At 49.3% G+C, this 243,793-nt stretch overlaps 2 protein-coding genes and 1 long non-coding RNA gene across 4 annotated transcripts; 1 reads left to right on the forward strand and 2 right to left on the reverse strand.

Moving 5' to 3' along the window:
• Window positions 1-86,613: 86,613 nt before the first annotated feature.
• On the reverse strand, window positions 86,614-93,899 carry LOC102899263. Of its 2 annotated transcripts, none has more exons than XR_006599066.1 (4): window positions 93,281-93,899; window positions 89,687-89,799; window positions 89,106-89,320; window positions 86,614-88,607 (listed from the first exon to the last, which is right to left on the reverse strand). It is a non-coding gene; the product is annotated as an uncharacterized LOC102899263 (long non-coding RNA). The 2 variants fall into 2 exon arrangements; XR_006599067.1 differs by lacking the exon at window positions 93,281-93,899 and adding an exon at window positions 92,802-93,252.
• ITGA11 (integrin subunit alpha 11) lies at window positions 92,106-219,183 on the forward strand. The gene is made up of 30 exons (XM_023255135.2): window positions 92,106-92,256; window positions 126,724-126,835; window positions 156,123-156,223; window positions 160,416-160,507; window positions 163,395-163,509; window positions 166,459-166,586; window positions 167,606-167,754; window positions 172,204-172,348; window positions 172,821-172,986; window positions 174,375-174,445; window positions 183,021-183,165; window positions 185,857-186,005; window positions 189,960-190,100; window positions 190,337-190,540; window positions 191,288-191,418; window positions 195,307-195,473; window positions 196,704-196,846; window positions 198,230-198,340; window positions 201,792-201,877; window positions 203,620-203,827; window positions 205,956-206,054; window positions 207,433-207,509; window positions 208,403-208,492; window positions 209,395-209,485; window positions 210,906-211,019; window positions 211,229-211,315; window positions 212,693-212,803; window positions 213,137-213,232; window positions 217,042-217,155; window positions 217,886-219,183. Exons 1-30 carry the CDS (start codon window positions 92,205-92,207, stop codon window positions 217,955-217,957), a joined length of 3,567 nt encoding a protein of 1,188 aa, XP_023110903.2. The 5' UTR covers window positions 92,106-92,204; the 3' UTR covers window positions 217,958-219,183.
• Window positions 219,184-226,320: 7,137 nt separating this feature from the next.
• Window positions 226,321-243,215, reverse strand: FEM1B (fem-1 homolog B). Its single transcript, XM_011282943.4, has 2 exons — window positions 242,330-243,215; window positions 226,321-232,610 (listed from the first exon to the last, which is right to left on the reverse strand). Exons 1-2 carry the CDS (start codon window positions 242,575-242,577, stop codon window positions 230,975-230,977), a joined length of 1,884 nt encoding a protein of 627 aa, XP_011281245.1. The 5' UTR covers window positions 242,578-243,215; the 3' UTR covers window positions 226,321-230,974.
• Window positions 243,216-243,793: the final 578 nt, after the last annotated feature.

Below are 243,793 nucleotides of genomic sequence, written 5' to 3' on the forward strand. Positions count from 1 at the left end.
CAGCCTCCCTCTGATGGGACTGTCACCGAGGCAACAGATGAAGCTGGTTGCCCAGCAACGAGGCCCACCCCCTCCATCCCTCTCATGGCCGTTTCTGCCCCTTGGGAGCTTTGTGCCCTTTCTAGATTGCTCTCGTGTTTAGATGGAACCGGATTCCCTCTGTGTCCAAATACCAAGGATAGCAGATGAAAGGGACGGCTTTTGTGACCGCTGTGGCCGGGGTCATGGATTTGGCATCAGGAGAGAGGCAGGCTGAGTTGGCCTAAGTGAAGACAGAGGAACAAGGGGGTGTTTCAGCCTCAATCTTTCCTGGGTATTTTTCCTTTCCCATTTTTACTGCAGCAAAGCCTGGGAGTCAGGAGACCTGGTATCCTGGCCTGGGTCTGACTCTCACTTGCTGGGTGTTTTGAGCAAGGGACTTCGCCTCCTTGGTTCTTAGTTTCTCCACCTGTAATGGGAGGATCTAAGCCAGCGGATCACCAAGGCCCTTTCTGGGCCTGACATTCTGTGATTCCAGGACCTCGGGGGGCAGAGACGGAGCAGACTCCAGGCTCCGCGCTTCGGGCCAAGTCTCTGTACCGCTATCCCCTCCCCTAACCCACCCAAGCCCGCAGTAGCTAATCTTGGTCTATAGGACGGAGAGGGAAGGAGAATGTAAGGAGGGCCTTACATTCACGAAGGGCCCCAAATCTCAACTTTAGAAGTCATACTCAGGGAGTTATTGTCACTGTCGTGTTTTAGATGTGGCAGCTTTTAATCTGGAACCAGAAGTATTTAAAAGAAGCTGCAGTCTTTGTAACTCTAGTCGTCCCTTTTCATCTTTCAAAGAGGCCGTGGGCTGAAGAAATGGAAGCAGCCCAGGCCCCCACCTACCTGTCAGGGCCCTGTGGCTCCCTGGCCCCAGGGTCTCAGCCGCCCAGTGTCCCTCCTAAGGGCTCTGGGGGATCTGAGCTGCCTGGAGACGATGCAGGACCTTCAGAGGGAGTGAGGTGTCTGGTCAAGGCCCAGGTCTGTTGGGGATGCAGGAGGGGGCTGATGTTGAGAAGAAGAAGAGGGTGCAGAGGCAGAGCTGGGGGACGGTCCTTCTCTGTTCTCTCTGCTCCTGGAGATGGAAACAAGAGAGAGGGACAGCACAGCCTTGTGCATAGCCTGTGTAGGGACCTGGGGCTAAGGATCTCCAGGGGGAGATGAGCCACCTCTAATGCCAGGCTGTGTCTTGGGCCCACAGGGAGACCCCCTGGGGGTCACTTGCTGGGTGTCCCAATTCCCAGACCCAGAGAGTGAGGTACCTGGGTGCTTGGGCTGGGGGCCAGTCACTCACACAGAATGAGTCCCTGGAGAGCACAGAGCATCCCGGCTCTGTGCCCTCTAATCTGCGTCTTTTGGGTCATGCCTTAGTTTCTCCTAACCGCACCCCTTTCCAGCCAGCTGGGCCAGTGACCCTTAGGAAAGGCTGAGTAGGGGAGCCCTGTCCAGGGTCATCCAACGGGTGGGCAGTCTGGGTTCTCTTCCTCTGGAGGGCCAGGCACCATTTCCCCACCCAGACACACATCCAGCAAAGCTTCAGGGAGCCTATCATCTCAACCTCTCGATCAGGCTCTGCCCACCAAACAGCCCACGCCCACGGGGGAAGGGGTGGCCTGTGGGCGGTGGGGAGGCTGGAGGTGTGGGATGAGTATGAGAAAGGGGGGCTCAGCAGCTCCCTCTGGGATGCAAGTGGCCTGGGGTTGAGCTCGGGTTGTCATGACTACAGCAGCATGCCCCGTTTAGTCTCAGAGCCCGCCTCTGGAAAGTGAGGGAGGTGGACTCCAGAGCCCTTCCGATCCCAGTGTTCTAGGGCCCCAAAGGGACTTCCCCGCCTGCTGGAGAAAACCTTCCCAGGAGCGGCTGGGAGATTTGCTCTGAGACAGCACCACCTGCTGGCCCTTCTGGGTATGACGCCCGTCCCTTCTCAGGGGACCCCAGAATCCCCCGAACTCATCCATTATATTAAAGTGTGCCTGTTGAGCCTCATTTTGCCCGGATCAATAAATTATTCAAGATAGGTGCTATCATGTTCCAATTTTATAGCTTATGAAACCGAGCTTCAGAGAGGTTAAATAAGTTGCCTAAGTTGATCAGGGGCGGGGGTGAAATTCAATGCTGCCGGAACCTCAATCAGCTAGAAGAAACAATCCATCCCAGGGGGCTCCTCCAAGCTTGTTTGGGGCTTGTCTGGGGAGCGCTGTATCTTCCTGTTGGCAGGAAAGAAGGAGCTTCAAATCTGCTTCAGGCAAGCAGCATCCCTCATGGCGAACACCCAGCTTCAAGCACACCTGGGGTCTGGCATCCTTCTCTTGGCCTCCTGGCTGACGTCACTTGCTCCCGGGCGTGGAAACCCCCCCCCCCCCGCCACGTCTAGTTTGCACCCTCCAGGAAGCAGGAAGCAAGGAGCTTACCAAGACTGGGAGACCAAGTGACTTGCCCGCGACTGTCACCAGAAGTTCGATGGTAGTGATTCAATTTGCCAGCTCAGAGCTTTTCCCATTCTGTCTTCCCCGTGGCCCCTTCACCCTGACCCCCATAAGCCAGTTCAGCTGGAGGCTAGCTAAGGGCCAGAATGGGAACAGGAGGGAAGGAGCCGGAAGTCCTTACCCAAGACGGCAGGAGATTTTGGTGCCACAAGAGCAGACACATGAAACTATCAACAAGCCAATTAAATAGACCAAAAACCAAGCTTGGGAGGTCCAGATAAAAAATGCTACAAAGGAAGATTGACAGGTTAAAAAGTGCAACCAAACTCTAGGGAACTACAGCTGTACAGCTAGGTGCCCTCAGCAGGGTGACATCACAAGCCCACTTCAAGGCACAGGTACGCGCACACACACACACACACACACACACACATCAGACCAACATACCAAAAGTGGTTATGGGTAGGAGGATTGTAAGTGATTTTTCTTCTCCTTGATTATATATGTTTTCCAATTTTTCCGCAAAGTCTTGGTATTGCTCATGTAATGAGACAAAAAAGTGATTTGTAAAAAGAAAGCATGGAGGAGAATATCTTTATGAGTTGAGGAAGGAGAGGAAGAATTTCTTAAACTACAAAAAGCATAAACCAACAAAGGAAAGATTAGGAAGTCAGACTAAAAATATCTGCCGTTTGTATACCAAGCAAGGGATCAGGCTATGATGGAGGAAGAACTTTTAGCGATCACTGAGAAAAAGGTAAGTAATCCAAGAGAAAAGTGGGCTAAGGATGTGAAGGGCAGTTGGGTCATCAATAAACACATGAGAAGGGGTTCAGCCTCACCAGCTGGCCCGTTTCTCATCATCCATCACAGTGACAGAAATGGAAGTCTGAAGGTACTGAGTACTGGTAAAGACGGGGAGACGGGAATACTCTCATTGGCTACTGGAAGGAGTATGAATGAGTAAGGCCACTTTGGAGGGCAATTTGGCAGTAAGCGGTAAATCTGAGAATGCCCAAGCAGCTTCATTTGGAGATCTATTGCTAGAGAAACGGTCACGTACACGCACAGGGAGATGTGGATCTGGTGGCTCCAGCCCGCAGGACCTTATCATGTCCGATTCTCCCCAACTCTGCATTTGGTGGCATCAGTTGTGATGGGAATATTTACAATGTGGAAATTAACAAACACTACAAAGCAAGGCTCTTTTCTTTCTTCTTTCTTTCTTCTTTTTCTTCTTCTTCTATTCTTTTTTTTTTTTTTTGGAGAGCTGATGGTTGAACATTTACCAGCACACCATCACAAAGATGTTCTTTGCAGCTTTGAGTTCGATAGGAAGAACGCTGGCTAATTTATATGCCCATTAACAGAAGACTAGGGAAATAAAATGTGGTACACTTATCCGATGGAATAGGGTGCAGAAGTTAAAAGAATCAGATTCATATATCAACACGGACTGATCTAAAAAGCATGCAGTTAAGCTAAAAAAACAAGTGGCTGAATGAAATGTTCAGTAGGATACGACTGTGCAGATTAAAAACAATAATCAACATTATGCATGCATATGTTTATTTTATTTTATTTTTATTTTTCTTAATGTTTATTTACTTTTGAGAAAGAGAGAAACAGAGTGTCAGCTGGGGAGGGGCAGAGAGAGAGGGAGACACAGAACCCAAAGCGGGCTCCAGGCACAAACCCTGGCACGGGACTGGAACCCATGAACCGTGAGATCGTGACCTGAGTCAAAGTCAAACGCTTAACCGACGGAGCCACCCAGGTGCCCGGAACGTGTCTACCTTAAATAGGCCGGGAGAAGTCCTTCAGGGACTCCTGTTAGATGTACAGAAGGCTACTGGGAGCCTCCCCACAGCTCACGGAGGGTCTGTTCATTTTTTTTCCCTTTTATTCTCCATGTTTCATTCAGTTTCTATGATCATGCCTTTAAATTCACAGATCCTTTTCTTCTGCAGTTTCTAGTCTGCTGTTTGTCCCATCAAGTGTATTTTTCATCTTAGATATTCTGTTGTTCATCTCTAGAAGTTTGGTTTGTCCCTTCCATGTCTCTACTCAACATACTCGATTTTTTCTTTACCGCCTTGAACATACAGTTATGATAACTGTTTTCTTGTCCTTGTCTGCTACATGTATCACCCATATCATTTCTGGATCTGTTTTTATTAACTGATTTTTCTTATCATTAGTGGGTCATATTTTCCTGCTTCTCTGGATGCCTGTTAGTTTCTTATTGGATGCCAAGGTGTTGTGCATTTTACCTAGTTGGGTGATGGATATTTTTGTAGTACTGTAAATGTGTGTTTTTAAACTTTGTTATAGGGAATTAAATTACCTGGAAACAATTTGATATTTTTTAAAATTCAATTTACTTAACCTAAAAAAAAGAGAGAGAAACAAAAAATCCAGTTCAACCATGTCTCATTTTTTATTTTACATTTTTTTTTTACCATCATTTCACTTGGCTGTACTTCTGGCATTTGTTTTATAATTTACTTCATTTTGTATTGTATTTAAACTTATAAACCAAGGGTGCCTGGATGGCTCAGTTGGTTGAGCATCTGGCTCTTGGTTTTGGCTCACGTCATGATCTCACAGTTTGGTGAGGTTGAGCCCTGCGTCGGGTTCTGCACTGGCAGCGTGGAGCCTGCTTGGGATTTTCTGTCTCCCCCTCTCTCTGCCCCTCTCCCACTTGTGCTGTCTCTGTCTCTCTCAAAATAAATAAACTTAAAAAAAAAACCTTATAGACTAAAACGGGATCTTTTTTGGAATGAGACAGGTTATAAGTTAATTTATTTTTCCGATCCATCAAATAGACAAAAATGTGATCTAACAAGAGAAGAAGAAAATATCCTGAGTGGTTGCCAAAAATATTAGTTCGTATTTGTAGGTTTTGGGTTTTTTTTTTGTCCTGGCTCCAAGGACCAGGTGATAGAGTGGACAGAAGGCAAACACCAGCTAAGGTCAAGGGCAAGGTCAGTGGAGGAAAAGGTGAGTGTAACATCAGAGAGGGACAGGAATAAGTGTCGATCAAGGACATAACAAGGCAACATTCATTTGTTCTTTTGTCCGATAACTGTCCGATAACTATTAAGCACCAGACAGTGTATCAGAAGCAGGCAGTCTGCAGGGGAGGAAGAAAAAGTGCTCCACAGGGCAGTGAAGACAGGTCAACTCCTGGTGCCCCATCTAGATATCTCAGGCTCTAGAATTACCAAAAAACCCAGCTTGGGAAACGAGCATGGAGAAGCCAGAGGATCCGGGCTGGGGATGGCCCATTGTTCCCATCTTGACAAGACTCCCCCAGGTCCCTGGAAACCTGGGAAGTCCATGGGGGAGCTGAGCCGGGATTCAATCTACAGAAACTCGTTCCACATACAACCCGAATCGGTGCATAGTATTGGAAAAGTGAGGAAAGGGGGAAAGCCCGCAACCGGACGGCAGAATCTCTAAGCCAAGTCCTGGGAGGTCTTGGGAGCAAATCACTCCATGTCTCTGAGATGGGTTTCTTCATCTGCAAGATGAACACTACCGTCCCTTGTCTGGCAAGCCTCCTGGCAGGAAATGCGAAGGGGGAGAGGACTGGAAAATAATGGACAATTAACGAGAGAATGGCTCTGTGTTCAGAAAAAAACCTCAAGTCCTTTTTCTGCCCAGGAAATGGAGAGCAGAGAGGACAGTTCACTGTTGGTATTTCGCACTGGAAAATAAGTGACAAGAGTTGGCAAAAAAGGGAGAGTGAGTCGGGTGAAGTCGGGGGTTTAGGAGACCTTCTTTTGGGGAAATGTCAAGTCTCTGGGTGGCCACCGACCCTGGCAGCCTTTCTGGGCCCTGGCACAACCTTGTGCCATTTTCCAAAACACAACCTTGGGGCTGGAGGCTGGGGATGTCTGGGCCTGAGCTCAGGAGGTGACCTTGGCTCCTGCCGCCCCCATGGGGTGCATGCCGGCCTCAGTTACCCTGGATTTTTACTCTACTGAACCAGAGAAAGGGAGTTTTCTCTTCTGAGAAAGGAACATTTCAGTGGCCAGGACGTAAGGAAGGGGAAGCCTCTCTGGCTCCTTCAGATGCAGTCCTGGCTGTCTCTCTGTTCCCCTCTCCTCCCCCCATCACCACCTCTTTGCCCCCAGTTCCAGCGGGAGGAGGGCATAAAGCCTTCACCTCTGGGAGCTTCAGGGATGGTGGGAAATGACAGTGTGGAACCCCCGTTCTTTATGTCAAGAACTTTAAAATGCGCGGAGCACCCATTCCTACACAGCATGCAATTCTCTTCTATTCTAATTATATTCACAATTCAATTCAAAGGGTTGAACTTACCACCTGATGCATGCCAGGGGCACACGTAGGTCTGGTAGGAAGGCCACACACTTGGGAGTCACTTAAACCTGAGACCTAACATTTATAGCAGCAATCGCTTTTCCATATCAAAACAACGAGAAAGTGGAAATAAATGAATTGACCCCCCCCTCCCCAGATTGAAAAGTTAGGGGGAAACCCAGGAAAGGTCAGAGGCAAGGTTTTCTTTTATTTGTGCCTTTCTCATTGATGGAACACCCCATACGTGCCAGGCATCATAACTCTGATTTATCATTACCCCTTCAAGCCACACAACCCCACGAAGGCAGGACCGTTTTGTTGCCAACATTTCACAGAGGCAGGAAACGAGGCACAGAAAAGTTACAGAATCAACAGATGATTCAACCTGTCTGTGCTTCATCACCTTAATGAATATTGCTGGATTTCTGCAGGGCTGGGGCCCCGTGCCAGGCACCAGAGGGAGCACGGGGAGGTCTGTGCTGTCGCCCCCATCCTTTAAGTGTTCGGCGTTAAGTTAGGGTGTGGTGCCGTCAGCCTTGTCCACCTGGGGAGCCCGGAGCAGGTGCTCTCCCCCAGGGGGAAGGACCACGCCTGTTCTCTGTCCCCACTGCCCGGACACAGATCTGCACACGCATGTCACACAGTGTCCAGTTATTTGTTGACCTGGTTCTCTTGTCTGATTGTAAGGGGGCTCCTCGAGGGGCATGGCCTGAGTCCTGGGCATCTCTGTGTCCCCAGCAGCTAGTTCAGAGCCTGGCAAAAATGAGGGGTACGGTGTATTTGTGCCAGTGGGTGGGTCAATCAATGGATTAAATGATGACTAATGCCACAGCTCACCAGTGACACACACATACACACACACACACACACTGAACATTATTACATGTTATCTCTCAATTGCTCTTTGCAAAAATCCTCTGAGGAAGACACCATCATTATCTACCTTCCACAGATGGGGAAACTGAGCCACCAAGAGATACGGCCACTTGCTCAGGAGGGGTAGAGCCAGGGTGTGGACCCTGTTTTTGCTCTTAACCACTACCCTGCACAGTTGGTTGTCTACAGTGGGGGCCGTTAAGTGCTTGGACTTGGCTGGTGTGGTCACCAGGGTGGGGTCTGAATAGTCTGCAGATAGTCAGAGAGAAGGATGGTGGGGGGATATTCCGGAGGCAAGCATGTGACTTGTCCAGCAGACTGACTGTTCAGATAGAGGGTTGGGGAGAGGTAAGGGAAAGCGTCCAGAGCTGAAGTGGAGCTTTGTCCCCTTACCTGGACAGCGATTGAAGGCTGTTGGGGCAAAGGCGAAGCTGGGAAGCCTGGGTTGGGAATCACCGGCAGGTTGGATGAGGAGGGTTGGGGAGAGACCAGGGCAGGATTGAGGGGAGATTTCTACAGTTGTCCCAGGGAGGAGGAGTGGAAGTCCTGAGCTCAGACACAGGCACAGGGGCTGGAAAGAAGGCATAAGTTCAAGAGTCATCACAAAGGAAGGTTCCTTGGAAGCAGAGGGGAAAGTCTCCATGGGAACCAATGACTCCACCCCTGGGAAATTGGCCTCACTGGACTCAGAGTTGCATTTTTAGTCACTCCCACAAGGCCCTGGGGTGATGGGTGTTGGTGGGGGGGAAGAGGGTAGAAAGGTGGGGGTGGTGATCCCCCCTGGCCCTCAGATGATTTCAGTCTCTGTGTCTCTGCAATGTCAGGAATGGACTCAGACACCAAGATAAACAGCTTAGTGACCTGGCCCAGGCCTAAGAATGATGCTGATAGTGACTGTGAATCAGCCCTGGGCTCCGGTCCAGGAGAGAGACATTTCCCAGCCAGCGGGAAGGGAACAAGCCAGCCACTGCTCTGGAAATTTCCGCTCACATTATTCCCCTTTTAGAGGAGAGAAAGCGGAGGGCTGCAGAAGGGACACGACTTGTCCAAGGTCACCCAGCCAATAAGCAGCAGAGCCAGTGTTGGAGAAGCCTCCACAGGACCTGAGCCTGGGACACTGTCCTTGTGGCCACTTCCGGCTCGCAACGCTTCCCCCTGCTGGACGGACACCTTCATGAGTTATCTCCACTAGTCCAACCAGATGCTTCCTGGATGCTTCCACTGCCTTGGAAGTCCTTTGTTCTACGATAAATTCTGACAACCCAGAAGTCTGCAGCAAGGTATTTCTTGTTAAACATGCCAGGTGGTGAAGCGTTACTTAATAAATCCCATATGGATCCACTGATTATCAAAGGAGCATATGCAACGTATAAGTAGGCATTAGGATTGGTCAAAAGTGTTCCTAGTTCCCCCCTTGTTGGCATATGGCAGGTAGGACTGCACGTCTCCGCTTTCGTTGGAAGTTGAGTGAAACCATGTAAGTTACCCCGTCCTCTGAGATGTGAACAGAGTGATATGTGACCCTTATGCGGGGCTTTGGGAGCCAGTACACAATTTCGGCCACGTCTTCTCCCGGCTCAGCAGGCATGAAGGCAGGTGTGGAGACAGAGCCTCAGATGGCCTGGTTGCGGGGTGACTTACCGCGAGTAAGGCCGCCCCCTTTCGGCCCACACTGGACGTGCAGGGTGAGCCAGAAATAAACTGGTTCATTTGGGGGTTGTTGCTCGCATAGTTCAGCTTCGCCCATTCCTACTGCCACAGACATTTGTATTTGGAAGTGAAGGGTTGCTGAAACAAACAAAAAACCAGAAGATGTGGCATTCTTTTAGAGGTTCAGTGGCAGGCAGTGAGAAAACTGATGTTGGACCCTGGAAAGTTGATGATCCGTGTAGGGGAGGAGCTTTTGGTAAAATTATTAATGTGGCTACTTGGAATGCACTCCAGGAAAAGTAGTTAGGAGTTAACGAAGCAGGTGACAAAGAAGTTTGAAGGTAGAAGTTAACAGTGTGGTTTTCTTAGTGTTGGCTGCCTTTGGCAAAGAACTGCAAAAAAGTGATGAGCTCGGAAATTGTGCGGTTAAGGATGGGTCGGCCTAGTACATGGGTGCCCATGGTAGGATGAGATCTGGAACATTTTGGGTCTTCCAATTCCAGGCGAGAAGTAGTAAGGGGCTGGACTTACTGGCCTACCTGAAACAACTAAAAAAAAAAAAAAAAATAGGAAACAATGGCTTCAAGATGCTGGACCTCAAGCAATAAAGAACAATGATCCCTAAGAGCCAAGAAACAAAGGAGGTGAGTCCTGGGATTGCCCCATCCCGCTGTCCTGAGAGAATTTCCAGGCCACAGAAGGGGCAGAAGGAAACACGGACAGATCCCAGTGGACCCTCTCAGTAAAGAAGATAGGACTAAATTTAGGGAGACCAAGGCAGGTAGAATTCATAGGGCACAGAGGAGAGATAAAGCCACAGAGAGAAGGAACTTGAGAGATCCCCAGAGGGCTCCCCTCAAGTCCTCACAGAGCACCGAGAAGCCCGTGCATGGAGGAAATGACATGGCGACCAGGGGAGGAACCACCTGGAAGAGTGAGAGGGATCAGTAGCACAGCCCACCCTGGGGCCGGGAAGAACGCTTGTCCTCCAGCCAGATGGAACAGCCTCATAATTCATAGGGCATTGGGCAAAGCACTCAGAAGGCTCTCGCTTCAGTACTCAGGGATAGTTAGCTCTCAAAGGTGTTGTTTTGATGAAATGAAGTCACCACTGGCACCTTTACTATGGTACCGACTGCAGAGATATGGATTCCTTTGGGTTTGGCCTGTTATGATCTTGTGTCATGACCCAACTCTTCCATGAGCCCTTGAAGATAAAATGGTAGAGGCGCCTGGGTGGTTCAGTTGGTTGAGCGTCCGACTTTGGCTCAGGTCATGATTTCGCAGTTTGTGGGTTCGAGCCCCGCATCCGGCTCTGTGCTGACAGCTCAGAGGCTGGAGCCTGCTTCGGATTCTGCGTCTCCTCCTTTCTCTGCCCCTCCCATGCTCATGCTCTGTCTCTCAATAATAAATAAACATTAAAAATTTTTAAAAATAAAAATAAAATAAAATAGTATTCCTTGGTGCCAACAGGACCCTCAACTCAAATGACCATTTGGGACCTAAAATCACATGATAATATATTTAGTTATCAAATGTTTATTTATTTTTATTTTTAAATGTTTATTTATATTTGAAAGAGAGAGACAGAGAGAGAGACAGAGAGAGAGAGGGGCAGAGAGAGAAGGAGACAGAATCTGAAGCAGGATCCAGGCTCGGAGCTGTCAGCACAGAGCCCGACGTGGGGCTCGAACCCACAAACTACAAGATCATGACCTGAGCCGAAGTCAGACGCTTAACCGACTGAGCTACCCAGATGCCCCTCATTGATTTTGTTTTTCACCACTACATACTTGCAGTGGGGGGGAAAAGAAGTCATGTTCGGTTTAAGCATATACTTGATGAAGTAGTAAAAATTATTCATTTTACTAAATATTGAACCTTGAGTACATGCCTTTTTAATATTCTGATTCTGTGTGACAAAATGGGAAAAACGCACAAAGCCCTTCAGCTGCCTACAAAAGTATGAGGGTTATTTAGAGGACAAGGACTTGTGTGATTGATTGAATCGTGAGCTAAACTTAGACACTTTTTCATGGAACACCATTTTTACTTGAAAGACAGATAAAGTATAGTTACCCAGACTCGGGTAGTTGGCAGACACAATCTTGAGAATGAATGAACTAAGTCTGCCACTTAAAGGAAAAGAATTGACAATAATTGTCGCCAAATATAAAATTCAAGCTTTCAAGTGCAAATGAGAATTTTGGAAAATTTGTATTTGCCACTGTGAGATCGACAGCTTTCCAATACATTGCGGTTGGTCATAACATTAAGGAATGTTGTTTTTTATATTGTATATTGAGATGTATCAACATTTGGAAGATCTAAATAACTTAGTGAACCAATACTTTCCACATGCTCAGTGCATGATGTTTGAAGACTGTGCATAGGCAGAAGATGCACTTGAAGTGCAAAGTTGACTATGGATTTTATTTATTTATTTATTTATTTATTTATTTATTTATTTTTCTTAAGAGAGAGAAAGAGTGAGTGCATGAGTAAGGGAGGCAGAGGAAAGAGAAAGAGAGAGAGAGAGAGAGAGAGAGAGAGAGAGAGAATCTTAAACAGGCTACATGCCCAGCAAGGAGCCCAACTCGGGGTTCGATCTCACAACCGTGAGATCATGACCTGAGCCAAAATCAAGTCTGACACTCAATAGACTGAGCCACCCAGGCGCACTGACAAATGGATTTTAATGTAACACAGTATGAAAAGTTCGCTAATAGGATTTCAGGTTCCTCATTACAACTAAGCTGGGTTTTTTTTGTTTGTTTTTTAAGTAAGCTCTGGGTCCGATGTGGGACTTGAACTCACGACCCTGAGATTGAGAGTTCTACCAACTGAGCCAACTAGGCACCCCTCACTGTAACTACCCTTTAAGAAACGACCACCTTCTGAACTTTGGTGCACCATTAAAGCAGAATATTCACCATCATCTTATAATCTTAAAATACTCCTCCTTTTTCTAACTACATATTTGTGTGGAGCCAGATTTTCTTTTTTTTTTTTTTTTAAAAAAGCTTTTAAAAACAGCTTTATTGAGATATCATTGACATATAAAAATTGAAATACTTGGGGTGCCTGGGTGGCTCAGTCAGTTAAGTGTTGGACTCTTGATTTCGCCTCAAGTCATAATCTCACGGTCCTGGGATTGAACCCTGGCTGACAGGGTGAACCAGCTTGGGATTCTCTCTCCCTCTCCCACGGTCCCTCTCCCACTCGTGCTCTCTCTTTCTCTCTCAAATGAAAAAAATTGTATATATTTAGGGTACACAATTTGATGTTTTGATATACATATTCATCATGAAAAGATCACCACAATCTAACATATCCATCACTTCACATAGTTACCATAGTGTGTATGTGTGTGTGTGCGTGTGTGTGTGTGTTGAGAAGCAGAATTTCTTCAGATACTTTAACCAAAACAACATATCAAAGCAGATTGACTGCAAAGGCAGATACAAGAATCCAGCTGTTTTTCATTAAGTCAAACATCAGTGGGATTTCTAAAAATGTAAAATAATGCCACTCTTTTCCCTGATTTTATTTATTTTTGAAAATATAGTTATTTTCATAACATGCATCATATTGATTATTATTTTATTTTACTTTACTTTATTTTATTTTATTTATTTTGAGAGAGAGAGAGAGAGCAAGCACCAGCAAGCAGGGTAGAGGCAGGGAGAGAGGGAGAGGGAGAATCCCAAACAGGCTCCACGCTGTCAGCACAGAGCCCGTGCCCAACGCGGAGCTCAAACTCATGAACCCTGAGCCAAAATCAAGAGTCGGACGCCGAACTGAGCCACCCAGGTGTCCCATTATTGTTGTTATTTTAAAATAAATTAATATTGGGGCTCCTGGGTGGCTCAGTCGGTTGAGCGTCCAACTTCGGCTCAGGTCATGATCTCACGGTCTGTGAGTTCGAGCCCCGCGTTGGGCTCTGTGATGACAGCTCGGAGCCTGGAGCCTGCTTCGGATTCTGTGTCTCCCTCTCTCTCTCTCTCTCTCTCTCTGCCTTCCCCCACTCACGCTCTGTCTCTCTCTCTCTCTCAAAAATAAATAAACATTAAAAAAATTAAAAAAATAAATTAATATTGCAAAAATGTCTCCCTTTTTCTAGAAGGGAATTATGGATAGGCACTGCCCATCTGTGCCAGTTATCAATTTATTGACTCTCAGTTCTTGAAATTCTACTGTAATGCAAATGCTTGAATTTAGGCACAAAAACTGAAACAGAAGTGAGTGATTGCCATTCTGTGATATAATAATTTAAAAAACGAATAGTTTTCCAAACCATCAACCCCTCAGAACTGTAATAAGCTCGTGTAACAGAAATGAGGACCCCCAGCTATCTGTCCTTCTCTGATGAGCCAAAGTGAGACCCAGGTCTGTGAGAACCTGAAGGCTGTTATAATGACACCTGGTCCCCTCCTTAGGGGTCCCAGTGCCCTGCCTAGAGTGCAAGAAGGGCTAATGGGTCCAGAAATTCTCTTTTTTCTCCTACTGGGTCTAAGGAGGTTAGAAAATGACAATAAAGTTGACTTTTGGTGTTTTCGCAAACTTGTGAGTTTCCAGGGAAATACCTATTGACTTAGAGTGAACTTGAAGACCAGGCTTTAATAAAAATAACAGTCAGAGCCAAAGTGGGGCCAAATCAGTTGGGGCGATGGAGGCTCTGACCGTGCAGAGGAGAAGGGAGTGCAATCCATGAGTTAGAGCAACCACAGACTCCAGGGTCAGGGTCACACCCAGGACCCCCTCACAGTTACCAGCCCAAAGAGCACTGAAAACTAACCCTCTGCATCTGGAGTCGGCAATTTAGGGGGACACTGCAAAAATCCAAAGACCCATCTCTCCCCCAGCTGCCACACCCTGTACGTTTTTACCTAATGAAACCAAGCATCGCTTAAAAAAACACACAACAAATTATTTTATGCAGTTTAGAATTATTGGGGTAGATTAAAATATAGTGTTTCTTGCCTGTGTTACCCAACGGATAGTGACTTGATGGAGCTCAGATCAATTACTGGGAAGGACAAGTAAAAGCGTATATTTCTTTGAACGTCTGAAGGAGACACAAGTAAGTGGGAGACCTGCTACCTGGATATACTTTATCTTGCCCCTCTAAATGGTACCCATGTTATGAACAAGACTCTCCCCTTCCCCCATGCCAGCCATCTGATACTCGATACATACTTATTAAATTGAAGTTACAGCACCCTGACCATTTACTCTGCAGGAGGAACTGGCAAACTTCTCCTGTGCTGGGCCAGATAGTAAGTATTTAAGGCTTTTCTAGGCCACCCACGGTCCCTGCAGCAAAGACTCAGCTATGCTGTTGTAGCATGAAAGCAACCGTGGACAAAAGTAAACGCAGCTGTTCCAGTAAAACTTTATTTACAAAAAACATACAATGTGCTAGCTTCGCCGGTAGGCTACCGTTTGTTAACTTCTGTTCTAAGGTGTAGCCGCTAGAATCTGCCCGTGAAGTTGCCTATCAGTGTCTTGTGGGTTTGAGCTCTGCATCTGGGCTCTGTGCTGACAGCTCAGAGTCTGGAGTCTGCTTCCGATTCTGTCTCCGTCTCTCTCTGCCACTCTCCTGCTCGCGCTGTGTGTCTCTGTCTCAAATATAAAAAATAAACATTAAAAAAATTTAAAAACTGGGGCGCCTGGGTGGCGCCGTCGGTTAAGCGGCCGACTTCGGCTCAGGTCACGATCTCGCGGTCCGTGAGTTCGAGCCCCGCGTCGGGCTCTGGGCTGACGGCTCGGAGCCCGGAGCCTGTTTCCGATTCTGTGTCTCCCTCTCTCTCTGCCCCTCCCCCGTTCATGCTCTGTCTCTCTCTGTCCCAAAAGTAAATAAACGTTGAAAAAAAAATTTTTTTAATGGACAAACTTATTCTAGATTGTACATGGAAGTATAAAAGACTTAGGCTAGACGGAACAATTTGGGAACAAAAAAGATGTTGGAGGACTCCTATGACCTGATTTCGGTGCTTCCTATGAAGCCCAGGAAAGTTTGGTGCTGGTATTGAAATAGTCACAACTCAGTGGAACAGAATAAAGACTAAAATAATAATAATAATAATAATTCAGATACACACTCCATTGGCGTTTGGGTTTTGACATATTTCAATAAAGGAAAAGGACAGTGTCAACACATGGTGTGGGAATAAGTAGATGTCTGGATTTGGGGTGTGGGGGGAATGAACCGAAATGCCTTCTGAACGCCACACATAAAAATGAACTCAAAATAAGTAAGAGACCTAAAGGTAAAACTAGAAAACTTGCAGGAAAAAGAAATAGGAGATAATTTTTGCAATTTTGGGGTAGGCAAGGGTTTCTTAGCTAGGACATAAAGAGCATAAGGCGTGAAAAGAAAAAAAAAACGGATCACTTGGTCTGTGTATTAGTCAGCTAGAGCGTCCGCCACAGGCTGGGGGTGCTGAAGGAACAGAAATGTTTATTCTCAAGATTCTGGAGGCTGGAATTTCAAGATCGAGGTGATGGCAGGTTGGTTTCTAGTGATGCCTCTCCTTGGCTTGCAGATGGCTGCCTGTGTCCTCACATGGCCTTTTCTTTGCACACCTGCATCCCTGGGGTCTCTTCCTTTTCCTCCGGGACACCAGTTCGATCAGATTAGGGCCTCATCTTCATGACCTCATTTAACCTCAGTTACCCTCTTAAAGGGCCTTACCTCCAAATTCAGGAGCATGGGCTTCACTTGCGGGTCAGGGCTTCAGCCTATGAATTTTAGCGGAAACACAACTCAATTCATAACAGTCTTTATCGAAACTAAAAATTGTTTCTCTTTGGAAAACACCTTTAAGAAATGACAAGACAAGCCACAGGCCAGGGGAAAATATTCATTTTACGTGTCATATATCTGACAAAGGACTTATATCCTGAATACAATAACAGCCCTGAAAATGTCCAATGGATTGGAAGAGACAGTTCACAAAAGAAAATGTGGGAGTGGCCAGAAGCAGGTGAAAAGGTGCCTGACGTTACTGTCATCAGGGAAAGGAAAATTAAACACCGCCATGACCTGTAACTACACAGCCATGAGAGTGGTTGGTACTAAAACCCGGAACATTTCAGGAATTGGAAGGATGTGGAGACGGGGAAGAGTGGTGATATTGTAAAACGGTATTGCCTTTTCAGAAGGTTTGGGTGGTTTTTATAAAGTGAAGCATGCATTCAGCCTACGATCCAGTAATCGTACCTCTGGGCATTTCCCAGGAGGTATGAAAACATGCGTCCATGAAAGGCTCACACATAAATGTTTATTAGCAGCTTCATAAAAGCCCCAAACTAAAAATAACCAAAGTGTCCAAAAACTAGTGAGTGGATAAATAAATTGTGGTTCATGCATATAATGGACTATTAATCAGCAATAAAAAGGAATGACTATTGATACATACGGCCATGTGGATGGATCTCAAAATAATTGTGCTGTGTGAAAGAAGCCAGTTGTAAAAGAACACATACTTAGAATTCCGTGCATTTGAAATGCTGGAAGCCCTAGAGACAACAAATCTTTGCTAGAGTGACAAAAAGCTGATTAGTGGTTGCCTCGGGCTGGCTGAGGACCACTCTGATGGACTGGGACAGGGCACAAGCACATTTGTGGGGGGTGAGGAGACTTCTTTACCTTGCTTTTGATGTTATTTATACGAATGCATCCATGTGTTAGAACTCTTCATACTGTACCCTTTAAATAGATTCATTTTAGGGGTGCCTGGGTGGCTCAGTCGGTTGAGTGTCCGACTTCGGCTCAGGTCATGATCTCACAGTTCGTGAGTTCGAGCCCCACATTGGGCTCTGTGCTGACGGCTCGGAGCCTGGAGCCTGCTTCGGATTCTGTGTCTCCCTCTCTCTTTGCCCCTCCCCTGCTCATGCTCCCTCTCTCTCTCTTTCTCTCTCTCAAAAATTAATAAACATTCAAAAAGAAATTAAATAGATTCATTTTACTGTGTATAAGCATATACGCATATGTGTGCATGTATCACATACGTATAAATAATAACTCAATAAAGCTGATTAAAACAATTAAAAACACTCAGCAAGCCAAGCTTCACTCTCTGCCCAGCAGCCTGTTCCATAAACAATGCTGACAATTTTGACCTCCTCCGTGGATTGTGGTTTCTGTGCTGGGGACAGATGTGAATTAGGTTGAAGTTGAGACACGAGTCTAGGGATTTTCACTGAGTAAGCAAATAGCAGAAATTGCATTTCTACTTTTTAATGAATGAAGGATATTTTCCCCAAACCCTGTAAAACCCTCTGTCAAGAGTTGGGTTAGCCTCAACTCAGTAACTCATAAAGCCTGGTTGAATCTCATGACCCAGACTGAGGGACACTCTCTTCTTCTAAATTATGACAAGCTAACCAGTAATTCACTTCAAGGCATCTGTAGTCTTTCCTGACCTTTTTGACAATGTACTTGGAAAATAAAGGTTGTATTCTCTCCACCCCTGGAATTCTGAATGACTTATTTCAGAAAAGGCTTCAATTTATATGTCTGTCATTTTAGACCATAATAGGCCCCCATTAATGGTTAAATGATGTTAGTTTGCTTTATTTTGGGGTTTTAGTGGGGGGTTTTTGCTGGGTTAAGCTGCCTGACTGAGAGGGGCAGATTTATCTGATTTGGTTATACCCAGATGTGCCTAAATATAAGACAGAGAAGAGCAAATACTGAGTAGGAATTTTGTTGTATTTCTCATAAATTCCTGTGGGTTTCTTTTGGCACCAGAATTTAATTTATTATTCTCCATTCCTTTCAAATAAAAATCTGATGCAATAGTTAGGGCCAGTGTCAGGCTGGGAACCTCCCCTTCTAATCAGCTGCTGCAACACAATATAAATCAATTCAGCAAGCATCCCGAGAGCATTTGTTTTGTACTCAGACCCTTGGTGAGCCCTTGGTGAACCTTCAGAAGAAGGTTCTGGCTTCAAGGAGCCCACAGTAAAAAAAAAAAAAAAAAAAGTGGCTGGACTTGGAGCTAAAACAACTAAATTTTAGTTAGAATTCCTCCACGTAATTAGCAGCATTCATTCAAGAATGCTACTTAACTTGGGGGTGCCTGGGTGGCTCAGTTGGTTAAGCAACCAACTTCGGCTCAGGTCATGATCTCACGGTTCGTGAGTTGGAGCCCCACATCAGGCTCTGTGCTGACAGCTCAGAGCCTGGAGCCTGCTTCGGATTCTGTGTCTCCCTCTCTCTCTGCTTCTCCCCCACTCAAGCTCTGTCTATGTTTCACTCTCAAAAATAAATAAACATTTAAAAAAAAAGAGAATACTTCTTAACTTCTTTGCTAAATGAATTTTATGAACTGCAGTGCCATGATTTTCAAATTAGAAAATTTTATCCCTATGTACTCTACCGGATTAAGGCGAAGGTCAAAGAGGATAATGCTTAGGATGTCAGTTTATAAAATATACATGCAATACAGTTGTAAAGTTCATTTATTAGAATATGATTGAGGGAGATAAGCCTAAGACAACGGGTTGAAAAGTGTATGAAAATATATATGCTTTATTTGTGTGTGCCTTCATAGAACAGCAAAAATGGATGGGGGGGGGGGAGAATACTTCTGATTGACTTGAAAATCATTACATCAAGATTTTATTTGATTTTATTTTTTACATTATTATTTTATTTTTAAAAATGCTTATTTATTTTGAGGGAGAGAGAGTGTGTACGCATGTGAGTGGGGGATGGGGTGAAGAGAGAAAGAGAGAGAATCTCAAGCAGGCTCCACGCTGTCAGCACACAGCCCATTGTAGGGCTCAAACCCACAAACTGTGAGATCATGACCTGGGCCTAAATCAAGAGTCTCAGGCTCAACTGACTGAGGCACCCCATCAAAGCAATATTTTAAAGGATAACAAGGTATAATTCCACTTTGGACTATGATGGAGAAGCTTGTGTCAAAGGCAAGTTTTCATTGAGGCTGACTAAAAAAGCTGGATAAAATATTTATTTAAATTTCTTGGTAGAGTTGTAGGACTCCCAAGTTAGTCACTGTTCAAGGGGCCAGGGTTTGGGAGAAATAAAGACATCTCTTCGAAAGATTTTAATGTTTGGTCATCTTTCTTCCCATTGGGACACTTGGTGTAGGGGGAGAGGTGGAGGGCCTGGCCAAGGTTACCCACAAGGAGGCAGAGAAGCCAGCAGAACTTTAGGTCGTCTCACAGAGCAAGGAAGCAAAAGCACAGTTCCTGACTGCCAAACCAGCCAGGACTCGAGGAGTCAAGATTCAAGAGACAATCTGCCAATTCTTAGTTATGCAGGGTAAGACATCAAGCGAAATTTAAATTCATGATATGCCAAGGATAAAGGACCCAGGAATGGCACTAGGTTCAAAGCTGGGACCGCTGGAGGGCTATGGGTGGGGTGAAAGATCAACCAGAGGAAGACCGAGTCTTACAAAGCCCGAAATTAGGCCTCAGTCAGTTAAGTCCTTGACTGAACTGAGGCAGGCAGACGGCCCCTACTCTAGCTGCTTGCCGGAGGATAGGGTGAATCCCCTACAGAAGAGGATGAGAACATCCAAAGCCTCCACACATTTTTGTATAAGCCCTCCAGTATCCAATCAAAAAAACTAGATGTACCAAGTTCAGGCCAAGAGGAAAAATCAGACAAGAAGAACAGACAGGGAAAACAAACCCACGAGTACCTAGATGTTAGGGTTGTCAGTCACTAACTTTGAAATAACTGAACAATGTTCATGAAAACACATACAGCAAAACCTTGGTTTATGAGCTTAATTTGTTCCAGAGACATGCTTGTAATGCAAAGCACTTGTATATCAAAGCGAATTTCAAGACCCACTGGCTCAGTTGTGATCACGTGACATTCGGTGACACATACTACTCGTATTGCAAGATATCACTCATTTATCAGGTTCAAATTTATTAAAAATGTCTTCTCATCCTGCAGAACACTCGTAGAACAAGTTACTCGCAATCCAAGGTTTTACTGTATAAACCTTGTTTATAGGTTTAAACCTGTATAAAGGAAAAATAAACAGGGCTAACAGGAGAAAGAGACAAAATTACAAATACAAGGGGGAGACTCTAATATATCTTTTTTAGAAACTGATGAAACAAGCAACAAAAATCTATAAGGTTAGAAATCAGGGTGACAGGGTTGACAAAATTCACGTAACTGGCACACACAAAAGCTGCACCTAACATCAGTGGAAAACAGATTCATTTTAAGTGCACATGAAACATTTATCAGCATTGACCACATGCTAACCCATAAAGCAAATCTTAACACATTTCAAATAATAGGAATGATTCAAAGTATGTTCTTTGACTATAGTGTACTAAGTCTAAAAATCAGTAGGACAAAGATAATGAAAAAACTCCCAGAGGTTGGAAAATTAATCATGCTTCACCTGGATCGAAAAAAACACAATAGAATTAGAACTGAATGATATGACGAATATGACATAGCAAAACTTATGCAGCTAAAGCTGTGCTTAGAGGAAAATTTATAACCTTAAATGATTCCATTAGAAAAGAAGAAAGGCTCAAATCAATATATCTAATATTCACCTAACTATACAGTAGGGGATACCTAGGTGGCTTAGTCAATTAAAAGTCAGACCCTTGGGGCACCGGGGTGGCTCAGTCAGTTAAGCATCTGACTCTTGATTTTGGCGCAGGTCATGATCTGACGGTTTGTGAGTTTGAGCCCCAGATCTGGCTTTGTGCTGACAATGTGGAACCTGCTTGGGATTCTCTCTCTCTCCCTCTGTCTCTGTCTCTCCTCTTGTCTCTCTCTCTCTCTCTCTCTCTCTCTTTCTCTTTCTCTCTCCCTCCTTCTCTCTCTCTCAAAAAATAAATAAATAAACTTTAAAAATTTTAAAAAAAGGTCCAACTCCTGATTTCAGCTCAGTTCATGGTCTCACAGATCATGAGATTACTCCACGCTGATAGTGTGGAACCTGCTTACAATTCTCTCTCTCCCTCTCTCTCTGCCCCTCTCCCCTTTCAAAATAAATAAATAAACATTTAAAAAAGATACAGCAGAAGCTATGCTGAGAGAGAGAGAGGTATAGCCTTAAATTCCTGTGTGAAAAGAAGGCTGAAAATCAGTTGTGTAAATCTCCATCTCAAGAAATTAGAAAAAGAATAGCCAATTACATCCAAAGAAGATAGTAGGGAGGAAATAGTAGATATAAGAGCAGATATTAATGAAATAGAACATAAATAGGGGGCGCCTGGGTGGCGCAGTCGGTTAAGCGTCCGACTTCAGCCAGGTCACAATCTCGCGGTCCGTGAGTTCGAGCCCCGCGTCGGGCTCTGGGCTGATGGCTCAGAGCCTGGAGCCTGTTTCCTATTCTGTGTCTCCCTCTCTCTCTGCCCCTCCCCCGTTCATGCTCTGTCTCTCTCTGTCCCAAAAATAAATAAACGTTGAAAAAAAAAATTAAAAAAAAAAAAAGAAATAGAACATAAATAATAAAAGAAAATCAACAAAACCAAAAGTTGGTTGTTTGAAAGATCAATGAAATTGATAGGCCTCTAGAAAGACTAATTAAGAACAAAGGGAGAGGGTACAGATTCCCAATATCAGTGATGAAAAAAGAAATATTCACTATGAATTTATACAGGCCATAGCAGCGTAGTTAAGAGCAGAGTTTCTAAAGCCAGCATGCCTAGGTCTTTAGGGTTTAAAATAGAATTAATATTATTCATGACAGCCGAGATAAGGAAACAACCTAAGTGTCCATCAATGGATGGATGGATAAAGACATGGTATACACTCACACACACACACAACACACACACACACACACACACACACACACACACACACACATTGGAATAGTCTCCAGCCATGAGAAAGGACATCTTAGTGTTTGCAACAACATGGATGAAACTTGAGGGCATTACGCTAGTTTCCATAAGTAGGACAGAGAAAGACAAATACTGTATGATATCACTTATTTGTGGAAAGTAAAAAAGCCAAACTCATAGGAACAGAGTAGAATGGCGGTTGCCAGGGGTTGGGGTGGGGACAAAGGGGAGAAGTTGGTACAGACTTCCAGTTATAAGATGAATACGTTCTGGGGATCTAACATAGAGCATGGTGATTATAGGTAATAATGCTGTATTATATACTTGGAAGTTGCTGAGAGAGTAGATCTTAAATGTTCTCATCACAGAAAAGAAATGATAATTATGTGACATAATGTTGGTGTTAGCTAAGGCCACTGTGGTAGCCATTTTTCAATGCGTTAAGTGTATCAAACCAACAGGTACACCTTAAACTTGAGCCATGTTATATGTCAATTATATCTCAATGAATCTGGACAAAAGTGAAATAGAACAGAAATATCAATGTAGAGTTAACGGTGTAGAATTAACCTGCCCGACAGTTTTGGAAACTTCTCGGCCATGGTCTTTTCAAGTACGGCTTTTCCCCCATTTCTTCATTGTTCTCCTTCTAAGACTCCAGTCACACAAGCTTATGGATGTTGCTCCTGTGTTTGCACAACTTTCTGAAGTCAGATCTCCTCGGCCCTTGTCTGCCCTGGCCACATGCTCCGCAGGCTACTCGGACCCGGTTTCTCCCGAGGAGTCATCTGCAGAGTACTTCTGTCCTGGGGTGGGGGCCGTGGGGGCACGACCAACCACACATGCGTGATGCCCAGCTGGATCAGGGGCTCCCCAAGTGTGAGGGGCTCCCCAAGACCCTGCATGCTCTGCCTTTGCCCCTGTATAGGCAGGTTTGGGCCTGGAGCTGGACAGCTAGGGCGTGCCGTCTAGAATAAGTGACCAGAAAGCACAGCCTGAGCTTCTCTTCCTGGACTGGAGGTCATTCCAGGGCACTGAACTAAGGGTCTGGAGGCCCAGGGTCTGAGGGACCAAGCCCATCTGGCTTGCTCCATGTCTTTTAAGGCCCCTTGACCTCTCCGTGTTTACAATTATAAAGAGAAGACCTGTTTTTTCCTGCCGCCAGCCTTCAACTCCCGCCTCCCCTGGCTCCATCTGAAAGGAGCAAGAGACGTCATCATGGGGTTACCAGGGAGCCCCTGGGAAGCCCTAGGGTGGAGACCAGCCCCAGCGTGTTTCTTCAGCTGCAGCTCAAGTGCAACTGTAGCAGCAAAGACTGCCTGGAAGAATCTAGATGCCAGGGGAGGAGAGCCCTGGGGCAGGAGAGAAGAGAGGAGGAAATGGGGAGGGAGCAGAAGAGGGTGGGGGGACATGGGGGAGGGGAGAAGCAGAGGGGTAACAGAAGGGGACCGAAAGCAGAGGGACAGCGGAGGAGAGGATCTTGTCCCTAGGTCATGGCCACCTGCACTTTTCACATGGTGGCTGAAAGAGGATTCGCATTTTGCCAGAGATGGTGCCTCAACTCTTAGAGCGAGAAGCGCTCGCGTGGGATTTCAGGCACAGCGCTCTCAAGTGCCTGAGATGCCCCTCGGGCTGCGAGGCTCTTGACTTCCCTGCCTGGATTTAGGATTCACCCCGGGAATCTGGAACCGAACCCTGGCAACCCAGAGCTGGAAAAGAGAGAAGGCCTTTCTTGAGTGTTTTCAAAAGCCTCTGCTCTTTCAAAACAACTTTTCAGCGAGAGGCTTGAAACCCAGAATCACTCCCAAGGCAGAACAGGGCCTCCCTCCAAGCCCATGTTCTAGACCACAGAAGCTTCTCTGTCACCCTGGGATGGCGCGCTCACGCTTTCTGTGGCCTCACGAGCACACGGCCGGTGTGAGGAATGTCATTTCAAAGCTGGGGTGGCCAGATCGATCATAAATCACCGTCCCACATGTATGGTTTGGCTCAGTGGCCCTTCTGGGAGAGGGGATTCAGGGCAAAGGAATCTCCCTGATGGTTTTTCCAAAGGCGCAGTCCTGTGCTTCCATGATTCTGGCCCTCGGAGGCCCCCCTTTACCTCTGCCCCGCCCTTAGACAGGACCATTTGCTCCCTGGGCCCCCAGACTCTGGAACCGAAGGCGGCCTGTGGCCTGAGCGGTGGATGGAGAAGGCGGTCCCTCTGGTCGGTGGGGAGGAGGGACAAGAAATAGCGGCTGCAAAACAGAGGGCATGAGCCAGTCACTGCTGGCAGGGGGAGGCTGCTTTCCAAGTGGAAAGTGGTGAGAAGTATGTTGGAATCCGCCTCCAAAATCATGGAAATTTTTTTTTTTCCTAATGTCCTTTTCAAACACATACTTTGAAAAAATATTTAAAGGCAGGGGAAATTAATTAGGGCCCTTTGTGCTGGAATCGCCTTCCCAGAGCTCCTCTGGCTGGAGAAGTAAAAATAGAACCTGTCAGGGGTTGAAAATGCACTGCAAACAAAGATCATATTTAAGAGCCCAACCAAGCATGGCCATCCAAATAGCAAGAAAGGGGCTGATTATTTCCATCGCGGTGGAGGGAAATGGTGGCAGTCTTCTTGGGGTCCCTGGGAACAGCCCCCAAACTGGAAAACCCCCAGGAGGCTGGGAGGAGAGGCATTTCCAAGGGACAGACCCCGATTATGCCCCTCAAATAATCATGACTTTTGTCCTAACTCTGTTACTGCGGAGGAGAAAGGAAAGTCAGGAAGGAAGAGCGGAGGCAGAGTTTGGAGGGTATTAAAAAGTTCTTTCCACTCCTGCAACATGTTGACCTTTTGAATCTATCCTCAGCTACCCCCTGGGACCTAGGCCTGGTGGGAGTTTTCATTTTCTCCAAATCAGAATGCGGGACAAGTTCGAAGTAACATGAAGGTGTGCCTGGCGGGCCACAGAAGGCCCAGAGGTCAGAGGTCAGAGTCTCAGCCTGGTTTCAGACAACACAGAGGGGATGAGAGCAGGCTTTGGAGCCAGAGAGGCCCAGGAGAAGTCTCAGCTCAGCCACTTGCTGGCACGTGGGACAATGGAAGTCCACTCTGAGCCTCGGTTTACCCATCTACAACATTTCCTCCCGGGGTCTTCAGGCCTAAGTAGACCTCACTTATTTTTGAGAGCCAGAGAGAGAGTGAGCATGAGTGGGGGAGGGGCAGAGAAAGGGGGAGACACAATCTGAAAGCAGGCTCCAGCCTCTGAGCTGTCAGTACAGAGCCTGACACGGGTCTCAAACTCACAGACCAGGGGATCATGACCTGAGCCGAAGTAGGACGCTTAACTGACAGCCACTTAGGCACCATTGTCAAATTGGTTTCCATAGACTTCACTTTTATTATTATTATTATTGTTATTTTTTTTACATTTATTTCTGAGACAGAGAGAGAGCGTGAATGGGGGAGGGTCAGAGAGAGAGGGAGACACAGAATCTGAAACAGGCTTCAGGCTCTGAGTGGTCAGCACAGAGCCCGACGCGGGGCTCGAACTCATGGACCGTGAGATCATGACCTGAGCCGAAGTCGGACGCCCAACTGACTGAGCCACCCAGGCACCCCTTATTATTTTTAATTTTATTTTTTACTTTTTAAAATGTACATCCAAATTAGTTAGCATATAGTGAAACAATGATTTCAGGAGTAGATTCCTTAGTGCCCTTACCCATTTAGCCCATCCCCCTTCCCACAACCCCTCCAGCAACCCTCAGTTTGTTCTCCATATTTATGAGTCTCTTCTGTTTTGTCCCCCTCCCTGTTTTTATACTATTTTTGTTCCCCTTCCCTTATGTTCATCTGTTTCTTAAAGTCCTCATAGGAGTGAAGTCATATGATATTTGTCTTTCTCTAATTTCACTTAGCATAATACCCTCCAGTTCCATCCAAGTAGTTGCAAATGGCAAGATTTCATTCTTTTTGATTGTCGAGTAATACTCCATCGTATATATATACTACATCTTCTTTATCCATTCATCCATCGATGGACATTTGGGCTCTTTCCATACTTTGGCTATTATTGATAGTGCTGCTAACATGGGGGTGCATGTGTCCCTTTGAAACAGCACACCTGTATCCCATGGATAAATGCCTAGTAGTGCAGTTGCTGGGTCTTAGGGTAGTTCTATTTTTAGTTTTTTGAGGAACCTCCATCCTGTCTTCCAGAGTGGCCGCACCAGCTTGCATTCCCACCAACAGTGCAAAAGAGATCCTCTTTCTCCGCATCCTCGCCAACATCTGTTGTTGCCTGAGTTGTTAATGTTAGCCATTCTGACAGTTGTAAGGTGGTATCTCATTGTGGTTTTGATTTGTATTTCCTGGACGATGAGTGACGTTGAGCGTTTTTTCATGTGTCGGTTGGCCATCTGGACGGTAGACCTCACTTTTAAATGTCCTCATGAGAATGAAAAGAAAGGAGGTGTCTAAAATCCTAGCACAGTGCCTGGAAAATAGGGGCCACTCAGTGAACCCCTGCTCTCATCTTTATCACTGTGCTGTGACAGGGACACCGGGACCATGTTGCTGGAGAGGCAAGAACAAAGAAGCCATCAGGAACATTCCACACTTGAGGCTGCCTCTGTCACGGCTCGAGTCCTAGAATAGGAGTCAAAGGTCCTCTGCGGCATGTGACCTTGGGATAACCACATGATCTTCAAGTCTCAATATCCGCATCTGTAAAACAGGGGATAATAACACGCTGGGTGGCTGAGACAGTGCTATGTGTTCAGCATACTGTTTCTTCTTCCTGGGTTCCAGCATCCCGGCAGCCAGATCAGAGAACACCGGGAGGGCCCCCCTCCTCTTCATCTCCTGGGCCAGGCGCGGTCCCTGCGGCACCTGCCTCGTGCTCCTTCAGTATCCACAGGGTAACTCGGGGATGGAGGGAACATCAGCGGAGTGTGGCAGTCATGAGCGAGGACCTGGGCCAGCTGACCGCGGTGCAACTCCTGACTGCCCTTACTGTGTGACTTTGGGCAGTTTACTTAACCTCTCTGTGCCTCGGTAGCCTCACCTGCACAATGTCATGAGGATTTAAATGAGATACTTCACAAAAAGCGCTTACGTGTAATAAGTACCTCCAAAATGTTGGCTCTCCTGAGTGTTCCCCTTTACAGATGAGGCGGTTCAGAGAGGTAACATGCTTTGTCCGTGGACATACATCTAGGAAGAGGCTGAGCCTGGAAGTGAAGGCCTGGAAGTGACTCCACAGCTGGCCCTCACTTCCCTGTACCTGCGGCAGAAACTCTTTGCCCCACCAGGAGGCTCCAGGAGAAGAAACCGTTACCAGCCTCTGGTATCATGGTCACCATCACTGCCACCACCCCCTACTTTGGAATAGCACTTTACAGTTTTAACTATCAATTTCTACATTCCGTCTGGTGACATCAGAAATTCTGATTCCCCCTTTGCAAAACCAAAACCCCCTGAAGTTTGGAGAGAGTGATAACTTACCCACAATGGCTCACTTTAGAGTGGGCAAGGTAGGATTTGAACCCAGGAGCCCTTCCTCCACACAGCAGTGTCACTGGGTAGTACACGAGGGCACCTTCAGGCCTGCCTTAACCAGCCACATTTTTCTCCATGGCCTGTTTCTCTCTTTCTAGGTTAGCTTCTAGCTTCTGTGGGGAAGGGTGGCCCGGGGGTTGCTGACCCTGGGGGACCAGGACGATGCCGTTTCACAGCTGTCCCACCTGGCTGTGTTGGAAGCAGAGTGACAGGCCATCTCTAGGGCTGAGTGGAGCCCCTGTGAGAGGGCAAGGCCAAGGTTTGCCATGGCCCAGGTTGCTAAGGAGGATCTGGCCAGACCACACGCTATCCGGATGCCCCAGAGCAGAGGCTGTTCGGCCAAAGTGATAAAGCCAGGGGCTCCCTGCAGTGCCTAGGGTAGTGAGAGCTGCCCATGGAGCCAAGGCCAGCCTCAGGCCCCGTGGTGGCCACTCTCTGGTCCATGACTCCAGCTATACACTGACTCCTAGCCCTAGCCAGGACTGACCTCAACCCTGGCCACACAAATACCCTTAAAACCAGGCACAAACTGGCTCTAAACTCAGGCACAGGCTGACCATGAGCCCCGTCACAGTCACCCCACCTAGAGACCGACTGTGAACACGAACCATCCTTGCGTATTGGCCCCAATCGTCGAGGGCTGCCCCTAATTGCAGAGAGCGAATACTCATTGACCACAGACTGACCTCAAACCACAATTCCAGACTGACCTCTCGTGCCCTGGCAAGCCTGACCTTAGCACAGCCTGATGCAGAGCACATGTCATTGGCCACACAAGTAAGAGGGACAGGTCGGTCCACCCAGCACATCTTCACCGTAGAATGCTTAGACCCCCAGTAGGCTGGGGGAAAGGAGGTCAGGGTCACTCTCTATAAACACATAAGTAACCTGTATTCTCTGAAGAAAACCTTGATTTGAGGAAAACACGTGGCAAGATTGACTCAGCCACCTCTCCGGGCCCCTGCAGCACGAGAGCCTAGCCCCAAAGGAGTCCTAACAGGAAGAAAGAGGTCCCTATTCACATTGCTTTCAAAGCTATAAGGACAGGAAGAAAAGAAAATTGTAGGCAATTTCACTTCCTGCCATAGTTGTAATGCTTCATAAAACATTGGCAAATTATTTTAAAAACAGCACATCATGACTAAGAATGTTTTATCTCAGGAATGTAAGGAAGCTCCGGGACCAGGAAATCTATGCATGTATTTGACCACATTAATAAACTAAGGGAGAAAAATCACATGATGTCTCAACAGATGCATACAAAGTATTTGAAAAGTTCGTCTCTTTATGATAAAAATTCTTAGAGGCCAAAAGTAAAAGGGAACTTTTTAAAAATATTTATTTTTGAGAGAGAGCGAGCGAGCACTAGTGAGGGAGGGGCAGAAGGAGAGGGAGACAGAGGGTCTGAAGCAGGCTCTGAGCTGTCAACACAGAGCCCGACACAGGGCTCGAACCCGCAAACCGTAAGATCATGACCTGAGCCAAAGTTGGACGCTTAACCGACTGAGCTACCCAGGCACCCCGAAAGGAACTTATCTAACTTTAGAAAGTTTCTTAAGTCCTATAGCAAATATACTCAATAAGATTTTTTTTTTTTTTTGAGTTCAAGTACATTTGAGCTCGGATACATTAAGGTACGAGACAGAGATACCCACCACGATCCTATGATTCAGTGTAAGGCTGGAGGGCCTGGCCAATGCAATCAAAGAGAAAAAGAAATAAAAACTTGTATGGGGTGCTTAGGTGGCCTCAGTCGGTTGAGTGGCTCAGGTTGTGATCCCAGGGTTGTGGGATTGAGCCCTGAGTGGGGCTCCCACTGACCACAGAGCCTGCTTGGAGCCTGCTTAGAGCCTGCTTCTCTCTCTCTCTGCCCCCCTGCCCCACTTGCTCTCACTCTCTCTCTCTCTCAAAATAAAAATTGTAATATAACTATTGTAATGGAAGTAACTATGATTCTTCAAATAAAAACTATATTAGCTATAACTATATTAACTATAAAAACTATTAGCTTGTCAGCAGGCAAGCTAATAGAACTAAAATAGTTCTTCAAGATGGCTGGATACAAGATCAACGCACAAAATTCATTAGCCTTGCTTTAAAATACCAATAATCAATCAGAAATAAGTAGAAAATAAATACCTCCTTACAAGAGCAACACATTTGTAAATCCTCTAGGGATGAACCGAGTGAAAACTCAGCAAGATCAAATTGTAAAGCTTTATAAAAAAGGTAAATACCATCTGGATGCAAAAGGTAAAGCTAAAAACTTCTAGGGGTTCCTGGCTCACTCAGTCAGTAGAGTGAGCCACTCTTGATCTTGGAATCGTGAGTTTGAGCCCCAAGTTGGGTGTGGAGATTACTTAAAAATTAACATCTTAAATAAATAAAATAAAATAAAATAAAATAAAATAAAATAAAATAAAATAAAATAAAAACTTATTTTTTTAGACATGCTAGAGGGCTTTCACTGGGGGTGGGGAATGATTTCTTACGGAAAGCACCAAATATACAAAACCTTACAAAGAGAAGTGATGATTTGTCTACATCAAAATTAACAATTTTTGTTCAATAAAGAACCTAATGTACAAGTTGAACAATGATAACCTGGGAGGAAATATTTTCACCGACTAAAATGGTATATGGATATGGAAAGGCACAAAAGAAACTCCCACAAACCAACAAATTAGCAGTCCACAGAAGGAAAATGCCAAGTGGCTACAAACTATATGAAGGCATACGTGAGCTCATGGCCCTCAGACAACTATGACACCAATAATCCTGGCAAAAATTAGAAAGGAAGAGAATATCGGGGCGCCTGGGTGGTTCAGTCTGTTAAGCGTCTGACTCTTGATTCCGGCTCAGGTCGTGATCTCAAGGTTCGTGAGTTTAAGCCCTGCGTCAGGCTCTGTGCTGACAGTATGAAGCCCTGCTTGGGATTCTCTCTCTGTCTCTGTCTCTGTCTCTCTCTCTCTTTCTCTCTCCCCCTCCTCCTCCTCCCCCTCCTCCTCCTCCTCCCCCTCCTCCTCCTCCTCCCCCTCCTCCTCCTCCCCCTCCTCCTCCTCCCCCTCCTCCTCCTCCCCTTCCTCCCCCTCCTCCCCTTCCTTCCTCTCCTCCCCCTCCTCCTCCTCCATGTCTTCCTTCTCCTCCTCCAAGGCTTCCAAGTTGGTACCTCCAGACAGGTGACGTGCCTGTATTAGTCTCCTAGAGCTGTTGTAACCAAATACCACAAACCAAGTAACTTTAAAGAACAGCAACATATCCTCTCACTGATTTGGAGGCTTGAAGTCCCAAATCAAGGTGTCAACAGAGTCATGCTGTCTCTGAAGGCTCTGGAGAGACTGTGTCCCATGCCTTTCTCTAAGCTTCTGGTGTTGCCAGGAATTCTTAGTGTGTAGAAACATCGCTCCGGTGTCTGCCTCCCTTATGGCGTCTTCTCTGAGTATCTCTGTGTCTGTCTCTTCTGCTCTTCTGAGAAGGGCACTGGTCATAGCAGACTAGGGCTCACCCTAATGACTTCCACTTGATCACAACTGCAAAGACCCTGTTCCCAAATAAAGGCCCATGCATAGGTCCCAGGTGTTAAGACTTCGACATATCTTTTTTGGATGGCATGGGGGGGCACAAGTGGACCCATAGCAGTGCCCCTGTCGTGGGCCCCTGTGGCACAGCGGTGATTGTCACACTGCAATACCACTGTCTACTCCCTGACCAGAGTGGGAGAGGGGCCCCCAACTGTCAGCCTCACCATTCCATCCCCAAGGCCTGGCACATAGCGCATCAAATATTTTTTGAATGAATGAATGCTGATCCAATGAGTGAATGGATTCCTGCGCCCACTGAATCTGCTGGCTCCTTCCTGCCCTAGTGACCTGTCTGGATTTGATTGTAGCTGCCAGACCACACACAGTTAGCACCACGGAGGAGTCTTCGTCCGAAAGGAGTGGCCAGTTGCGTTCACAGAGCCATTCCTGTGACTTCAGTCCTGCCCCGGCCACAAGCCCGGAGCAGAGGATACAAAGATGAGGGTCGCACGCTCGTCCCCAAGTCGGCTGCAGCCGGTGCTGCGGGCCAGCTCCAATGTCCCCACTGCACAGACTCACGGTTCAGAGGGGAGGGGAAAGGCCACATCACCTTTCCCGAAACAGTCCTCCGATTCCTTACCTGAGAGCTTCCTCACCAACGTCAGAGGTGGGATGGGCACGAGCTGGTGGGACAAAAGCAAATCCCTTTGACCTGGTTCTCCTTTCAAAATGTGAGTCACTCCTGTCGATAGCACCTATGGGGCATGAACGGGGCGTTCGGAACAGGGAGAAGCCGGCGTGCGCCCCACGTTAACTGTTCACTTGCTACGTGGGTTCACATGAGGGGATCTGGGTCTCTTCCCTGGCACCACAAATGTCCGTGCAGATAATCATGATTATTCCTCCAGCTCTAGGAGCATCACTCCCTTTAAATTACTTGGTGGGAGGTGCTGAGGGGGTGGCCTGAGCGGAATTCTGTACAAAGGAAGACAAAAAACAAAAAAAACCCTCAAACCAAAGAGGCACAAATTCCTGCAAAGAACTGGGGAAACAGCGTCTGACACTTCACAGTTACATAATCGCATCATTTTGTTTGCTCAGCAGCCTGTGAGACGGGAGGGCAGGAACTGTACCCCGGGGGGTCCCCAAGGGCAGAAGGAAGAGGGAGATGCTGGCTGTGCTGGAGACTCAGGCTTGAGGCTGGGCTGTGCTTTCTGGGGCCTGTGCCTATGGCCCTCTGGTCCCTCCTGTCTGGATGTCTAGTTTCTAATAGTTGGGTTCTGTTCCATCCAGTAAGATCCCAGCCTCTGGAGTGTTCCAGGAGGGTGGAAGAGGCTTCAGGTAGTCCAGGACCCAAAGTGATGGCTGTTGGGAGGCAGACAGCAGCCATTCCCAGGAGCTGGAAGTCAGGCCTCGGGGCCTGCAAATATCATTACCCCAAAGAGACGTGTTTGGCTGTCCAGAATTTTCAAGCCTTTAATGAAAACCAACCTGTTAAGGCTTCAGGAATTTGCTAGCTGAGTCTGGAGCAGCCCAGAGCAGTCCCCCTTCTCCCATGGGGACAGAATTTCTAGCAGAACTGGGCCAGATGTGGACAGCTGGAGATGAGCCTGTGGGCAGTGAGAGGGTAGTTCAAGGTCAGTGGGCTAGATGGTGCTGGGGCGAACCCTCTGAGCTGTGGATGGGCTCCAGGGTTCTCAGAGCAGACACTAACATGTAGGGAAAAGATCAGTAAGAGCCCCGCTGGCAAGCTACGGGAACCTAAAATTCGGTGGGGCGAAACGGGGAGGAAGGGGGAACGGAGGCGGTGAGCCAGGGATGGTCCTGTGTGGAGGTGAGGCCTCTTCATGTGGCCACCAGCAGCCAAGGCCCACACTCCCCCAACTGTTCTAACCAAAGTCCTTGAAATGAGTCTCATACGTTCACTTCTGAGCCACCCTCCATGGCCCAAGCCATCTGAGGCTCTAAAAAGCCAGAATTGGGTCACAAGTCCAACCTGGGAGCCAGGTGTGGAATCAGAACCCCAGGACCCCGTGACCTGAGAGTTGGGGGGAGAGGACATTTGCCCAGAAGACAGGGGGAACAGGTACAGCACAACAAATGTGTCTGAAACAACATTGTTTGCTTGCAATGTTTTTTAATAGGGTGAGGGTCTATAACAACACCCTTAAAGAATGTTCTGGAAACACATCCCCCTCCATGACACACTTAACATCACAACTCCTTTTACTCTTGCTCATTACCTCCAGGGATTATTGTCCACACACATACATCTTTTGAGATAGTACGATTCCCCTGTCTGCAAGGAAGACAATAGTTAGTTTGTTTCTAACGTTTATTTATTATTGACAGACAGAGAGAGACAGAGCATGAGTAGGGGAGGGGCAGAGAGAGGGGGAGGCACAGAATCCGAAACAGGCTCCAGGCTCGGAGCTGTCAGCACAGAGCCCGACAGGGGGCTGGAACTCACAAACTCACAAACCGCGAGGTCAAGACCTGAGCCTGGAGACAATGTGACTGATTCCTCTCACAAAAGACACAAAGGAATCTTATCACTCTGGGCCTCTGACCTCAATCCTATTATTTCCAGAGTGTCTTTGGTTGGTTTCTTGGTTGGCTGGCTAGTTTTCTGATGTTGGAATTTTGCCCTTATGGCTCTGTGAAAATGGTGCCTTGTTTCTGGGGGGGGGGGGGGGTAAGACGGGGAAGTGCCAGGTGGCAGCACTGGCCTGGACCACCCCCCTCCCCGTGCCACATGGGCAGGCCTCGCCAGGGTCCTGGGCAGGGGTGGTCCTTACACTTGGGCTCATCCCGTGTGAGTCCTTTGCCAAGTGCCTCCCTGAGAAGGCCCTCCATGCTTGGGCTTACAAGCCAGGATTGTTCTTTTTTAAATTTTTTTTTTAATGTTTATTTATTTTTGAAAGAGAGAGAGTGCACGCATAAGCAAGGGAGGGAGGGGAAGGGAGAGGAAGAGGGTTCCACACTGACAGCAGCAAGGCCGATGCGGGGCTCGAACTCACCAACCACGAGATCACAAGCTGAGCCGAAGTCAGGCGCTCAACCTACTGAGCCACCCCGGGCGCCCTGGGCAGGATCGTTCTTTAAGCTGAGGGGTCACGGTAGGGACAGTAAGCACAGTGAACTTTTCTGAGCATGCTCTCTATATGCCGAGTTCTGTGCAAAGCCTTTTTGCACAAGTTATTTCACTGAACTCTCGTAACAATACTGCAGCGTAGGAACTATTGTTGTCCCTATTTCCCACATGAGGTTACACGAGTGACCTCACCAAGGTCACCCTGTTAGGGAAGGTGCAGCCCTGATTCAAAGCCCCCAGTCAGGGGCGCCTGGGTGTCTCAGTCGGTTAAGTGTCCAACTTTGGCTCAGGTCACGACCTCGCAGTTTGTGAGTTCCAGCCCCACCTCAGGCTCTGTGCTGACAGCTCAGAGCCTGGAGCCTGCTTCAGATTCTGTGTCTCCCTCTCTCTCTCTTCCCCTCCCTTGCTTATGCTCTGTCTCTCTGTGTCTCTCAATAATAAATACACATTAAAAAAATTAAAAAAAAAAAAAAAAGGCACAAGTCAGCCCCGTGTTCACAAACCACTTTGAGAGAGGAGGCAGGAGGTCAAAGAGCCCAGGTTCTGGACCCAGACTGTCCAGAACTAAATCCAGGCTGTGCCACTTACTGGCTGTGTGGCTCTGAGCAGGCTGCTCAATGTCTCTGTGCCTCAGCTTCCTCATTTGTAAAAGGAAATCATTTCAGTACCTACTTCATAGGACTGTTATAAGGGTACGTGAGTTAGTGATCATAGAAGACTTAGACTTTGGACAAGTGCATAGTAAGTGCTCAGTAAATACTAGCTATTAGTATTACAAGGATGCAGTCTTGAAAAAGAGTTGGTCATCGACAAACTTAGAGGGGAAATTGTTCAACTCTGGCTGGAAATCTGGAAGGGCTTCAAGGAAGTGGCAGCTTTTGACTTAGACCTTGACAGAAGCCCAGGACCGGATAAGCAGATGAGGAAGAGACATGTTAAACAGAGGCAAGGAGATAAAGAGGGCGAGGGGCCCTGGCACCCCGCTAGAGGGTCAGTGCCGGCGCAAAAGGAGGGCAGGAGGGATGGATGGAGGGAGGATTAGGAGTGAGGCCGGACCCAGGGACTTGTTTGCTTAGAGAGGCAGGAGGGATGGATGGAGGGAGGATTAGGAGTGAGGGAGGACCCAGGGACTTGTTTGCTTAGAGAGGCGGTCTGCCTGGTAGCAGAACAGGCGTGTTTATGAGAAAGCCCTCCAGCCGGGCCATATCGCCCAACCCCCATCTCTGTGTTCAGGGTCCAGGCCGGTCCCAGCTCTGTCCATCACCACCTGGGTGGGCCGTGTTGCTCGGCACGGGGACGCGGACATCTCCCACCCACACAGACCCCAGGAGGGAAAGCAATCACCGCGCTCAGACTTGATCCCTCTCCCAGGCCCCTTCCCCGAACAAAGCCAGCGTTTATGGCGTGGACGCTCTGAGGTAGGGTTACCCAGGCTGTTTATGACTTGGGGTGGGGGATTTTCCTGGAGAGCAGAAGCCCCTTTCTGTCCCATTTGAAAGCCATTTGGGCTCTTTGAAAGGGTCTGGGTGATGGCGTTTTGCCCTTAAACATACGGCAAAGACCAGAAACCTGGAAAGCATCCTGATGAAGTCATCCCTCCTTCCAGAGAGCTGCATAGGCCCAGACAGGACTCCCAGGTTTTAGAAATTTGGGGAGCCCTCAGAGAGTGGCACTTTCAGTCAGGTACAGCAGATTCCCGGGACAAGGGGGACCCGTGGCACAGCCTGCTGGGAACAGGGAGAGGGTCTCCGGGTCCCGGCCCACATAGGCAGGACCTCCCGTCTCTCTTGTCTGGCCCGGGTCCTCCAGCTGCGGAAGGAGAGGGGACCGATGGGCCAGCTCAGCTCCAAGGCCCTGCGCTGGTATTGTGCCCGCATCTGCTGAAACCACTTCAGTCAGCGAGGGGTGGGGGGCCCGGAGGAGAGTTTCAGGCTGCTTCCACCCTCCTTATGAAGAGTGTGGCTGGCCCTTTGACTCCCTTGCCTAGATTTAAGACCCTGCCCCATCTCACACCCCCACGGTCTGCCCAAGAATCCCAGGCCATGCATAGAGAGAGATGATCTTTAAGCACCTGAGTCCTCGCCACAGCTGCCCAAGCTGTCCCCACCTCCTACTGCGCTATGTGAGTTGAGGGGCTCCGAGAAGCCCCTTTTCTTTCCCAAACCGTTCTTCCAGCTCCTGCCATGGTCCTGCTCTGGGGGCCAGGCGTTTCCAAGGTCAGACTCATCACTTGGGGTCCAGGGACTGTGTCTCCAGAAGGCTCCTCTTCCAAGCGAGGGTCACATGCTAGAAAAGACAGTGATGAATTAGAGGCAGGGAGCTGGGCAAAGGAGACAGGGGGAAGCAGGATTTGGCAAACCCAGGAAAGAGAAGGGGTTTGGAGAAAGTTTTTGACAGCAGTTTAAAATCTGATGGGAGGATGAGACACAAAAGGAGGGGGAGGTAAGAGAGGGAACAGGAAGGGAGGGGGAGGAAAGAAGAGACAGAGAGGGGAGAAAGGGAGGAGAGTAGGGAGAAGGATGGAGGGAACAGGCGGGCAAGGGAGGGGAGACAAAAAGCTCATGAGGAGGGCAGGTCTCAGGGTCTCTGCCCTCGCTCTGTCCAGGAGGTCCTGGTGTCTGCTTCGGCCAGGGCTGCTCAGTGGGGGCCACTCCTCCAAGGTTCTGGGGTCCTCACCTCCTATTTAACCTGGGACCACTGGGGGCTTTTCATTTTCCATCTGTACCCACCAGTTTATGACCTGCAATTAGCCTCTCCTTCCATTTTGGGGGAAAGAGAATGTAAGTATCCCCAGGAAAGCTCATTAACTGTGCAGCAGACCCTTGGCTACCTATCTGATAGACAGACACACACACACGCGTGCACGCATGCACACTCACATAGCCCCTCTAGACCCGCCAAGCCTGAAATGGTAGGTATACTATTCCATATTGCACAACACAGACACAGAGCGTTTCCATCACGGCAGAAAGTTCTACTGCACAGCACTGCTCTAGGTTCTTGCCAGAACCCTGATTTTCTTAGGCACTCACCTTCCCATGTGTTCCGGGAGGTGACACCCAGGGGTGGGTGTTGATTAGCCTGAGCTGATCTTGGCAATTCTCTATTCCTCGCCAGTGATGGGTTCAGTCCGGGCCTGTGATGCAGCCTTGGCCAGTGAGATATAAGGGAAATTCTGCTTGGGAAGGAGGGGTAGCTTCTGGAAAATCTTCCTCACTAACAAGCAAAGATATTAGGCAGGAAACAGCCTCCCTTCTTCCATGAGCTCCATCCTGCCTATGTGAATTCCTAGAAATGCTGCATCGACACTGCCACTCTCTGGCAATGTCACTGAGCCCAAACTCACCAGCTCTGGGGTCGCTAGATTGCTGGTTGTATGATGTCATATTTTCCTCGTGTTTTAGGTATGGATTATTACTTGCAGCCCAAGGAATCTTAACACACATACGAGTTCCTAGTGAAAGAATTGATGAGCTAGCTACTCTCTGAAAGCTGAACCACGTGGACTGACCCAGGCACAAGGTGGGTATTTACATGGGGAGGCAAATGTTTGACTTCCGGAAAGTGAAAGAACCTAGAACTCGGAGGGAGCAGAGCTAAGGTCTAGACCTGAAGAGTCTACCAAGTCACTGTGTGACCCAGGACAAGTCGAATTTTAGCTGTGAGTGCGAGTAGTCCCATCTGTGAAATGGGGAGAATGATGGATCCTTCATAGAAAAGGGGTGGGGCCCGTGGCAGCTATAATTATAGCTGATGTTAGTAATCCTTTTCCTTTGTATGGTGGATAAGTTATTTTGATTGTCTGATCTGTAAAACCTTATTGTGATAGGCGTTACTGCCTCCGTTTTAGAGGAGAGGACACTGAGGCCCAGAATGCCTTAAGGTTTGCTCAGTGCCACAGCTGTCCAGTGACAGAGCTACCTTTCCAACTATCATCAAATCCTGGCTCTGGCTACTCTGACCTCGGAGGGGTCGAGTGGCATTCATTCACCCTTTAGAGTGAGTTAGCCTTATCTGTCCAACTGGCATTCATAGTTGAAACCTAGCAAGGAGACCGTGGTCGGGGAGGGGACAGGAACTTGAGAGGCCTGGAGACCCGGTTCCTCGTAAAGCAGGCGGGCCGGCAGGCAAGCTAGCCCAGGTGCCATGCCGTGGTGAGGGTGCCCAGGCAACTGCTTGGAGTTGGCACACCTTCAGAGTGCCTGATGTTGGGCAGAGCTCGGGAGGAGGCCTCAGGAGACCTGGGTTCAATTCCCAACTCTGCCCTTTCTAGCTGTGTGGTCAGGGCAAGTCCCTTTACCTCTCTGAGCCTCAGTTTCCCCGCCTATAAAATGGAAACGATAATCCTTGCCCATCCCATGTTGATATAACATAGATCAACGAGGTGTTTTTTATGAACCATAAAGCATGTAGAGAAATCGAAGCCATTGCTTTACGAGTGAAAAGAACATCATAAAAGAAGACCCGGGTATGTTGGCAAACAAAGCACAAGACCCCTTGGATGGCGGGGTCTGGGTCCTGCTTTGGGGTCACGGGGGACTTGTCCCAGCACCAGGAGAAACAGCAGTTTGCCTGGAAAATGCTGACAAAAAGCCAGAGCACGCAGGAGGGCAGCTTGTTAAAAACCAACCTGGTGAGGCTGGGGGGCCAGTAACGAGGTGCGATCCCCAAAGTGCAAGACCTGAGCGGGTTCTGCAGAAAGCCTGCTGGCTTTGATCCCCCCCTTCTCTCATAAAATGTTATTTCTGCTCTTGGCTCCTCAAATTCCTAGACGGACGAATCCGTCTGGGCGGCCCGTGGAATTCGCAAAGAGTGAGTTTTCAAAAAACCACGCTGGGGAACAATGGTTACCAGAAGTGTCTGGGCCTCCGAGGGAAAACAAACACCCATCCCTGGCCTGCCCGTCGTGCCCAAACACCCTTCTCCCTAACGTCTTCCGCCTCGCCTCCACCTACCAGGGGACGTGCCAGTTAAGGAGGAGTAGTTTGCCCCACGATTCCGAGGCATGACACTAAAACGCAACCAGATGCATCAGCTGTGTCCCAGCCAACTCCCCACACCCCTCCCGAGGGAGCTGCCCTGAGAGCTGAAGGGCCGGGGCTCCCTTTCTGCATCCCGGCTCCACCACGGAGGGAGGCACGGATGTCAGGGTCTGCTGCAGGGGAGTAGTCGCAGTCAACTTGTCTTCGAAGCAATGTCTGTGCTCAGGTTTTTTTTTTTTTTTAATATCTATTTGTTTTGAGAGAGAGAGAGAGAGAGAGAGAGCACGTGAGCAAACGAGAGGCAGAGAAGAGAGGGAGAGAGAGAAAATCCCAAGCAGGCTCCTTGCAGTCAGCCCAGAGCCCGACGCGGGGCTCGATCCCGCGAACCTGAGCCGAAACCAAGAGTTGCGTGCTCCACCTACGGGGCCATCCAGGTGCCCCGTGTACGTGCCCGGTTTTAAGAAGTCGATGAATGCCATCAAATGACAAAACAGAAAACATGCAGCATCCCGATTTCGGAAGTGAGGCAACCATCTTAGCACTTCCGAGAGTGTATCACAGTTTTCACGTAAATCTCTGCTCAGTACTGACATGATTATGATTACATAAAAATAAGAACACATGTTGTGGGGCAGCTGGGTGGCTCTCAGCGCAGAGCCTTCTTGGGACTCTCTCCCTCCCTCTCTCTCTGCCCCATCCCCGCTTGCTCTCTCTCTCTCTCTGGCTCTCTCTCAATAAAGAAATAAATAAACTTAAAAAGTATAATACACATGGTGTGCCACGATTACATTTTCTTTTGAACAGCTTTGGTCGTTTTCAGGAGTTCATCATCGTTTTTCCTCTATTTATTGGTTTGCTTCTCAATAAACCCCGGGTTAATTCAGCCCCCAACCTTCAAAAGGAGAACATTCCTCCAGCAGGTTCAACCCACCTCATAAGCCGAGGCTCTTCCTGGGCTGTCCCTTTCGGGAGCCTGTGTGTACCTGTTCCTGTCCGAGCTGGGCGCTCGCTGAGCCTGTGTGCATCTGTCATCCGGGCAATAACAGGAACAAGTGGGGGAGGAGACTCTAGCCTGGTGGGAAGGGAGCGTGTGGGCCACCTGGAGGGTAGCCAGCAGCAGCGTGCTATGCAGAGGAACCGGAAGGTGACGGCTGGAAAGCGAGGAGGGTATAGTGAGTCCTGTGAGCCAGGCTGGCTGGAGGCAGGGAGTGGTAAGCATGCATTCTGACCATGGAAATCAGAGAAGGCTTCCCGGTGGAGGTGACGGGAGCTGGGCCTCGGGCAGTTCGTAAGATTTCGGTGTGATGAGGAACGGAAAATCCAAACATCATCTGGGGCAGAGGAAACAGCGTAAGGATGGGAGTGGAGAGCTGAGAGCGTATTGTACGGAGCGGCTGTGCCTTGCCAGAGCACGAAACATGTGGAAAGGATGTGCTGGGGATGAGGCCGGAAGGGGAAGAGCTAGCCTGGAGGTGGAGGGTGAGGGGCAAGTGTGCACACGTGGGTGTCAAGGAGTGTGTGCAAGCGGTGATCATGCGCAGGCCTAGTTGATTCCGTTCTAGTGGCAGGATGAGCAAGCAGAGGCTGGAGGGATGATCACAGCCTGGGGCTGGAGGGAAGACTCCTACTCTATGAAATGAGTGTGTTGTTGTTTTCCTAAAGTCCAACTTGTTTTAAGTCTGAGAACCTAGATGGATGCATCCACAGATGGATTTTTGGTGAACATTTGATGAATGAATGAATGAATGAATGAATGAATCTCTCTAGGCCCACAGTTCACCCACGGCCCCAGGAAATGGACCTCAGCCTCCCCTACCCACAAACCCAGCGGCTTCCAGCTCCTCCCCTGAGAACTTGGGATCTCTCACTGTTGGTTGCCACCTCGCTTGCCCCAGAGGCACTGCCTGTCTGTCCCCTTTTCTGACACAATCTCCTCCTGAGCGTAGGCTTTCCCGGAAGCCTGAACAGGAGACTGTTCCAAATCCATTCTCTTGTGTCTCTGCAAATATCCCTGAGGCGAGGGAACCCGAAAGCCTGGCCTCAGTCTCAGAGCGGGAAAGAACTCGATGCAGAAAAGAAAAAAACCCAAGATTTCATCCTCTAGATCCTTCCACAGAGCAAGAGCAAACACAGAATGTCTCCGCACTTCGCCCCGTGCCTGGCAGGTGATGGGTGCTCCGATGTTCTGTTGTCGCTTGTAGCCGCTGCTAAATACCCCCTGGGGTCACTAAAGGGACTGTCCTTGGGCAGGACGCCATGGGACACTTCCTCCTCCCCTTCTCAGCCCACGTTGGTAGCAGAGCCCTAGGAATGATGCCCAGCTCAGGGTCGGTGCTCCCGGCCACTCTGGCAAGGTCCCCACCGGCTCTGAGCTCTCCGCATGCTCCAGCCACTGTGCCCTGGGGACATGGGCTGTGAGGTCACCTCTGGCAAAGGCTCTCCCCTCTACGGCCTCCTTTTCTTGACTCAAAGCCACTGCATGATTCGGCCTCCAGAGAAAAGGAGTGAAGAGCACTGAAAACAACCTGAAGAACCCCAGGAAAAGAGGTCAAGTGACAGGGCTGCCTGACGGGGTCGTATGACTCGAGTGGGGACAGAGTAAATCTCTGCTCGCTGCAACTTTCTAGTTTTGTGTGACCTTGGATCGGTTAGAAACCTGTCCGGGTCCCAGTTTTCTCATCTGTACAACGAGAACCATAGTTCTTAACTCTTGGGTGGTTGTGAGGGTGAAAGTGGACAGTAGGGTCCATAAACTGTGTTTTTACTAGTCTGCAGCGAGGTCAAAATAACGGTGGAAGGGAAGCATTAAGAAATGTGTATGGAGCCTTGAAATTGCCTGACCTCCAAGCACATGATCAGTGGACTTGCCTCACTGAAGGGTGTAGATCAAAATATTGATCTTCGCTGGGCTGGACACATGGTTTTAGAACAAAAAACAAAAACCTGGTCCTTTACCACCCGTAGTTTGGGAAGCACTGGTGTGAAGAATCTGGCGGCCCAGGGCACACCATTATGATCAGAGCAGGGTGATACTCAGAGTCTACTGGCCTTGGGGGGACTTCCTCTGCCCCCCAGCTGCCCGGGTTGGTCAAGTGCAACCTACCCTCTTTTCTCAGGCCCGGCACTGGGCTCTGGCTGGCTCATCACCTCTGATCTGTGCCTCCAATTCAAGCTCTCACCTCCTCCAGCCAGCTGTTAAGCCCTGTACCACCCCCCCTCCCCTGCTGCCTGAGTCTCTTCCCTCCCACCCTCTGCTGCCTGCAGAACTCAGGCCTTCACTACCATGAGGATACCGTGGCCCTACCCACTCAACTCCGTCCATCCTTCGTGCTGCCTGCAGAGGGCGTTGTTTTCAATTTATTTAAATAAGCCTTTTTATCTGAGATCTCACTGTGCAAAAACCTTCAATGGCTCCCCATTGCCAAATTCCATGGCCTCTCAAGGCCTGGCCCATCTTATTCGCCCTCTTCTTCCATCCATTGGTTGTATTCTCTAACCATCCCAATGCCAACCAGCAGACAGATCTGGATGTGGCTTAGCAGTCAGAATCCCAAGGCCTGAGGACCAGGAGAGCCCACGGTGTAAATCCCAGCCCGAGGGCAGGAGACTACGGACAATCCTAGCACAACAGTATGGCAGAGTGGCTTGACCACTCTTCAGGACTTCCGTCTATGAAAACACTTCTTCTCCTTCAGGAACAGGCTGGAATAAAATCTCCTCACCTTTCTGACCACGCATGGCTCCTCCCCATGACTCACTGTGTATGCCTCTATTTAGCATTGATTCTGTTCAACTTTGGTATCTTTCTCCGGTTATATATAATCCCCCACAACCAGGGGGTTTGTAGTGTAGCGGTTAAACAGGAAAGGACTGACCCAGCTATGTTACATCAGACAAGTATCTTAGCTTGTCTGTGACACAATTCCCTTATCTTTAAAATGAAGCCCAGAATTTGTACTCACAGGATAGTGGTAAGGGCTTCCATAAGCAATATACACAGAACACATCACATAGTAAATGCTCAGTAAATGGTAATTATGTTAACGTCTTTATTATTACCTTCGCATCTACCTCCACTGCCCCCCTCCCCCACTACAGAAGCTGGTACATAAAAGGAAATGGAGAATGGAATTTTATGTCAAAGCCCTATCGCTCTGCCAAAGTTTTTAGCATTTATAAACAGCACTCGCCAAAACAAAACAAGAGAAAACAAAACCGATGCTGAACCCAGTGGAATAAATCACAAACGGTGAAATTTCAGGCACCGGCAGAAGAAGTATTTGGGGAAAGACATTTCCTGTCTGTACTTCTGGAGTCACACCCGTCTGACTGTGAATCCTGGCCACGGAGCCCTTGAGTCCAGCCACCCTAACCTTCCTCACCGACTCCACAATAATGCGGCAGGGGCTGATTCCCCTGCTAGTTGTGCGAGCAATTGTCTCTGGGGCAAAATCCCCCAGTGGCCTGCTCTGACACACAGGTCCCATTTGGGCCAATGGGGTTTCCCACCACCTAGCCACACTGCTGCCACATCAGTCATCAGATGCCAGCAGTCATGGGACCCTGAGAAAACATCTCAGTGGACAGATGAGGAAACTGAGGCCCAGAGAATGGAAAGGGCTTGCCCCCTGTTGGCCACCATTCATTCATTCATTCATGCATTCAATAAGCATTTGGGGAACATTTTCCCTAAACCAGACCCCACGCTGTTGGAGACAAAATGATGAATGCGATTCCACTGTTGAAAAAAAAACAAAGTCATCCGAGGCTCAGTGGTACAGGGACAGTCCCTAGAATTCCTTCTAGGCGGCTGTGTTGCCCATCCTGGAGACACGGTGACTTGGTTTACCATGGAAAGCTCGTGATTAACCCTGACTAATCTGTACGGAGCCCGAATCTCCCACCAGGTACTGTTCCTTCCAGATCAAGTTTAATCTCCAAACCAGCCTCAGACCCAGTTATTCTCTCTTTACTACTCCCAGCCCATCCCCTCCCCTTGCCTGCGCCCTGGGTCCATTTTATTCACCACTTGAACCGTTGCATCTAGAACAGTCCCCAGCACGTGGGAGGTGCTGACAAATATTCCCAAATAAATGAAAATGCTATGGAAACTTGTGGGCCCAATACAGACCCCGGGACCAGCCGCACTGTGGTTGGGAGGTTTGCATGCGGTTGAGTCGCTATAGTTACTGGGGTCGGCTCAGCTCGGCTTTAAACGCCAGCCCAGCTTCTGGCTACACAACTACCTGGGTGACGTTGGACAAGCCACCTCCCCTCTGTGAGCCCTCAGTTTCCTCCTTTGCCCCACATGATCAAACAAGACAGCACTTCATAAAACACCTGGTTCCTTGTGAGCCTGCTACACGAAGGGTAACTTAATGAAACAGTTTGTCCTTACGTCGGTGGGCAGCTGGATGTCAGGGAAGGAGAATAGGGACAGGAGACAGACCCTAACAAGGATCTCGGAAAATTCACTGTTGCCATCAGTTACTTCAGCATTACCTAGTCTATCCCGACCGACACAGGGTCCCTTTGGGAATCTGATGAAAGCTGGGACCACAAAAAAATAACACTGCGCATTCATGCAAAGTCAAGAAACTTCCGATTTTAATGTCATAAGATTTCACTGTATCTCGAAGATCCTCGCTGCCCCACGGCTTCCTCTTCTCAGCCTTGGAAGTGGGGCCACCTGGGTGTGGGTGATGCTGGGTTGGGGACTGCAGTGTGGCAGAAGAGGAAGGACTGTCACCAAGGAGCAAGGCCTGGGGCCGTGCGCATGAGTCAGGAGCTGGGGAGAGGGCCTGAGCCCAAGCGTGCTGTTTGGATGCTTTCTTGAGTCGGAGCTTGTTTTCCAAGGCTCTCCGGAGCCCCAACTTGCTGTTTGGATGCTTCCTGCTGCCAGCTACTTTACAGCCCCTCCTAGTGTGACGGCATGTTATGATCAAAGGTCTGTGGAAGGAAAAAGGGGCGCTTGTTGCTATTGTGAGCAAACATTGCATAAACAATCAGCTCACACTGTCCCAGAGCATGTGACCAATGGCCGGGAGGTGGGGGGAGGGGGGCACTCTGAGGTCCATGGAAGCCTCATTTGGGGGGCACCTCCACAGGTAGGAGTGGGGAGTCGTTTCCGTGGCCACATGCCCTGGACAGAGGGTCCCACTCACCGATGGCACTGGGGCCAGGAGAGGCTTCGGCACCCTGAAGCGTCCGCACTGTCAGCCTGAGTCACATTTGGAGCCTCTCCTGGGTCACACATTCCCCTCTGGCTGGAAGGCCAAGCTCCAGGGCCAACTAATGAGTTCAGACGGCTGCCCAGGGATGTCTCTGACCGCTCAAGGGTGTGCACTTGAGAGTGGGCAGTGGTGGGGGGCGGGCGGGGTGAAGGAAGGACCTCGGCCTGAGGATCAAGACTCTTGGTTCAAATCCCGGCCTCACCATCAGCCTCAACTTCCACCCCTCTGTAGGCGCCTCGCTGTCTTGGCGCTGGCTGTGCTGTCCCCAGCCTTGAAGGCAAGGGAGGGCCCCTCCAGCTCAGGGTCAAGGCTGGCTTCTCGGGAGCTGGCAAGCGTCCAACTGGTGGAGCTCGACCACCTCCTCCTGTCAGATGCTCACAGCTCAGTCCCTGGGCAGGGGCCGCAGGAAGCTTGCATTCACCCCAAAACCTCCCGGCTGGAGAGGAGGCCGCTCACCTGGAATCACATCAGCTGAGTTACAGCCTTAGATTCAGGAGGATGCTGTGCTTCCCAGCAAATGCAACTGCCCCCAGGCAGACGTAACTCCTAAAGCCTATTAGTTCTGTACAACTTAGTATGAACTGGTGAGTAGGCCCTTCTCAAGAGCTAGCTGGCAGGGGAGAGATCTGGATAAGAGGGAAGAAGGAAATTTGGGGGTCTAGAGGATGGGAACACATTTGTGTGGGAGCTTGCCTCGAAGTCGGGAATGGGGCAGAGAGCTCTGTAGACGTCATCTGGTCCATCCCCCTGCAACCGGCACCCTCTCCTGAACCGGCCAAAGAGGGCGGTCATCCATCTGACTCTCCAAGCTTGAAAACACCTCAAGAAGCCTCCCCGGCCAGACAAGGTGAGCCCACAGATAGACCCCCTTCCTCCTCCAGACGCAGAAGGTGGAGAGATTTCCCCCCAAAGTTCCACCCAGTCTTCTGAATGGGAGCCCCTGACAAGTCAACATACCCCTGAAACGTACCAAAATGGTCTAAGCGCCCTGGGGGCCGGAGGGGCGCCCCGACATCTGCTGCTCCTGCCACACCCGAAGCACAGCAGACCACATGGCGGCCAGACGGGCCTTCACACCCTTCAGTCCAGCCTCCTCACTTGCAGGGGGAAACTGAGGCCTTGAAAGGGACATGACTTGCACCAGTTCTCCTGGCTCCCAGTCCACTGGCCTCTCTCTGGCATCCAGCTGCCGGAGGAGGCATGCAGCTCTGGGCAGGCAGGCTGACGATTTCCACTGGAAAGAGCCAAACGTGAGGTTGGCGGGAGGGGTCGGAGCCTGGCGGCCTCACCACCACCGACATTCCAAGGCTCCTCTGTCGGAAGCTTTCTTTGGAACCTAAAAGCTGGTAATTGGGAGAAGTTGGGGTGACTCACGTACCAAATGCTGTTTTTGTTTTCCCTTTTTCTTAAAAATCTCAACTATCGGCTATATTTATTTCAGGGCCGGATTCGATTTCATCATTTTCTCTCTCTTTTCCTGGGATTCTTTGCCACCCCCCCCCCCCCCCAGCCAGAGGAAGCCCGGGCCCCCTCCCAAGCTGTCATGAAGATGCCTGCTGGACGGTCAGGGAGACGATGGAGGGGCTCGCAGGCCGCCAGGGCTGCCGCAGTCAGGGCAACACGGGGCTTCCACACCCCACGCCTCACTCCCAGGCTAGCCTGGGACGCCCGCCTCGCCTGCCCCATGGTGTTCCTGTCCTCAACTGACCCCTCAGTCCCCAACACTGAGTCTTCTCGGGACCCAGACCTGCAGCTCCTCACCGGGCCCTGCCTCGGCACCCCTCCCCCAGAAAACTTCCTCCACAGGCCTTGTCCTGCTGCCCCTCGTCCCGGCCTCCCCTGGCCTCCCTGCCTCTAGTCTCATCATCTGTGTCCACCCTCCACAGGACTACCAAAGCCCTCTTTAATTTTTTAATATTTGTGTATTTCAGGTACCACACACATTTTTTTAGAAGATACTGCTGAAACACACAAAAAAAAACCCCAACCCCCCCCAAAAAAAACCCACTACAAAACAAAAACCTGTAGCCCTCTGCCCCCCACCCTTGGTTACTCTTCCTAATGGCCCCGGCTTTTCATCCTGCCACAGCTCTTTCTGCTGGTTTTGAGTCTCAGATTTTTAAAAAGGAAAGGATGCGCGTTTATCCTGAAATTTCTTGAATTGTTTGTTTTCAGCAGAATCTCTTTGCTTCCTGGGGCGGTAGTTAGGGGATTTAGCACTTTTACCTGGGACCCGTGCAGAATTTCCTGGTTAAATGGCCCCAAGCCCCCTTATAGCCCCCTTGTGGGGGGTCTTCTCCAGAAATCTCTCTCCCAAAGAGGGTCCATATTGCTGGGCGCACACCCCTAGGTCCTGGGGGTGGCCAAGAGGTGGATGCTTTTCTGGAAGGTTGCAGATGGAACATGGACACGAAGCATGAATGTCCACCCACACATGCACAGAGCCCTCATGTGGCAGGATGTGGGCCCAGACTTCAGCCTGGGGCAGGATTAGATTTAATAATGGCCTTCTTCCTGTCCCTCCCCCACCTCTGTTTACTTGGTTTTTCTATATTCCCATCGTCATTTCGTCCTAGTGTTCCAAAATTACCTTCAAATGTTCATCAATCATTTTACCAAATACCCCAATACTTCCAATCATCTAATCCATCCACTCTATTTTCCCCCTCTTGAGTGAAGAAACTAAAGAAGAAGAAGCACTCATCACCTACTGGGTGCAGGATACGTCCTGGGTCCCGGGGGAACACACGACAAGCAAGTTTCAGTGTTCTCCAAGAGCTTGTGATCTACGAGGAGGAAATATGGGCTTTGAGGCAGATTTCTGAATGCTGTGCGTGTCCAGGCACCCGTGCTGACTGGAAGGACCCAGATAACCAGAGAAAGACAGGCAGGTGGGACCCAGGATGTGATGTTTCCATCTCCCAGGTCCATGAGCTTCTGTTTGTTGTTGTTGTTGTTTTGGTGTTTTGGTGTGTTTTGTTTTTGTTTTTTTAGCTTTTTAAAAATTTTTTTTTATTTTGAGAGAGATCATGCATGAACAAGGAAGAGGGGGAGAGGGAGAAAAAGGGAGAAAGAATCCGAAGTAGGCTCCACACTTAGCACGGAGCCCAACATGGGGCTGGATCCGATGGCCCTGGGATCATGACCTGAGCCGAAACCGAAGTCAGACACTCAACCAACTGAGCAGCGGCCCAGGCACCCCACAAACTTCCTCGTGTAAGATTCATTCAAATAAATTGAATGAGAGAAACATAAAAACAATGAGAGATAGAAGCAAGTTGTTTATGGAACCCTGAGAGTGGCTCAGAGCAGTTTGAAAACCACCTCTCTCTAGGTTATTATACCAACGGTGTTTAGAGCCATATGCCTTTTTGCAACTATACGTGCCAAATGGGGACATACATCACTTGTTGCTGCTTTCTCCATACGGGAGTTGAAATTAAGCCGAGGGCTTCGTTTAGCCAAGGGGACAGAGGACCTCTTACCCCTACCTTAATTCATGGCAGTGTGTGGTGAACAGTAGATGTGAGGGGCAGCACCATGCTGAGGAATGTTCAATTCAAGGGAGCTGAATCTTGTGCTCCTTGAATCATAGCATGGAGATAGCCACCGACTCCAAAAACCGCCAGGCACTCCTGTCTGTCCAGTACCCTTGTCCCCAACTATTCCTCCATTTCATCCTTATACACTTAGGGAACACCAGCGGGCGCAGTTTCTTTATCAAGTGTTTGGAGCTCCAAGGGTGCGGCTGATACCTGTCTTGGGGGTCAGCAAAGGAGATGAGTCACATGCTACCAGAGAGGTGCTGCGCAAGTGTTACAGGAACTCGGGGATGGGAGAAATCCCCTCCAGCTGAAGGGATCAGAAAAGGCATCCTCTTGGAGATGGTATCTAAACTGATCCCTGAAAGCTGGTGGGTCATGGGGAATCCGAAGGAGCCTATTTCAGACCAAGGCTCTGGCTGGGAAAACGTGAGGACTAGTTCCTTTCGGCCGGAGCGTAGGTGGGGCAGAAGTGGGTAGAGCAGTGGTGACATACACGCACCCCCAAAGCTGCCCTGAACCCAGACCCATGTGGACAACCCTAGCTCGTATGTGTCTACATCACCTAGGACCCTTTTCTGGCATTTTCCATGTGTACATCTTATCCTATCAACTCTAGCATGAGCACCCCAAGGGACAGTGCTATTTCCTTTAGGGGAACAGGTAGCTGCATGAAGCGTGTGTACAATAAATGCTTGCTTGCCTCACCTAACTCATCCAATGGATGTTTCCGGAGCACGTATGGGCCCTGTTCTAGGCAGTGGGATGTAGAAGGAAACAAAAGGGACAGTGCCCTGCCCTGTGGCACTGACACTTGAGTGAGAAGCTGTAGGCACAGACTCTTTCGTGGCTGGCTGGAAAATCATTCCCCAAATTACCCTGAAGATTAAGACAAACAAACAAGGGCTCTCTGTCTGGACATCCAGGGCGCCTGGGTTTGAATCTCAGCTCCTGCTTGGCTGTGAGACTTGGGGAAAGCTGTGTCACCTCCCTGAGCTTGTATCCCTGTTTATAAGAATGGTGTTCATAATCTTACCCCACAACGCCATTGTGGAGCTAAAATGGAACAGTCTGGAAAAGTGTCCAACACCGGGCCCGGGCCTAGTAGTGGTTCTGTTTTACAGGTATTAGCCCCCTTCCCTTCCCTTCCCCACTTTGGGGCCTCAGTTTTCTCGTCTTTATGATGACCAGTTCAGGCCAGATGATCTGCTTGCAAAGGCTCCCAGTTGTAACGTTTTCTGATTCCCAAAGTCCAAAAGGCAGGGGCAGGGGGAGGGCTTGTGCATTATCCTTTGCAGTAAATCAGCGTCTGTGTGAAGTCATCGCGCCTCCCTGGCATTTGTCAGGTTTCCCTTTATGTGCCGAGAGGCTTGGGACCTGCCAACCCCCTAAGCCACACTGGCTGCTTCTCCACATGTCAATGGCTTTCCCATCCGTGCACAGCTTCCCACAGGGAGGAAAACAGCTCCTTCTTATGCAACCCTGTCTGGAGAGACAGACAGCAAGTGAGCCCAGCTAAAAATATTTCATTTTGAAGTGTGTGGTGGGGGGCTAAGAAGGAGGGGTCGGGGGTGGGTGGATCACATTCTCAGATGCTCTGGATTCTTATCTGCGCTTTGCTGGGAATACAAGAAATAAGAGCAAAGTGGCAACTCTGGCCACGTTGAATCCATCCTGTGGTGCTTTCAGTCCAGGATTCTGAAACACCCTCCTTCTCCTCCTTCCTGGATCCAGCCTCAAGGTGCTGTCCCAGGCCCGGGGAATGGATGATGCCAATGCCCCACCCACATTCTCCCAGCTCCCATTCTCCAGCTTCTCGCTGCTATTGGCTGGCACCCTTGACCCTCAGAGCCTTGTGCTTGGATGCTGGGACAGTGTCCCCACAGGGACAGCTGGACGAGGTAGGAGTCGATCCCCACCCACCTGCCCCACGGCTGATGACTGGCCATGTGGGGGTACGGAGGTATAATTCACATTTCAGAGCCCCCCTTCCCGGGACCTGGAACAGCACTCAGTTTGGTTTCTTCCCCTGGTGCAGCCTGCTTCGCCAGCTCCCTTACCGGTTTTCCGTGGGCGCACCTGCTTGGCCGGTCCAGGGCACCTGACTCCGTGGCTCTGAGTCCACTTCTGGGAGAAGCGCCCCTTGAAGCCCTTTTCCAGGAGCCCGTCCGGACTCCACACTAGCTGTGTTTTCTGCACTTTGCTGCCGACTCCTTCTCTGGTTATCAGCAGCAAGCATTCAAGTGTTGCTTTCCTCGTGCTCTGGTCTTTTCCTCTAGTCTCTAGTGCAGCGAGCTCAGACCATGACACCGACGTGACCCCGGGTTTGTAAGAAGGAAGAGATGTGCATTTTGATCGGCCCGCCCCCCTCCTCAGGTTATTTCTGTGCACACTGCACCTTCAGAACCTCTGCCAAGAAGATTCTGGGAGGATTCCCCATCTCTGTAGCCGGACCACAAGCTCCTTGTAAGATAATAACTATTTTCTTCCATTTTATGCAAAATGTGTTGATGTGCATCAAGCCATTTTATACCCCCAACGACATATGCTTTAAAAAAAAAAAGTGGTGGGGCGCCTGGGTGGCTCAGTTGGTTAAGCATCCGACTTCAGCTCAGGTCATGATCTCGCGGTCCGTGAGTTCGAGCCCCGTGTCAGGCTCTGGGCTAATGGCCCAGAGCCATTAGCCCAGAGCCTGGAGCCTGCTTCTGATTCTGTGTCTCCCTCTCTCTCTCTGCCCCTTCCCCGTTCATGCTCTGTCTCTCTCTGTCTCAAAAATAATAAACATTAAAAAAAAATTAAAAAAAAGTGGTTATGTCATCCCCATTGTAAAATAAATAAATAAATAAATAAAAAGACTCAGGAAATTAAATGGGAAGGAGAGAAAAGATTTAAGTATTGAATGGTTGCTCTGGATGCCTGTAAGTCCCCTCTAACTACAGTCTCATCTGTTTTAAATTTGTCTGTGAGTCCAACCAAGAAGTTAATCAACAGGTCAAGGATGGAGGAGGGGAAAAAGATTTATGCACATGATCTCTTTAAGTATATCCGTGAGATTATTACTATTATTATTACATCGACTTGTACAATGGATAAATGTATTTATCTATAAATAGATAATAAAACAGGCTCAAAGTAGTTAAATGAAATGATATTCATTGTACTTCTTTTTTTTTAAGTTTATTTATTTATTTTGAGAGAGAGAGAGAGCACGTGCACTCGAGCAGGAGAGGGGCAGAGAGTGAGGGAGAGAGAGAATCCCAAGCAGGCTCCACACCGTCAGCGCAGAGCCTGACACGGGACCCGATCTCACGAATGGTGAGATCTTGCCCTGAGCCAAAGTCAAGTCAGACGCTCCAACCGACTGAGCCACTCAGGTGCCCCAATCATGGTACATTTTTTAGGTGCCAGTGATAGAGACCTCACTGAAAGGAGCATAAGTTAAAAAAGATATTTATTGCAGTAATAGCTTCAGGTCTGGCTCCATCTAGGAACTCTAACAATATCAAATTATTGCTTCTCCCATGTGTCTAGGGAAGAAGATCCCAACCAGTTACCATGTCATTCTTAGAGTTATGGTCCCAGAGGAAGAGAAAGTGACTTTAATGATAGCTTTGGTGGAAAAAAAAAAAAAAAAGAAAGAAGAAGGCTTAAGGAAGACTCTAATTGGTCCTGCCTTGGTCACAGCCTAACACCAGAACCAATAATTTTGGCTCAGTTGATGAGTCCTTGAATGACTGGACCTCAGCCCTGTGCCCACCCCTGGCCAGTAAGGACAGGCTGGCCCTGTCTGAACCACAGGGAGTGAGGGGAAGATCAGGGCAGACTGAGCCCCAAATGACCTGCCAAAGGTCAAGGGCTTAGGAAGGGGTAAAGCTGAGATTTGAACCCAGGTCTTTTGTCTTGGGTTCAAGACAAGGTTTGGTTCCTTTACACCACAGCATTTGTGATCCATAGTACTTGGCCAGTACCAGAGGCACTGTCATGGCCAACATCAGCAGCCATGGCCGCTGTTCAATCCATAGGGCACCTTTAATTTTTCAAATTACTTTGACCGATACTCTTTTCCCCCCATCCCCAGAAAACTGCAAGACATGTAGATTAATTGCAGATTCATATGCAGCTGTGAGAACCATTACACCCAGTTTTCCCCATGTAGTGTCTTGTAAAACCATAGCACAGTATCACAACCAAGATATTGGCATTGACACGTTTGAAAAGACAGATCATTTCCACAAGGACCTTTACAGCCACATACACTTCTTTCCTGCGTCCATCCTTAACCCTGGCAACCGCTGAGCTGCACGTTCTTCCTATAAGCTTGTCATTTAAAGAATATCATATCAATGTAGTCACACAGTGTGTAACTTTCACTCAGCATGATTTCTGGAGATTCGGCACAGTTGATTCAGTATCAGTACTTATTTTCTTTCATCGCCGAGTAGCATTCCATGGTGTGGACATACCACATCCATTTAGCAACCCATGTCAAAGGATGTCCAAGTTCGTCCCAGGTTTTGGCTATCACAAATAAAACTCTTCTTAACATTCGGGGGCAGGTTTTTAGGTGAACATAAAAGTCTTCATTTTTCTGGGGTAAATGCCCAGGAGTGCAATTGCTGGGTCATATGGTAGTTGTATGTGTAGTTTTTTTAAGAAACTGTCCAACTGTTTTCCAGGGTAGCTGTGCCCTTTTACATTCCCACCAGGGATGACTGAGTGACCCAGACTCTCCGCACTGTCACTATCTTTTTTAATTTAGCCATCCTGAGCATAGCGACATCCCATGGTAAACGTCAAATTTGCATTACCTTAATGGCTAATGGTGAACATCTCTTTGTGTGTTTACGTATCATCTGCGTATCCTCCCGGGTGAAATGTCTAGGCGTGTCTTTTGCTCTTTTCCTAATTGGATTGTTTGGGTTTTCTACTGTTGAGTTTTGGGACCTTTTCAGATATTCTAAATACTAGTCCTTTGTCAGTTATGTGGTTTGCTCAAATATTTTCCCTCAGTCTGTAGCTTGTTTTTTATCCACAGGGTGTAACGAGGTGTTTTTCAGAATCAAATTTTTTAATTTTGATGAGGTCGAACTTACAAGTTTTTCCTTTTATGGATCATGTTTTTGCTGTCAAGTCTAAGAATTCTGTCTAGCCCTAGAGCGCAAAGATTTTCCTGTTTCTTTTCTTCTGAAAGTTTTAGAGTTTCGTGCTTTACGTTTAAGTCCATAATTCATTTTGGATTAATTTTTGTACAAGGGTTGAGGTTTGGATCAAGGTTCATTTTTCTGCCAGTGGTTTTACACCAACACCGTTTGTTGGAAAAGCTACCATTTCTCTGTTGAATTTCTTTTGCATTTTTGTCAAAACTAAGTTAGATATATTTGTGTGGGTCTAATTCTGACTTTTCTGTTCTGTTCTATTGACCCATGTGTCTGTCCCTCCACCAACACCACACAATCTTGATTGCTGTTGCTGTTTACTAAGTCTTGAAATTGTGTAGACTGATTTCTCCCAATTTCTTTTGCTTTTTTTTTTTTTTAATGATTTTCGCTTTTCTGGTTCTTTTGTTTTTCTATACAAATTTTAGAATAATCTTGTCTATAACTGCAAAGTACCTGCCTAAGATTTCGGTAGGAATTGCATTGAACCTATATGTTAATTTGGGGAGAATTGACATCTTTACTATATTGAGTCTTCCAGCCACGAACACAAACACAAACACATCAACAGCGCCTTTGTAAAGATTAAAAACGAAGCCACACTAAAGCTAAACACACGTATTTGGTAAATACAGTAAAGCCTTGGTCTGTGACCATAACTTGTTCCAGAAACGTGCTTGCAATCCAAAGCACTTGTATAGCAAAGCGAATTCCAAGAACCATTGGCTCAGCTATGATCATGTGACGTCCTGCCTCACGTTCTACTCGTATTACAAGACACCGCTCTTTTACCAAGTTAAACTTTATTCGGAACGTTTGCTTGTCTTGCAGAACACTCGCAGAAAAAGTTACTTGCAATCCAAGGTTTTACTGTATAGTTTTAAAGTCAGGGAACCTTGGTGTGCTTGGGTGGGTGGTTCAGTCGGTTAAGTGCCCGATTCTTGATTTTGGCTCAGGTCATGATCCCACAGTTCCTGGGTTCCAGCCCTGCATCTGGCTCTGTGCTGACTGTGTGGAGCCTCCTTGTGATTCTCTCTCTCCCTCTGTCTCTCTGCCCCTCCCCTGCTCATGCAGTCTCTCTCTCTCTCAAAATAAACATTAAAAAAATATAATAAAGCAAGGGAACCATGAATACGAGTTTCAGAATTCTGATTATCTCAGCAGAAGGAGGCAGGAAAATCGGTTGGGAGAAATAAGTCACCAGTCGTCTATGTTTTGGTATTGGGTAGTAGGTTCAAGGGTGTTTATTAAATACTTACATTAAAAAAATAGGCAATGACCACAGCAAGGATGAGCATATGTCATGAACTATACGGATGTATCCACCTTATATGGATCCTAAAGCTTCCACAGTTGGGGGGAGGGGAGACCTTCCAAGGGGAAAAACAATACACAGAATACATGCATAGAATCAGGTACAAAAGTGAATTTTTTAAGAATTAGAAATCGTAAATGAAAAGTTTAAAAATATGGCAAATAACACAAACATCACAAAATCCAGAAGAATACCATAATATATTTTTTAAAATATTTATTTAGTTTTGGGAGAGCACAGAGAGAGGGGAACAGAGGATCTGAAGCGGGCTTTGTGCTGACAGGCTGACAGCAGCCAGTCCGATGCGGGGCTCGAACTCACGAACCCCAAGATCATGACCTGAGCCAAATTTGGACGCTCAACCGACTGAGCCACCCAGACGCCCCTCCCCCTCCTATATTTTAACATTTCTGACTGCATCCTCTTTGATTACCTCCTTATGCAATAAGGATTTTATAAAATCCTTTTCTAAAGAGAAGAAAGAAAGATAATTCAGTCTTCCCTCCGGCATGGGTTATCAAAATGTGTTTTGTGCTATTGATAGTTTGGAAAAGTCAGCTTCAGAGCTTGTTACTGGTAATGTCATATAAAACTTCCTGTCAAGTTTCTTGCTTATCTGGTGCTTTATGCCTAGGGAGTCGTGCCTGGGCACCTGGCCCAGCTCTGCCCAGTCATCACTGTACCCCCACCTGCCGGACAGGTACCCATGGAGCAGGGTGACGGTAAGGCCTGCATCTTAGTGCTGTCTCCTTCAGATTCTTCTCCGTGGGCTTTCAAAACAGGACCTGCACGCTCAGTGACAGTCCTCAGGGAAGCTCTACGGATGGGGGGTGGTGCTGACATCACCAGGGCGCAGGCTCACAGATACCCTGCACTGAGTAAAGAATGCTTAGCCTTGGATGGGCCCAGGCAAGAGGGGGCCCTGAAGCTTCTCTCTCATTAGCTCCATGGTCCGCCCTGTCTGGAACCAAGGCTTGTGAGTGATCCACTCTGCTCCTCGGGGCTCACTAATAATGTGATCCTCCAGCCCCGAGGCACTGGTGGTTGCTGTTCCTCTCCAGAGCTCCTCTGGAAGAGAAACCACGGCTTGGCCACACAACCCAGGACACGTGAGAGGCAAGACCAGTGGCCTCACCCATGTTCACTACCTGGCTGTAGTCATTTACTCAACAAAAATTTAGTGAGCATCTACTACGTGCCAGGCTCTGTGCTAGGCTCTGGGGTGCCATGGCGGACCTGTGCTGGGGAGCTCCCCTACAGAGAAGACAGCATCTGTTTAAGTCTGGGCACATCTCCCTCAGGGTTAAGTGTCCCCAACTTTGACCTTCTCGGGCCCCTGCTCTTACTTCATCAAACTACCATGTGTCTGTTCCAGGCACACCGGGCACGCTGGTTCCTCTGTTTGTGCGTCCCCAGGGCCCAACGCCCTGTTCAGCACAGAGCGCTGAACGGAGCTGGGTGGCCAGGGCTCCCACGGTGGGCAGACTGGAGGGCACGTTCCGAAGGAGCAGAACCGGAACATTAGCATTGCCTTAGACTCACGCCCAGACCTGTGGGGTTTCGTCGCTGTCTCCCCAGGAAGTTGGCCACACCCAAAGTGAATCTCCCTCCCCTCCACCCCCAGGACTATGGGGAGTCCCGTGCGGGAAGCAGGGAGAAGTCTCCCGAGGAGAGGGAGTGGGAGAGGGAAGCAGCATGGTCTGGTCTTTGGGAGCAGACCGCGTTGGACTCCGATCTCTGCTACATGGCTCCTCTCTCAGCAGCCCCGGGGCCTCCCTGAGCCCTGCACACTCGTGACTTCATTCTGTGAATGATGGTGGTGCCGGTGCCAGTGCGTCTTCTGGGTGAGTGGAGGGAAGGCTGCACATCCCAGCAGGTCCACAGTGGGCTCAGTGAGGACTCCCAGCCCTTTTGGTCACCACAAAACCTCTTGGCTCCCCAGGCCTGATCTTGCATTAGGGTGTAAGCTCCCAGAGAGCCAGGGCTGGTCCTCTCATTCCCACTGAGCATCTCGGACAGTTCCCCGGCACACAGTGGTACGAGAGAAAATATCCATCGAAGGATGGGGGGAAAGAGTACACTAAAAATATAACGAGCATAAAATCGTATTGTCAAAATGACACAGCACGAGGCTAGTTGCTTTGGTCAAAATGACTTCCCAACCATAAAAAAATCTGACCTCAAAAATGTGTTTTCCAGTCTCCGGGAGGATGAACGCCAGCTGGGTGCTATTTGAAGAGCTCTCGCCTTCGTCGTTACTATTATTACTAAGTCGCTATGAAAAGTTCAGTTGCAGACTGGGAGAAGAGGGGAGCTGAACCGGAATGAGATTGTCACGGGTCTTCTGCTCAGATGTCAGCAAGGAGCCACATACTCTTCTCTCTTTTAACCTCTATACTTGGGTGTCCTGACCAACGCCCCCAGCAGCCGTGGTAGCACCGACCTCATCCCCACCCCATTCGCGACAGTCTTGGTATAACAAAGGAAGGAGGGTGACTGTGTGTACGCGTGTGTGAGTGTGGAAGTGAATATGTGTGTGTGCATGTATGTATGTGAGTCTGGATGTGACATCCCTCTCTCCTGTCAGGTGCTCAGAACACATGTTTCGCTTGTGTCTCTGGGGAGCCCTGGAGCCACGCCCTCCACTGTCATGCCCCATTTATCAGGAGAAGGACCAGTGCCCTACATTCAGCGGAAGTGGAATTACATAAGGATGAGCCACACTGGCAAATTTTCGGCTTGGTGCCTTCTCAGCCCTGTCCAGGTTGCCTGGACCCACGTTGAAACCTCATCTCTCTGTATAACCAGCTTTATAGCTCTTTCCAAAATGTCAGGCTCACACTTCCTCACCTTGACATTTTTCTTCCCTCTCCTTCCCACATACCCGATGTACAGCTACTATCTGTCAATAAGCTGTCAGTCTACTGCATAAGTCCTGGCCCCCTCTAGTTTGACATAAGATCTAATCTCATCTTGACATGGTCCCTAATCATCTTCCAAATCCTTCCTACCCCCCACCCTGCCTCTACCCTTGGACATTCCTTATGACCTCTTCATGGGTCACCTTTATCTGTTATGTCTCAACCCCACATCTCACTGCATGTTATCCCTCCAAAGGAGAGCTAACATCACTCACCTGCTGCTGTAATCTCCTTTCTTCTTCTGTATCCATGTGGGCTTATTCCTTTTCCACTAGAAAGTAAGCTCTATGAGGACAGGATGTTTGTCTGTTTTCTTCAGCAAAGTATCCCCAGTGTCAGGCACAAGGCAGACACTCAATAAATAGTATTGAACACAAATAAATGCACAGTATGTGTGAGCAACGGGCCAGTGAATTTGGAGCCCGCCCAGTTCATCAGCTTCTGAGGCATTTTCAGAAACCTTAGTAGCTCTAGAAATGATATTACTGAAGCCCCAGGGAAGGAACATTCTATTACCTAGTAAACAGCTTCTTCTCATCAAAGAAAAGAAACACACCACATCTGTCCTCCCCACCGCCAACCCTGTCTAGAATTCCATTCTTTTTTAGACAAGTGCACCTGGGGGGGGGTGGTAAAAGCAATAAAATGTGCAAGGGGTCCCCACTCTTACTAGGTTTATCTCCAGTTTCCTCAGAGCTGTGGTTTGCAATTCCAACTGTGCATGATAATTCCTGAGAAGTTGGCTTAAAATGTTATTCCTGGACCTTTTTCTCAGAGGCTTGGTTTTAGTAGGTCTGGGATGAAGCCCAGAATCTGCATTTTTAATAATCTCCTGGGACAACTCAGAGGCAAGTGGCTCTCACAAGTCCTTGTGAGAGACTATAGCATAGAGTTTATTGTAGCAAATGACAGCTCAGCTGAGTGCAGTCAGATAGGGCCTGACACACAGGACGCTAAGCGGAGTTGGTTGATAAACCCAACACAGCAGCATCAGGCAGCCTGCGAGCCACATCTGGGAAAGGACGTATATACAATCCGAAAGGACAGACAGGCACACAGCCAGGAACACATGCGAAGGAGTGATACGGGATTCTTGTCAAGGCCGAAGACCAGAATAAACTAAGGAATGATTTTTAAAGGAAATTGATGTCAGTATTTGAAGACTTGTCCTGGGAAGGAGAGTATGGGCTTCAGAGGTAAAGGGACTTCTGCACTGGCAACGGTTTGGGCCACGGGATTATAGCTGCGCATAACTACACTGGGTTTGAACACACACACACACACACACACACACACACACACACACACACTTTCTGAAGATGCACCTACGTGTCTTTCCCATGTTTACAAATGGACTGAACCATCCACAGCCCTCAGATTGGGTTGTCTTTTTCTCTGAATCTTGTGAGACCTCCAACCAGAGCTCCTGGGTCATAGGAGTTTGGCACCAGGTGGATTCAGCATTTGCTTTTCCCCACTCTACAAATATTGATGGGGGGGGGCACTTGCCTGTGCCAAGAAAACTATTAGGCACTGGAGGATACAGGAGTGAGTGAATCAGACACGCTGCCTGATCTCATGGAGGAGACAGACACGATCAACCAAATAACCACAAAAACAAATGTACGATGCACCATGAGTCTGTTGTGATGGGGAGGTCCATAGTGCCATGAGGGAGTACCCTGAATGATTGGGATTAAGTTGGGCTTAGAGACACAGGGACTGAAGTCTGAGGATAAGCAAGCATTGTTAGGTAACAAAGAATAACACTCCAGGAAGAAGGAACAGCATATACAAATGTCCTGTGGTGGTGGGTGGGGGGGTATGTGTGGCCGCGGGGAACTATAGGCAGGCTGGTGTGGCCTGGGCAGTGATAGAGGTGGAAGGAGGCCCGTGAGAAACTGGAGGGTAAGTGGGAAGACCAGGCAGGGCTTTGGGGGTGTGAAAGTGACAATTCCCTTAAAAGCAATAAGGGGCTGTTGAATGGTTTTAAAGAGGGGGACACAGAGGAGTTGTAACCCATTCATATTTCAGAAAGGGGACCCTGGCTTCCTGTGGGAAAGAGACCTAAGGAGACTAGCAGGGATACAGATAGTCCTGCTGGGAGGTGACTGCATGGTCCAGAGCCTTCGCCATCAGAGATAATGGTGACAAACGCTAAGGTTTTTTTTGAATGAATGAATGAATACCTTCACCCAGAGTCCTCGGGCTGTGCTGCAGGGCATGGGGGTTCAGGAAAGGACACTGAGCTGTTGGCCCAGCTGAGAACAAAACAGGCACTGGACGTTGCAAGAAGTCCCTGCTCTGTCCTCCTAAAAGCCATCTCCTCTTTGGCTTCGCTCAGGCATTTTGCAGAATGGGGAGGGGGTGGAGGAGAGTGAGGAAGGGAGGCAAGTTCTTTAATTTCTGGGCCATTTTCCCATTTTTTTTTTTTTGTGGGAAAAGTCCCCTGCACTTATCTGCACAGATTGTCAGATTGTCTGGCAGAAACCCCAGCTGGGGCCCTTTGGGGAGAAGAAATGCATGATTCAGCCCGTGGGGTGGAGCCAGAAAGGTTTGCAATTGATGAGGGAGTCTGGGGGTTGGGGGGGGGAGGACTGAGGGGCATGGATTCCTTCAGGCAAGAGAGCTGTGGGGAAGATGACAAAGACAGTGAGGACTTCAGATCGAAGCCAGCCAATGTCCCAGGTAGAAGGCAGGCACCCGTGCACCACTTCCGGGAGGCCAAGCTGCTTTGGCCAGAAAGCCAAGAAATAGGATAGGACTGATTGAGTGACTGATTCAGCAGTGGGGTTGCTCTTGGTCCAGGCCCAACCTGGAAATTACAGCCGTGGCTTGCAGCTTCCGGGACAGCTACTGGAATCAGGGGCCTGCTGGTGACTGTGGTCGACAGCCGCAGGGCCTTGCCTCGCCTTCCTGGGCCATGGTCATTGACTGAGGGAGGGGTTCTTGCTCCTGGCCCAGGCTGGAGAGCTGCCACCAGCAGGGTCCTGCCAGGGTCACCCGAAGCACAGATGTCAGAGAAGAGCCCACTGTGAAGGCCACTGAAGGCCACTGGGCCTTCCAGATGAGGACGGCGAATTCCGTCTCCATTTACGCTGGCTGTGAGGAGGCAGGTTTGTGCAGGCGCCAACCTAGTACAAAGACCGCCAGTGGCTTTCGTATCCTAGCTTTGCTGTTGCGGTGTGGCTTGGGAAAATTCACGCCCCCTTTCTGAGCCTCGGTTTCCCAACCTGGACATAGAGACAATGGCACCTGCCCTGGCTGATGAAACTGTGGCGATGGCCGAAGTTCAACACTTGGAAGAAAAATGAGATCAGAATGAATTTCATGATGGTGATGACATCCCGTCCGCCTTCCCCTCGTAAGAAAAGGAACTGCAACCCATTTCAGAGATGAGGAAGTGGAGGCGTAGGGAGGCTAAGCATCCAACTGAGATCAGGTTGGATGGTGAGTGGCTGAGTTAGCATTCCAGCTGTGTGTCCACCTACCCACTGCTTCACAGCTGCCTGTGGGTTCCTCATAGCATTTACATTTAAAGAGTTTTTTTTTTTTTTTTTAAACAAAAAACAAGAAAACTAGCCATAAGGGGCGCCTGGGTGGCTCAGTCAGTTGAGCGACTCACGTCATGATCTCAACGCTTGTGTGTTCGAGCCCTGCATTGGGCTCTGTGCTGACGTCTCAGAGCCTGGAGCCTGCTTCAGATTCCGTGTCTCCGTCTCTCTCTGCCCCTCCCCACTCGCACTCTGGCTCTCTCTCTCTCTTTCTCTCAAAAATAAATAAACATTAAAAAAATGTTTTTTAAATATTAGCCTTGAAATTCAGAACCAGAGACAACAGTTGCTTTGGTAATTTTCAAATTTAGAAATAAGCAAGATTGCAAGGATCAGCTCACAGAAACCTCTCCGCAAACTCAAAGTATCTGGAGGTTTGTCCCCCCAAATCCTTGAAACGGCAGCAGCAAAGTTAGAGCTGGGTGGGTTTTGTTTTTTTTTTTGTTTTTTTTTTTTGTTTTTTTTGTTTTTTTGCAGAGCTCACCAAGTAGCAGGAACTTTAAAGATGAGATATTTCCCCTTCCCTCATCTTACAGATAAGGATTGTGGGTCTCGAGAAGGGAGGGACCACCATGGTGTCTCACTCGTCTGGTTAGAAGCAGAGCTAGGACGAGAACTTGAGTCTCCCTTACTTACTCTCCACACGATGATCTTTCCAAAACAGCAGCTGCCTGTGGGTTCATCGCAAGTGACCGGGAGATCTCAGGAAGTGACAGGTGACAGTTTCAAAGAGCCCTTCACCAAGTCGCAGGGGACCTTGCCCCTGCTGAGGCACTAAGGGCTGCATAGGTGGAGGTTCAAGGCCCAGGCTTACCTCTAGGGGGTCCATCAACTAGCCATCCTTATCCATCAAGCTCCTCTTTGATGATACTTTACCTCTAGGGCTCCACCTTTGTGCTCTAGCCTGGAGGTCTCCTCACCACCAGTGGCCACATCCATCCACCCCTCTCGATATCCTGCCTCAGTCTCCCCCACTGCTGCCACCCTTTCCATGTATCCAATTTTCACTCTTAAGAGACTCACTCTGCCTGCTCCATGAAATGTACCTCAGGTTCTCCAACCCTCCCTCCCTTCTCTGAACCAGGATAATAATCAGTACTATAATACGCAACGATTGCGAGGTTTAGTGCATGCTGAGTGCTAGGTTAAGAGATCGCCTCAGATAAGCCCTCGGTGCCTTATGGCTCATTTTTATCCCCATTTTGAAGCGGAAGAGGATATAGGCATCTGGAGAGCTGAAGAACTTGTTCAAGGTTGCACGGCTTGTCAGTGACAGAGCTGGGCCACAAGCCCAGGGCCCCGCTCTCGCCATTGGGCTACTCTCAAGGGAAGAACAGGGAAATGCCTGCTCATTTCACTCTCCCTGGTTCTGAGAGAAACAGGCAGAGCTGGCTCTCAGAAAAGACCATCCTTACCTGCCTCACCTTCCAGAGAAGGACTCTGTGCTGCTGTGAAACAGGCAGACTTAAGTCAGCCAGTCCTCCCCACTCCCCGCTAGATGGTTTCCTGCATTCCTGGAACACAGGATCTCTTTTGTAGTAGCGAACTGAGTGGGCTCTTTCCATCCATCGTGGTAAAAGTGTCTGTGGTCAGTTGCCTGCAGAATCTCCTCCCTGTCTTTCTTCCCTTCTTACCTTCCCGCTCGCTGGTCACCTCCGAGCATTTCCAAGAACCTCGGCAGCTCATGCCTGTGGCCCAGGTTCCCCACTTCTGTCTGTAATCTGGAACAGGCTCATGTCTGCTACATCAAGGAAGGGGCCTCTCCCAGATCCCTGAGCATTTCCTCGGATGGGATGAGATCAGCGCCTCACCATCATACTTCCCTACTGATCACCCCGGGCTGCTCTGAGCCAGCCACATAAGTGTTGAGGGTGCTGGAGGCCTCAAAGACGTGCTCCCGGAGAGCTTAGATCAGGGAGGTAATAAGCACAGTTACCCTCAGAGACAGAATGGCTCCCATGTCAGCAAGACTGAGCCACATCCTGATGGCAAAGTCTAAACGAAGACTGTGTAGGTCAGATGGAGGAGGGGCTGGCCAATGACAGAAGAGTGGAGAAAGGTGATGTGTCCAAACCAATCCTGGCAGTGCCTGGAGATACAGGGACTGCCTGGAAATACCCTGGTCTTTGGACCGGTGGCACTTTCGCGTGCAGGACAAGTTCATTCATTCAGTCTCCAGTCATTCATACTTTCATCAGACACACCTGTGCCAGATATTCCACTAGGGTCTGGGATTCATTGGCCAATGGAACATGAGTTCCATTTATCACAATGTATAACTTTATTTTTAGCTGTGTTTGGCTCTTTATGTCCCACCTCCACAGTTAGACTGTAAGCTCTGTTCTGTTCGATGCTGTCACCCCAGTGCTCCCCATGGCACTTGATAAATGTGTGTTGGTTGAATGCGAGACACGTTATCCCCGAGGAGACGAGACATGCAGGAAATGGTGTCAACACCCAGTGAGGACTCCAGCCTCACTGGCAAGGCCATCTAGGTGTGAGAGGGATGGTCCCCCTGTCCTCACTCGGGAGTGCCCTTGAGCCACTTCCTGCTGGAGATGAGAGTCCCCCTTCGGGAAGAGAATGTGGGCACACTGACATGAGAACTAATTCCGCTTGAAAGTTAACAATGCGGTATTTAGGTGTATCCATGAAATGTGTATGTTTTATTCACGGGAACCTGTCCCTCCCCACTAAGGTGAGGTCTCTGGGTGGGAGGCCAGATGGAGCCAATAACGGCTGGTGCCAATGTGCCTGGCCAAGAGTGAATGAGATGAGCGCCCCCTTGAGGCCTTGAGGAGATGGTCAGCCTGGGATCCCCAGAGGCCACCCTCAGGGTCAGCCTGGGAGACCTCCTTTCCACTTGAAAGTCCCTGTCAAGGTGCCCCAGTTCTGGAGCATCATTGAATCTGTGCCTAAGGGCTGCTTCCCATCCTCTGTCCACTTCCACAGAGCTGGAGACCACGTGGGCAAGGAGGTCTCTGGGGGATTCCCTAATCCAACTCCCTCAGTTTATTTTTATTTATTATGGCATATGCCATACATATAGGAGTGCACAAGAGATATGTGTTTAGTTTATACAATCAGAAAAATGAACACCGTGTGCACATCATCCAAATTAAGAAAGGAAACATTACCGATGCTTCAGAACTGCCCACCCCCATTTCCTGCAATAACTGCCCCCCCTCGGCATACACACTAGAGGCAATCACATCTCGATTTGGGGTTAACCAGTCTTTACTTTGGAAAATGGTTTTACCACCTAATACATATTTTCATGATTGAGTTACAATTCACATACCATAAAGCTTCCCCATTTAGAGTTACCAATACAGCCAATTTAGTATATTTACATGGTTGTGCAAAGGTCACCACTGTCTAATGGCAGAACTTTTTTATCACCCCCCAAAGAAACCCTGTGCCAGTGACATGAGTACTTAGTTCTACTTGAAAGTTAACAATGTGCCAGTTAGCAGTCACCTCCCCCCCCCCATTCCTCCCTCCCCATATCCCCTAGAAACCACTAATCTACTTTCTGTCTCTATAGATTTTTCTATTCTGGGTATCTTACATAAATGGAATCGTACAATTAAGTGACGTCTTATGCCTGGCTTTTCTCACTCCGCATAATGTTTTCAAGGCTTATCCATGTTGTGGCATGTATCAGTTCACTTCTTTTGTGGGCAAATACTATTCCATTGTACGGATATTTCACATTTTGTTTATCCGTCCATCAGGTGGTGATGAATATGTGTGTCGTTTCTTCTTTATGGCTCTTGTGAGTAACGCTCTTGCGAACACGTGTGCACACGTTTTCATGTGAACGTATGTTTTCAATTCTCTTTGATAGGAGTGGGATTTCTGGGTCACATGGTAACCCTATGTTTAAGCATTTGAGGAACTGCCAATCTGCCTTCCAAAGGGTCTGCGGCATTGTACCACCAACAATGGCTGTGCGTCGTTCTCTCTACATCTCCTCGCACTTGGCTATTGTCTGTCTTTTTCATTACAGCCATCCTGGTGGGTGTGAAACAGTATCTCATTATGACTTTGATGTGCATGCCCTTAGTAACTAATGACATTGAGCACCTTCTCATGGACTTATTGGCCATGTGTGTATCTTCTTTGGAGAGATGTCTACTTGAATCGCGTGCTCATTTTTTAATCGGGTGATATGTGTTTTTAAAGAATGAATTTCCACCTACAAAAGAATGAACTTGTGCTCCTGTCCAAGACCATCTATAGCAATGAACTCAAAATGGATCAAACACCTAAAATAAGAGCTAAAACAACAAAACTCTTGGAGGGAAACCTGTGTAGATCTTTCTGACTTCGGCAATGACCTTAGAAAATGATTTCCTAGACATGACACTAAAAGTAAAGGCAACAAAAGGAAGAATCGAGAAACTGAACATCATCAGGATTAAAACTTTTTGTGTTTCCAAAGCCACTGTCAAGAGAGAGAGCACAAGAGGGTGACGGGGCAGAGGGAGAGACAGAATCTTAAGCAGGCTTCACACCCACACTTGGTCCCATTCTGGGATTGTTACGTGAGCTAAAATGAAGAGTCCGACATTCAACTGACTGAGCCACCCAGGCGCCCCCACTGCCTAGAACATTCTTCAAAGTGTTTCCTGGTGAACAGGTACAGAAATGTCTTTATTTCACAGTGGAATTAGAATTACAGGATTTCCACATGTTCAACCCTAGGTAAGGGTAAACATTTTCCAAATAGTTTCATCAACCTAAAAGCCCACCAGCAGTGGGAGAGGGTTTCATGGCTTTATAACCTTACCAACACTTGGTGTTGTCAGACATTTTAGGTTTTGCCTATCTCATGAATGTATAATTGTATCTCATTTTAACTTGCAGTTTCCTGATGACTGTTGGGGTTGAGCCTCTTTTCCTATAGTTATACAGTTGTATACTATCTATGTTTCTCTGTCTATGATATCCCTGTTTTTTTTTTTTTTTTTTGCCCATTTTTCAATCATTTGTCATTTTCTTCTTGATTCATATTTATAAATTCTGGAAGCGATTCAACACCTTGTTAGTTTTATTTGTTGCCATTACCTTCTGCTAGTTTGTGGTTTGTCTTTTTACTCCCTTTACAGTATCTTTCCATGAACAAAAATTCTTAATTTTAATGTAGTTAAATTTATCAGACTTTGTCTTTATGGCTTGTACTCATTGTGTCTTAAGAAATCTTGCCCTACTTGGAGGTCGTAAAGATAGTCTCTTATATTATCTTCCAATACTTTTATGGCTTTTCATTTTACGTTTAAGCCTTTATTCCATCTGGAGTTGATTTTTGTGTATTGTGTAAGTTGGGGGATCTAATTTCACTTTTTTCCATATGGATAACCAATCGTCCTCGTACCACAGATCTGCAATGTCTGGTCTGTCGTAAATCAAGTTCTTGCATATGTGAGGGCTTGTTTTTGGGCACCCTATTCTGTTTCGTCCCTATGCTAATATCACATTGTCTTAATCATCGTATCGTTATGATAAATCCTGATATCTGGCAAGGTGAGTCCACCATCTGGTTTGTTGGGGATTTTAAAATCAGAGTGTCTTGGCTAGTCTTGACTCTTTTGCTCTTTCCATAAATTTGAGAATCGGCTTGTTAAATTCTAAAAAAAAAAGAAATACTTTTGGGATTTGAATTGGAATTATATTGAATTTACATACCAACTTTAAAGACCTGACACCATGAAATCATGATTTATTACTGTTTCTTTTGTAGCAAATGCTGTTTGTGTCCTGTTTAAGAAACCGTTGCCTGTTTCTGGGAATGCAAGCTGGTGCAGCCACTCTGGAAAACAGTATGGAGGTTCCTCAAAAAACTAAAAATAGAACTACCCTACGACCCAGCAATTGCACTACTAGGCATTTATCCACGGGATACAGGTGTGCTGTTTCAAAGGGACACATGCATCCCAATGTTTATAGCAAAACTGTCAGCAATAGCCAAAGTATGGAAAGAGCCCAAATGTCCATAGATGGATGAACGGATAAAGAAGATGTGGTATATATATATATATATATATATATATATATATATATATACACACACACACACACACATACATATAATGGAGTATTACTTGGCAATCAAAAAGAATGAAATCTTGCCAATTGCAACTACGTAGATGGAACTGGAGGGTATTATGCTAAGTAAAATTAGTCAGAGAAAGACAAATATCATATGTCTTCACTCATATGAGGACTTTAAGAGACAAAACAGATGAACATAAGGGAAGGGAAACAAAAATAACAAGGAGGGGAACAAAACAGAAGAGACTCATAAATATGGAGAACAAACTGAGGGTTACTGGGGGGAGTGTGTGGGGGGGGATGGGCTAAATGGGTGAGGGGCATTAAGGAATCTACTCCTGAAATCATTGTTGCATTATTTGCTAACTAATTTGGATATAAATTTTTAAAAAGAAAAAAGAAAATTTAAAAAAAAGAAACTATTGCCTGTTTCGAGGTCATGAAAATATTCTCTAGTGTTTTCTTCTATTATTTTGTCATTATTTTTAAACTTTTTTGCTCTTCACATTTAGGTCTGCCATCTAATTCTGGATTTGTTTTGGGGTTTTTTTGGTTTTTTTTGTTTTTTGCATTTCAGCTAGTAGGCCAAATAGATTTTTTTTGTACATGTGAATAGCCAATCAACCTACTACCATTTATGAGAAAACAATCCATTCTTATACTACATTAGATGGTCTCCTTTATCATAAATCAGGTGACAGAATATGTGTGGATCACTTAATAGATTCCTATCTGTTTCATTATTCTGTTTGTATATGAAACATGTTGTTTTAACCACGACAGCTTTATGACAGGTTTTGTTACCTGGTGGTGAAAATCTTCCAGCTTGGTTTTCCTGAAGATTTTTAAAAATATTTTACATCTTTTAGCCTTTTTATATGGATTTTAGAATTAACTTGTCTATGCTCACTGAATACACACACACAGAGGTTTTGATTGGAATTAGATTGTATTTATAGACTAATTTGAGAAAACCGACATTTTCACAATATTAAATCTTTCAATCCGTAAACATGGTATATTCCTCCCCCTTTTAAAAAGATATTTTAAGTAATCTCTACACCCATCGTGGGGCTCGAACTTACAACCCTAATATCAAGAGACACGCACTCTGCGACTGAGCCAGCCAGATGCCCCAGGAATGTGTCCTCTTTAAACATCTTTCCTCAGTAATATTTTGTAGTTTTCACCATAGGAAACTTGCACATATTTTGTGAGGTTTATTCCTAGGTACTCGATGTTTCTTGGTACTATTATAAGTTGTCTTTTAAATCCAACTTATTTCTGGTATACAAAAATAACATAAATTTTTAGTATTAACTTTGTATGCAATGACCTAGTGAAATTCACTTATTAATTCTAGTAGTTTGACTGTAGATTGTTTTTGGATTTTCTAGGCACTAATTAATGTTATTTGTGAATAAAAAATATTTTGTTTCTTCCTTTCCAATCTGTATGTCTTTTATTTCTTTTCCTGCCTCATTGCACTTGGCAGGACCTCTAGTACAACGTGGAAGGCATCTAATAGGAGCCATCCGTGTCTTGTTCCTAATCTCAGACAGAAAGTTTTCATTATTTTATGTTGATATTATAATAGCAATAATAGAAATTGTGTTGGGGCACCTGGGTGGCTCAGTCGGTTGAGCATCCAACCTCAGCTCCGGTCATGATCTCACGGTTCATGGGTTCGAGCCCCACGTCGGGCTCTGTGCTGACAGCTCAGAGCCTGGAGCCTGCTTCGGATTCTGTGTCTCCCTCTCTCTCTGCCCCTCCCCTGCTCATGCTCTGTCTCTTCTTGTCTCAAAAATAAATAAAAACATTAAAAAAAATTTTTTTTAAATTGTATTAAGCAATTATACAATAGCAATATTAGGCATGATGTTTCTTGTAGTTTTTTTCTAGATACCTCTTAAAGTTTAATAATGTTCCCTTATATTTATAGTTTGATATGAGTTTTTATCATAAATATGTTAACTTTGGTCAAATATGTTTTCTGAATCTATCAAGATGATCATATTATTTTTTTCTTTCTTTTGTTAATATTGTGAATTATATTAATTGATTTCCTAATGTTAACCCAAACTTGCATTCCTAGAATAAATCCCAAATATCATAACATGTTATCCTTTTTAATATGTTGCCAGATTTTATTGGCTAGCACTTTGACAAGGATTTTTGCAGCTTTATTCATGGGAGATGATGATTTTGACTTTTCATTTTTTGTGATTTTTGCTAGGGTGTAATATCAAAGTGATGCTGGCCTTACAAAAAGTGTTCCTTATTTTGATGTTTTCTGGAAGATTTGTGAAATTAGTATTCTTTTTCCCTTAAGTGTTTAGAAGAATTCATTTGTAAATCCATTTATTCCTAAAGTTTTCGTTCTAGGGAGATGTTTAAAAAATCAAATTCCTTTAATAGATATTAGACTATTCAAAGTTTCCATTTCTTCTGCCAATGTTGATAAATTGTCTTTTTTGTCTTCTAAATTTTCTAATTTATTCAAATAAAATTGTTCATAATATATTATTTTTTGACATCTATAAGATTCATAAAGGTGTCTATATTTTCATTTCTGATATTGGAAATTATATATTGTCTCTTTTTTTCTTGATCAGACTTGCTAAGGAGTTATCAATGTATTAATCTTTAAAAAAAACAAAATTTGGGGTTTGTTGGTTTTTCCCATTGCCCAGTTACTTTCTATTTTATTAACCTCTGCCTCTACCTTTATTCTTTCCATCTGCTTTACTTAAGATTATCCTTCTGAACTTCTTTGTGTCTGTTAGACACAGTGTATTTGAGCCTTTTTTTCCTTTTCTAAGGAAACAGAGCTAGAAATTATAAATCAACAGTGTAGGTAAAACGTCCTACAAGCTTTTGTACATATAATAGTTTCATTATTGTTCAGTTTGAAGTATTTTCATTTCTGCTGTGAGTGCTTCATTGACCTATGAATTATTGAATAGAATGGTATCCTTAAATTAAAATTCTAAAAAAAAAAAAAACTTAAAAAAAAAAAAGGAGGCACCTGGGTGGTTCAGTCGGTTGAGCGTCCGACTTCAGCTCAGGTCATGATCTTACGGTTGATGGGTTTGAGCCCCACATTGGGCTCTGTGCTGATGGCTCAGAGCCTAGCGCTTGCTTTGGATTCTGTGTGCCCCTCTCCTTCTGCCTCTCCCCCATTCACACTCTGTCTCTTAAAAATGAATAAACATTAAAAAAATTTTTTTTAAACTCAATGTGTGAGGTTTTTTTCTAATGATCTTTTGGTTATTTGTTTTCAACTCCATTGCATTATATTTAGAGAATATGATCTGTATGATACCAATTCTTTGGAACTTTTTGAGATGAATTTTGCAACTTGCTATAAAGTCATCACAGGGGCGCCTGGGTGATTCAGTCGGTTAAGTGTCTACTCTTGATTTCGGCTCAGGTCATGATCTCACAATTTGTTGAGTTTGAGCTCCTTATGGGGCTCTCTGCTGTGTGCAGAGCCTGCTTGGGATTCTCTCTCTCCCTCTCTCTCTGTCCTTCCCCCCCAAAAAATAAATATTAAAAATAAGTTATCATGAATGTTTCCTGTGTGTGTCTGACAGTTCCTATATTCTTTAATTGTTGGGTATAATATTCTATACATGCCCATTGGATCAAAATTTGCATATTGTGCTATTACAGATTTTTTAAACATTTTATTACTCCACAGATACTAGAAAAAGTGTGTTAAAAATCTTTCACTATAAGGTCTATTTGTCTATTTTTTCACTGTAGATATGAATTTTTGCTTTCATCTTGTGAGGATATGTTATTACATGCATACAAATTTAGAAGTTCATATTGGTAAATTTTTCTATTTACCGTTATATACTGTCCCTCTTTAATTGTAAAATACTTTGGGTCATTAAGTTCTTTTTTGTTTTTTATTGATATAAAAGTCCAGATTTATTTTGTTAGTATTTGCCCAGCACATCTTTTTCCATGCTGAGACTTTTGATCTTCTGTTGTTCTTTGTTTAAAAATTTTTTTAACGTTTATTTTACTTTTGAGAAAGAGAGAGACAGAGCATAAGCAGGGGAGGGGCAGAGAGAGAGGGAGACACAGAATCTGAAGCAGCCTCCAGGCTCTGAGCGGTCAGCACAGAGCCCGACACGGGGCTCGAACTCATGAACCGCAAGGTCATGACCTGAGGCAAGGTCGGTTGCTTAAACACTGAGCCACCCAGATGCCCTTGTTGTTCTTTGTTTTAAACACAGCTGTAGCAAACAGCTTATCATTGGCATTTTACTTTTTAACCCAATCTGACAACTTTTCTCTTTTGAGTTTTTTCTATTTACCCTTATTGTGTGATGTATTTGAGTTTACTCCTAATATCTCATTATGCACTATTTCCTTTTCTGGCTTTTTTTGTCTCCTTTTCCACCAATTTCTTTTGGCCTTCTTTCTCATGTATTGGGTTTTTCCTCTTTCCCTTTACTTTATTAGAAGTTGTATGTTTAAAAAATTTTTTTAACGTTTATTTATTTTTGAGAGAGAGAGAGAGAGAGACAGAACATGAGTGGGGGAGGGGCAGAGAGAGAGGGAGACACAGAATCTGAAGCAGGCTCCAGGCTCCGAGCTGTCAGCACAGAGCCCAATGTGGGGCTCGAACTCATGAACTGTGAGATCATGACCTGAGCCTAAGTCGGACGCTTAACCAACTGAGCCACCCAGGCAACCTGGAAGTTATATGTTCTTTGTCTGTTTGTGTAGTGACTGTCCTATTTATCTTGAAATGCGGATTGAGATTTTAACACATGCTGAAGATATTATCTACCTTTCTACCGGGTAATATGAAGATCTTAGATTCCTATAATTCCAACAATCTCTTGTGATTCATTTGCTATCATTGTCCAGTATTCTAGTTTTACCTTGTTTCTTCCACTACGTAAGTTAGTCAATAGTATTGGTATTTTATGCAATTATTTTCTATTTGTCTGCATCTTTACAAATACCTTTGCCATCGTGACCTCTTGCATCTTAGATCTTCTGTCTGGGACTATTTTCCTTCCTGCGTGAAGCACATACTTTATAATTTCCTTGAGTGAAGATTTTGGGGATAAACTCAGTGTTTGTTTATCAGAAAATGTTTTATTGTGTCCTAATTCTTGAAGGATAATTTCACTAGGTATAGAATTCTATACTGGTGGTTATTTTCCCTCAACTCGTTACTTTTCTGTTAAAAGATCAGTTACCAGTCGAATTGTCTTTTCTCTCTAGCTGCTTTGAAAATATTTACTAATGTCTAAGTGTGTGTGTGTGTGTGTGTGTGTGTGTGTGTGTGTGTGTGTGTTTACTCTTGGAATTTATTAGGTTTTCTGGATATATGGATTAGAAGCTTTCAATAATTTGGGGAAATTATGATTTTTCTAATTTTTATTTTAGAGTAGGAGAGTGAGCACAAAGCGGGGGAGAGGGGTAAACAGAGAGAGAGAATATCAAACAGGCTCCATGTTCAGCCCAGAGCCCAATGTTGGGCTCAATCCCATGACCCTGGGATCATGACCTGAGTTGAAATTGAGAATTGGACCCTCAACCAACTGAGCCACCCGTGAGCCCCCTGGAAATTATTAGCATTTATTTCTCAAAACATCTCTTCTCCATTTTCTCTTTACCTATTTCTGGAAATTAATTCAAAATATATTTAAAATTCACGATATCTTCCATGTCTCCTAACACCTCCCTCTCTTTCATATTTTCTAGCTCTTTGTGTCCACATTTGGCTGTCTTTTGAAAATATTTTCCAATTTACAAATTTTCCACCCAGTGTCCAAACTGTTCATTAACCACTTCAGTTGGGTTTTAAGTTTTAGCTCTTGTATTTTTTTCAATTCTCAGTCTACTTGGTTCTATTTCAAACCTGCTCATTCCTTGTTCATATTTATAATAACATTTTTTATTTCTTTCCATGTGTGAAATCTAGCTTTTCCATCTCCTAACTCCAGAATATGAAGTCCTTGTGGATCTTTTGTTTGTGGTTTCCAGTGATCCTTCCTTTTGATATCTTATTTCCTTGTGTATTTTATTTCATTTTGCTTTTACTGCGAGTTTCTCCTTTTCCTTGGAGGTTTATTTGTGGAATTCTTTGAGGGTTGGATTTAAGTTTAGTCCCTTCAGAAATTATTTGTATTTGTTTCTTTTAACATAGGACCACTTAAAATTAAAATCTCTGTTCGAGGTTTTTGGTCCACACTGAGTATGAACCTGAACTGGAAACTCACACAAAGGTCACCTTATAGTTTTGAATTTTCAGAGTTATTTTTAGATTTTATAAAGACTAGTTTCAATGCTTTACCCTCTTTGAAGAGTCCATTTCTTATTCATTTCCACTGAAGACCAAGCTTTTTAGGGATGTCTTAGCTTTATGCAAAGAGCTCTTCTATTAGATTTTCTACCTTGGGGGACCCCTAAGCCTCCTGTTCTGTTCCCTGCTTCTGTAAAACCATAAAATAGAAGCTCAAGATACCCCAATTTTTTAAAAACGTTCATTTATTTTTGAGAGAGGGAGAGCGAGAGCAAGAGAGAGAGAGAGGAGGGAGGGGCAGAGAGGGTGGATGCGGGGCAGAGAGAGAAGGGTACAGAGGATCTGAAGTGGGCTCTGTGCTGACAGCAGAAAACATGATGCGGGGCTTGAACTCACAAACCTCGAGAGAATGACCTGAGCCGAAGTTGGATGCTTAACTGACTGAGCCATCCAGGTGCCCCCAAGAGCCCCCAATTTTGACAGATATCCACAATTCCAAAGAGAGCTTTGGCTCTCCCAATTTACACTCAACGATTTTGGGTTTCGCCTCATTTGTGATTCCTTACCTTTATGCCAGCTTGGCAGCGTGCAGTTGAAAATATTTTCTCCTTTCACAGCACTGTGCATCCTTTCATTTGGTAGAGTTGTTCATGGTCCGCCATCATGGAGGAAAAAGAAGTCTCTGTCACTTCACAAAAAGGAGCCTAATGCCTCGAGAGAAGTCAGCTCTCTGCCACACAGATGTTGGCATTGTCAGGGCAGGTAAATGAGTCCGCTGAGAGTAGTGCTCATAGAAGGATCCCTGGGGCCAGGGCTGGCCTGGCGGATTGCTCTGCCAGGGCCACTGTGGGAGGTGTGGCTGAGAGAAGTCTCTGATTTATGGTTAAGGCGATCAAGTGTCCCCAGCGCCCTCCTAGCCTTCTCTTCTATCCTCCACCTTCCCCTACCGTACTTGTGTCCCACCGTGCACACCATCACCATCCACTTCATAAGAGGATGATGTGGAACATGACAGGAGGCTAAGGCCAGTCTAGCTGGAGATAGAATAATACGCTTTTTCCCAATCATGGTCCCCTCTAGAAAATGCTCTTTGTGCCTTCTATCTACCACCAACCACTGGCACTTGCCGGGGTTCAGCTGGTCTCCCTTGCCTCCCTGCCTCACATTCAGCAGCAACCACCTAATGTCTAGCCTGTGGTCCTCTGATAGCCAGCCAGATACTGGCCTGGGTGCCCAGGAAGGAAATACCAGCCTTGGGGAGTGAAGTGCCACCTTTGGCTGCTGAACACTCCACTGCATTTGCGTTCTGGTCTCTGCTCCAGAAAGAGCAAGCAGAAGAAAGGCGGGCATGTGGGCTCATTACCTTCATCTACTTGAGAGCTCATAACTTATTTACTGAATGCTCCCTTTACATTAGGCCCATACACTCTTGCCTGCACTAACTCATCTAATTTTCAAGCAACCCTGGAGTTAAAGGAGGTCAACCCTCTTGCCCAAGGTCCCCTCTTGGTAAATCGTGCTGGGATGCAAACCGGGTCAAACTGTCTGATTCCAGACATCATGATCCCGACCCCCCACAATTTATAACCTGAAGCAACCTTTTGGATAATCTGATGCAACCCTTCCATTTTGCAGAAGAGGAAACTGAGACTCCCGGAAGTAAAGCAATTGGCCTAAGCGCATGCAGATTTTCCTCTTGATGAGGCATTCCTCCAATAAGTGAAAGCAGAACATGGGTGCTTTTCACTGATAAAAAGAATTTCATGTTCCTCTAGGGCAAAGGGAGCACACGGGCCAGGGGAGAGTCCCACAGCATTGCCCCCTGTGAAACTCTGACCCCAGCCAGACTCCAGACGTAGAATCAAGAGAGCCTGGCACTGGGATCCCTCCTTCACATCTCCTACACACCAAGTTGGAGGAGGAGGCAAATTCCCTGCCTCCTTCTCTGGGTAGTCCCCCGGCTGCCTGCCTGCCGCCTACCCACAGGGCTGTGGTCAGGGCAGCCTGGGACGTATTGGATGCTGCTAGATTTCCATCTTCCCGTCCAGCCTTGGAAACCCCCCTCCCAGATCTTTGCAGATTTGGGGAAAACTGAAAAGTTGGCTCTCCTTTCTGACATCCTGTGGAACACCAAGCCTGGAATAAAAAACAGAGCCGCCAAGCTATGGCACAGTCTCATTGAAAATGAGAGCCCCGGTGGAGGAAAAGTCAAGCTGCCCAAATGCACAAAGTATGCCAACCTCCAAAGACAGACAAAGGGGCTAGGGCTTTGTTGCTAGTATTGCTGTTGTTTCGTATCACTTCCTTTGTGGAAGAAAATATCTGAAGAAGCCAGTCCCCACCTAGAGGGGTGTGTGGTGTAGACCAGAATGATGGGTGTAGTGTGTATAGGGGGTGGGGGAGGGCAAGGGGGGGCCAGCGGGTACAGTGGTGATTCCGTGGGGTAGGGGGTCTCATGAGACACAGTGTTTAAAACAATATTTTTGGGTAGAGCTGGAGGTACCCTCCCCAGACCACTTAGCCCAACACCCTTGTTCTACAAATGAAGAAACCGGGGCTCACTGTGGGAAAGGGACGAGCTTGGGAATCTACCACCGGTGAGTGGCAGCCACAGTTTAGGAGCCAGAAAGGGAAAATCGTGGTTTCTTTGAAGTCCGTCACTTGTCAGCCAGGAACCCCAGTGGAGAACTCCTCTCCAGTGTGGAACTCAGGGGTCATCAGCCCCAACTGTCATCGGGGAGGGAGCAGGAGATACTTAGATGGGCTGCAGAGCCTTTACAACCCACAGCCCACCTCCAGCGGTCCTTCCCTTCGTTTGTCCTTGGCACTGACCACTTGTGGCACAGCATCTATCACATTGTAAAGCCCCTATCTCATGTCTGCCTCCTGCGAGCTTATAAAAGCCATCTTCATAGCGCCGGGACCACACACACGGCAGGCGCTCCATAAACGTTTGTTGAATGAATGAACAAATAAGTGGATGGATGCATGCGTATTTAGATAGATAAGGGAATACACCAACTGGTATTTTCCCAATGAACAAGATTTCAGTTCAGCGTTGTAGAAAGTTCCCAGCATCTACAAACAAGAGGTGGGTGGTTAAGTCTGTGTTCGCTGCTTACCAGCCATATGACCTCCTGTGAGTCGCTCAGCCCATGCTTGGCGCTTGGCAACAACTGGACTCACCAAGTGCCAGTCCCTGTTTTAAATGCTCACCTCACGTTGCCTCCTACAAAACGCACAAATAACCAGTGAATTAAGCATTGTTATTCCTATCTTACAGACGAAGAAACAAAGGTGCAATCAGGTTAAGAAACAGGGACCTTTATAAAGCTTGAAATTAAGGTCCAATGTTATGTGCTGCTTGATGTGTGGTGAAATCAAGGGGGGGGTCCCAGTGGCCTAATGGTCAGCTCCCCTCTTCCCTCTGCTCTTATAGATAAACTTCTCTAGCCAACTCCTCTTACTCGATGGGCCAGGTGCAATTCTTGCTTATCCCTGAATAGCATGTTTTAGCTCCTCGCCAGACCACAGAATTATATAAACAAGCCAGTCACAACCTCCTGCAGGAACCAGGAGGTGCCATTCCCTCTTGATGTGACAAAGCCTGACTCCCTCAACCCCCAGTTGTTCACTCTGTTACCAAGTGAGACTCTGTGTGGTCCTGCATGGTGGTGGTGTCCTCTTCCCTAGGCTGTGAGGATAGATAACAAATAAGCTACTGTTGGTCTCATCTGTCTAGCGTGTGTTCAGCCGTCCCCATAACCCTAGGGTGGTAATCTCCCCATCACCAATGGGGCGAAGAGGTCATCAAAACAGAGACTTGCCCAATGTCACACAGCTAGTGTGCTATGAAATTGGGACTTGAACCTTAGCATCTGATTCCAGAGCCGACAACCTTTACCTTTGTGCTAAATTGCTCACAGTAAGCATTCAATAATTGCTATCTCATTAGTCTGTAAGCATCATAAGGTCAAGGGCAGTGTCTGTTCAGAACTGCATCCCCAGCGTCTAGCATGGCACCAGGAGTATTAAGGGATAGTTCAATAAAGTTTTATAAATGAATAAGTGGATGAACAAACCTCACCCTTCTGAATGTCAGTTTCCTCATCTAAAATATTAGAATAATCATCTCCATTTACCTCGCTAGAGAGAGTTTGTCATAGAGGGTAAAATCTATAGGTCTGTAATCAGATAACTTGGGTTTAAATCCAGGTTCCCCCAATCATGTAACCTTGGACGAGCTTCTAAACACTCTGCGATTCAGTTTTGCTGTTATCAGATGAGGATAATAACAGAACCTACCTCACTGAGTTCTCATAAGGTCTAAATGAGTTTGCGTATGTGAGCACCCAATAATGTTAGCTATTCCTATTAATTTATGGGGATATTGTGAAGGACATGTTAGGATGTGCATGTAAAGACTCAAGGAGAACTGTGGAATGGGTGGTTTGTCTTTGGTGATGTCCCAATCCCCTGTGGTGAACACTACTCAGCAACCATCCTGCTTCTTCCTTCCTAATAGAACCCCAATTGAGGAATTGGCCTTTCCCACTCATGACTTGAGGGAAGATGGCCCCATTCCCAGCTAGAAACAGATCAGGGCTAGTCTATTCTATTGTGATAATTTTATTTCCTTTGCCTGTGATTGGTATAGGAGAGGGCAATGAAAGATGAGGAGAGATGAGGGGAGATGTGCTAGGGTTTTCCTGTTTTTCCCCTGGATGTTTCCATGGCTGGATGGGACCAATGGAACCTGAGCTGCCATCTTGTGCCAGCCTGAGGACAATGATAAGGAAGAGGCAGAGGAGCAGCTAGAGTTCTGATGACCTCTGTCTGAGGTTCCTCTACCACTAGGCTTATTATTTTGTGAGGGATAATACCTTCAGTCATTATTGAAGCCCATTTGGGTCCAATTTTCTGATGCTTGCAGACACAGCATCACAACTGATGTAATTCTTCTTGAACTTGGCACCCTCATCCTCCTCCTATTGCAATCGATTGTTTTCAATCAATTTTTCTCTCAATCTCTCATCACATTGCAGGGTAACTAATTGTTTTATATGTTCCTCCTGCACACACACTCTCTCCCTAGACTTTAAACTTAGGGACAGGAGGGAAGGTGTCTGCTCTGCTTGCCATTATATCTCTAGAGCCTAGATCAGGGCCTGGAACGTAGCAGACGCTTAATAAATATTTGTTGAATAAGTGAATGCATTTCTTAGTCCTTGAATTGTTATTAGATAAGACTAGATAAAATCACTGTCCCAGGACTTGATTCTGAATAGAAAATTCTAGAAGACTTACTAGAAAATTCTTGCTGGGTTTTATGAGATATTAAAGGTCATCTTGAGGAAATGACATTGGCATATTTTGGATTACACTTGCAATTTTGGCAGATTGAGTAGTGTAGACAAGTTTCCCTCTGAGGAAAACTCCCAAACTGGACAAAATATTTTCCAAAAATCAGCTTGAAAGTATGGGAAAGCTATTGAGGTAGTAAAAAATTACTGGACTGAGATCTGTAAGAGGAAGGAAGCCCAGAGAGGAGCTTGGCATTTGGGCTGCCTTGTCCTGGAGGCATTTGCAAATCCAGAAGATGCAGCTGAGACACTAGGAAATATTTTTGACAACATTTGTGGGTAGGGAAAATAATTGTAGTTCAGGATCTGTGAAAGTGGGGATCATGGTAAACCTCTAAAATTTTTTAATCCTGAAGGGCATACCCTAAAAGTAAAGGTGAACTGTTAGTAATCCAGTGCTCACATAGACTGAAATCCAGCTTGTAGACATTTGAGTACCCAAGAAAGTCTCAATCCCAAAATATTATTAAATGATTAACAGTATTTGCGTGATCTGAGCTAGCTTGGGAGCCTAGCAGAAGCAAAAAATCCTTTCTGGAAGATAAAATTCAAGCTCTAAATTTATTTTTATAATTTTCAAGTACAATGACCTATGTACAATCAAAGATAGTCCCATGAGAAGATAATGCATCATATTTGAGGGTCAGGAGAAATAACATACAATAGAAACAGACCATAATGAATCCAGTTGATCAGACCCAGACTTTAAAATAATGATGTTTTCTGTGTTTGGGGAGATAAAAAATAAGATTTAAAATTTAAATCTTCTAAAGAACCAAATAGAAATTCTTAAAATAAAAAATTAAATAATCAAAATTAATAATTTCAAGAATAGGTTTGAGTCAGCTGGGGAAAGACCTAATAAACTGGAAGGCAAAACAGAAAAAAATATCTAGGATGAACATTAGGAAGAAAAAATAATTGAAAAATGCAAAGATAAGAGGCATCAAGGATATTGTCTTAGTCCATTCAGACCACTACAACAATACCATAGACTGGGTGGCTTAAACAACAAACATTTATTTCTCACAGCTGGGAAGTCCAAGATCAAGGTGTCACCAGATTGGAGTCTGGTGAGGGCCCGTTTCCTGGCCATCTCTCGCCATGGCGTCACGTAGCAGAAACAGGGAGAGAGGTTTCTGAAGTCTCTTTTACAAGGAAACAAATCCTATTCATGAGGTCACCATGGTCACGATCTACCCAATCACCTCCCAAAGTCCCCACCTCCTACTACCAACATATTGGGGGTTAGGATCTCAGCATATGAATTTTGAGGGGATTCAAACATTCAGCCTATAACAGATACAGTGGTAAATTCTGATAAATGTTTAGTGGAGTCCCAATGGTGGAGGAGAGATAAAATGGGACAGATCCAATATTTGAAGAGGTAAGAGCTAATGTTTCCCCCAAACTGATGAAAGGTTTAAATTCAGAGGTAAATGACGTCAAATTAATCTCAGTAGGATATAGAAAAAGAAATCTACATCATAGCAAAATTTCTTAAAACCAAAAGAAAAAAGAAAGATCTTTGAGGCAGCTACAGGAAAATTAGACATTTTGCCTTCAAAGGAACAAGGATTAAACTGACAGTTGACCCTGGGCGCCTGGGTGGCGCAGTCGGTTAAGCGTCCGACTTCAGCCAGGTCACGATCTCGCGGTCCGTGAGTTCGAGCCCTGCGTTGGGCTCTGGGCTGATGGCTCGGAGCCTGGAGCCTGTTTCCGATTCTGTGTCTCCCTCTCTCTCTGACCCTCTCCTGTTCATGCTCTGTCTCTCTCTGTCCCAAAAATAAATAAACGTTGAAAAAAAAATTTTTTAATAAAAAAAAAAAAAAAAAGAAACTGACAGTTGACCCTTCTCATCAGTAGTAACAAGAATCAAGAGCGTCCGGGTGGCTCAGCTGGTTAAGCATTCGACTCTTGATTTCAGCTCAGGTCATGATTTCAAGCCCCGCATCGGACTAGCACTGACAGTGTGTAGCCTGCTTGGGATTCTCTCTCTCTCTTTCTCTCTCTTACACACGAAACAAATAAATAAACATCAAAAAATAAAAAGAAATTTAAGAAAAGAAATAATAAGAATCAGAGGACAATGGGATGCTCATTTCAATGGGATGAAAGAAAAAAAATATAATACCCAGAGAAAACATCCTTCAGGAATAAAAAGGAAATAATGTCATCTTCATACAAGCAAGAACAGAGAGAATTTGACACCAAAAAGTCCACTCCTAAAGGAAATGCTAAATGGTATTCTTCTGGCAGAAGGAAAACGATCACGTGTGGAAAGTCAAAGATGGAGGGAAAGCCACAAACATGGTAAATACGTGGACAAATCCAAATACTGACTGGCTGGACGAAAACAATAAGAGCCTCACAGTTTTTGAAATACAGGGGAGAATTAAAATAAACAAAAGCAACAGTCTATAAACCAGGAGAGCAGCAACTACAGTGCAAATGTTCTGAGGTTCTTGCATTGTCTGGGAGAAGATAAATCCACTTATTCATATTAGACTTTCATAAATTAAAGATGCACACTGGAATCCCTAGGGAATCATGAACGCACAGCAAATGTCTTTATTACTTCCCACCTAACAGAGTGGGGAAAAGAATAATGACAAATAATCTACCCAAAAGAAAGCAAAAAAAAAAGAGAGAGAGAGAGAGAGAGAGAGAGAGAGAGAGAGAGAGAAAGATGCACATCCCAGGTAGGACAAATAGAAAGTACAAAGGTTGTAGATTTAAACTCAAATATAGAGACAATTATATGTAAATGGGACTATGTGCTCCAATTAAAGTTGAAAATTTGATTAAAGATTAAATTTGTAAAGAACTGAATGCTCCTTACACGAGACAGGTCTAAAGTACAAAGACGAAAGTTGAAAGCAAAGACATGGAAAATGATCTTCCATGCAAACACTCATCAAAAGAAAGCCAGTGTGACTGTTTTAATACCAGAAAGTAGATGGTGCCGAAACGTATGGCTAAAGACAGACGTTTTGTAAAAACGGAAGGTTCAAGTCACTGAGAAGTTACGACAATTCTGCCTTTGCATGCACCTGATGACTTAGCCTCAAAATCTGTAAGGTAAAAATTGACAGACCTATAAAGGAGAGACACATGTTTCTACAGTCTTTGTGGGACGTTAAGTTTTGGTTTTAATTTGTGTAAGCAAACAGCACTTCCTATGTGACAGGTCAGAGTCACATGAGGCAGGTGTTCTTACTTCCTAGGTTAGAATTCTGAAAAATCAAGATATTAAGGAACTCGCCCAATGTCACAGAATTAAGAAGTGTTGGGGCTGAGATTTAAAACCAAGCGTTCTAGCTCCAGAGTCTTACTGAAAGATAGTGGGGGATGTTGACACTAACTACCTTCTTGGTAACTGACCAAACATGCAGGCAAAACTCCACAGAGTAGAAGGTTTGACCTCAGTCATGGAACTCTCTGTTACAGTAGCTCCATTCAGTCCAAGTTCTATGGCACAATCATGTCCAACAGTGGATTGTCAGGAGGCTGACATGAGATCACACATGTTTATAAAATGGAAAACGCTATACAAATATCGGTTCCATTGTTTGACTCTTGGTCTTCTGTTGTTCGGGGGGGTTTGGGGGGGAGATTTTGTGGATTTGCAGTATCTGCTTTAATTGCAATCCCTTCAGATCCTAATTGTAGAGTATAATCAACTGATAAATTGTTACTGTTGTAACACACAACATACAGTTGGGTATGAAAATGTGTACATAGAATCTGAGTGAAACATACCACATGCTGATGATTCTTTGGTGAGTTTTCGTTTTTTTGTTTGTCTGTTTTTTCAGTCCACTGGTGTGTAAGTCAGGCTCTGGGATACCAACCCAGGCTTGCTGGAGGACGGTATGACTGGAGAGCTGGCCTGGGACCTTATGCAAGTCGCTGACCCTGGGCCTCCGTGTCCTCGTTCATCCAATGATCACACCCACTCTAAACTGCCTCGCTGCCCTCATAGGACTTCAAGGAGGGATCTCAGAGATCTAATTGGGAAAGTCCTCTGAATTGCGTATGGGGCTAAACAAATGTCAGGCATTGTTAAGAATCTCAAACGGTGCGGATCGCTTGAAGAGTCTGCTTTATGCTGTTTCGTGTGTTGTTAGTAATAAAAGCTAACATTTATTGAGAGCTTGCCGTGTGGTGGGTGCTACGCCAAGCCCTTTACAGGCCGCATTTCATCAATGCATCCCAGCAACCTGAGAGGCAGAGTGGTCCAGGGCGCTGCAGCCGGATTGCCTAAGGCCATTTGCAGGCTCGCACCACTTACCAGCTGAGGTTATGGCCCCTTTCGTGCCTCAGTTTTCTCATCTGTAAAATGGGAATAAGGATAGCACTAACTTCACAGAGCTGTTGTGATTATTTCACGAGTTAATGTACGTCACGTGCTGGGATCTGTGGGTCTGGCACTTGGTAAGTGGCCCATCGAAACTCGTTTTATCGTTTCCACTTTATAAGCAGTGAAATGGTTGTCAAGTGGTAGGTCACCCAGCTGATGCAGGGCCAGGCTGGGATTCTCACTCAGCTCTCTTCTGGACCCAGAGCCCACGTGTATAACCACTACGCTCCCTACTTCCGACAGTCGCACGAGCAAGGTTAGAGTCCCCAGCCATTCGCGGAGTCTGTTTGAAGCCCTGCAAACACAAAAGGAAGCTGCCAGCCCCTTTCCCTTGCAATAATCCTCCACACCATGCTTCACTTTTGGCCTGCACTGCGGAGTTTTTGAGAGGCCTTAAGCCCAGCTTTTGCACCCACATTTTTCTCACGAATGCTCAGCAGAGAAAAAAAAAGCCTCACAGAAGCATTTGCTACCCAAATATCAACTAAAACATCTACACTCATCATACCTCTCCCCCCATCCGCAACCACCACCACTTGGCCTCTGCCCCCAGCTGCAAATTGCTTGGGAGATGTTTATTTCTGGAGCATACTTTAGGTTGAGCAGCAGCAGCTGGGGCAGTGTGGGGACAAGCTCCCCCATCAGAAGAGGAGGTTGGTCCTCTTTCCAGAAATGCACGTAGACAAGCAGTCTCGAAGCAGGCACCCACGGGTGGCTCCCCCAGCCTGGCTGGTGTGTGATCGCAGGGACGAGGCCAGGCCCTCGAGCCCGCGGCAGAAGGGGAGGTAGAGGAAAGTGGCATCCTTTTAAAATTCTAGTCCCTGGGTTCATCGAGGCTGGCTGGAGGCAGAGATTAGATAGTGGCTTTCATCACTGGTCATGTTGTCATGAATATTTTTCTTAGGGTTTGTCTTGGGCCATGCTCTCCTCTCTCTTCTCTTGGGCTTTCAAGATCAGTTATGCAACTTATGTTCAGAAATCTCTGCATGCCCTTTCAGGCTGAGGATATCAGCCAAGGGCTAGGACTGGCTCTCAGCTACGTGGGAAAACAGGGTGGAAAACCACCCTCTCAGCTGCCTTTCTGAGGGTCTGCTTTCTCCTTCCGGCGCCTCCAGCTGCCTGAGGGCTTGGTGCCCCTGACCCACGTTCCCTGCAAAATCATATCCCTTTCTCATCCCTGTTAACGCTCCTACTCTGTTCAGGGATCTTGCGAAGAACATGACGTGGTAAATACGTTCGTGCCGTGAGTGGATGGCCGATAATCGTTTAATGGGTTGATCTACTTCCCATACGGAATTTTCTTTTTTCAAAGCGTGTACCTGGAGCCAGAAACTCAAACAGCAGAGGTGCTTGGACAGATGTGAGAAAGTCTGGAGGCAGGAGAATGTGGAGCCTCTTTCAGTGTCCCACCTGTATCCCCTGGGTTCAAGGGCTGACTATGTCACTTTCTAGCTACAAAACTTGGGTCCAGGTGCTTGACTCCTCTAAACCATCTGCTTTGTGTTGGGCTCCCCTGGATGTAGACCCTGATACAAGAATTTAAGTGCAAGTATTCAGGATTGAGGGCAGTGGGGAGGTGATCCCAGGAAGCACTGTCAAGGGAATAAGACAGAGAAGGGAAGGAAGCCAATATAGGACACAGTAGCGAGCAGGTGGCCATTGTGGGCAAATAGGGCTCCCTGGGACACTGTAGAATAAGGCTCAGAGTGGTCCCTCAGGAGGGATATCTTAGTCTGTTTGGCCTGCTGTAACAAAAATAGTATAGACTGGGTGGCCAATAAACAAGAAAAATGTATTTCTGAGAGTTCTGGAGGCTGAGAACTCCAAGATCAAGATGCCAACAGACTCGGTGTCTCACGAGCCTTGCTTTCTGGTCCATAGACAGCACCTCCTAGCTGTAGCACAGTAACTCCATTCATGAGGGCTCCACGCTCATGACCTAATCATCTTCCAAAGCCCCCCCCCCCACCCCCATCCTAACACTATCACCTCAGGGATTAGGATTCAACGTGTGAGTTTGGGGAGGGGGACCAAAGATTCAGTCCATGGTAAGGACTATGGGAACTGAGCTGTACTCGTCCACCAGCTCCCATCAGTCATTGGTTGGGGACTGCGCCCACTAATTCCCCAACACTCCCAGCCTGCTGACAGAGCTCCAGGGTCCAGAGAACACCTTCCAGGTCATAGTTGGAAGCCTCAGAATATGGCATTCACAGCAATGGCCAGGGCCAAGGGAATCTATTAGAGTATTGACGGTGACTGCAATGCTAGCCATTCCGTGGGAACAGAAGACCCACCAAAGGCCAAGGGATCAGATGAGATGGTGTAGGGCACTCAGCAAAGTACCTCGCCCATGGTCAGTGACGTTCAGTGATGGTTGTTGGTCCTGTTAGTTGTGTTCTAGTCTTGGCCACATGGATTGTTTTGGAGAGAGGTAGGAAACACAATTAGGAAGGCAGGAGTAAGTCCCATTGCACAGGCTTTGAAGGACAGGCACAGCACAGGTTTGACCCAGTAGGCGGGGCTGGGGGGAGCAGAAGGTTCCGCAGTGAGCACAGTGAACAGAATCCACCAAGGCTAAGGCTGGAAAAAGGAAACATCTTTACGGAAACTCAAGCAATGCACATGAAAGCACACAATATCTTGGGGGGAGCAGGTGGAGGTGTCTGAAAGATGATCTGGGAGGTGTTGACCCCTCCTCCATAGAGCCTTTGAATTGGTCAAAGGCCACAGGTTTCTGTCCTCCTGACTTATATGGATACAACCCTCCCTGCCCTTCCCCCATCTCACTCACAAACAGCTCATTACCTATCAAATGAAGGCTGATTAAAAATATCTCACAATGGGGCCAAAATTATTTCCACCCTTATCTTTTTTTAACCAACCTCACCCCCCTGCAAAATCCCTAGGATTTACCTGCTGGAATTTGATCTGCCCCCAAAGTAAAGAAAAGGATACAAATAACAAAGCTTTTTATGGCTTTTTTTCGAACCAAAGGGTGTCCTTTGGGAGCTCTGTCCCTGGCATTTGAGACATGGATGCTTAGGTTTCATCTGAAAGTGGGAGAAAGAACGATGAGGAACCAACAATATTCTAAAAAATCATGGGAAATGCTATCCCCAAAAGGCATAGGGTAATCGGTACATTTGAAGCGTGCTTGGAGAAATGTTTCTCTTCCTCAACATGGGTTTGGATTGTGCTGGAGGGGAAGAGTGTGTTTATTGTTGGCACGGACACACATGCACGCATGTGACTGTTTGCATGGGTGTGTGTACCTGTGTTCGGCCCAAACACACTCACAGGAATATGCTTATCAAATGGCTCAGTTCCTGTCCCTTGGCCCAAAGGCACCCTCGCATCTGGTCCCTGTGCACTGTTGGGAATCCCTTTCTCTGCTCCTTGTCTTTGTTTGAGACTCTCCAGAGAGCCCTCTGTAAGCCCATCTTTACCCTGGTGCATTCCATGCAGACCCTAACCTTCATGACTTCTCTCTGACGTCCCAGCCCAGCCAGGGCCGGGGAGAAGTTCCTGGACGATGCCCTGGGCCACGCAGGAGGCTAAAGGAAATGATGCAGGAGTTATAGTTCGTCCATACTGAGTACTCAGTTGAAGGCAAGTTGTTCTTCATACTGTTGTCACTGTGACGTTTGTTCCTGATGTCACTCTTCCTGTCTGGTCCATGGTCAAGGTTTTCACTCATCAGAAGTGGCCTTTCAGCTAGGATGTTGACTGCTACCTCCAGACTTTTAAGGCAACTTGTAGTCTCCAAATGAGATGTTTTTCTTCAAGAGGATGTTTCCTCATCCATCCTGCGTGTCTGTTTGTATTATGGCCATACTCCTTCCCTTTGATCTCTTTACTGCGAAATACTGTACATACTTGTGGCTTGAGAAATGGAAATCAGAAGACAACTTCCTGGATTCGGTACAGGCTGTGTACAGGGCTTGATCCCGGTAGGAATCCCAGTCAATGACCCTCGGCATTGGGACCAAGATCAAGGCTCAGCAGATCCCACCCACAGGACGTCTCTGGGCTAACCATGTTCATGCAGTCCTGGCCTAAAACACCTGCTTCCCCCATCCAGCTGTGATGCGGTGATGAGTTGTGAGTCCATTGGGATTCGAATCCCAGTTCTGCCACGCAGGTGCTGTGGGATCTCGGGTGCATCCTTTGCTACTTTGAGTTTAGATTTCTCAAGTGGACTTTGGCAACTGTGGATTTTTCTGCCTGGCATACTTTGTCATCCCCCTGTATCTGTTTCCTTTAGGGAACTCTTCTATGATATGCCATCTTGCTGCAGCTGTCAGTCATAACACCCTTCTCTTCCCAACTCCTCAGGGCTGGGCGTGTGCCACAGACTGGGCCAATTAGAGTACCATATTCTCCAGGTGCTGATTGGTTCTGGAGTGGGCATGAACCAAAGCCCTGGGCTTTTCTGCTAGATCGAGTAGGGAAGGCTGTCTCTTTCTGTTTAGCATCCATAAAGTGTAAGTTTGGGTCTGCTGGCTACATCTTCCTAGCAGGCAGAGAAATCTTGTCTGCTTCAGGAAAGGACTGCAGAGTGAAGTAAAACTAAGAGAAGACAGAAAACAGACAAGAGTTTCACTTGAGACTCTTGATCCAGCCATACCTGCAGCAACCATCTGTGCACTTCCTGTCTACATAAGCTCATACACTGCCTTTTCTGCGTGAGTCACTTTGTGTAGTTTCTGTTACTTGTGAAAGAATCCTCACCAGGACAGTCTTTTTATCTATAAAAAAATGACTATAATTCCTTGCAGGAGTCTTGTGAACATTAAATTAGATCGAAGTTGTGAAAGGGATTTGAAAATTGGTAAAACACCATGGACACCCCTCAGACATTGCTCGTGGGAATGTAAACGCCATAGTGGAAACAGTTTATTAGTTTCTCAAATGATTAACCACAGAGTTATCATACAACTCAGAATTCCACTCCTAGGTATATACCCAGGAGAATTGAAAACATACGTTCACACAAAAACTTGTATACAAATGTTCATAGCATCATTCATAATAGTCAAAAAGTAGAAACAAGCAAATATATCTCACCTGATGAGTAGATAAACAAAACGCGGTATATCCATGCAGCGAAATGTTATTTAGCAATAAAAAGGAATGAAATACTGATCCTTGCTACAATATGGATGAACCTTGGATACAAGGTGATAGAAGCCAGACGCAAAAGGCCATCTCTTGTCTGATTCCAATGTTCAGAATAGACAAATCCGTACAGACACAAAGTAGATCCGTGGTTTCCAGGGGACCTGGGTGAGGGAATGGGTAGTAGCTGCTAATGATTACAGAGTTTCTTTGGGAGGTCATGACAACCTTGTGGAGAAACTAAAAGTTGCTGGTGAACTTTATGGCATGTGAATTATCTCAAGAAAAATAAATATGCTACATACACGTAAAGGGTTAGTAGTATCATTACCATTGCTCAACTCAAATCCCAGCTTCCATAAAGCCCTTTATCCGAGTCTCTGAGTTTTTCCAGATTGAATCTGCATTGCGCATTTGTCACCCATACGCTGCTGCCTTGTAAGGTTTAGATAAAATGTTTAATACTCATCAAATAATAAATTATTTAAATAAATGATTAAATAATAAACAATGATTACATCAATAAATACCAGGTCGTGTCTTGTCAGCTCCACGCCTGGGGCCTCCAGCGTGGGCTTCTCTTCTGTGTTCTGCATGTTGAAGAGGGAGGGCACATCTCTTCCCCTCCCCATGCTGCCAGATTCTGAAAAGGCACACATATCGAATTCAGGACTCCAATGCCCCTGATGAGGACAACGGGCGCTAATGAAGGGGAAAAATAGAAGAATTGTTACACGAAGACCCTCAGCAGCACGCCCACCAAAGGGATCTCCTTCAGCAAAGAGTGTCTGATCTTCACAAGTGCTTCAAGCAACCCCCAAATACCTGGAGTTTGAGAACCACCAGAGAAAGCCTGAAATTGGGTGAGGCAAGAAGAGGTGGTTTGCAGCTCATTGGATAACTGTTACCGGTTAGGGTGCTCTAGGTTCAAAGCAGCCTCACTCAAACCCACTTAAACAATAAAGCGGACTCATTGGTCGTATAACTGGAAAGTCCTCAGGGGAACAGGCTGAGGAGGTGGTTTGATCTAGAAGCTCAATAAGACCCTCGTGGACTTGCGTTCTCCATTCTGCCATCCCAAGACAGATCTCCCTTCTCCACCCCAACCCCTTCCACTTCTGGGCCTACATGATTCTTTATTTTAAAAATTTTTTTTTCAACGTTTATTTATTTTTGCGACAGAGAGAGACAGAGCATGAACGGGGGAGGGGCAGAGAGAGAGGGAGACACAGAATCGGAAACAGGCTCCAGGCTCTGAGCCATCATCAGCCCAGAGCCTGACGCGGGGCTCGAACTCCCGGACCACGAGATCGTGACCTGGCTGAAGTCGGACGCCCAACCGACTGCGCCACCCAGGCGCCCCTGGGCCTACATGATTCTTTGTTTCAGCCTGGGAGGGGATGTAGGAGTAGGAGAAGGGAGAAAAGAGTTCCTTCCTTCCTTCCTCCCTTCTACGGGCCATTTTAGAAGAGTAAGAAAGCTTGTTTCCCAGAAAGCCTTCCTTGGTCATGTTTCCCTTCCTTAAACTATGGTCAGGGGGTGGCAATACACTGATTCATTTCAGCCTAAACCACATACCTCCCCCTACACACACACACACATACACCCTGTGGGGATAGAATGAGCTTTCCCCGATGTCTGTGGCTAAGTGAGGGAGGTGAGGTTACTGAAATAAAGCCAGGGTATCTAGCAAGAAGAGAGCAGTGTTGGGGAGGCAGGCACAACACCTATTACTAAACTCACGTGAACCTGGGCCTTCTCAAAACCCACTTCAATCCTCCAGGATGCAGCCTGAATGCCAACTCCACTGGGAAGCCCTTCCAATCCTTCCCAGAGAGAAAATTCCTCTGGGCACCCACACATCACCTGTGCTCATTCAACTATTCATCCGTCCACCCACCCACTTACTGTGTTATTGGTACTGGGTGCTGAGGGCTGAGTGCTCAGTTGTGAACCAGAGATTTCTACCTGAATGGGGTTTTCAGTCTGGACAAGGGCAGAAAAGTCAATCAAATGATTACACTAATTTACCTAAGTATAATGAAGAAAAGAGAGGGAGAGAGATCATGCACCTGGGGAGCCTACCTGGTGAGGACGGGGGTTGGGGTGGGGGTGAAGGAAGGCTTTCCTGAGAAAGTGATGTGGGGTCCCTGCTCTCACTTTCACCACCTGTGCCATCCCACCCTCTGCCTCAATTCTCCCCTGCTGGGCAGGCCAGCCTCTACACTCCCTGGTTCTGGTCCAGGGCCTGATTTAAAGTTTGTGCAACAAATGTGCGTTGAATTTAATTGTCAGGGGTTTTGAACTGCTGGGAAGGAAGGTGGCTGAGTTCCAAAGAACAGCTTCACCGCCGTGAAAGTAGGCACAGGATCCTCCCGGCTGCGTTGGGGTGCCTCAGGTAGGAGGGGCGGACAGAGTGGAGGTGGAGCAGGGATCAGCATTCATTCCGGGGTCAGAAGCAGCACCGGGGCCTTTGCATTCCAAGCTCCCGATAAGGGCAGGCGAGAGGGACGGCTCCGAATTGACGTTTGAGGGACATCCGCTCCCCTGGGCTAAGGGAGACCTCAGTCGTGGCCAATGTCTTCGGGCCACCTGAGATACCCCTCCGAGCTTTGTGAACCCTCTGAGAAACGGGAATATAAACCACTTTTGCCGCAGAGATTTGGCATTTGGTGGCGGGGTGTGGAGGGAGGCGCCGCACCGGTTCTCGGAGGCGGGGGGCGGGGGGGGGGTTCTCCCCGGCATAGGAGGAGTAGGGGCGCGGGCGGTGCGGAGAGGGCGTGGGGGGGGGGCGGCACGCCGCGTGCCCAGGTGGCAGAGGGGCCGAGATTGGCCCCGCGCCCGGCGCGAGCGTGTCCGCGCGCCCCTCCCCGCCGCCCGAGCCCTCCCACTTCCTCTGCAGGAGCGGCGGCTGTCAGGGAGCCGGGCGCGCGGCTCGCAGTGCAGGCTCCGGGCGCCCGCGAGGAGGCTGCCGCTCGGGCTCGCCGCCCCGCCGCCCCGCCGCCCCTCACCCGGCCCCAGCCGCCGCCGCCGCCGCCGCCGCGCGCCATGGACCTGCCCAGGGGCCTCCTGGTGGCCTGGGCGCTCAGCCTGTGGCCAGGTACGTCCCCCTTGCCTCCGCGCGCCGGTGGGAGCCCCTCGGAGGGTCGGAGCTTGGCTGCTGGGGAGACGCGGTCCCCCGAGAAGCGGCGGCAGTCTACGGCCAAACTCCGCAAAAGAGGGCGCCGGGGCGACTCGGGGCCGGGAGTTTGTTTGGGTGTGCGGGGAGGAGTTGGGGAAGACTGAAGAGGCTCGAGTCGAGGAGCGCGGCGGGCTGGCGGCCCCGCCGGACACGCTGGCTACCTCCGGGCGCCCCGCCGGGGAGACTCGGGCGTCCCGGGAGCGCGGAGGGCGCGTGGCCCGGGCTGGGAGGGGTCCGGACGCGCGGAGCAAGCGCCGCCTCGGGAGCCTTCTGCCTGCGGAGGGAGGCGCCTGAAGTTTGGGGAGCCGGGCGCGGCGGCCCGAGAGAGCTGGGGGGACCTGGGCGCCGAGCGCTGCCCAGAGTCCCTCCGGCCGCGGTCGGACGAAGCCCCAGGGGCGAGCGGTCGCCGGCCGGGCCGAAGGCGACGGGCGCAGCTTCGCAGTCCAGGGCCCCAGAAACCTTACCTGACACGCGGGGTAGGGACGGGGCAAACGGCGCTCGAAATTATGCAGTTATTCAATAATCGGGGGAAGCCGCCGTCGCCGAGGCGCGCGCCGCCCGCCTAATGCAATCCAGGTGTCGGGGCGCGGCGAGGACCTCGGGCCGGCCGGGCGCACTGCCGGCAGCCAGAAGCGGGCCCTGGGCTCTCCGCACTGGGGCCACCCGGCCCGGGCTTCTCCACCCCCGGCGACCCGGCCCGACCCGGGGTGGCGGCCAGCGGCGCCGTTCTACCGGCGGCGACCGCTTTCGGGGCCTCTCCTTTGCGCAGTGGAGTGTCCCGGCGGGGACCAGAGCCCGCCGCGGGGACTGGCCGCCCGGCCTCGCCTCCCCTTCCGCATGGGTCAGGCTGGGGCTGGAGCGGTACTGGGGTCAGACGCGGGGGCAGCAGGGAGGGAGCAGACAGGGAGCACCGGTGGCGACCCCCCAGCCCGGGCTCACTCACCGCGGTCCCAGGGTACCGTGGAAACAAGTGCACCCCCCATCGGTCTCTAGCGGAGACTCTGGAAGGGCCTGTAGTCGAAAGAGTTTCTGGCCATGGATTTCAGTCCAGATCCTAGAGCCACGAAGCAAACATTGCCCCTTTAAGTTGTTGGGGGAAAGGAGTGTTGGGGAGGGCATCAGGCCACCAGGCCAGCATACGTCTAGCAACCGGCTGCAGGGGGAGGTGAAGTCCACTCTAGGTCTTTTAGACAGGAGGGAAGGTAACTCCAGGAACTGTCTTCAAATCACGGGGAGATCCAGTCTTAGGAAAAGGGAGCCCTGTGTGGCTCCAGATAGGAGGAATCTTCCCACCGGGCCTGAGATGGAGAAAGTCTGGACCTCGGAAAGCTAAGAATGAAGTCTTTGGAATCAGAGCGCTTCCATCCTGGCTCTGCTGCCCACTAGCTGTACAGTCTTGGGCACAATATGCAATCTCTCCAACAGGTTTCCTTTTTTGTGGAACGGAGATAGAAACTCAGACCGAGTTCATAAAGTACTCCAGATAATTAAGTGAGGCACTGTCAGAAAAGTCCTCAACACAGGGCTTGGTGCACAGCAGGGCAGAAGCCATGGTTGTTAATGTCGTTTACTGGAGCAGGAATGGTGGGGGCGGGGGGGGGGCGCTAGGGGAGTGGGGTGAAGGACAGGGACAGGATTTGTGACTCAGAATTCCCTTTAAATGGAGAAAAACCACCCTTAAGTTATGTATGGTCAGTTTGGGTTCTTAAAATATGGGATTCATTAAACATATCAATCAATGTTGGAACGACGACATCTGCTTGCAAGAAACTGGGCGTGGGGACCAAGTATGTGCGCAGTCTGGGTCCTGCCTGGAGCTGGGAGTAAGGCAAGGCCAGAGGAAGCTGAATAGAGGGATTAGGAGTGAACAGCACAGAAAAGCTAAGGACTATGGTTCACACAAGAGAAGTTCAGTTCCACTTGATTAGCAAAGGAGGCTTCCTGAGGGGAGGAGAGCCTTGAAAGGGTGTGGAGAGTGTGGAGAGGCCTCAAAGTAGGATTGTTTATAAGTTAGAGTGTTATTTCCTGGGACTAATTAAAGAGAGAGAGAGAAAAAAAAAAGATATTTTAAACCACAAAGGTGACTCTATTTTGGACCCAAAATTGGAAAGGTTGGGGCGGGGGTTGGGGGGGGGGGTCAGTGGGTCCATCCCCCTGGCTCCAGAGCAAGATTGATGTCAGTCTCCCAATGGTGCATCACATGGATTCAATGTGAGGATTACCAGGAAGCTTGCCTGATGGTGACGGCACAGCTTGGCTGAGCAGGGAACCTGTCACAGGCCAAGTTGGGAGTGAATGCACGTGGAAGCCATTATGAGTTTGGAGCTTGTATCTTGCCAGAGCTTCTGCTGTAAGTTGGGCAAGGTGATGGGTGGGCGAAACTAGAAAGGAAGAAAAAAGGAATAGAGAGAGAGAAGGAGGGAAAGGGGAAGGAAGGAAGGGAGGAAGGAAATAAAAGAAGGAGGGAAGAAGGGAAGAGGAAGGGAGGATGGAAGGAAGGATGGAAGGAAGGAATAGGAAATAGACAAACCCAAAGACTTTTGTAGCTGACATCCAGGTAAAACAGATCCATTGATCAGAAGTTTCTATCATAACATATCTGTAATAAGGGTTCATGAGTAATGATTCTTTAAAACTCAATCTTTACTGAGCACCTATTGTCTGCAGTGCTCCATAAAGGCACACAGGGAGATCAGACACAGCGTGGGGGTGAAAGCCTGGGGGTCTCACTCCCTGGACTGGGTCTGGCCTCTGCCAGTTAGGACTCTGTGCTCTTTGCAAATTACCAAGTGGTTCTGTGCCTCAGCTTTCTCATCTGCAAAATGGGGATGATAATAAGAGACTTTACAGAATTATCCAAAGATTAAATAAGTGTAAATACAGTGCTTGGAAAGTTTCAGCACATATTAAGCATTCAGGGAGGTTGTCTTTCTTCTCCAGCAGCAGCAGCAGCTTAGGACTGAAGGTACTGACCGTACAGTAAGGGATGGAAGGATGCACGGAATTGTAGCTGTCAAACTCAAGTCCACAGGAGAGGTCTAAAGGAAGTGCTACGTGCGAGGGTGCTGGAGAAGACATACATGTCAAGGCCCCAAATAGACCCAAACTTTCCCAGCCCCTCTCCTAAAGACCTGGCCCGAAGTCTTGATCATGATGGGAATTGAGGGATTCTATTTGTTTGTTTGTTTGTTTGTTTGTTTGTTTGTTTCGGTTGAGGCTGTCATGAAGTCAATGCAATCTTAGTGTGAGTGTCTTGTGGTATTTTGTGGCGTGGAGAAGAACCATACCATGCGGCATGGCCCTTGTGTGTCCCTGTGGAAGCCGGGGGTGGGGGGCGGTTCTTACTCAGCAGAAAATCCTGGTCTGGTAAAAAAAAAAAAAAAACACAGTACTAGGCACCGTGGATGTGCAAAGACTAAAAGGATCCAAGCCTGGCTCTCCAGCTGTGGGGCTTGTCAGCCAAGCCTCTCAGCTGAGGAGCTTCTGGACCCTTCCACATGCGGGTCTCGGGGCCCCTGAAAAGAGCAGTGGAGTATCACCTTCTTTGTAGTTATTCACTGTGGCCAGCGTCTATCCCACCGTGGCCCCCCAGAGATGGGATGTCTATCTCCTTGCTGTTCTCCTTGTCCCCGCCCACCCACACAGGGCCGTGGGCCCCTACGGAACTCAGACAGCGACTCACCTTCATTTTGACCTCCCCGGAAGCTCTTTCTCCCCCCTCCTGGAGGGGAAGCTTCCTTCAGCAGCAGGCAACTTCCCTTCCATCCTCTCTCCTCCTTGCTTAGGACAAAACTGTGGTCTGAGCTGGCTTGCCTCTTTAGTTCTTTGTGTTTTTTTTATAGTAGTTTTTTTTTTTTTTTTAATAGAAGTACAACTGATATCCAGTATTGTATTCGTTTCAGGTTACAACACAGTGATTCAACATTTATACGTCTTATGAAATGCACACCGTGATGAGTGGTTGCAACCTGCCACCACAGAAAGTGATTACAATATTACTGACTAGATTCCCCAGGCTGTGCTTTTCATCTCCAGGACTTTTTTGATTAATAACTGGAAGTTTGTGCCTCTTAATCCCTTTCACCTCTGGCAGCCCAGTTTATTCCCTGTATTGATGAGTCTATTGGTCTTGTTCTGTTTGTTCATTTGCTTTGTTTTTTAGATTCCGCGTGTAAATGAAATCACATGGTATATGTCTCTTTCTGACTTATTTCACTTAGTGCCGTACCCTCTGGGTGTTACCCATGTTGTTGTGATTGGCAAGATTTCATTATCTTTTGTGGTTGAGTAATGTCCCATTGTGTACACAAAGTACATCTTCTTTATCCATTCGTCTATCAATAGACACTTAGGTTGCTTCCATATCTTAGCTATTGTAAATAGTGCTGCAATGAACAACGGAGGGCATATATCTTTTTGAATTAGTGTTTTCATTTTGGGGGAGTAAATACCCAATAGTGGAATTGCTGGGTCGTTCAGAACTATTAAAATAGTTCTATTTTTAATTTTTTGAGGAATTGCCACACTGTTTTCCACAGTGGCTGCACCAATTTACATTCCCACCAATAGCACATGGGTTCTCTTTTCTCCACATCCTCACCAACATTTGTTTTTTCTTGTCTTTGTGATGATAGCCATTCTGACAGGTGCGAGATGATACTTCGTTGTGGTATTGATTTGCATTTCACTAATGATGAGTGATATTGAGCATATTTTCATGTGCCCATCGGCCATCTGTATGTCTTCTTTGGAAAAGGTGTCTATTCAGTTTCTCTACCCGTTTTAAAATCAGATTGCTTTTTTTTAAATGACTTCTTATATTTTGGGGGGTATTAACTACTTATCAGATACATCATTTGCAAATATTTTCTCCCATTTAGTAGATGTGGATTTTTTCATTTTGGTGATGGTTTACTTTGCTGTGCAAAAGCTTTTAGTCTGATGTAGTCCCAATTGTTTATTTTTGCTTTTGTTGTCCTTGCCTCGGGAGACAGACCCTCCCAAATATTGCTAAGACCCATGTCTAGGAGTTTACTGCCTATGTTTTCTTTTAGGGGTTTTACGGCTTCAGGTATCACATTTAGGGCTTTAATCCATTTTGAGTTTATTTTTTTATAAGGGGTGCCCTTCCTTCCTTCCTTCCTTCCTTCCTTCCTTCCTTCCTTCCTCCCTTCTTTCTTCCTTCCTCCCCTGCCCTCTCCTGTTCCTTCCTTCCTTCTTTCCTTCTCTTTTCCTCCCTTCCTTCCTCCCTCCCTTTCTTTCCTTCCTTCCTTCCTTCCTTCCTTCCTTCCTTCCTTCCTTCCTCCCTCCCTCCCTCCCTCCCTCCCTCCCTCCCTCCCTCCCTCCCTTCTATTCTTCCTTCCTCCCTCCCTTCTATTCTTCCTTCCTTCCTCCCCTCCCCTTCCCATTCCTTCCTTCCTTTTTTCCTCCCTTCCTCCCTCCCATCCTCCCTCCCTTCCTCCCTCCCTTCTATTCCTTCCTCCCCTCTTCTTCCCATTCCTCCCTTCCTCCCTCCCATCCTCCCTCCCTTCTATTCTTCCTTCCTCCCCTCCCCTTCCCTTCCCATTCCTTCCTTCCTTCCTTCCTTCTTTCCTTCCTTTTTCCTCCCTTCCTCCCTCCCTCCCTTCCTCCCTCCCTCCCTTCCTCCCTCCCTTTCCTTCCTTCCTTCCTCCCTCCCTCCCTCCCTCCCTCCCTCCCTCCCTCCCTTCTTTCTTCCTTCCTCCCCTCCCCTCTCCTGTTCCTTCTTTCCTTCTTTCCTTCTCTTTTCCTCCCTTCCTCCCTCCCTTTCCTTCCTTCCTTCCTTCCTTCCTTCCTTCCTTCCTTCCTTCCTTCCTTCCCTCCTTCCTTTCTTCCTCCCTCCCTCCCTTCCTCCCTTCCTTCCTTCCTTCCTTCCTTCCTTCCTTCCTTCCCTGCCATGTAGCTGTCTAGTTTTCCCAACACCACTTATTGAAGAAACTGTCTTTTCCCATTGTATGTTCTTCTGTCCTTTGTTATAGATTAATTGACCATATACACGTGGGTTTATTTCTGGGCTCTCTGCTTGGTCCCGCTGATCTATGTGTCTATTTTTTGTGCCAGTGCCATACTGTTTTGATTACTACAGCTTGTAGTATAGTTTGAAATCCAGGATTGTGATACCTCCAGCTTCGTTCTTCTCTCTCAAGATTGCTTTGGCTATTCGGATCTCTTGTGGCTCCATACAAATTTGGGGATTATTCTAGTTTTGTGAAAAATGCTATTGGTATTTTGATGGAGATTACATTGAATCTGTGCATTGCTTTGGGTAGTGTGGACATTTTAACACTTAATTCTTCCAGTCCATGAATATGCTGTATCTTTCCACTTATTGGTTCATCGTCAGTCTCTTTCATCAATACCTTACAGTTTTCAGAGTATAGGTCTTTTACCTCCTTGGTTAAATTTATTCCCAGTTATTTTCTTCTTTTTGATACAATTGCAAATAGGATTTTCTTGATTTCTCTTTCTGCTAGCTCATTATTAGTGTATAAAAATGCAACAGATTTCTGTCTAATAATTTTATATCGTGCAATTTTAATGAATTCATTTATTAATTCTAATAGCTTTTTGGTGGAGCCTTTAGGATTTTCTATATATATCATGTTATTTGCAAATAGTGGCAGTGTTCCTTCTTTATCAGTTGAGATGCCTTTTATTTCTTTTTCTTGTCTGGTGACTGTAGCTAGGATTTTGGATACTATGCGGCAAGGTTGGGCAGCCTTGTGTTGTTCCTAATTTCAGAAGAAAAGTTTTTCACTATTGAGTGTGATGTTGGCTGTGGATTTGTCATATGTGGCCTTTATTATGTTGAGGTATACGATGGCCTCCAACTGACTCCGAACCCACATGCCCTCAGTGTGGAGTGCTTGCTAGAGGGAGCTGTGGTCCAGGTGGGGGTCCAACCCCCATCATGTAAATCCCAGCTGGACAAATTCTTAGCTGAAAGCCCAGAAGTTTGTTACCAGTGTGGGGAGAAGGGGAGGCAAGAGGCTGGAGTTGGTCCTCTTGTAAACCCCAATTAAATAAGCTTTCCAGAATGTTCCATTCCATGGAACGGCTTTCATACCCTTCATGTTTTTATGACCTGAGTCCCAGCGTCAATAAAATCCCACCTGGAGGGAAAAGCCAGGGTGGTCACATTGCCTCCCTGCCTCTGTCCCTCATTTCGTTGTTCACCCACGTGCTTCCTGAACAGCAGCAGCGATCACCATGTGCGTGGCCTGGGAGCCCAACTGCCCGGGTTCAAATCTTTTTCTCCTCGGCAAACCCTGGAGAAGCCCCTCTGGGCCTCATTTTTCCTCATCTGTGTAATGGGGAGAAAAACAACATCACAGGCTGGTACGTGCTAAACGTCCGATGATCTGTACGTGGCTCACTCATATCAAGTGCTTCGAGCAGCATCTGGCACCCAGTCAGCCGTCGGTTAACAGCAGCAGGTATCCCCTTCCCACCGTGCGTCATTTGATTGATGCCGTCCGCTGTGTTGACCACGTTCTCACATCTCACTTAGGCCCTGCTGCTGCCTCATGAAGTCACGACTGCAATCACCAGAATACACGCGAGGAGCGTGTGGGTTCATCCAAGGTCATGCTGATAGAGTAAGAGGTCGCATCAGGATTGTTTGACGCCCAAGCCGTGGCTCTTCCTTAATCCATTCATGATATTTCTTTGGGAACTGGGCCCGGAGAGCATAGATAGATGAGTAAGGTGCTCCTGCTGAAGGAGCTGTCTTCAGGGAAAATGAGATCAGCGCTCAAATGGCCATCCGCTCAAAGGCACCAGCCCAGGAGTGGCCACTCCCTTCTTCAGACTCAGCTAGACACTGGCTTCTCAGTCAAGGTGTCGGCCTGATGAGAAGCGACGCTCACATGGTGCCTCAGAATGTAAGCAAGGCTCTCCCTCCCTCGCCTCACAGCTCAGGGCCGAGAGAGGCTCTCTACCCGCTGCCCCCAAGTTCCCAGTGCTCTGGACCACGCCACCCGCCCCCAGACTCCCTCTCCAGTCCCTTCTCGGGGTCCGGGCTGAGCAGTTCTCTTCTCCTATTCCCCTAATCAAAACCTGCTCTGAGCCCCAGACCTAAGGATTTAATTCAGGCTGAAGGGCACTAATGAGTGATGACAATTTCATGTGTCCTACCTGAAGGGGTTTGCATTTTAACTGGACTGTACCTTGAGCTCAAGGGACAAGGGGCTGATGGTAAAATGTCAGGTGCAGAGGCCAACCAGCAGACTAAATATTTGAGTCTGGGGACCTGCCTTCACGTGGTCCAGCCACTTGGCCCACTCTTCCAGCCCTTGTGGATGACGGAGGCCCCATCCTGTAAGTTAGAAGGATCCCGTCTGTGGCTTGGGTGATGCACTAGAGCAGACAGAGGCTTTTCCACGTGGCATGTGGGGTGAGTTAGGCAAGTTGCTATAGCAACATACTCCAGGATTCCAAACAGGATGACACAGAGAAGGGGTTCCTGCCTCTGCAGCTGGGGTTGATAGTTTTCTTCCTCCAGAGCATCACCCAGCTGGGCCAGGCTATCAGAAATCCTGACCCTGCAGATTTCCTAGGCCCATGTCTTTGCAGATTGGGAGGGCTGTGCCTCAGGAAGTCCATGGGGAAAAAAACCCAAACTGAGCAAGTGGGTGCAGCTCCTGATGAGCATTTCCATATGTTCATTCTATCAATGAGGAGGGGCCAAATGAGGCTTAGAGGCCCTGCCATGGCTAGTATGTCCATTAGGTAGATGGAGAAACCGAGGCTCTTAACAGTTTTCCCAAGATCACATGGGAACTCAGAGGCAGGTTCTCTGGCCAAAGATGAGGTTAGGAATCTAATTTGCTACACCTAATTTAAGGAGCAAGCAATGCTTCAGGCAAAGGAATGAAGTTCTAATGGTAGAAATTCTACATCTGTAGCAGGCAGGTGGGATAAGATCATTGAAATCATTCTCTATAGACCTCTGGTATTCCCTGGCCCCCACAGTTCTCTCTCTCAGCCTGGCCATCCCCAGGCCACTGCCCCAGACCACTGCCCCCTCCTACCAGAAAAGTCACAAAGCAGCGCCCATGTTTTCTTCCTCTCCCAGAACTGGTCTTTCCCTGGAGTTAATAGCCTCTCAGATCCAGTAGCTGGTGGCGATCATAAAGTCCCACAAATAATTTGTAGGCAGGGCTCTTCTCTGGGTTTATTCACACCGTCTTCCACACGTGCAAGGCCAGCCACATCATCAGCAAAACCCAGTACAAAATGAAAACGCAGGGCTCCTCGTTTAAAAAGATTAAGAATTCCAGGATGGCCACCACAGAGCATTAAATCAAGTGTGGGCCCTTCTGAGTGTAGGGCCCTGAGCAGCTGCTCAGGTCGCACACCCATGAAGCCAGCCTGCTCATGTGGTTCTCCCCACAGGCCTGTACTTTGGCAGGGAGGCACCATGATCCCACTTTACAAATGAAGAAACTGAGTGGCTTGTCCATTTGACTCACGTGTACTGAGCACCCACTACACCTCCAGATTCTGGGGATTTCAAATTAGATAAGGCACAGCCTCTTCCTCGGGGGACACGGTGGGAGCAGGAAGGCGCAGATCACATACAGACTGTAGGGCTCGTGCAGAGTGCTGGTGCCCACGATGCTGGGGTGTCCCATGAAACAGTTCTAAAGGCGGAGTGAGGCCTGCGGGATGCATTTGAAGCCGTGGACATCAAAAGATGCTTCCCTCTCCAGCTACTACTGGCCCAAGACCACTTTGAGAACCTTTGGGGGGGGGACCTTCCAAGCACTTGGCGCTAGGCTCTGGAGTAGCCACCTTGCTGAATGCATGAGGCCAAAACTTGAATTTTCTGGCCTTTCTGCAGCGTCAGGTACTTGTACTGCTGTGGTCCTGTGGGCCGATACTTTATGAGGGGACACTCCTCGGGCTTTTTGCCCACTCTGCCCCACCCATCTTGGTCTGTCATGGGATATTGCAGACGATCAGCAAATCCAGCGTCCTTCATCCTGGATGAACAAGGGGATGGCGGCCTGCATAAAACAGAACCTTTGCCCAGGCCCCACCCCAGAACACATCATCACTCTCTGTTAGAGCCCAGCATCACGTTTTTTAAAACTCCCCCGTCATTCCAACAGACAGCCATGGCTGAGAATCACTGATGAACTCTAAGCCCAGTCCCCAGTGAAGCAGAAGAGAAAGCACCGTCCGGGAAGGGAATGACTTACCCAGGGTCACACAACAGCCAGTGGTGAAGCCAAGATTTCACCAGTTCTCCTGAGCCCCAGTTCCTCCAGTCCACACCCACCCCCACCCCCACCCCCACCCCCAACCCAGCCTGAGCTGGCGCAGGATTCATAGCCAGGCTGGGCTGGAAACCCAGCTTGGAGTCAAAGTTTGAGAGGCTGAGCACAAGGTGGAATTTGGGGGTGGGAGTTGGCACGTGGGGGGTTGATCGTTGGAGACCCTCTCTGTGTCTCCTACAAAGCCATGAGCTACTGGGCACTGGGCCCCAAGCAGGAAACCCAGAAAAGCCAAAGAGGGGCTTTGGAGGACACTGATCTGCTGAGGATCCTGGTCAGAACTGCCAACAGACAGATGGAGAGGCACAGGGGTTGGGGGCGGGATGGGAGGTGTCCAGCAGGGGTTAGACGAAGCCCCCTAGCTAGCATCATTGCAACCCTCTGATTCTGGGGCCTGCTGAAACTGTTGTCAGTGTTCGAGTGAAGGAAGCCCCCAACTCAGGATGGGGCACAGGCAAAGCAAAGCCTTGTGGGGTGGGAAAGGGATGCTCCGTCAGGAAGAAAGATCTGGGGACAGAGCAGGAGGGCTCTGGGACCTCCCTGAGGCCCCAGCCCAACTCAGGTGTCATTGTCTCCCTGACCCCCATTCCATCAGACCGTTTTCAACAGCAGCCAAGGTAAAGCTAAAATACAAAGTAGTGTCGTCACTCCCCTGCTTAAAACCTTCAGTGGCTCCCTATTGCCATCAGGTTGGCAGAGCTAACCAGACCCTGAATAGCTGTTCCTGGCTTGTGCTCAGGACCCACCCGGAGCAGCACCACATGCACCAGCACCCACACCCTCCCAGAGGGCCCCCACCAGACCGAGCTTAGTTTTCCAGGCACACCAGCTCACTCTGGCCTTCATTCATGTTGTTCCTTAGATCCCATTCTGCCTCCTCCTTTTTCCTGGCTGCCTCCTACTTATTCTTCAGGTCTCCACTTGGGCTCCAGTTCCTCCTGGAAGCCTCACCTTAGCCCCTCAATGAGACCTTGGAGACCTGTATGATCTCAAGACACCCTGCACTTTACTGACCATACAGTATTGTAATTGGTTGCACATCTTCCTCCACCGAACTAAGAGCAGAGACCACATCTCCTACCACTCCCGGTGTCCCTAGCTCTCACCAAGCGCCACAGTAGATGCTTGATTAATATGTATTAAATATGTAAGAACTGTCTATCCGAGTAAACAGAAAAAATTTTTTTTAACGTTTATTTATTACTGAGAGACAGAGAGAGAGCTTGAGCAGGGGAGGGGCGGAGAGAGGGGGAGACACAGAATCCGAAGCAGGCTCCAGGCTCTGAGCTGTCAGCACAGAGCCCGATGCAGGGCTCGAACTCACAGACCGCGAGATCCTGACCAGAGCCGAAGTCGGATGCTTAACCGACTGAGCCACCCAGGCGCCCCTAAACAGAAAGGTATTTAAGGGCAAGATAATGTCTTACATTTCTCTGCACGTGTACCCCCAGGGGGTCCTAACACAGGGACCTGTGTGAGCCGGGCCCTGTGCTCAGTGCTCTAGTGGGTAAAAGATAAGAGATACATCCTGTCCTCCGATGAGTTTATGGTTTAGTGGGAGAGACAGGGCCTTTGTATAAATAACTGTAATATAAGGGGGGAAGTCACACAGAGAAAAGACTCTGGGATTTGAGAGTTGGGAAAGAGATCGCAAATGCAGGAGGGGTAGAGAGTGTATCTGGGCAAAGGGCGTGATGTTGGTCGGCGTGATGTTGGTCAGCGGGATATTGGAGGGTGTGCCACGGGGAACTGAGAGAAGGGAACACCTTCAGGGCCGAGGCACTGAGAGGGGACCTGAATGCCAGCTAAGACATTGGATTTAGCAGATGGGGAGCCATTGGAGGCTTCTGAGGGAGGGTGGTGGCGTGTTTGAATCTGTGTTTTGAGAAGTTCTGGGGGACGGAGGAGGGTGAATGTGACAGGACAACTGAGACCAGGTGGAATGAGGTAAGACAGACGTGGAGTGACCCAGGGGCCACCAGAGCCTGGTGGAGAGGTGGCAAGATGAAAGGAGAAGAACGAGGCTGGAGGGACAGAATGGAGCGGGGCCTGGTCATCTGGGGAAGAAAGGTGTCAGGGAGGCCAAGCGGCAGCACCACTGGCTTGTGCGGAGGAGGAGGTCGGAGGAGGGGAAGTCGAGTCCGTTCTAGACATGCTGACTTTGCGGGGCTCTCAGGGCTGGTGGAGGGGGCCCTCAGGCAATTGGAAATGTTGGCCGGGAGCTTGGAGGCGAGTCCGACTCCGAGTGCTTTGACTGGGAGCCTGTCACACAAACGTGCTTAGTGACACAATGCACGCAGGCCTAAGTGAGAGGAAGCACCCGCGGATGGGGCCTCCCGGCCTCCAGCCCCTGTCCAGGCCCAGAAGCAGTGATTCATGCCCCAAACTTAAAGAGAACCCAGATTTTGATTTTAAAAGCCTTTCAGAGCAGAAGAAGCCAAAGAGAGGGCCAGGCCAGACCACAAGCCAAACATCAGCTGTGGAATGTGCTTGCTGCTGACGGTGAGGCCAGCCAGGGGCAGAGACACTGGCAGCCTCAGTGAGAGGCCCTGCCGATTGTCCCGAATGTGTCCGAAGTGTCGCCAAGATGGTCCCTGCCCTTTTCTCTCTCTTCCGTGTGGCTCTGCCTGCGTTCTGCTCATCTTAAAACTAGCTCTCCCCACCACACCCCAGCCTGCCCACTGGGCCCACATCATCGGTGCTCTGAAAGCCCCCATGCCTTCGGCCTTCCCATCTCCACTCACTCAGCCTGGAGGACCAGGGCCAGGAGGCAGGCAGTTGTCTGGGGGCCACTTTGGGGGGACCCAGAAAGGCTCCTGTGGCTGGCAGTAAGAGCCACCTAACTGGTCCCCCTGCCTCTGCCCTGGACCCTTGAGGCTCAACCCCCCTAGTAGCCAGAGGGATGCTGCTGGAATGTAGGTCAGATCATGTCATGTCCCTCCTCTGAGTAAGAGGCCCCGTTTGATCTAGCTTCCCCTGCCTTTCTGACCTCATCCTGACTCCTCCCCCACTTGCTCCTTCTGCTCCACCCTCACAGTCTCTGGAAGGTTCTTCCCCACAACAAGCATCTGGGGCTTCGAACTTGTGGTTCCTTCTGCCTGGGGGGCTCCTCACCAAAGAGTTTCTCTCACTTACTTCAGGCCTTTCCTCCAACATCAGCCTCTCACGGAGGCATTTAATGGCTCCCCCGACGAAAATGTCAACCTCCCCCTGCGTTACACGCACAGACATAAACACCCTCCCCTGCTTCAGTCTCTCTGAGGTATCTCTCCTTATTTAGCATCGTGGCTTGTTTATTTTTTCACCTTGTCTGTTGTCTCCTCCAACAGAATGTGATCAGGAGAGCAAGGATTCGTGTATGTTGTGTTTACTTCTGTCTCCCAGGGTCCAGAGCAGTGCCTGGCCGCGGGAGACAAGCAGTAAATGGTTGTGGAATGAATGAATCGATCAATGAAAACTCACTCAAGCCTGCAACCTCCTGAAATCCCATTAACTAATCCCCACTGAGGTTAGTATCGCCCTGGTTCCAGTCACCTTTCTCAACAGGCCAGGCCCCTGGGTGGGCATGTGCTCGGCCCTGACACTCCCAAGGCCATTTGGTTTTAGATTAAAGGCTTTCTTTCCAGACAAGGAGAGGCAACAGGCAGTTGCAGGTGGGCAGGACAAGGAGGGCTGCTGAGGTGGAAGAGGGGCTCTTGAGGGAGGAGGGCCTTGGAAGGGGCACATCAGTTCACAGCAGACAGCCCAGGCCGGCCCAGCTGGCCCCGTGCTATTCGGTATTATGACTATGACTCAGGACGTGAGGAGACGTGAGAAAGGCCTTGTTTTTACACAGCGCCAACCGATGTATATAATGAGACTTCCCAGGAAACAAGGCGGGGAGAGCACAAGTTTAAAATGCTCGGTTTCCCACAAAAGGGTGGTGATTCAGACATCACCCATGTACCGCAGGATGTGACCATGTCATTTAGTTCGGAGGAGGGAGCTGGCGGTGCCCGGAGAAGATGGCAGGGACCAAACGGTAGATCCCAGGTTACGGTCCAATCCCTGGGTGCCACTGGACCAGAACCGGCCCTGGGGACTTGGGAGATGACGTGAAACCCGTCACACAGGTGGAGAGGCTGAGTCTGAGCCCAGCGAGGTTCATATGAGCGGCACGTTGCTGTGACTTGGGCTTTGAATACCGGCGCTGACACTTACTAAGTGTGTGATTTTGGACAAGTCACTTCCTCTCTCTCTAGGATATATAATGGAAATGATGATGCCCACCATGTGGGATTAGTAGGAAAAATTAGAGATGATGCTGATCACTGCAAAATGTCCGGTAGGGACAGGGAGCCGAATAAATGTTAATTTATTACATTTAACAATAGTAATGCTTGATAACATTCATAGAGGGCTTCCAGGAATCGGGCTTTGTTCTAATTGCTTGTCTTCTCAATAATCCTGTAAGAGGGGTGCTAGTCCCCCATTTTAGGGACGAGAAACTGAGGCATGTAGATGTGAAGGAACTTACCCAAGATCACCCAGATGATAAAGTCAACCTGGGATTTGAACCCAGGCAGTCTGACTCCACTGACTGCAGTCCCTAGAGACTATGGGACTTGCCCAAGGTCACACAACTGCCACCGAACAAGAGAGCCAGAGTCCAAATCCAGGTTTGATCACCTGAAAACCCACTTCTTCCCTGCTTTTTTTAAAAAAAAAATTGAATCGTTTATGTATTTTTGAGAGAGAGACAGAGACAGAGTGCAAGCAGAGGGAGGGGCAGAGAGAGAGGGAGACCCAGAATCTGAAGCAGGCTCCAGGCTCTGAGCGGTCAGCACAGAGCCCGATGTGGGGCTTGAACCCACAAACCGTGGGTTTGACCTGAGCTAAAGTCGGACGCTCAACCGACTGAGCCACCCAGGCGCCCCATCCTTGCTTTTTATGTCCTGCTCACGGGACTTTGGCCATAGCTGTGTAATACACTATTTTCACTTAATAATTTTCCTTAAATTGACTTTAAATCAATTTAATTTTTAAATTTACCCTAATCCTAAGCCATAATTGCTATGAAACTTAAGTTTTTATTTGCTTGTAATTTTTTAATACCCATTAAATAAACACATGAGTAGTCAAGTTTTAATGTTCCCTCCTGACCCACCTAAACTTTTTTCACCCACAATGCCATGGGGGACCCTGGATTATACTATGCAGCTCTCAGGAAGGACAGATACCCCCGTCCCTACTCATCCAGAACTGAAGTGGGTCAGGTATGAGACTGACCCAGACTCCATTCATCTGGGATGTGATTTGCCCTGGCTCTCTCTCCTTGGAGGTTTGGTCAAGGCCTCTTCAAGGGCCAGCACCCCGTGGCAGTCTCGAGGAGGAGTCTAGAAAAGCTGGCAGGTGTCCAGGCACAGGAGTGGCTGTTTTCTCTTGTGCTCAGCCCAGCCCAGGGTTCCTCCAGGGCTGCTTGACTTGGCAGTGGCCCTGCTGGACTGGCCCCCACTGCTGATGGGGGTGGGCCAAGGAAGAGGGGTCTGCCCTGGGCGCCCTGCTCAGGCAGGTGAAGAGAGTTTTATGGGGAACCGGAGCCCGGATCAAAGCTTTGCTGAGCATGGGGCTGGTCTGGAGTTGGTGGGGGCAGGGGAGGGACGTGGTGGGGGAGCAAGGAACCACAGGGAGGACAGCCCAAATAAACCTTTGGCTTCCCATGAAAGGAGAAGAAACCCCCAATCCTTTCCATAATAAGTAGGTGGATGTAGGTGAAAATGGAGAGGAACTTGCTGCTTCCCCAGGCTCTAGCAGCCCCAGAAAGACCTCCTCTTCCAGGAAGCCCTCCTGGACCTCCTACACCTTAATGGATGTAGGTGAAAATGGAGAGGAACTTGCTGCTTCCCCAGGCTCTAGCAGCCCCAGAAAGACCTCCTCTTCCAGGAAGCCCTCCTGGACCACTGCTGAAGTGATGGTGATATTTCTGTGGGCTTCTCTGTCTTAGCAGCAGCACTTCTACTCTCCACAAGGCTGCCTGGCCCTTTGGACAGTGGGCACTAGGCACTGTCCGTTTGCTTCTTTCTTACTCTTCCCTCCTCCACGGAGCACCACACCATCCTGCCCAGTGCCAACATACACCTTGCTTAAGGTTTCAACACTGCCCCAGGCAGTTCACACCAGCCAGCACCCCCTCTTCTTCCAACCCTGGCTCTGCTCAGCCTGCTGGGCAGTAAACCAACTGCAACCTAATTCACACAGAGGAGTTCACGGCTGACAGACTATTAGACCTACGCCACTCCTTATTGATTTTTTAGGAGCGGCTGCTTGAAACCAGCCATGACTTGGCCCAAATGGACCAACCTGAACCGACCCTGAGTGTTCTAGATGTGGAAACCAAAGCCTGGGGTTGGATTACATCTCTCACTACTCCTCTGAGTCTACAGTAATGAAAAAGCCTGGGCTGCAGATGATGACCTCTGGGTCAAGTTTGGGCTTCAATACTGAACTTGAGTGACCCATGTATCCTCTTAAGACTTCCATTCAGTCACTTCTAAAGTAAGTGTTTGGCTTCCATGATCCTAAAAGCTCTTTGAGGGCTATGCTCCCATGCATCTGTGAATAGGTCCGGAATTAGAAGCCAACTTTGACTATAAAGGCCACACGTACCATGAGAAACTTGACAACAGAGACTCTACTTTAGAACAACTTCATCTAGGGGCACCTGGGTGGCGCAGTCGGTTAAGCGTCCGACTTCAGCCAGGTCACGATCTCGCGGTCCGTGAGTTCGAGCCCCGCGTCAGGCTCTGGGCTGATGGCTCAGGGCCTGGAGCCTGTTTCCGATTCTGTGTCTCCCTCTCTCTCTGTTCCTCCCCCGTTCATGCTCTGTCTCTCTCTGTCCCAAAAATAAATAAACGTTGAAAAAAAAAAATTTAGAACAACTTCATCTAGAGGATGGTTGGCCCTTCCTCATCCACAGGTCCGTGAGCAGTTCTAAGCCTCAGGGGCCTCTTAAAAGGCCTTAGTGCCAAACATCTGCCTGATAGGAAATGTGAAGCCCGAATATCCCAGATGAGTGGCTATCCTCAGCTTGCATCCCTTCAGTGACAGAGAGCTCACCACCTCACAAGGCAGGCCTTTGTGTTCCAGCAAAGGCAGGCGGAGCCATGAGCCCTTGACTCTTCTAAAGACCTAAACGTGACAGTAGATATTTGTGATAGTTTTGAAACCATGAGGAAGTGACATATACGAAAACCCAAAGGGCTTCTGCATAACCTTCAGGGAACCAACACACTTCCACTCCCTAATGTCCTCCACCCCCATCAAGCCCAGCCAATAGCATCCAGCTTCGCTTGGGTTCTATTGGGTCTATGTTAAGCTCTAAGCAGCCAGAGAACTTTTCAGATGGGTTGCGGGTGTATCCACTGTAGGGCGGGCCCTGCAGGCTTGGAAGGGAAGGGCCCCCCACAATTCCTTTTTTTAGTTTGTATTCAAAGACCAGGGGCAGACAGGCACAGCAATTCTCCGGGTCCTCACTGCGCTGCTTCCTGTCCTCCGAGGGAAAGCTGTGCCACAAATTGCATATCCTAAGCCTTGTCTTGCTCTTACTTTACCCAAACACTCCCTGGGCTGGGGCTTAGCCTGGATGCACAGGGCTCTTGCTCCACACGCCCATGACAAGCGGGAAATAATCTTAGGAACTCGAAAACCAAAACCAAACTGTCTGAGCTCTTTGAGCTGGTTAGTATGTCAGGAAAGGGAGGAACTCACTGTCCAATTCAGCTTCCTTTGAAAGGGACCGTGGCCGGGATCAGGGTGGGCAGGGCTGCCACGTACAGCTGTAAAGACTGTGCACTGCATAAGTCAAACGACTACGGTGTAAACAGCACTCTTTGCAGTTGTGCAGTGTAGTGCAGTGACTGGGGGGCTCGAGGGGATAAGATGGGAACAGTGCACGTCGATGGGCTTCATGAAATCCTACACAGGGACTCAGAGCATCCAGTCCAGCGTGTGCCTTTCACCGATAAGAAAACCGAGTCAGGCAGAGCAAGAAACCCATCCAAGTTGTAAAACATGTTAAAAAGCGATGCTGGGGTTAGAACCAGGGCTTCTGAAGCCAAATTCAGGACTCTGAAGTTCTCTCCCCCTCTGAGGCTCCGAGTGTAACTTTCCCCTTCTACTCTTTGTCGGCAGGTTGGTGTATGAGACTCTTGGGGGCCTGGTGCTTGTTATTCTTTTTTTTTTTTTCTCCAATCTCTTTTAACAAATGCGTATTGAGTACTTATTGTGTGTGAGGCATTGTTCCAGATGCTGAGGATAAGGTAGGGAGACAGACAGATGCAGTCCCTTCCAGTGGAGGGCTGGTAAATGTTTAACAACCCGTTCTGGCTCTTGGGATGAGATGGGTAGAGTCCCTATTTGTAGCATTTGCCAGATACCGTGGTGTAAATCCTCCCACTGTGGTCAATTAAAAGCAAGCCACCACCATGACATCACTGAAAGGAAGATTGTACACATTCTGGCCTGGTCCCCTTCCTTGTGGAACTTAAACTCCAGGGGGGAGAGGAGACAGTGTCCAAGTGAGCAAATAGCTCTTATAACCAACTGTAATTATCTTTATTTGTCAAAGACATAAGGAAGATGCTTTGAGGGAGGATAATGGTTCTCCGGAGCATGCTCAGGGAAGAGTCCTCTGAGGCCAGGACATTAAAACTGGAGGTTAAGAAGGAGCCGGCTGAGCAAAGATCTTGGAGAATAATGTTCTAGACAAAAGGAACAGCTAGTCCAAAGGCCCTGAGGTGGGAAGAACTCTGTGGGTTTGAAGATCAGGGAGGGAGTCAGAATGGCTGAAAGTAGAAAGTGGCAAAGATTGTGACACAGGAACAGAGAGATCCTGCAAGGTCTGGTGAGCCCTGGGGAAGGGTCTAGAATCTACCCTAAATGCGATGGGAGGACCCCAGAAGTTTTCAGCAGGAAGGTACCAGGATCACAGGATCTGGCTGCTATGAAGAGCATAGTTTGGAGTTGAGCAAAAGTAGGATTAAGGGACCAATGAGAAGCCTCTTGCAAAGGGGTACCTACGTGGCTAGTTCGGTTAAGCATCCGACTTCAGCTCAGGTCATGATTTCATGGCTTGTGATTGCAAGCCCCACGTTGGGCTCTGTGCTGACAGCTCAGAGCCTGGATACTGTTTCAGATTCTGTGTCTCCCTCGCTCTCTGCTCCTCCACCATTCATGCTCTGTCTCTCTCTCCTTCAAAAATAAATAAAAATTAAAAATTGTTTTAATTAAAAAAAAAAAAAAAAAAAACAAAGAAGCATCTTGCAGAGGTCCAGGTATAAAAGGATGAAAATGACTTGGCCTGGGTGGTGTCAGAGGAAATAGAGAAGAGGGGACACATTTGAGAGGAATCGAGGGGGTGGAGCTGGCAGGATTTGCCAATGGGAAGTGAAGGAAAATCCTGAGGACTGATGTCCAAGCTTGTGACTCAAGCCATCGGATGGTAGGTGACTCCAGGTCTTGAAATGGGGAGTTCTGGGAGAAAGCCTATTGGGAAGGGAAAACCTAAGGCATCTTTTTGGTCGCGTGAAGTGAGATGCCATGAGACATTCAAGTGAAAATGTCTGTGGGCATCTGGGCATTGACCATGGGGCTCAGAGGGCAGGGCTGGGCTGGGCTGGGTGTGATCTGGGGCTCGCAGGAGCCTGGGCCCGTTTGGGGTGAGTGGAGAAAAGCCTCAGCCCAAGTCCCACGTGCTCAGCCAGGTCCTACAGGTGCATATTTGGGGTCACATCTCTGCCTCCAGTCTTCTAGGCAGCTTGAGGTCAGGGAGAGGGTTAGTTGCTCCAATCTTTGCTGTACTTTAAATGAACTTGCGACACAGAGATTCACAATATTGACACTGGTGTGTTTTTATATCCTTCACGGCAGCCTTTGAAAACTTAAGGAAAGAGGTCCATTTTGATCACTTTCCCTAGCTAGAAAAAGGAAAAAATGATGTCAGGCAGGAAAATACACTGGCTCTCATAAAAACGTGAATCTTATTCCTGAAGGAGGTGATCCCTGTGTTCCCTGAAGGCATGAGATGGCTGTCCAAGGCTGGGAGCAAAAAAACAATGTTAATTACAGCAAATTTCAGTTTGCTGTTTGCTCTTTTCAGTTTTTAGGCCTGTTTTCCATGAGCCTGACATCTGCCTAACCAGCACATTGGCAAACTCCCGATTTCTCAAAAAAACAAATAAAAAGGATAGCCCTTGCTCTCGCCAGCACTGGCTCCTTCTTTCCATCTCTCCTCTCTGGATGCTTATGCAAGTGTCTCTATTTCAGCCCGCAGCTCACCCGCCCCAGCAAATGTTTGATCTCCCCTGTAGCCTCCCCCACAGCGGGGCCCTCACTACCTGATACGGCTGCCCAGTCCGTGTCTGATTGCTTCTGATGTAGAGATTTCTTTGTGATAAGTCATAGGTCAGCAAGCTTTAGGACACTGTGGGAACAGGACAGAGAACAACTGAGCTTTTGGATGAGACAAGGAGGCTGAAGCAGGGGAGAGAGGTAGGCAGGCCGGCACAGGAGGGCTCCCTGGCCGTTCGCACCCCGCGTATAGCATGGGGGCAGGGGGGAGCCTGGCTGGGGAGAGCGGAGGGTGAACTGACAGAGGGCAGTGGGCAGAGGTGAGACTGCCCTGAGCCCTGTCAGCATAGGTCCTTGTTAGATGATTATCGAGTTAACTTGATAAGCTCATCCATGCTCGTTCATTCATGAGTTTGTTCAGTCAACTTTGTTGAGAGGCTGTTGTGTTCTGGATACTGAGCAGGGCCCAGGGCCGAAGAGGGACAGAAGCCCCCTCGCCTTGGTTATGGTGGCCTCTCTTTTTGGCACCAAATATTGGGTTGGCCTAGGGTCTGCAATGCTCCAACGCAAGTGAAAGCTTCAAAGACAGAGATATCTCTGGTCCGGGAAGGGGGAGGACACCCTCTTTGGACACGAGTAGAGGGTCTTATCCAACCCCACCGTGGAGAGCTCTCAGCTGCCCTGCCTGCTCTCTCGCAGACACAGCTGACCCCGAGGGGCACTCTAGAGGGGTAAAGGGCGTGTCACCTGGGAAGCAGGCAGGATGAGGCCTCAGCATGAGCACCTAGGCCATGGGCAAGTCAGTCTCGGAGCCTCCATTTCTTCGCCTGTCTAGTGGGGATCAAATCCCTAATCACGTGTTAGGATTCAATGAAATGCTAAGGCACCTGGCCTGTTCCTGGCACTTGATAGGTGTTCCGAGAATGACAGTTGAATCCCATTGGGAGATTCAGGGAAGGACTGGACCAAGAGCACTGCCTTTGGATCCCTGCTCTAACTAAACATGCCCCACCAGCTAGAAGACCTTGGTCACAGCACTTCCTGAGCCTCCGTTTCCCCATTGGTGAGACAGGCCCAAGCCCAGCCTTTTGTGTGCATGTGTCTACTTCATGTTTGTTGAGTGCCTGCTGTCTGAAACAGTGGGCACCAAGGACATGCAGGTGCAGGACATGGCCCGTTCCCTGTCCCCTGGCCTCTCCACCCCAGGTGTGGAAGGGAGGGTCAGGAGGCGGGACAGCTGGGAAGGGACATTGGACGAGGTGGGGACCACAGGAGCAAAATGACAGGGCGAGTGGGGCACACACTGGGCCCTGCTCATGGGTGGGTGCAGAAGAGAGGGCAGATGGGAAGAGAAGACACACAGGTGGAGGAGACAGAGAGCAAAGGCAGTAGGCAAGCGCAGCAGTGTTCCTTCTGTGTAGACAGCCGGTGTGTTAGAAGCTGCCTGGGCCTGATGGGATCGTGAATATGAAAGCCTCTGTCCAGTTAAGACCTCTGTACACATACGAAGGCTTTCCAAGATGCGGGGCTCAAGTGGAACCCAGCACTCAGCCAGTGACAATGTCTAGGCCCCCTCACTGTACACACGAGGAAGCTGCCTGATTCTGATGTGCGCTTTTTCACACATGGAACATCCAGGAGGACATAAAAGAACTTATGGATCTGGGGCTCCTCCTCCCGGGGAAGGTGGACTTGTGGCCACAGCCACCCAGGAGACAGCCACTGGCTCGCCCAGAGTGGCTCACTGCCAGAAGCAGCAGTGAATGTGGGCTGGGGACGCGCCGGTTCCCTGATGAGATCATTTCCCTGAGAGGTTCCTCCAAGAAACGAGGGGTGTGCTCGTTCCGTGGGCAGGGATGAAGCCTTTCCATGGAAGCCTCCCCACTATGGCCTTTCCCTCCCCTTCTCTACCAGTCTGAGGATAGGGATGGTCCTTCGGAGGGATGGGATCCTCTCCTCTTCCTGGACTCCATCAGGAGAAGTCACTCCTGCCTGCCATTACCACTCCCTAGCCCGTCGTCTCTTGCTAATCCCTTAGCTACTCGTGCACATGTGTGCACCAGGCTCCCTCAGCAGGCCTGTCCTGACCTGCACCAGACCAGGGGAGCCAAGGATTGGAGACTCCATCCAGAGCCAGGGTTCCCTCTAGCTTCTTCAACAGAAGGTAGAACAGGGAAGGACGGCTGTTGGTTGGTGATAATAATGTTGGACGAATATGAAGCCCGATGGACTCCATAACACTTCTTTCCAAGAAAAAGGCAGGGGGATAAGGACCAGTTAGCAGAGAGACATGAAGTCCATCCAGAAGGGCAGTCATTTGGCAAAGAAGCAAGACACCGTGGAGATAATGAGGTGGAGAACAGGGTGGTCTTTCGCAAGAGTAAAGACCTGAGTTTGGGGTACCTGGTGGCCCAGTCGGTTAAGCATCCATCTCTTGATTTTGGCTCAGGTCACGATCTCACGATTCATGGGATCGAGCCCTGCCTCGGACTCGGTGCCGACAGTGCAGAATCTGCTTCTCTCTCTCTCTCTGTCTCTCTCTGCCCCTCCCCAACTCGCTCTTTTTCTCTCTCAAAGTAAATAAATAAACATATAAAGAAAAGAGAGAGAGAGAGACCAAGTTTGGGCAGGTTTGCTCTAAAGCACCAGAGACCTGGTGGTAAGAAGTGGCTTGGAATCCCCAGACCCATGCCCACCTGATCACGGCCCCCAGTGCTAGGAGCGGGCCGGTACAGCTGAGCACTAAGTCACGGAGGGCAGGCAGGAGGGTGTTCAGTTCACTTTCAGAAGTGGCTTGATGCTGAGTGGCATTTGTGTTGGATCCAAGTGCTGGAGGGGAAGGGGGGATGGCCTCAGTCCTGGAAGCCAGTCTGGCAGGGACTTACAGGGGCAGTGGCCAGCTGCATGCCCTCTTGGGGTGTCCAGTGCTCATCTGCCTGCTCTCCCCTCCTAAGGGAGGTAGATTTGGAAATGAATCCAGAGGTGAAGGGTCACACAGACTCAGAATGTCCCAACTGTAAAGGTTTTTAGACCACCTGGTCCAGCTTCCTCATTATCTATAAGGGGAAACTGAGGCCCAGAGAAAAGTACCTTGTTCAAGGTTCAGCCAGTCGGTGGCAGAAGCCAGGGGAAGATGCAGGTCTCCTGACACCCACGCAATCCCAGCTCTCAGGAGGTGGGCATTACAGTCCCACGTTCCCTTTTCTGAGTTCTGGTTCTTGGGAGTCCATCCTCTAGCCTTTGACCTTGGCAATGGTCCTCCAGCCATTTCTCCCCACTGAAGGGGTCATTGCTCCCATTGCGAGAAGATCCTAGGGACAGAGAAGCCTCCGTCCTTCCAAGGCCACGTGTACTCAAGGGGTTAGGGTACTCAAGGCCACGTGTACTCAAGCCGTGTACTCAAGGGGTTAGGGCACAAAGCCTGGCAGCCACGATTTTGAAGAGAGCTGTGAAGGCAGCCGTGGGGTCCCCTGCCTGCTTGCTCCAGATCTCCTCGCTGAGGTTTTAGCAGCACAGTCCAGCAACAGGACAGGACTGGGATTTCTTGGAGAGGTGACCACATTGCTTGGACCCCCACCAAGGCCACCCGTCTGACAGCTGGGCGTGCCCGGTAGCCACAGCCAGGGAAGCAAGGCCCCGGGGCCTGGTCTCCGGGGTTCAGGCAAGGGGAGGGAACAAGGCCTGCCTACTGCCGAGCACTAAATGACAGTTTCCTTAGTCCTTCCCTTTGGCTCGGGAATGCAAACGATGATCATTTTTGCCTGGAGAGTTCCCTTCCTAAATGTGTTTGGCCCTGGCCAACATTAAGATGAGTTTGCATTCCTCCACACTGCCTGGCCTCCAAGTCCAAATTGTTTGCAAAGACTCAAGACAGATGCTCGCGTGCTGACAGCTGGAAGCCGGCTGTGTGTTTGCCCCGGCGAACCTCACTGATGTGTGAGGGAACTGGGCCTTAGATAGCAGAGCGCAGAACACTGTCACTTTACAGATGGGGAAACTGAGGCCCAGAGAGGCGTGGTGACTCTCCACGGACACACAGCCAAGTTAGTGACGGTTAGAACCCACATCACACCGCCCTGGTCCAACTTCCTCTCAGCTTTGCTTCGGGCTCTGCTGACTTGCTTACGTGTCTGTTGGCCCGCCCCCGTGGTTGCAGACTCTGACCACCACAAGTCTTAGCTTATTGCCTTGGTGTCCCCGCTACCCAGCATGGGACCCGAAGCGTCACAGACCCAAGTAGATTTTTACTGAATCAGAGGACTCAAGAGAAAGGTCATGCAGAAGGACCAGCGGCGCAGCGCCTGGTGGGCTCAGTCAGTAGAGCATGGGACTCTTGATGTCAGGGTGGTGAGTTCGAGCACCATCTCAGGTGTAGAGGTGACTTAAAAACAAAATCTTTAAAAATAGAAGGAAAGGAAGGAAGGAAGGAAGAAAAAGAGAGAAAAGGAAGGAAGGAAGGAAGGAAGGAAGGAAGGAAGGAAGGAAGGAAGGAAGGAAGGAAGGAAGGAAAAAGAACTGGTGGTGAATAAAGATGGGTGTGAAGAAAAGTTGGTGACCTTGCATGAATCCCCACCCCTCTCCTAGCCTTAGTTCGCTCTCTTGTGACAATAAGCGTCTTAAACCTGAGCCAGTGCTTCTCAAACTATGTTCCACGACACCCTAGGGTTCAAAAGATTTGTCTTAGGACTCTCACTGGGGGTGAGGAGGTACTCCTTATCCCCTGCCCCTAACCTAGCCTCAACGTCTTGTGTCTGCATTTCCTGTGTAGATTGTGTTAAAAAAAAAAAAAAGTTGGGATTCTCTCCAGAAAAATAAAGTTTGGAGACTGATAGACTACTTGATCTCTAAGGTCCTTCATAAAAATAAAACCCAAAGAAGTTACCTTTCCCCGATAACAAAGTTGCTACTCCTTTGACCCAAGTGTTCAATTGTCTGGGAGGGAGAGGGTAGTAGTCGTAAGCCCGGGCAATTAGGAAATGCAGTAGAAAATGAGGTACGGGAGGGCCCTTGTGCTGTGGAGGCTTTGTGGCCGCTCAGATCCTATGTGGAACCCAGAATTGATGCTCAGGGTCTGTCTGTAGGTCTGCTGCCCGTGTCTGCCATTCTGTGTCCTGACGAGGCACGACAGCACAGCTGTAAGGCTTGATGCGTGGCTCAGGTCATGACCTGCTGGCTGGGCCACCCAGTTCCCTGACAGGCGAGGCACAGGTCTCGCCCTGCGTCACCCTGGGGCTTCCTCATGAGCCCTTGAGAAGGCAGCGATCAGGTTCCTACCCCAGAAACCACGAGTCCCCACCGATCCCCAGCCTCCCTCTCCTTGTGTCTTTGTCTAATCACCCTGTGAAACTGTTCCTAATCCTCCCTGACTGTCCGTCCTTTAAGAGCTAGACCAAGTTGGTGATCAATTGCTGTAATAATGCCGTGTAACAAATAGCCCCTCCCCAAATCTGAGTGACACCCAATAATTATGTAGCTCCCGTGTCTGGCATCAGCTGACCTAAACTAAGCCCGACCGAGTGGCTCTGCTGGTCTCCCTGGGCTTGCTCCTGCATCCTGGGGATCGCTGATCTCAGCTGGGTTTGGCTAGGCCAGCTTCGCGCCAAATGCCCTGCACCCTTTTCCTGGAATCGCTGGGCTAGCCTGAGTGAGGTACTTCTCACAGGGATGGCAGAGGTGCAAATGAACAAGCAGGAATGAACCGAGTAGCCTAAGACCTCGGCTGGGAACTGACTCACTTTAATTTCTGCCTCCCATGGCCCAGCCCAAAGTCAAGTGGGAATGCTTGACAGTGTTTGTTATTTGTTGTTGTTAGGCAGAGCTAAGCTAGCTTTTTTTCTTTGTTTCTTTCTTTGTTTCTGTGATATTTGTTTGTTTGTTTGTTTGTTTGTTTGTTTATTTATTTATTTATATCCAAGTTAGTTAACATACAGTGTCATATTGGTTTCAGGAACAGAACCCAGTGATTCACCACTTACACATGACACTTACATATAACACTCATCCCAGCAAGTCCCCTGCTTTTTTTATTATTATTATTATTATTTTAATATAATTTATTGTCAAGGTGGCTAACACACCGTGTATACAGTGTGCTCTTGGTTTCGGGGGCAGGTTCCCATGATTCATCGCTTACATACGACACCCAGTGCTCATCCCAACAAGGGCCCTCCTCAATGCCCGTCACCCATTTAGCCCATCCCCCCCACCTCCCCTCCAGCAACCCTCAGTTTGTTCCCTGTATTTAAGAGTCCCCTGTGGTTTGTCTCAGAGCTAAATTTTCTGCTGTAGTTCAGCATATTTTACTGAGCACCTACTGTGTGCCAAAGGGACAGCAACGCAGACGGTGCAAAACAGCCAGGCACTGACATCTCATTTCTGTCTCACTTTGGAATGTGTCATTCTGTCCTCCACAGTGGCAAGAGGTCTACTTTACCATTTCTTTTTGCTTAAGCTAGTTTCAGGGTCTTTCCCTCCCACCTCTCTACCTGCGATTTGCTTTTAGATGGGAAGATTCTTGGGGCCCAAGGAGAACTGGGAAGAGGGAGATGATAGGAGAGAGTCTGGGTAGCATTTCTGCCTCCCTCGCCCCCATCCCAGCATACATCGTCCAAGGAAAATGAAGGCGTTTGCTTACACAAGTGCATCTGTAACGCAGCGTGGGGCCCAGGGAGTGACCTGAGGCCTGGGTCCCTGCAGACAGAGGGCTGCTGAGCAGAGCTATGTGCAGACCTTCAAGGACTCTGGCTGCTTCCTTCTGGCCCACCTGGTCCCTGTGGTCAGGGACTCACCAGTCGGTTCTCTAGCGAGCAGGATCTAAGGGTGTGGGACCTGGGACTCGTGAGTTTTTAAGGAGCAGGGAGTGGGAGGAGGTCAAACCTGGGTGAGGAATTCAGGTGATGGAAGGGGGTGGGGCTGACAGAGAAGGCTGGATGGAGGCAGGAGGCATGGGGCAGGACTGATGAGGCCTTGGGGTGCATCCCTGCTGTTCCTGGCTGTGTCTCAGTTTCTTCACCTGTAAAATGAGAATGATAATATTCTCACTTCAGAAGGTTATTGTGTGGGGTGCCTGGGTGGCTCAGTTGGTTAAGCATTGGACATTGGCTGAGGTCACAATCTCGCGGTTCATGAGTTCAAGCCCTGCATTGGGCTCTGTGCTGACAACTCAGAGCCTGGAGCCTGCTTCAGATTCTGTGTCTCCCTCTCTTTATGCCTCTCCCCTGCTTATTCTGTCTGTCTCTCTCAAAATAAATAAACTTAGAAAAATTAAAAATTAAAAAAAGGGTTATTGTGATGATTAAATAAATCTGGAACAGTGGTACGTAGTGAATGCTATGCTTGTTATTATTATAATCTAAGTGGCAGGGGACCATTAGTACCTAAGTCAGAAAGCTAGGAGGTAAACTAAGGCAGGAAGAAGCCCACAGATACAGGTTCTGAGAGCAGATTCTCAGAAGGTGAGAAATCCAGCAGGCAAGTCTCCCTGCATCCTCCGGGCACAGGGTAAAGATAAAAAGCCGCTCCTGGACATTGCCCTGAATAGTGTATACACGGGGAAGAGGGCAAGGTAGATGTGGAAACTACTATAATCCAAGAGGAAGGGCCACAATGTAGCAGAGGAGTCATCAGAGCTGGGCCTTGATGTTTGAGAAAGAAAGAAAAGAAAGAATGAAAGAAAGAAAGAAAGAAAGAAAGAAAGAAAGAAAGAAAGAAAGAAAGAAAGAAAGAAAGAAAGAAAGGAGGGAGGGAAGGAAGGAAGAAAAGAAGAGAGAGAGAGAGGAAGGAAGGAAGGAAGAAAGAAAGAGAAAGAAAGAAAGAAAAAGAGAAAGAAAGAAAAAAGAAAGAAAAGAAAGAAAGGGAGGGAAGGAAGGAAGGAAGAAAGAGAGAGAAAGAGAAGAAAGAGAAGAAAGAAAGAAGAAAGAAAGAAAGAAAAGAAAGAAAGAGAGGAAGGAAGAAGGAAGAAGGAAAGGCCTCCTAGGGCAGATGAACAGCGTGGGCAGAGGCACCGAGGCAGCCCAGAGAACAGGGAATCTTGACTCAATTTAATTCAACCAAGATGTATTGAGTGCTTTCCACCTACCAGGCACTGCCACAGTTGGGGTACTGCATTCAGTCTCGTCACCCACCCTTCGAGGTGGGCATTATTAGTCCCATTTTATAGATGAGTAAACTAACAGCCAGAAAGAAGAAGGAACTGACCCCGGGTCGCCCATTAGCGAATGAATGCTGGAGCCAGGCTTCTAACCAGCCCTCCCTCATCTCAAAAGCCATGCTGTCTCCTTGCCTGGACTCACCCTCAAGGAGTCTGGCAGGAGGGCAGGAGGAGCTAGACAGTTCTGACACCTGTGCCAGGCAGGCTCTTCTCTTCTCCTTCCCTTCACACCAGAAATTCCTGCCTACCGCCTTTGGGCCGCCTCACCAATTTGTACGCATCAACCTTCCAGGCTGAGATCACAGCCCCAGAAGCTTCCTGGCTGCCCTAGCCCACCATGGTCCCTACCTTCTCTAAGCATCATGGCAGACTGGTCACAGCCTTGCACTTACTCTCCACGCAGCTCTCCCTATCTGGTAGGCTCCCCACTCTCTTCCTGTCTTGCTCACCCCTCAGTGCTGTTCGGGGCTAGCCCCAGGCTGGGTGCTGAAACCAGCAGTGAGTAAACAGACCCTATCTGGCGTTCATGGAGCAGCCATCCACCAAGTGATCACACCAGTTCCAACTACTAACTGTGATAATAAAGACGTCACTTGTACTGGTGAGTACAAGAGGTGATGAGATCATCAGGCGAGACCTGGTATAATCGGGGGTCAGGGAGGCTTCTGGGGATGTGAGGGGATGTGACATTTGTGCTGAGATTTGATGAGGATGAGAAGTTCATCAGAGAGGCAGCAAGTGCAAAGGCCCCAGGGCGGGAGGAAGGGGCATCTTAGGGAGCAGAAAGGGGCCCTTGGTAACTGCACGCAGGAAGCCAGAGGAAAACTAGCACAAGTGAGTCTGCAGACGTGTGGAGGATTTGGGACCGGGCTGGGCAGTGGGGGGTGAGCCATGAAAATGGACCAGTGCAGCATGGAAGCCCAGCGGCCGACCTTGAGCTAGAGTGAGGGCTCCCGGTGGAGCTGTTGGCCGACAGGAGCTCTGGATGCGTGCCCCACGCATGCAGACTGGGACTGCCCCACCTGGTAACGGGGCCATGGTGTTCACCTTAGCCTGCAGTGGTACTCGAGCTCAGGGCTGTGATTTCCATCCCTTCTTGGGACCGACTGGTGCTTTTTAAAAATACAGATAAGCTTCTGAAAAAGCTGATGTAACTTTGGCCACAGTCCACAGGAGAGCAGCCCAAGAATTGTGGGTTTCCACCCTCTGTCATCAATAGCAAGGTCAGAAAAGCAGCCAGTCTCCCAGCGTCTCTGCGACTGGCCTGTCGATTCCCGTCAAAAACAACTTTGTTTTGTTTTATTGGTATTTGGAGATCGTAAATCTCTGAGAAGAGTACATTCCCCACGCGTGAAAGCCATCTGCCATCAGAGGAGCGGGCCAGAGATCTCGTTGGGAGCTGAGGTCAGAGCATCCGACTTGACATCACTTTTAGGAAACCCATTCTCTGGCTTGGTTTGATCAGAAACAAATGCCCACGCCAGTGAGGACACCACCACTTTGTAACTTAATACCCTGGCCCTGAGGGCTTTTGTCCTCTAGCCTGTGGCTGGCTTCACTAATCCTATCCCCAGGAGGTTGGGGGTGGGGGTGCAGGGGAGACTAGACTGGTCCTAGACAGACCCCCAGGTGAGGGAAGGAGAACAGGGATCCGCCTTCTCTCCATTTCCTTCTCCTAGCAGAATTCCAAAGCAGAGGAGGTGGCCCCTGAGGGCAGAGGGCAGGGAAGACCCCCTTCTCTGAAAAAAATATTCCCTCCTCCCTATCGGGTCCTTGTTATAAAAGGCTGGTCTCCCAGGGGTAACACATCACCCCAGTGCCCTGAGCTATTTGATCATGGACTTGCTCTGATCTCCTCCCAGCCGAGTGATTTAGGGCAAATTATTTAACCTCCTACAGGTAGGATAATACCTATCTCACAGGGCTGGTGTAAGATCTAACTAATTAATGTAAAATCGATGGTTAGATGCCTAGAATCATGCCCGGAACATCTCAGTGCTCAGGAAATAGCCTTTTCTTTCCCCTTTTCCTCATGGAGGGGAGAGGGCATCCCAGCCCAACGTGGCGCCTGGTTCCCAGCCATCCAGTCAGTCGATACCTATGACCAGGCACCAAGGGCTAAGGAGAAGCTGAGGGTACAGCAGTGTTTCGTGCCACTTAGAGAACATAGGAATATTATGGTCTATCAGCCGCATGATGAAAAACAGATAAATATGTAATATGTTTGTGATAAGTGCTGTCAGGAAAAATGGAGAAGGAGAAGGGGGACAGAAAGTGACAGGATGGTCCGGTGGTGGGTAAGATGGCACTGAGACAGACACCTGGATGACTTGAGGGGTGAGCTGTGCAGCTGACCGGGGAGGAGTGTTCCAGGCAGAGGGAACAGCCAGGGCAAAGGCGCTGAGCAGAGGGCGGTCTGAGGCATCATTAGGACCGACCAGTGGGGAAAGCGTGGCTGGAGCAGATGGATGGAGGAGGGAGGACAGGAAATGAGCAGAAAGAACAGCATGAGGGGCGGCTGGGTGGTTCAGTCGGCTGGGCATCTGACTTCCGCTCAGGTCATGTTCTCGCCATTCGTGAGTTCAAGCCCCCAGTCAGGCTCTGTGCTGACAGCTCAGAGCCTGGAGCTGCTTCAGATTCTGTGTCTCCCTCTCTCTCTGCCCCTCCCCTGTTCATGCTCTGTCTCTGTCTCAAAAATAAGTAAACATTGGGGCGCCTGGGTGGCGCAGTCGGTTAAGTGTCCGACTTCAGCCAGGTCACGATCTCGCGGTCCGTGAGTTCGAGCCCCGCGTCGGGCTCTGGGCTGATGGCTCAGAGCCTGGAGCCTGTTTCTGATTCTGTGTCTCCCTCTCTCTCTGCCCCTCCCCCGTTCATGCTCTGTCTCTCTCTGTCCCAAAAATAAGTAAACGTTGAAAAAAAAATAAAAAAAAAATAAGTAAACATTAAAAAAAAATTTATAAAAAGAAAGAACAGCACAGGGGCGGGGAGGGCATGGTCACACAGGGTCTTGCAGGTAAGGAGTCTGGCTGTGACTGAGTGGGGTGGGAACCCAGTGGAGGGTATGGGGCTGAGGAGTAACAGGATCTGACAGATCTTGGAGGGACCCCCTGGCCATGTTCACACAAAAAGCACTGGCAGTGGGAGGACCTCAAAGACACAATTTATGGCCTCACCTTCCCTGGCCCTCACCCTCCTGTAGGCCTGGAAATGGTGGGAGGGTCCTGACGGCCAGAATGTGCCTTCCCCTTCTTCAGGGTCACCTCCTCCTGCTGAGGTCAGATACAGCAAGAGGACCAGGGACACCATGGGGTGTCTCCAGGGGGCGCCAGGGAGCCAGACAAAGTGTTGCACACCATCAGGGATGTGGCCTGTGCCTGTAAATGTGCGTGTGTGTGCACACAGGCCTGTGTGTGTGCACACAAGCATGTGTGCGTGCGTGTATTGCGTGTGCACATGTATATGTGTGTGCATGTGTGTGTGCGTGTGTGTATGTGTGTTCACTCCTGGAACGGATTTGGAGAGAGAGTGAGTTCCTTGTCTGCAAACCCCGCTTCTTCGACCCCTTGCTGCCCACCTCCTAGCCCTGCATAGGTGACACTATCGTCCCTTTCTCTTCCAGGACATGCCCTTACTGGCCAAGAACCAGGGTCCTTGGTTCCTCCCCCTGGGCTCACCTGACCAGGGTCCCCTTTCCTGAGGCTGCCTGCTGCTAACCAGGCTGATAAGTCTGTTCAGAGTCTGGGCCTGGTAAATAAGGCGCTAATGAGTTAAGTACGTCTCCCAGCCCCACTCTGGGCCATGACACTAAATTCCTGTGGCAGATTAGGAATATGAGGACAGCTACATAGCACCTTGCTGCCACTGTCCTCTCCTGTTTCCATGGCAGGATCCATCCCGCTCATTGATCACACTAGTCTTGCCCACCGAGCACAGACTTGACCTCAGAATCTCTCTTAACACAGTGCTCCAGGCAGCACTAATAACCAATTGACACAGACAAGGGAGATAACATATATCTAATATCCCGACTCCAAGGAGTTCCAGTTTTCCCTCCGGGACTCTAATTCAATGACTCTAATGATGAAACTTTTGGCCACTGCATCCATTTGCAGAGCAAAAAAGAAAGTGTGGAAGAAACCACCTGTTCTTTTACAAAAGGTCTTGTTCAAGTAGGTGCCCCTGGGCGTCCCCCTCAAATACTCAGCCCAGGGATTCAGTGTCCATGGGCAGGACAGTGGGACACTCAAGGTACCAGCCTCACATTCAGAGGCCCTGTCCCGCAGGCTACCCTTTGCTACCCACGTCACAGGGCTGTCATAGAGGTCAAATGGGTAACATATATGTAAAAGTTCTTTGAAATACATAAACGTGTATTTCACGCCCTACACATACGTGAAGGGGGGGGGACAGTGATATTCTGTCTATTCTATTCTATTCTATTCTATTCTATTCTATTCTATTCTATTCTATTCTACTGATTGTATTTCACTAATCTGAAAATTTGGGCTGATGGTAGGATCCCACCCCTCAAGTCCCATGGGTCCCAAGTTTGGTGTTCCTACTACTAATGATGGGTAAGGAGGCCAGACATGCCCTGAAAATGCCTCTTGGAGGGAAGGAGTCAAAGAGCAGGCATCTCAGGTCCTCGTTCTTGTTGCTACACTGACCCCTGTGCACCCTTGGACAAGCCTCGTAACCACTTTGGCACTGGATCCCCCTTTGCCAAATGTGGATGATGCTTGTTCATTCTCCCAAGGTCCTGTGAGGGAAAATGGTGGCAGATGTGAAGAGACTCAGGAACCAAGCTGCCATGCAGATGTGAGTTGTTGTTTCTTGTGATTTGGCACAAGAATGCCGAAGGCTCAACACCAAGGCTGTCTGGCAGGTGGAATCGGTTCATTGACACGTGACCTAACGAAACAAGGGAAACCTTAGAGGCCAGGGTGAAAGGGTTACGAGACTGGTTCTCTGCTTTGCGTCAGCTGCCCCAGCCCAGCAGTGACCCCCAACTGAAGTCAGGCAGAGCTTTGCAAATCAGTTCAGAAGGTGGTGGTGAGCCAGTAGAGCTGGAGTCATGGCCACTAGGAACCAAGGCTTGGCGGGGGACAGGTGGGAAGGCAGTTCCTTGACTCTTTAGCAGGCAGAGATGAGAGGGAGGAAGAGAGGGAGGAGCAGGAGGGACAGGAGGAGGAGAAAGGAGAGAAAAGAGAGAACGAAATGGAAGAGGAAACCAGCAGAAGCTAGAAGGAGTGGAGTTGGAGGTAGGGATAGTGGAGGAGGAAAGGAGCTATCTTCTCCCCACCCCTACCATGAGACTGGCATTCTCAGAAGGAGGGACCAGGTCTTCCCAGTCAGACCTGGTGTACTTGAGAGTAGGTTTTATGCCTCCCCTATCAGATTATGGCTCTTGCAGGGCAGGGGGTGCGCCTCTCCTACCTCTCCTATCAGACTGTGGGCTCCCCAAAGCGGGGACTACATTAACCACCTCATATGGCGGCTCCCCAAGGACAGGGGACCGTACTCCTCCCACACCCAAGACCTGCCAGAGGGGACCATCAACCAACTGGGGCTCAGACCTCTTCCTGCCTGACTATCCTCTTCTCCCCACCCCAGGGTTCACGGACACCTTCAACATGGACACCAGGAAGCCTCGAATCATCGCTGGCTCCAGGGCCGCCTTCTTCGGTTACACAGTGCAGCAGCATGACATCAGTGGCAATAAGTGGTGAGTGAGGGGCGCCTGGGTGGCTCATTGGTTAAGCGTCCAACTCTTGATTTTTGCTCAGGTCATGATCTCACACTTGGTGAGACTGAGCCCCGCATCAGGCTTTGCACTCAGCGGAGATTCTCTCCCTCCCTCTGTCTCTGCCCCTCCTCCATTTGTGCATGCTCTCTCTTTCTTTCTGTCAAAAAGAAAAGAAAAGAAAAGAAGTGGTGAGTGAGAGCTGTCACCCCACCCAGCCCTGGACCCCCCCACACCCAGCCCCTCCATTGGCTGCCCACAGTGGCCCTCATGTGTAGACACCTTCATGTCCAGTGACTTGACTTCTTGTCCTGGCGTCATATCATCTGCCCTTGACTATGAAACCTCGAGCATTCCACGTCAGGCCCTCCATCTTCTCATCTGAGAAATGGGAATGAAAATAGCACAGGTGGCACGTTATGTGACAGCATAGGTAGCAGGCATCCAGAACCGATAGTTACCCCTTCCCGTCTGCTCTCAGGGCCTCAGTGTCTCATCAGTGGGGTTGTGCCTCTGATCCTGGCTGCTTGGAGAGGTGTTGGGGGGTGTCTCTGAGGATGAGTGTGTGTGCTCACAAGCTAAACCACAGGCGAAGGTGGGGCAGAGGAAAGCGAGAGTGAGACAGGGTGGGGGGAGAGGGCCAGGAACGCCTCTGGGGGCAGGGACAATCAAGAGGGGGGAAGGTCTGCCTCTGACTTTTAAAAATAACTTTATTGGCTTATATTTTACGTATCATAAAGCACTCTTTTCAAGTGTATAGGTCAATGTTTTTTTTTTTTTCCCAAGTCAGTGATTTTTTTTTTTAAAACAAATTTACTAAGTTATGCAGCCATTGCTATAAATCAGTCTTGGAACGTTTTCAGCACCCCAGTAAGATCTGCCCCACACACGTACTATTAATCGCCATTCTTCTCCCTCTGCTTGGGTTTTAGCTGCCAGAAGGCAAGGCCCTCCTTCCCGAAATGGAAGAGGCTGGGCCTCTCTTGGCCCTCTTAGATACCCTTGACGAGTCAAGGGACCACACAAACAGTGGCGATAAACGTTCTACCCTGCTCTCTTCCCAGTGTTGCCTCTGCCTACCCTCCCCAACCTCTTCTCCTTCCACTTTCTCCACTCCTTTCTTGTAGTCAACACTCTAGCCAAACTGAATTTTTTCTGTTTTTCCAGTTCCCCCTCTAGACCTTCTTTGCACATGCTATTCCCTCCCTCAGTGATGTCGTCTCCTACCTTCCCCCCTCACCTTACCCCACCATGCTGATCTGACTAATCCTCTCATATTTTTTTAAAGGAGTATCTTATTGTCTTTCTTTTGAGGTGTAACTAGACACAATAAAATGTAGACATCTCCACTGTACAGCTCAGTGAAATTTTACCTATGTATAGGCCCATGTCATCACCTTCCAGAACATGATCCAGAACATTTCCAGCCCCTCAGAAAGCTCCCGTGGGACTCTTGTCACACGGGAGGGGCAGTCAGTACCCCTCCAAGTAATCCCTATTTTGACCACTGTCACCAGATTTGTTTTGCCTGGTTTTGCACTTCATATAGATGGTATCATACTTTAAGTACTCATTTATACTTGACCTGTTTTACTCAACATTATGTCTTTGGGGTTTAATATATCGCGGAATGTATTATACTTCATGCTCCTTCACTGGTGTAATATTCCACTGCAGCAGTGTATTTATTCACTTAATTATTGATGGATATTTGGGTTGTTTCCATTTTTTGGCTAATTTGAGTGGAGATGCTATTAACATTCTCATTATGTCTTTTGGTGGATGTCTGCTCTCATTTTTATTGGGTGTATACTCAGGAGGAGAATCGCTGAGTTAAAGGGTAGGTAATGTAGCTTTAGTATGATCTGCCAAGCACTTTTTTCCAAAATGATTTGCCAATTTAACTTTTCTTTAGTAATGTAATGGAGTTTCCATCGCTCCATATTTTCACTAACACTTGGTATTATCAGTCTTTTTGATTTTAGCTATTCCGGTGGTATCTCCTTGTGAGTTAAACTTGGGTTACTATAGCGACTAATGCTGTTGAGTAATTTTGTGTAAATGTACTGGCCTTTTGGTATCCCGTTTTGTGAAGTGTCTGATGGGCACTTTTGCCCATTTGAAAAATTGTGTTGTGTTTCTTTTCCTTATCGTCTTATAGAATTTTAAAAAACATATTCCGCGTACAAATCCTTTGTCAGAGAAAAGCATTGCAAAGAAGTCCTAGTCTGTGATATGCTTTTTCATTCTCTTAATGGTATCTTTCAAGGAACAGAAGTTCTTAACTTTAATAAAGTTTAACTTGTAAAACTGTCTTATGGTTAGTGTTTCTTGTACATCCTGTTTAAGAAAACTAACAGTGCTTCTCTCAATAGCGCTTTCAAGTTTTCAGTGTAAAATTCTTGGGTCTTTTACAACATTAACTCCTAGGTATTTGCTATTTTATGCTAATTAAAGTGGAATGTTATTTAATTTTGTAATCTTTTTTTTTTTTTGGTAGTATAGGAAAAGATAGTCAGGGTGCCTGGATGGCTCAGTTGGTTGGGTGTCTGACTCTTGATTTTGGCTCAGGTTGTGGTCCTGGGATTGTGGGATTGAGCCCCACATCAGCCTCTGCATTGAGTGTGGAGCCTGCTTGGGATTATCTCTCTCTCTCTCTCTCTCTCTCTCTCTCTCTCTCTCTCTTCCTCTGCCCCTTTTCCCCGGCTTGCACACACTCTCTCTCTAAAACAAAATGTAAAAAAATAAAAATATGGTTGGTTTTGTATCCTTACATTATATCCAGCAATATTATGAAATTAACTTATTATTTCTAATAGTTTGATACTATTCTTCTGAATTTCCTGGGTATACAATCAGATCATTTGAAATAATTACAGTTTTATTTCTTGTTTTCCAGTCTTTGTAGCTTTTATTTATTTAAATTGCCTAATTGCAATGGTTAGGACCTTCAGTACAAAGTTGAATAGAAATTGTGACATTGAACACACTTTTCTTATTTCCTTTATAAGAGGGAAAACTTACAGTATTTCACAATTAAATAAGATTTTGACTATAGCTTATTCATTTGTTATAGATACCTTCAGATTAAGGAAGTTTTTTTTCCTATTCCTACTTTTCTGAGGTTGTGTGTGTATATGTGTGTGTGTGAGTAAGTGTTGAATTTTATCAGGTGCTTTTTCTGCAAAGACTGCAGTGTTATATGGTTCTTCTCCTTTATTTTGTTAATATGGTTAACTATACTCATTGATTTTTCTAAAAGAATTTTTCCATTGATATATTCTCGGGAATTCTGTTTCTATGTACGTGAGGTATACTGTGTAGCTAAATGCATCTGATATATTCTTAATTACAGATATTTTATTTTGCAGCTCCTGAATTTCAATTTGATTCTTTTTTATAGATCCTAATTCTATTAAAATAATCTTTCTCCCATTTGTTGATTTTTTAGTCTTTTTTTTTTTTTTTTTTTTTTTACATACTAATCATAGTTATTTTGAAGTCCTTGGCTAACTCCAATATCTGGATCATCTCTGGGTCTGCTTCTAATGACTGTTTATCTTATGATTATCAGTTGATTATCCTGATTCTTTGCCTGTTTAGTAATTTTTTATTTTAGTCTATGCTGGACATTGTGAATGTTATACAGTAGAGGCTATAGATTATGTTACCTTCTTTAAAAGAGTTATACATTTTCAGGGCACCTAGGTGGCTCAGTTTGTTAAGCATCCAACTCTTGGTTTTGGCTCAGGTCATGATCTCACAGTTCATGGGTTCAAGCTCTGTATCGGGCTCTGCATTGGCAGCATGGAGCCTGCTTGGGATTCTCTCTCCGTCTCTCTCTGCCCCTTCCATGCTTGCGCTCTCTCTCTCTCTCTCTCTCTCTCTCTCTTTCTTTCTCTCTCTCTCTCAAAATAAATAAATAAGCATTGTAAAATAAAATAAAATAGGATAAAATAAAATAAAATAAAATAAAAAAGAACTATATATTTTGTTCTGAGAGGCAATTAAAATACTGATGAAATCACCTAGATCTTACCATGGCTTTGTTTGGGCCTTGGTTAGGGCAGCTATCATCTAGTTTTGTCCTTCCTCTTAGGGTGTGGCCTTAATTCCTAAGGCATGGATTTTCTGGGATCTCCCCCACAATAGTCATCAAAGTTTCTCCATTCAGATCAGGCATGAACCCCAACATCTCCCAGGCATCGGACAGCCTCTAAAAACTCTTCCCCACCAGCAGATTTTCTAGAGTCTCACAGGATGCATGTGCAGCTTAGGAGTCAGCCAAGGATCCTGAGGGAAAATGTTAGCAGAGTTTGGGGGGCTCTTTTTCTGTGGTTGTCTCCCTTCTGCCTGCCCCTACCAAATCCTAGTTTCAGCCCCAGCCTCAATCACTGTTTCCTCCACTCAGCACGGCTGCTGCTCTCTGGATTTTATTCCCCTGTGCCCAAATAAGGAAAGTTCCCTCATGCAGAGAGCCGGGGTGAGTGTGGATTTAGCTCCTCTGCTTGCCTTTTCGGAGTACCGAGCTCTGCATTCATTGCTGCCCAGTGCCTGAAAATCGTTGTTCCGTGTGTTTTCTCTGGCTTTCATAATTTGTTTATGGCTAGAATTGAAAGTCCACATTCTTTTATCAAATGAGATTTCACTTCCTCTGAGAAACCTTCTCTGACCATCCCTTCCCATCACCAGAGTAGTTGCCCCATAGAATTCTGTATTTTGTTTTTCATAACTTTCATCAAACTGGATAGTGATTGCCTATTTCATTGTCTTTCTTTCTGAAATGAGGGGTATAATCCCTGGCAATTAGTAGATGCTCAAAAGAACATATTTTGAAAGACTAAAATAATGATTTAAAACATTTTTTAATGTTTATTCATTTTTGAGAGACAGAGAGAGACAGAGCATGAGCAGAGGAGGGGTAGAGAGAAAGGGAGACACAGAATCTGAAGCAGGCTCCAGGCTCTGAGCTGTCAGCACAGAACCCGACGTGGGGCTCGAACCCACAGACCGCGAGATCATGACCTGAGCCGAAGTCAGACACTTAACCAACTGAGCCACCCAGGTGCCCCAAAAGACTAAATTAATGATTTAAATCTCTCTCAACCAGCTCCAAAATATGGTACATATTTTGTATGTGCTGTGAAGGGTTAAAGATTGAATGGAACTGGGGGTACCTGGGTGACTCAATTGGTTAAGCACCTGAGTCTTGATTTCAGCTCAGGTCATGATCTCATGGTTTGTGAGTTTGAGCCCCGTGTCGGGCTCTGCGCTGACAGTGTAGATCCTGCTTGGGATTCTCTCTCTCCTCTCTCTCCGCCCCTACCCCTGCTGGTGTTCTCTCTCCCTCCCTCTCTCAAAACAAATAAACATTAAAAAAAAAAAAAAAGATTAAATGGAACTGGCTTTGGCAAGATTGAATTTGTTTTGACTACTATTTGTTTATTAAGCTTCTGTTAATAAACGTTACTAGTTTCTGTAAAATATTAGTGTGAGTAAGGCATGGTTTCACTCACAAATAACTCACAGACCATTTGAGGAGGCGGCACTAATATCCTTGAAATAATTAAAAAACAATACAAGACAAAATATGAGCTGCTGTTAATTATGTTCATCTTTGTAAGGCCACTTTCTCCATGCGGCTTTCTGGATCCTTCTCCTGGCCTAAAATGGCCTTACCTTTCCTAAACCCTCTCTCCGATGGCATATATCACTTCCTACCTTGTGTTGGAGTCACTTAGGCCCACGGTGCATCCCCCCTACTGGACACCGTCTTCGTTTCCCTGTGTCTGAGAGCAGCCCACACAGTATCTTCCTCATAGAAGAAACTCAGCCCGAGTTTGAAAGGAGAAATCCCTGTGCCTGGGGTCTCTGGGAGGCCTTCATAGAAGAGGGGCGTCTGAGTGGAGTCTTGGAGGTTGAGCCTAGAGGAGCAGAAAGGTCTGATAGGATCAACTCCTGGTCACTTTTGCTGATCTGAACACATCGTGGGAGAGGGCTGGTACTACACTGTAGCCATGTGTCCTGGGTTTGTTTTCTGTCACAGCTGGGTTGGGAGAGACAGAGAGGCCCTGGAACCCCAGGGAGCTGCACCTCATACAGAACGGACAGGAGTACACAGGGCCTTTCAGGAACCTGTCCGCACTGCAGGGATACCCGTTTATCCAACTTGGATGCTTGCCTTTAGCTTCCCCCCCGGCCCCCATTTTTCCTGGCCCTGTAGGGCAGCATCCCAAGAGCTGTGCTCAGACACAAGACCCTGTGGATGTTGATCATAGGAAAAGAGGTTGATGCCAGTGTCATTTGGGGGACACTGGCTGGAAATTATGCACGGGGACGGCTCCAGTGGTGCGTGTTGATTCAACTCCATGCCAGCAGGCGGCTCAGAGGGAGGGCCGATGCAATGGCTTGCTGTCCAAAGACCGTCTCTCGGGGGAAGACCTTGGGAGAAGCTCTCTCGGCCTCCCTGTGCCTCTGTTTGCTTGTGTCTAGAATGGATATGAACTTACCGATCTCAGGGTGTTAGGCAAGATCAGAAAATACCCCAAACGTGAATGTGTACAGCAGGCAGTGGGGACTGAGCGGCTTGCAGCGAGCAAGCAGCCAACCTTGAAATGGGGCCTCTGGACGCTTGGTCGAGAGTCTTCCTCTGACAGTCTGCCTCCTGGGTATGGACCTGGCTCCCAGCCCTTAAGGCAGGGCTGGCACACCTGGGTCGGCATCTCCTGGGCCTGCAATGAGGCCAGGGAGTGTGTGTTTTAAAGAGCTCCCCAGGAGACTCTCGCAGGGGGACCCGTGAGGATCACCATCTCCCCTGAGGGTGGGGAGATGCGAGTAGGGGACCACTTCACTCCCCAGTGCCTGCCCAGAAATCCAGGCCCCAGCACCGCTGCAGAGAAGGACCCACCAGCTATCTTCCACCACAGGCGCCAAGGAGGCCTGGCCCCCATTTACCAGGCTGTGGGCCTCCTCGAACGTCAAGGGCACCAGGGCCTGGTGTAATCAGCTGCAGGATGAAGGGGGACAGACCTGGTGGGGATGTCACTTGATTTCCTTAACCCTTCCCCTTCTGTCCATCGCGCCCCAACTCCAGACTCAAGCTAGGCAAAGCCTTGAACAGTTTGCCATGTCTTGGTTTCAGCAGCAAAAACGACACTCACAGACACACAAAAAGGAAAAGAGCAAACAAATTCCTCTTGTGCTAAGTATTCTCTGCCCCTGCTTTTAAAGCCCTTGTGTATTTTCAGAGAAATTTAATCCATGTGACTCTAATGCATGTACATTGAAGTCATTAAGTCAGTTGATTTTTTTCAGACCATTTGATGTCCCAGAAGCTCCGGTGTAGGGTTTGCAGAGGGCCTCTCCGTGCCTTTGGTCCCCCCGGAGCAGGAAGCCTCCTGGTGCTAGGAAAAAAAGCAGAGCTGGGCCCCACAAGTTTCCAATTTGTCATTGAAGCTGTCACCCCTGGAGAGAGAAGCGCCAGCTCTCAGCAAGGCAGAGCATGTTGCTCTGTCCCCTTGAGGGCACTGGGGAGCAGGAGCCAGACAGCCCTGGTGGGCTCCACAAAGGGAGCCCTTTGGAACTCAGTGGGATTCTAGAATAAGAGGGCCTGGTGAGGTCCCTGGGGTGCAGGCTCAGGGATGTGAGCCACATGTAAGAGAGGTAGGCTTTGTCCTCATCTTCCAGGGGAGGCAACTGAGACTGAAGAGAGAGGACACGGTAAATGCCCGAGCCAGGTCTGGGGCCCAGGTCTCATTAGCCCCAGAGGAGCCCAGAACAGAAGCAGCCCCACCAGCTGGAAACCCACAGTCTCCGTCGGCGGTGTCTCTCCCCACTGGCCATGCCGCTGGCCCCATGGGAACTGAGGCAGTGGTGTCCCCCAGGACCCAACTCTAGCAGCGTCACATAAATGTGCTGTGCCCAGCCAGGAAGAGAGGGCGTATGCTCATAGGACCCCAACCAATACCGAATGATCAATAAATACCAAGAGAGGGCACACAGAAAAGATCAGGGGAATTCATGTGGGAGAAATTTCTAATTCAGGAGGCGGAAGGAATCGGGGGAGGCTATGGAGGAGGGGGCTTCCAGATGGGTAGGATTTCCATGGGCAGAATGGATGTGGGTGAGAAAAATATAACAGATGGAGGGAACAGCATGGGTGATTGTGCAGAGGAGAAAAAAAAAAAGAGGCCATGTTTAGAGAAAGGATGCCATCCCATGTGTCTGGAGGAGAAGGTGCAGAAAGCAGAGCCCTGAGGCCAAAGACTGGGAGGGCGAGGACAATGCCCTAGAGACTCCTAGACACCAGAGCAAGGCGACTGTATCTGGGAGGCAGTGGGGAGCCATTGGAGGTTTCAGAGCAGGAGAGCGGTTCACCCAAGGTATAATTTTCAGGGTGCTCAGTTTGGCTACTATGTGAGGATGGAACCGAGGGAGGAGAGCCTAGAGGTGAGGAGGCTGGTGGGAAGGCTATGGAAGTCTAGGTTAAGGGGAAGGTCTGAGGGCCGGGGCTTGAGGAAGGGGCGGACCTTATGAGTGTCAGTAGTTCATTCATTCATCCTTGAGAACCTGGTGCTAGATCCTGGGAATTCAATGGTGAACAAAACTACAGAGTCCCAACCCTGATGGAGCCCTTCTTCTAGCGGGGGGAAGACACATTGTCAGTTTCCCCATCATCTGTCGGATGGTGATCCGTGCAATGGAGAAGCATGAGGCAGGGTAAGGGGAGCTTACGAGTTGGGGGAAGTGCTGCCGCCTTATGCTGGCCACCAAGAAAGGCCTCAATGCTAGGGTGACAGCAGTCAGAGACCGGAAGGAAAGGGAGAATCTGAGACAATCATGGATACTTGGGAAAAAAAAAAACAAAGAGTGTTCCAGGCAGAGAGGATGGCAAGTGTAAAGGCCCTGAGGTAGGAAGATGCTCAGCGTGTTCAAGGAACCATGAGTGTGGCTGGAGTAGAGCGAGCTAAAGCAAGAAGAGAAGGCGGCAGATGAAACAGGTTGAAGGATGGCTGGGGGCATATCTGGCTGACTGGCAAGACAATGAAAAACAGAAAAGCAAAACCCAGCAATAGGAGACAGACTTTGGGGGAACGTGTGAGCTAAGCTTTGGCCCCATTGGTCTGAGGTATCCAAGGGTCATCGGGGACAGGTGGCCGGCTGGCAGCAGGGGACAGAGACCTTCACCTTGGCGGGGGGATCAGGGCCCAGACTCAGATGTGCGTGCGTTGGGAGAACTAGGTTCACAGAGGAGCGTTCAGAGAGAAGGAGGGGGCTGAGGAAAGAACCCTAGGATGCCCGTGGGTGGGAGTGGGGAGGAGGAAGAGAGAACCATCAGAGGCAAGGGGGAGATGGGGGCTCAGTGTCGCAGAGGGCAGAGGAGGGGAGAATTGCAAGACAGAGGGGGTGGTGCTCACACTCTGAAGCTTGTCCCCGAGAGCCTCTCTGAGAAGCCGCCGGGGGCCCAGCCGGGGAGTTTGCAGCGCTGGGCAAACCTCTACGGGGCCGGAGCCCTTGCGATGGACGGACAGAAACACTCAGGACGCGCACTTACGCACACAGAGTACATCTAGAGGCTCTCAAGAGGACTCACTGCAACTTGTGTGAACCTCTAGAGCAAGTGGTCCTCACACATCAGCGGGGGCACCAGAGTCCCCCGAGGGTCCCACATCCAGAGTTTCTGAGTCCGCAGGTCTGGGGTGGGACCTGAGAACTCACTTGTCTAGCAAGCTCCCAGGGGCTGCTGGGGCTGCTGGTCTGGGGACCACACTCTGAGAACCACAGACCTAGAGATCTCTGTCCCCGGAATCTTAAGTTCATGGCAACAGGCAGAAGCAAAATGACCTGAACCGTGTGCGGGGAACCTGTGGGGAAATGGGGACTTCGAGAGCCCAGAGCCAGCTGGGGATGGGGCTGCAGTGGGAGGGGAGGCGGTTTGCGAAAACCTGCTCGCACTTCACTATTGTCATCCCCCTAAGACTCCTCCTGTCTCCCTTAGCCCTTCTTCTGCCTTCTCCTACCTTTCCATTTTCTTTTTGCTTCTCTTTTCCCATTTCCTCTGCCTGGTTTCTGGATTTCCCATCCTGCTCCTTACTTTTCAGTGTTTCTTCCCCTCCGCCCCTTCAGCCCCTCCTCCACCGCATCCCTTGTCTCCCCACACCCCACTTCCTCCTTGGCCCCTGCACTGGAGTCTCAGGTGGGGCCAAAGCCAGGGGAGACTGTCCTGTACCCCCCCCTTCCCAGCCCTCGCTCCTGTGCATAGCCACCAGTGTATTAGTCTCATCAGCCTGACTGTACCCTTAAGGGGAGGGACCCTGGCCCAACTCCCCGGCATCTGCCCACCTGGCCTGCTCCGATGCCTTCCAGCGCTACCTGGCCAGTGGTGCGCACCCATGGCTGGGGACGGAGGGAGCTTCTGTGCAGACAGGGGAGCGAGGGGGAAGGGCCCTGGAGGCAGAGAGGAAACAGAGAGGGAATCCAGTGGATTAGGAGGACCCCCACAGAACCATGCTGGCGCCTCAGTCTCCAGGCAATTCTGGGGTGTCCTGGTGGGAAACAGCAACTTCTGTTTGGGGAAAAGAAGCATCTTGAGTATAACTGTCATCACCCTCAGCAACAGAAGGACAGATTTGGTGGCTTGGTTCATCCAAAGTCCTAGACAGCCTCCCATCTCTTTGAAGGGGTCCCTGTGAATTCTTCTGCGATGACTGAACTCAGGGACTGTGTGGTCAGATGCTGAAAGGGCTGTGCCATTGTCCTGCATGTGGACACTGAGGTATTGGGGAGCGAGATGGAGGGCTGCGTGCACACCCTGCCAGCACCTCCCCCATCCCAGGGCTACGTGCACACCCTGCGAGGACCACCACTTCCCCCCAAAAGCTTGGCAGCACGTGGGGAGTCAGGCACCCTCAGCCCCTAAGACAAAGTTGGAATGGACCTGCCCCATATAGGATAGTAGATACCCCATCTCTCCCCAGAGACTTCTCCACTGGCGGAGACCCCAGGCAGGGGGGCTCTCTCCTTCTCCTGAAGACAGGATCACCACTGGTGTGGTCTCCAGCAGACCCCAATTCTCGGAGGCTGAGGCGGATTGGGGAGGGAAGGGGTGACTGCGAGCAGGCCCGGGAGGCACAGAGGGACCTATAGCAAACATCAGTGTGGTTGGTCTTCAGGACTACTCCACCCCTGTGGCATCTCTCCCCCCACCCCCCCTGCCTGGGAAGGGTCTTAGAAATTCTTCACCCCAATCCCCTCATTTTATAGACAAGGAAACTGAGTGCCAGAGACAGAGACTACACCCAGGTCACACAGCAAGTGAGTGGGAGAGGCAGGACTGAAACCAGGTCTCCCAGCTCCTCCTCCCGCGATATCTCCACCTGGCGCCTAGGTGAAAACTGCCCAAGGCTTAGTCTACCCACCATCCTGGGTCTCTTGTCTCAAGATGACTAGGTGGTAGCTACTTGCACTAAGTTGTAATTTGGGTAAGGTGCTCATTCTTTCCAATGCCTTTCTGTATAGACCTTCTCAGATAACAGGAGGCCCGCTGGTGACAGAATTTGGGGTTGACCGGAAAGCTAATCCATGAGGAATAAGTCCACAAAAACTGGGTGTCAAGCCCGAGCCCCGGGGTGCCCTCAGGCCCTGCCCTTCTCTCCCCTCCCAACCCCGGCGGTTTCCAGCCTCTCATTCGTGGCCCCCTCCCTCAGGGTTATGGCAGGTCTCAAGGTTGGTGCAGATCTTCTGCCTGGGCAGATACACGAAGGCACGAGGGGGTGGCTTTTTACTGCAGGAAACCCCTAGGCGTCCAGATCCACACAAACCTGCGTTCCCTTCCCTGCTCAGCCACTTTCCAAGCCGCCGGAACTGAAGCATGTCACAGCCACTTGCTGGACCAGGGTTTCTTCATCTGCGAAATGGGCATAGTGATGCGAGCCCCAATGTGTTTTCGTGAGGGAGCAATAGGAGATGGTGAGCGGGCAGATTTTGCTGGATAAGTTAGTGCCCTATGCTGGCCTGTCCCCCACAAAAGGATATGGTGTCTGGGGAGAGGTGTCAAGAAAAAGGGCCCTAAGGATTGTTGTTTGGGGCAGAATGACGGGTCTTATCCAAGCCCATCCCTCCTCCTTGGTGCCCATGCCAGTTGTCAGGCCTGGGGCGGCCTCAGCCTTTGTTGCTGGAGAAATCTCACCCAGGAACGTCCTAAGCCCTTTTCCTGGCTCAGGCCCCGGAGCAGGCTCCCAATACCGCAGCGCATAAATACCCTCTGCTATTTTCTCTTGGAACAAATAAAATCCGGTGCCATGACTCATTCTGGTTAAAGGATAAATCACTACAGCGCAGGATAGGATGAAACCACCCAACGCACCAGAGAGAGGAAGAGAGAGAGAAAAACTGCTCGCGGAAGGGAGGTGGGGGGATGTTGGCTCAGGGCCCCAGGCCAAGATACCCAGCAGACCCTGGCAGGCAGCACATGCACAAGAAGAGAGTGCTCCCTGCCCCTCCCCCAGAGGGCCGGAGCAGTGGATATCCAGACAGTGGTCCTCCCGGGGAAGGAGCTGGGGGCCCTTCAGGGTCCTTCAGGGCCTGGAAGACGTACCAGAAGCCCACAGCTTAAGATGCAGCCAGCAAACGTTTTCAAGGCTCCTCCAAGCTCCAGATACTTTGATCTCTTCTTGCTTTCTTGTCTCTTCCTCTCCTCCTTTCTTTCTTGTCCTCTCCCTCTCTTCCTCCTCCTCTTCCTCCTCCTCCTCCCCCTTCCCCTCTCTTCTTTCCCCTTCTCCTCCTCCCCCTCTTCCTCCCCCTCCTCCTCTTCCTCCCCCTCCTCTTCCTTCCCTTCCCCTGCCCCCCCTCCTCCTCCACCTCCTCCTCCTCCTTTCTTTCTTGTCCTCTCCCTCTCCCTCTTCTTCTTCTTCTTCTTCTTCTTCTTTCTTCTTTCTTCTTTCTTCTTCTTCTTCTTCCTCTCCTCCTCCTCCTCCCCCTCCCCCTCTCTTCTTCCCCCTTCTCCTCCTCCCCCTCTTCCTCCCCCTCCTCTTCCTTCCCTTCCCCTGCCCCCCCTCCTCCTCCTTCTCCTCCTCCTCCTCCTCCTTTCTTTAATGCCAGAACCACACAGGGAAACCCAGGACTTGAAGAGTATGTAGGCGACGGCCCAGGGAACCTGAGCCACAGAGACGACTGATCAACCTGACAGGGAGCTTGAGCGGGTCCTCTGGGTGGCGAACGACTTTAGTGCTGAGCTCGGAGAGGCAAGGGGCCAACCATTGCATGCTTTGGGGGTAAGATGCACAATCTTGGTAGTGGAAACGCTGAAAGGAAAGTCTCCTGGTTACTAACCTCCATGAAAGAAAATAAATTTAATTTGGGCAGTTCAGGGAAGCCAGAGGGATTTGCCAACTCAGCATCGTCTCCACCCACCACCACCTCGCTCCCCTCGCCCCGGGGCCTATGGACTCTAACGCCTGGCTCCCCCGTCTCCGCCAGCAGGGCTCTTTTTGGGACCCCCAACGTCCTTTCTAGGTCCAGTGCTGGACAGGGAAGGAGGGTTCCTTACGTGGAGAACAAAGTAATACTGAAACTCACTCCATGTTGAGAATGTCTTAACTATAATTGCATAGGTTTGAATTTTCAAGACTGGTTATTAATTGCTCATTGGCACTCTATCTGCAATTCTCATAACTGACACCAGGGGGAGCGAGGCAGCCTGGTAACGGCTCCTCACGCCAATCCTCTAGGCGCCCTGTAGATGTTACCGTTCAGGGTAGCCCGTGCTTCCGCTGGGTCAGGCTATAAAATGTGAAACACAGAACTCTTTGTTGAAAACCACAATCGGGGCGCCTGGGTGGTTCAGTTGGTTGAGTGTCCGACTCTTGATTTTGGCTCAGGTCGTGATCCCAGGATCATGGCATCGAGCCCCGCCTCTAGCTCCCCGCCGAGCTTCGAGCGTGGAGCCTGTTAAGATTCTCTCTCTCCCTCTTCCCCTCTCTCCTGCTCTCTGTAAAAGAAAAAAATAAAAATAAAAAAGAAAGAAAACCACAATAATCATGTTTAAAGGTTGTATTCAATTATGAAAACAAATCCATGTGCTTGCTATATACATGCTTTTTCTCACTAACCTTACCAGTGATGGGCCACTGCTTAACCTGAAACTCGTTTCCTCCAGGCTTGGATAGAATAGCTCCTTCTAGCTTTCCCTGACTTCTTCCTGAAGAAGGCTTCCTCAGGATCCCAGACTCGTTCAAATGGCTCCTCTTCTCTTCCACACAGCTCCAACCTTCAGGCACACATGGCCGATGACAAAGGCTTGTCATTGACCAGAGACCATCTTGACAGGGTTGCTGTTGCTTTCTGTGGAATCCCTAAATCCTTCCACTGTCCCTCTTGAATCATTTCTTCCTGGTTTAGCTGTGATGAGTCACCCTGAGCCGATAAGACAGACATGGAAAGTTGTAGAAAGAGCCAATGAAAAGAAATAGCAAAGGAGGGGTGCCTGGGGGGCTCAGTCGGTTAAGCGTCCGACTTCGGCTTAGGTCATGATCTCGTGGTCCATGGGTTCGAGCCCCATGTTGGGCTCTGTGCTGACAGCTCAGAGCCTGGAGCCTGCTTCCTATTCTGTGTCTCCCCCTCTCTCTCCTCCCCTGCTCATGTGCTGTCTCTCTCTCACTCAAACATGAATAAATGTTTAAAAAAAATTTTTTTAAGAGAAATAGTAAAGGAGAGGGGGACATGAAATAAATAGAGAGGGAAGACGAGTAATGAGGGAAAGGGAGCCGTGGGCCCCCAAGGATAGGGCTCGCCTTTGATTCATCATTGCTTGGCACAGACCCATAGAAGGAGAAAGGGAAGAATGGTTCTAGAAGTCAGGCTGTGATCCAGGCTAAATCTCAGGGCAGCCCTAAGCTGGACATTCTGGTGGTAAAGGGCCTGGGGACAGTGGCCCCACCATGGGAGAGGCTGATGAGAGGCTGAGGTATGGGAGAGGTGCCCCCTGCAGGGGAGGCAGCAGGTGGACGGTGGATGGCGGTCTGGCCCAACACCAAACGCCTCACTTGGCAACGCCTCTTCTCTGCACTGTCCTCTCTGCTTCTCCCCAACCACTGAGCCAAGGATGTTGTAACCCAGGGGGGAGGATGGTTCCAAAAATGTAATGTCAGACTCTACCCTCCAGTGGTTCAAGTGAGTCTACAGACTCTTTGCTCCTTTCCGGCCTCTCAGATAACAGTGTTGTAAGAAGAGTCATTACTCACGATCCAGAGGGGAGAGGAGGGAAGTAAATCTGAGCTTCGAACCAGAAAGAAAGTACTTCGAAGGATTCTGCCTAGCCAATAATTCGCTGATGCAGCTCAGGGATCCCTGCCCTCTTCTGCCCAGAGACGGGGAGAATGAGGCCAAGGAGTTGCCCCTCAGCCAGCTGAGTGACTTGGGTTAGTCACCTGGCTTCTGTGTATCAGTTTCCTCAGCTTTAAAACGGGACTGCTGTCTCTCTCTCAGGGCTGCTGTGAGGACTGATGTCAGAGGATTAATGTTAACGTCGGAGGAAGTGCCTGGCACGTAATAAAGTGCCCCCCCAAACATTCATTTATGCATTCGTTAGTTACTTGCTTGTTCATACGAAGTGCTCTGAAAGTCGATGTTTGTTAAGTAGCGCTTGTTAACTGTTTCTTTCTTTTTTTTTTTAAACGTTTATTCAGTTTTGAGAGACAGATAGTGTGAGCAGGGGAGGGGCAGAGAGAGAGAGAGGAGACACTGAATCCGAAGCAGGCTCCAGGCTCTGAGCTGTCAGTGCAGAGCCCAACATGGGGCTCAAACTCACGAACCGTGAGATCGTGACCTGAGCCGAAGTTGGCAGCTTCATGGACTGAGCCACCCAGGTGCCCTGTTTGTTAACTGTTTCTTGACTGGGCATCCTGCCCCCAATTCCTATGTGGCCTGCTTTCCGTTATTTCAAAATCTGGTGATCACCTGATAATACAATCTAGAGGTTCCTAAAGCTGGCAGGACAGAATTGCCTGTGAAAGATGTAAAAAGTATACAGATTCCTTAGCCCAGTCCAAGACCTGCAAAATCAGAGTCTCTGGAGGTACTTCTAAACATCCCCAGATAAGCCTGATTCCCAGCCAGGTTCTGGAGCCACTGATTTAAGGGCTTTGTGAGTTCTCATGGATTCGTAGGTTAGTTCCTTTCCAGGCTTACTTTTAGAGTGACCTTCAGTGCCTAAACCCAAGGGGGTGGCCAGTGGCAGGAATTTAGAGACCCTGGAAAGTGGGGCAGGGGTGCAGGGGAGTTAATCTGATCAGGGGGGGTTATGCGATGGATGTCAAGCACGTAGACATCTAACCATCTGTCTACACTTCGGGCTACTTTAGGTAGAGTTCTCTGCACAAGCCGAGGGGACAAGGTGGGGATTTGGAGTGTCAGGGAGACGTAAGTGGGGAGGATGAAGGGGGATGAATGGAGTGAGCCCAGGTGAGGATGACCCCACCCCCAGCTCTGTGAAGGCAGAGACTTGTCTGTCTCTCTGGGTCCATCCCTGGCCCATGGAAGCCTTTGCCACGGCAGGTGCATTAGAATCACGCACATAAGCCTGGCACCTTCAGGACCATCGTTCCTCCCCGTGGGCCCCAGTCCCTCTTCACCTGGGTGACACCTATCCACCATGCAGGTCTCCGTCTAGGAGTTGCCTGCTTCAGGAAGGCTTCCCAGCTGGCTGAGCAGGTGCCCCCTGTGCCCCAACCCCCACCTGGGGCCCCGCTCGTAGCTCTGTCCTCCACACTGAAACCAAATGAAGGGTGTGGACTCCACACAGGGTGCGGACTGTGCTTCCTTCATTCAGTTTTCAGTCCTCGGTGTCCCACTCATAGGAAGTCTGACTCTCTGAACTGAATTTGCCCAAGCTCCCATTTCACAGGTGAGGACACAGGCGCAGAGAGGGCAGGGGGCACGCCGCAGGTCGCTCAGCCCATCTGGGAGTAGATGGGAATGAACCATAAACGTGTCAACAGTCCCCAAACTGATAAGCAGCCTCTGTTGTTCTGCCTCTGCCCCCGTCTTCTCCCTTACCTGGGTGCACAGGGCTGGTGGAGCGAGGGGCGCACACAGTAGGAATAACGAACATTCCAGCTGCGCCTCAATCTCCGCCCGGAGAGTCTGACGTTCTCTGGGCCTTGCTGTCTCCTTCAGCCAAATGGGGATAACTGCTCTTGTCCGCTTGCCTCCCGGGGCCCTGGGAACAGCACAGTGAGCTGCTGGGTGCGTGTGCTAGTCACATTTTGAACATCACCATCCTGACCGTGAACCTGAGGGACCGGGCCAGCCCCGGGGAGAGAACAGGCATTTCCTTCCAAGGCCGCTTTCCTTGCTACCAAGTAATCCCCGAGGATCTGTCAGACTAGCACCTGCCAGGACATTGAAACTATACATTCTCCTGAGGGACATCTGCCCAGACCATTGGTGTGTTTGTGTTTCATTTTCAGAGGAAAGAGCTGTTAGAAAACTGGGGACAGGGAGGAACTCCGAGCATGACTTGGAAAAACAAGCAAGTTCCTGGGACATTTTGAAAAGAGAAGGGCGGGGGGCGGTTCTTCACACTGTGTGCTGAGACCAGACCACACCTTCCCGGGGAGCGCCAAGCCAAGGGTATTCCAAAGTTGGTGGCCCCTCTGCAGACGGGGCCCCGAAGAACTCAGCTCCTAGCTACACCCTGAGAAGCAGAGCGAAGATGTCTTTGCAAAATGAGCAGGGTCCTCCAGCTGCCCATTGCATATTCACTCAACAAACAGTCATTAAGCCTAGACCATATTCAAGGTACTTTGACCAGCACTGAAGGGGGAGATTTAAAGATGATCAGGAGTCTCTCTCTCTCTCTCTCTCTCTCTCTCTCTCTCTCTCTCTGCTATCTAGAGACAAATTATCTAAAGGAGAGAAAAAAAAGACCAACAAGATGGGTACAAACAAAACTTCATGGGAATTCAGAGAGTGCTTTCAGCTGAGAGATCAAGGAGGGCATCCTGGAAGAAGAGGCACCGAAGAGTGGATGGAATGGGGAAGGCTCAAGAGTTTGGACTTAGGGGACTGCACACAGAGAGGCAGGAAGGAAACTTCCAGGTCTGGTGAAAAATGGGGCAAGTGACCCCATGAGACCGGGATCCGGGTGTATGAAGGGGAGGGGCACTGAGCTGACTGGCACACGCCAGCCACCCTGCCCTTCACAGTCAGTGGGTCAGGTTCTCATTTTCCCTTCCGGTGGGTTGAGATTGTCCTTTGCGGTGACCTTCCCTCAGTCTTCCCTCTTCTGCAACGTAGGAAAAAAGTGCTGATTGGATGTAAGCTGAGGTGGACCCAGAAGTTTCCAGGAACAAAGCAGAAAGCCAAGCTTGTGGAGTCAACGTCTGTGACGATGCTTGTCAGCAGGCTCTGTGCCCAAGGCGACGAGGGCCGGCTCCAGGGCCTGCCTGCCTCGTAACAGGCACGGGCTTTGCACCTACCGCTTGTATAGCTACGCGTGACTACTTGTGCACAGAGGCCTATTCATTAGTATTGATGAAAAGCTGTTCAGGGGGAACATTTTGTTAAAGCACCTGAACATCTTTTTTTTTTTTTTTTAATGTTTATTTATTTTTGAGAGAGAGAGCGTGAGTGGGGGAGAGGCAGAGAGAGCCGGGGACAGAGGATCCGAAGTAGATTCTGCACTGGCAGCAGAGAGCCCGATGCGGGGCTCGAACTCATGAACTGTGAGATCGTGACCTGAGCCGAGGTCGGATGCTCAACCAACGGAGCCACCTCGGCGCCCCTAAAGCACCTGGACGTCTATCACTAGGAAAAGGGATCTGTCAGTACAAGAAATGACTGAAAAGAAGAGTGGAACACTGTATAAAGATGTAGACCGTGGCACCAGTATAAAGATGAGGCAGAACTTTATTGTCCAGACCCACCCCTAACATCTGAGGAACCTGGGTCCAGAAAGCACATGGAGGCTGTGGTCCGTGGCCCACCATCTTTTCTTCCCGCCTCCAGCTCTCTCTTGGTAACTGAGAGACCTGGCACATGTGAACACCCCCGGCTACACATCCAAGCTCTCTGCGCACCCCCAGTGAGCGGCCACTCCTTGGCTAGCCCCACTGGTGGTGGGGTCCACCATCAGAAAGATCCAGGCGCGACTGGATGGCTCCGTCCGTTAGGTGTCAGACTCTCGATCTCCGCTCGGGTCATGATCTCACGGCTCATGAATTCGAGCCCCGCGTGGGATTCTGTCTCTCGCCCTCTCTGCCCCTCCCCGTCCTGCGCTCTCTCTCACCCTCTCTATCAAAAAATATTAAATAAATAAACTTTAAAAAGGAAAGAAAGGAAGATCCATGGAAGAGGTCTGTCCTGAGCTGTTTGGGCAAGAAATTTCAGAGTCCCGGTACCCAGACTGGGTAGGACGTGGTCTGTCCCTTTGACCCCTGGGACTCCTCACCCCATAGGAGGGGGTGTAGTCAGAGAAGGGTCAGAGCGAGAGCCAGGGCAGGGGCCGAGGGACCAGGTCTAAGTGTGGCAGTGAACATACTGACATGGAAATGTATTCGAGTCTAAAACAATTAAGTGAAAAAACCCCCACTACAGAATCATGTATGTAGAATGTTCCATTTTTCAAATTCACTACATAAATGCCTGGAAGGTTTTCTGCACCGCTGTTGCTACTGATAGTTATCTGCAGAGGGCTGGGTGAGGAAGAAGGGGGAGGGCTTGCCTGTTCTACTTTGCACAGTTCTGTGCTGTGAGCATCAGACAACAAGCATGAATTACTTGTGTGTTAAAGTAGGTATCTCTTACGCGTTTTCTTGCGACCAAAAGAAAGAAAGCAAAAACAAACAAACAAACAAACAAACAAACAAAAAACCATTCTTGGACCATTCCCGGACAGCCAGGAAGATTGCTGTGGTCATGATCCCAAGACATAATAAAAATTCCTGGGACATATGTGCTTTTTCACATATCCATGGGGCCTCCTCTCTGGCTTCCTCGACAGATCTTTTACACAAGTGCTCCCAATCCTTCCTGCACATCTGGGAGCTTCTAAAAATAGATTCCCGGGCCCTGTCCCCAACTGGTTGAATTAGAACCTTCTGGAGGTGAGGCCCGGGAACCTGCACCAGTAACCCACCAATTACTCTGATGACCAGCAAGGTCTGGGACCCACCACCCTTGAAACACTAGTAGCCCAGGTATGGTCCATCCCATTTGGTAGATGAGAACACTGAGGCCCAGCACAGTTAATAGCCTTGTCTCGGGTGTTGGCTCCCCTAATAGAGCTTGTTTTACTCTCCCGGCTGGATTAACAGGTATCCAAAGAGGGCCTGTAGTCAGAGGCCCCAAATGGCAGGCTACGGGATTACAGTCATCCCACTGAGCCATCTGACTGGCTGATTCATCTGACAACTGTGTTTGGGGGCGCTACTCCATGCCAGGCACTCTTGTGGGTGCTGGTGTATGAGATGCAAGCCTGACCAATGAGGTCCTCAACCCCTTTCAGCTCATGTGCTCCTGGGAGGTAAGGATGATGACCAGGAAAAAAAAGAAGGCACCTTCAGGGAGGAGGAAGTGCTATGAGAAGCTAAGGCAGGGTGGTGACACAGGAGTGGCAGGTGGCCAGGAAAGGCCCGTTGAGGGTGATGACATTGGAGAGGAGCCCTAAGTGACGGACCCGGCCGTGCAGCTTTCAGAGCCACCCTGGTAAAAGTGGGGACAGGCAGGTGAGGGGCAGTGAACTAATACAGAGCATCGGCAGGAACAGTGAAGTGGGTGGATTTTACTGGAATGCATTTGGGGTGTGAGCCCAGTTAGGGCTGCAGATCACCCTATGCATTATGATGCTTCTCAAACTTAAGCATGCATCAGTAGCCCCTGGAAGGCTTGTTAATTTTTTTTTAAACGTTTATTTATTTTTGAGACAGAGAGAGACAGAGCATGAATGGGGGAGGGTCAGAGAGAGAGGGAGACACAGAATCTGAAACAGACTCCAGGCTCTGAGTTGTCAGCACAGAGCCCGACGCGGGGCTCGAACTCACAGACCGCGAGATCATGACCTGAGCCGAAGTCGGCCACTTAACCGACTGAGCCACCCAGGCGCCCCCCCTGGAAGGCTTGTTAATACACGGATGCTGGGCCCCCTTTAGTGTCTGATTCTGTAGGTCTGGAGTGAGGCCCAAGATGTTGCGTTTCTAACCCGCTCCAGCAGAGGCTGATGCTGTGGTCTGGGAACCACTTTGAAACTACTACTGTGTTGTAATGGCCTGTTAGCCTGCCTGTCTCATCTGGTAGGCTCCTCTGGAGACCTCCTGAAGGCAGGATGACATCACGTTCATCATGGTGGCCCTAGTGCTTGGCCATTAGCAGGAACTCAAGAAATGCTTATGACTCAGTGAATGAATGAGGGCATGGATCATTATTTTACACAAATAATATGTGTAAAACCCTTAGAACATACCAAGCACTATGTAAATGTATTAGGAGAAATGCATTTCTCCGGAGAAACAGAACCAATAGGATGTGTATGCATATGTGTGTGTGTGTGTGTGTGTATATATATGTGTATATATACATATACATATATATATACACATAATGTATGTGTGTGTGTGTGTGTATATATATGTGTATATATACATATACATATATATATACACATAATGTATATATATATATATACACATATATATATACACACACACACACATGTACACACAGACACACATATACACACATACACGCACACGCACACACATATACACGTATGTATACATGCATATATCATACATATACACATGCGTGTACACATATACACCTATGCATGCACATATACACATATACATGTATGCACACATGCATATATGCATACACATACATATACATGCATACATGTACACATATACACACATATCCATGTATACATACGTGCATATACATATATACACACCTACACATATACATATATGCACGCATATGCATACATATACATATACATGTATGCATGCATACATATATACACATATACATGCATATGTGCATATATACATGTATGCACATACACACATATGCATACACATATACATGCATACATGTACATATATACACACATGCATATGCATACACACACATGCATATGCATACACATACATATACATATATATGTATATATAAAGAGATTTATTATAAGGAGTTGGTTCACAGGGTTCTGGAGCCTGGCAAGTCCTGTGATCTGCAGGGTACATCAGCAAACTGGAGACTCAGAGGTGCTGATATTGTAGCTCCAGTACGAAGGCCCACTGACTAAAGACCTAGGAGAGCTGCTGTTTTAATTAGAGTCCAAAAGTAAGAAAAAGCCAATGTCCCAGTTCTAAGGCAGTCAGGAAGGAGTCTCTGTTATTCGGGCTAGGGTCTGCCCTTTTGTTGTATTCAGGCCTTCAACTGCTTTAAGGAGGCCCACCTACGTTAGGGAGGACAGTCTACTCAGTCTTCAGATTTAAGTGTTCATCTCCTCTCCAAACACCCTCACAGATATACCTGGAATAACATCCGACCGAATATCGGGACACCCCATAGCTCAGTCAAGTTGACACATAAAATTGATCGTCACAGTACAAGTGTTTGTTTTTAATACACGCCTCTGACGAGGCTTGTACAGAGGCAGGGAAAGTAAGGGATGTGCTGGCCAACAGAGGGGGCTTCATTTTCCTGGCCCCCGGGAGTCCAGGCCTTGCCAGGCATCTGAGCCACAGGGAACCACGAGCCCCTCCAACCAAACCAGGAAGCCCTGCGGTGCCAACACCTCCCCTTCAGCGCCTCCAGCAGGTCCCAGGTGGGGTCCTCCTCCACACCCTGCCCCCCGCCAGTGCAGCCCCAGGGCCCCCACCTCCAGCACTCGGCCCTTCCCCAGCCCCATCTTGAACACATTAGCCACCATATTCACGCTGGCTGGAGAAGATTACATTTTCCATGCAGAGAGAGGGAGAGGAAAAACCTCACCAAAGGAATAGTCTCTCCTTTGTTCCCTCCAGCTCTCTGCTGCTCAAGTGGACCCCCCTCTCTGATGCCCCTATCTGATTTCAGGAAAGGAAAATGAAGCCAGGAAAGAAACGGAACAAAGGCCTGGGTGGGTTTGAGCGGAGGAGGGGGGCCAGGAGACAGGAACAGGTGAGGGAGGGACTAGGATGGGTGGGAGAGGAGGAGAGGAGGCCCCTGGGGGACAGGCCCAGCTGGCTCCAGGAGGGCAGCCCCTCCCATGCTGGGCCATCTGAACTGGCCCCTCTCTCACAATGGTGGAAAGAGCACTGGACTTGGAGTCCCAACGTCTCTCCGCAGGCTTCTCACATCACCTTCTGAGCCTCAGATATTAACTGCCCTTCCAGACTCAAAGCTGTCCCGGTGATCAAAATCAAGTGCAACTTAATTGCATCAAAAGCCACCCATTAGGGGCTCCTGGGTGGCTCAGTCGGTTGAGCGTCCGACTTCGGCTCAGGTCACGATCTCACGTATGTGAGTTCGAGCCCCACATAGGACTCTGTGCTGACAGCTCAGAGCCTGGAGCCTGCTTCAGATTCTGTGTCTCCTTCTCTCTCTGCCCCTCCCCCACTCATGCTCGCTCGCGCTCCCTCTCTCTCTCTCTCTCTCTCTCTCTCAAAAATATGAATAAACATTTAAACAAATTTTTTTAAAAAGGGACTCATTTAAATGAAAAAAACAATCAGTCATGATAGGATTTCTTAGGACTCGAGGCCAGGTCTTGCAGAGAGGGGCAGAAGGCTTCCCAGAAAGGGGTTAAAACCCACTTCTTGTCTTTCCTCAGCAGTCTGTGCTGGCCTCTGGGCTCAGGATCGCCTCCAAGGGCAGGCCCATCCATTGGAAGTTTCCTCTTTTCTTCCCCAAGCATCTGGCCCATTTGTGCCCATGGCTTTGCTTACCCTATCTGCTGCTGGAGGGCTAAGCTATTCACATCTGTCTTCCCAGACCCCCTAGAGCCCTACCCCCCACCCCATGCTTTGGGGGACCATTGCCCTGAGAATCATGATGCCGGTGCTGCCACTGTCTGCTCTGAGGCCTCAGACATAGCATTGCCCTGCTCTGGCTTCCGGTGACTCACTAGTCCATCATGAGGCTGACCCAAGCCCGGTTTCCTCCCAGCTCTGATGGCCTGCGAGGCCTGTTACCAGGCAACCAGAAACACCTGGAGTGCAGAGCTCCCTGTCCAAGTAGCTGTTGTAAGTGCGATGCACATAGAACAAAAGGATTTCTGTTCCCACAAGGCTGGGTCAGGGGACGGTTTTATGCATTTGGTTAAACAACGAGAGAGAAATATTATACATGGTGTCTGAGGATCCACCTTCCATGCACGACAAAGTAAATATATGCCCCAGATGGAGCATGAGCTCAGGGATATGAATCTGCTCCTGTCTTCTTGGTCTTGGATGTCAGGTTCCTCTTATAGCATGGTAATATATGGAATTTCTAAGGGTAATTTTAACTATGTGGGGGGTTTTTTGGCCTTCCTCTAGTTAGATGTCTGTGGTTACAAATACCTGAAACCTCACCCCAAAGAGGCTTATACAGTAAAAAGTAGGTACTGCTTATATATCTGAAAAGCCCAGCAGCAGTTCTGGCTTCAGGTAGAGTTTGATCCAGGGTTTCACGGTATCATCAGGACTTGGGCTCTTTCTCTTGTTCCTTCTGTCAGGCCTCCCCCTCTCCATGCATCAGCTCACACCTCTCATTGCCACCAGGTGACTGCCAGGAATTCCAGGGCTTGTCCTTACATACTATGGCATCCAGAGAAAAGGAACCCTTTGGTCCAAAAGGAAGTCCTGAAACTCACTCTGACTGGGGTGACCCTGACTCAATCACTGCAGACAGAGGCTAAAACTGGCCCAGCCTGAGGTATGTGCTCAGTCCCTAGAACCTCACAAGAGTGAGGACTGTGGGAAGAGAGACATGGGAACCAGGGAAGCAAACAACGTTGAGTCTACCTGGAAGCTGGGTCACTCCTTTGAACTTCTGTGCACAGACACTACTCGATTTCTCAGTAACCCTTTTTCCAGGCACTGAATTTGGGATTCCTCTTAGGTATGAGGCAAAGCCGAAAGCCCCCAGAGCTGCTCCTGCTGCCATGGACTGTCAACCAGAAGGTCAGGTCAGGTAATAGGTACCTCTTTACCGAGGGCCTTCCAGATCACCCAATGCTAGTGTAGCAAGGCAGATGAGGACGTCTCAGCCCTCAAGGAGTTATGACACTAAAACACCGACCACGGCAGGCAGCAGGGATTACATGCTAGGTCATGTGGGAAAGCCTGGGGGTGGGGCGTAATCAGGGAGGGCTTCTTGGAGTAGGTGGGAATTTTGCTGTATCTTAAAGGGATGGTCTCCAGGGTGGGATGTGTAGGACAGTATACTTGGGCACAGAAACAAAATGATTCAAGTTCTGTTTAAGTTTATATTTTATCTGAAAAAAAAAAAGGTTACTGGTATTTCATATGCAGACTGACAGTTTCACTCTGGTATAATTTACATATACATTTACACACATTGGAGGTATGTGTTACCTTTCTTCTGATAGGAGCATGCGTTTTACTTGTTTATTTTTTAGTGTATTTATTTATTTTGAAAGAGAGAGAGCAGGGGAGGAGCAGAGAGAGAGAGGGAGAGAAAGAATCACAATCCCCACGCTGTTGGCACAGAGCCCCATGCAGGGCTCAATCTCACGAACTGTGAAGCTGAAATCAAGAGTTGGACTCTTAACCGACTGAGCCACCCAGGCGCCCCAGAAGCGTATGTTTTAAAAGGTTCAGAGACTTGGGGCACCTGGGTGGCTCAGTCGGTTGAGCGTCCGACTTCAGCTCAGGTCATGAACTCGCGGATCGTGAGTTCTAGCCCTGCGTCGGGCTCTGTGCTGACAGCTCGGAGCCTGGAGCCTGTTTCAGATTCTGTGTTTCCCTCTCTTTCTGCTCCTCCCCCACTCGTGCTCGCTCGCTCTCTCTCTCTCTCTCTCTCTCTCTCTCTCTCTCTCTCTCTCAAAAATAAAGATTAAAAGAAATAAAAGGTTCAGAGACTAAAATTGCCCTGAAGGATGAAACCAAGGATAACAGAGGTCAGGATGAGTTCCCATGGGACCCTGTTGGTGAGCCAAGGTCCCTTCTCTTAGCCTGTGACCTGCTGGGAGCCAAGGAGCCCCGCACTCAATGGGGCCACACCTTTCTTCCTTAGGTGGCCATCTCCGGGGTGGGCCTCCTCCCCTGGCAAGGCCCTGCTTCTATAGAGGGCAGCCTCCAGGGAGGGGTCCCACAGGGCTATGGCTGAAGCCTGCCGCCAGTTCCCCCATCCACAGCAGCCCTGCTCCCGGAAGAATGCCGGGTGCCCACAGCCAGTGAGTCACAGCACACGGCCCATGGAAGGGGCCCGATGCTCGCCATGACCTTTGGGGTTTGCTTTGCCGTCTGGTGCCCACACCGGAGAGATTGGTGTCCTGCCCCCGGAGGCACGACAGGCCCTGAGGCCGCATATGGCTATATAAGGCTGAGGCCACAGGGGATGGTCAGGGCTGCCAGACCCCAGGAGCAATTTGTCTGGTCTCGGCGGTGACGCAAACATTTTCCCCGGGCTTGGGCAGTTACCCCCTCGCAGTGAGATTGAATCATATCCTCAAAACCTCAAGCCCGACAGGCCTACGTAATGCCAAGACTCAAGAGTGGTGAAGAGGGCTGACCGAGGCCCTCACTTCACGGCGAGGAAATATTTGGGGCAACACAGAGAAAGCTGTCCCAGGAGGACTGGTCCCAGCTCTGCCACATTCAAACTGTGGGGGCTGGGTCAGGTCCCTCTTGGGGCTTCAGCTCATGCATCTGTACTATGGGGACAGTACAGGGGTGGTTAGCCCCACGTCACGGCCAAGGAAACCAAGATCTGGAAAGTTCAATGACTTCTCAAGGCCACCCAGCAAGCTGGGGGCCAAACCAGGAGGAAGACCTGGCTCCTAAAATCTCAGTCCGAAGGGTTTTCCTGTGTTTGGGGGCCCCACCAAGCAGGCCAACGAGGCCTCAGAGTTCTACTGCATAAAATGGGCAGAGTGGCGAGAAGTCTGCTTGTCAGGCTGCTGGGATGTTTTCTGGAAGACACTTGGAGATGGCTTTTCTAGCAGATGGCCATGGTTTGTCTGATCTAGAACCTGCTGCGCATGGTTCTCCCAGAGGCACCCTACAAGGTGTTCCTCAAAGGCACTCTTTCCAGAAAGCATTCACCACCAAGCAGTGGTCAGGGCTTTCCTCTGGGAAGACTTGGTCACAACATTCCTCTGGATGACTTGGTCACATATTTGTCCTTGAAAACTCGAGCAGCCAGAAAAGCAAGCCTGGAGCCCAAGCTCCACGTACTGATAGCTCCCTCCCTCCCTCCATCCCTCTCTGTCTGCCCCTCCCTCCCCCACTCTCTCTTTGTCTCTCTCTGTCTCTCCTCTCTCTCTCTCTCTCTCTCTCTCTTCCTCTCTCTCCCCACTCCCCTGCCTCGCTGGAAAGAATGGAGCAGCCTTGACCACACAATCGCTCACAGAATTAAGTAGCCAAAAATCACGTCGTCTAGACAAACAGATTTTATGGGTCCAATTAATTCCTGCTGGTCAAAAATAGGCATGCTTAATAAGCAGATATATTTAGAATCTGTCATTATCTGGTTCCCAGGGGAGAAACTTCAGCTCTTATTTCATAAACTCTAATTTCAAACAGAGCTCAGTTAACCCCCACTTCAGACCTCGCTCTCTTCCCCGATCGTGGCGAGAAGTGGGCAGGAGCCGGGCAGGGGGGAGGTAATCTGATCCCTGGAAGCCTCTGGAGTCCTGGGGAGCCTGAACCTCTAGGTCTGTCCCCTCTCAGCCAGCGTAAGTCAGAAGACACGATTGCTTCTTTGGGCAGCATTGCCAGGAGTGGGGAGCTGCTGGGACAGCAGGGGTCCAGAACCATCTCCTTGTGCCAGTGTCTCATCTACCCCTGGGCCCCGAGCTCCACAGATGTCTATTGCCTGTGCCTCGGGGTCTGGGAGACCTCTAGGGCTGTGTGAGCTGTGGCACGTCAGCTGTCCCTGTGAGGGCTTCGTTCTTGAGTCACTATTAGCGCTCAGGCCCAAGCAGAGGCAGCGGCTGCTGGCTGAGAACAGGACTGGGGGCCTAGAGGGTTCCAGATGCACCAGAGGTGGGCAGGCGGCACTGACAGGGTGAGCAGGTGAAGGGAAACCACGCCTGCTTTCAGGGCTGTGTCTTATGTCGGCAGTGGGGGTCCGGCTGCCTCCCAGGGCCACTCTGGGCTGCCCCCCATGCTGCTGCTCTCTGGTGAGTTAGAGATGAGGCACAAAGAATAGGGCCTCAGGGCTGTCCAGGGGGACTGTCCCTGGCCTTCAGGGGAGGTGGTGGCAGCTGTGCTGACAGCTCGGAGCCTGGAGCCTGCTTTGGATTCTGTGTCTCCCTCTCTCTCTGCCCCTCCCTTGCTCGCTCTCTCTCTCTCTCTCTCTCTCTCTCAAAAATAAATAAACATTAAAAAAAAAAAAGAAGATAAAACTTAAAACAAACCTGCCAAGACCCTCTTTCCAAATAAGGTCACAAAGGCATAGGCTCAAGGCAGAGGCCCCAGCTGGGTGGCTGCCCCTGGCCACCCTTTGGCCCCACTGGCTGCCTCGCCCACCCTGAGCAAAACATTAGTGGCTCAAGGGGCAGCCATGAATGACCAATATACACCATGCCTCAGCCCCTGGCTCACCAGCTGAAAAACTGTCAGATAAAGTGAGGAATGGGTCGCATTACCTGGGGAGGGTAGCGTTGACAAATGGTCAAGACTCCTTGGCTCCAAAATCATCATTCCTCTGCCTAATGCCCACCGTTACCACCCTCCCACTATTTGGCAAACTCATAGTCATCTGTTAAGACCCAGCCCCAGCACATCTCCTCCGCGATGTCCGCCCTGATCTCTTCTCCCGAGGATCACCTCCATCTCACTTGTAACGGGGCCCGTGTGGTCTTCGTCTCTGTATCTCTAGATCCTGGCAAGGACCCGGATTAGGTCACGGATCCCATGACGTCATGATGAATACACAGTGTCCCTCTCTGTGGGAGGCAAAGGTCTACGTTGGGGTGTCTGCACTTGGCTGTTCCCCCAGGATTTCCTCTCACCTTCCCCAGCCCATCTCAGCACTGCCCTCCGGGTTCCATCCTTTGCCAGGAAGGAGCACCTTCTCCACAGTCGGTCTTTACTTGTCTTCTCTTCCTTCCCAGGCTGGTCGTGGGCGCTCCATTGGAAACCAATGGCCACCAGAAGACGGGAGACGTGTACAAGTGTCCGGTGACCCACGGGAACTGCACCAAGCTCAACCTGGGTAACGTGAGCCGCTGGTCTCCCCACAGTGAGGCCAACCATCGTCTAGGGCGGGACAATCTTTAAAGCACATCCATGCCCATAGTCACACAGTCACGGCCACCCTGGTACCGCTGCCCCCCATTTTACAGATGAGCAAGCTGAGGCCAGAGAGAGGAAGAAACATTCCCAGAGCCAAACAGCTTGTCAGGGACCGGCTAGGATTCAAAGCAGGGTCCCTGGTGTTGCAGGCCATTCCTCTTTCTGACTCATCCACGGCCCCTCAACACAAGGTTTGCACTCTTAGCAGGGGGAAAACATTTCCTGTCTTCTTTCCGATTTTGCAATAAGAATAGCCAGCGTCCATATATCTTATATAATCTTCACCATGTGGCAGCCACTGCTTTAAGCACTTTTAGGAATTTTGACTCATTTAATCCCCTCGACAACCATACGAGATGGGGGGACCTGCCCAGGGTCACCTAGCTAATAAGCGGCAAGGCCAAGTTTCCACCCCAGGCAGTCCTCAGTAAGCAGCGCTGCCTTTCTGAAATGAAGGCTTTGTCCTCGCCGAAGAGCCTTTGTACGATTCGTGTGTGTATCCATACATGTGCATCCGTTAAAACACACACACTGATCCTGTAAAGCACGCCCACCTTGTCCTAAACGTTGGACAGTGGCTGGGCCATCACGTTGCTTTCAGAAGGGAGCAAAAATTCCATTTGGGCTGAGAAGCTGTATTTCCAACCCTCCCATAAAGGACTGGTCTTTCCCCGGGGCCAGGCCCCTTGGTCTGACTTCTAGGGAGGCGGCCTCTGCCCTACACGGCAGGGTGGGGCTCGCTGGGGAGGTGAAGGGAGGCAGTGTGGGCCTGGTGGGGGAGACGGCAGAGCTTCAAGAGATAAGCAGATGGATGAGAAGGTCTGCATCAAAGAGAAAGCCCCAGAACCCAGATCCCCAGGGTGGCCAGCTGGCCCCGTCACACGGTGCTGGAAGCTCCCGCTGGCCACATCTGCCTCAGCGCCATGGGTGGGAAGTTCAAACCCCAGCACAGCTGGGGCCCAGATTTCAGTGAGGAAATAAGCTGGGGGAAGCAGGAGCCTGGCTGGTGGCTCGCAGAACCCAGTCATCACCACCCTGAAGGCACAGGCTTCCCAAACAAGCCAAGCTGGGTCCCTTCTTCCACTTGGACAGTTTCGTCACATCGTGTCCACAGGGAGCACACGTGCTCTCTCTGAGCCTCTGTTTGCTCATGTGTAAGGTGAGGTCCCCCTTTTCTGAGCACATTTTATGTCCCAAGCACCTTGCTAGTTTCTGGGGATACAGCAGGGAACAAGAAGCCAAGAGCTCTGCTGGGAGGAACAATAAGCAAGCGGACAAACGGGAAAGCAGTAGCAATAGGTAGGGATATGCTATAGGTAGGGAATTCATCCCTACCTATATGTGTGATATAACCTATACCTATAAATGCTGTGTGATAACCCAGGGTGCTGTGATAAGAGAGGCTGGGTGGGGAGGGGGTTCTACTTTATAGCAAGGCAGTCAGGGGAGACCTCTTTAAGCAGTAACATTTGAGCAAAGGTCTGATGGCGAGGAGTCAGGTGGAGCCAGAGCATCCCAGGCAGCAAGAGAACCAGTGCAAAGGCCCTGGGGTGGGAATGAGCTTACTCCGTTGGAAGACAGAAAGAGGGGCCAAGTATCTGGGGCAGAGGGAGGGAGGATGGGAGTGGGAGGGATGAGCACTGGGCTCAGGGCTGGGGCCACCGAGAGGGGCTCCTGGTCCAGGTGGGGACACAGACATGTGAACCCATCAACCCATTGCTTAGTTTTCTCCACTGCTCTGGCTTCCAGTGTGGATCCTGTTTCCCTCCAAGGGAGGAGGAACCCCTCTGGCAGTGGGAGACATGAAGCCATCAGACCCTGGAAAACATTCCTGAACTGGGGCCTAAGCTGGGAGGTGGTGGGCAGCAAAGTGAGTCAGGGCAGAGGAAAAGTACTGATCAGGAAGCCCTGCGTTTGAGGAGTGTTCCTTTTCCTTTCACTGAAGAGAAAGTGCACAGCGGGAAGACCATCTGTCAGCTTATCCCCACAGTGGAAAACGCTAGGCTGGGAAACCTGAGTCCTGGGTTTTCCTATGGCCTTTCCAGGCTATGAGCCTCACCAAGCCAGGAATGTTCTTTCTTCTCTCTCCAGGGAAGGCTAAACGGGTGGCAGACATTCACAACTCAGTATGAAAAAGCAGATCACTGGCACTTTCTTCCCGACGGCTGGATGAAGTCAGGGTTTTAATGAAGGGCAGAGGCTCAGGCAGAGGAGGTGATTCTGGAAGGCAGATTCTGTGTGAGGTGGGGCTTGTGCCCCAGGGTCCTCAGACAGCCCCACTGAGAAAGACGTTAACCTCTCCTGTTCACAGAGGGGCAGACCAAACCCCAAGAGAGGGTAGTGGCTGCCCCAAGTCCTTGAGGCCCATACGCAGCAAAAGCAGGACTTAAGCCCAAGTCTTCCTTAACTCCAACACAAGGATCTTCCTTACTAATCTCACCTGCTTCCGGGCGGGCAGTCTCACCTCCATCTCTGGGACCAGGAGGAAGGAGACGGCATGGGGAGGTGAGCTGAGGGCGTGCCTCAGCTCAAGTGCAGTGCAGAACTCCCCAAGCCACTGAGGGGTGGAGGTCGCCCAGCCAGGGCTTGGAGCTTCCTCTCCAGATTTCTCATGACCCCCCCCCCCCACTGCCGCCACAGCCCTGCCATGAGACGGAGAGCTCAGGATATAACAGTGCACAGCCTGGGTTTGAGTCCTCACTCTTCTCATTGACCAGCAAGTGACCTTCTAGAAGTCACTGACCCCTCTCCGCATCTCAATCTCCTCTTCTGTTGAATGGAAATGTTGACTTCAGGACGTCCCAGGACCAAGAGGCGGTCCTAGGAGGGCGCGTGTGGATGGTACTTTGTAAATGAGAGGCATTATAAAAACACAGTGTTATGACTACTCTTTTTCTCTCTGGCCTCTACGGACAGACAAAACAAAACAATCTCAGTCACTCGTAACACAGCCAAGAGGGGCTGGATTTCAAAAGGAGCCTCACTACAAACTGAGGGAACCCAAAGAGAAAACAACAACAAACACAACGGCCCCCAGCCCCCAGCCCCAAGCGCAGTCAGGCCTGGCCTCTCCTAACACCCGGCCCCAGGCCCTGCTGGCTTGTGCCCCCTTCACACTTCCAGTCACCAATGAAGCTAATTTAGCAAACCATTCTGGGCGGAGGCCATCCACATCCTTGGAAGTCAGCAGGGACGATATCTCGCCGCTCCTCACAGTACATGAAGATTGACCTGCTCTGGGTTTAATGCAATGCCCGACTCGCTTTCCCCTGACCTCTACCCCCCCCACACCCCATGCCCCTACACATGCGTAAACACACACACACACACACACACACACACACACACACACACACACACACACACACTCACACACTTACGTCCCAGCACACGTGTGGGGAATTCAAGCTTGCTTCCTTCCCTTCAGTGGCCTGCAAAATTATTTAGTACAACCTTAACAGAATTTTGTTGAGCAGTTCTATTCTGCCACAACACTCAGTTGGCCGATGACCCTGCCTACTGAGCTCTCTTGGTGGCCAACCACGGAATGACATTCCCGCTACCCGCGAGAGAATCGGCTATCCTGTGTCGGTTTATCCGGTGAGCAGAGAAGCAGAGTCACAAGTAGGACACGGACTGCCAAGTTTTGATGGCAGACTGGCTTGCGGGCAGATGTGGAGGGGACACTGCAGAGAGGAAGCCAGCCTCAGTCGGGTGCTCTGGGAAGTGCAGGACGGAGGACGTGGGGAATGCTAGCGACCAGTCAGATGTCTGGAGGAGGAAAAAGGCTGGATGGGGCAACGGAAAGTTCTGCCGTGTGCGGACTGTGTGACCTTGGGCAGGTTGCTTGGCCTCTCTGAGACTCAGTTTGCTCATCTCTCAGGGACTTGTGAAGAAGTAATCAGACCATGTCTAGGCAAGGCCTTCGTAAACCGTGAAGGGCTGCATGGACGTGCAGGCGAGCGAGGGCTCTAGAGGGGCAGGGGGGATTGGGGAGGACTCTGCCTGGCCCTGACCCTGCCACAAACACGTCGGGTGGCTGATGGCAGTGGCAGGCTCTGGGGCCGGGGTGGGGGTGGGGCTGCAGGCTAAGCTCCTCCCTCCCACCCCAGGAAGGGTCACTCTCTCCAACGTGTCTGAGCGGAAGGACAACATGCGTCTCGGCCTGAGCCTGGCCACCAACCCCAAGGACAACAGCTTCCTGGTAAGAGCCACCCACTCCACCCTCTCTCCAAGCCCCAGCCCCTCCTGCCCCCCCCACCAGACCCCTTGGTTGGGGCCAGGAGAGGCAGGGGGTGAGGGGGCTCCTCTGAGGCGGAGCCCAAATCTGTGCTCCAGGTTCAATCAGAGAAACACCACACACCCTAAGAAGACTCTGGAGGGAAGCCATAAGTAGAAAACACAGATTTAGTACAACTGAGGGAAGAAACACAGAGTGATGGCCACCCAGAGTTAAATGGGAAGGCTTTCTGGAGGAGGTTTTCAATTTGCTTTTAAAGACCAGGCAATGGGGGCACCACGGTGGCTCAGTCGGTTGAATGTCTGACTTTGGCTCAGGTCGTGATCTCACAGTTCGTGAGTTCAAGCCCTGTGTCGGGCTCTGTGCTGACAGCTCGGAGCCTGGAGCCTGCTTCAGATTCTGTGTCTCCCTCTCTCTCTGCCCCTCCCCTGCTTGCACTCTGTCTCTCTGTCTCTTGCTCTCTCTCCCTCTCAAAATAAATAAACATTTAAAAAATAGATAAGGAAAAGACAATGGGTCTTAGCAAGGAAGAAAGCAGAGGGGGTGCATGCACTGAAGTGCTGGGGACATTTCTTCATTTAAATTATAATTTTTTGAGCACTTATGATGTGCTGAGCATATGCCGGGCCCTGGGGAGTCAGCAGTCAACAGAGCTTGTGCCCTGCTGGGGCCTAATGCTGGTCAGGGGAGAGCTGATAAGCCAGTGAGTAGTGTAAACATGATGCTGGGGCAGAAACAGCTGCTCTCAGGTCTCTGCACCCTGCCCACGCGAGTGTATGCGCACTTTGCACGCAGTCAGCAAGTGTGGGTGTAGGTATCATGGTGGGCACTGCCTACTTCCTGCCACCACGAGCTGGATAATGCTGGGGATTCAAAACAGGATCCTGCTGGGACTGATAGTTCTAGAAATGGCTGCAAGAGAGGATTTCAGAGAAAAATTACCCAGAAAGACCAATAAAATGAGCCACTCATTTTAAGATAGGAGGGCTTGTGTCACTCTTCGTTCTTGTCCAAGGCTGTCCTTGGACAGACAGACAGATGGAACGTCCAGGGTGTGGATCACCAAACACCAGGACAACGAGATGGCTGGGATGCTCAGGGGTTTAAGGAGAGCACAGTAGCCCTGCCAGGGAAAGCCACGAGATGTCTCGGTGTATGGCTGGCCCACAGCCTTTCACCATCCCAGCCAAGGGCAAATAAGACCCTGGGTCCTGTCCACACACAGACCTGTCAGGGGCTTTGTTGCTACTCTCTTTTCCTTCTGAGGCTCCTTGTCATGCTCCTACCAAGTTGATTTCACCTGCTTCACAAGGTGGGATGCAAGCAAGCCCAAGAAGGATGGTGTGATACACCCTCTGGGGCTTCTGTGCATTGGTTAAGTCCCTGTGCATTGGTTAAGAAACCCTTTATAAAATGTTTATTTATTTATTTTGAGAGAAAAAGAGAGTGTGGGCAGGGGGAGGGGCAGAGAGAAAGGGAGAGAGAGAATCTCAAGCAGATTCCGCACTGTCTGTGCAGAGCCCGATGCGGGGCTCAGTCTCACGAACCATAAGATCATGACCTGAGCCAAAATCAAGAGTTGGATACTCAACCAACTGAGCCACTCAGGCACCCATAAATAGCAACTTTTGTTCACTCATTCGCTCATTTATTCATCCATTCACCCTTCACTCATCAGTCCATCCCCCAACCAATTGTTTGTCTCTCTATTCATCTATTTATCCACCCATTCATTCATCCTTCCATCCATCCCTTCCTACACCCATCCATCATCTATCCACCCACTCATCCATCCATCATTTATCTACCTATCCATCCATCCATCATCCATCTATCTGATATCCATCATCCATCCACCCAGCCATCCTTCCACCCATCCATCTATCCATCCATCCATCCTTCATCCACTCACCCGTCCATCCATTACCTACCCATCTATCTATCCATTTGTCCGTCATGCATCAACCTACCATCCATAATCTATCCACTATTCCTCCATCCATCATCCATTCATCCATCCATCCATCATCTATCCACCCATCCATCTATCCCTCTAGGCATCATCCATCACCCACCCTCCTATTCTTTATTCTCCCCCTACTTCCAGAAATAATTACTGCAGCTTCAACAAAGGACACAGATAAAACTAAACCTTTAAAATCTGAGTACAAAAAGAAAGTTAATCAAAGAAAGAGGTTAGAAGTGGAATAATTATTTTTCCAAACCAAAGGAAATTACAGCACAAACTTTAGTCCTGCGTTTCCTGGCACGGTACAAAAATGGAGACATGGAGTTGGGCTTTCATTTGTAATGACCCTGACTCTGAGGACTTATCATTCTTTAAATCAGGAGCTGACATCAATATTTTGGGTAGCAAATTTCAGGGAAAAAAAGCAGAAACATTCTTTTTTCTTTCCCCACAAAGAGGCATGGGCATGTTATTGGGACCTGGAAGTCTTTTCAGTAAGGACGTTCAGGTGACATCTTCAGAGAGGCTCTTCTAGTGACCTTGAAGGGTCCACTCCCATGGATGATCCTGTGTGGTGGGTGGGGTGGGAAGGTAGGGAAGAGTCATAACTCTAGATGATGGAGTCGAGAATGGGACCCTTGAAAATACAACAAAGGAGGATTCCAAAATTAGTTTTTCTCTATTCCACCCGAAACCAAGGGAACTAGAACACATGATGGCAAGAAAGAATTCAGTAAGGCTCCAAGAAGACTCTCTAAATCCTGGGAGTACCAATAGTCAGAGGATGCTTTGGGTCATGGAGGTTGGGCTGGGCCAAAGGCTATTGGGCCTGGACCCTCCCAGAGACCCCTACTGACTGGGGGTCTGGACTGTGTTTCACAGGCCTGCAGCCCCCTCTGGTCTCACGAGTGTGGGAGTTCCTACTACACCACCGGGATGTGTTCGCGAGTCAACTCCAACTTCAGGTTCGCCAAGACGGTGGCCCCCGCTCTCCAAAGTAAGTAGCTTCAAATCTGTAGATCCATGCAGGGTGGCTGACAGTCACGGGAGGCTCTGAGTTCTGATCACCACCACAAAGCCGCACCGGGACTCTAGCCCCGCCCTGATCCAGAACCTGCTTAGCTCCACCCTTCTCCGGAAACCGTGGCTAGCCCTGCCCTGATGCAGAACCTGCGGGTTACCCAGAGTGATGGCGGGCGGCAAGTGAGCCGAGGTTATGAAGACAATCCTGGCAACCAGAGAGGCTCACTGCAAACCCACTGTGAGTGGGGGAGGGGGTGCTAGGCCAGCTACGTATAGCAGGCAAGCTGTGCACAGCACAACTCTGGGGACGTTGTTCACTTAGACTACAATGTGAATGGTGCCCTCTGATGTTGTGCAGTGCAGTTGCCTGTAGGTGGAAGGCCAAGGAAAACAGAATTATCTCTGGTAACAGTCCCCTCTAACTGGTGTTCCAGGATATCAGGAGGCTCCACCCCGCTTGCCCAGAGCCTCATGGAACACAAAACCTCCCACTCACTCCCCACCCGCCAAGAAACTCCGGGGAAAAATATTCAGACCTTGTCTCCGGCAAGCCCAAACTACTTGGCTCCGAGCCTCACTGTTTCCTCTGAGCTGAATACCATCACCCAAGCAGCTGCTAACCGTTTTATTGAGGGTGAGGGGATTAGCACCTCTGGCTAACAGCAGCCTCCCTGCAAACAACACGGCCCAATCAGAGATGGAAGGATGATGCATGGCGGGGGGGGGGGGGGGGGGGGGGGGGGGGGGGGGGGGGGGGGAGCATCAGCCAGCAGGGGCTGGAAAGTGGTTCTTTTAAGGGTAAGGAGGAGGTGTTGATTCTATGCTCCCAGAGTGGCCAAGGGAAAGGAGGTGCTATGGCTGGGGAGGAGGCCCAAGGTCAGTCACATGAGCTGTGAACAGGGAACCTCACCACAGGCCAACATATGACCATCCAGGCCTCCGGAAGCTCCTCTGATGGAAGCCTGCTCATCTGGCTGGGAGTTTATCAAGCACAGGTCCCAGGGCACCCCTTTTGGAGGCTGTAACTCAGTATATCTGGGACAAGCCCCAGGGTGTGTGTATGTGTGAGTGTGTGTGTGTGTGTGTATGTGTGTGTGTGTCTGCGTGTGTGTGTGTGTGTGTGTGTGTGTGTGTGTGTGTTCACCGGAGTGTTCAGCCCTGTTTAGGAGCCACAGATGTAAAGCAAAGTTCTTCTCAAGATGATTCAAAAGAAAAATGTGAAATTGCAAGAAAGAAATCAGCAGTAATAAATGCATTCTAATAATAAAGATGGCTTAAAAAACAAGAGAAACCTGGCTCCTACCGCTAGATTAGGAACTCCCCCTAATTAAGGAATTGCTGCCGTGGTCACCACTGTGGCCACTGGCACCGCACAGCTGCTTGGTCCACAGGCGTGGAGCTAAACCAGCCTGGAAAAGGACAAAGCTATCTGGTGCTGTCAGCCCAGAAGTATTGGGCCATCACATGTTGCACACGGCGTGCAGGTGGGGACAAGAACGTCTATACGACTCTAAAGCAGAGGTGATTGTGAGCTTCCCAGTCACCCAAACACTTCTAAAATTTTTTTTTCCAACGTTTTTATTTATTTTGGGGACAGAGAGAGACAGAGCATGAACGGGGGAGGGGCAGAGAGAGAGGGAGACACAGAATCGGAAACAGGCTCCGGGCTCCGAGCCATCAGCCCAGAGCCTGACGCGGGGCTCGAACTCACGGGCCGCGAGATCGTGACCTGGCTGAAGTCGGACGCTTAACCGACTGTGCCACCCAGGCGCCCCACCCAAACGCTTCTAAAATGCCCTCCCAGACACGAAGCCTGCACCGTCTTGTCTCTGGTGGGCACTGACTTCATCAGAGTGCACCTTCACGCTACAGGAGTTACTGGAATCGTTAACACACAAAAGGCTTCTGCCATATTGCTATAAAGTAGATTTTACAACAGTGTGAGAATTCTCCAGTAAAAGTCAACAGATACCCAGTATTTCCACATGATATAATGTCGTGTAGCGTATATCACATCACATCGGGACAACTAATTGCAAAGTAACCCCAACTGTTGACAAAGAGGACCAAGTTATTCGGATTTTAAAAGAAGGTTTTTGCATTTGTTACGGTACCAACGTTTCTTTGTCGGTTTTTATTGTTTGTTGTAACGCGATGTTAATATTACGAGAATATAGAGAAACCTTTATGCTCAGAGCAGAGATAAATGCACAAACGCTTGACCCGATGATGTCATTGTCACATTCACAGAGTAGTTTGCTTTAAAACGCAGGGGAAAAAAAATGAAAAGAGGGTCAGTTAAGATTCCTTGAGCGCTGACTTTGCGCTCAGTTCTGTACAAGCCTCGTTTCCTTGATTCCTCAGGACGACCCTCTCCTATCGTCACACCTGTTTTACAGCAGAGAACTGACCCTGAGAGGTTAGGTTACTTGCCCAAGGTCACACAGCTAGTGCTCAGCCAAGCCAGGAGTCAGATAGTCTGGTGCGGGATCCCACGGTCTTAGCCGGCACACCATAAAAAGTGAAACTCATTCATTTGGACTAAATGTGGTAAGTGCAACCTGCCTTTGCAGTAAAACAAATGACAGGGAGCTACTGATCCGGGCAGGATGGCTGCCTCAGAAGCATTAACCCAGCCGGTGGCAGGTTAGTCCCTGATGAAGAGCGGAGGCAATCAGCCTGAATTTAAGCTTGGTTTGAACAGCCAGCACAGAGTGGTTGAGCTGAGCCAGGAGTTCCTGGGCTCATCATTCATGTCGCCCAAATCAGCCACTAGCCCAAGGACAGCTCCCCAGGTAAGGGAATTATATATACATGACAAGGGGCCTTCTTCTGTTGTCCTTTGGGCACTCGCCTGGAGGATCAGAGACTGAAAGCAGACGCTGACTCACTGGGCAGCCATGACCGTGTCCCCACTTCCCAGGGTGCCAGACCTACATGGACATCGTCATTGTCCTGGATGGCTCCAACAGCATCTACCCCTGGGTGGAGGTCCAGCACTTCCTCATCAACATCCTGAAGAAGTTTTACATCGGCCCTGGGCAGATCCAGGTGAGCATCTCTGGGACTCTCTCCTCCTCTGAATAGGGCTCCCCAAACCTATGGAAGATGCCACCCTGGGTCAGGGAGGAGCACATCCTTGCATGTGCTGGCAAGGTGTAGGTGCAAGGGTCAGTGCCAGGCCCTGAGCCCAGGACACCCAACCCTGCTGGGCACATCCGGGGACAGTTTGGGGGAGGCCCCACTTCACTGGTCAAACCTATCTTCCTGGATAGATGCCACCTATTAAGAAAGACTTTAGCCAGGTAACCAGGTAGAGTGAAGGTAGGAAAGGTCACGTAGAACCCTGCCGAGTGAGGCACAGGGGAGGATTAGACACACTGATCTTGAGAGAAGACTCAGGGGGAGATCATAGCCAAGTGAGGGTTGACATATAGGAGGGACAAGGTGGCAGATTTCAAGTCAATCTAAGAAATTATTCCGTAGCAACTACAGCTGTTAAAAAGGGAGTGAGTTTCCTCATGACTGGAAGATCATCTTTAGGATATGGTGGGTGCATGTCCAGCATTAGAAAGGCACCAGATAAACTCGGGCCCCATCCAACAGGAAGGCTTTCTCATTCTAATCCCTCTGTAAGTCTTTTAAGGTTTTTTGTTTACTTCGAGGCTATGAATACTGTCTATATCTTATCAGCCTTGGGGATAAAAGAATCTCTTCTCTTCTAAGTTTTGAGGAAACTTAGTTCCAGCGTTCGGTGAAGAATGCCACAACGCTCCAGCCACGTGGCTGCTAATATTTTAGGCTTCAATTCTGTGCTCCAGCAAGAAACAGAATCTGTTGGGCCTTTCTTTAAATCACAGCCTCCCCTCTCGAGAGGCACCTTCCACCTGTGTCACCAAGCCATCCATTCATTCCCAGAGCTTTCCCGAACTGCTGCTCTACCCAGGTACTCTCCAGCCTTCCTCATTTTCGAACAGTCACAGACAGAGAGATGACTCTGGGGAGCCTCACCTCCAAAGGTCCAGCTCTCAGGGACCAAGATGTTCTGTTGTCCTCTCCCTGCCTTGCAGGTTGGGGTTGTCCAGTACGGAGAAGACGTGGTGCATGAATTTCACCTCAATGACTACAGGTCTGTAAGAGATGTGGTAGAAGCAGCCAGCCACATTGAGCAGAGAGGAGGAACAGAGACCCGGACAGCATTTGGCATCGAATTTGCTCGGTAAAAAAAAGATCCTAGTCAAATAGAAATAATAATAATCTACTTAAATCTCAGATAACTGTGCTAGTTACATAGTGCTGTATAACAATCCTCTACAAAATTCCCTACCTTGAGACAATAATTTATTAACCCCTCAAATCTCTGGGGGTTGGCTGGGCTCAGCTGGTCAGTTCTCTCTTGGCATCTCTCCTGTGGTGGTAGTCTGGTATGTCAGCTGGGACTGTTGTCATCTGAGGAGCTGACTGGACTGGACTTCCAAAATGGCACACCCATGTGGCTGGCAGTTGCTCTGGGCTGTTGGCTGGGAGCTCAGTGTGGGCTGGTGACCTGAGCACCCACACGTGGCCATGTGGCTCCGAGAGGGAGTGTCCCAAGAGAGCTTTCCAGCGGGCCCACACAGGAACTCTGAGATTGCCTATGACCTAGCCCCCAAAGTCCCAGCTATAACTTCTGTCGTATTCTACTGATAGAGTGAGCCATTAAGGCCAGCCCAGATTCTAGGGGAAGAGCATTTGACTCTGCCCCTTGATGGAGGAATGGAGAGGTTACATCACAGAAGAATGTTTGGGATGGGAGGTATTGTTACAAACGACTATGGAAAATGGGCCGTGCCGCAGAGACCCTATAAAAAGTTTGTAGGTTCCATGAGGGCAGAATCTTCCTGTGGAATATCTGTCATCAATGGAGTGTGAGGAACACGGGTAAGTCTAACTTCTGAGGTTGTGGAGTAACAAGGCTGCCTCCTTAAAAATCACACCCGAACTCACTCACAATGATAATGAAGGTTACCTCTAGAAGTTGCCCTCACAGATGGCTTTGTGCTGGCTCCAGTGAGACTGCCATTACGCAAAACATTGTGCTCACCCCCACTGAAATCGGTGAGTGATTTTAGAAGCAATTCCCCAAGATCTGTCAAGCTGAGGCCTAAACTCCTAAGGCATATAGATTTTAAATGTATACATTTTACACCTATAGACATGAATTCCACTATGGCCATTGAGACCACAGGCTCATTCTCTGGTAGTCCCACCTCACATAGGATTAGCTGATGTGTTTAACAGAATTCCACAGTGTGAGAGCTACTTAGGAGTTAGGAGCTACTAGGAGATTTCATGTGGTCAAACAATTACATTTTTTTCCAACCTTACAATTCTTTATAATTAAGTTACGGCTCCACTAATCAACTTCTGTTTGCTGATAAAACTTGCTCAAACTTTTTTCCTAAAGGAACCTTCTTCTGTGTAACGATGGCTTTTACCTATCCTCACAAGGAATGGGCCATTTTGCTGTTTTGCTGTCACTGGGATGAGTCCCTGGGGCCCCCATCAGGCCCTTGTGAAATTGCTGGGGCAACAGAGGAAGCCCATGCCCACTGAGCTATTGCTTCCTCAGCGTGAACTAAGTGACTTATACAGGGGTATAGGCGACCACCCCCAGAACGATTACGAGTATGCAATCCGGCAAGTAGTTTGAATCTAGTCGTGACTCATGAGTACCACTGGGCTATGCAGTCTGCACCTCAAATGAGGTTTGAAATCTGATCTTCTCAGCCTGCCAAGTCCCAAGTTACAGGGGGTGTGTTTTAAGGGAAAATGCTCTCCTTGCTTATTCACGATGCATTTTTTCTGGGCACCTGAAAAAGCAAAAAGATCCAGGCCATGGACTTGAGGGGTTATCAAAGCTGGTAATCTGTGGCTCCTGGACCAATAGGGAAACTCTGAAAAGCATCAGTCTAACTCAGTAAGGATGAGAGGGTAGAATCCAAGGAAGGATTGCCAAGAGGGGCTGGCATTTGGCTTGTCCCAGGAAGACCCCAGGATTCAATCAGGAGAGGTGAAAAGGAGACATTCCTCCTGACTAAGGGTAGAAGAGGGGGAAACTCAAGGAATCCTTATGTTTAGAGCCTTTTGAGCATGGTGTGAGGTTCGTGTTGGGGCAGGGGGTATTGAAGCCAGATTGTGAGGAGGATAATGTCATAGCTAGAACAACCATGACTGGCCACGGAAGGGTCTTAGGCTTGAGAGTGTTTTCATCAGATATGCACATAAAGGTGAATCTAATAGTCATGTATGGCTTGGGGGCCATGGGGATAATGATGTCATTCCAACTGAGCTCACTCAACACTTTTTATTGAGGGGAGCAAGCAGGAAGAAGGGCTTGGAAGGACAGAAGGACAAAAGGGCCAGATTACGATGGGCTGGTGGGCCATTCTCAGGACCCCAGAGACATGGGAGCCAGTGAAGATTTTGAGCAGAAAGGAGACATGATATGGCCTACTTTTCCATAGATCATTCTGGCTTCCAGGTTCACGGAAACTGTTGTAAGTATAAGTCTCTCACTGTTCCTAAGGAACTTATAATCTGATTTACAAAGGAATAAATCCGAGGATTTTTACTCGGTAGAAAATCACAATTTTAAATCTGATGAATCATGTCAATATTTACCCCATTACAAATGCATACAGATATTCACACAATTCTACTATATGAAAATATGAACCTAAAATTTTTCTTGACTCCATATATAATAAAACCTGTTTTTCCCCTGCCATACTTTTTTATATGGAGTTTCATGCCTCAGCCTGATCCTTCAATGAGTTTATGGAAACATCTAGAATCTCCTTTGATGAACTAGCAGAGTTCTTGCTCCACTGGGTGAGGCTTTAAGCTCAAAAGTCGCTGTAGTCATGTCAATTGTGCCTCTGGCCTCCTTCAGTTCATGGCTCATATTAAAATACGAGGTGTTTTTTTTTTTTTCTTTAAATGTTTACTTATTTTTGAGAGAGGGGGGTGGGATGGGCAGAGAGAGAGGAGGACAGAGGATCTGAAGTGGGCTCTGAGCTGACAGCAGGGAGCCCGAGGTGGGGCTCGAACTCACGAACCGTGAGATCATGACCTGAGCCAAAGTCGGATGCTTAACCTACTGAGCCACCCAGGTGCCCCCAAGGGTTTTTTGTTTTTGTTTTTTTTTTTTTAAAGTCAGTATATCCACAACATCATAGAGCTGAGAGAATGGCAGATAGTCTGTTTCTCTTCACTGGGAGCTTTGAAGATGCTCTGAACTAACTTATTCCAGGTTTTGTGAATTCGTCAACATCTAAATCATGCATGTCAAGCTCATCAGCTTCCGTGTAACCAGAGATTCATGTGGTACAGAGCTTGAACCTAGCATTGCAGAGCTTAACTCCCCGGGTCAGACCCCAAGGGAGTCAACATAGAATCTAAGGGAAGCATCTGGTTTTAGATCCTTATTGGAAGATTCTACCTGCTGGGCCAGATTTTTGGTTCAGACCATGTCTGTCCTACTCAGAACCTCACGATCTAAAGGAGGGTTGTCCACAGAGGCACCAAGAGCCAGAATGGTTCCACAGCCAGTTTTCATGCTTCTGAAATGGGTTGCCAGCTGTAAGAGCCTCTCTGCAGCATCATGGGTCAGCGTGCCAGGCCCCTGGCCCTTGGCTGGATTGCCCGAGAGGCAGGCCAAGCACCTGGTCCAGGCACAAAACAAAGTAAAAAGCAAGAGAGAGGAATATTTGTCATGGAATTTGATATTTAATCGTTCCCAAAATGGAATCAAAGTAGTCCTTGTGGGGAAAAGCAGAACTTTGTCGGATGTCATTATGTGTATTTTATGGATTAGTGTTGTTTGGGTGTTGAATTACTCTGGCCTGTCACCTTTTCAGTATGTAGGGAAGTGGTTCTCAACCCCGGTATTCATTCTTTTGAAAAATACTGATGGGGCACCGGGGCGTCTCAGTTGGTTAAGCATCTGACTTCAGCTCAGGTCATGATCTTGTGCTTTGAGGGTTCAAGTCCTGCATCAGGCTCTTTGCTGACAGCTCAGAGCCTGGAGCCTGCTTCAGATTCTGTGTCTCCCTCACTTTCTGTCCCTCCCCTGTTCTCTCTCTCTCTCTCTCTCTCTCTCTCTCTGTCTCAAAAAATGAATAAAAACATTTTTAAAAATTTTTAATGAAAAAATGGCCTGATTTCCAGGCAATGCCCCAGAGATGCTGATTACATGCCCAGGTGGGGCCTAGCCATTGGCATTTTTTTTTTAACTCCCCCCGGTGATTCTAATATACAGCTGGGTTTTTGAGCCACTAACTTAGGGTGTCTAAAGGTCTCCATCTGACCTTGAACTTTTCTCCCAAACCCACCTGCTCCCTCTGCTTGCCCAAAACAGCATGGTCAGGACCCTAAAGAGGCTCTTTAAAGTTACTTTTTAAAGACAAGCAGATACATGACCTATCTGAGTAGCTGGCAAATGAGTAGTGTGGGCACCTCAACCCAGCTTCTTCTTTGGTTTGAGATCCAAACCCTATTGGGTTGCTCCCCTGGGGAGGTGAGGGGGGCTCGGCCCCACATCTGCGGCAGCCCCTCCGGAGGATCGCTGGGAGCTGCCACATCCCTACATCTCTCTTGTGACCCTCCCCCTGTGCTCTGTTTTCAGCTCAGAGGCTTTCCAGAAAGGCGGAAGAAAAGGGGCCAAGAAGGTGATGATTGTCATCACAGATGGGGAGTCCCATGACAGCCCAGACCTGGAGAAGGTGATCCAGCAAAGCGAGAGAGACAACGTGACCAGATACGCTGTGGCCGTGAGTCCTGCCCCACCTGTCCCACCCTCCGCCCCTAGAGGCTTTACCGTCAGACCCCTGGGGACTCCCAGGGGCATTTTCTGGGTAGTGGGCAAGCTGCCCAGGCCCCCAGACGGGCCTCTTCTTGTTTCATCCTCTCCTAAAGAGCACCTTGGGAATTTTCTTTCAGCACTGTCGAGGGCTATCTGCAACAGTTGGGGACAGGCTGGGGGTTGGGGGAGAGTTCCTCCATTGCCAAAACCTTCAAAACACAAGAAAACACCCCCAAGCCACCCAGCCCCCAGAACCCTATCTTAGAACAGGGGCCTTCTCTGCCCCCTACAAAACAGCCTGTTTCAAAATGCAGGTGGGACCCCGAGTTCTGCCCATGGCAACTAAAAAGGGCTCCAGCCACGCGGGGTCAGGGGCCACGGGGCTGTGGGGAGGTCTGTGCCAAGTCTTGGTTTGTCGCCCTGCCCCCGTTCCCTGGCAGGTCCTGGGCTACTACAACCGCAGGGGGATCAATCCAGAAGCTTTTCTAAATGAGATCAAATACATCGCCAGTGACCCCGATGACAAGCACTTCTTCAACGTTACTGACGAGGCGGCCCTGAAGGACATTGTTGATGCCCTGGGGGACAGGATCTTCAGCTTGGAAGGTGAGGGATACATACCAAGAGGGGTCTACGCTCCTGGGCTCACACCAGGTGAACCCCATAGAGCAAGATCCAGGCCCACAACACAGAAAGCTTTAGCAGGAGCTATCCCTTCATGATAGGGCCCTGGTATTCTGTGCTGGACCTCACAGACAGCCCTGGACGGTGGCTTTGCTGACATTCTCCTTTTACCACCGAGGAACTGGAAGCTCATAGGACCTGAGTGACTTGCCAAAGCTTCCACAGCTTTGGGAAGAGACAGGCTTTGAACTAGTGTTGCCATATTTAGCAAATATAAAATACGGTGTTTGTGGCAGACCTATACTAGGAAATTATCTGCTGATTGTCTGAAATTCAAGTTTATTTATTCATTCTTTAACTTTTTAATGTTTATTGATTTTTGAGAGGGAGCAAGAGACAGTGTGAGGAGGGGAGGGGCAGAGAGCGAGGGACAAAGGATCTGAAGCGGGCTCTGCACCGAGCTTGATGTGGGGCTCGAACTCACGAACCGTGAGATCACGACCTGAGCCGAAGTCGGACGCTCAACCGGCTGGGCCACCCAGGCACCCCTCTCCTTACTGTTTGAACTTCGGTTTCGATGGCACGGATCTCCTCTGAGCCATGTGTTGCTATAGCCGTTCCTCCCAACACAGGGCTGGGCCACATGGGGGGGATGGTAAACAGATAAAAAGCAGTGTGGACAAGCCCAAGCAGTCTGCAGCACTTTGGAAAAGATGAGCTACAGACACACGAGGAGACGAAAGCAGCCCTCATCCACAAGGATAAAGGAATAGAAACTTTGAACCTGAGTTTCAACACTCCCACCAGAACTTATACTCAGCTGAGTGTATTTCTCCCAGAAATGGTTGCCTTTGGGTGTTGAGAAGATCGGTGCCGGTGACATGTTCCGGGAGGCCCTCTATGGGGAGGGGCTTTCAGCACACATGGGTTACTTGTGCAAATCTGGGGTGGTGACAGGTCCCCCTCCCAAGGGTTCGATTCAATGTTTGGGAATCATCCAGAGGCATCTGGAACCAAATCTGGTGAATAATAGGAATGAGAGAAGTGAGGAAAGAGATGGAATTTCCATTTCTTGCCAACGATGGAGATTGTTTCTTTCCATGTGCTTTACTTGCTCTTTCCCCTATATTGACATTATGGCATACATGCTCTGTCATATAACTCGTCCCAAACCCTTTGCGGCAGTGACTGGGCTACTGATAGTGAAGCCACGGCCACCTGGAAGGTGCCCTCCCTGTGTGGGCTGCCTCAGGGCCCCCTCCTCCCTCCCCGGAGGTGCCCCAGGACACAGGTGCCATGGATGGGGCTGCAGGTGGGTGGCGCTAAGCAATCGGGAGTGCAGCTGAGGTCTTTCTGTCCCTCTGTTTTAGGCACCAACAAGAACGAGACGTCCTTCGGGCTGGAGATGTCCCAGACCGGCTTTTCTTCTCACGTGGTGGAGGTAGGTCAGGGTTGGAGCCGCCCTCCCACATACTTTCCGGCTCTCTAGGTGGCCACGCCGCCTTTCCTGGGCTGTCCCTCACCCACCCCCCACTTTGTTTCTCCGGGTCTCTCTGCCTCTGTCTTCTGTGGCTGCAAGGGGGGAAGTCGAGGCCTTCAACTTACAAGCCCTTTTCAGCAGGGAGTGAGCTACAAATAACGAACCACCTGCACAGGGAGCCGATGGGGGCATTTCCTCCAGGTCCGAAGGTCCCCTGCAGCCCACAGAGCCTTGTGCAAAAATTGGGTCAACGCGGCAGAGGCTGTTGGCCTGCGCCAATAACGCCCTCGCCCAAGGCAGCCTGTGCGTGCAGGGGCATGGCCCTGAGCTGGTGCGGGGAGGGGGTCCAGATGGACCAGCTGTGCTCCCGGTGCAGACTCGGCCTCAGATGGCAGAGGACCCAGATGGCCACATGGCATCACAAGCAGCATGTCGCGTCAAAAGCTCTACGTTGGCGGCCCAGAGCATCGGGCCGTCACTCGCCCTCGACATGCCTCGCCTGGTTCCGATTGACACGATGAGATGGAAACCTCACAGGATTGCCAGGGCGGGGCAGAGAGCCGGTATCTTCGAAAATGTGTCGCACTGCCTGGGAGCACTGTGTGCTGGGAGGACCACCTGGCAGGAGTCCATGTCAGTGGGCATGCTTGGGGCAGAGAGGTTCCTAGGTGTTCTGCCCCAGGCTGGCACTGTGGGAGTGTATGTATGCCTCCAAACCTGCCAGAAACGACCTGTCTACTTCCGCATCACCTCCATTATCTCACTGAACACCCCCCCCCCAACAACACTGTGAGGTGAATAGGGCAGGATTCCTTGTTCCCAGTCTCCAGACAAATAAACTGAGTCACACAAAGTCTAAGTGACCTGCTCAAGTGACCTAAGTAGGAAAATACGAGTCTCACGCTCTTCCTCCCCACGCTTAGCAGCTGCTCCCCCAGAGCGAGTGGAATCTCAGGGGGTCTGAGTCAGAAACCCCAAATCGGAGGCGGAGGGGGACATGTGAACAGGCAGCAGGACGGAAACCTGACTCACACGCCACTGTTCCTGGACTGCATCTGGACAGACTCGTGCCCACCCGGGCACAGCAAGCTACAAATGCAGCCACCTATAATTATAACAGTGCGTTGTATATGCACGGCACTTTAAACTTCTCCAGGAAATTCCTATGCCCCATTTCAGGCTCAGCACAGCCCTGCCAGGTCGACAGGCAGGAATAGTTGTCCTGTTTTTGTTTTTTTTTTAATGTTTACTTATTTTTGAGAAAGAGAGACAGAGTACAAGCGGGAGAGGGGCAGAGAGAGAGGGAGACACAGAATCTGAAGAAGAATCCAGGCTCTGAGCTGTCAGCACAGAGCCCGATGCGGGGCTTGAGCCCACGAACCGTGAAATCATGCCCTGAGTCGAAGTCGGACGCCCATCCAACTGAGCCGCCCAGGCGCCCCATAGATGGTCAAGTCTGCAAATCTTTTCCATGCCTTCTCTGTGCTGGGCCCTGCACTGGGTCCCGGAAGGTGCAGGCTCCTCTTCTAACACTGTGGTCTGTGCATGCCTAGGAATCAGGGAACTCAAAGAGAAGGGGAGGTTACACTGAGGTTCGGGTGTTCAGGAATACTTGAGATGAACCCTAAAAAGGACCCAAGCATCTCAGTGTGTCGAGCAGGAGGAGTCCTTGAAGGATCCATGGATAGACACCACCCCCCAAGCCCCCCACCCCCCGCCACCCGCTGCACAGAGGAGACCAAGAGCTCAGAGTCCTGGCCTGTTGTTTAGGTCAAGGTCATGCACTGCCCTGTGTAGATTCTTCCACGTGTCCAACTCATTTTCATTCCTCTGGTTGGAGAGACCGGAGTGCCTCTCCCCATCCTTATCACCGCCCCAGCTCTTCTAATGCCCCCGAGTCTGGTTTTCAAGTGACAGGCATCTGGAAGTTTCTATCTGATACGACTCTTAAAGAGAAGATGATTAAGTCTGAATCTGAGACTCTTCTTTTTAATACCTAAAAAGAAAAAACCAATCCTTCCAAATCCAAAAGAATGGAACAACGATGGCGGGCTATCTGGTAGTGTGACCGGCCACTGGGTTTGCTATTTTAGGGCACATAGGGTTCTCAGTGCTGATGCTGACCACTGAGGCCACCATAATTGGCCACAGCCGTCCTGTCCCTGGGAGTCCAGGTCCACAGCTCTCGGGGCTGGTCAGCCCTCTCCGGAGATGGGAAGCAGTGGTCCAGTCTTTCAGCTTTGCCCAGAGCAGGTCTCGAGCCCGAGTTGAGTCCAAGTCCTGGGCGAGCTCTCAGCCTCCATCCCCTCCAAAAGTGTTCCACAGACGGCCTCAGACAGCCACTTCCTGCAAATGTGAGAAGAAGCCTTCAGCTTCCCTGGGCCTGTTTAGTTATGTCAGAAGGAAAGGTCTCTAGTCCTGGAGGAAGTACCTCATAGAATGTTCTCAAATAGCAAAGGGGCTGGTGGCTCATCACCTGGGCTGCTGTTGCCTGTCTAGCAAGGAAACCAGCCTTCAAAAGGATAAGAACAGCAGTCTTTAAAAAGAGTAAGAACAGCAAGAGGAAGGGGAGACTCGTGCCAGGGTAGAGAGGAGACCTCAAAACATCACCTGGTCAACCAAAGAGCCCAAGGCCCCAGACCACAGGAATGGCATCCCAGGCTGAAGGTCAGAGCCATGGGGAAACCCAGGGACCTAAGTCAACCCAGGAAACTCTAGTCTTGATTTGCCAAAAAGGGGAAAGAGGACATTCTGGAAATGACCACCAGGAAGGCCAGCTATGGATCTCCAGTCAAATTCCAAAACAGATTTTGAAGCCAGGGGTTCCATTAGTATTTGGAAATGAATGCAAAGATCACTAACAGCTGGAGTGGCTTCTATTAGTCCTGGCTGCGTGCTGAGGTGGTGAACTCCCTGTTGAGCTGGGTAATCAAGAAGAAGCTGCAGGAGTCTGCCAGAAAGCTTCCAAAAGGGATCCGTACCTCCCAAGGGGGCGTAGACTCTGAGTCTGCAATCCACACAAGCCAAGATGGAAAGTGTGCAGGAAAGGAAGGGGACAATAAGTTATGGATGCCCCCTAGTGGTGGATGGAGCTAGGGTGCTGCTCCCAGCCAGGGGCTCTGCCGAGGAATTTCACATGGAACTCTTACCTCTCCCCAACCCCAAAAGTTTACAGAAGGAAGCAGTTTTATTAGGGTGGATCTTGTCTACACAAATACTTTGGTGACTCAACTGAGATGAGAAGAGACTGTTTCCCTTGAACCTACACGTGATGATCCAGCAAGACCAGCCCTCAGTTATGTCTGACACAGGTCAAGGGTGGGGAGACTCCTACCTCCCAGACCAGCAGCCCCAGCCACCCTCCAGCCTCTTCAGCCTGTGCCCTTCCAGCAGCCTCTGCTGGAGCTGTGGGCTGGATAGCCAAGGTCATTGGCTGTTACCTAAGCTGCTTAGCTGTGAAAGCCTTCAGGCTGTAATCTTTCCTAAGAGGTTTACATTTGATTTTTTAAGTTTATGTATTTATCTTGAGAGGGACAGAGAGCTCAACCCAGGGAGGGGCAGAGAGAGAGGGAGAGAGAGAATCCCAAGCAGGCTCCACAGCGTTGAGCCTGAAGCAGGGCTCCAACTCATGAAGCCAAAATCAGGAGTTGGCCGCTTAACTGACCGAGCCACTACAAAAACATTTGAACTAGTTTTGCACATTTGATTCAATCAAAAATGAAAGAAACTGGGGTGCCTTGAGCAGTTCAGTCAGTTAAGCATCTAACTTTTGATCTCAGCTCAGGTCATGAGTTCAAGCTCCCCCACCCCTCAGCCTCCGCCCTGACAGTGCTGAGCCTGCTTAGGATTCTCTCTCTCCTTCCCGCTATGCCCCTCCCCTATTTGCTCTCATTCTCTCTCTCTCTCTCTCTCTCTTTCTCTGTCTCTCTCTCTCAAAATAAATAAACTTAAAAAAAAAATGAAAGAAACTGATCCATATGGTGACGTGAGGGGTTGGTACCTAGAGGCTGTGAACCTCTCCTACACCCCCATAACCTTAAACCGTGGACCCCTCCACGTGCTAGCTAGGGCAGGCAGTCAGAGCTGTCCGTGGGCTCTACCCCATGAGGCCTGGACATGGTAGCCAGGGTCTGCCGGCATGCTGTTCCAGATCGTTCCCAAGTGACTCCTGGTGGCAGGAATCATTTCCAGGTCATTAGGGTCTCCTCCTAAGCCCAGCTCCGTGTCTCAGGCTGCACCCTGGTGCCAAGCACCCCACTCCTGAGCCTTGTTCCCGGGACCTCTGAACAGAGACAACCAAGCCGCCGATCGGGAACAAGCCGTCAAGTACAGGGTGGTCCTTGCTCCCCACACCACCTCCTTGCCACCGTGCCTACCAGCTTCCAGCACAGTGAAGGGCTTCTCTCTACAGAAAGACTGAAGGCCCATTTCTGGGTGTTTCCTGCCCAACCCCATCTAAACCTCCTGGCACTCATTGTTCCTCAGGCTCCACTTTAGGCTTGTTAAAAATGCATCGTCTATGACAGAATCCGAGCAATTAGTGAAAAGTATAACCTGTCCTCTTCATGATGTATTTGCCTTAGGAGGGGCTCTTGGCCCTTCTAGAGTCACTCTGATGGTGGACATGCAGGCACTAGGGAGCTATGGAGGAGCCTGGGGAGGAGGACAGGACTCAGTGCACAGGACCACCTATCCAAAGCCAAGAATTGTTGGCATCTGGCATTCTCATTCCATTACTTCTGGGCAAGAAGAAAGCACTGCCTGGATGTGTGGCCTCAGACAAACCATTTAACCTCTCTGAACCTCAGTCTTTGAGCAGATGTCTGAAAAACATTGGCGGAATCGAGTCTTGAGGCTTGGAACTAGAAGTGTACATTTTGAGACTTACGATCAAGTAAGGGTTTCTTAAAATCCTGTCCTAACTCCACCCACCTCCTCAGTCACCCCCCCCCCTCAGCCGCTTCCTGCGGGCCCCCCAAATAGGCTGCCCTTGCCTCCACTAGGCTGCCTCCCCTCAAGCTGCTGTAATGACTCCTCTGCAGCACCAACTTGACCATGAGATGTGATTCTTTGACTCCCGCGTCCCCGATGCTTTATGGATGAATAAAAGAACGAGAGGAGTTACTATATACCAAGTCCTTTGCTGACTGCCAAGCTCCGTGCTAAGAATTAAAAATGTTAATTCTCCCAACAAAACAATTTACAGCTGAGGCTGAGAGAGAGAGAGAGAGAGAGAGGGAGGGAGGGAGGGAGGGAGAAAAAAAGGAAGAGAGAGAGAAGCTTGCCCAAGGTCACACAACTAGAAGCTTTGGAGCTAGAACTGGAACTCAGCAATGTCTGACTCCAGACTTCATGCTCTAACCACTGGGCCAGGGATTCTCAGCCTCAGCCCAACTGCCAACTTGGGCTGGATAATTCTTTACTGCAGGGCCGTCCTGTGTATTGTAGGCAGTGGCCCTGACCCTACCCACCAGATGCCACACCAACCCCAACACCACCCCCAGCTATGACAACCCAAACTGTCTCCATGCATTGCCAAATATTTCCTGGGGGCTAAACTGCCCCCCGTTTGGGAGCCACTGCCCTAAACGATGCTGTTTCTAGTGTTAGGGATGTGACCCAACCCTGGGGACACGGACCGGCTGGGGACACAGTTTAGAGGGACATGGTCACACGTACCAGGAACATTCAGCTCAGCTAGGGAGGCAAGACTGCTACAGGGGCCAGGTCAGAAGGCAGCTAACTGATGAGCTAGCAGAATCAGACAGCAGGTGCTATGCTAGAGTGAGTACGGGTACACGTTGTCTATAGGAAGGGCACGGACTTGGCCTTGGACCTGCTGAAGGCCACCATGCCTGCATCCTCACATCTGTACAGGGCACTAGAAAAGTCAGCTTGTGCCAAGGGTCCATGTGCAAGGCCACCCAGGCACACCCTGGCAGTATCTGGTGGGAGCTCACGTGGCCCCACGGGAAAGGAAGCCATAAATCAGGGAGCCGGTGCCAGGCCTGGAGCGTGGGATGAGGCTCTTCCCTGGAATGCCCTGGTATTTGTTTTCCAGCTGGGCCTACATGCTTGGCTTCCTCTGTCAAGGCTTTGGCCCTTTTTGGGACCCTGCCCTTCCAGATTTTTTCCAAATTCAAAATGCCTAGGCTCCCCGAGCTGGGGAAAGACAGTGCCATACTGAGGTTTGCTCCTCCTGCCCTCCCAGCCTGCCCTCTCCCCGCCTTCCTCAGCGAGGCTCTCCCTGGTAACAGAGCCCTCTCAAGAAAAGACCGCCCCCTGGGAGCACAGGCCTACGGGCACTGCCAGGGTGAAACAGCATAAGGCGAGAGCCTGTGAGCAATCAATCAGCCGGCCTAGTGCTGCCAAATCCGGAAGTCCAGTGGAATCCCCAAGCCCCACATACATACGGGGTCCTCCCCAGAGGAATCCCAGTCCTCCTCAGTACATCATGGAGACTTCCAATCACCTGCAAGGCCAAAAATTCATCTTGAGAGCCCTCTCCCTGAAGGAAGAAGCCTGGTCCTGCAGAAGCAAACTTGGATTCAGCCGGAAGAGAGAGGGAGGAGAGAGACGAGGCCCAAACATCACTGTCCTCTTAGAGAGTGCTCCAATGGAAAACTGGGAGCAGAGTCTGGGGGCTGCCCGTGGCTCTTTTCTCCCCTGCCCAACCCACCACCCTGCTCCAAGTCCCAGCCCTGCCCCGACTTGCTGTGCAGCCTCGGACAAGTCCCTTTCCCTCTCTGAACCTTGGATGCCATTTGTCAAGTGCAGGTAATGAACATCTGACCTGCTGGTCTCTCACAAATGGGCGGCTGGATGAGAAAGTACTTTGCAAAGAAGGGAGCACACCCCGAGTGCAAGGAGCACTGGCCGTGAGTCTTTGAGGTGCCGGCCCTGATCCCGGCCCAGGAGATCATCAGGCGCTCCCAGGCTGAGGCTCACACAGACCGGGAGGAAAAAGCTAATTAGAAAGTGCGACATTAAACACAACCAAGTACATCAGACTCTCCAGAGACCAGCTTGCTTGCGGTCAGAAAAACATTGTCTGAACAGTCAGTTCTACTTCCAGAGAATTTGGACTTTTTAAACCTTATCTGAGATCAACTTCACTCTTTAAAGTGACCCCTGGGAAATGAGAAATGGAAGGTCTGAGTAAGGTTCACAGTCTTGCCCTCTCTGCGGCCACCAGTGAGACTGTTGCATGGTGACGCTGCCCACCTGCTCATTCACGGCCCTGATTGTCCTAAGGCCAGAATTACATTGTTCTGTCAGCACCATGGTATTGGAGGGGAGGAGAGATGAGGTGCCCCGGGCCCCACGTGGCGGGGGAACCTCAAATCCTGCCAGTCAGCCAGGATTAGGGAGGCTCAGGGGAGGAGAGAGGTGACTTCATCTGCTAGTGCTTTCACAGCCCAAAGCTGGGGCATAACCTGCCAGGCCAGGAGTCACCAAGGTCACCCAGGAAGGTGGCCCTCCCTGCTTCCAAGGGCTTGCTATTTGTCTTCCTGTATCCACTAGCTTTGTTCAAGGAGGTTGTTTAAGGAGGCGGAGTAGTGGTGGATAGGGTGTAGGGGCAGCCCAGAGAGTGAGGAGTGACCTTGGAGTCAGTAACAGGGAGACTGCCTGCCCCTCGGGGAGCCAGAGTTCCTGTCTTCCTGCCTGAGCATTGCAGCACTGCAATTAAAGACAAGCCCCCTTCCTCAGGGTGCAGGCTGTCACAGATGTGGCCCTGGCTTCTCTGTCCAGCCTCATCAGAGTCGCTCTGGCCCCTGTCACTCTGCACTCCAGCCTACCAAACGGCTTCCAGTTCCTTAAAACCAACGCCTCTAAACTCTCTCCAGCCTCAGGGCCTTTGCACACTCGTCCCCTCCCCCTCCAGGTGTCTGGGTGAGCATCACTTACTCAAAAATGCTTTTCCTGACCCCCATTTCAATCTAGACTAAACCTCACTGTGGTATTTACCACATCCCCTATAGCAGTTATCACGCTTTGCAACTATTATGTTAACTTGCACATTTGCGTGGTACTTTGAGCTCTGCAAGGGCAGGGACTATATTGCAGCTCCGAGCAAGTGGCCAGCCCAGAGTAGACACTCGGTGAATTGTTACTGAAGAAATGAAGACGTAAGATTTGCACACAGGGAAGCAAGTCAGACGCCACAGAGGAATGTGGAGGGAGGCCACGGGCAGGGGCCACAGCTTCCAGGAGCGTCAGAAGGAAGGGACAGTGACAGGAGATTTCCTGTGGGGCTTATGAAGCCCAAAGAGCAATGGAGGCTTGGTTCTAGAGGTGGAGTCTATTTCTAGAACATTCCTTTGTTTGATCCATTTTGTGCTAAGGATGGGGTGGACGGTCCTGGCCTCATTCAAAAGTCAAGAACCCTGCCTGGAAGTCAGTTAAATAATGAACACAGGAGAAGGTGCCCAAAGAGGCTGTGGTGGATGCTTCATTGTGCAGAACCTGGAGGTGGCTTCCGAGCAAGGGGCCCCCTGGGGACACGAGCTGATGTGTGTCCCCTTCCCGATGTCAGGATGGCATTCTGCTGGGAGCCGTTGGCGCCTATGACTGGAACGGAGCCGTGCTGAAGGAGACCAGTGGCGGGAAGGTCATTCCCCTCCGCGAGTCCTACCTGAAGGAATTTCCCGAGGAGCTCAAGAATCATGGCGCCTATCTAGGTAAGAGCCCGAGCTTAGTGTGGCGAATGGGCGGGGGCGAGGAGGGGCCCAGGGGAACGTGCCCCCACGTGAAACAAGGACCTGTCTGTGAATATCCTGCGAATGTCCAGGCACAGGTCAGGGGCCACTGCCTCTTCAGCCTGGTATCCACACCTGGCACCATGCCCGGCATGCAACGGGCTCTCAATAAACAGGTAGAATAAATGGTAAGCAAAGCACGTGTACCTGAAATGTGCCTCAGTTGATGCTTCTAGACACCAGGCCCACTGTTGGTGTGCCTTTAAAACCTTCTGCCTTGGCTAGGGTTTGGGCACGCTGAGCTACCTCCCAAGGCAACATGCACGTGGAGAAGTCCATGTTCATTTTTATTGTTAACGTTCACCATCAAGGCAGAAGTCACTTCCCGTTAAGCACTTTGGAAGCAGACATTAAAGAGCAGCATAGGGGCGCCTGGGTGGCTCAGTCAGTTAAGCATCCGACTCTCGATCTCAGCTCACGTCGTGATCTTGAGGTTCGCGGGATTGAGCCCTGCCTGGTCTCTGCACTGATAGTGCAGAACCTGCTTGGGGTTCATTCTCTCCCTTTCTCTCTGCCCCTCCCCAATCGTGTTCTCTCTCTCTCTCTCTCTCTCTCTCTCTCTCTCTCTCTCTCTCTCTCGATAACATTGGTGCCCAGGGCCCAAGTGAGCCAGGACCAGCACTGTGGGTGGTCATGGACCAGTGGCCAGCACACTCCGGCCCCCACTGCACACGTTCTGGGGCTGACACCGGGTCTCTGAGGCAGAAAAAGACTGAATAGACCAAGAAGGTTCAAGCAAAGGAGGGAGGTGTGGAAAGTGCTAGGCGGGGTCAGGACACAGGAAGTAGACCAGGATGGAACGGAGGGGTGGAGCAGGAGGGGGAAGGGGAAGGCAGGTTGGCGCAGGTTGCAGCAGGAAGCCTTGAACGCCAGGTTAAGGAGTTAGAGCCTTTTCGTGTTGGTAGTAGGGAGATAGTGAAGGTATCTGAGTGAGGGGCAGCAGGATGAATCCACCTCTTCCTGGCCCAGCATAACTGTCTTCCTCCTCCCAGGGGGCCCTAGTGGGGTAGAACCAGACCAAAAAACCCTCATGAGGCCCAACTATCTTGCCTTACCCACAGTCACAGTCCTTCTTCCTTCCTCCTCCCTCTGGGGCTCATCCATGAGGGCAGGGTCTGGGGTCTCTGGAAGATTCCTTCCTACATGCCCCAAGGGAGAGGGGAGGTTTGGAGGAAGGAGACTGGGAGACCAGGCTCTCCGCCTCCCTGCAACGAAACTATATGGATTTCTGTCATCTTGTCAGGCCTTCTGGGAGGCCGGTCCAGCTTTCAGGATGGCCCTGCCTGCTGGCCAAAGAACCACATGGAAATGTAAGCTACAGCCAGCAGACTGTGGGAAGCAGGAAGTTCTCAATGCTGCTTGTTGCTTTGAGAGGCCCACGCCTGCCCCTAGGACATTCGGCCCCCAAGCCCTTCCCATGACTGCTGTGTCTCCTTCTGAGGAAGCCCAAAGCCCAGGGCTAATTGGGAACATTTTCAGCTGCACCACTGAGGGCTCAGAAGACACCTCGGCCCCACTCTGCAAGGCTGATCCCACCCTACCCTCATATATTTATGGTTGTGTTAATACACAGCCAACACAGCCTCTGCAACACTCTGGCTTCGCTGACCTTTCGAGCCCCATTTCCCAGAATACACCTTTAAGAGTCAAAAATACCGTGTCTGGAACCAGAGTAGCTCGCCCTACTGCACCTGTTCTCCCAGCCACTGAATCAACCCGTCTACACATCCTGCAGCCGCTATACAAGCAACCAGCGGAACCATAGTGGTAGTGTTACCCACATATGCCCACGCACGTGCACACATGGCAGAAAGAGACATCCGTTTGCCAGGAAGCAGCCCAGAACTGCTGACGAGGCATCTAAAAACCGGGATCCACTCTCAACCATCTGGCAGAAAGTGGGGCTCTAGGCTTTGCATGCGTCCCCCGTGCTGGGTAGTGATAGGGCAAAGCCATCCTGAGGACACGGATTGGTGGCCTTTCCCAAAGAGCCCCTGGTTTCCATTTCTTCCTCTTTTACGTGGCGTATGTGTGGGACCGAGAGGAGGGGGCTCCATCCTTTGAGGCGGCAAAGCTCTGGGGCCACAAGAGTCGCTGGGACCCCACGTCGATGCCCAGTGGAGCGGCTTCTCCCACCTGGACAGCCAGTGCTGTAGTTCTCCAGACCACCCAGCAGCAGGTTGCAGTAGTGAGGACACTGGCGGGTCCCCGAGAGAGACAGTTGGTGGAGATTGCAAATCAAAGCCTGCCCCATACGAGATGAAGCGCGGCCAGGGCCCATCACCTCCCTCCTCCCTGCTCTCTCTCACACGTCTCGGGGACGCCGGTGAAGGGGCCGGGGGCACATGCACATTCCAGGTCAGCAGTGCCTTTTCGTAGCCCCACCTGGCTTCCTTGGCTTCCTCCAGCAGGGGGTGGGGCGCATGAGTTCTCCCCACCCTCCCTACCCCCCTCCTGAGCCCTGCCTCTTCCAGGCCTCCCCAGTTGTTCCTAGGAAATACCACCCCGCTGCTTCACATCTGCTCAGCCTGCCCTGAATGCACTCCCTGGGCTGGCCCTTCAGGCACAGCCGAGGAGCTGCGGCAGAGACCAGCCTGTTTCCTCCCGTGGCAGGGTACACAGTCACGTCGGTCGTGTCCTCCAGGCAGGGGCGGGTGTACGTGGCAGGAGCACCCCGGTTCAACCACACGGGCAAAGCCATCCTGTTCACCATGCACAACAACCGGACCCTCACCATCCACCAGGCCCTGCGGGGTGAACAGGTAATGGAGGGGGAGGCGGGGGGTAGGGGCCAGGCGGGAGGGCATGTGGGCAAGGCTGGGCTGGTGGGGGCTCTGCTCTTCCTTCGCAGACATCCTTCCGGGTTGGGGGTCACACACCTCCTTCATACCAGCCTTGGAGCTGGACTAGTCTCATCCCCAGAAAGCCAGGCCGTGGTCCCTGCGACAGCAAGAACCCGGGAGAATCTGTTTGCCTCTTGTCTCTGGTGCCAGACCTCTGCCCCTGGCTGCCAGCTTCTCTCTGTTCACATCCAGAGTTCAGGGTTAGAGGCAGCACCTAGGCCCCCAGCTCGGGCTGCCAGGGCCCCTAGGCATCCCGGAGGGATGGTCACGTTCCTCACGCCCGCCTTCATGCTGCCAGAAGCGGGAGCAGCTGCAAACGCACCCACAGCGAGGCCCCGGGGGTCCACCAGCTCTTTCCTCTTCCTGGAATGGGAACAGTGCAGAGTGGTACAGCCCCTGCCCTGCCTGGGCCGCGTGGGAACCAGACTGTGTCGCTAAGAGTCTCGTGTTGGGTGGTCACGAATGCCAACTGAAAAGCTGTGAGAGTCACTGGTAGTGAAAGATCGGGAAACAGGGTTCTTCTGATCCAAGCCATGCCAACAGCCGAGGGGAACTGTGGTCCTGAGACGCCACAACCCTTTTCCAAGGTTACATGGTGGATTCGAGGCTGGGTCGGGTTGAGAGTCCAGGACTTTCTGCATGATACTGCCTCCTGACCCCTGACCACCCCAAATCAGCCCCCCCACCCTCCCCTGGCCACACTCAGCATCCACGGCACCCTGGGCCTGGGCTGGGCCTTAGCCAGGCCCTTCCCATCATTCCCAGCTCACCTTCGGCTCTGCGGAGCCCAGGAACAGCCCTGCCCCCTGCTCTTGGCCTGTCACCATGAGGACAGGCTCCTCCCTGGGTCTAACCAAAGTCCCTCCAGGTGCAGGAAGTCATCATTCTCTTTCCCCTTCCCGTCTCAAGGGCACTGGCAGACCTGGGGCACTGCTCTGTCCCCCAGCCTCCAGCCTGCCTGCCCACACTCTGCCCAGGGCTGGCTCTTCGGGAATCCAAGGCTAGACCTTGAGAACTGGAGGGAATTTGCTGATGAATTTATGACATTTTTACTGCCTGGTTCCGCCTCCAACATCCGAACGAGAAACCACAGTGCTGAAGGCAGCTAAATTAAGTGGATTCCAAATCACCATGACCCACATAGCTGAGGCCACATATTTAGACAAATGCCTCCCCCCACTCCTCCCTTATTTGCTCTATCTGCCTCTTAATTATTTTAGGTAGGGATAGCTCTTCCCTCCCCCACCCTGTGTTTAGAATTTCCCTTTTCCCCTCTTCCGTATTTTCTATCTTTCTCCTCAGTTAAAAGCTTTTAATGCCAGACGATGGATTTCTCCTGAAAGCACCCCACGCCAGGAGGCGGCTGGGGGAGGGAGTATCACGGGTTCGGGTGTCAGACCGGAGTTTCAACCCAGTTTGGCTGTAGCCAGCCATCTGACCTTGGGCAAGTGACTCAAATTCACTGAGCTTCAGTTTGTTCCCTGTGAAATGAGGACAGTGATCTCTCCTAAGGTAGCATGAGGCTCATACGAGCTAACCCGAGGCTGTAAAGCGTGTCACACAGGCCTGTCCCTGGGAGGGACTCCTTCGTCCTTCCTAAGTGACCCGCTGGTCCAGTAAACATTTATTATATTTGTTGTGTTATTGTCTGTGCCCAGGCCTGGAGGAGACACAGCAGGGACAGGGTGCCCACTCTTGGGTGGGGGCGGGGGGGTGGAGAACAGGTGCTAGTGTGGGGCTGGGGGTGATTGCAGAGGGGCACCCCTTGCAGGCAGTGGAAAGGGAAATGACAGGGCAGGCCAGGGCCAGCTTCTAACAGGAAGTGACCTGAGGGCGGTGACATTGTCCGGAAGGGAGAAGGGGAGAGCGGGGCAGACAAGAGAAAAGTATGTGCAGAGGGAAGCCTGGAACCCAGCCAGGGGCCGGGGCTTTGGGAGAAATCACTGGGAATGTCAGGAGCGAGTGTGGGAACTTGGAGGTGCAGGGCAGGGAGGGGGTGTAGGCAGAGGCCAGGGAGGGAGGGAGGCAGGTCCAAGAGGGTCACACTGAAGAACTTGGACTTCCCCCTGCACCCCTCCGAAAGCAAAGGAGTGGTGTGGTCAGCTGCTAGAAGCCACTCTGGCTGCCCGCAGGGGTGAACTGGAGGGTGAGGCAGGGGGTCCTTCGGCAGAGGTGCCTCTCCTGGGGAAGAGAACGCAGAGGAGGGAAGCAGACAGACTCAGGACGTGTTTGGCGCACTCCAGGCAGGGCTTGCTGGGAACCTGCGGGTGGGAGAGGTGGCGGTGGAGCCGGGGAGGACCCTCAGCTTTCTGACTTGAATAGGTGAGTGGCCCCCTCGTTGAAGGGGGGGGCATGGCCCCCAAGGTGGGAGAGGAACACAGAGTGCTCAAATGCTAAAAAGAAAACATAATCTCCCGTCCAAGGTGCTATTCCCAGGATATTTGTAAAGTTAAAAATCGAAACGAGCCTCGGGGCGCCTGGGTGGCTCAGTGGGTTCAGTGTCCACCTCTTGGTTTCGGCTCAGGTCGTGATCTCCATGGTTCCTGGGATCCAAAGCGTCCAGCTTTGCACTCATAGCACAGAGCCCGCTTGGGGTTCTCTGTCTCTGTCTCTGTCTCTCTCTCTTCCCCTCCCCTGCTCTCTCTCTCTCTCTTTTCCCCTCCCCTGCTCTCTCTCTCTCAAAATATAAACTAAAAAAAATATAAACTAAAAAACTAAAAAATATAAACTAAAGAAATGAGCCACGTGTCCAACAAGAGGATTGATTATACACGTGGCACATGCATAATTTGGAATATTATAAAACCACCAATGATCATGTTGTAGGAAAAAATATAACACATCACGGAGAAAGTGCTCATGACCCATTGCTTTATTCAAAAATCATATATAAGCTCTGTATATAGTATGATCCCAGACTGTGAAAATAAAGCCATACACACACACACACACAAACAAGCCACACACTCTAGACAAAACAGACTTGGTGAAAATACACTAAAATGTTATAACATGGGACGTATAGTTGGATGTTTGGACAACGGGTCACTTTTACTTTCTTCTTCATACCTTTTTCTAATTTTGCTCATTTTTTGCCATGATATGTGCTGCTTACAAACAGAATAAATGGCAATCCATAAAATTAACCAATGGGAAGAAAGAAGAGGTGGAGGAGGTGGGATGACAGAGGGAGACAAGAGGGTTGGGGCGCCTGGGTGGCTAAGTTAGTTACGTGTCAGGCTCTTGATTTCAGCTCAGGTCATGATCTCAGTTCGCGGGATGGAGTCCCGAGTCCGGCTCTGTGCTGATACTGTGGAGCCTGCTTGGGATTTTCTCTCTCTCTCTCTCTCTCTCTCTCTGCTCGCTCTTTCTCTCTCTCTCTGTCTCTCTCTCAAAATAAATAAACTTTAAAAAAAAAAAAAAGGAGGAGAGGCGCTTGGGTGGCTCAGACAGTTAAGCATCTGACTCTTGATTTCGACTCAGGTCATGATCTCTCCGTTCATGAAATTGAGCCCCAAGTGGGGCTCAGTGCCAACAGCTTGAAGCCTGCTTGGGATTCTCTCTCTCCCTCCCTCTCTCTGCCCCTCCCCTGCTCATTCTCTCTCTCTCTCTCTCTCTCTCTCTCTCTCTCTCTCTCTCTCTCTCTCTCTCTCTCTATCTCTCAAAATAAATAAATAAACATTTTTTTAAAAAAGGGAGGAAAGAGGGAAAGATGGGACCAAGTGAAAATAGGTGAGTCCACTCCACGGGAGGGGAGAGGGGGGTGAGAAGGGGAGGACCCTTTGTCTTTGTTCACCCAAGTTCCGCGTGGAAGGGCATCCTCGGCTCCCTGTGCAGCCCAGCGCACTGCCCTCTCCCACCCCTGTGCTGCAGATAGGCTCCTACTACGGGAGCGAGATCACCTCTGTGGACATCGACGGCGACGGGGTGACTGATGTCCTGCTGGTGGGCGCCCCCATGTACTTCAGCGAGGGCCGAGAGCGGGGCCGGGTGTACGTCTACACCCTGAGACAGGTACTACTGCGGGGGGAGGGGGGGGCGGAGCCCTCTGAGGCACCTGGCCCCGCCTTGCCTTCACTGGGTGCACCCCGAGAGGCCAGTGCCCACCCGCTGAGCCAGGCCGGGGAGAGCAGGAATTCTGGGGAACATGGGCTGGAGACAAGGTGCTGCAGGCCAGAGGGGACCATGACCCTGAGGGTCCTTGCCACATCCCCCTGAGCCCGAGCCTTTTTCCACCCCTGGTTTTGCAGAACCGGTTTGTTTATAACGGAACACTGAAGGATTCCCACGGCTACCAGAATGCCCGATTCGGGTCCTCCATAGCCTCGGTTCGGGACCTCAATCAGGATTCCTACAACGACGTGGTGGTGGGAGCCCCTCTGGAGGACAACCACGGAGGAGCCGTCTACATCTTCCACGGCTTCCGAGCCAGCCTCCTAAAGACGCCGAAGCAGGTGCCGCTCCCCGTCCACAGCTGGAGCTGGACCAGGAGTCCTGGCCGCTCCTGCTGGAGCATCCGGTTCAGGAGCCTCTTCTGTGCCCTCCTGCAGGAAAAGACCCCAGTCTGGCCTAGCTCTAGTTGCCTCAAGTCGGGATTTTGAAACGGGTGCATTTGTCTTCTGGACCTTCCCATCACCCCTGCGGGCAACCCTCTCCCTGCGTAGCTTTATCTCCCCCTGCAACAACAAAACCCCAGGGACCCTAACCTCACTCCCCACCCCCAGCCCCTCCCCCCCCCCCCCCACACACACGCAGGCAGTTGACAGAGAGTGGAGAATTCCCACGTGGGCTTGCTCTTCTCTGGAAATGCCACATGCTGGAAACCTTGCCTGCCTCAAGAGGGACCCATCTCGGGTCCCATGCCCTCAGGGTCCTCACTTTTGCCTACGTATTTTGTTAGTAAGGTAGTCTAACACACCATGGTCAGGGAGGCCGCTGTGTTACCTGCCAGGGAACATGTATTTACACTTAATGGGGAACCCTTTTAAGACGCGAGATCTTAATCCAAAAGAATGACTTGACGTTAGGTGCCGTGACAGACAGACCAGGAGCGGGGTCTGTTTGGGCTTTGGGCCGGAAGCTTCCTGATGGTTCCAAAGGGCTCTCTCCAGCGCTCCCGATTGTAGTTTCCCCGAAGGTTGTCCTGTCCTGCCCTGTGTGAACAGTGCCCATGCCTGGCTTTCTCTTCCCACTTCCTGCAGAGAATTGCCGCCTCCGACTTGGTTCCCGGCCTCCAGTATTTTGGCTGCAGCATCCACGGACAACTGGACCTCAACGAGGATGGGCTGGTGGACCTGGCGGTGGGCGCCCTTGGCAATGCTGTGATTTTGTGGTGGGTTCGCTGAGGGTCAGGATGAACACCGGGGTTTGGCGGGGGGCGAGGGGGAAGGGGCCTGTTGTTTTTATTTATTTTAGAGAGAGAGAGAGCAGGGAAGAGGGGCAGAGAGAGAGAGGGAGAGAGAATCTGAAGCGGGATCCACACTCAGTGCAGAGCCATCTTCCCACGACCCTGAGATCAGGGCCCCACCAAGAGTCAGATGCTGAACGGCTGAGCCACCCAGACGCCCAGACAGCGGGTTTTAAAAATATTCTTCAGGACCTTTGTCCCTTTGTCTTTAATCATTGTCAGCCAGACTCACCCTCTTAATCCTCATGTTCTTAATCCTCTCGTGATTACAAATTTCCTTTCTGTGGAATCACTGTAAGCTGTCTTGAAGTCCAAATCCCTCTTCCCACAGAGTTCTAAGATTATAGTGTCCAAAAGCCCCTCCTAGAATTTGTCCCAAAAGTTCTGGCTGTTTGGGCTCTTCTTCCACTTCAGCTTTTCAGGCTACTTAAAGGACAGGCTGAGGATATTCTTATCAGCTGGAAGGATCTCCCTTCTCCCCTAGTGTGAAAGAATCTCTACGTAATACAGATTTCTTTCCTCCAAACCCCTTCAGACTTCTTCTTTCCTTTTTGAGGGTCTCATTTCTGCACCAGCGCATCAGATATTTGCCACCCATCTGCACTCAGGGCCTTTCTCTCTCTTTCTTTCTTTCTTTCTTTCTTTCTTTCTTTCTTTCTTTCTTTCTTTCTTTCTTTCTTTCTTTCTTTCTTCAGGGCCTCTTTATCAATGGTCTACAGCTTTAAAAAAAAAAAAAAAAAAAGGTGGGGCACCTGGGTGGCTCAGTTGGTTGAGCGTCCGACTTCAGCCAGGTCACGATCTCGCGGGCCGTGAGTTCGAGCCCCGCGTCAGGCTCTGGGCTGATGGCTCGGAGCCTGGAGCCTGTTTCCGGTTCTGTGTCTCCCTCTCTCTCTGCCCCTCCCCCGTTCATGCTCTGTCTCTCTCTGTCCCAAAAATAAATAAACGTTGAAAAAAAAAAAAAGGAGCTTTCTAAAAGTCCATATATTTTGCCATGTGATGCGTTGGCAATTTTTGAGCCAGAAAAGGCTTAATTTTTCATGTATGTTGATGAGCTATTTTTCATTATAAATCCAATAACTTAAAGAAAAATTATAAAATAAAGAAAGAACTCACTCAGGGCTTCATCCACTTCACATTACCGCTGTTAGCATTTTGGCATATTTCCAACCCATCTTTTTCCACCTGCGTGTAATTTTATATGAACACAGACCCATTTTTCATACAACTTAAAAAAGGCATGAAACAGAGGTATCCTAACGACTCCTCGCGGAGAATGAAGGAGTGGACTCGCTCTCAGTCGCCAAGAATATTATGGCCCGGTCGGGAGATGTCTTAGCCTGGGTTCCCTAGAAAACAGAGCCCCAGACTAGAGGTCATGCTAATGCTTTGGGAATGGCCTCATCCCAGAGGCAGAGGTGAAGGTCAAGGATGCTGAAGCAGAAAAGGGGAGCAGGCGTGAGTGGGGCCTCACTTGCTCACTGGATCTCCAGCGAGGTGGGACACATCTCTGCTTCTTGCAACAGACCATTGCAGGGGAGGAGGGAGAGCAGTGTATCTGGGGGATCCTCGTATCCGCCCATCCTCCATGGCCAGAGCGTTCACTGTCCCACACCGCTAGGCCATCTAAAGGCAGCGCTGGGGGTGCCGTGCACCAGGGCCACGGCCTCTCTCTGAAGGTCCCCTTCGCATATTGGGGCTTATGGATCTCTGGGGGTGACAGCTAGAGCGGCTTGGGCGGTAGAGGTTCAGTGTATTGGTTCTGGGTGAGCAAGACCCAGGGTAGGCGGTAGACATGGCCTAGCAGGTCAGGAGGATGACACACAAACCAAGTCCTTTACAGGAAACAAGACACATGCACACACACCCCAAGAGAATCAGTCTGCAAAAGGACCCATGCAAGCTCCAACTTTTGAGGTCTAAACCTGAGTGCTACCTCAGCAGTGGTACAACTGTGGGTCCGGGCCTTCTGGGAAGACTCTGGGATCCAACCCCGTGGATCTCAAACTGCCCCGTTAGGATCGACTGGGAGCTTCTCTCTCTCTCTTTTTTTTTAATTCACATATAGGCGATGCACACATTATATTAGTTTCGGGTGTGCGACATAGTGACTCGACAAGTTTATACATTATGCTGTGCTCACCACAAGTACAGCCTGTCACCATACCTATTGTAATATCATTGACTATATTCTTTATGTGGCGCCTTTCACCCCATGACATATACATTCCACAACCAGTAGCCTGTACTGCCCTCTCCCCTTCCCCCCCTTTTTTTTTTAATTTTTTTTTTTAACGTTTATTTTTTTGAGACAGAGAGAGCATGAATGGGGGAGGGTCAGAGAGAGGGAGACACAGAATCTGAAACAGGCTCCAGGCTCCAAGCTGTCAGCACAGAGCCCGACGGGGGGCTCGAACTCACGGACCGCGAGATCATGACCTGAGCTGAAGTTGGCCGCTTAACCGACTGAGCCACCCAGGCGCCCCATCCCCTTCCCCCCTTCTGTCCAACTCCCCCTCCCCCTCCCCTCTGACAACCTTCAGTTTGTTCTCTGTATTTATAGGTCTAGTGCTGCTCTTTGTTGGTTTATTCGTTTGTTTCGCTTTTTAGATTCCACATATAAGTGAAGGCATGCGGTGTTTGTCTTCGTCTGACTTATTTCACTTCACATCACGCCCTCTAGACCCAACCGTGTTGTCACAAACCGGGAGTTTTTCAAACTCTCACAGGCCGGGCTCTACCCAGACCACGTAAAGCAGAACGTCTAGGGAAGGGGCCCAGGCAAGCGGTAAACTTTCAAGATTCCCCAGGTATCTGTTTTCAACGGGCAGCCAAGTTTGGGAACCGCTAATGTAAGCTATTGTGTTTACACAGCACTCTACACTTTACACAAAGGGCCCCTCTCACTTACCTCCTTTGGCTCTCACATCCCCCTCAGAGAGATCACGTGACCTGCCCGAGGTCCGTGAGGAACCGTGGAGCCAAGACCCAAACCCCCTTCTCCACAGCACAGCGCAGGGGAGGCACAATTCCTTAGGCTAAGAGCGGGGCATTAGCACAGATGATCACGCTACACTTCCTTCTTGTTTTAGAAACGCATGCTTTGGAGAGGCGGTGTACTTCGTTTTCTGATTATGTTTTCCTTAGACCAATACAAGAATACATTTGCATTTCCATGCCTGCTTGGATAGGGTCGTGTCGGGTGGATAGATGGGGAATCTCTCTAACAGCGAATGGTTCTCCACTTTGGCCACACATTGCAACCACCTGGAAGCGTTAACACCTTGCTCTTCAAAGCTTGGGCCTGGGCCAACAGCAACAGCTTCAGCCGAGGGCTTACTGGAAATACAGAATTGGTCCCCACTTATTGGGTGAGGATCTGCATTTTAAAGATCCCCCGGAGATGTGCGAGCATATTAAAATTCGAGAGGCACTGCTTTCAGACATGTCGATGCCAATCCTGATTTGATTTGATCTGGAGGACAAACTGGGCATCAGGGTTTTTTACAACTCTCCAGAGTATTCTAATGGCTGTCCAGGGATGGGATGAGGAGGCAGGAGGCAGTCAGTGTGGTCTGCAGCAAATACAGCCCCTGGGAAATGTCGAAGGGCTGCCTCTAGGGGCTATGTGGCTGCCCTCCACCCACCTGTCCCTGTTTTGCCCAAAACCTTAACTTCCGGGGCCGCTCTCCGCCTTCCTCCAAGATTTTCCAGATCCCATTTCCATCCGCTTCGCACCGCCTCCGTCCCCCGCTCTGCTGGGCCCCCGCAGCAGCCACACGTCCCACCCTCCAGCTACTCCTTCTTCTGCTCCAGGTCCCGTCCCGTGGTTCAGATCAACGCCAGCCTCCACTTTGAGCCGTCCAAGATCAACATCTTCCACAGGGATTGCAAACGCAGCGGCAGGGACGCCACCTGCCTGGCCGCCTTCCTCTGCTTCACGCCCGTGTTCCTGGCACCCCATTTCAAAACGGACACAGTCGGTAAACCAGACCTCTCCCCGCTCCCCCCAGCCCCAATCTCCACCGCCACCGCCCCCCCCCCCCCCCCCCCCCACCTCCCGTAGACTTTGGGATTGTTCTGTTTCAGAACCAGGGCTTTCACTGAAATAGGCTTTAAGGGCCAGGTCACAACTCGAGCCACCTTGATGACTGCATTTGATGATCTAATTCCAAGAAGCAAGGGGATGGCAGTGAGCAGCAGTGACCAGCAAGGGAGGGGCCAGAGGAAGAAGGAAAGAGTTGGGATGCAAAGTTGGGACGCAAACAGGGAACTGGGACAGCCAGGATGCAGAGGAAGAGTCAGACCCAGGAGGGGAAGCAGGAAACAAGAGGGTCAGACAGATGAAACCCCCAGTGGGAGTGGTCACTGCTCAGAGTGGGTGTCGGTCTAGGGCAGGGCAGTTTCCCTCTGAGCCAGGCGCCTACTCACGGCAGCCCTGGACCCAGGCGGCCCCAGGAAGTGACAGCTGCAGGTTCTGGGACCAGACTGCAGGAAACCGGGATTTCTGAAAGCTTCTCAGCCAGGGAGCAGGGCTCACCAGAAGGATGGGGGGTGGGGGGCGGGTGGGGGGAAGGTAAAGGCGAGCCTGGGTGGCTGTGCGCTGCTTTCAACTTCTATTTATAAAAAGAGGAAGGTGCAAGAATCGGTGCACCCAGAGGGCTGGCTGGGGTACAGGGGACGAGACGAGGCTTTTCCTGGATTTGGCAAAAGATCAGCCCAGTTACAGGGAAGGAGGCTGCAGGCCTTCAACCCCAGAGCAGTGTCTTAGGTTGGAGCCGCTAGTGGGAAGGCCTCGTGGGGTGGGAACTGCGGCCTGTGGAGGCTCTGACCCACGCCTGACGGGACCTGGGAAGGTGAAGGGAGAGGCGGGGACGTCCGGCGCTCCAGGAGGGTCTCAAACGGGGGCATCGCCCTGGCCGCTTGTTCTGTCTTCTCTTCCACCACGTTGATTTCTCCTACATCTCTGTCTCTTTCTCTTTCCCTTCATTGCCAGCCCCATCTGCCCCTCCTTTTTCTCCTTTCTCACTCCCCACACCAGAGTTTCCCACCCACACTAGGGCCTGGTGAGAAGAGAAGAGCAGCTCTTCCCCGGCCAGCCTGGAGGGCTTCCTGGAGGAGGCTGGCTTTCAGGAGGCTCTCTTAAAAGACAGGCAGAGTCTTGAGTGGAAACGTGGCTCCGCCTTCACGGTCTTGCCCTCTCCCTCCTCCAGGCATCAGATACAACGCCACCATGGATGAGAGGCGGTACACGCCGCGGGCCCACCTGGATGAGGGTGGGGACCGATACACCAACCGAGCTGTCCTGCTCTCCTCCAGCCAGCAGCACTGTGAGCGGATCAACTTCCATGTCCTGGTGAGCCTGACGCCCAGTAGCCCCACCAGCAGAGACCAAGGTCAAACAGGGAGGGGACACAGCTGGACGAGGTGCTGCCATAGGAGAGGCAGAGAGCTCAGCTGGGGCCTCAGAAGGCTCAGCTGGGGTACCCTGTCCCAGACCTTGCCCGCCCCCCATATTCATGCCCTACTGGGACACACTATCTATCACTTCTGGTACCCACCTCCAAAATCCCTTCTTCCCCAGCCCTGTGATGTCTGCCGTTTCCTTAGCAGAGGGTGAAATCTGGGCTCGGTGAGGGCTCACAGAGGGTGTGGGGGCCATGGCCGGAGGGAATGGAAGCAGGCATTGGCTAAAGATGAGGACCAGGTAGGACAGGCTCATAGCAGGGACGAGCAGGGAGGAGGAGGCGAGAGCAGCCAGCCTGGCAGAGAGGGGGAACCAGCAGTGGCCTGGTGCCTGATTTCACGGATGAGGAGGAGGATAGGAGGTCTGCCTCATCCACAAACTCCAAATGCCCAGGCCACTGCTCCAGCCTTAAGATGCAAGCAGGGGGCACTAAGAGCCCACCCGACCCCCGTGGTCCAAAGGCCAAAAGTCAGAAAAGTGAGCAGATATGGGAGGTCCTCACGTCCGTTAATACGTGGCTCCCTCTGAGGTGTTTGTTGTCCTGGTTCTCAAAGCATGGGCCCCCGGACCAGCCGCATCCCCATCACATGGGAACCTGTTAGCAATGCATGTTTCCAAGCCCCACGGTAGACCCGCCAGCATCAGAAACTAGGGGTTGGGCTCAGCACTCAGGGTTTTGCTGCCCCCTCCCTCCCCACCCCCGGGGATGGAAAACCTCCAGTTTGAGGGTCACTGCCCTGATACAAAGAAGCCACTCGTGTCAGGATCTGGGTTCCACGTGGGAGATTTTGTAGGCATCTCTAAGCATCCCCTTCTTTACCAACCATACCCGGACCCCCACCGGAACAGCCCCTGTTTTGTCCACACATTTGTTCGTTCATCGATTCAACGCATTCATGAAGCCCTGTGCCAAGTGCTTCTGAAGGAGGGAGATCAGCACACAGAGGCAGTTCGAATGCCGTATAAGGAGCCAGCCGGAGTAAGGGCTCTGGACAGGGTGTGCACATGGGGTGGTGGGCCCAGCCTGGCTCCCTGGAGGCCGAGGAACTGAGTGGGGGGGTGGGGGGGGGGAGGTGCCCAGCCTTGAAGGCCGAGCAGGAGCTTTTGCTGAACCTCCATCCATCCAGCACACCCCCTCATCCCGGACTCACCCTGAGGCCGACAGGGAAGCGGCCCTCCTGTGTTAGGAAAGTGGACATTTTCTCTCAGCATCCTGGCCCAGAAATGGGCACCCCACGCCTCCTCACGTCTCCCTCATCTCCTCCCACACAGGACACTGCTGACTATGTGAAGCCGGTGGCCTTCTCGGTCGAGTACTCCCTGGAGGACCCGGACCACGGCCCCATGCTGGACGACGGCTGGCCCACCACCCTCCGTGTCTCGGTACATCCCTGCACATGGGGCACACAGCCCTGGCCGTCAGCAACCCCCCCCCACCCGACCTCCTCCCCAAAGCCCAGATCCCGAGTGCGCTGGTACAAAGTTCTTCCCCTCTTGCACCCTCCTGTCTCCTGCCCTGCAAACCCGCAACAGGACTCCATCCCTCCTCCCTTGTGACCCGGGCTGGACGTGTTGTAGGGGAGGGCCAGGCCTCTCCTGGTGGAGGGTCCCCTGTATCCGCAGCACAGGGCGAGCTCTGAACAGGTCCCGGAGAATCACAGAACCAGAAGGGACCTTAGGTCTCAATCGCCCACCTCCCTCATTTACAGGTGAGGGCACTGGAGGCCAGAATAGGTGATTCAACCACCTAGAAGGTTCTAGCAGCTGTGCTCCAGCCCCCTCAATCACACTCCCTAACCCCTGGCTCCAGAGGCATCAGAACGTTCTGGTATTGAACACTCACATGCCCCCCACACCTCCAAACTCCCACCGAAATCCCCCTCAAAGAAAAGGTCACAGTTTAATTCTGTCTGAGCTGTGCTGGGAGAGCAGGCAAAATCCGTAACACGTAATATCTAATTCCTGAGCCTTAAGGATTCGGGAAACAACTTTCACATTCGCCACAATTCTCTGAAGACCATCGCCTCTGAAGGCCAGTCTCTGAGCAGTGTCTCTGAGAATTTCATAGTTTTATAGACTCCCGCCAGCAAACAACAACTTCAGAATCACTCACATTCTTACTTGTATTTCTCCAACATAAAAGGATCGGGTGGCCGACAGCAATGCTTCTGAAAGCCCCTCTCTGCTCCCATTCACCCCTTCCTTGCGTTCAGCTCCTCCCCCTTTGCCTTCCCAGACCTCCCAGACTCCACCACCCAGCCCTCAACCCTCACACCTTCCCTCCTTTCTCCTGATTCTGCATCACAGATGTATAAGAGAGGTTATGTTACCCAGTTCGAGAAGGGGGGAATGGCCTGGCCAGGCTAGAGTCCTCATCAGTGAGCCAGGAGAGGAGCAGAGGTGACCCGCTGAGTCATTAAGGTTTTTCCTCGTCGCAGTAATTACAGAGCCGCTACGGCAAACGAATGAGAACTGCCACTCATTCTCCAAGCATGGGGAAGCCCACAATGCAGACTGACGGGCAGGGCACACTCTCTGCCCAGCTCATGATATCCATGCAAGGTGGCAGTAAGCGTTGTAGGCCGGGGGTGAGCTCAGAGGCAGTGTGATGGAGTAATCACGTGACAGGGCAGGGAGACTCCCTGGAGGGGGTGACTGTCGGCTGGACCTTAAAGAATAGACCAGATTCAGCTATGCAGAAATGGGAAGAGTGGGCTTTTGTTCCAGGAGAGCTGACAGTATATCCAAGACATGGAAGTGGGAAAAAGCAGGCTGGGGGCACCTGGGTGGCTCAGTCGGTTATGCGTCCGCCTTCGGCTCAGGTCAGGATCTCGTGGTTCGTGAGTTCGAGCCCCGCGTCGGACTCTGTGCTGACAGCTCGGAGCCTGGAGCCTGCTTCCGATTGTGTCTCCACCTCTGCCCCTCCCGCACTCACTCACTGTCTCTCTCTCTCTCTCTCAAATACAGATAAACATTTAAAAAATGTCAAGGAGAAATAGGTCTGAAAAAGACAAGCTGGGTCATATTATCGAGGGCTTTGAGTAGCGGCTAAATTGCTAAAAATCTTGTTAATCTGGATTTCTAGTGCCCAGTCTCTAGCGAAGGAGACATACTCCGCCCGTCACTCTTCTACAGATTCTTACTTAGCGTCTGTTCCACGCCGCGGCAGCTCGCCTCCCGGGGCAATGAGCTGTTCCACATAATTGAGTGTAGCGTTTGCTTATCGCATTAATTATTCCTTTTAATCAACTGGATGGAAATGCTTCTGAAGGCTGTAATATAGTTTTCACACTTTTTACGCAGCCTGCCAGGCGGGGTGGGGGCATCTCATCGGAGACTTGACGTCACCGAGGGGCACGTGGGTGCCAGCTTACAGCGAAGCCCCCGGGGGCCGCTGTAAGAGTCCTCAGACTCAGTGTTTAACCTCTGTCCCTTCACTGCGTGGCCTCACCCTGCCCCCTGTCACATGGCTGTGCTGCCTTTTCTGCTGGCTGCTGCGTGCCTGCTTCTCGCTGTAAGTGTGTGCCATTTGACGGCCGACCCGGGGGCTGTGCTTGACAGAAACGTGTCCACGGATGCGCGTGTGGACCTGAGTGAGGCGGCTAAGGAGCTCACCTGTGAGAAAAGCTCGTGGGTTTCGGATACCGTGTGGCCTTTGTGACACCTGTTTCCCCTCCCCTTTTTTGGGCCGTGTCCTTGGTAGGGACAGTCGCACTCCTCAGCTGGAAGGACCACGGGCGTGTCAAACTCAACGTGCCCCAGAACTGAACTCAGCCTACCCCGCCACGTATAAATGTGCCACGCACGGACAAAGGGACTCCGCCAACGTCCTGGGCCCTTTGCCTCCTTAGCTCTGATGAACTCCAGGTCCTAGGGACCCCACCTCTGGCGGCCCTCACCCGTTGTCTCCTCTCCATATCCAGATGTTGGATGCCTCCAACATCATCATCTTCTCTTGCATGAACGCTTAGCAGCCTCCTCAGCGGTCTCCCTGACTCTAGCCTCGATCCAGTGCATCCACCCCCAGCCGCCAGACGGAGCCTTCAATACGCAGGCCCGACAGTCCTGTCCCTCCCCCTCCCCTGCCCCTGCCCAGCAGTCGTGACTCCTGTCCATTGCAAGGCATGATGCCGAGGCCCTGTGAGAACTGGCCCCACCCGTCTCTCCCTCCTCTCCCCGCCCCCCACATGACAGCAACACTAAGCCAGCCGTCATTTCCCAAACGCACCATGCTGCTTCATGCCTCAGGACCTTTACACAGGCTCATCCTTCCTCCCGACTCCCCTGTCCCTCTGGCCATCCAGCTAACTTGGTCATCTTTCAGAACTCTGACCTACTGTCTCTTCCCTGAAGGCTTCTCTGACCAGGTACAGACCAAAATAACTGTTTCCTCCCCTCTGCCTCTCCTATCCCTCCCACAGATCTGTTTTTTTTTTTCTTTGCACATTTCACACTATAATTATTTATTCACACAGTTCTTCCCCATGAGCTGACAGCAGAAGCTGTCTTCCTCATCCTGTATCCCCAGCACCTAAGACCTTGCCCCCCACAGTAAATGTGGACTGGAACTACCCTGTGGGGCGGGCGGGTGTTCTGTGCTACCGGCTCAGTTGAGAGACCCAGGAGGAGCTGAGTTTTGAGCCATGTATTTATTAGAGGAGGGCACTTGGGCAAAAGCACGAGGAACAGCAGGGTGGTGTCCGTGGAAAGGGCAGAGAAGACAAAGCCTGTATCTAGTGTGGTAGAGAGAGGAGCCGGTGTGCTGCAGGGGTGAGAGATGGCCCCCAGCAAAAAGGGCCGCCCACCCACCCCTCCCTGGCTTTCCCTGGCCCAGGTGCCCTTCTGGAATGGCTGCAGTGAGGACGAGCACTGCGTCCCTGACCTCCTGCTGGATGCCCGCAGTGACCTGCCCACAGCCATGTGAGTTGGCCCCTCCCAGCCCCCACCCTGACTCCTTTCCCTCCCTGCTGGTGGATCCAGGGCTCCGGGGAGCTGGATTATTTCCTGCACATCCTTCTTGCAGACAGCGTAGATCAAACACTGAACTTGGAGCCTGGGTCTAGCCCAGGCTCTGCCTCTCACTCCTGTGTGGCTTCAGGCAAGTCTCTTCCCTCTCTGGGCCTCAGTCAGTTCCTCTGTAAAATGAAAACTACTAGTTATCCTACCTCCTCAAACTTTGTTTTGAAAAAGGAATCCTTTCTTTGGAGCCTCTACTACCAAACAGATAAAAGGTGGAGACGAGGACTTGTGGTTTTGTAGCAAAGAAGGGGAAAAAAAATAGAAAATGTCCTATTTTAAATTTATGTAATATTTTTTAAATTTTTTAACGTTTATTTATTTTTGAGACAGAGAGAGACAGCGTGAACGGGGGAGGGTCAGAGAGAGGGAGACACAGAATCTGAAACAGGCTCCAGGCTCTGAGCGGTCAGCACAGAGCCTGATGCGGGGCTCGAACTCACGGACCGCGAGATCCTGACCTGAGCTGAGGTCGGCCGCTTAACCGATTGAGCCACCCAGGCGCCCTATATTTTCAAATAATTCATGCTCAACTTTTACCTAACTCTGTGATATTTAGGTAGAAGACATATATACCCTGACATATACAATAAATAGAAATAGCATAAACAAACTTTAGGGAAGGATGAAGAAGCAAATATTCTAACCATCTAGGCTACTAATCAAGATCGTCTTGACATTTGGCTCTGAGCTTCCTGGTAGCCAAAGCCAAAAGGGAAACATGCTGAGTAGAGAAGGGGTATATACTGTTATGCCCAGAATTCGTGATCCCCAAAGACCACCAGGGAGCCGAGTCCGATGCAAAAGCAAAGAGCCTTTATTCGAGCTAGCTGGAGCTCAATCTCCTATCTGCACCAACGCAGCGGTGAGATACCGGGGAGAGAGAGAGCGAGTTTCAAAAGCACAAAGGTTTCATAGGGATCGTGGCCTTAGCCGATTGGCTGGGGAAGGGTCGTGGCCTCAGCAGATTGGCTGCCAAAGTGTGGTCCCAGATCAGCAATTATCAGCATCACCTGGAACTTGTTAAAAATGCAAATGTTGGGCCTGGTGGTCACAGACCTACTGAATCAGAAACTCCCGGGGGTGGAGCTCAGCAGTCTGTGTTTAAACAAGTCTTCCAAGAGATTCTGATGCACTGAAGTTTAAGAACCACTGTGTCTGAGGATCTCTAACATGTTTGGCCTCAGTGTATACAGAACGTTTCTCACTGGTCACCTATTAACCAGTGGCTGTCAGCCTAGCTGTGCTATATAAATAGCACCAAACACCATCCCCAGAGACTCTGATTAATTGGTTTGGGGAGGGGTAAAACGCTCCCAGGTCATTCTAAGCCTGGACAGGGTTGAGGGCTCCTGCCTCTGGCCCCTACCTGAGAGAAGCCCTCCCTCTTCTACTCACACTTTCCACGCCTCTCACACTCCCCTTCCTCCCACCTCAGACTTCGGAAGAAAGCATCAATCGGTAAGTTACTTAAGGGGAGGAGGCGTGTTCTGAGGTTTGAGCAGGAACTTCTTTCTGCGGCCATTTCAGGGACGTAGTCACTAGTCAGCCGGCCTAGGTCTGCTCTTTCATATACGTGAGTAGGGAGGCCTAGCCCTGCATTCCCCATTCCATCTGCCTGATCCCTGGTGGTCTCTTTCCCACAGGGAGTACTGCCAGAGGGTGCTGAGGAAGCCTGTGCAGGACTGCTCCACGTACACGCTCACCTTTGACACGGCGGTTTTCATCATAGAGAGCACGCGCCGGCGGGTGGCAGTGGAGGCCGTGCTGGAGAACAGGGGCGAGAATGCCTATAGCACAGTCCTAAATATTTCGCAGTCAGCAAACCTGCAGTTTGCCAGCTTGATCCAGAAGGTGAGACCTTGGCGACCTGCCTGGCCTTCCTGAGGCTAAGGGCAGAGGCAGGATAGGACGGATCCAGCCAAGGGGCCTGGCTGGCTGCCCACGAGAATCACCTGGAAGCTTGCGAGCACCTGTGGTCAGACTTCTCCTGGAGATTCAGACTGATCTGGTCTGAGGTGGGGCCTGCAGCAGTGTGTGCTTTTAAAGCAGCCAGGGGGATGTGAGTGTGGAGCCAGGGTCGAGAACCACCGGCAGATGAGGGTCTGACCCATTTGGGAATGAGGGGAGGAACGTCCTTGGGCCTGTGTCCTCGGCCCTCATTAGGCCGTGTGCGCGCACACACACACACACACACACCATACATATGCACACCAGCTCATACACACCCTCTGCCTACAGTCCATCCTTCAGGCTTTCTCAAAAGGGCCCTTCTAACAAGAATCGGAACAGGTTACTCCCCACTTTAAAATTGACCATCATGCCCAGCTGCTTTCACAACAAGTTCCAGACTCTGTTGTGGCATTCAAGGCCCATCCGCTTCCCCATCCATCACCTGCCACCTCTGCGCTCACCCCCACACCCTTAGTCCGACCACCACTGCTGCTTCCCAGCACACCTGCCTTCACACTGAGGCCCTACCCGTGTGGTCCCCTGCCTGGACTCCCTCCCTCCTCTGCCTGACAGGCTCCTGTTTCTTCTTGGTTACCATTTTACAGAGAAGGAGACTGAGGCACAGAGAGGTGTTAAGGGGCCCGATCAGGAGCACAGAGCTGCTAAGTGGCAGGGTGGGGTTCCTCACGGCAGAGCACAGTCATGTCGTGTGTTCTCGAGTGCCTTCCCAAAGCGGCAGAAGGCCACGCAAGTCCCTTCAGCCCCACAGAAGTCCCAGGCACAGCCCTGTGTATGCCCCAGGGACATCCAGAGTGCCTGAGTGCTAGCCTGCTATAACCCGGAAGGCCTGCAGGGCATGAGAGAAGTCCTGGAGACGTGGTTATTGAGTAAACCCAGGACACCGCTGTCTTGTGTGGGTGCTGGGGGACCCAGGTCCCGTCAGACACAGCCTCTGCCCTCGGGGGTCCCAGAGTGTCAGTGTAGAGCCCAGAGTGTGGGGTGGGGCAGGCACAAGGGCCCTTCTGTCCTCACCTCCACTGCAGAACCACCACCAGTCGGTCTGTCAGGCCCAGGGCTGGGCCCCACCGCCAAGCCCCCCATAGCCCTGAGTGAAGGTGAGGAGGCCATGTGATGGCCTTTCAAAGTCCTGTCTTGCCCAGAGATTTTTGTATCTGTCTCAATTGGAATATTTAGGGGAAACTGAGCCTGAAACCTACATCCACTTTTCACCGCTTCTCTGGCCCGGACTTTACAGTCTCATAACCCCAGGGGCCAGGAGTCATGGGATTTTGTTTCTGTGGCAAAGGAGGGCTTTGAGAACAGAGAAGAGGCTCCTGGCTCCTTCACAGGATGCCTCCCATCCATCCCCAGCCCAGGAGATGCCCCCCATCATCCAGCCAAGGGGAACTCTAGTGGAGGAAACACCCCCTTAGCCAGAAACAAATGTGTTAGCCTGATCACATACATTTTGTACACACATAGGCAAAAGCATACCAACCTACATCTACATCCAAGGAAACAGACATGTTCCTTAGACATACAGCTTAGGGCCCAAGGGTGCAGGGCCCTCAGCGGGTACAAATCATCATCTAGCAAGCGATTACACCGTTCTGGGATTTGAACTAGGCACTGCATTTATATGCATTGTATCATTGAACGCCCATAGCGACTAAATGAGGTAGGTACTGTCATCCCCATTTCACAGGTAAGCAAAATGAGACCCAAGCAAATGAACGCACAGCCACCCAGCAGCATCGGTCTAGAGTGCTGTGAGTCCCCTCCCTCAGGACCTGTGTTGAGGAGACAGACGCCTGTGCTAGCCCAGTGGGGCCCCAGCTCAGATAGGCTGGGGGGCCGGTGGTGTTTCCCCCTCAAGCCCACCGCCACCCCTTTCTCCAGGGCCCCTGTGGTCCCAGCTTCCTTCCAACTGCAGCTTCAGTACAGACGGTGGGGGCGGCACGGGTGGCCCCCAGACCTGGGTCTCTGGCCCACCTAACTGCTGCCCATGGTGCCCTCCACCCACCTCCAGGACGACTCAGACGGCAGCATCGAGTGCGTGAACGAGGAGAGGAGACTCCACAAGAAAGTCTGCAACGTCAGCTACCCCTTCTTCCGGGCCAAGGCCAAGGTTGAGGCTGGGGACAGTGTGGGGGCGGGACCAGGCGGGAACTGGGAGGCACTGGGAATGCAAGAGAAATGGAAGTGAACTGAGGGGAGAACAGAGGAGGGAGCAGGATGCCTGAGCATGCTTTTTAGTTTTTTCTCCCAGGAAATGACTCTTAAATGACCTAACTAGCCAGCCCCCCGCAAAAGAACATCCAGGCCCCTTCACCTCAGGGGGACCCCTACCACTCCCACCCACCACTCTCCCCCCCCACCTTTTGGCCACTTAACCCCGCTGTCCTGTATCCTAACACAGCTTTTCAGAGTCCAGCCTCTGTCATCCTCCTGTGAGCATGGCAAGAGATTGGGAGAAAAGTTAACATTTCGTGAGCACTTACCATGTGCCTAAAAGTGCATGTGGAAAGTGGCTAGGGCGTGTGAGGGGAGAAGCAAGTTCGCCAGGAAGAATCTCCAAGTTCCAGACTCCAGATCGTGTGGCTTTTACCCATCTCCACTGGGCAGTGGGCAGCCACTGAAGGTTCTGGAGCAGGAGGAGATCTGAGACCAGGCTGCCTGTAAAGCAGGAATCAGAGCTTGAGGCAAGAGCTTGCCAGGGAATGGCAGCATGTTTCCAGGGCCCAGGTCTGCAGTGGAAGGAAAGGAGAGGGGGCGAGAGGCGGGGGGCCATGAGGGCTCCTTGCCAAAGAACCCTCCAACTGGGACACAAGTCGAGAATGGGGCCTCAAGATCTCTTTAGGAAAACCCAAGAGGGCCAGACCCGGGAAAAGCACAGGAGTCTGTGGAAAGCCCCAGAGTGGGGTGGAAGGTGGCAAGGAGGGTCAGAGGGCACAGGGCAACAATCAGGGGACCCAGGCAAAGCACCTGGACTGGGCCATCAGCGTGGTGGGAGGACCGATGGACCAGGAGGCAGGTGCCTTATTAACGTGCTGGGTGGCCCGAAGCAGCCTCCCCCCTTCTCCTGGCCTCACCCCGCCTCACCTTCGTGTGGGAAGAAGGGGCCCGTGAGGCATCTTACCACTGGCTTCTGGCCCCGCATCCTGCGGCACCTGGTGATGGCCACCTCCCCTTCCCCACCCAGGGACTCCTGCAGGAGTCTGAAGTTGAAGTTGGACCTGCTACCTTCTAGTTGCCTGTAGTTGAAAACAAAAAAGGAAGTCAGAGGAGAGGAGGGCTGGCCCCACAGCCAAGAGAGCCCATCAGAGGAGCTCTGGTCCGTGGCTGTCCCCGCCAGGTCCTGAGCTCAGCCGGCACCTGGCCCTCCCGCCCCCCAGCTGCTCCCAGTCAGCAGCTCCTCCCCCAGGGCAGGGGCAGGGGCAGGGAGGGCCAGGCCCAGACGCAGTTCCCAGCCACCCCAGCTCCAGCGACTGACCTCTTCCTCGCAGGTGGCTTTCCGCCTAGACTTTGAGTTCAGCAAATCCGTCTTCCTGCACCACCTGGAGATCCGGCTCACGGCTGGCAGGTCAGGGCCTCACCTGCTCCTTCTTCCTCCCGCTCCTCCCCGCTGCTCCTGGCCCCCATTTGGCCCCTAGCAATAGTCCCTCCCTGCGCCCAATGGGATCCCTTCCAGGCCGTCCCCCCCTGCCCTGCCCTGCCCTGGGAACACCCCCGCCCACCCCCTGCCAATCCCCTAGCTTAGGCCAAACTGCTGCTTGCCGTGTTGCTGCCATTCTCCAGCCTGGGGCAGCCGGGACACAAATAATAATACCTTCACCTTTATATGGCAATTTCGATAGCAGTTATTTTTAAAGCCCACGGTTACGAAACACTGTACATGTAATGGTCCTCACAGCAGCCCCCGAAGACAGGCAAAGCAGGGGATATCCTCACGGAGTAAAGGGAATAAGGTCTTTTCGGATGGAAAAATGTCAGGGCACCTGGGTGGCTCAGTTGGTTAAGCTTCAGACTTCAGCTCAGGTCATGATCTCACAGTTGGTGAGTTCAAGCCCCGCGTTGGGCTCTCTGCTGCCAGCACAGAGCCTGCTTTAGATCCTCTTGTCCCCATGTCTCTCTGCCCCGCCCCAGCTTGTGTTCGTTTTCTCTCTCTCTCTCTCTCTCAAAATAAGTAAACTTGAAAAATGTCCCAGGGGAAATCCCGGACAGAAAGAACACTGGATAAGGAGTGGGACAGTCAGTGTTCCACTCCCAGTTGCACTATGTAAATGCTGTGTGTCGTTAGGAAGTTCGTTCAACCTTTCTGAGCCCTCTTTTCTTACCTGTAACTCGGGAGGTGGGGTGGGAAGGACTCCTGCTCTGCCCCTTTTTAAGGGGCTGCAGCCAGCCAGTCCGCTGTGCTGGCTGGGCTGGTAGAAGCGGGTTACTTCCTGACCACTCGGTGGGGGGCTCTCCTTGCAGTGACAGTGATGAGGAGGAGAGCACCAAGGAAGACAACACCGCCCTCCTGCGCTCCCACCTCAAATACGAGGCTGATGTCCTTTTCACCAGGTGGGCGGGACCCCGGGGGAGGGGAGGCCTGAGAGAAGTGAGGCCCAAGATGGGGTACCCCTGGGGGGGGCCCTGATAAGGCCAGAGGTCTCAGGGGCCGGGCTCCAGTGCCCAGGGACTGTGAGCCGGAGCCAGGGGTGTCCCTGAGGGGTGGGAGGGTGCAGCCCCCTCATCCGTGGTGGGCGGGTGCTATCAAAATAGCGGAAGGAGGAGACACAGATCTGGCCTCCAGGGAGCTCCCGGCAGGGGCAGGGGAGGAGGGCGAGGGCCGGGGCAGCCAGAGGTGTCCACCCCAAGTTCAGGCAGTGAATGGGAGCATGATCTGTAGAGAATTTTAAAATAGTAATAAAACCTACTGAAAGCCCATCTGCTTTCCCTGACCATCTTGCACCTGCAACTCTAAACAGCCAAACTGAGAAAACGCTCCCCCTCCCGCTCCCCGCAGGGCAGACTGCTCCCACCATCCTGTCCGGTCGTCCACTCCCCTCCGGGTACCACCGGCCCCCAGCCTGTCCTCTGGGAGCTCCCAGGCGGATGAAGCTGTAATAGCGACCACAGAGAAAGCAAGCTCAGGCCCTCCCTCGGCCACTGCTAGAGGCTGGAACGGGGCGTAGTGGGCGAGTTCGTGCTCCAAAGAGGCCAGGCCCCGGGGCAGGGATGTCAAATAATGGCCCTTCTGGTTCATGCCCGTCCCACACAGGAGGATGTTGCTAACTGATCTCAGCGTGCATTCCTCTGAGCCTCAGAATCCTTCCTGGCACGGCTCTCCCGATGGACGCAAGAGGAAACCTATTTTCTGTGGTCAAGGAGAGCCAGGCACATGCCCACACCCTCTTTCATTCAGTTATCCATCTAGCCAACGTTGACTGAGCTCACGGCGGCCCTGTCCTCTGTCCCTGCAGGAGCAGCAGCCTGAGCCACTACGAGGTCAAGCCCAATAGCTCACTGGAGAGGTATGATGGCATCGGGCCTCCCTTCAGCTGCGTTTTCAAGGTAAGAGCCGAGGAGCCCCCGTTTGGGAGGGGAGGAGTCTGGAATCATTGCTAGTGCCTGGGGTTCGGCCCAACCCTGTCACCCACTCACTGTGTGATTTTAGGCAAGTTCCTTCCCCTCCCTGGGCCTTGTCCAGAAAATAATGGGGCTGGACTGTGAGGATGTATCAGTGAAAGTTAAGTGCGGCTGCATAGGATTTAAAAAATGTAAAAAAAACAGCGGTCTAAATGGGCCAGGGTTTATTCTCCCCATAAAAGAAGTCTGGAGTTGTCAGCTTCACGAAGTCATTCAGGATCGGGTCTCCCGTCTGGTCCACCATCCTCAACACGCGATTATCAGGGTCTCAAGTTCATCTCAGAGTCCAAGAGAGCTGCAGCTCCAGCCATCACGTTCTCATTCCAGGAAGAAGGAAGGGGAGAAGAGCAGGCCCCTCCCTACTGAAGAAGGTCCTTAGCGGTTCTTCACACTTGTAGTTATGTAGGGAGGCGGGGAAATGTGGCATTTGTCTCGGTGCCCGTCACTGAGGAAGGGGCGAGAAGGAGAATTAGGAGGCAGTTGAGCAGTCTGCAGTGTGGGCCCCCCGGAGCCTCTGAACTCCGCATGAGAGCCGGGGGCAGGCTGACAGCTGGGAACTGCACTTCAGACACACTGGTACCTGGCTGGCTGGTCCAGGAGGGGGTTAGCGGCCGCCTGAAGCCACACAGCTCCTACGTGGTCGTGGCCCTGGGCTGCGACACCCAGTCCTTCTGATTCCAAAGCCCTGCTTGTAATCACTGCTGCTCAGACACCAGAGGTGTCGCGGCTAGAATGTGCGCCATTAATTAAAGAGTCTCTGTCGTAATAAATTCACGAGTGCTCCCACCGTGCCACCAGCACCAGGCTGCAAAGTCCCCACACCGGGGGAGGCTGAAGATGGAAGTGACCGGGGCGCCTGGGTGGCTCAGTCAGTTAAGCGTCCGACTCTTGATTTCGGCTCAGGTCGTGATCTCACAGTTCGTGAGTTCGAGCCCCCGGGTCAGGCTCTTTGCTGAAGGCGTGGAGCCTGCTTGGGATTCTCTCTCTGCCCCTCCCCACACTCTACGCTCTCTCTCAAAAAAAAAAAAAAAGAAAGAAAGAAAGAAAGAAAGAAAAGAAAAGAAAAACAACGGAAGTGACCTTGCCCTCCAGCCTCATGGCCCCACTGACCTGTCCTCGGCCTTCGGGACCCCGGCCCCTTCAGCGTCCTCACGCCCTCACACAACTTCACCCATGCAGCCCCCACCGTGATTGGGCAGAGCTCCAGAACCTCTACAGTGAAAATGCCAGGGGGCGTGAAGGGGGCCGCTTCCCAGGCCTGGCCGTGGGCGTCGCCCCTACGCAGCTCCTCCTCCGCCCCTCCAGCTGCTGGGGGTTGTGCTGACCCCTCCCCCTCTGGCCACAGATCCAGAACTTGGGCTTCTTCCCCATCCATGGAGTGATGATGAAGATCACCGTCCCCATCGCCACCAGGGGCGGCAACCGCCTGCTGATGCTGAGGGACTTCCTTACTGACCAGGTACGGGCGCCCCGGAACCGGCTTAAAGGAAGGGACCAGTTAGGAGACAGACTTGCCCCCGGTGTGTCCCCGGGTCCTCCGACCTCAGCTCCTCCTCCCGGGACCAGGGCGGGCAGGGCCTTCTCGGGGAAGAGGAGGAGAGAGGGGCGTCTCGGGGTTGCTGAGCCTGCCGGTGCTCGTTGTGAGGTGGGTGTGTGTCCCTCGTGCAGGTGGACACGTCCTGTAACGTCTGGGGAAACAGCACCGAGTACCGGCACGCCCCGACGGAGGAAGACCTGAGTCGTACCCCACAGCTGGTGAGTGTCCTGGGCGGCTGCTCCTGTCCTTGTCCGGTGGTCGGTCACTAAGAGCGTGTTGAGCGCAATGTGTCCCGCCTCAAGCGGAGAGGAAACGGGATGAAGCGAAGACACTTCTGGCTCTTAACGAGCTCACCATCTCACAGGGGCCATGAGAGTGAATGCCAAAGAAGCCAGGGGACAAGGCTGTGACAGGTGTCAAGAGAGGGGCAGTGGAGGAAAGGAACAGGGGGAGTCGACTGGCATCTATGCCTTAAAGGGCCAGCAGGACGCAGATGAGCAGAGGGAAGGGGAAGGAGCCAGACAGGACAACGCTAAGGAGGCCAGGACCTACATGGCTGGTAGTGGAGACATTGACCCCGCCAGCTGGGCCTCCCTGTCCCCAGAGACGGCAGGCAGCTCGTGTCACCTCCCAAGGCCCTCCCCCAAACACCTGCTAGTTTCCAGGCTTATGCTCCCAGGCTTGCCACTGTTCCCAGAAACCACTTTCTGAGCGCGCTCTCATTATTCTTCCCCAAAGATCTTAGCTGTTTTAGTTTTATTTCCCCCAAACGAGCGCCTCACAAAGCATTTTTTGGGTGTAGTGTACTTCCCTGAAGACCGGGCCTGGGGCGGGGGGCGGGGGGTTGAGGTGGCTGCAAGAAGGAGACTCAAACAAGTTTAACCCAATGAATTCTGATTATTTGACGATTTCTTTGGTTTTTCTGTTACTACGGTATCATCTGCAAATAATAACAGTGTTAAGCTTTCCCATTCAATCCTTATAAACGGCTTTTCTCGGCTTATGGCTCCGGCTAGGACCTCCGGGGCAATGGGAAATAGAAATGACAACAGTCTTGTCTTGATCTTGACTTTTTTTTTATTTTTATTCATTTTTCATTATTAAACACGACGCTTGTAGTAGGGTTTTTATAAACACCCTTTATTCAGATTCAGGAAGTTTCTTGGGAGATTTTTTTTTTATATATATACATATCATAAAAGAAGTTGGATTTCCCCAAATGCTTTCTCTGCATCTGTTACAGCAGTCATACAATTGTTTGCTTTGATCCGTTTGTGTGGTGATGACATTTATAGGTTCCCTAACGTTGAACCAAAGTTCTGCTCCCAGAAGACACCCAGTGCTGCACAACTTCAAGTACAGCATGTGCCATCCCCTGGCAGCCGCAGCCCATGTGTCCCCCACCCCCACCTCTCCTTGTCCCCTGTCCTCTGCGCCTCCTCCCCCAGGAGCAAACCTTGGGTGAGGGGTGGAGCTCAGCCGTCTCTCTGGTGGCCCAAGCCTCTGCTCACATTCTCAGGTCATGGCTGGGCTAGCTGCCTCCCCCGCTCCCCCGGAGCCCGGCCGCTCACCCAGAGACCTACCTCCCTTTGCAGAATCATAGCAACTCTGACGTGGTCTCCATCAGCTGCAACGTGAGGCTGGCCCCTAACCAGGAAATCCATTTCCATCTGCTGGGGAATCTGTGGCTGAGGTCCCTAAAAGCAGTAAGTAGAGGGACGCCTGGGTGGCTGGGTCACTTGAGCATCTGACTCTTGATTTCAGCTCAGGCCATGATCCTGGGGTTGCAGGATCAAGCCCCGTGTCGGGCTCCGTGCTCAGCATGGAGCCTACTTGAGATTCTCTCTCTCTCTCCCTCTCTCTCTCTCTCTCTGCACCCCTCTCCGCTCTCTCTCTATATATATAAAAATAAAAATAAATTAAAAGCAGAAAGTAGAGCACCTGGGCTAGACTCCAAGGAATAAGGGGAAGGGGGTGGGTGCTGGGGAGTCTCCCACCCAGGGAGGGGCCAGCTTCTGACAAGGCCTTTGATTATACAGCTCAAGTACAAGTTGATGAAGATCACGGTCAATGCAGCCTTGCACAGACAGTTCCACAGTCCCTTCATCTTCCGCGAGGAGGATCCCAGCCGTCAGGTGAGTCCCCTGGAGACCCTGCAGACCTGAGCTTGAGCAGGGCCAGCTGGGGAAGGGGTCGTCCCTTCCCCTAGAGTTTCCTATACCCTCCACTCGTGTGTGTCTGCAGGAGAGAGAAGGACCCATCTGCCGGCAGTTAGCACAGCATCAGAAAAGAGGGGAAAAGCAAGATCAGTAGGACGTTAGGGGCAAAAGTAGGGAGGGAGCCGGAAGCAAGCATTCGCCCAGTGCCTGGGGCGGCAGGCTCTAGACCACAGTAGTCCCACGAAAGCAGAGAAAGGGGGACCTGTACGTTCTGCCCTAGAGGAAAGAACTGGAGCCCAGGCCCGCCTGCCCTGGCGAGGCTCATTGATTGACTCCACCGGCTGTGACGCTGGGTCTCGGGCCGGCTGGCAGCCTAGAATGAACATCCCACCCCTCTCCTCCCCATCCATTAGCACCTCACATCTAAGGAACGCACATGACATGCTTCAGAAGTCTGGTGCGAACCGAATTCCAAGGAATTCCAAGACCAAGGAATGCAGGATGTCTCTGTATTAGGACTCTTTTTGAATTAGATAAAACCAGATTGTCACAGACCAGACTGCCTCGAATCAGGGCCTCAGGAAGGGGGGTGAGGCTTCCTGCAATGCTCTCCTGAGAAGTTGGGCCTTGAAGAAAAGCCCAATCCTATGGAGAGACGGGCATCCTGGGCATGGGACACTGCTGCCCTCCACTGGCCACGTCCCTGAACCGTGGCCTGGGTTCCTGCACCAGATGCAGAGTTAACCCCAGCCCCACCCCCAGGAGATGCTGGAGAGCAAAAGAGGCACGGTCAGGAGGACAGATGTTCATAAACAAGGTGGGGAGCTGCCAGGCAGAGGGGTCGCAGGTGCCAAAACCTAGAAGCAGCATTCAGGGGACCCACCTAAGGAGTTTTATCTGTTCATTCATCTGGCATTTGTTGGGTGTTCCTCCTATGACTCAAGCCCCCCGGGGATACAGAGATGAATTAAGCAGACCTGGGGATGAGGATAACAAAGCCATGGCTACAATGTGGGGGTGAGCACAGGGGCTGGGCTTGGGGGGCAGTCAGAGCAAGGGATGTCCGGGGAAAGCTTTCTGGAGCCAGGTCCACTTGAACTGAAGCTTAAGAGAGATGTTGGAATTCTGCAGTCAGCCAAGGGAAGAGGCATTGTACAGGCACCCCCCCAACACATAACCCCTGTCTCTACACCAGTTCATCTTTTAAATGAATTCTCGTTCTCCTTCAACTCCCACTGCCCCCCTCCCCCGCAAATCCCTCTTGTATTTATTTTTATTTTTTTAGAGAGGGATGGGAGACGTACAGGGAGAGAGAGAGAATCTTAAGCAGGCTCCACGCTCAGCACAGACCCAACACAGGGCTCGATCCCATGACCCTGGGATGGTGACCTGAGCCAAAATCAAGAGTCGGATGCTCCACAGACTGAGCCACCCAGGCGCTCCCCCCGACCAAAAAAAATCTTTCTTATACTCTCTGGATGCCTCGCTTCTTTTAGAAACCCAGCAACCCAGAATGTAAGCCCCTGTTGGCCTGGCTGTGTGCCAGGTGCCGGGGGTGGGAAGGCAGAGAAGGTCCCAGCTTTTACGGAAGGACAGAGAACATAGAAGGGACCTGCCGTTTGTTGAGCCCTAAACGCTGCGCCAGGCACTGTCACAGACACTTTGCACGTTTCCTTGCTCACTCCTCAGAGCACTGTGAGGTACTCCCCACCTCCATTTTTCAGACACGGGAACTCAGGCTAGGTGAGATAAGGCAGAGAGTTGAACAGGGAGTCAGTGGCCGAGCCGGGACTCCCCCCCTGCTGCAGGGGTTCGTTCATGCAGCCATTCGGCATGTGGACCGAGCTCCTGCTCTGTCCCAGGCACTGAAAATAGAACAGCGAACAGAACAGATACCGCCCTGCTCCCCTGGGGCTGACGTTCTAGATGGGAAGAAGGGCAAGACACGTGAATATATCAGCGTCAAATGGTGATACGTTCTGCCCCGAAAAATGCAGGCACCTAAAGGTGGAGACTTGGGGGGGGGACGGTTCTATTTTATACAAGGAGATTGGGAAAAGCCTCCTCGATAAACTAACATCAGAAACTATGAAGAAGAGGGGTGTCGCGTGGCTATTCGGGGGGGAAAGTGCTGCCGGAAAGGGAGGGACAGCAATACAAAGGCCTCCGGTGGACGTGTGCTGGCATGCTGGAGGGCCAGGTAGCTGCAGGCTTGGAGCAGAGAGAGCAACGGGGGGGGGCAGGAGGTGAGGCCAGCGAGATGAGCAGCACCAGAGAGGGTGAGGCCTGGCAGGCGCCCGCGAGGACTCTTCTTTTCCACCCTGCGTGGGGGGCTGGAGCAGAGCAGAGAATAAATATGCCTTCGTCAGGCTGCCATGCTGAGGACAGACTGCCGAGGGCGAGGCCGGAGGGGGGAGGCAGTTAGCCGGCTCCTGCAGCCTCCAGGGGGGACACAGGGGGCTCAGTCCAAGCAGGTAGCCCTGGAGGCGGGACTCCCACATTCTGGGCGCTTCAAAGGTAGGCCAGACAGACTTTGCTGGAGTCCATGTGGATGCAAAGGTAGGAGTCAGTGACGAGTACAAGGTTTCTGGCCTGAGCGACAGCGAGGAAGGACCATGCTGGCATTTGCTTTCATGGGAAAGGCGGGGATGGAACAGGGTTGAGGGTACAGAGTGGGATCAAGAGTTTGGACACCTGTTAAAAATGCCGAGCAGGCCAGGAAGACAGGAGGATAGGAGTGTGGAGAGTCCCGGTAGAAGGGAGAAATGTGACAGCAGTCCGCGTATAGGTTTTTAACGTTTATTTATTTTTGAGACAGAGAGAGACAGAGCATGAACGGGGGAGGGTCAGAGAGAGGGAGACACAGAATCCAAAGCAGGCTCCAGGCTCCAAGCTGTCAGCACAGAGCCCGACACGGGGCTCGAACTCACGGACTGTGAGATCATGACCTGAGCCGAAGTCGGCCGCTTAACCGACTGAGCAACCCAGGCGCCCCTGGCATATAGGTTTCAAAGCCTCACAATGGAGCGAGTTTGCCCAGGGCTGTGTTATGCTTTCCATGGCCCTGAGCACTTTTACCTTCGGAGACCCTTCCTCCTTAGAAATAATTTAAATTAGGAGCGCCTGGGTGGCTCAGTCGGTTAAGCATCTGACTCTTGGTTTGGGCTTAGGTCATGATCTCACAGTTTGTGAGTTCGAGCCCCACATCAGGCTCTGTGGTGACGGCACGGAGCCTGCTCGGGATTCTCTGTCTCCCTCTCTCTCCGCCCCTCCCCTGCTTGCTCTCTACCTCTCTCCCTCTCTCAAGAATAAACATTCAAAAATAATAATTTAAATTATTTTATGACAAATATATATAAAGACATATAAGCCAGGCAAGAGATTATATTTGTTTTTCCCTCGAATTTTAAAAGAAATTAGAACATTTTCATGGGCCCCTAAGAGCACTAAGGGCCCTGAGCTCCCTGTGCCTACTGGGTAAGATGGTGCTGAGCTCACCAGGAAATGACTGTAGATAAGGAAGAGGTCCCAGGACAGAGCCGTGGAACATGGCACAGAACCCAAGGCCAAAGGCGGAAAGTTTCAAAGAGGAGGCAGGATCACCTGGGTCATTTAACTCAGGTGTCCTTTGTGCAAGGGCTGGGTCCTCTGAGGCCTCCGCAGGCTGGGTGCCACCCATGCCTCCAGCAGATCCCACCAGGCACTAGACATCGCCTGCCCCCCGGCTGCCCCCCCGGGCCCCAGGACAGTAATGCTGTTGACCTGGCGCACTCCTCCCCTTACAGATTACGTTTGAGATCTCCAAGCAAGAGGACTCGCAGATCCCCATCTGGATCATCGTGGGCAGCACGCTGGGGGGCCTCCTGCTGCTGGCCCTGCTCGTCCTGGCACTCTGGAAGGTGAGGCCCCAGCAGGGTGGTGGTGGAGAGCAGCATCCTGGCTGGTCGGCCCAGGCCGGCTGGGGGTGGGGGGCTCCGGCCTGCGGGCTCTGTGGCCAGCCCACGCGTTCTCCTCCCCGTGGGAGCTGGCACCCACCCGGCCTCCTCCTCAGAATGTGCCTCCTGCTACCTAAGTACCCACATCTCACCACAGCAGGCAGATTGGCTAAGGCCTCCAGAGGGCCCTCAGTCTGTGGCTCTGACCCTTTGGTGGGTTCCTTTGAGAACCTGACGGGAGCTCGGTCTTCTCTTCGTAGAAGCAGCAGCAAGTACACAACCACAAAATTTCTCCAACAGTCAGGCGGTTAACAAGCCCCCAAACCCCTCTCTGTCACTGAGCCTCAGGTGAAGAATCCCTGGTCTCAACCTTCTGTTACAGCTGAGCCGAGGGAGGCCCAGAGAGGGTTGTTGACGAGGGCAGGGTCACACAGCATGACTTCTTGCCTCCCGACCCAGGCTCCATCCACTCCACTGCAATCCCCCCTCACCAGTTAAGTGGCCCATTGCGTGGCCCACCAAGGGAGTTCTGCTGGGCTGGGGTGGGGGCTGGTACTCAGTATTAGCTGGGGTATTCGGGGAAGCCTTCAACAGGAAGAAGTCTTAGGAACGTTAGTGGGGGGAAAGCAAGTGGGAGAGACAGGTCTTGTCCTCCCTGCCCACCCCTGAGACTTCTCCCTTTGCCCCCCCACAGCTCGGCTTCTTTAAAAGTGCCAAGCGCAGGAGGGAACCTGGCCTGGACCCCACCCCCAAAGTGCTGGAGTGAGGCTCAGAGGAGGCTGCAAGTTGATGGGGGCCAGGACGCCAGTCCAGGCAGTGTACAGGCCCAGGCCCGTGGCCCGCTGAGCTGGGGTGGAGAAGACGCCAGCTCGCTTTGCACTTGACCTCATCTCCTGAGAGACCAAGCCTGCACCCTCTGAAAGGAATTCAAGCCAGTTTTAAGAGGGACTGCTCTACTGGGAGGCCAAGACACCTCCAACACAGATCCCTGGTGATTTAAAGGGACCCCTCCCAAGGCACACCAAAGCCTCCCCTGGGCTCGTGGGGGCATTTGCTGCCCCCGCCACTAGGTGCTATGAATTCATAACTGTCCCATCCTCAGAAGAAACCGGCAGAGGAAGAAGGCAGTGCAAACCCATTCTTCACACTCCAGGCCTCGAGTCCCAGCAGGACCCAGTGGGGCAGCAGATCTGAATCCTGTGCTGTCCTCCCACACCCCACCCCGGCGCTGCCCAAGGCTCTCAAGTCCCACTCACCCCTTCCCCAGGCAGGAGAGCTGCCCCTGAATGAACCCCCGCGGCCAAGGGCTTGGTGATGACAGCTGCTGGACAGGGATGAAGAAAGACCCTGGGGCATGGAGACTGTGACAGGCAGCTGGGACACAGAATATGGGGCGCCCACCCCGAGATGGGGAGGCAGGTGGGCCCTCCACCCCTGCACATACCCCTCGGTGGCTTTTGTTCCTCGTACCCCACGGGAGCCTGCAGTCGGCACACTCCCTGGGTCCCCCGTACCTACTTGGTCTTCCTGCCTGCCCTGAGTGCGGCACAACTCCAGGCCTGGCAGTGGGGTGGCAGGAGGGTGCGTGCCCCCCCCCCCACAAGCACACACAGCCTCCCGTCCCCCTTTTCCGCCCACTGCCCCCCGTGCACGAGAAGGGCTCAGCCAGCGCTGCTAGAATGCACTCTGGTGCTCTCTGGAATGCACTGGTTAAAGCCGGTGCAGGGACACCCAAGTCTATGGAACCTCGGTGGCAAATATCTGATCCTGATCCGCTGGCCCATGGGACAAGTGGTACCACCAATGATGGCGCCTTGAGGACAATAGGCACGCCCGGTGCCCAGCAAGTAATTTATGCCTTAATCTTGTTTTGAGATAGAAATGAAAGGGGGATGCATCAAAGGCATCTGTCCCCCTGTCCCATAGTACGACCTTTACTGTCGTAAATATTTTTTAAAACTATTAAAAAAAAAATACAGTGATTGAAAACAACCAAGGTGCTTGCTATCTCCCATTCTGTGGGCAGGGCTTATCCCGGGGAGCCAGCGTCTTTTCTCTGAAGGAAAGGAGGTGGCTGGGGGGCCCCTGCTTTCTTCCCATTGTCTCTAAATGTTTGGAAGGGGCTTGTCCACCATTTGGTCCCTACGACATCCCCTCCGAATGGCTGCCTGATCTGGGATGGACATCTCCAGGGATGGAACACTTCTTCCCGCCCAAGACCACCAGCTCCCCCTTCACCCATTTGGATGGTTGAAGCCCACAAGTCACTGTAGCTTCCAGTCCTTAGTTCCAGCTCCTCCCTCTCTGGCCTCCCAGACTTCTCCAGGCTAGCGTTTCAGTGCTGACCTCATACTCCGGAACTTCTTCACCTTTACACACAGGCTGCTCTTCAACCAAGTGGGCTCCCTTCTAATCTTGTGCCACTGGAGTCCCAAGAGGCCAGAGGTAGAAACTTACAAATTATTTGATCTTGTTCCCCCATGGATGAGGACACTCCGAACCAGAGCAGTTAAGAGATAGCCCTAGGATCCCCAGCAAAACCCACACTCATTTTAGGACTGCGGTCTCTCAAGTAGGATAGTCATTACAGCCCAGCCTGGGGGGGGGGGGGGTTTGGGGGGGAGGGGATTACTAAAGGAGCAGAAGGCATTAATACAAAGTAACTATGGGAATATTTGTTCTCAAATAGTGACCCCCAAATCAGAAGGCCCCATTTAGAGTCAAGTTTCGCTGGAGTCTTGCCCTCATGAATGGAGCACCTGACTCAAGGATGCTCCATGAACCCACACTCACACGTATGCCATTACGTGTGATTTAGACCGAGTCTTCTGTCTGGTACCATCAACTCTGAGAGAATGCTTTCACGTGAAACCTGCCTTTTAGAGACTGGCATTCACCTTTAAAAAGTTGCTATGTGCGGCCACGCTGCAGGCCAAACAAAACGTATCTGCAGGTCAGACGCAACCCAGAAGTGGCCAAATGGGAACCTCCAGCCCATCGGAGGCCACCTTTATCCCCAGGGCTCCGCGGCCCCTTCACGCCCCTCCCTGGCCCTACACCAAGAACAACTAACTGGTCAAAAGGCAGAACTTTGTAACTTCAAGGCCTTCAGCCATCCCCTCGTGTCTCTCTCGTCTGTTTCTCTTATCAATCCTTTCTGAATTTATCTGCTCTGGGGTATAAATGATCAAGACAGACCTTACAGAGTTCCTGGTAGGGCCACAGAGATGCATTTAACAGGGAGCAAACTCACGCTACAGCGGTTCTCTGGCCTGAGGAGCTCTAAAAGATGTCTATGCAAGGGTCCACCGCAGGGATTCACATGTAATTGACTGGGAGAGGGGCCAAGGCATCAGTTTTGTTGTTTTAGAGTTCCTCTGGTGACAGATGTGCCGAGCTGAGGTCAACAGGCAGGTGAATATATAGGCTGGAAAACAAATAAGGGGTTAATACACATAGGTGCCCTTCCATTATGAGCACTGGGAACTATGCTGTCGTTCATAATATTCAAGTTAACCTGACTCCAGCCTAGAGTTGGGAAGACTTTCTTGTTCCAGCAAGTCTCTGGAGAGGGATCTGCTACAGACTTCACCCAGTTCTCCTGGGTCTCCAGAGCCCCGAGGGGACTCTGGGAGAAGTTGAACACATCTGCTATTGTCTGGAGGAGAGACGGAGAGCAGTCTCCGAAGCAGTTTTGGCATTTAGTGGCAAGCAGCCCAAAATGCAACTGCAGATCAACATAAAATTCATATTGTGGTTCACAGATGGATATTATTAGCAATGCTCTATTCCGTAGTTAAGAATATTTATGATGGAGCTAAGGGCTGAACTCCGAGTGCTGACATAAAGTGGAACCAAGTTAAAAATGGTTCCGTCTTTTAAAAGCTTTATCAGCATCCTAGATGCTACTCTAAACAAGCTGCTTTGACTTTCAGGTGGCCACGGGATACTTGCGTAAGCAAGCCTATAGCAAACGAGTGCATAGGAGAAAAACACATGGGTCAAGGTCTCTTATAAACCAAACACCAACAGAAGATGGTTTTAGAATTCGGTCCACGGATTCTCAGGATTTCCTAAGTTCTAGGCTCTCAGAGAGGAGAAACACAGGAGTTGTGAAGTGAATCCTGCGCGATGTTCTATGAGGTCTCACTGCTGCTCTAACATGTGGGGGGGAGGCAGGCTCTCAGAAAAGATGCGGAAACTGAGGTGCAGGGCTTGGGTAGACAAGAAAGGCCTCAAGCCCTGTGCCATCACCACCCAGTGCTCTGCAGGGAAGCGGCCATCAATTCTGGTGTCCCTCGGTTCCAGCTGGCCGCTTCTTTCTGGCATCAAATGGTGTGGACATGTAAGCTTGGAGGGCAAACCGTGCCTCCTAGAGCAGATCATCTATCCAGAGCTGAGCTTCTCAGAGTGGGATTCCACGGCCGCCCTGATCAGAACCACAGACCAAGTTCTACCCCAGACCTCACGGATCCAATTTCCTGTCAGGTAATGCTAAGCACATTAAATTTATAGAACCAGCAATCCAGAGCCACAATATTCTCTAGACGTCATTGTCAGTTTCTTAAACAGTGGAGCCTTCCTCAGCTGCCCTTGGGTCACACGATAGCTACCAGGTGGAAGGGGCAAAGTGCGAACACAAACACGGCAGAGAGGGGACAATAAAAGCGGAAGGGCTTTCCACAGAAGGTATGGAACTGGCCTTTCCTAGAGGTCTTTAAAAGACAAGTTGCTGTCTCCATCAGCATTTAGCATTTAACACTTAGCACCAGTGCTCTCCTGGAATACAAAACTAGACTTCTAGACTTCAGCCAGTCCCCCGGATTCAAGCCCCAGGGTGCCAAGCAGCCTGTAAGAGAAACAGCCAGCTTAATCGTGCTCTTTTTCCTGCATGACTCACTGCAACCACACCTCACCCCGTACAGGAAGTGGCCAGGTCTCTCCAACCACCAGATATGCCTTGGGTGACTTAACTTAATACAGCTATTAGTGGGGAGTGGTCTCCTGTTTTCATTCACTACCACATTGTCCTTCGTTTTCACCTCCAGCCGAGGTCATGTCAGCCCTTTACTCTGTACTACTTTTTACTGTTTTTTTTGAAATCTCAAAAAATTGTCCTACTGTGAGTATTTACGTCATCTAGACTCTTCACAAGGGGCAGTCGGGCTTAATTGACCACATTAAAACCGGCCAGTGCTCTCGTGTCACCATCTATTCCATTAGCTTTGACATCACACTAAAGTAGGACACCATGTTCCAAACGGAAACTGAAACAGGAACAGGAACGGACGAGTTTTGCTAGTAAAGCGTGGAGAGGGGGTTAGAAGCCTGGCACTTGGGCTCTGTAACTTCTCAGGAAGGTACAGGCTAAAATGTCCCCAGCAAACTCACAAGGTTCAAAGTAGGGTAGAAGCAGAAAAAAAACATTTTCTTAAAAAAGAAGGGGGCACTGTTCCTTAACGGATTCACCCTTTCTAAATCAGCTGTGCACGTTCTTTGCCCCTATCTCCCTGGTACCACAGAAAAATACGACAAGCAGCAACTCAAATGACACGGTTTCCTGAAAGGTTTTCAGAAAATGGCCCAAGCCAGAGTCAAAAGGTAGCATCATAAACTTTTATTTGGGAAATTAAAATGAAGATCTGAGGAAAAACAGAAAATCAGATTTCAAATAGGGGCATCTGGCTAGATGACAAGCTTATCAAGGGCAGGGACCATGTTTCTTATTTTTGTACGCGCATCCCTGACACAGCGTGTCCGCTGGAGGCAGGAACACGCCCCAGTACTGCACTCAGGACAGACCAAGCCCGCCACATGTACAAAGCACAGAGAAATTAGAATAGCTAGTTTTGTCTATGCTTGCCAACATGCAAAGTCTTTATGAACCACCTGAAATTTACATCTCACACAGGCATTTTCTAGATTAAGAACCTGATGAAATATATTGCTGCCAGTATTTTCTTTAGTCTGATCGTCTGTTACTTTAATACAGCAGACATTACTTGAAACACAGAAAAAAAAAAAGATTTAGAATTTGTCTGGATGATTTCTGGATGATTTCCAGCTGGGTATTACAGCCGGCTCAGACCTGGCAGAGATGCTAAGAGGATCTTTGCTTGTGCCAGCCTAATAGTCTGAGAGTGAAAGAGCACTGCTCTGTGAGTCAAGACCCAGAGCTGACCCTGGGCTCTGGCATTCAACCCTTGTATGACCTTACATGGACAAAACACTTCTTTCTGGGTTTACATCCTCAGCTATAAAACGAGAGGCTTGAACTACATGGTTTTTTCAGGTCTTTAGGAAGGGACTGGAATGGCTACCCTAAATCTAAATTTTAAAACAAACATGTGCCAAGGATGTGCTCCAATACCACCACTTAATACTCTTTGGATAATCTTAACCAATATTAATTGGTTCTGTAATTCTATAAGAAATATAGAATATGAATACTGAAATAAGAGGCAAAATAAGCTTCACTTATAAATGATGATTAGTGTATCTGTGACATCCAAAAGCAATGAACAATTTCATTTTTCAAAAAAAGGCAAATCCATTAAAATGCCTATGTAAATGGGGCGCCTGGGTGGCTCAGTCGGTTGTGCATCCGACTTCAGCTGGGGTCACGATCTCGCCGTCTGTGAGTTCAAACCCCACGTCGGGCTCTGTGCTGACAGCTCAGAGCCTGGAGTCTGCTTCGGATTCTGTGTCTCCCTCTCTCTACCCCTTCCCCGCTCATGCTCTGTCTCTCTCTCTGTCTCTCAAAGATGAATAAACGTAAAAAAAAAATTTTTTTTAATAAATAAAATAAAATGCCTATGTAAAAACATTAACATTTAGAAGTATGTGATTGAAAAAAAAAAAAAAAAGCTCCTACCCATAATATAAACACAGAACCTAATAGTAAAAGGAATATATTTGCAAGAACTTCACTAAAAAAAAAAAAAAAAAAAAAAAAAAAAAAAAACACCTTAAAAAATCTCTAAGAGACATAAGACTTCACTAAATGGGACTATCTCTCCTTTGGATAAAAAGGCTCAGACTTACAGAGACAGCAAGTCTCCCTAAATTAATCTCTTAACTCAATGCTAAACAAAATCAACTTTCAACATGACATGACACCGGAATTCATCTGCAAAAATAAACATACAATAATAAAAAAACTATATCCCCTCCCCAAAAGAAGACAAATGAACAATTAGCCCCACTAGTATTATTAACATTTAACATTACCCAGGCACTTCACTATGTCAAGCACTTTGTTACTGTTAGGTAAGCATCTTGATTCTCTTGTTTGCTCATCACAGTCCAAGTTAAATATTATCATCCCGATTTACAGAAACTAAGGCTTGGACAGAAAAGTAACTTACCCCAGGCCACAGAGCTTGTAAATGATAGAGCCGTGACAATAATCCCCAGTCCACCACACTGCGAGATCAACAGAATAAAACAGAGAACCCAGAAAAAGATCTCATTACATAATGGAAATTTAGTTTATGATTGGTATCAGTACCAATCCAGCTATTCGGCTAGCTGGATCCTTACATCAAAATAAATTCCTGGTAGATAAAAGATTGATTTATTTTAATGGTTCTTTGAGAGAGAGAGAGAGAGAGAGAACGAGAGTACATGAGTGGGGGATGAGCAGAGAGAGAGAAAACCCCAAGCGGGCTCTGCACTGTCAGTGAGGGAGCCCGACACGGGGCTTGTTCTCACAAACCAAAGCCGAAATCAAATCAAGTGTTGGATGCTTAACCAACTGAGCCACACAGGTGCCCCTCAGACAGATAAAAGAGGAGGAAGAGGAGGAAGAGGAGGAAGAGGAGGAAGAGGAGGAGGAGGAGGAGGAGGAGAAAAAGAAGAGAGAGGAGACATGGAAGAGAGAAGCCATAAAAGCATTAGAAGAAAACACGGGTAAAAAAGATTTATCATCTTGGAATGGAGACAACCTTATAAGCAAGATACAAAACTCAGAATCCATTTTAAAAAATTATAAATTTGGCTACATAAAAATGGAAACTTCTGATATAAAAGCAACTATATTCAAAGTCAAAAAACAAACTACAAACTGTGACATATGACAAAGAAAATTTCCCAAAACTTCCAAAGAATTTCTAACTAGTAAGAAAAAGACTACAACCCAAAAGCAAGCAAAAGAAATACAAATGGGCCAGTAAATATATGAAAGTGTCAACCCCATTCATAATAAAGGAACACAAATCAAAACCATGAAATACTATTTTTCATTAGCCACCTTGGCAAAAACTAAATGGTTAGATAAAATCTGATGTAAGAGTATAGGTAGATGGCAGGCAATTAAATGTCCTCTATCAAAATTCTAAATATTCAGTCACTAAACCAGAAATTCCAGTGCTAGGAATGAATCTATTCTATGAACATAGTATATAAGGATGTTCACTGAAGCGTTATTTAGAATATCAATAAATTGAAAACCTAGAAGTCCAACAACAAGGTCTGGCTAAATAAATGTTAAGTCCACCCACAGAATTAAATCTATAAAGTTGCTTAAAAAAACAAAACAAAACAAAACAAAACTACACACCAAAATGAAAAAGCCTAAGATATAGTAAATGTAAAAGACAAGATGCAGAATAGAATAAGAAAAAGTCCATTTGCATTTTTTAAAAAAATGAAAAGGAGAAAAAAACATATATGCACAGAAAAATTCTGGGAAGCTATTCAAAAAAACTAGTAATAGTGACAGCCCTCTTAAGAGTCTAAATGAGAGGGAGGCAGGTAGAGATGAGAAGGGCATTGTTTTGTTTTGTTTTTTTACAATTTGAATTTTTCTTTACTATCTGAATTTTTTCCCCAGGCACATAGAACTCTGACAACTCTTTTTTAAATAAATTCAACAAAAGATCATCTCAACTAAGGCACACTGAACAATAAAGACACAAACTGCAAGGCAGGGTTGGTTTTTTTTTTTTTTTTTTCAAACATTTACTGAACACAAACACCGGTTTTTTTTTTTCCTTTTACACAGCAATATTGTTAGTTTCAAATTAGCTGGGCTATTAGGACTGTCAATTGCCACAAAATTAAAAATGATTCTACATGTCAAACTCAAATAGAAAATGTCATGCAATATAATCACTAACAGACCTCTGGTGCAGTCAGCAAGTTCACTATGTTTATTAAAGTCACGTAAATGGTTTGACAAAAGTGCACAAGAGAATGACATCACTGGTTTGTTATAAATCACAGTGAATTACTAGAATACAACAATGTAGTTCCTCGATGCGGAGGATTACAGGATGGGGTGAATATTATAAAGGATAGGATCTTTTCAACACATTAGGCCAGTCAGATTTTACTCCCCAACGATGTACCTCTGAAAAGAGTGGTTAGCAAAGCTGAGGGGTTTTCCTCATCTTTTCTCCTCCACCAATTACTAATAAGCCACAACAAAAAAAGCCATGCGCAAGTTTTACAACACCTGATAAAAGACAGATACAAAACCTTGTTTACTTCATCACTGGGCAAAGCTTGCATCTTTGCTCCTTCATTTTGCTGATTAGGCCACTCATCACATGACTCACCCCTAAATGAAAAGCTGTTAATAATTTAGCAATACTCACCCCTGTACACACATCAAGATATACTCCCCATAACCATCAAGTCAATGTCCCTTCCCTGCACATTAACACAAATGAACACACCACAAACCTAGGACTAGAGACCACATTTACTTTACAGTTTTAAAAATTAATGTATCTACCATCACTATCAGCGGACTTATTCCAGATCCCCTATTTGGGAGAGAGGATGCTGTACGTACAACCCAGGCCATCTGAAGACTTGGGCAAGTCTGCCAGACGTGTATGACAAAGCCCTGCAAGGTGCCATACGTACCTAGGAGCTTTCTACCTTCCAGAGAGGGTATCCAGAGCAGAGCTGTGCGTTTTCAGAGTGGAAATAAACACACAGCTTAACATCCTATGGACCGGTAACTTTCCATAGAGCAAAAGGCAGAGTTTTGTTTTCTTTAACCCATTTCAGTGTTACAGCATAGTCAGTGAGGAAAACAGAAGAGTCATCTGTACATAGATACTTGTGGCTAGACTAAAAAGGAACATTTAGGATTTTTACAGAAAATCTACCATAAAAACAAGCCCTTTCTACTTTTGTCCACCTACTCACTAGTTCAATCACTGGCTGCTTCTAAACCCAGAAAACTGTAACCCAAGGGCCAGCAACTCACCTCCTCACCGCGCCCCGTTCCCAAAAAGGAAAGTTTCTGCACGAGTAATCCAAAATGGTCCTATCCATAAAGTAGCTGCCTCAACTGCAGTGGAGACTGGTAACGGCTGTCATTCCCTTGGGATATGTAATTTGCAAAACCACTTGCCAGACACAGAGTTGATACTTAGGGAGCTGCGCCCCCCCCCCCCCCGAATCGTTTGTTACTCCAAACAGCGCTATCGTACCTACCTAGGTTTCCCCTAATTACCGGTTATTAATCAACTAGTAGTACACTGAAACAAAACCCTTCCCAGAAACAAGCAAGACCAAAGCTTGCTTTTTTGGCTCGTTTGTTTGAAGTTCCCACGGCAAAGAACCTTAAGGTAGTGGGACTGTGGCCTGCTGGAGCAATCCAGAGTAGAGTGAAGAAAACCATGTGGTGTCAGAGTTTTCACAACAAAAATTTCCCCCTTCTTTAATCAATTGAGGGGATGGATTTGCTGCCCATTCCTTGAGTTGAAGAGTCACCTAAATTCAAGGGTTCAGTTTCACCAACTCTTACTTAAAAACGGAAAACCCACCTAAGTTTCACCTCGTTTGCCCAGCTATCCATCCTCCTGGGCCTCTCGTTCAACCAAATTTATAGGACAATTACTGAGCAAGACAAAGAAGTTTTGACTGAATTTGTAATATTATCAAGGAAGACTTACGATCCGAAGCATACTTCTACCAATAATAGACAGAAAATGACAAAAGTGGCTGGAAAATGGAGACAGCCTGGAGTTCTCATGAGCTGAGATACAGAACTATTGACCTTTCTTACCGATTTATTTTCCTAAAAAAAAAAATAATAATAAATTTTTAAAAACACACAAAACATTTAAGCTTGGGAAGGATTTGGCTAAACATACTTAAAATAATTCTACCAAAAACAAATAAAACAGGCATGTAGATCACTTGTTTCAAGAATGGTTTTATACAGATGTTTCACAATACATATTTGGATTTATTTTACAAGACAGAATTAGATCCTTAGCAATGGAGTGCACAACATACTACGACACTACAGTAGAAAAGTATGTTACCATTAGCAGAGCTCACAGTTTATTCCCACTGTCTTCACACTCTCTCCCCAACCTTGTCGGCACTCCAGTCAGCAGCTGCGCTCTCCAGCATGCATCCCTTCTCAAAAGCACTGTCATTAAATTTTGATGTCTGAATATGTACATATAATCATCATCCTCATTTTATGAATACGTAAGATCTAAAAGAGTGCTGGTCCTGGGTAGCCAGAGGGATGGTTTTTAAAACATGCAACATTATCTGATATTTTAACTTTTGGTGTTTAAAAATCATACACATTCATAATGGAACCAACTGAATACCAAGTATCATAGCCATTCCTCAGACTGTCAGAGACACAGGACTTGAAGTCTGAAAGATACAGGGTCTGACCTAAGCTGTGGAAAAGGTGTGATTCACTCACCTTGAGGACGTGCATTTTCTCTTTCAGGCCACGAGAGTTGCCAAGAGCAAGGTACAGTATTTCCTTGATTTGCACCGGAAGGATCAAGGCCAGTAACTTTCAAATTAGGGCTCTTTCAAGTATCTCCCTTCAAACCATCCTGAAAACCCTCCTTGTAAAGACCTCAGGTTAGGAAAACAGAAATATATTACCATGACAGAATTTGCCATCACAACGTTCCTAGCTGAAACAAGAGCATGAAGTAGAACTACAGTGGCCATAAAGGTATCTTGCATCCTTAGGGGAAAAAGTTTTTAAGGTTCCCCCCCTTCCAATCCCTCCCACCCTTCAAACTATTTCCTTTTGTGGGGTATCTTTTATTTAAGGCCCTAGGTGCTAATTTTGGCTTGGTCATTTATGCTTTATACTGTTTCAACTGCAACCTTTCTCTTATACTTCACCAAACAATATGCAGACATAAAATGCTCATTGAAACCATACAGATTTGGGGTTTCTTTGTTTTTGTTTTTTTTTAGTTTATAGCTGATGTTACAGCGTCATAATGCTTTTCATTAACGAAAAAAAAGCTGGTCTTCACTTACAGTACCATGCACTACGAGTAGCTAAGGCATTCATTTGGCACTAGAGAGAAAAAATACAGATATAGCTCATTTTACTTTATCATTTTTTAACATCAATAGAAATAGAAATAGGTGTATACCCTTTACTTGAATTTCTGTGATGCTTAAAAGATAATCACAGAATACTCTTTAAGTCTGACACTTAAAATGCTGCCATCAAAACAAAAAACAAAACAAAAAGACCTCTGCACAGCCTATCAGAATCAGTGACATTTTGTGGTTGAACTTTCAGCTCTCAGACAGAAATACCATCCAGACAGCATTGCAAATTACTTTTATCATCAAAAACATTTCATTTCCTATACCACACTAGTGATTTTTCTACTAATTATAAGGGACAAAGTAAAGAAAGTGAAAAAATTAAAAACATCCTTGTTCCTTTTCATCCGTCATAAACACCTTATGAGGGGGGCACAAACAGTGCCCTCTGGAAAAGTAGTTTCCAATTTTTAAAAGAGACCACACAGGAGGAAAGGGAGAAAGGGACAAAAATAGAAGGTGTAACTATATTGTGACAATTTGTTTCATAAGAAAACACAGTATTCATAATTTTTACATGTCTGTGAGCTGAGTTCAAATGCAGGCTGCTGCAATTTAGAGAAGTTACCTTAAAACAGAGACCAAAGAATTTTAGAATTTAAGCCTGACGGCAAAGAGTCCATCGATATTCTCTGAAAAATTGCTTTAAGACTATTACTCCTTTGTGTGTACCACCCAGCATAATGCAATAATTCCAATGGATTTAACTTGATACATTTATAACTATTTTGAAATTAGCACATTTTCAGATTAATCTGCAGTTGTATTTTTTGAAATCCTCCTGATGTTACGATGTGCCGTATCACTCCGCATAAATATTGGAAGAGCAAAACCTACGTGCAGCAGTTGGGCACACGCAGAACACCGGGGTATCCCATTACTCTTATGGTCCTTTTTAGTTGTTCTTCTTCATGAAATCCTCAAAACTGCTGCAAGGATAACACGCTGACACAGGCTTAACAGAAATAGTTTTGTAGGCAGTTTTTAAAACATTGACTTCAAATCATAAACGTCCCTTGTTACATAAAATATTTTATATTCATTCCTTAAAAAAAAATACAAATGTCAAATCATTATGTTGTACACCTGAAACTAATATAATGTATCTCAATTATACTTCAATTAAGAAAGAAAGAAAGAAAGAAAGAAAGAAAGAAAGAAAGAAAGAAAGAAAGAAAGAAAGATAGATTAAGTGACCAATATCCAGACACCTTAGATTATAGTTACACCTAAACAATGTCGCGTTGTTTAAAGTGTATTTGAGATCAGTCAACATCATGAGGCAAAAAGACCAAATACAGAACTAAGGAAGGATGGATAGGGAAGAAGGGTAATGGAAAGAAAAGCAGAATTTATGAACACATAATTCTATTGTCTGTGATTAAAGTCCTTTACTTTTTAGCACCACATTAAACGATTTTACATATCCAGTCACTTAATGAAATCCAACAAACTCTTCAAGAGTTCTGGGGATCTGGTCTTGGTAGTTAATGTCATTAGCCCGAACTGCTCGGGCAGCCAGGCACTTGAGACTCATCTTCATTTGAGTTTTAAGTAGTATTTCAGATACCCCAGTTGTACTTTTGTCTAGCGGAGTCTTATTCTGTTTATTGGTCATGTCAGTGTGGGCGCCAGCTTCAACCAGGCTGATGATGATAGAGTGCAAGGTTAAAAAATCACTGATGGGCCTGTTGTACTGAACGATGATGTGAAGGGCACTGTTCCCCTCGTTGTCTACTGCATTCACCTCGGCACCACAGTCCAGCAGGAGCTTTGTGACAAGTGCATTTGGAAAGCTGCAGACATCATTGGTGTGGAAATCATCAACCGGGGTGTTCGAGTTGACAGCTAGATGCAGCAGGGTGAAACCTTCCCGAGTTCTGGGATCCAGGTGAATCAGGTTGTAGATCTGCTTGTTAATTTTGCACTGATCTTCTTCACTGCACTGTGTTTTGGTGGAGATGCACACTAAATACAGAAAGGTATAGAGATTACATTCATAATTGTCCATAGCATTGTGGACATCAGCATCTGGAATATTTTTTACTCTGTTCATACTTTGTTCTATTTCCAAAACACTGCATCTCAAAACACATTCTATGTCTGGGGCCTTCACAGTTTCATTCAAATGTATCATCTGTGAGAAAACTTGAGCGAATCGAAGAAGATCCTTGTGGGTATTCCGGTTACCTTTCTGTCTCAGGTGCAGGGCGTGCAGCCACAACTTGATACACTGTTCGAATTCCATGTTATCCGCATAAACGGCTCCCCTGTAAATGATGGGATGGGAAACATCAATATTGTCAGCACCTAAAATCCGTTCCCGAACTATAAGGCCTTCCATGTGAAGAGCATCTCTGTCTTGCCGAATGGATTCCAGTTCCTGAGGATTTCTACATTCAGTTCTATTCCCATAAGCATGGATCGGTGGGAGGACCTCTTTCTCCAGAATGTTATCACCATCTTGAAACCTCTCCAACATGGCTAAATATAAATAGTGGTACGTCTTCATGATGTCATAGTTCTCGCGGTCATTTGCAAAGGAGGCACCCAAGAGTTCCAGAGCTTCAATCCGACTTCTTCGGTCGCAATCAGCATGAGAGAGTAACAGTTCGACGACATCGGCTTTACAGCTTTCGGCAGCTACTTTTAATGGCGTCATCCCATGGCCGTTCACTACTATAGCAGCACGCCATTTTATCAGCTCTTTCACAATATCTATGTGCCCGGCTTCAGCTGCAAAGTGCAAGGCTGTGGCTCCACAATGTGCTTTAGCATTGGGATCGGCACGTTGTTCTAAAAGGTATCTGACCACGTCAGTGTGTCCCTTGTACGCTGCAATCATCAGGCAGGTGTTGTCGTATTTGTTGGCAATGCTGATGTTGGCATTATTTTCAACCAAGTATTTCACAATGTCCAGTCTGCCATCAAAGCATGCCGCCCGCAGGGGGGTTGAGTTAGTTACTGTGGTGTGGTTCACGTTGGCTCCATGGCTGACTAGAAGTTTAACAACTTCAAAATGTCCAGCTCCTGCTGCACACCACAGAGCAGTGGCGCCATCAATCACATACCTGTTCGTGAAAAGAACAAACCGTCAGAAAATGAAGGCCACGTGCCCTGAGAGAAGTTTAAAGAATGTATTCGTTTGCACTGACCAAAACCCTCAATCTACAGAATGCAAATAAAGCGTTAGTTTGTGTGAAAATAAAATCAGGTGACTTAAGTCAAGCATGTTGCATTGTACTTATTATACCTTGTAAAAGCTCAATAAATGTTAGCTATCTATTACTGTTATTACCAACGTATATAACCCTAAAAAAAAAATCACCAACTTTTTACTAGCAAAAGTAAATACATTTCAGAAAACACAGAGGCAATGTACGGAGGCTCGTAACTTCTTTACCACCCAGTTGATGCACTGGCTCTTAAGAAAAAGCATGTTCCTCCTTCCCAGGATCCCTCACGGACCGGAGTTTCTCTCTATATGTCAGTAAGAAAGCTACCCTAATCCCTATATTGACGCTGTGTTAGAAAACTGCTTTAGGAAAACAAGGATTTAAGCAGATAACTTTTTCCTAAGATTATCTGAGCTAATCAAATATATACCTCTACTACAGCAGTGAGAATGAAAAACTTCCCGCTCCATACAATATGGAAGGATCACATAAACATAATGCTGAGCAAAAGTCAACCAAACATAGTACATGTTATATTACTACATGTATATACCTATCTGTAGTGTTGGAAGTCAGAAGGACACTGTTTACCTTTAAGGGGAGTAGAGAGTGGGAGAAAGCACAAAAGGAACTTTATTAAACGAGTATGTTCCCTTTCTGAAAAAACACGTTCAATTAGTGCATTTCTCTCTGTTATACTCCAATTTAAAAGTCTCTGGGGCGCCCTGGGTGGCTGGGTCACTTATGCGTCTGACTTCGCTTCAGGTCATGATCTCAGTTCGTGGGTTCGAGCCCCGCATTGGGCTCTGAGCTGGCAACTCAGAGCCTGGAGCCTGCTTCAGATTCTGTATCTCCCTCTCTGCCCTTCCCCTTGCTCACGCTCCGTCTCTCTCTTTCAAAAATAAATAAATAAAAAGAAGTCTCAAGGGGTGCCTGGGTAGCTAGCTCAGTGGGTTGTGCTAACTCTTGATTTCAGCTCAGGTCGTGATCTCACAGTTCATGGCATCGAGCCCCAAGTCTGGCTCCACATGGATCACGGAAACTGCTTAAGATCCTCTCTCTCCCTCAGCCCCTCCCCGGTTTGTGCGTATCTGCGTGCACATACAAGCTCTCTCAAAAAATAAAAATAAATTTAAAAAATGTAAAAGTCTTAAAAATATGCATGTATATATGTGCTTACATTAGGGGTTTATGTATGTTCTTCAACAAAATCACTGGGGGAAAATATTAAGAGCAGGAAACAATTAGCATTTTCCTAAAAACAAGTGGGCATCTTCCCTGACCTTCAGTCTGTGCTTGCACTTTTTGGCTTCATAGTCACCACTTACTTATTGCCTCATATACACTAGGTTCACTACTTACATAAAATCAGACATGCAAGGAGGCCAATCTTGTCGATCTGTCTACCTTCAATTTTTCCCCAACCTCAATTTCTCAACTTTTTATCGCGTTACTAAGCATCAGCCCTAAAAAGTAGATTTTTGCTACAGATACTTACATCTACTGTGCTTGAACCACTAAAATAAGTATACTTGGAAGTGTTAAGGAAAAAGATCAAACAAAAGCAATATTTACTAGAGTTAAGAATCTATACTAAAAACCTCACTGCTGAGCTCCTCACTATACAGCCTTATGTTATAACACAGGTCAAATTATATCGTCCATGAAATGGAAGAGTATAATTCCTCTGGTATAATAAAAACATCATAGTTTAACTCCAATTAACAACACCCCCAAAACACCATCAGTCTGTTGTTTCTGCTGAAAACAAAAGACCCACTTTATAACAATTCAGGCAGTTACTTCTTCACTTTCAAGTGACACAAAATGACACAAAAGTCTTCTAACGAGGACTTACGCAGTTACCTATGGGAAAGGGGTAGGACTGACTGGGAAGAGGCTTAAAGCTGCTGGAAATGTCCTATATCTTGACCTGGGTAGTGGCTACATGGGTGGATATTTAGGGCAAAAAAACTCACCAAAGTGCACACTTAAGATCTGTGCCTTTTACTGTATGGAAGACAAACCTCGAAAAAGAAAAAACCAGGTTTCTGAAGTTTCTTTTCTGAATTTTATTTTTTGTAAGTGCCATTTGTTAATTGATTTTTTAAACTAAAGTGGAAGTCCAAAAAAGAAGACAAAACATCAGTGATGGTTTTAATGGCTGCCAACTGTACCTTTTGCAAACAATTCAGTAAAATTAAAATTAACATTTTTAGTGTCATGATTATACGAAGTTCAAAAAATTTTTCTTTCACTACCAAAAAAAATATCATTTGTGACAGCATCAGAAAATATCAGTACCTAGTAATAAATCTAATGAAAAATATATAAGAGTTCTACACTGAAAACTACAAAACATTCCTGAGATAAATTAAAGGTCTAAATAAATGGAGAAATATTCCATGTTCATAGTTAGAAGACTCAATAGTGTTAAGACGTTAATTCTCCACCAAAATGATATATAGAGTCAATGCATTCCAACCAAAATCCCAGCAGGGGTGGATGAGAGAGACAGTGTGTGTGTGTGTGTGTGTGTGTGTGTGTGTGTGCGTGCGCGCGCGCGCGCATGCAGGCATAGCCACACATGTAGAGATTGACAAATTAATCCTAAAAGGAATACAGAAATGCAATGGACCTAGAACAACCAAGAGGATCTTGAAAGGAAAAAAAAAGGGCAACTACAGTAATTAAGATAATGTGTCACTGGCACAAGGATAGACAAGTGTATCAATAGAACAACAACAACAACAAAAAATCCAGAAGTAGATTCACACACATAGTTTTTTAATTTATTTTATTTTATTTTAATCTTTGAGAGAGAGAGCACGCACAAGCAGAGGAGGAGGAGGAGAGGAAGAAAGACAGAATTTCCAGCAGGCTCCACACTAAGCAGAGCTCAATCCCACAACCCTGAGATCATGACCTGAGCCGAAATCCAGAGTCGGACACAACTTTCTGAGCCACCCAGGTGCCCCATAGTCTCTTGATTTATGACAAAAGCTCCATTGAAAATCAGGTAGAAAGTACGGTCTCTTTTTAAAAAAATGGTCCTAAAGCAACTAAGTATCTGTATGGGAAAAAAGTAACTTTGACTTTTACCTCACACTATGCATAAAAATTAGAGAAGTGGCATACATCTAAAGCAAAACAATAAAAGCTTCTAAAAAAAAAAAAAAGACTATCTTAATGACCTTGGAGTTAATGACCATTTCTTAAACAGAACGCAAAAAAAAAGCACTAATCATAGAAAAAGCTGATTTATTTGACTTCATTAAAATTAAGAACTTCAATTCACCAAAAGATATTGTGAAGAAAGTGAATATGCGGTCCACTCACTGGGAGAAGATATTTCCATTAAATGTATTTGACAAATCAATAAGAAAAGGCAAACAACCTAACTAAAAAATGGGTGAAAAGACTAAATGACTACACTTCACAAAAGAAGATAGTCAAGTGACCAATAAACATATGAAAAGAATGTTCAAGATAATTACTCACGAGGGAAATGCAAATTAAAACCAGGAGTCACCAATACACAGCCACCAGAATGGCTAAAATTAGTAAGACTGACATGATAATACTAAGTGTTGGTCAGGATGTGAAGCAACTCAAACTCTCATAGCTGGTAGGAATGTAATGTTTCCAGCCACTTTGGAAAAACCGTTTAGCAATACACCAACCCCATGACCCAGCAATTCTACTCCTTGGCATGTAACTGAAGAGAAATGAACACGAATATCCACCAGTGAAGACATTTACATAAAAATGGTCATAGCAGCTTTATTTGTAGAAGTCAAACACTGGAAACACCTACGAGATATCTGGTGCAGAATAAGCTGCCATAGGTTCATACAATGGAATACTACAGAGCATAAAAAAACCCATACATGCAACTACACAGATGAATCTCATAGTGATGTGTTAAGCAAAAAAAGAGACAGATGAGTATACTGTATGATTCCCTTTACAGGAAGTTCAAATATAGGCAAAACTAATATATGATAATAGAAGTCAGAATAATCTTTACTTCTGAGAAGGAAAAGGAGAGGAACTGATGGAGAAAGGGCACAAGGGAAACTGAATGATTAAAATGTCCTGCATACTGATCTAGAAGGTGTTTACATGGATGTAAACATATTAAAATTTTATCACATTGTATAGTTAAATTTTTTTTTTTTAAGTTTACTCATTTATTTTGAGAGAGCGAGCGAGCAGGGGAGGAGCAGAGAGAGAATCCCAAGCTGGCTCCTCACTGACAACACAGAACCTGATGCCGAGCTTTAACTGACGAACCAAGAGATCATGACCTGAGGCCAGATGGGAGTCAGATGCTTAACCAGCTGAGCTACCCAGGTGCCCCTATCCACTTAAACTTTAGGCACCTTACTAGATATTATACCTTAACTAAAAATATGCATAGTTAAAAACAAAAATGAGACACAATTAAAGAAAACCAGTTTAAATGAACAAAAATAGCTAATAAATATTTTCGATGTGCCAAGCACTCACTGCATTAAGTACTCAACATGCAATGTATCTCATTCAATCCTCACAATGCCCTCCTCCCAGTAACCCTACGAGGTCGAGGTCGATATTATTATGCTCATTTTACAGATATGTAACTAAAAGGTTTATATGAGATTGAAACACAATATTACTCTAGAAACTATAAAATGCATCAAACGTAAGGAAACAGAACACATGACATTGTTCAAACACTTAACTTTAAAAAGCATTTTGAAACTGATGATTAGTCTATCAAAAATGAATACATAGTTAATATATAGTTACATTTACATAGTTAAATGTTTTCTCGCACTTTATTTTTTTTTTTAATGTTTATTTTTGAAAGAGAAAGAGACAGAATGCAAGCGGGGGGGGGGGGCGCAGAGAGAGAGACACACACAGAATCTGAAAAGGCTCCAGGTTCCGAGCTGTCAGCACAGAGCGCAACGCAGTGCTGGAGCTCATGAACTGCGAGATCATGACCTGAGCCAAAGTCGGACGCTTAACCGACTGAGCCACCCAGGCGCCCCAGTTCCCTTGCACTTTAAAAATACACTTTCTGTGGTGCAGCCTAATCATTTCCATTTTTCCATATAACGATGTGACAGAAGCCTCAAGAAAGTTTCAATTATCTATTTTTATTGAGGCAATTAAAATTTTTAAATAGTTTAGGACAGGGGCATCTGGGTGGCTTAGTCAGTCTGAGAATCCAACTCTTGATTTTGGCTCAGGTTGTAGGATCAAGCCCCACATCGGGCTCCTTGCTGAGCATAGAGTCTGCTTGAGATGCTCGCTCGCTCTCTCTCTCTCTCTCTCTCTCTTTCTCTCTCTCCCCCTCCCTCCCTCCCTCTGCCCCTCCCCCCACTCACTCACTCTAAAATAAATCTTAAAAAAATTTTAATAAACAAATAAATAGTTTAGGACAAAATATTCACTGCAGAATGTATTAGAAAATGACCAGTCCTTCAGAAACACTAGCCTTAGTAAATTTTGCATTTCTACATCTAAACAAAAAATTAAATAGATTAAAGGGAATTATAAGCCTAAAATCTATGACGTTCCTTTGTCCATAAAATTCAGCTGAAATTATGAGCACAAACTGCCTCAAAACAACATACCAAATACATTTATAACAGAAAATAAAAATATAATAAAATTAACACAATATGTACTTAGTCCATATGGGAGAAGCACTATAAAACAATGATCTTTCTAGACTCAGTCCAAACTGCAATGCAAAGTCCCTATTATGTATTTCATTTTAAAAATCAAGAAACCGGGGCACCTGGCTGGCTCAGTCGGTTGAGCGTGCGACTCTTGATCTTGGGGTCGTGAGTTCGAGCCCCATGTTGGGGGTAGAGATACATAAAAAAATAATAATAATAAAATTAAGTAAGTAAATACATAAATATCAAGAAACTAAATCTGACATTCACCTTTTTAAACAAAATGTACACACACACCAGATGACAGAAATATTTCACAATAAAAGATAACATTTCTGACCACAAAACTAAACTCAACTATTTCCTGGTTCAATTTGAAATAAAAATGTCTGGTTCAAGCATTTGAAATGGAAATAAAAATTCATTAAATGTAAATGATCAATACTTTATTTTAACCAAAGTCCTTAAAATCATTTACTAGATCAAGTGCAGTTTCTTAAAATATATACTCCCCAACAATGACTTTTAAATGAAGTCAAATGATGATGTGCCCCTCATGCCTGCCCTCTACCAGGACATTGAAAGTATTAGTACTAGCACCGACTTTAAAATAAGAGAACTCAACAAAAAGCCTCAGAATTCCCAGAGGTCCTGTTCTCCTTCCCATCCATGTCAGCAAACCTCTTTTAGCATAAGGGTTCCCCACAAACTCGGGCCCAGAGCTGGCGGTGGGCCCTAGGAACTCAGGCCAACACAATATTCCATGGTCACATGACACCTCACCTCTGTTCTGTTCCATTTCTGTAACATTCTTAATAGTTTTCCATTCTCCAACTAGAGGTTCTTTCATTTCCACTCAAGTAATTTTTCTTGCCTACTTGTCTGTCAATTTTAGTCTTCGCATATTAAGCCATAAGTAAAATAATCTCAAATGTTCCTCCTAAAAATATGAACAAGGGCTCAAATATCACCATGGGGCTTGATCTAGGTAGGTGTAGGTAGTCCCTTCCTCCTTGAGACTCTATTATGAATCCACTTTAGTTTCCTAAGGTATAATAGAAATTTTTAGGCAGAACATAGACTTAAAAATAACTTTTTTAAATAAGATATTTAATGTCTCTCTTTCTCTCTCACACACACACACAATACATATCAAACCCATAAACACATAGATAACCATTGCTTAGAATGAAGATAAGAAGTGAAACTTAAAAAAAAATCGAGCAAATAACAGAATAATGAACAATCTGACAAAAAATTGTGAAGATGGTACACAAGTGACCAAAAACTAGGAAACACTAATCTAGCTCAGCACACAGAGAGAACCTGCTAGTCCCCACCTGGCCATGGTTCTCAAGTGCCAATGGAACCTAAGGGGGGATTTTAGCTAAGTACTTCTCAAAAAGCCAGCCCCCAACGGATGAGTGAGCTTCATATTGTTAACACCGCATTCAGGCCATTTTCACAATGTGTGGAATGAGTGCAAAGTGAAATCATGACATTTGCAAATAACACTCTTTTTTATCTAGTTCTGAAATGCCAAAATGACGGGAATAAACTGCAAAATCTCAGAGTGCTGTGAGTGGGCAGAAAGGTGGCCATGAACTTCAACTCTCTTGTTAATTAATTGGTAAGCTCCTCAAACGTAGAAACCTTGCATTTTTTTCTGTATCCTCCACAGAAGATGTAATAAATAGGGCTAGGCCCACTGTGGGCATCTAATAAATAAAATTCTCCACTGCCTTTGCATAGCAGCCAAGAAATTCATAATTGTAACAATCCACAAACCAAAAAGGCAGACCGAAGAACAGAAAGAACGCTTGGCCAAAATCTCAAATGCAGAACCGCTCGCAACTACAGCCTCACCAATCCGACTCGCCGTTTCCCACAAGGGTCATCAAAATCTGGCCTCCACCTCTCTCCAGTCTCCCACAATCTCTTCTCAATTTCCCCAGCTTGAATCCCTTCCTATGACCACACTGAAACACACCGAAACACTGGTCACTGCAAGTTCTCCAGGCTGTTGCCTCTCTCTCTCACTTCTTTTAAGATCCAACTCTGACATCACCTTACCCAGGAAGCCTTCTCTGATTCCCCCAGGCAAAGCTGAGCACTTCCTCTTCTCGTACTCCCTCAGCAGTCCCAAAGACTTCTAAAACTCTAAATGGCAAGGCATCTGTAATTATTCATTTATATAGCTATTTGTGTCTCCCCCGCTAGACTGTCTTCCCCCTCGGTGGGAACAGTGCGTTACTCACCTCTGCATACCCAATCCCTACCACAGAGCCTGGCACACGGGAGTTCAGTAAGTGTTTGCCCACTGAACTCTTTGATTTTACTGGCCGGGGGAGAACACCGGGCAAGATACACTACTATACAGGCTCAGTGCTGTATTTCTAGTCATTTCTAGTCATTTCAAGTTCTTTTGATTCCATCTCAAAATACCTTTCTCTTTGATAGTTAAGGAAGACAGCAGTAAGCAAAGCCTTTCCAAATACTTTAGGAAACTATTTTTTCTCACCACTATTCTCCCCTCTTCCCAACAGGCCTCAGCAAGTTCCTTAGCTGTGGTGTTCCCAGGAGCTGTTATATCTCAATGAATGCATGCACCTATACAACTGGAATGGTGCTGGAAGTTCAGGGGTCATTCTGTGGCACTTCTCCAGGTATAGGAAAGGCTGTGGGAATGCAGGGAGTTATAGAAAGGACACAGAAGCCAGTAAGGGAAAGCAAACATGAATCAGGTTGCCATCTTTCATAAACAGGAAGAAGACCATCTCCAGAATGTCTAGGGAGGTGGCACGGTAGATTAACCACCAACACAGGCTATCGTTTCATTGAAATGTAATACTCTAAAATATTTTCTTCTCATCTAAAACAGAAGAAAAAGCTTTTATTATTTAAACGTAAAAAAGAATCAACCAAAATTCAACAATGCCCTAGTCATCACCAAGAAGTGCTTTTTCAATGCGGTTTTAACCAAGCAGTTCTCAATCACCAAAACTAAAGATACATATCTTTGTGCTTGGACCACATCCACCTCAAAAAGAAGAAAAAAAAATGCTAGAATGGCTCATATACTGGCACAAAAGTCAACAAATACAAATGCAATCAATGAAGTTTGTAATCTGTAAAACACTTTATAATCATCCAGCACAGCAGACACTGTCAAACCTGACAATTCTGCGTTAACTATTATCACACCCCAAAAATATGTACAATTAGACCTAAAAACCAAACTTTAACTTCGACAATATGAATTTAACTCCCCATCTCAAAGAAGAGCAAACAATCAAGTTTCCTCACAATATCACAAGATAACGTATATTAACAATGGCATCATCTGCTATACCAGGCCCAGGGCCATTTTTGCAGCCAACAGCTCTACCTCGAGGAACGTGGAAGAGTCAGAATCATGTCTTGGGATGTCTGGCTGCCCGACGACCCCTCCAGACGCTGGAGTTCTAGGCGCTTTATTTTGACATGAAGGCCCCAGCATCCTGCCTGAAGGGACCATCACTTGAAGGAGTAAAAACGGGGTGACCAACTAAGTCATCAAACAGAAGTCTTCGATGTTAATTGCCGACCGCGTTAATTTCTGCTCTCGGTTCCGACCCCCACCATCGACAAAGGTAAAACCTGGAAAGGTGCACCTCCTCCATACTACTTGCTCACAGACTCTCTAGTGGAGAAGAATACCGATTAGATATCAAGACACAGGTGTGGCTATTTACGCACAGAGGAGAGGGAATGAGGGGTAGGGACCGAGGAGGATGAGCAACACACGGGATGAAGTATTACCCCTGGAAGATGAAGTGGTCATTAATGCGGCAGGAGGATGCACAGAAAGGAAGCAGTGATACCTCTAGGAAGAGAGAGTGGAGGCGGGGGGAGCGGGGGGCTCTCGGAGCGCTTGGAGAGGGTTTGGGATGTACCTACCCGTCGAAGCGGACGGTGCCCGTCTGCTGAGTCTGCACCCGGTAATGTTCTAACAGCAAGCGCACCACCTTGGCGTGCCCATTGCGGGCCGCGATGATGAGGGGCGTGGAGCGCTGCCCTCCCTGCTGGCTGACATAGCCCAGCAGATAGCGGATGTCGCTTTCAGACCGGTTGAGAAGCAAGGCGGCCAGGGTCAGCACCTTGCCCTCGCTGGCCGCCTTGTATACATAGCCAGCCAGGCCCTCCATGGCCGCCGCCAACTCCAACACCCGTTTGGTCGCCACCGCTGCTGCTGCCTTGCGCCCCCGGAGGCCGCGTTCGCCAGCGCTTCAAACCTGGGCCCTCACAGCCCATTCAACAGGGCGCCGTCGCCGCCGCCGCGCCCAGGCAGCAGCGCGGCCCGGGGAGGGCGGAGACGCAGAGGTGGCCGAATGCCGCAGGGGGCACGTCCGCGACCCGGTCCGGGCAGGGAGGAGGGCGGTCAGGGCCGCCCCCAAGGCCCTAGGCGCCGGCCCTGGGCCGAGGGGATCTCCATGGCGGCCGCCGCCCTGGGCCTCAGGCCGGACCCCTCCTTCCTGCGGGCTGCGACAGGCGCGTGCCCGAGCTACGGGTCGCCGGCGAGGTCCCTAGAGGACCGCTCGCGCCCCGGATGGCGAATGGTGGGCGCGTCTCCCTCGCCCCGGCCCGCCGGGCCTCGGGCCTGGAACCTCCTCGGCCTCCGCCTCCGCTCTGCGTCCTCCCCAGCTGGAGGAAACCCGCGGGCCCTCGCCCACCACAGCTCCGAAGGGCCAGACGCTGCCGAAGGCTTCGGAGCTCCACGCCTGGGGCGGGGGGAGCCCTCCGGAGCGAGGCGGAACGCTCCCGCGGCAGCAGCCCCCGAACTCGGGGCGGGCAGGAAGGCGCGCCTCCGCAGACTGGGCCGGGAGGGGGAGGGTGCGAGCGGGAGGGACGGTTAAGCCGGGTGTCTCCTCCAAAGCCGCCCGGCCGGCAAACGAGGCCTCGCTGAAGAAAGGTTCTACTGCGCCAAGTTGGCCCATCCCCAATTCGGGCCTGAATGTCCTCGTTGCCCTTGACGCCTGGAGCCTCCTCCTCGCCCCCACGCGGCCCAGGGGCTCCCCAGCAGGGAGAGGGACAGAGTCGGGGAGTTGAGGCGATAACACCGGTGGGCTAGGGGGCCCGTCCGGTTTTACCATAGACGGTGCGGGACTCCTCTCTGCTCTGATTGGGGACCCAGGGAAGGGGGGTTGCACGCACCCGACAGGGTCCGTTTTAAGAAAAGGGTGGCGTCTCTGAGCCCCCGAAACGTGAGAGGACTTGGGAGCTGGCACCAGGCTTGGAGACAAGATTGGAATTCCGGCCTATCCCTCCAGGAGAGGGGGATTAAGTGAGGAGGGGTAGGGGAGCTGCTCCCGCGGTGGAAAGGGACGAGGTGTCTGGAAGGAAGGCGAGGACTGTATTCAGACC

The sequence above is a fragment of the Felis catus genome, chromosome B3 (genome assembly GCF_018350175.1).
Source record: "Felis catus isolate Fca126 chromosome B3, F.catus_Fca126_mat1.0, whole genome shotgun sequence".
NCBI classification, from domain to species: Eukaryota; Metazoa; Chordata; class Mammalia; order Carnivora; family Felidae; genus Felis; species Felis catus.

Bases quoted from the DNA above. Each gene is read 5' to 3' on its own strand.
- FEM1B (XM_011282943.4), bottom strand. From the start codon at position 242,577: ATGGAGGGCCTGGCTGGCTATGTATACAAGGCGGCCAGCGAGGGCAAG. The intron at 232,611-242,329 runs GTAGGTACATCC...TTTCACGAACAG, and splicing joins GGCACCGTCCGCTTCGACGG to GTATGTGATTGATGGCGCCA.
- ITGA11 (XM_023255135.2), top strand. From the start codon at position 92,205: ATGGACCTGCCCAGGGGCCTCCTGGTGGCCTGGGCGCTCAGCCTGTGG. The intron at 160,508-163,394 runs GTAAGAGCCACC...TGTGTTTCACAG, and splicing joins CCAAGGACAACAGCTTCCTG to GCCTGCAGCCCCCTCTGGTC. The intron at 207,510-208,402 runs GTCAGGGCCTCA...CTCTCCTTGCAG, and splicing joins ATCCGGCTCACGGCTGGCAG to TGACAGTGATGAGGAGGAGA.